General features: G+C 43.0%; 1 protein-coding gene and 1 long non-coding RNA gene across 2 annotated transcripts; one reads left to right on the top strand and one right to left on the bottom strand.

The window, feature by feature from the left end:
• Nucleotides 1-103298: 103298 nt before the first annotated feature.
• On the bottom strand, nt 103299-144410 carry LOC138681199 (uncharacterized). Its single transcript, XR_011321897.1, has 3 exons — nt 144360-144410; nt 106599-106692; nt 103299-103543 (listed from the first exon to the last, which is right to left on the bottom strand). It is a non-coding gene; the product is annotated as an uncharacterized lncRNA (long non-coding RNA).
• Nucleotides 144411-144721: 311 nt separating this feature from the next.
• PROX1 (prospero homeobox 1) lies at nt 144722-244578 on the top strand. The gene is made up of 5 exons (XM_069768506.1): nt 144722-144810; nt 151035-152818; nt 179803-179921; nt 208754-208948; nt 239182-244578. The coding sequence occupies exons 2-5, from the start codon at nt 151102-151104 to the stop codon at nt 239365-239367; spliced, it is 2217 nt and encodes a 738-aa protein (XP_069624607.1). The 5' UTR covers nt 144722-144810; nt 151035-151101; the 3' UTR covers nt 239368-244578.
• The last annotated feature ends 43780 nt before the right edge of the window (nt 244579-288358 follow it).

Below are 288358 nucleotides of genomic sequence, written 5' to 3'. Positions count from 1 at the left end.
TACATTATAAACTTCTGTGAAGCAGTTGGGGGTTCATAGTGCTCACCACACATCTAGATAAGCTCTTTTGGGGGTGTAGTTTCTAAAATAGGGTCACTTGTGGGGGGTTACTACTGTTTAGGTACATCAGGGGCTCTGCAAACGCAACATGATGCCCGCAGACCATTCCATCAAAGTCTGCATTTTAAAACGTCACTATTTCCTTTCCGAGCCCCGATGTGCCCAAACTGTGGTCCCCCCACACATGGGGTATCAGCGCACTCAGGACAAATTGGAAAACAACTTTTGGGGTCCAATTTCTCCTGTTACCCTTGGGAAAATAAAAAATTGGGGGCTAAAAAAATCATTTTTGTGGAAAAAAATATTTTTTATTTTCACGACTCTGCATTATAAACTTCTGTGAAGCACTAGGGCATTCAAAGTGCTCACCACACATCTAGATAAGTTCCTTTGGGGGTATAGTTTCCAAAATGGGGTCACTTGTGGGGGTTTCTACTGCTTAGGTACATCAGGGGCTCTGCAAACGCAACATAACGCCCGCAGACCATTCCATCAAAGTCTGCATTCCAAAACGGTGCTCCTTCCCTTCCAAGTTCTGCGGTGCGCCCAAACTGTGGTCCCCCCCACATATGGGGTATCAGCGTACTCAGGATAAATTGCCCAATAAATTTTGGGGTCCAATTTCTCATGTTACCCTTGAGAAAATAAAAAATTGTGAGCTAAAAAATCATTTTTGAGGAAAAAAAAAAGGATTTTTAATTTTCACGGCTCTACGTTATAAATTTCTGTGAAGCACCTGGGGGTTTAACCTTCGTCCGGCTGAGTAGGTACAATTGTAACTATTCCGTTTTAAAATTGCAATAACTTTTTTTTTCGAAAAGCCGTAGAGGGCTGAAATTTCATGACATCTCTGCAGTTTTGGTCCAAAATATATTGGCCAAATTTCAATAAAATATATGTGAAGGTACAATTGTACCTTTGCAGCCTGTTAACGTTGTAAAATTATGCAGCCTGACAAAGGTTAAAGTGCTCACCACACATCTAGAAAGGTTCCTTAAACGGTTTAGTTTCCAAAATGGTGTCACTTGTGGTGGGTAGTGTTGAGCGATACCTTCCGATATCGGAAAGTATCGGTATCGGATAGGATCGGCCGATATTCAAAAAATATCGGATATCGCCGATACCGATACCCGATCCCAATGCAAGTCAATGGGACCAAAATATCGGAATTAAAATAAACCCTTTCTTGCCTTGTAGGATCATTCTACATGAAGGAAAACAACTAAGAATAATGCCGGATGTATTTGGGGAGGTGGCGGAGACATTAAAGTCATAGAGGTTTATCCCAATCAAATAGAATAGCATGTTTTTTGTTTTTTTTTAAGACGTTCGGAGTGACAAAGATATTGACTATGTAAATTTTTTTTTTATTTTGTCAGATATTGATGTTTCACTATTCCACGCCCTTCCCCTTCTTTTTTTTCTTTTTTTTTTCTTTTCCCACACTTTCATCTTCATCATCATCAGCATCTTTGACATCAACTTCTTCTTCACCTTATTCATCTTCTTCTTCATCCTTTACCTTTTTTTTTTTTTTGATTACATTCTTCATATTCATTTTATTCAACTATTATTATTCTTCCTATTCTACATATTCTTTTTATTCCACTGTTATTATTCTTCCTATTCTACTTCTTCATCATATTCTCATTTGTGACAGGCATTCCCGTAGTTGTTATCTATAAAAGTTTGAAGATTACACCTTCCGTTCTGCCAGTCACAAAAGTTACATTTGTCCGCGTTCAGTTTGGCCTGCAGCATCAGGCTTTATCCAGGGGCACCACGAGGAGGAACGGACTCACCCCCATACACTGCTTAGTCTTCTTCTGCATATAATTTAGATAATATCTTTTGCTCTGATATTAAGTCTTATGCTTAATGTTCTTCTGCTCTTTGTTCTGCAGCCTCTTGTTCTTCTGCTTCTCGGTCTTCCATGTCGTCGTCTCCAGGGTCGTCGTCTCCAGTGTCGTCATCTCCGCCGTCGTCGTCTCAGCCGTCGTCGTCTCCGCCGTCGTCGTCTCCGCCGTCGTCGTCGTCGTCGTCATCGGGGTGGTCTTCCGGGTCGTCGTCATCGGGGTGGTCTTCCGGGTCGTCGACTTTAGGGTCTTCAACTTGGAAATGTAGCAGAAGGTACAAGAAGGCTGAGAAAATGCCAAGAACCAGCTGATGGAACTGGAACTCGGATGGCTACCCGAAGGTTCAAGAGCCTATGGAACTACCGAGGACCAGCTGACGTTACTGGAACCCGGTTACTAAGCAGGAGGTACCCGTGCTAAAAAGCACTACCAAGGACCGCCTGACGTTGGCGGAACTCGGATACCCAGAAGGAGGCACCTAAGCCAAAGGCTCTGCCCGGAACCAGCTGACGTTACTGGAACCAGGATGGGGAGCAGAAGGTACAAGAGCAAAAGACACTGCCGAGAACCAGCTGACGGTACTGGAACCCGGATGGGTAGCCGAAGGTCCAAGAGCCAATGGAACTACCGAGGACCAGCTGACGTTACTGGAACCCGGTTACTAAGCAGGAGGTACCCGTGCCTGAAAGCACTACCAAGGACCACCTGACGTTGGTGGAACTTGGATACCCAGAAGGAGGCACCTAAGCCAAAGGCTCTGCCCGGAACCAGCTGACGGTACTGGAACCAGGATGGGGAGCAGAAGGTACAAGAGCAAAAGACACTGCCGAGAACCAGCTGACGGTGCTGGAACCAGGTGGTGGACCTGAAGGCCCACAGGAGAGGAGAGAACAGCTAGGCCGCGAGGCAGCCGCAGTTACCGAACCCCAACAGTCCTACAGGGGGAGCTGGGCCTACTGGCACTACAGAACCAGCCTTGACTACCAGTTCACGCAGCCCACATAGGAAGCTCCTAAACTGGAGACACCCTGGAGTTGGCTAACCCGACCGCACCGCGACGGGGCAAGCATAGGCATCTCAGTGAGCTTGACACAACCCGGAAACAGCTGACGGTGCTGAAACCAGGCTTGGCACGAGGGAGTACCTATGTCAAAAACACTGACGAGAACAAGCTGGCGTTGCTGGAACCCAGATGCGTTGCCCCAGTGTGCAAGAGCCAATGGCACGACCGAGGACCAGCTGACGGTGCTGGAACCCGGTTACTAAGCTGTAGGTGCCCGCGCTTAAAAGCACTACCAAGGACCGCCTGACGTTGGCGGAACTCGGATACCCAGGAGGAGGCACCTAAGCCAAAGGCTCGGCCTGGAACCAGCTGACAGTGCTGGAACCAGGAGGTGGACCCGAAGGAACACAGGAGAGGAGAGAACAGCTAGGCCGCGAGGCAGCCGCAGTTACCGAACCCCAACAGTCCTACAGGGGGAGCTGGGCCTACTGGCACTACAGAACCAGCCTTGACTACCAGTTCACGCAGCCCACATAGGAAGCTCCTAAACTGGAGGCACCCTGGAGTTGGCTAACCCGACCGCACCACGACGGGGCAAGCATAGGCGTCTCAGTGAACTTGACACAACCCGGAAACAGCTGACGGTGCTGAAACCAGGCTTGGCACGAGGGAGTACCTGTGACAAGAACACTGCCGAGAACCAGCTGGCGGTGCTGGAACCCGGATGCGTTGCCCCAGTGTGCAAGAGCCAATGGCACCGAGGACCAGCTGACGGTGCTGGAACCCGGTTACTAAGCTGTAGGTGCCCGCGCTTAAAAGCACTACCAAGGACCGCCTGACGTTGGCGGAACTCGGATACCCAGGAGGAGGCACCTAAGCCAAAGGCTCGGCCTGGAACCAGCTGACGGTGCTGGAACCAGGAGGTGGACCCGAAGGCCCACAGGAGAGGAGAGAACAGCTAGGCCGCGAGGCAGCCGCAGCTACCGAACCCCAACAGTCCTACAAGGGGAGCTGGGCCTACTGGCACTACAGAACCAGCCTTGACTACCAGTTCACGCAGCCCACATAGGAAGCTCCTAAACTGGAGGCACCCTGGAGTTGGCTAACCCGACCACACCACGACAGGGCAAGCATAGGCGTCTCAGTGAACTTGACACAACCTGGAAACAGCTGACGGTGCTGAAACCAGGCTTGGCACGAGGGAGTACCTGTGACAAGAACACTGCCGAGAACCAGCTGGCGGTGCTGGAACCCGGATGCGTTACCCCAGTGTGCAAGAGCCAATGGCACGACCGAGGACCAGCTGACGGTGCTGGAACCCGGTTACTAAGCTGTAGGTGCCCGCGCTTAAAAGCACTACCAAGGACCGCCTGGCGATGGCGGAACTCGGATACCCAGGAGGAGGCACCTAAGCCAAAGGCTCGGCCCGGAACCAGCTGACGGTGCTGGAACCAGGTGGTGGACCCGAAGGTCCACAGGAGAGGAGAGAACAGCTAGGCCGCGAGGCAGCCGCAGTTACCGAACCCCAACAGTCCTACAGGGGGAGCTGGGCCTACTGGCACTACAGAACCAGCCTTGACTACCAGTTCACGCAGCCCACATAGGAAGCTCCTAAACTGGAGGCACCCTGGAGTTGGCTAACCCGACCGCACCATGACGGGGCAAGCATAGGCATCTCAGTGAACTTGACACAACCCGGAAACAGCTGACGGTGCTGAAACCAGGCTTGGCACGAGGGAGTACCCGTGACAAAAACACTGCCGAGAACCAGCTGGCGGGGCTGGAACCCAGATGCGTTGCCTATCAAAGATTGGCTTCCTACAGCCCCAACTAGCGATGTTGGAGCAAAGGGTAAGCAGGGGGAGCAGAGTGTTGGCCGAAGCCTGCACTGAAGTCAGCTTTGTGTCTGCATTGCGTTTGCAGGACACTTTGCCGGCTACACAGTGGGGGAACAGCAGGCGGTGCTGAACCCCACTAACACATTGGCTGGTGTTTTTCTCTGTGCAGCTAGCACTTCCGGGCAAAAACTAGCGTTGTTAGAGCCCAGAGTCAGCAGGAGGAGGAGAGGAGCAGAGTGTAGGCCGAAGCCTAGTTGAACCAATTTCAAAGGTAACCTTTAACCCCCCTCAGGTGTTGCAAGGTACAAGAGCCACACCTCGTGCAGCATTAATGCTGCACAAGTAAAAGGTTGCTCTATTAATTTGTCTACTTGCACACGCTGAATGCAACACATACACAATTTAGCCCATTCTACAGTCAAACTGTAGTTGAGGCGTGACTTGTATTTTTAAGGAGACGCAGCACAGGTGTCCCAAATAACGCCTTGGTGCTTGGCGCAGCTTCCTGAGCGTTGTTTTTTGCTGTACAGGAGTCTGCGCTCTTGTGTTATCCCTTGGCAATGCCCTGTTAGCGCTGCCCGTCTTATGACCTCATTTTATGTTGGCCGCTGCGGTTAACGATGGCCATAAATCCCAGACCCACAGTGCCTTTTCATAAAGTCACACTGCGGTGCTGGGATTCGTGGCCTTGAGCAGTAAATATTTTCGCCGCTCACACACGTCCTTACACCTGCTTCAGACTGGGCGGCCTCATCTGATCCCTTTTCGCATGCTGCGGCCATGAGGCCGCACAGTCTGAAGAAGGCGGAAGGAGATGAGTGACGACAGGCGAACATATGCACTGCTCGTGCCCATAAACCACACCCTCGCTGACAAAATAAATATGACAACGAGGGGCGTTGTTTCTAGCAGGGCGGATGCACAGGCGCAGCCAGCTAACCATGATGTCAAAAGACGGGAAACGCTACCAAGGGGGGTGCTGCGTATCATTAGAAAGGAAAGTCACACCTCAGGGACAGTGGAATGGTCTCAATGAGACACATTTTGTACGTGTTGAGTTCCACGTGGGCAAGGATAAAAAGTCAGCCACTTTGTACAAATGCAGCAGTACTGCTGTACAAGGTGGCTATTATACATAGAAACACCTGGGGGTGGGGGGCAGGCTCCCTTCAATTTCAGTTCATGTGCCTGCGTGGCGTTTGCAGGTCACGTTGCAAGCTACACAGCAGGGGAACAGCTGGCGTTGCTGAACCCCACTGACACATTGACTGGTGTTTTTCTCTGTGCAGCTCGCATGTCCGGCCAAAAACTGGCGGTGTTAGAGCCCAGGGTCAGCAGGAGGAGGAGAGGAGCAAAGTGTAGGCCGAAGCCTGCACTGGTGGCAGCTTTTGGTCGGTTGTGCCAGCGTGGCTTGTGCTGGACACGATGCAAGCTACACAGCAGGGGAACAGCTGGCGTTGCTGAACCCCACTGACACATTGTCTGGTGTTTTTCTCTGTGCAGCTCGCATTTCCGGGCAAAAACTAGCGTTGTTAGAGCCCAGGGTCAGCAGGAGGAGTAGAGGAGCAGAGTGTAGGCCGAAGCCTAGTTGAACCAATTTCAAAGGTAACCTTTAACCCCCCTCAGGTGTTGCAAGGTACAAGAGCTACACCTCGTGCAGCATTAATGCTGCACAAGTAAAAGGTTGCTCTCTTAATTTTGCTCCTTGCACACGCTGAATAAAACGCGTACACTATTTAGCCCATTATACTGTAAAACAGTAGTGGAGGCGTGACTTGTCTTTTTAAAGAAAAGCAGCACTGGTGTCGAAAATAACACCTTGGTGCATGGGCGCAGCTTCCTGAGCGATGTTATTTGCTGTACAGGAGTCTGCGCTCTTGTTATCCCTTGGCCATGCGCTGTGAGCGATGCCTGTCTTCTCACCTCATTTCATGTTGGCCGGTGCGGTTAGCGATGGACATGAAACCCAGACCCGCAGTGTCTTTTAATAAAGTCACACTGCAGAGCTGGGATTCGTGACCTTGCGCAGTAAATTTTGTCGCCTGTCCCTCATGTCCTTACACCTGCATCAGACTGGGCGGCCTCATCTGATCCCTTCTCGCATGCCGCGGCCATGAGGCCGCACATTCTGAAGAAGGCGGAAGGAGATGAGTAAAGACAGGCGAATATATCCACTGCTCGTAGCCATCAATCACACCCTCGCAGTCAAAATAAGTAAGACAACGAGGAGCGTGGTTTCAGGCAGGGCGGACGCACAGCCGCAGCCAGCCAAGCAAAGATGTCAGAAGACGGGCAGCGCTAACAAGGGGGGTGCTGCGTGTCATTAAAAAGGAAAGTCACACCTCAGGGACATTGTAATGGTCTGTAATGAGACACATTTTGTACGTGTTTAATTAAACGTGGGCAAGTAGACAAAGTCAGCCACCTTGTACAAATGCAGCAGTACTGCTGTACAAGGTGGCTGTTATACATAGAAACACCTTGGGGTGGGTGGCAGGGTCCCTTTAATTTCAGTTCATGTGCCTGCGTGGCGTTTGCAGGTCACGTTGCCGGCTACACAGCAGGGGAACAGCTGGCGTTGATGAACCCCACTAACACATTGGCTGGTGTTTTTCTCTGTGCAGCTAGCACTTCCGGGCAAAAACTAGCGGTGTTAGAGCCCAGGGTCAGCAGGAGGAGGAGATGAGCAGAGTGTAGGCCGAGGCCTGCACTGGTGGCAACTTTTGGTCATTTGTGCCAGCGTGGCTTGTGCTGGACACGATGGCGGCTACACAGCAGGGGAACAACTGGCGGTGCTGAACCCCACTGACACATTGACTGGTGTTTTTCTCTGTGCAGCTCGCATGTCCGGGCAAAAACTAGCGTTGTTAGAGCCCAGGGTCAGCAGGAGGAGTAGAGGAGCAGAGTGTAGGCCGAAGCCTAGGTTACCTTTAACCCCCCCTCAGGTGTTGCAAGGTACAAGAGCCACACCTTGTGCAGCATTAATGCTGCACAAGTAAAAGGTTGCTCTATTTAATTTGCTCCTTGCACACGCTGAATAAAACACGTACACTATTTAGCCCATTATACTGTCAAACAGTAGTGGAGGCGTGACTTGTCTTTTTAAGGAGATGCAGCACAGGTGTCAAAATTTACACCTAGGTGCTGGGCGCAGCTTCCTGAGCGTTGTTATTTGCTGTACAGGAGTCTGCGCTCTTGTTATCCCTTGGCCATGCGCTATGAGCGCTTCCTGTCTTCTGACCTCATTTCATGTTGGCCGTTGCGGTTAGCGGTGGACATGAATCCCAGACCCACAGTGTGTTTTCAAAAAATCACACTGCGTGGCTGGGATTCGTGGCCTTGTGCAGTAAATATGTTTGACGCTCACACATGTCCTTACACCTGCTTCAGACTGGGCGGCCTCATCTGATCCCTTATCGCCTGCCGCGGCCATGAGGACACCCAGTCTGAAGAAGGCGGAAGGAGATGAGTGAACACAGGCAAACATATGCACTGCACATGCCCATCAATCACACCCTCGCTGTCCAAAAAAATAAGACACCGAGGGGCGTTGTTTCGAGCAGGGCAGACGCACAGGCGCAGCCAGCTAACCAATGATGTCAAAAGACGGGCAGCGCTAACAAGGGTGGTGCTGCGTATCATTAGAAAGGAAAGTCACACCTCAGGGACAGTGGAATGGTCTCAATGAGACACATTTAGTACGTGTTTAATTAAACGTGGGCAAGGAGAAAAAGTCAGCCACCTTGTACAAATGCAGCAGCACTGATGTACAAGGTGGCTATTATACATAGAAACACCTGGGGGTGGGGGGCAGGCTCCCTTCAATTTCAGTTCATGTGCCTGCGTGGCGTTTGCAGGTCACGTTGCAAGCTACACAGCAGGGGAACAGCTGGCGTTGCTGAACCCCACTGACACATTGACTGGTGTTTTTCTCTGTGCAGCTCGCATGTCCGGGCAAAAACTGGCGGTGTTAGAGCCCAGGGTCAGCAGGAGGAGGAGAGGAGCAAAGTGTAGGCCGAAGCCTGCACTGGTGGCAGCTTTTGGTCGGTTGTGCCAGCGTGGCTTGTGCTGGACACGATGCAAGCTACACAGCAGGGGAACAGCTGGCGTTGCTGAACCCCACTGACACATTGACTGGTGTTTTTCTCTGTGCAGATCGCATGTCCGGGCAAAAACTGGCGGTGTTAGAGCCCAGGGTCAGCAGGAGGAGGAGAGGAGCAAAGTGTAGGCCGAAGCCTGCACTGGTGGCAGCTTTTGGTCGGTTGTGCCAGCGTGGCTTGTGCTGGACACGATGCAAGCTACACAGCAGGGGAACAGCTGGCGTTGCTGAACCCCACTGACACATTGACTGGTATTTTTCTCTGTGGAGATCGCATGTCCGGGCAAAAACTGGCGGTGTTAGAGCCCAGGGTCAGCAGGAGGAGTAGAGGAGCAGAGTGTAGGCCGAAGCCTAGTTGAACCAATTTCAAAGGTTACCTTTAACCCCCCCTCAGGTGTTGCAAGGTACAAGAGCCACACCTTGTGCAGCATTAATGCTGCACAAGTAAAAGGTTGCTCTATTTAGTTTGCTCCTTGCACACGCTGAATAAAACACGTACACTATTTAGCCCATTATACTGTCAAACAGTTGTGGAGGCGTGACTTGTCTTTTTAAGGAGACGCAGCACAGGTGTCAAAATTTGCACCTAGGTACTGGGCGCAGATTCATGAGCGTTGTTATTAGCTGTACAGGAGTCTGCGCTATTGTGATCCCTTGGCCATGCGCTGTGAGCGCTGCCTGTCTTCTCACCTCATTTCATGTTGGCCGTTGCGGTTAGCAATGAATATGAATCCCAGGCCCGCAGTGTGTTTTCCAAAAAACACACTGCGTGGCTGGGATTCGTGGCCTTGTGCAGTAAATAGGTTTGCCGCTCACACATGTCCTTACACCTGCTTCAGACTGGGCGGCCTCAGCTGATCCCTTATCGCCTACCACGGCCAGGAGGCCGCACAGTCTGAAGAAGGCGGAAGGAGATGAGTTAAGACAGGCGAACATATGCACTGCTCGTGCCCATAAACCACACCCTCGCTGACAAAATAAATATGACAACGAGGGGCGTTGTTTCTAGCAGGGCGGATGCACAGGCGCAGCCAGCTAACCATGATGTCAAAAGACGGGAAACGCTACCAAGGGGGGTGCTGCGTATCATTAGAAAGGAAAGTCACACCTCAGGGACAGTGGAATGGTCTCAATGAGACACATTTTGTACGTGTTGAGTTCCACGTGGGCAAGGATAAAAAGTCAGCCACCTTGTACAAATGCAGCAGTACTGCTGTACTAGGTGGCTGTTATACATAGAAACACCTGGGGGGGTGGGGCCAGGTTCCCTTTAATTTCAGTTCATGTGCCTGCGTGGCGTTTGCAGGTCACGTTGCCGGCTACACAGCAGGGGAACAGCTGGCGTTGCTGAACCCCACTAACACATTGGCTGGTGTTTTTCTCTGTGTAGCTAGCACTTCCGGGCAAAAACTAGCGGTGTTTGAGCCCAGGGTCAGCAGGAGGAGGAGAGGAGCAGAGTGTAGGCCGAAGCCTGCACTGGTGGCAGCTTTTGTTCTGTTGTGCCAGTGTGGCTTGTGCTGGACACGTTGCCGACTACACAGCAGGGGAACAGCTGGCGGTGCTGAACCCCACTGACACATCACCTAGTGTTTTTTCTGTGTAGACAACACTTCCAGGTGGCAACTGACAGTGTTGAAACCCAGGGAATCAAAGAGGAGCAGAGTGTAGGCCGAACCCTGCAGTGGAGCAAGTTGAAAGGGAACCTTTAACCCCCCCCCCCCAGGCATTTGTTGCTGAAAGAGCCATCTTGTACAGCAGTAATACTGCACATGGAAAATGGTGGCTCCGAAAATTATGCTCCTTGCAAACGGTGAAGTACACACTCATATAATGTGTCCCCTCACACCGTCAAACCATCCCGGAAGTGGGACTTTCCTTTGTAATGTGACACAGCACAGCCGTCATTCCAACCCCCTTGGTGCCGGGCGCCACCTCCTCAACGTTGTTTGGTTCTGTCACGGAGCCCGCGCTGTAATGTTATCCCTTGGCCATGCACAGTTAGCGGTGCCCGTCTTCTGACATCATGTAGGTGTCAGGCTGGCAGTGCCTGTGCGTCCAAGCTGCCCGAGATCCAACCTTGCAGTGTAATCTAATGTAGTCCCACTGCGGGCCAGGGATCCATGGGCATGCGCAGTGCATATCATCGCCTCTCACTCACCTCCTTCCTGCTTTTTCAGACTGTGCGGCGTCACGGCCGTGGCATGCTATTAGGGATCAGCTGACGCCGCCTAGTCTGAAGAAGCGTGAAGAAGGGGAGTGAGAAGCTAGTATATGCACTGCGCATGGCCATGGATACCAGGCCCACTGTGGGATCACATTAGACGACACTGCAAGGCATGATTTCGGGCAGCGTGGACGCACAGGCGCAGCCAGGACGACAACAAATGATGTCAGAGGACGGGCAGCGCAAACTGTGCATGGCCAAGGGATAACATAACAGCGCAGGGTCCATGACGGAATCAAACAACGCTAAGGAGGCAGCGCACGGTGCCAAGGGGGTAGCAATGACGGCTGTGCTGCGTCACATTACAAAGGAAAGTCCCACCTCCGGGACGGTTGGACGGTGTGAGGGGACACATTACATGAGTGTGTAGTTCAGCGTTTGCAAGGAGCATAATTTCAAGAGCGACCTTTCCCTTGTGCAGTATTAGTGCTGCACATGGTGGCTCTTTCAGTAATAAACGCCTGGGGGGGGGGGGACAGGTCCCCTTACATTTTAGTTGTGCCAGCGTGGCGGTCGCATGACACGTTGCCGGATACACAGCTGGGGATCAGCTGACGTTACTGAACCCCAATAACAGAGGAGCGACTGTTGACTGTGCACACAGCACTTCCAGGCACCAACTGGCGGTGTTAGAGCCCAGGGACAGCAGGAGGAGCAGATTGGAGGTATTGCCGCACACACAGCTGGGGATCAGCTGACGTTACTGAACCCCAATAACAGAGGAGCGACTGTTGACTGTGCACACAGCACTTCCAGGCACCAACTGGCGGTGTTAGAGCCCAGGGACAGCAGGAGGAGCAGAATGGAGGTATTGCCGCACACACAGCTGGGGATCAGCTGACGTTACTGAACCCCAATAACAGAGGAGCGACTGTTGACTGTGCACACAGCACTTCCAGGCACCAACTGGCGGTGTTAGAGCCCAGGGACAGCAGGAGGAGCAGAGGAACAGAGTGTAGGCCGAAGCCTGATTGGAGCAAGTTGAAAGGGAACCTTTAACCCCCCCCCAAGACGTTTGTAGCTGAAAGAGCCATCTTGTGCAGCACTAAGGATGCAAAAGGAAAAGGTTGCTCTTTTAATTATGCTCCTTGCAAACACCGAAGTAAACACTAAAAATGTGTCCCCTTATACCGTTAAACCGTCCCGGATGTGCGAATTTCCTTCGTAATGGGACACAGCACAGCTGTCATTCCTATCCCCTTGGTGCCGTGCGCTGCCTCCTCAGCGTTGTTTTAAGCTGTCACGGAGCCTGCGCTGTTCTGTTAGCCCTTGGCCATGCCCAATTAGCGCTGCCTGTCTTCTGACATAATTTGGTGTCAGGCTGTCAGTGCCTGTGCGTCCACGCTGCTCCAGATCCCACCTCGCAGTCTCGTCTAACGTAATCCCACTGCGGGCCTTGGAACCATGGGCATGCACAGTGCATATCCTCGACTCTCACTCCCCTCCTTCCCTCTTCTTCAGACTGTGCGGTGTCACGGCCGTGGCATGCTATTAGGGATCAGCTGACGGCGCACAGTCTAAAGAAGGCGGAGGGAAATGAGCGAGAGCCCGAGGGGAAGATATGCACTGCGCATGCCCATGGATCCCAGGCCCGCAGTGTGACTCAATCAGAAGACACTGCGAGGCGGGATCTCGGGCAGCGCGGCCGCACAGGCGCAGCCAGCCTGACACCAAATTATGTCAGAAGACAGGCAGCGCAAATAGGGCATGCCCAAGGGATAACAGAACGCGCAGGCTCCGTGACAGCTTAAAACAACGCTGAGGAGGCAGCGCATGGCACCAAGGGGGTAGGAATGACGGCTGTGCTGCGTCACATTACGAAGGAAAGTCCCAGCTCCGGGACGGTATAACGGTATCAGTGAACACATTTTATAAGTGTTAAGTTCTGCGTGTGCAAGGAGCTAAAAAAAAAGAGCTACCTTTTCCTTGTGCAGCATTATTGCTGCACAAGATGGCTCTTTCAGTAACAAACGACGGGGGGGGGGGGGACAGGTTCCCTTACATTTAGGTTGTTGTGCCAGCGTGGCGGTCGCAGGACACATTGCCGGCTACACAGCTGGGGATCAGCTGACGTTACTGAAACCCAATAACACTGGGTCGTATGTTTTTACTGTGCAGCCTGCACTTCTGAGCCGCAACTGGCGGTGTTGGAGCCCAGGAATAGCAGTTCAGGTGGTAGAAAGATGAACACAGCAGGAGACCTGGATGACACCCAATTACTTAATCAGGCAGAGGAGTGGCAAATTCCTGCGAGATCCAGGCCTGGTTCATTTTCAGGAAAGTAAGCCGGTCAACGTTATCGGAGGATAGTCGCATGCGACGGTCTGTTAGTACACCACCTGCGGCACTAAAGACACGTTCCGATAAGACACTAGCCGCAGGGCAAGCCAGCACCTCCAATGCATACTGGCTTAGCTCTGGTCATGTATCCAGCTTAGAGACCCAAAACTTGAACCGGGAAGAGCCGTCTGGGAGTACAGTAAGAGGGCAAGCCATGTAGTCTGTCACCATCTGACGGAACCGTTGCCTCCTGCTGACTGGAGCCGCCGGTGATGGTGTAGACATTTGGGGCGGGCACACAAAAGTGTGCCAGAGTTGTGCCATACTGGGCTTGCCTTGGGCAGAGGCACTGCTTCTGCTCCCTCTTTGGGCAGAGCCTCCCCCACTGCCTCGACGCACTGAGCAGCTTTGTAAAGCACTAGCAGCACTTCTCTCAGTTGGACAGGAGAAGATGATGGAATTCACCAGTGTGTCGTGGTACTCCCGCAATTTACGCTCCCGGGTCAACGCAGGGATGAGGTTTTGGACGTTGTCCCGGTAGCGAGGATCGAGGAGGGTGAACACCCAATAATCAGGCATGTTGAGAATGTGGTCGATGCGGCGGTCATTTCTCAGGCACTGCAGCATGAAATCCACCATGTGCTGCAGAGTGCCAACTGGCCCAGAAACGCTGTCCCCTGCTTGAGACATGATCTCTGCCCGCTCGTCATCACCCCACCCTCGCTGTACACACTGACCACTGGACAATTGTGTCGCTCCCTCCTCTGGACGGAGCTCTTCCTCCTCCATTGACTCCTCCTCATCCTCCTCACAAATTGGCCCCTGCGTACCCCTTTGTGAGGAACCACGTGGCGCTGACTCTCCAGAAGCTGATGGAAAAGGTGACTCCTCATCCTCCACCTCTTCCACAACATCATCCCTTAACCCTTGCAAAGTTTGCTGAAGCAGGCAGATAAGGGGGACAGTCATGCTGACTAGTGCATCATCTGCACTTGCCATCCGCGTGGAATAATCAAATGGACGCAAAACCTGGCAGACGTCCTTCATAGTGGCCCACTCTGTGGTTGTGAAGTCTGATCGGCGCTGACTGCGACTTCTTTGCGCCTGATGCAGCTGGTACTCCATAACTGCTTGCTGCTGCTCACACAACCGCTCCAACATATGTAACGTGGAATTCCACCGGGTAGGTAGGTCACATATGATGCGGTGTTCCGGAAGGCGGAATCGGCGCTGCAGAGCAGCAATGCGGGATCTGGCCAAGCTGGAACGCCGCAAGTGAGCACACTCTAGGCGGACCTTGTGCAGCAGGGCATCAAGATCCGGATAGTCCCTCAGAAAACTCTGCACAACCAAATTGAGCACATGTGCCAGACATGGGATGTGAGTGAGGTTGCCAAGGGCCAAAGCTGCCACCAGATTTCGGCCATTGTCACACACTACCATGCCTGGCTGGAGATTCGCTGGCAGTAACCACACATCGCTCTCCTGCTTGATGGCATTCCAGAGCTCCTGCGCTGTGTGGCTTCGATGCCCCAATGAAACTAGTTTCAAGACGGCCTGCTGACGTTTGGCCACGGCTGTGCTCATGTCGGTCATAGGTAAACGTTCACGGGTCCATGTGGAGGTGGACTGTGACGGATCCTGCAGAGAGGAATCTGAGGAACTGGTGTAAGAGGAGGAGTCGATGCGTACAGACTGGATTCCTGCAATCCTTGGAGTGGGCAGAACACGTCCTGCGCCACTCGCACGATCTGTACCTGGCTCAACAACATTAACCCAATGGGCAGTGAGGGAAACATATCGCCCCTGTCCATGCTGACTGGTCCACGCATCGGTGGTGAGGTGGACCTTGCTACTGACGGCGTTCAGTAGCGCATGTTTTATGTTTGCCTCAACATGCCTGTGCAGGGCAGGGACAGCCTGCCTGCTGAAGTAAAAGCGGCTGGGCACCTTGTACTGTGGGACTGCCAATGCCATCAAGTCACGGAAGCTGTCAGTCTCCACCAGCCTGAACGAGAGCATTTCCAGGGACAACAGTTTGGCAATGCCTGCATTCAGAGCCTGTGCTCGGGGGTGGTTGGCCGAGAATGCCCGCCTTTTCTCCCATGCCTGTACTACCGATGGCTGTAGAGTAGACTGGGAGTGTGAGGATGACTGGGAAGGTGGTGCTGTGGGTGGAATTACACAAGGTCTCTGGACAACAGTGCCAGAGGTTCTTCCATGGCGATCCTGGGAGGAAGCCAAACCAGCTGTGCGTGAGCTGGAGGAAGAGGCAACACGAGCTGAAGAGGTGGTAGCTGCCGCTGTTGGTTGGCCTACATCTTCAGTGTGTTTCTGTAACTCCACCGCGTGCCTGGTCCGCACATGTTTCCACATATTTGTGGTATTGAGGTTGCTGACATTTTTCCCTCTTTTTACTTTCTGATGACACAGCTTGCATTTGACAAAACAAATGTCATCTGCAACTGTGTCAAAAAAGGACCAGGCACTGCAAGTCTTGGGAGCGCCCTTTTTGGCTTTGGAAAGAGACAGGCTCCTAACGGGTGCCAAAGTGGAGGCTACAGGCTCCGCAGTCTTCCCCCTCCCTCTCCCTCTTTGGCCCGTAAGGGGAAGCTCTTCCTCAGAGCTGCTCCCACCACCTTCCTGTTCCTCACGCCACGATGGGTCAAGGACCTCATCATCTCCACTACCCTCTGCCACCAACTGCTCCTCCTGGGTAGTCTCGGCAGCACAGTACGCACCAGAAAGCGGCACCTGAGTTTCATCATCAGATGCGTACTGCGCTGTGGTCACCGGAGGCACTGGCCCACCTGCCTCTTCAGAGTCAGAGAGAAAAAGCTGTTGGGCATCACTGCACACTGCCTCTTCTTCCATTTCTCCAATACTGCTTGGCTGGCCCCATGTTTCCAAGCCAAGAGATTCAGAAAACAGAAGTAGAGACGGCTCCTGTCCTGGGCTCTCTGACTGCCTGGCCAATTTGGCAGGTGGTGAAGAGACAGATGGCTGCTCTCCAGTGCTCTGTGCCTGAGAGGATGTGGCACTAACTGAAGTCGATGCCGAGGCGTTAGCTGCCATCCACCCGACAACGGCTTCAATTTGGTCTTCACGCTGCAGCGGTGCACGGCGCTCTCCGACAAAGCTGCGCATGAAGGACTGTTCCCTGCTGAAACTGAGTGACGATGAGTCACCGGCGCCCGCAGCAGGCACAGAATCACCACGTCCTCTCCCTGCTCCTCTCCCTGCTCCGCGCCCACGCCCACGTGCCTTACTCCCTGCCCTCTTCATTTTGGTTGACAGATAAAGATAAACAGAAAAGTACTAAGGCCTTAGCGTGCTTATTCCTGAAATGCTCCTCCTAACAGGTGTAAGAAACACTAATGTTGTAAAGTGTGGACTAAACTTTATTATTTTTCAAATGTGGCCTACACAAGTGTTAAGTTGTGTTTGGTGAACTTTACTTTTTTTTTGTGCAGATCGGGCTACAGAGCTAGTTTAAATCACACGGAGACCGTGCAGACAGCCGTAAACGGCGCTGCAAGGCCAAAAAACCCTCCTCTAGGTTATCCTATGTAGTGTTTTTCCACTATTTAGCTGGAGACGGGTGGAAAGACACTAATAGGAATTTTTTTTTTTTAATTTAAAACAGGCTGCACTATTTGAAAAAAAGGAAATTGTTTTTCAAGGTATGAGGCAGTAACGCACCCTGAGCTGAATCCAACCGGCTATAGCTGCACACAGACTACAGGGCGAGCTGCGCTCACACAGAGACCGTGCAGACAGCCGTAAACGGCGCTGCAAGGCCCAATAAACCCCCTCTAGGTTATCCTATGTAGTGTTTTTCCACTATTTAGCTGGAGACGGGTGGAAAAACACTAATAGGAATTTTTTTTAAAAAATTTTAAACAGGCTGCACTATTTGAAAAAAAGGAAAATTTTTCTCAAGGTATGAGCCAGTAACGAACCCTGAGCTGAATCCAACCGGCTATGGCTGCACACAGACTACAGGGCGAGCTGGGCTCACACGGAGACCGTGCAGACAGCCGTAAACGGCGCTGCAAGGCCCAAAAACCCCCCTCTAGGTTATCCTATGTAGTGTTTTTCCACAATTTAGTTGGAGACGGGTGGAAAAACACTAATATGGAATTTTTTTTTTAATTTTTAAACAGGCTGCACTATTTGAAAAAAAGGAAAATTTTTCTCAAGGTATGAGCCAGTAACGAACCCTGAGCTGAATCCAACCGGCTATGGCTGCACACAGACTACAGGGTGAGCTGGGCTCACACGGAGACCGTGCAGACAGCCGTAAACGGCGCTGCAAGGCCCAAAAACCCCCCTCTAGGTTATCCTATGTAGTGTTTTCCACAATTTAGCTGGAGACGGGTGGAAAAACACTAATAGGGAATTTTTTTAAAAATTTTTAAACAGGCTGCACTATTTGAAAAAAGGAAAATTTTTCTCAAGGTATGAGCCAGTAACGAACCCTGAGCTGAATCCAACTGGCTATGGCTGCACACAGACTACAGGGCGAGCTGGGCTCACACGGAGACCGTGCAGACAGCTGTAAACGGCGCTGCAAGGCCCAAAAAAAACCCTCTAGGTTATCCTATGTAGTGTTTTTCCACAATTTAGCTGGAGATGGGTGGAAAAACACTAATAGGAAATTTGAGAAAAAATGTGCAGCAGGCTGCACTATGAGCAAAAAAGGACAACTGTGTGAGGCAGTGTGAACCCCCCCTGAGCTGAATACAACCGGGTATATGGCTGCACACAGACTACAGAGTGAGCTGCACACACACACACACACACACACACAGAGACCTTGCAGAACGCTGTTAAAACAGCGCTGCAAGGCAAGAGCAAGGTGAACAGTGAAGAACACACAGCGTTTTGCTAAATTAGCCTTTGGAAAGGAAAATAAAGCAATTAGCTAGCTCAACTGGCCCTCAGTTAGAACACAGCGTCCTGTCCCTAACTGAAATCACAGCAGAGTGAGCGCAAAATGGCGGCAGCGTTTTTTATAGTGCAGAGTGACATCATTTCAGCAGCCAATCACAGCCTTGCCAGTACTTACATGCCCACCATGCTAAACAGGATGTGCCCACACTTCCAATCATTCCTCATTGGCTGCTGCGTTCAGTTTGAATTCTGGGAACTTCCGATTCCGGTATCCGATACGCGGGAAGTATCGGAATTCGGTATCGGAATTCCGATCCCGCAAATATCGGCCGATACCCGATACTTGCGGTATCGGAATGCTCAACACTAGTGGTGGGTTTCTACTGTTTAAAAAAAAAAAAAAAGAAGTACAGGTCCTTCTCAAAAAATTAGCATATAGTGTTAAATTTCATTATTTACCATAATGTAATGATTACAATTAAACTTTCATATATTATAGATTCATTATCCACCAACTGAAATTTGTCAGGTCTTTTATTGTTTTAATACTGATGATTTTGGCATACAACTCCTGATAACCCAAAAAACCTGTCTCAATAAATTAGCATATTCCACCCATCCAATCAAATAAAAGTGTTTTTTAATAACAAACAAAAAAACCATCAAATAATAATGTTCAGTTATGCACTCAATACTTGGTCGGGAATCCTTTGGCAGAAATGACTGCTTCAATGCGGCGTGGCATGGAGGCAATCAGCCTGTGACACTGCTGAGATGTTATGGAGGCCCAGGATGCTTCAATAGCGGACTTAAGCTCATCCAGAGTGTTGGGTCTTGCGTCTCTCAACTTTCTCTTCACAATATCCCACAGATTCTCTATGGGGTTCAGGTCAGGAGAGTTGGCAGGCCAATTGAGCACAGTAATACCATGGTCAGTAAACCATTTACCAGTGGTTTTGGCACTGTGAGCAGGTGCCAGGTCGTGCTGAAAAATGAAATCTTCATCTCCATAAAGCATTTCAGCCGATGGAAGCATGAAGTGCTCCAAAATCTCCTGATAGCTAGCTGCATTGACCCTGCCCTTGATGAAACACAGTGGACCAACACCAGCAGCTGACATGGCACCCCACACCATCACTGACTGTGGGTACTTGACACTGGACTTCAGGCATTTTGGCATTTCCTTCTCCCCAGTCTTCCTCCAGACTCTGGCTCCTTGATTTCCGAATGACATGCAAAATTTGCTTTCATCAGAAAAAAGTACTTGGGACCACTTAGCAACAGTCCAGTGCTGCTTCTCTGTAGCCCAGGTCAGGCGCCTCTGCCGCTGTTTATGGTTCAAAAGTGGCTTTACCTGGGGAATGCGGCACCTGTAGCCCATTTCCTGCACACGCCTGTGCACGGTGGCTCTGGATGTTTCCACACCAGACTCAGTCCACTGCTTCCTCAGGTTCCCCAAGGTCTGGAATCGGTCCTTCTCCACAATCTTCCTCAGGGTCCGGTCTCCTCTTCTCGTTGTACAGCGTTTTCTGCCACATTGTTTCCTTCCAACAGACTTACCATTGAGGTGCCTTGATACAGCACTCTGGGAACAGCCTATTTGTTGAGAAATTTCTTTCTGGGTCTTACCCTCTTGCTTGAGGGTGTCAATGATGGCCTTCTTGACATCTGTCAGGTCGCTAGTCTTACCCATGATGGGGGTTTTGAGTTAATTAGTTGATTCAGAAGATTAGGGTAATAGGTCGTTTAGAGAACCTTTTCTTGATATGCTAATTTATTGAGACAGGTTTTTTGGGTTATCAGGAGTTGTATGCCAAAATCATCAGTATTAAAACAATAAAAGACCTGACAAATTTCAGTTGGTGGATAATGAATCTATAATATATGAAAGTTTAATTGTAATCATTACATTATGGTAAATAATGAAATTTAACACTATATGCTAATTTTTTGAGAAGGACCTGTATAGTACTAGATACTCAAATTAGTGTCAATCCAATAAATATACCAAAACTAATATCTATAATAACTTTATTTCAAAATCAAAAACAGGATTAAAAACTAACACAACACCCCAGATCCCTATTGCTTGGGAGTGGGTAAATAAAACCTGGCCTATAGATTATAGGGCAATGGATGGGAGTAGGATAAAGAAAACCCTATATATCCCTAGATGCTCCCTGCCTGTCAGCGGAGGTTGGCACCCTCTTGGACGCAATATGGCGCCCCCGCTCCTCGACGGCTAGCCCTATAAACCCTTCAAGTCCCTCAAATAATGCGGGTATACTATAGCCGATAATACCTCTCAATACCTCACAGCCAAGACCCACACAAGAGACTAAACACACTACAAAAACATACCAGGTGGTAATTCACCAATAGACAACTTTAAGAAGCCCGATCTGACCATACCAGGCCCTATAGGTGTATAGATGTCTAACTAGCCTGTATAATGGCTATTGCACCCTCCAGAGACCCTAACCGGTAGTGCCTGCCTGACAGCGGAGGTTGGCACCCTCTTGAACGCAAAATGGCGCCCCCGCTCCTCGGCGGCTGTCCCTACTGACCCTAACAAGATCCCTATAAAAAAGGAACGGGAATCCTAACAATAATAGTGTCTATGGGGCTAGACCAGTGCGCCCTACCAGACTACCCCTATTGCTAGGTCAGATCAAAAAGCAAAAGCCAAGGTAACACAAGCACACAAGCACACAATAGTCTAGATAGACAAACTTATTTGTGGCCCACTAAATTATTAACAGATATTAACACAACCAGGGTAGGTATAACCACTTCCACCCCCCCCAGAAGGAATTATTCAAAACACTTATAGCCACAACCTTAGCTTAAATATAAGGGTCTCATATTACCGATAGTAAGATGCAACTGGTATACATATATTCATATATTCAAAAAGAAGCCCCGATTATAAATATACAGCCGGTGAAATACCAAAGAAACAAATAAAAAAAAGCCTGAAACACTTATCTGTGTTCAGGTCTCGCCTCTACGCGTTTCCCCCCATGATATGGTTCCTCAGGAGGCATATGGGTAAATCGAAGTCCGTGTGCCGAAGTCACATCAGAGATAAATGCTGTGCCTAATTGCAGGCATGGGGATCCCACTGCCCAGAACTGCCTTAAATAACCACCGCCCTTAAGATGTATCACAAGGGGAGGGAGCTAAATCATGCTTACATGTAATTACTGTACCAATATCCCGAGGCTGGAATAGACACCTGCGCTGCCATCCATGCAACTGTATCCTAAAGCCGCTATTATTCTCGTGCTTGCATCGGCGTCCTGTCTCTGCGCAAGCGCTGTTTACAGACCCTAGAGGTACGTTTCTCCCTAATCGGCACTGCGCATGCGCTGCCGGCCGCCATTTTCTTGAAGACAATCATATACTGCGCAAAAGCCATATCTTTAATCTCAAAATCCCAGACCAGTACTGCGCATGCGTTACCGGCTATAAATCCCTGTGAGGTAACGCAGTCGTACGTAAGAACCATTAGTTTGGCAGCCAGTCTATGTACACCAGCGCTCCATCAATGGGCCGCTCTACATATCAATACGTGCGCTATCAATAAAGCCTTAGCTCCCACACGGGACCGTTGTGCCCACTCGTCATTTTGACACGACTGTTACGGTGCAGACCTACCATTAATTAACATCCCTTATTACCCTGCTAGCAAATTATCGCATAACATAAAGCACTGACATCTAGCCTATATCCATTCAGCAAACTCACAGCAGGTGTAGGGTATAGTGCTCACAGATAAACGCACAGATAGACGTTCAAATAAGAAATAGCAGCGCCCAAAGTCAGTTAGTGGGTCCCCAAACCATTACTAAACTCCCATTAGATAATACCTATCGTTAGATGGCACTGGAATTATGATAGAATTCCTGTAATATAATCACATATACTGCAAACCGTCTACTAGGTTTACACGGCTCTTCTTAATCATATCAGGGTAAGAAGGGCAGAAACGGACCAAATGAGAACAGTTCACACAAAGCAACTATACGTCAATCGTTCATTAAGTCCCCTCGGGACCACCGACTCCATCCTGAATATCCATTGGGTTTCCTTTTGCAGGATAACCCTATTCCAGTCTCCTCGCCTTCCATTTTGTTTCACCACCTCCAAGACACAGAAAGACAATACCCTATTGTTACCCTGATGTGACTCCCAGATGTGACGTGCTATGGGTGTGTCTCTACCATTTTTGATATCTCCCAGGTGTTCCCCGATCCTCCTTCTCAATTCTCTTTTGGTCTTCCCTATATAGTTCAATGGACATGTACATGTAGCCATATAGACCACCCCTGTGGTCTTACAATTGGCAAAATCTCTACAGAAAAATTGCCTGCCATTAGATGCACTGATGAAGCTTTTACATGGTACTAAAAAGTCACAAAATGAGCAATTTCCACATTTAAAAGTACCATTAATCCGTCTATCAAGCCAGGTTCCTTCATATTTTGGCCTTTTATAATGGCTATGTACAAGCCGATCTTTAAGGGAACGTCCCTTACGGAAGGTGATCTGGGGTCTACCTGGGACGATACCAACCAGGGTCTCATCCATTTGTAGAATACCCCAATGTTTGTTGAGGATACTGAAAACCCGATTAACCTGGTTATCATAAGTTCCAATAATCCTCTGGATATCCTCAACCTCTGGTTTACTTTTAGTCTGTAGGAGAGACCGTCTATCTTTCCCCATAGCATTTCTAAAGGCCGGATCCAGGACCTCATCTGGATAGCCCCGATCCCTGAACCTCTCTCTTAAATCATACGCCTGCGCCCTGAAAGTAGCAGGGCTCGAGCAGTTTCTTCTTGTTCTTAAGTATTGGCCCCGCGGAATGCTCCTCTTAAGGGGGGCCGGATGGTGGCTCTCCCACCGAAGAAGGGCATTTGTAGCCGTTGGTTTACGAAACAGTCGTGTATCTAACATACCGTTAGTATTGATAGTAATCTTTACATCCAGAAAGGCCAGTTCACACATATCACTTTCTGACGTGAATCTCATGCCCACCTCGTTGTTATTCAGGCTTTGTACAAAACTGTTAAACTCCATTTTTGTGCCACTCCATATCACCAGGACATCGTCAATATATCTGTACCACGCCGATATCTTGTCAGTCCACCATTCCTCTACTCCAGAGAACACAATGGTTTCCTCCCACCAGCCCAGGAGGAGATTTGCATACGAGGGTGCACAAGAGCAACCCATCGCGGTCCCCCTGAGCTGGTGGAAGTACTTCCTATCAAAAAGAAAATAGTTGTGCGTTAAGATAAACTCCATCAACTCAACCACAAATCTATTATGTTTCTCAAAGAAGACGGCTCTTGTTCTTAGGAAGTATTCTAGTGCCCTAAGGCCCATGGCGTGGGGGATGCTGCTATATAAGGCCTCAACGTCAATTGAGCCTAAAATAGTCCCCTGTTCTACCATCACATCGTCTATCTTTTGAAGTAGATCAGACGTGTCCCGCACGTATGAGGGCAGTGATGTTACAAATGGGCGTAGAATATTATCTACATAGATACCAACGTTCTGACTCAATGAGCCAACCCCTGAAACTATGGGGCGTCCCCTTAGGGGAGAGAGGCCCTTATGCACTTTGGGGAGTGCGTAAAAGGTTGGAATCATTGGGGTTCGGGGGGCCAAAAACTTATGCTCATGAAACGAGATCAACTTGTCATTTAGACCAGCGTCCAAGATAGTCATCAGTGACGCTGTAAACCTTTCTGTAGGGTCATTATCAAGTCTGCCGTATGTCTCCTCATCATCAAGGATTAGTTTACACATATCAACATATTTTTGATGGTCGAGGATGACCAAATTACCACCTTTATCAGATTGCTTCACTATAATTTGATCATTTCTCTCCAATCTCTCTAAGGCCTCCCATTCATCACTGCTCAGATTAGATGGTACATCTCCATTTCTACGGCCAATCTTTTTGAGGTCATCCTCGACCACCTTAAGGAAAATGTCAATATTGGTGTAATCACCGGGGGGGGCATTCTATTGCTCCTCAATTTTAGGTCAGTATGTGGACCCATCCCTCTCCCCCTTTCATTGTCTTCCAAGAGGTCTCTTAGGGCATTTACCCCCTCCAGATCCTCTTCAGAAATACCAAGTTCTAGACACTGTTGTTTATTATGTAAAGAAAAAAACTTTTTCCATCTTAACTTACGGCATTAAAGATTCAAATCCTTGACCCAAGAAAAGGTATTGAAACATGTCGTAGGTACAAACGTAAGTCCCTTTTTTAATACATTGATCTCTTCAGATGATAGAGCATACCCACTGAGGTTCATAATCTGGTTATCATCAAACGTGGTTCTCACACCCGTTTCCTCAGACCGTATCCCTCCGGGGCCCTTTGCTCTAAAAAAGAGGAAGAAGGAGGTACAGAAAAGGATGAGGAGGAAGGCGAGGGTGCTGGAACCGAGGATCTGATTGGTCCCCCAAAACCACTGACTTCTTTTGTGTGGCCCATGAAACCCTGATCTCGATCCCTGCCACCCTGATATCTGCCCATATGGCCTCTTTGTCTCTGCCATTTTCCTTTCCCCCTATATGATGAGGAACCTCCTCCACCTCTTTGTTTCCAATGTCCCCCTGTCCTTTCTGTGTCTGAACCCTCTGCTTCAGAGGATGAAACCTCTGACACGGTTTCTATGCCTCCTGAAAAGTTATAGGCTCTGTTGGTTTTGAATTCCTCAGAGTCCCGCATAAATTGTGTATGTTTGCGATTCTTTAGTTGATTATGATACCGCTCAACTGAAATCTGCAGGGTACTCTCTTTTTTATTAAATTCTGGATCCGATTTGAACTGTAATGTTTTCTCTATCAGTTCATTTAGTTGTTTAGATGTAATTTCTAAGATCCTCTTCTCCTCCTCTAATAACAATTTCATAAACCTAACAGACGAGGCTATAGAAGACAATGAAAGGGGGAGAGGGATGGGTCCACATACTGACCTAAAATTGAAGAGCAATAGAATGCCCCCCCCCCCCCCGGTGATTACACCAATATTGACATTTTCCTTAAGGTTGTCGAGGATGACCTCAAAAAGATTGGCCGTAGAAATGGAGATGTACCATCTAATCTGAGCAGTGATGAATGGGAGGCCTTAGAGAGATTGGAGAGAAATGATCAAATTATAGTGAAGCAATCTGATAAAGGTGGTAATTTGGTCATCCTCGACCATCAAAAATATGTTGATATGTGTAAACTAATCCTTGATGATGAGGAGACATACGGCAGACTTGATAATGACCCTACAGAAAGGTTTACAGCGTCACTGATGACTATCTTGGACGCTGGTCTAAATGACAAGTTGATCTCGTTTCATGAGCATAAGTTTTTGGTCCCCCGAAACCCAATGATTCCAACCTTTTACGCACTCCCCAAAGTGCATAAGGCCTCTCTCCCCTAAGGGGACGCCCCATAGTTTCAGGGGTTGGCTCATTGAGTCAGAACGTTGGTATCTATGTAGATAATATTCTACGCCCATTTGTAACATCATTGCCCTCATACGTGTGGGACACGTCTGATCTACTTCAAAAGATAGACAGCGTGATGGTAGAACAGGGGACTATTTTAGGCTCAATTGACGTTGAGGCCTTATATAGCAGCATCCCCCACGCCATGGGCCTTAGGGCACTAGAATACTTCCTAAGAACAAGAGCCGTCTTCTTTGAGAAACATAATAGATTTGTGGTTGAGTTGATGGAGTTTATCTTAACCCACAACTATTTTCTTTTTGATAGGAAGTACTTCCACCAGCTCAGGGGGACCGCGATGGGTTGCTCTTGTGCACCCTCGTATGCAAATCTCCTCCTGGGCTGGTGGGAGGAAACCATTGTGTTCTCTGGAGTAGAGGAATGGTGGACTGACAAGATATCGGCGTGGTACAGATATATTGACGATGTCCTGGTGATATGGAGTGGCACAAAAATGGAGTTTAACAGTTTTGTACAAAGCCTGAATAACAATGAGGTGGGCCTGAGATTCACGTCAGAAAGTGATATGTGTGAACTGGCCTTTCTGGATGTAAAGATTACTATCAATACTAACGGTATGTTAGATACACGACTGTTTCGTAAACCAACGGCTACAAATGCCCTTCTTCGGTGGGAGAGCCACCATCCGGCCCCCCTTAAGAGGGGCATTCCGCGGGGCCAATACTTAAGAACAAGAAGAAACTGCTCGAGCCCTGCTACTTTCAGGGCGCAGGCGTATGATTTAAGAGAGAGGTTCAGGGATCGGGGCTATCCAGATGAGGTCCTGGATCCGGCCTTTAGAAATGCTATGGGGAAAGATAGACGGTCTCTCCTACAGACTAAAAGTAAACCAGAGGTTGAGGATATCCAGAGGATTATTGGAACTTATGATAACCAGGTTAATCGGGTTTTCAGTATCCTCAACAAACATTGGGGTATTCTACAAATGGATGAGACCCTGGTTGGTATCGTCCCAGGTAGACCCCAGATCACCTTCCGTAAGGGACGTTCCCTTAAAGATCGGCTTGTACATAGCCATTATAAAAGGCCAAAATATGAAGGAACCTGGCTTGATAGACGGATTAATGGTACTTTTAAATGTGGAAATTGCTCATTTTGTGACTTTTTAGTACCATGTAAAAGCTTCATCAGTGCATCTAATGGCAGGCAATTTTTCTGTAGAGATTTTGCCAATTGTAAGACCACAGGGGTGGTCTATATGGCTACATGTACATGTCCATTGAACTATATAGGGAAGACCAAAAGAGAATTGAGAAGGAGGATCGGGGAACACCTGGGAGATATCAAAAATGGTAGAGACACACCCATAGCACGTCACATCTGGGAGTCACATCAGGGTAACAATAGGGTATTGTCTTTCTGTGTCTTGGAGGTGGTGAAACAAAATGGAAGGCGAGGATACTGGGATAGGGTTATCCTGCAAAAGGAAACCCAATGGATATTCAGGATGGAGTCGGTGGTCCCGAGGGGACTTAATGAACGATTGACGTATAGTTGCTTTGTGTGAACTGTTCTCATTTGGTCCGTTTCTGCCCTTCTTACCCTGATATGATTAAGAAGAGCCGTGTAAACCTAGTAGACGGTTTGCAGTATATGTGATTATATTACAGGAATTCTATCATAATTCCAGTGCCATCTAACGATAGGTATTATCTAATGGGAGTTTAGTAAAGGTTTGGGGAACTAAACCACTAACTGACTTTGGGCGCTGCTATTTCTTATTTGAACGTCTATCTGTGCGTTTATCTGTGAGCACTATACCCTACACCTGCTGTGAGTTTGCTGAATGGATATAGGCTAGATGTCAATGCTTTATGTTATGCGATAATTTGCTAGCAGGGTAATAAGGGATGTTAATTAATGGTAGGTCTACACCGTAACAGTCGTGTCAAAATGACGAGTGGGCACAACGGTCCGGTGTGGGAGCTAAGGCTTTATTGATAGCGCACGTATTGATATGTAGAGCGGCCCATTGATGGAGCGCTGGTGTACATAGACTGGCTGCCAAACTAATGGTTCTTACGTACGACTGCGTTACCTCACAGGGATTTATGGCCGGTAACGCATGCGCAGTACTGGTCTGGGATTTTGAGATTAAAGATATGGCTTTTGCGCAGTATATGATTGTCTTCAAGAAAATGGCGGCCGGCAGCGCATGCGCAGTGCCGATTAGGGAGAAACGTACCTCTAGGGTCTGTAAACGGCGCTTGCGCAGAGACAGGACGCCGATGCAAGCACGAGAATAATGGCGGCTTTAGGATACAGTTGCACGGATGGCAGCGCAGGTGTCTATTCCAGCCTCGGGATATTGGTACAGTAATTACATGTAAGCATGATTTAGCTCCCTCCCCTTGTGATACATCTTAAGGGCGGTGGTTATTTAAGGCAGTTCTGGGCAGTGGGATCCCCATGCCTGCAATTAGGCACAGCATTTATCTCTGATGTGACTTCGGCACACGGACTTCGATTTACCCATATGCCTCCTGAGGAACCATATCATGGGGGGAAACGCGTAGAGGCGAGACCTGAACACAGATAAGTGTTTCAGGCTTTTTTTTTTATTTGTTTCTTTGGTATTTCACCGGCTGTATATTTATAATCGGGGCTTCTTTTTGAATATATGAATATATGTATACCAGTTGCATCTTACTATCAGTAATATGAGACCCTTATATTTAAGCTAAGGTTGTGGCTATAAGTGTTTTGAATAATTCCTTCTGGGGGGGGTGGAAGTGGTTATACCTACCCTGGTTGTGTTAATATCTGTTAATAATTTAGTGGGCCACAAATAAGTTTGTCTATCTAGACTATTGTGTGCTTGTGTGCTTGTGTTACCTTGGCTTTTGCTTTTTGATCTGACCTAGCAATAGGGGTAGTCTGGTAGGGCGCACTGGTCTAGCCCCATAGACACTATTATTGTTAGGATTCCCGTTCCTTTTTTATAGGGATCTTGTTAGGGTCAGTAGGGACAGCCGCCGAGGAGCGGGGGCGCCATTTTGCGTTCAAGAGGGTGCCAACCTCCGCTGTCAGGCAGGCACTACCGGTTAGGGTCTCTGGAGGGTGCAATAGCCATTATACAGGCTAGTTAGACATCTATACACCTATAGGGCCTGGTATGGTCAGATCGGGCTTCTTAAAGTTGTCTATTGGTGAATTACCACCTGGTATGTTTTTGTAGTGTGTTTAGTCTCTTGTGTGGGTCTTAGCTGTGAGGTATTGAGAGGTATTATCGGCTATAGTATACCCGCATTATTTGAGGGACTTGAAGGGTTTATAGGGCTAGACGTCGAGGAGCGGGGGCGCCATATTGCGTCCAAGAGGGTGCCAACCTCCGCTGACAGGCAGGGAGCATCTAGGGATATATAGGGTTTTCTTTATCCTACTCCCATCCATTGCCCTATAATCTATAGGCCAGGTTTTATTTACCCACTCCCAAGCAATAGGGATCTGGGGTGTTGTGTTAGTTTTTAATCCTGTTTTTGGTTTTGAAATAAAGTTATTATAGATATTAGTTTTGGTATATTTATTGTTTCTACTGTTTAGGCACATCAGGGGCTCTGCAAACGCGACATGGCGTCTGATCTCAATTACAGCCAATCCTGCACTGAAAAAGTCAAACGGCTCTTTTTTTCCTTCCACATGGTTTCAGTTCCTGTAGAGCACATAAAGGGTTAATAAACTTCTTGAGTGTGATTTTGAGCACCTTGAGGGGTGTAATTATTAGAATGGTGTCAAGTTTGGGTATTTTCTGTCATGTACACCCCTCAAAGTGACTTTAAATGTGAGATGGTCCCTAAAAAAATGGTTTTGTAAAATTTATTGTAAAAATGAGAAATCGCTGGTCAACTGTTAACCCTTATAACTTCCTAACAAAAAAAAATGTTGTTTCCAAAATTGTGCTGTTGTAAAGTAGACATGTGCGAAATGTTATTTATTAACTATTTTGGTTGAGATATCTCTCTGATTTAAGGGCATAAAAATTCAAAGTTTGAAAATTGCAAAATTTTTAAATTTTTCGCCATATTTCCGTTTTTTTCATAAATAATTGCAAGTAATATAGAAGAAATGTTACCACTAACATGAAGTACAATATGTCACGAAAAAACAATCTCAGAATCAGCGGGATCTGTTACAGCATTCCAGAGTTATAACCTCATAAAGTGACAGTGGTCAGAATTGTAAAAATTGGCTCGGTCATTAAGTACCAAATTGGCTCTGTCACTAAGGGGTTAAACATTAGATGACCATTAGATGGCTGTTGACTGAAAGATTGTTCAGCTGACAGCCATCTCAGTTGACTCCTCCAAGTGCTCCTGTGTTTTCGATGAGAAAGGTGTTGACTGACAAGTAGGCCAATGGCTTAGCTCAAGGAAATCAATGTGATCACAGTCTGCAATTGAAAATGCCTGAATGACATCTCTCCTGACCATGTTGGCCGGTGCCCCCACATAACTTAGACCAGTGTTCCCCAACTCCAGTCCTCAAGAGCCACCAACAGGTCGTGTTTTCAGGATTTCCTTAGTGTGGCCCAGCTGATGGAATTGTTGCCTGTCTAGATGATGGAATTCTCACCTGGGTAATACTAAGGAAATCCTGAAAACAGGACCTGTTGGTGGCTCTTGAGGATCGAATTTGGGGAACACTGCCTTAGACCATTGGGCACAACTGACGATATTGGCGGGTTCGTTTGACATAAGTCTAGTGTGTATGGCCAGCTTAAGGCTGACTTCATATGTTGAGTTTCATGCTTGTACAGACCACAATCTCTGGACTGGCCACAGATCTCTTGGTTAAACTCAACATTCACAAGCATATATTCGGATCATGGGTGCCCTAGCCAGGACAGAAATCACAATACATATAAGACCCGTCAAACCCAGACTAAGACAGCAAACTGGAAATAAACGTAAAATGAAGGAAAGCCAAGCAGCGATTTACAGCTTTACGTTCTACTACCAATGTTCCATTGTTTTGGTACTTTTTATTATAAAACAAACTATAAAAAAAGAATTGAATAAAATATTTCTCTGGTCATCAAGGACGTAGGTATAAAACGAGTTAAAATAGACAATAATTGCAAAGTTTTGTCTCCAAACCCCTTCCCGGTAAACATTCTCTTCCAGGCGATGACTGAGCCAACCATTTTTTGTCACTGAATGCAGAGAATAGTTTGCTCTGTGATAAGCAGAAAGAGCAGGCAAATTTAGACAGATCGTCCAAAACACAAAATGGCATCTGCCATCTGGTGCCGCATATAAAAACAATGGGTAGTCCAACTCCATTCAGGACTTTGGCATCTAAAATTAACTTTTTTTTTTTTTTTTTAGTATCTTAAAAGAAACCTGTCGTTCCAGCGCCTAAGGCAACATTTACAAGTTCACATGATAAAAAGAGGCACTTAGCGCAAACATACATGGCTGAAAAATAAAATATAAAAAATAAAAATGATTTCAACTGTTGTGTCAATTACTTGCTAAGAATGGACCCATCTCTCCGGAGAGATCTGCGGAATTGGCAAGTGAATGAAGACATGTGTGACTTTCTTGCATCTGTGTTTAATTGCAAAGTGATTCCTCATTTAATTGCAAGATTTTCAGTTGTAATTAAAAACTTTGTTTAATAATTATCATTAACAATGTCATTAACTTTAATTAACATTACAATGACAATCTCTCAATAAAACAAAATAAACAATTTGGGGTAAAGCAGATTTACTTCTATGTTTCCCATAGTTTTTTTTTTTTTTTCTATTTTTAATTTTTTTTATGTTTTTAAACCTGGCAACGGTCTCGTGATTTTTTTTTTATGGGGTGTTTATATGGATCCTCGTAATGTAGAATAAGCTGTCAGTTGCTTTCAAAGACAGACGCCTGCTGACAGGCGACATGAATATGGAGAATGCTGGTGCATTGATATGGAACTCGCAGCAATCTGCTTCGTTTGGTTAGGAACACTACTGTGGTTGTTGAAAAGAACAGTGAGCTGAAGGATGGATGAGTCCTCCTCTGATCTAACAGCAGATCACTACTTGCCTTAAATCTCAAACCCTTTAAAAATTGTGAACAACGTGAAGACCACTTTTTTCTTCTTAAATGCCTTTATTTTTGGTTAAAAAAATTTTTTTGCAATAGGGTTTCATTAAAAATGTTGACTGCTTGTCACTCCATGAAAAAGCAACTTGCAAAACGTGTATTGGGGTGCAAAGCGGGTGAGAAGGAAGCCGACATTCAACATGACCACAGATCGGGATTTGGAAATTTAAGCATTTTTAATGTATTTTCTGTATGTTATAGGTACTATATTACTTATCTGGTGTGCTAAATCCATCTGTACACTGTTTCACTTGCAGAGGATTTGCACTTGCACTTTATTCTTGTTCACTCCCATATATTTATATATCTGGCGTACCTATATTTATATATCTTTTTATCAATTGATAAATATTATTTAATAAAAAAAAAAAAAATATATATATATATATATATAAATCTATATTACATTTATTTATTATCTCTGCACTTTTTACTTTATGTAGTAGCTTTTACTTTTTTTTTTGTTCTTTCACCACTATATTACATCTGATACTGACAATGTGCTGTTTTTGGTGACTTTTTTCTCCTCTTGACTACTTCCATTTTTAAGATGTCTTCGTTGTATGTTGTTTTTTTTCTGCATTAAAATATAATCTATATATCTAAAGCTGAGCGTAAGTATGTGTGTATGTGTGTGCATGTATCAAGACATGCTCACTCCACATAGCCTCGCCCACTGGCATCTGGAGACCGGGGTTGCAGAGGAAAAGTGCAGGATGCGGGTAGAGAGTGAAGCTGCGAGGGAGAAAGTGGGACATGGATGGAGAGCGGGACATGGATAGAGAGCGGGACATGGATAGAGAGCGGGACATGGATAGAGAGTGGGGCTGCAGAGGGACAGAGTGGGACAGTGCATGGAGAACAGGGCTGTGTAGGGAGAGAGTGGGATGGCCAGTGGAGACGGGCTGCTGAGGGAGAGAGCGGGGCTGTGGAGGGATATTGCGGGACGGTGACTGGAGAGTAGGGCTGCAGGAGAGTGTGATGGTGGATGGAGAGCTGGGCTGTGGATGAAAACAGCGGGGCTGCGGAGCAAAAGCGGGGCTGCTGAGGGACACAGCAGGATGGCCAGTGAAGACAGGGGCTGTGGAGGGAGAGAGTGGGACAGTGGATGGAGAGCAGGGCTGCTGAGGGGGAATGCAGGACGGTGGGTGGAGAGTGGGACTGCGGAGGGAGAGAGCAGGATGGCAGTTAGTTACTATGCCCGGGGAACGATGGGATCTTCAGCTGGTTACTAATATATTGGTTTAATTATTTTTTTTTAACTGGACTATTTTGTATTATATGATTGTTGTTCTGAGTCTATAGCTCTTAACTCTCTTCTCCTGAATTCTTCTAAGTTGATTTATGAAGCTCCGAATCTCCACCCCAAAGATTGCGGAGGTCCCATTGGTGGGGCTCTAAGTGATCAGACATTTTTCTCCTATTCTGTGGATAAGTAAAAAATGGAATTCGAGGAACCGCTCCATTGATTCAAGCACTGAAACATAAAACAAATGTAAATAAAGATATATATGTGTATATATACAGTGCTCAGCATAAATGAGTACACCCCCATTGAAAAGTAAGATCAATATCTCACAGAACACAAAAACAATTTCCAACTTTTGACAAGACTGAGTTTCATAGAACATTTTTTTTAACCCATGACATGAAAGTATGGATAAAAATATAACTTTCATTACGAAATCTTCAATATTACTCAAATTAGTTGATGCAAAAATTAGTACACCCCACATCAAAACCTACTGCATCTAGTATTTTATGTGGCGTCCATGATTTTTAAGGACAGCACCAAGTCTTTTAGGCCTGGAATGAACAAGTTGGCGACATATTGTATCATTTATCTTTTTTCATTCTTCAAGAATGAGCTCTTTTAGATGCTGGATGGAGAGTGATGTCTCCTCATAATTCCCCATAGTTGTCCAGTTGGGCTCAGATCAGGAGACATTTGGCCACTGAATAACTTTTACCTGGCTCTTCATCAGAAATGCAACAGATATATTTTCTGGATCATTGTCATTTTGGAAAAGTGAATATCTACCAAGGGCATGGAGGGATGGCGGCATCTTTGCGTTCAATACAAAGAAGCACATCTGTGAATTCATGATACCACCAATTAAATGTAGCCCCCAACACAAGCAGCTCTCATGCTCATGCAGCCTCACATAAGGACACCATCATGTCTCACTGTAGGCACTATGCATATTTCTAAAAAAAAATTCTGCCAGCATTGGAATGTATCATATAAAACATGAACAGTTAGTTTTTAGAGTTCATGTTTTGTAAGCAGGAAATATGAGAAAACAGGAGTATCTGAACGATTTTTCAAACAAAGCATATTATGATGACTAGATGACTCGATCAGTGCAGTGGGGTATTCTCCATTATGCTGTAGTTAGTACCTATCAAAATTGGTCAAAAAAACAGAGAACTAATTAACTAGTAATAGGAGCATGAGGGACTAAAACTCAAGAATTATAGGGTTTGATCCTATCAAATAGCCACTATGGCAAAAAATGCAGAATGGTCAAAGTGCCAATGTTGATCCTTTTCTATATCTGGAGGAGCATCAAACATGGACCATGGAGCAATAGAAGAAAGTGGCCTTATTGGATGAATCATGTTTTTGTATGCCCGTTTGTGTCTCTTAACTGTTGAAGAAATGGCCCCTAAGGAGAAGCCGGGAGAGGTAGTGTGATGCTCTACGCAATGTTCTGTTGGGCAATATTGGGTCCTGGCATTACGTAGATGTGACACATACCACCTACCTAAATATTGTGCAAAGTACCCCATTCATGGCAGCCATATTTGCAATGCCTCTTTCAGCAGATAATTGTTCAATAATGGTTTGAGGATCCAAAGACAAAGAGATAAGATTGACAACAACTTGTATCTATATTCTGAAGATCTTATTCTAATCCGGTATCAGTGAGATATGGTGGGATAACGAGTCTAGTCAATGGAGGACACACCAAACAACGTACAGGACTTAAAGGACTTGCCCAGTAAAAAAAGGTTATCACCCTTTCCACATTATAGATCCCTAATCGTAGGGGTCTGACAACTGAGACTGGCACAGAACGAAGCAGAATGGAGTAGTAGGTCGTATGCTCGATCGCTGCTCGATTAACTTTCTATGTCGAGCACTGTGCTCATATTTTCTTCTGCCACCTCATAGAGAATGAATAGGACAGCAGTCAGGCATCCGATCTGCCACGCCATTTGTATTCGGGATTAACGTTCACTGTTTAGCCAATCAATGCAGATCCCAGAAGTCAGGTCCCCTCCTGTAGATAGATGATAACTTATTTTGTCCATACAAGCCCTTTAAAGAGTAACTCAAATTTATTTGCATTGATACTGAAACATATTCATTTGGAGTACAAATGATGGCAGTAATGCGTCAGCCCCTGTCTACTCCTCTGAATGTTGTGCTTATCTGTCACGATCCATGTTTGGATTCGTGGCAGCTCTGGTTTCACTGTTTTACACAGCTTTTTCCTTTCAGGACCAGTTGGGGTTAATATAATTCCCCCCCCCCCCCCCGGCAATGAGCTGTAACTGCAGTGTGGCTAGGTCAGCTGATGTGGGTGGTGACCACTCCCGCCATCCTTTAAATGGTCACCTGACGCATCAGCTGACTGTCAGTGATAGAGAAATCTACAGTGACCAAGCCTGTAGGAAGGAGCTCGCTGGCTGCTGTGGTTTATCAGATGGTTTTGTGAGCTTGTGATCCTGGTGCCTTTATTCTGCTGTGTGGTGCAGCAGAGGAAGTTGAAGCTAAGTTGTGCTTTTACCCCATTCTTTTTGTGTTTGTCACTGTCCCCTGTGTGGTATTATCTGCAGTGGTGAGGCTAGAGCCCTTTGCCGGCCAGTGCACTAGCCAGGGCAGTATTAGGTGATAGCGAGGGACGAGGTTCATGATGGCGGAGGGGGAAGGACCCGCTTAGGGCATTAGGGGAGTGCAGGGACAGGCTCAGGTTTGAGCTCAGGTGGTGACCATCCCCAATTTCCCTATCAGTAGGGCCTTACTCTCCCCATTTCCATCCCATTGTTAGTGTGTTGTGCTGTCAGCTGACCAAACCCCCGTTGGGTCGTGTCACATCGTGGCATTAGCAGAACAATCTCATTCAGCAGCTTATCCCCAGAATTAGCAACACACAGGTGCTGACCCTGTCACGGCCATCATCTGTACCCCAAATGAGTATGTTCTGATATCAATGCAGTCATCATGCAGCAAATAGACTGGAGAAAAGCCGCGGTTTAGATGCTGCTCACATGCAATTTTTTTTTTTTACATGAATGAAGACAAATTTCCGTAATAAAGTGATTTGCAAAGTTTTACAACTTTCCACGATGGACAAAAATATAGAAAACAAATAAGTAAATAAAAGTTTAGTTAGTCTTTAAGGATCTGCTGTTTGGGTCATAACTGTTTGGGCAGCCTAAGTTAAACCTACCTAATATTTGGCACGTGGTTTTAATATTATGGCTATGTTGTATAAAATTGTAATGTTCTTACATGTACATAATGAGATTATAAAAAACAATAATTAGCATTAATGTAACATGACAATCCATTTGGTGCTTAATATGTACAATTAAATGCCACAGCAAGCGTTGTTTAAAACGTAATTTGCAAGACTGCTTAGACTGAGACCGAAGTAATTACAAAAGTACTTAATTATAAATGTGGCAACTTGTAAAGAATAATACGGATGCTCGCATGTTAGCTGAGATCTTGTTTGCGAGCGCTTGGATCACATATTTATGAAGTAAAAAGCGCGAGCCTGTATTTAATGTGACAGAATATTAGACTTACACTCATTAGTAACACTGATTGTCATATATTAAGCATTTTCGAATGGACGAAGGGATCGGCAGCTTAGGAATGAGGGAAGGAGACAGAGAAAGGGACTCGTCGTAAGAGTTTTAATTACGACTTTATAGACGTTTATGAGATTGGTAAAAGAAGGGTTTTTTTATTTTCCCAAGAAACAGCGCCATTTTTTATGGCTCCTTTACATGTAGACTTGAGCTGGTCTTGAATTGCAAGAATGTCGCTTCATCTGTAAGGAAAATGCCTGGCAAATCGCTGAGGGTGCCAGGATCGAGACATGGGGGCATCAGCTGATCCCTCTTGCAGATACATTTTGAAAAGGTTTCTCTCTGATAAGATTGCCCCTTTAAAGCGTATTTGTCTCCAGATTCCACAATACATTTAATAGATCTTAGACCTGATGAGGCTGGTCTACTTACTTTGTGAATCTGTGGTACAATGGATGTATCATCCTGACATTAAAATGAGCACTTTACGAGTCGAGCTATAGCGTGAGAGCGCTCATGAATCCAAGTGTATTCAAGCTTTCTCTCCACCCAGCCTGACTGATAACTGCAGCTTGTACTGAGCAGTGAGAGGTCTTAGCAGGAAGGAGGGACACTGAGAAGCTGTCGGGGGTGGGGAGGAGAAGAGATTGAGTTTACATTTTCAGAAAGGATTATACAGCCATTTTGACATGATTTTCATTAACTCTAAGAGATCTGTTTAACCCCTTCCCTACCTCCGCCGTACGATTACAGCAGAGGTCGGGTTCCCTGCTTTGATGTGGGCTCCGGTGCTGTGCCCACCTCAAAGCCGGGACATGTCAGCTGTTTTGGACAGCTGACATGTGCCCACAATGGCGGTGGGTGAAATCACGATTCACGGCCGCTATTAACCAGTTAAATGCTGCCATCAAACGCTGACAGCGGCATTTAACCGGCGCTTCCGGCCGCACGGCCGGAAATGATCTCATCGCCGACCCTCTGTCACATGTTCGGGGGTCGGCGATGCATCAGGATGGTAACCATAGACGTCCTTGAGACCTCTATGGCTACTGATGCCAGCCTGCTGTGAGCGCCACCCTGTGGTCAGCGCTCATAGCAAGCCGGCAATTCAGCTACATAGCAGCGATCTGATGATCGCGGCTATGTAGCTGAGCCGATCCAGTTGTGCCAGCTTCTAGCCTCCTATGGAGGCTATTGAAGCATTGCAAAAGCTAAAAAATAATGTTTCAAAAAATATGAAAAAAAATAAAAAAAATATAAAAGTTTAACCCCTTAAGCCCCGAGGGTGGTTTGCACGTTAATGACCGGGCCAATTTTTACAATTCTGACCACTGTCCCTTTATGAGGTTATAACTCTGGAACGCTTCAACGGATCTTGGCGATTCTGACATTGTTTTCTCGTGACATATTGTCCTTCATTTTAGTGGTAACATTTATTCGATATAACTTGCGTTTATTTGTGAAAAAAATGGAAATTTGGCGAAAATTTAGAAAATTTCGCAATTTTCCAACTTTAAATTTTTATGCCCTTAAATCACAGAGATATGTCACGCAAAATACTTAATAAGTAACCTTTCCCACATGTCTACTTTACATCAGCACAATTTTGGAACCAACATTTTTTTTTTTAGGGAGTTATAAGGGTTAAAAGTTGACCAGCAATTTCTCATTTTTACAACACCATTTTTTTTTAGGGACCACATCTCATTTGATGTCATTTTGAGGGGTCTATATGATAGAAAATACCCAAGTGTGACACCATTCTAAAAACTGCACCCCTCAAGGTGCTCAAAACCACATTCAAGAAGTTTATTAACCCTTCAGGGGTTTCACAGGAATTTTTGGAATGTTTAAATAAAAATGAATATTTAACTTTTTTTCACACAAAATTTATTTCAGCTCCAATTTGTTTTATTTTACCAAGGGTAACAGGATAAAATGGATGCCAAACGTTGTTGTACAATCTGTACTGAGTACGCTGATACCCCATATGTGGGGGTAAACCACTGTTTGGGCGCATGGCAGAGCTCAGAAGGAAAGGAGCGCCATTTGACTTTTCAATGCAAAATTGACAGGAATTGAGATGGGACGCCATGTTGCGTTTGGAGAGCCCCTCATGTGCCTAAACATTGAAACCCCCCACAAGTGACACCATTTTGGAAAGTAGACACCCTAAGGAACTTATCTAGATGTGTGGTGACCACTTTGATGCACCAATTGCTTCACAGAAGTTTATAATGCAGAGCCGTAAAAATAAAAAATCATATTTTTTCACAAAAATGATCTTTTCGCCCCTAATTTTTTATTTTCCCAAGAGTAAGAGAAGAAATTGGACCTCAAAAATTGTTGTCCAATTTGTCCTGAGTATGCTGATACCCCATATATGGGTGTAAACCATTGTTTGGGCGTATGGCAGAGCTCGGAAGGGAAGGAGCGCCATTTTACTTTTCAATGCAAAATTGACTGGAATTGAGATGAGATGCCATGTTGCGTTTGGAGAGCCACTGATGTGCCAAAACATTGAAATCCCCACAAGTGACACCATTTTGGAAAATAGACCCCCTAAGGAACTTATCTAGAGGTGTGGTGAGCACTTTGACCCAACAAGTGCTTCACAGAAGTTTATAATGCAGAGTCGTAAAAATAAAAAATCATATTTTTTCACAAAAATGATCTTTTCGCCACCAATTTTTTATTTTCCCAAGAGTAAGAGAAGAAATTAGACCACAAAAGTTGTTGTGCAATTTGTCCTGAGTGTGACGATACCCCATATGTGGGGGTAAACCACTGTTTGGGCGCATGACAGAGCTCGGAAGGAAAGGAGCGCCATTTGACTTTTCAATGCAAAATTGACTGGAATTAAGATGGGACGCCATGTTGGTTTGGAGAGCCCCTGATGTGCCTAAACATTAAAACCCCCCACAAGTGACACCATTTTGGAAACTAGACCCCCTAAGGAACTTATCTAGATGTGTTTTGAGAGCTTTGAACCTCCAAGTGTTTCACTACAGTTTATAACGCAGAGCCGTTAAAATAATTTTTTTTTTTTTTCGCAAAAATTATTTTTAACCCCCAGTTTTGTATTTTCACAAGGGTAACAGAATAAATTGGACCCCAAAAGTTGTTGTCCAATTTGTCCTGAGTACGCTGATACCCAATATGTGGGGGGAACCACTGTTTGGGCGCATGGCAGAGCTCGGAAGGGAAGGAGCACCATTTGGAATGCAGACTTAGATGGATTGGTCTGCAGGAGTCACGTTGCATTTGCAGAGCCCCTGATGTACCCAAACAGTACAAACCCCCCACAAGTGACCCCATATTAGAAACTAGACCTCCCAAGGAACTTATCTAGATGTGTTGTGAGAACTTTGAACCCCTAAGTGTTTCACTACAGTTTATAACGCAGAGCCGTGAAAATAAAAATTCTTTTTTTTTTTCACAAAAATGATTTTTTAGCCCCCAGCTTTGTATTTTTACAAGGGTAACAGAATAAATTGGACCCCAAAAGTTGTTGTCCAATTTGTCCTGAGTACGCGGATACCCCATATGTGGGGGGGAACCACTGTTTGGGCGCATGGCAGAGCTCGGAAGGGAAGGAGCGCCATTTGGAATGCAGACTTAGATGGATTGGTCTGCAGGCGTCACATTGCATTTGCAGAGCCCCTGATGTACCCAAACAGTACAAACCCCCCACAAGTGACCTCATATTGGAAACTAGACCTCCCACTGAACTTATCTAGATGTGTTGTGAAAACTTTGAACCCCCAAGTGTTTCACTACAGTTTACAACGCAGAGCCGTGAAAAGAAAAAATCCTTTTTTTTTCCCACAAAAATGATTTTAGTTGTTGTCCTATTTGTCCTGAGTACGCTGATACCCCATATGTTGGGGTAAACCCCTGTTTGGGCACACGGGAGAGCTCGGAAGGGAAGGAGCACTGTTTTACTTTTTCAATGCAGAATTGGCTGGAATTGAGATCGGACGCCATGTCGCGTTTGGAGAGCCCCTGATGTGCCTAAACAGAGGAAACCCCCCAATTATAAATGAAACCCTAATCCAAACGCACCCCTAACCCTAATCCCAACTGTAACCCTAACCACACACCTAACCCTGACACACCCCTAATTCTAATCCCAACCCTAATCCCAACCGTAAATGTAATACAAACCCTAACCCTAACCCTAGCCCTAACCCGAATGGGAAAATGGAAATAAATACATTTTTTTAAATTGTATTATTTTTCCCTAAGGCTAGGTTCACATTGCGTTAGGGAAATCCGTTTAGCGCTAGCGGATTGCGCTAACGCAATGTCTTTTTAGGTGTCGTGTTTAGTGGTCGCGTTGATGTCCCCGCTCTGGAAGATCGGGGATCGGACCTCGGGCGCGCCGCGGATGCTGCAAGCAGCGTCCGAGGCGCGCCACAAAAGAACGGCACCTTGCTAGCGCGAGCCAAAAATGGCACGCTCTAGCGATGCGCTACACCCGAAAATCACATTGCTGTCAATGGGTGTGCTAACGGACCCGTTGCACGGCGTTAATTGTGACATTTTCGCCGTGCAACGCTGTCCGTTAGCGTTAACCCATTAACGCAATGTGAACCTAGCCTAACTAAGGGGGTGATGAAGGGGGGTTTGATTTACTTTTATAGCGTTTTTTATATCGGATTTTTATGATTGGCAGCTGTCACACACTGAAAGACGCTTTTTATAGCAAAAAAGTTTTGTTTCTCCACATTTTGAGACCTATAATTTTTCCATATTTTGGTCCACAGAGTCATGTGGGGTCTTGTTTTTTGCGGGACGAGTTGACGTTTTTATGGGTTACATTTTTGGACACGTGACAGTTTTTGATCGCTTTTTATTCTGATTTTTTGTGAGGCAGAATGACCAAAAACCAGCTATTCATGAATTTCTTTTGGGGGAGGCGTTTATACCGTTCCACGTTTGGTAAAATTGATAAAGCAGTTTTATTCTTCGGGTCAGTACGATTACAGCGATACCTCATTTATATCATTTTTTTAATGTTTTGGCGCTTTTATACGATAAAAGCTATTTTATAGAAAAAATAATTATTTTGGCATCACTTTATTCTGAGGACTATAACTTTTTTATTTTTTTGGTTATGATGCTATATGGCGGCTCATTTTTCGCGGGACAAGATGACGCTTTCAGCGGTATCATGGTTATTTATATCCGTCTTTTTGATCGCGTGTTATTCCACTTTGTGTTCAGTGTTATGATAATAAAGCGTTGTTTTTTTGGCTCGTTTTTTTTTTTTTTCTTACGGTGTTCACTGAAGGGGTTAACTAGTGGGCCAGTTTTATAGGTCGGACGCGGCGATACTAAATATGTGTACTTTTATTGTTTTTTTGTTTTTTTTTTAGATAAAGAAATGTATTTATGGGAATAATATTTTTTTTTTCTTCTTTATTTAGGAATTTTTTTTTTTTTTTTTTTACACGTGTGGAAATTTTTTTTTCTACTTTTTCACTTTGTCCCAGGGGGGGACATCACAGATCACCGATCTGACAGTGTGCACAGCACTCTATCAGATCGGTGATCTGACATACAGCCGGGCAGGATTAGAGCTGCAGCTGCAGCCTGATCCTGACCCGGAAGTGCTCCCTGCAGGACCCGGATGCAGCCCGGCGGCCATTTTGGATCCGGGGACTGCAGGGAGAAGACGCTTGGTACACGGTGAGTACATCACCGTGTACCGATCGTCTCAGGGAAGCACGCAGGGAGCCCCCTCCCTGCGCGATGCTTCCCTGCACCGCCGGCACATCGCGATCATCTTTGATCGCGGTGTGCCGGGGGTTAATGTGCCGGGAGCGGTCTGTGACCGCTCCTGGCACATAGTGCCGGATGTCAGCTGCGATAGGCAGCTGACACCCGGCCGCGATCGGCCGCGCTCCCCCCGTGAGCGCGGCCGATCGCATATGACGTACTATCCCGTCCCTGGGAATTAAGTCCCAGGTCACCTGGACGGGATACTACGTCTTATGGGATTAAGGGGTTAAATCACCCCCCCTTCTCCCCATTCAAAATAAAACAATAAAAAATCAAACCTACACATATTTGGTATTGCCGCATTCAGAATCGCCCGATCTATCAATTAAAAAAAAGGATTAACCTGATCGCTAAACGGCGTAGCGAGAAAAAAAATTGAAACCCCGGAATTACGTTTTTTTTTGTTGCTGCGACATTGCATTAAAATGTAATAACGGGCGATAAAAAGAACGTATCTGCATAAAAGTGGTATCATTAAAAATGCCAGCTCAGCACACAAAAAATAAGCCCTCACCTGACCCCAGATCACGAAAAATGGAGACGCTACGGGTATTGGAAAATTGCGCAATTATTTTTTTTTAGCAAAGTTTGGAATTTTTTTTTTACCACTTAGATAAAACATAACCTAGACATGTTTGGTGTCTATGAACTCATAATGACCTGGAGAATCATAATGTCAGGTCAGTTTTAGCATTTAGTGAACCTAGCAAAAAAGCCAAACAAAATACAAGTGTGGGATTGCACTTTTTTGCAATTTCACTGCACTTGGAATTTTTTACCCGTTTTCTAGTACACGACATGCTAAAACTAATGATGTTGTTAAAAAGTGCAACTTGTTCCACAAAAAAACAAGCCCTCACATGGCCATATTGACGGAAAAATAAAAAAGTTCTGGCTCTGGGAAGGAGGGGAGCGAAAAACGAGAACGCAAAAACGGAAAAGGGCAAGGTCGTGAAGGGGTTAATAATGTGTGCAGTTTGTACTGTGAAATCTTGTGACAAATCTACTTTAAAGATTCACTGTCATGCGATAGATACACTTTAATCAGCGGCAACCATAATGTTCCAACAAAAACTTTAAAATGGTTGTTTAGTCAAGTTGACCCTTTATTATACACTCTATTATGGCATATGGACTTCATACAAGGGAAATCTACACTTGTATTAGCCAAGATGGAGTTAAAGGGGTTGTCTTGAACAGGGTTTGAGCTGTGGTGTACTATTTGTGTACACTGTTTACATCCAGACACCCTCAGAGGTAATAGGCGCCGATCAGTGGAGGTGTCGGGATTAGGGTTGAGCGAAACGGATCGTTCATTTTCAAAAGTCGCCGACTTTTGGCAAAGTCGGGTTTCATGAAACCCGACCCGATCCCTGTGTGGGGTCGGCCATGCGGTACGCGACTTTCGCGCCAAAGGCGCGTTTCGTATGACGCGCTGGGCACCATTTTTTTCAGCCAATGAAGGAGCGTGGGCAGAGTGATGACATAGGTCTTAGGGGCGTGGACGCCTATCGTCATGTTGTCGCTTGTGCGCTGTAGCGATTTGCACTGTGTAAAGTTCAGGGACGGACGGAGAGAGAGAGAGAGAGAGAGAGAGAAGAAAAAAAAAAAAATTCCCATTGACTTTGCATTGGGTTTCGTGTTTCGGTCGATCCTCGACTTTTCGCCATAATCGGCCGATTTCACTCGACTCGACTTTTGAGATAGTCGGGTTTCGCGAAAACCCGGCTCGACCCTAAAAAAGTCAAGGTCGCTCAACCCTAGTCGGGATGTTGGACCCCCATCATCAATCTTAATAATAATAATAATCTTTATTTATATAGCACCAACATGTTCCACAGCACTTTACAGTTTAACAGTTCCAAACACAACAGTCATAAGTAACAGTGTTAACAATAATACAATAATTAAAGCAAAATAGGATCTCCCTGCTCGTGAGAACTTGCAATCTACAATCTTATACAGCATTGATAGCCTATGTTAATAATAATAGGTCATCACTATAAAAGTAGTGGGCTACCTTTTTAATAAAAATTAGTGTCTCTCACCTTGATAGGCCAGTCCATGTATTAGCCATTTATTTAATTTAGCTGGCATGTAAAACTATACTATCCATTCCATACTTAGTCATTGAAAAAATGACTAAGCATGAAATGGATAAGGCAACTGTTAGGTCGATTCATAACTGGCTTAGTGATCGGACCCAAAGAGTGGTCGTAAATGGCTGCACATCCAGTTGGAAGAATGTCTCAAGTGGGGTACCACAGGGCTCTGTCCTGGGTCCTGTATTGTGAGGGTACACTGATTAAATTTGCTGATGACACAAATCTAGGAGGGATAGTTAATACGTAAGAAGAGAGAGGATTCAAAAAGATATAAATAAACTGGAGCAGTGGGAAGCAACTAACAAATTGGTTTTAACAAGGAAAAATGCAAAGTACTACATCTGGGCAATAAAAATGAAAAAAGCATATACAAAATGGGAGGAATAGGGCTAAGCAACAGCACATGTGAAAAAGACTTGGGTATACTAATAGATCACAGACTGAACATGAGTCAACAGTGTGATGCAGCAGCAAAAAAGGAAAATGCAATACTGGGATGTATTAACAGAAGCATACGGTCTAGATCACGCAAAGTTATTATTGCTCTCTACTCCTCTTTGGTCAGACCTCATCTGGAATACTGTATCCAGTTTTGGGCACATTTTAAAAAAGACATCAATAAACTGGAGCAAGTTCAGAGAAGAGCGACCAGAATGGTGACCGGTCTGCAAACCATGTCCTATGAGGAACGGTTACAGGATTTGGGAATGTTTAGCTTGCAATAAAGAATACTGAGAGGAGACTTAATAGGTGTCTACAAATATCTCAAGGGCTGTCACATTGTAGAAGGATTATCTTTATTCTCATATGCACAAGAAAAGACTAGAAGCAATGGGATGAAACTCAATGGGAGAATACACAGATTTGATATTAGAAAAAACTTTTTGACAGTGAGGGTGATCAATGACTGGAACAGGCTACCACGAGAGGTGGTGAGTTCTCCTTCAATGGAAGTCTTCCAACTCTACCATTCTATGATTCTGGCTCTTTGCCAGTCGTTACACTGGCTGCCCATTCAATATAGGATCCAATTCAAAGTACTTGTTCTCACCCACAAAGCTCTCCACAGTGCCGCACCCCTTTACATCTCCTCCCTCATTTCTGTCGGCCTAGCCGATCGCTGCGCTCTGCAAACGACTTTCGACTAACCTCCGCACTAATCCGTACCTCCCACTCCCGTCTCCAAGACTTCTCCCGTGCTGCGCCAATCCTCTGGAATGCTCTACCTCAAGAAATTAGGACCATCCACAATTTGCATAGTTTTAGCCTCTCCCTCAAAACACATTTGTTCAGAGCGGCCTATCATGTTCACTAATCAAAGTCATTTTATGTGTAAGTGTGTGTGTGTGTAGCCTATTCACTATCTCCATCTATCCCCCACCCTCTGAAGATGGCTGGACCATCATTATAAATACATCATTGTAAATACACACCTGTACTTTGTATCTCCCCCTCCTCATTGTAGATTGTAAGCTCTCAAGAGGAGGGTTGTTTTATTTTGCTTTAATCATTATATTATTGTTAACGCTGTGTGTGTCTGTTGTGTTTGAAACTGTTTAACTCTAAAGTGCTGCGGAATATGTTGCCGCCATATAAATAAAGATTATTATCATTTATATACACTGAATGTGGCTATGAAAACATTTCTCTGGAAATAACAGCTGATCGCCAGGGATTTCTAAATTGGACCCAGGTCAATCAACTGATCGCAGGATCACCTCCAATATAATCACATTGTAATGAGCACTTTAAACTATTGGATACTAAGAGCCCTATGTTATACACTCTTTAGCAGCAGAGTTTTTAAACAGTAATTTAACTTTTATGATTATTTTTTTTGCCTTGTCTGACATGGAAAGTTATTAAACTTTGCAAATCACTTTTTTAAGGAAGCTCTCCTCCTCCTCCCATCAAAATTTTTATCCTCGTAATATATTGTAGTCATCATATTATACAGCACTGTGTACTTACAATTGCTCAATTTGCCTTTCTACCCAGATAATTCTTCTCTTTACCATTAGGTAAAGAGACTAAACCTAAGATAAAAAATGAGGAAATACACTGCAGTAAATAAATAATCAGCAATAGTGAATGAAAATAACATAGGGTACTTACTGTATATACTCGAGTATAAGCCGACCCCCCCTAGTTTTGCCACAAAAAACTGGGAAAACTTAATGACTCGAGTATAAGCCTAGGGTGGGAAATGCAGCAGCTACCGGTAAATGTCAAAAGTAAAAATAGATACCAATAAAAGTAAAATTAACCCCTTTACCCCCAAGGGTGGTTTGCACGTTAATGACCGGGCCAATTTTTACAATTCTGACCACTGTCCCTTTATGAGGTTATAACTCTGGAACGCTTCAATGGATCCTGGTGATTCTGACATTGTTTTCTCGTGACATATTGTACTTCATGACAATGGTAAAAATTATTTGATAGTACCTGCGTTTATTTGTGAAAAAAACGGAAATTTGGCGAAAATTATGAAAATTTCGCAATTTTCCAACTTTGAATTTTTATGCAATTAAATCACAGAGATATGTCACACAAAATACTTAATAAGTAACATTTCCCACATGTCTACTTTACATCAGCACAATTTTGGAACCAAAATTTTTTTTTGTTAGGGAGTTATAAGGGTTAAAAGTTGACCAGCAATTTCTCATTTCTACAACACCATTTTATTTTAGGGACCACATCTCATTTGAAGTCATTTTGAGGGGTCTATATGATAGAAAATACCCAAGTGTGACACCATTCTAAAAACTACACCCCTCAACGTGCTCAAAATCATATTCAAGAAGTTTATTAACCCTTCTGGTGCTTCACAGGAATTTTTTGAATGTTTAAATAAAAAAGAACATTTAACTTTTTTTCACAAAAAATTTAATTCAGCTCCAATTTGTTTTATTTTACCAAGGGTAACAGGAGAAAATGGACCCCAAACATTGTTGTACAATTTGTCCTGAGTATGCCAATACCCCACATATGGGGGTAAACCACTGTTTGGGCGCATGGCAGAGCTCGGAAGCGAAGGAGTGCCATTTGACTTTTCAATGCAAAATTGACTGGAATTGAGATGGGACGCCATGTTTCGTTTGGAGAGCCCCTGATGTGGCTAAACATTGAAACCCCCCACAAGTGACACCATTTTGGAAAGTAGACCCCCTAAGGAACTTATCTAGAGGTGTGGTGAGCACTTTGACCCAACAAGTGCTTCACAGAAGTTTATAATGTAGAACCGTAAAAATAAAAAATCATATTTTTTCACAAAAATTATCTTTTCGCCCCCAATTTTTTATTTTCCCAAGGGTAAGAGAAGAAATTGGACCCCAAAAGTTGTTGTACAATTTGTCCTGAGTACGCTGATAGCCCATATGTGGGGGTAAACCACTGTTTGGGCGGATGGGAGAGCTCGGAAGGGAAGGAGCGCCGTTTGACTTTTCAATGCAAAATTGACAGGAATTGAGATGGGACGTCATGTTGCGTTTGAAGAGCCACTGATGTGCCTAAACATTGAAACCCCCCACAAGTGACACCATTTTGGAAAGTAGACCCCCTAAGGAACTTATCTAGAGGTGTGGTGAGCACTTTGACCCACCAAGTGCTTCACAGAAGTTTATAATGTAGAACCGTAAAAATAAAAAATCATATTTTTTCACAAAAATTATCTTTTTGCCCCCAATTTTTTATTTTCCCAAGGGTAAGAGAAGAAATTGGACCCCAAAAGTTGTTGTACAATTTGTCCTGAGTACGCGGATACCCCATATGTGGGGGTAAACCACTGTTTGGGTGGATGGGAGAGCTCGGAAGGGAAGGAGCGCCGTTTGACTTTTCAAAGCAAAATTGACAGGAATTGAGATGGGACGCCATGTTGCGTTTGAAGAGCCACTGATGTGCCTAAACATTGAAACCCCCCACAAATGACACCATTTTGGAAAGTAGACCCCCTAAGGAACTTATCTAGAGGTGTGGTGAGCACTTTGACCCACCAAGTGCTTCACAGAAGTTTATAATGTAGAGCCGTAAAAATAAAACAAAATTTTTTTCCCACAAAAATTATTTTTTTAGCCCCCAGTTTTGTATTTTCCTGAGGGTAACAGGAGAAATTGGACCCCAAAATTTGTTGCCCAATTTGTCTTGAGTGCGATGATACACCATATGTGGGGGGAACCACTGTTTGGGCACATGGGAGGGCTCAGAAGGGAAGGAGTGCCATTTGAATGCAGACTTAGATGGAATGGTCTGCAGGTGTCACATTGCGTTTGCAGAGCCCCTAATGTACCTAAACAGTAGAAACCCCCCACAAGTGACACCATTTTGGAAAGTAGACCCCCTTAGGAACTTATCTAGATGTGTGCTGAGCGCTTTGACCCACCAAGGGCTTCACAGAAGTTTATAATGGAGAGCCGTAAAAATAAAACAAAAATTTTTTCCCACAAAAATTATTTTTTAGCCCCCAGTTTTGTATTTTCCCGAGGGTAAAAGGAGAAATTCGACCCCACAATTTGTTGTCCAATTTGTCCTGAGTGCGCTGATACCCCATATGTTGGGGGGAACCACTGTTTGGGCGCATGGGAGGGCTCGGAAGGGAAGGAGCTCCATTTGGAATGAGGACTTAGATGGAATGGTCTGCAGGTGTCACATTGCATTTGCAGAGCCCCTAATGTACCTAAACAGTAGAAACCTCCCACAAGTGACACCATTTTGGAAACTAGACCCCCTAAGGAACTCATCTAGATGTGTTGTGATAGCTTTGAACCCCCAAGTGTTTCACTACAGTTTGTAACGCAGAGCCGTGAAAATTAAAAAAAAAAATCTTTCCCCCCAAAATTATTTTTTAGCCCCCAGTTTTGTATTTTCCTGAGGGTAAGAGGAGAAATTCGACCCCAAAAGTTGTTGTCCAATTTGTCCTGAGTACGCTGATACCCCGTATGTTGGGGGAAACCAACGTTTGAGCGCATGGCAGAGCTCGGAAGGGAAGGAGCGCCATTTGGAATGCAGACTTAGATGGAATGGTCTGCAGACGTCACATTGCGTTTGCAGAACCCCTAATTTACCTAAACAGTAGAAACCCCCCACAAGTGACCCCATATTGGAAACTAGACCCCCCAGGGAACTAATCTAGATGTGTTGTGAGAACTTTAAACCCCCAAGTGTTTCACTACAGTTTATAACGCAGAGCCGTGAAAATAAAAAATCCTTTTTTTTCCCACAAAAAATATGTTTTAGCCCCGAGTTTTGTATTTTCCCAAGGGTAGCAGGAGAAATTGGACCCCAAAAGTTGTTGTCCTATTTGTCCTGAGTACGCTGATACCCCATATGTTGGGGTAAACCCCTGTTTGGGCACACGGGAGAGCTCGGAAGGGAAGAAGCACTGTTTTACTTTTTCAACGCAGAATTGGCTGGAATTGAGATCGGACGCCATGTCGCGTTTGGAGAGCCCCTGATGTGCCTAAACAGTGGAAACCCCCCAATTATAACTGAAACCCTAATCCAAACACATCCCTAACCCTAATCCCAACAGTAACCCTAACCACACCTCTAACCCTGACACACCCCTAACCCTAATCCCAACCCTATTCCCAACCGTAAATGTAATCTAAACCCTAACTGTAACTTTAGCCCCAACCCAAACTGTAGCCCTAGCCCTAACCCTAGCCCTAATCCTAACCCTAGCCCTAACCCTAGCCCTAACCCTAGCCCTAACCCTAGCCCTAACCCTAGCCCTAACCCTAACCCTAGCCCTAACCCTAGCCCTAACCCTAGCCCTAACCCTAGCCCTAACTCTAACCCTAGCCCTAATGGGAAAATGGAAATAAATACATTTTTTTAATTTTTCCCTAACTAAGGGGGTGATGAAGGGGGGTTTGATTTACTTTTATAGCGGGTTTTTTAGCGGATTTTTATGATTGGCAGCCGTCACACACTGAAAGACGCTTTTTATTGCAAAAAATATTTTTTGCGCTACCACATTTTGAGAGCTATAATTTTTCTATATTCTGGTCCACAGAGTCATGTGAGGTCTTGTTTTTTGCGGGACGAGTTGATGTTTTTATTGGTAACATTTTCGGGCACGTGACATTTTTTGATCGCTTTTTATTCCGATTTTTGTGAGGCAGAATGACCAAAAACCAGCTATTCATGAATTTCTATTGGGGGAGGCGTTTATACCGTTCCGCGTTTGGTAAAATTGATGAAGCAGTTTTATTCTTCGGGTCAGTACGATTACAGCGACACCTCATTTATATCATTTTTTTATGTTTTGGCGCTTTTATACGATAAAAACTATTTTATAGAAAAAATAATTATTTTTGCATCGCTTTATTCTCAGGACTATAACTTTTTTATTTTTTTGTTGATGATGCTGTATGGCAGCTCGTTTTTTGCGGGACAAGATGACGTTTTCAGCGGTACCATGGTTAGTTATATCTGTCTTTTTGATCGCGTGTTATTCCACTTTTTGTTCGGCGGTATGATAATAAAGCGTTGTTTTTTGCCTCGTTTTTTTTTTTTTTCTTACGGTGTTTACTGAAGGGGTTAACTAGTGGGCCAGTTTTATAGGTCGGGCCGTTACGGACGCGGCGATACTAAATATGTGTACTTTTATTGTTTTTTTTTTATTATTTAGATAAAGAAATGTATTTATGGGAATAATATTTTTATTTTTTTTTCATTATTTTGGAATATTTTTTTTTATTTTTTTTTACACATTTGAAATTTTTTTTCTTTTACTTTTTTACTTTGCCCCAGGGGGGGACATCACAGATCAGTGATCTGACAGTTTGCACAGCACTCTGTCAGATCACTGATCTAATAGGAGTGCAGGCTGCTTCACAGTGCCTGCTCTGAGCAGGCTCTGTGAAGCCACCTCCCTCCCTGCAGGACCCGGATCCGCGGCCATCTTGGATCCGGGGCTGGAGGGAGCAGGGAGGGAGGTGAGACCCTCGCAGCAACGCGATCACATCGCGTTGCTGCAGGGGGCTCAGGGAAGCCCGCAGGGAGCCCCCTCCCTGCGCGGTGCTTCCCTGTACCGCCGGCACATCGCGATCATCTTTGATCGCGGTGTGCCGGGGGTTAATGTGCCGGGGGCGGTCCGTGACCGCTCCTGGCACATAGTGCCGGATGTCAGCTGCGATAAACAGCTGACACCCGGCCGCGATCGGCGGCGCTCCCCCCGTGAGCGCTGCCGATCGCATATGACGTACTATTGCGTCCTTGGGAAGTAAAGCCCACCCCACATGGACGCAATAGTACATCTAATGGCAGAAAGGGGTTAATTGAGACATCAGTAGGTTAAGTGTTTTTGAATATCCATATTGAATCAGGAGCCCCATATAATGCTCCATACAGTTCATGATGGGCCCCATAAGATGCTCCATATTAAAATATGCCCCATATAATCCTGCATAAAGGTTAATAATGGCCCCATAAGATGCTCCATAAAGATATTTGCCCCACATAGTGCTGCACAAACCTTCATTATGGCCCCATAAGATGCTCCATACAGACACTTGCCCCATATAGTGCTGCACAAACGTTATGGCCCCATAAGATGCTCCATACAAACACTTGCCCCATACAATGCTGCACAAACGTTGATTATGGCCCCATACAGACACTTACCCCATATAGTGCTGCACAAACGTTATGGCCCCATAAGATGCTCCATACAAACACTTGCCCCATACAATGCTGCACAAACGTTGATTATGGCTCCATACAGACACTTGCCCCATATAGTGCTGCACAAACGTTATGGCCCCATAAGATGCTCCATACAAACACTTGCCCCATTTGCTGTTGTTGTGATAAAAAAAGAAAATCACATCCTCACCTCTCTTCGCTCAGGCCCCCGGCACTTTCAATATTCACCTGCTCCTCGTTCCGGCGCCGCTCCATCTTCAGCGTCTTCTGCACTGACGTTGAGGCAGAGGGTGCGCACTAACCACGTCATCGCGCCCTCTGACCTGAGCGTCACTGCAGAAGATGCTGAAGATGGAGCATTGCCAGAACTAGGAGCAGGTGACTATCGTGCAGCGCTCCCCTCCCCGTTATACTCACCTGCTCCTGGCGCTGTGCAGTCCCTGCTTCCCCGGTGCTGCAGCTTCTTCCTGTTCTGAGCGGTCACCGTTATCGCTCATTACAGTAATGAATATGCGGCCCCACCCCAATGGGAGGTGGAGCAGCATATTCATTACTGTAATGAGCGGTACCATGTTACCGCTCAGTACAGGAAGAAGCTTGGGCACCGGGAAGCAGGGACCTGCAGCAGGGACCGCGCCAGCAGTAGGTAAGTATAATTAGATAGCCCCCCGCTCCCCCTCCCCTGCCGACCCCTGGGTATGACTCGAGTATAAGCCAAGAGGGGGACTTTCAGCCCAAAAAAATGGGCTGAAAATCTCGGCTTATACTCGAGTATATACGCTAGTTAATTTTGATTTAAAAAAAAAAGTGAAAGCCATCCCACCAAGTCAAGGTGACCCTATTTGAGATGCCCTAACCTCTAGTATTAAAACCTTACCATATGTCTAATGACGCGCATGTCAATAAGGACCGAACAGGACCGAGAATCCGTCTAATGGACACCGAGCAATGGTGGGCTAAATAAACATAATGTCCAGCTCAAAGAAAAGGGAGGCCACAGTGTGCAAAAATCTGAAACAAAAACCTAATAAGTTGGTATGCATGCCATGTGTTGGCGCATGTTCACACTGGCCACTAAACAGACAAAATGTAAGATAAAAACAAAATGAGCAAATACCCTGCTGTAAATAAATAAACAAACAGCAATAGGGCATGGAAATAACAAAGGGCAGTTAATTAACATAATTCTGATTAAAAAAAAACGTAAAAGCCAAGTTTTTTATCATTTTGTTTTTATCTTAGGTTTTGTCTGTTTAGTGGCCAGTGAGAACATGCTCCTACACGTTGCATGTATACCAACTTATATTCAAATTTATCTCTTTAGTTATTTGTTTTAGAGACAAGAGATTTCATGTATCTACATAGAGCAGAGAAAAGAGAAGAATTAGCTGGGTAGAAAGGCAAAATGGCAATTATGAGGACACAGTGCTATATAATATGAGGACCGCAAAATATTAAGAGGACAAAAACTTTGATGGGAAGAAGGCTTCTTTAAGAAATTCATGTAAAGACAGGCTGGAGCGAGCCGCCCGCCCCTCCCCCCCCCCCCGGGCGGCGTAGGTGGAAGCCGCCATGACAGGGGGTTTGGAGCAGGCGACAAGTGGTGGGGGCGTGTCGTTCGTTCCAGGGGGAGGGGTAGTGGTGGAGAAGGGGATGATGGGAGCGGGGGGTGGAGCGGTTCACTTCCCGCTCTACAGAATCTGGAGCAGGAGGGAGCACCCGTTCCTCCTGCAATGGCGGCCATAGAAAGAGTGCTTTCGCAGTTGCGGGCGGCGGCGGCGTCGCAGCCGCCCGGCTGGCTGGAGGCACAGGTAGCAGGGGCATTGAGCGGTTCCAGCGGTGGCGGCAGTAGCGGCGCTGATCCCTCAGCGGCTGGGCCTGGCGAGCGGCGGTCCAGGCGCGTGCGCCCCCCTCAGCGGCTATCCCCCGATGCTGCCCCGACTCCCCAGCGACGGCGCAGGAGCCCCTCTCGGGACCCTCCGGGCCGCGCGCCTGCGTGTAAGCGCCCCAGCAGGCCGCGGTCCGGGAGGAATCCACCTGCTGCGCTGGGGCCTGCGGCGGCAGTTGGGCCCTCTCCCTCATCCACTGGGGGGTCTGGTCCCACGCGCGCCAGAGCGGCTGCTGGACGTGGTATGGGCACGGCGGGCCGCGGCGGTTACGCCTGCCCCGGGCGGCCTGGTTCCGGCGGCGCCACGAGACAGCGGGGGAGCATCCTAGTTGCAAGCGGCGCCCCAGACTCTGCGGGGCTGCCAGACTCAGCCGGGGCACGCCATTCCCCCCATGCACCTGCGATCGGGCCCGCACCACTCTATGGGATGGCGGCAGGTGGCAGCGCTGTGGTCAGCGGGTCTGGGCCCGACGGATTCCTGGCGGCCTCCTGGAGTGACGGAGTCGGCTCGGTCCCCTCTGCTGGGGGCGGAGCAGTTGGATCGGTGAGGAGCGAGGTCCACGTCCGGGTAGACGCACAGACGGCTTCGCAGGCAAGAGACGGCGGGACGGCGACGACGTCTGCGGCTGGGGGGATTGCAGCTCCCCTGCAGCCTGGTGAGAACCATTCTATGTTTTGTTTGTCCCCGGCGTTGTCGACGCCGATTATGACTGCGGTTGATCGGGTTGGGGGGTGTGTGGAGCGCGGCGAGGGAGTCGCGGTGCGTGGGGATACGAGTCGGGAAGGAGTGGGTGAGTTGCTGTCGGGGGTGCGGGAGTTGTTGTCACGGTTGAACAGTGGTAGGGCAGGGCCGTCCCCTTTGTCAGCTTGGGTCGGATCGTCCGATTCAGGGTTAACGTTGTTGGGCAGCGGTTCAGGTGACCAGGGTAGGTCGGCTGAGCCGGTCTCGGTGTCAGTACAGACGGAGAAGGAGAAGGAAGGGGGTATTCGGCTGGATGATAAGGCACGTGGTGAGGTGTATGTGTGCTTTGAAGGGCCGTTGGGGGCGCATTTGAAGAAGGAAGTGCGCGAGAAGATTTGGAAAGATGAGTACGTGGAGATATTTTCACTGTTACCACTGGAAAAATTTAACTTGGACAAGAATAAAAAAGAGGATAGTAAGAAGGAGGATGAGGAGAAGCGGCGTTGGCGACTGATTCCTCAGACGTTTGTGAACTGGCTTCAGGCATTTGCGATTTTGGCAAGTGTTATTGGCGAAAAGGCTCCCGAGAATTGCTCAGCCTTGTTTTGTTATATGGATTCCATAGGGGAGGCGCATAGGGTTTATGGTGGTCAAGCATGGTCAAGGTACGATGAGCAGTTTCGGCAGCGGAAGGCGGTTCGTCCAGCGATCAGATGGGATCAGAAGGACATCGGTTTGTGGTTACGCGTAATGGCGCCGACGAAGTTTGGTCAATCCTTTCAAGGGGGGGCCGGAACTTCCGGCCAAGGCTTTGGACAGGGTTCCTCTGTGGGAGCCGGGGGTCAGGCGGGTCAATCCGGAAGTCAGAAGCATGGCATGTGCTGGCAGTTCAACGAGGGCCAATGTAAGTTCGGGGCGACTTGCAAGTTCAAGCATTTGTGCTCGCACTGCAATGGTGCCTCCCACGGAGCCTCCAAATGTTTTAAGAAGAAAGGGAAGCCTGAGGGTAATCCCAAAGGGGGCGACTCCGGTGAGGTTGGACGCGATGGCCCCCTATCTAAATAGGTATCCCGATAGGGAGGGGGCAGAGTTGCTCCGGGCTGGGTTTGATGTTGGTTTTTCTATACCGGCTCCGGGTTTTGCGATACCACCGACGCTGAAGAACCTGAAATCGGCCGGGTTGCACGCTTCGGTGGTGTCTGAAAAGTTGGGCAAAGAGGTGGCGTTGGGGAGGATGTCTGGTCCTTTTCTTACCCCCCCTTTGGAGGATTTGGTTGTGTCACCCCTGGGCGTTGTGCCCAAGAAAGAGCCGAATAAGTTCCGGCTCATTCAGCATTTGTCATACCCGAAGGGGAGGTCGGTTAACGATGGGATTGATCCGGAGCTTTGTTCGGTGGTTTATACTTCATTTGATGAAGCAGCCAGGTGGGTGCGCATTTGCGGCAAGGGAGCGTTGTTGGCCAAGACTGATATTGAGTCGGCCTTTCGTTTGTTGCCCGTTCATCCCGATAGCGTGAGGTTGTTAGGCTGTTATTGGGACGGTGCGTTCTACGTTGATCGATGTTTGCCGATGGGCTGTTCACTGTCGTGTGCTTATTTCGAGGCTTTCAGTTCCTTTCTGGAGTGGGCGGTGCGGGATGTGTCCGGTTTAGACTCAGTAATTCATTATTTGGATGACTTCTTGTGTATAGGCCCTGGGCAGTCTCAATGTTGTGAGGTCCTGTTAAGGACAGTTGTTTGGGTGGCGGAGCGCTTCGGGGTCCCGTTGGCACCGGGCAAGACGGAGGGCCCGTGTACGAGCTTGTCTTTTTTGGGCATTGTCATCGATTCTGAGAAGTGGGAGTTTAGGTTGCCGGTGGACAAGGTTTTGGGTTTGAGGGACGAGGTGGCGCGAGCTAGGCGTGTGAAAAAATTGCCACTGCGTGAGGTGCAGTCGCTCTTGGGGAAGTTGAATTTTGCGTGTCGAATTATTCCCATGGGGAGAATTTTTTCACGTAGATTGGCCAGTGCTACGGCCGGGGTCACCGCCCAGCATCATTTTGTGCGTTTGTCAGCTGAGCACAAGGCTGACTTGGAGGTTTGGGACCGTTTTTTGTCCTGTTACAACGGGCGTTCATTGATGATGGAGGAGGCAGTGGGCAATGCTGATTTAGACTTGTTCACTGACGCTTCAGGCGGTATTGGTTTTGGGGCCTTTTTTGGGGGCCGTTGGTGTGCGGCCAGGTGGCCAGAAGCCTGGGTTGAAACAGGTTTGGTGCGGAACATCACGTTGTTGGAAATTTTTCCGATTTTGGTGGCGGTGCGGATCTGGGGCGACGAATTTCGGAACAAAAGGGTGCGCTTTAACTGTGATAATATGGCTGTGGTGTGCGCCATTAACAGTTTGACGACGGCGTCTCCCCCGGTGATCAGAGTGCTTCGGCAGTTGGTTTTGTCTTGTTTACACCTGAATGCTTATTTCACAGCTTCACATGTGCCTGGTGTTAATAATTGTGTTGCCGATTCTTTGTCTCGTTTCCAGTGGGAGCGTTTCCGGTTGCTGGCGCCGGATGCCGAGGAGACAGGCCTGGAATGCCCGGCGGAACTTTGGAACGTGGTGTCCGGGCTGCAGAGCCTTTAATCCAAGCGTCTTTAGCCCCAAGTACGTGGTCGGTTTATCAGGCGGTATGGAACAGTTGGGAGAGTTGGCTGGCGACTTGTGGTGTCGGGAGTACGGGTTTTGATCAGGTGGGAGCATTGTTGCTGTGGTTGAGACATGGGGCGGATCAGGGATGGTCGGCAGCGAAGGTGGATAGGACGATTGCGGCTTTAGCCTTTGGTTTCAGGCTTCGGGGTTTTCAGGACGTGACAAAGTCCTTTCTGGTGAAGCAGGCTGCGAAGGGGCTGAGAAGATCAGGCAGCCGAGGAGATTGTAGGCGCCCGGTGTCCTTTGAAATGTTGGAGCGGTTGGGGGCACGTTTGAGTGACGTATGCGTTTCCAGTTTCGAGGTTGCGCTATTTCGCTTAGCTTTTTCCTTGGCCTTTTACGGAGCGTTGAGGATTGGGGAACTGGTGTCGCCCACTACGGTTCGTCAAGGGGGCCTGTGGGCGGTGGACGTTTTTGTTTCCGACGGGTCAATGCAGTTCTGGATTCGGAAGTCTAAGACAGATCAGATGGGGCGGGGTAAAAAGGTTGTTTTGGGCGCAGTTCCTGGTTCTGTTATGTGTCCTATTCGTTGCTGGCAGGTTTTTGTTAGGTTGCATCCGCGGGGTGATGGGCCTTTGTTGTGTCACGAGGATGGGTCTTTCCTGTCCAAATATCAGTTTGTAGCGGTTTTTCGGCAGTGTTTAAAGGCCATCGGGGTAGATGCGGCCAGGTTCGCCTCCCATTCTTTCAGGATTGGGGCTGCCACCGAGGCGGCACGAAACGGGTTGGCTCCGGAGGTGGTGCAAAGAATTGGGCGGTGGGAATCCGGCCGCTATCGGAGTTATGTGAGGCCTTGAACATCTGGGAACGGTTGATATTTTGCGTGTGTGGGCTTTTGGTCTAAGTTGTTTATGTTTTTCAGGTCCATCCTCGTTGTTGGTGTGGATCGTCGGCCACTCATATGTGTACTGGGGCGCGAGACGGGCCGACGTCAGGCAGGATGGAAGACAGCTCGGGTTTTCCAGGGACGTGGCCGTCATCAGGTGGTTGGGGTTTCGGGGTTTAAGTTGGAACAGAGTCCTGGAGGAGGTACACAATGGCATTCGTCTGGATAGGCCTCCTGACATTTTGGTTCTGCACGTTGGGGGGAACGACCTGGGAATTCGTCCTTGTCGAGAGTTGATACGGGACATAAAACACGACATGCTCCGGCTATGGGTTTCGTTTCGGGAGATGTCGATCGTGTGGTCCGAGATTGTTCCTCGTACATCTTGGAGGCACGCCAGGTCGGTGGAGAAGATAAATAGAGCCCGGATTAAGGTGAACCGGGCCGTGTCGGGTTTTGTTGTGCGAAACGGAGGGATGGCCGTGCGCCATTTTGAGTTGGAGCGCGGTGGTGACCAATTTCTTTTGGGAGACGGGGTCCATCTAAACGCGGTAGGCATAGATTTGTGGGCTTTGGGGTTGCAGTCGGGAATTGAGCGGGCCATAGCGGTTAAGGTTGGTGGGGTTTCGGTTACTTGAGGGGGTCAAGTATCCTCATGGTGGCGGGGGGAGGGGTCCTTGGAGTTGGTGCTAAATTGGCCTGGGGGGTCCGTCGGGATACGGACTCTCCAGTTGGTTTAAGTTTTGGTTGCGGGTCTGGTGATCTGGGGGAATCGTGGTAATGGTGGGCCAGATTCCTAAGTTGGAAGTGGACAATGGTAACCCTTCGGGGTATTTTGGTGCTCTCGAGCCTGTGGGGTAACGGCTGAGAGTAATCTACGGTTGGTCTCTTGTCCACTTGTTCATACTATGGGTGACACCAGATTTTAGCTTCAAGGACCCCTTCCCAGCTGTTTATGGTTATATGTTTTGTTTGTAATAATAAAGGCCGCTGTGGCCAATTATATCCAACTTGAGACTCATGTCGTTATTCGGAGGTTGGGAGGAAAAGGGGTCGGTGATCCCTTGGGAAGGTACTTAATAAGGGGGGTAGTCGACAATACCAATGTCAAGAATTCTGCTTTTTTTCCAGTGTATTTGCCTGTCTTCTGCTGCAATGATATCAGAATGTACTGATTTAGAGTACTGGTGATGGCAGTGATGTGTCGGCTCAGCTCTAACTCTGTCTCAATAACTTTGGGGAGAGGCAGCAGAAGATTGATCTGATAAGCAGAACTTTAAGAGAGGGAGACAGTTCCTGACCCATCACTGCAATCATCTGTACTCTGACCAATCACTGCAATCATCTGTACTCTGACCCATCACTGCAATCATCTGTACTCTGACCCATCACTGCAATCATCTGTACTCTGACCCATCACTGCAATCATCTGTACTCTGACCCATCACTGCAATCATCTGTACTCTGACCCATCACTGCAATCATCTGTACTCTGACCCATCACTGCAATCATCTGTACTCTGACCCATCACTGCAATCATCTGTATTCTGACCCATCACTGCCATCATCTGTACTCTGACCCATCACTGCAATCATCTGTACTCCATTTGTATTAATGTAGCAAATAGACTGGAAAAAGCCGGGGTTTGGAAGTAACGCTCGTACATGCCTTTTTTATTTACACAAATGAAGACAAATCTCCCAATAAAGTGATTTAAAAAGTTTTGAATGGATAAAATTGTTGGAAATATGAAAGATTAGTTACTTTTTAAGCCATATGCAATGTGCTATTTTCCATATTTTCCACTATTTCTCTGCATTTTTTGCTGACAATGCCTGGAATTCACAACATCTGAAATGTTATACAATCAGTACCATGCGTCCATTGAACTATTATTAAAACGGGAAAACCACTTTATATTATTCAGAAACAAAGGCAAACTAGATCTGACTTTCTAAACTGCATAAGTGCTACATTTAGTTTCCAGCAAGGTCTTTTACATTCCCCCCACGTCTTTTACTTTTTCAGTAGTAGGGCAGAGCAAAAGGACAATTTAAGATTGTCCATCAGATATCATTCACCGAATTAAAATGACAATCTAAGACTTCGGGGGTTGGGTAGTTGATGCTCTTACAGACGTTACTGTAGGCCAATCCTTGGAGTGTCACTTACATTAGCTCAGAGGTAATCTCCTACCCCTACACGTCCACCAAGGGATAAGATGACATGATCAGTTAATCAACAGTGACAGGACGGGTGGGGTTGGTGGGGCTTGAATGATTTTTTTTTAGGGGGGGAGGGAAGTTCAAGATGAAAATGCCGATGTTCTTCCCTTTAACACTGCAGATCATAAGTGTCGAAAGTATAGAGATTGTCAAAAAATTAATGTTTTAAGCCCCTGTCTCCTGGGGGAGAACTTCGAGTATAAACATCTAAGGGGTCTAAAAGTTATTACAATACCAGTTTATTCCAGCAGATATGAAATACACAGCTATGTCTTCTACATGCGAGAGAACAGTGACGGCCTTACTAATGGAACGTGATATCAAATCCCACTCTTCTTTAATTCACGTTTTTAAAAAAAAATGTTTTTCATCAGAAATGTCTTATATACGGAGATTGAAATGCTACACCAAGAAAATATTCTTGTATACATCAAGTAACTTTTAGAAGACCCATAGAAATATGGATATGAAAGCATACACAGCTGCCTCTCCATGTCCAAGCCTTGTAACATCTGTGTCAGTTCCTGTCCCTTTTGCCCCGGCTTCGGCCACTGCACCTTTGTTACGGGTGATGCGTGACAGCAGTGGTCCTGTTTAAATCCTGGGACTTTTGGTGCAACTAGATGAGGGATCTATAGAGTTAATTATCTCTTTTTGTATTACTCCTTTCTGACAACTTTAGTAAGGGCTGCCTGCTATTTAAACCCCTGACTCTCTCACTTCCACTTCCAGTCTATTAGTTTTGCTACCTGACTTGTGCTCTAGTCCTTGCTTGTGCTGGTTTCTTGATTCTGTTTTCTGACGTGAATTTTGACTATCCTCTTGTCTTGCGATTCTGTTCCTGATGTGATCTCTTGGCTCTGACCCTTCTTGGCGACCATTCCTGCCTCTGGCTCACTCCTTCGGACAGCAGCCCTTGAGTGGAAGTAATCCATTAGACCCCTGTTATAAGACCAGAGCCCTGTACAAGGGTTAAAGGGTAAAGGCCGGGATATCTCTGGAATCTGCCAGACGGAGTGGCTTGTGCCAATTCTGTCCAATGCAACCTTTTAAGCCTGTGGCCTCTTACAGTCATGACAGCCATATTCTCGAGATAGACCGAAGTACCAGTGGTGGAACCCGTATCTATTAGACACTTATGGCACATACTTAGGGTATGTCATAAATGACCCAGATGAGAATAACTTTTTAAAAGTGCCATGATTATGGAAAATTATAGGGAGCGTAAAACTCACACATGACACAGGACTTCCATCATTTAGATGCCAACTGTTATGATCTGGTGGCCTTAGAGCCGCATGGAACTTTCTCTGGAGTTGGTGGAAACTATACTGACCACAAATCCTGAACTTAACACCGCAACTAGAAGTAGCCGTGGGGTGTGCCTAACAAACCCTAGACACCTCGACACAGCCGGAGGACTAAATACCCCTATAGATGGAAGTAGGAATTCTACCTTGCCTCAGAGCAGAACCCCAAAGGATAGGCAGCCCCCCACAAATATTGACTGTGAGTAATAGAGGAAAGACACACGCAGGCAGGAAACAGGATTTAGCAAAAGAGGCCACTTCTAGCTAAATAGGAAAGGATAGGACAGAATACTAAGCGGTCAGTATTAAAACCCTTCCAAAAAATATCCACAGCAGATGATTCAAAAAATTCCACCATCTAACTAAAGATGTGGAGCGTATATCTGCAACTCCTGAGAATCCAACAAGACTGAGAAAACACTGACACAATCAAGCTGGACAAGAGAAAACAAATGAATAGCACAAAATTATTAGCACACAGCATGTGTGCCACAGGCAAAAAAAACCAAACACTTATCTTTGCTGAATTAGCAGCAAGGCAAGAGGAACCAGACAGAGAACCTACTCCTCCCAGAACCATGGACAGCTGGCAAGGACTAATGAATCCTGCACACCTAAATACCCCAGTCAGAACTGCAATCAGCAGAAACACCTGACCAAGACTGCCCTTCAGGAACAACTGCATTACCACCTACAACCACCGGAGGGAGCCCAAAAGCAGAATTCACAACAGCCAACTATGTCCTTTTAAGGATAAAGTTTATTTGGGCAAGGTAAAGGTCACATGATTGTACAAGTAGAAAGACCGGAAGGGGGACACATGCAGTGCTAGAACAGGAATGGAAGGGAATCAGTAATATAATTTATTTTATTATTATTAATAATAAACATTATTAAATAGACTATCTCATTTATTATTTTGTAACATTTTGAGTATCTTGAAAAATGTTCAAAGCCTGGATAAATCCTTTAAAATGCTCTGAAATATCTCAAGAATTGTAATTTTACATCACTAACAATTAACATTGCAAAGTGCTTTTAAAAACAATCAAATTTGCAATTTGAAGCTTATTAAAAAAAATCTTCCCTGTTCTCAAGAATGTTGGGATTTTTTATATTATTGTTTAATTCTTGTTGCCTAAGTTACCAGCCACCCCTGCAGTCTATCCGCGTGGCTGAGCATTCTATGTGCTTACATGCTCTTTTCAATAGAGTCTGATAAGCACTTATCTAAAGCTGGCTGGATCAGTCGCACAATTGGGCCAACTTTAGAATCTCTGTGTTCCTACGATGCTGTTTGCCCAGTTCAAACCAGCAATGCGACCAAGTCGCTGGTCTGACCTGTCACTCTTCAGAAGCGCACCACCCTCAGCAACAAGGAACCAGGAGAGCACTCTACTCCTGAAGATATAACATGAGAACAAGTATTTAAGGGGTCCAATACACGTTTGAAAGCTAATTTGGCCAACAGCTATTCCTCCCGATTATTCCGTACACTTGGTTTGTCGGAGCACACATGTGTTTTCAAATAGAAAACAGAAACCTCTGGAATTGGCTTATTAACCAGTTTCCAACCCTTCACATGACCATGTTCAATTCTTCAATTTGCCTTCATCATTTGGGGAAAAGTAGGGAAGCCCCCATACACATTTGATAGTCAACAAACCCTACCAAAATTAGTAGGTTTTGCCAAATTTGTGCTGTGTATTGGCAACTTAAGTCCTCCCTCTATCTCCCTATCACATAAAGTCATGAAACAATCAAAATTATGATTGTGAGCTTTGTTCCATACTTTCACCCTTTCCAAGAGGGGCAACAATGATATGTATACTCTGACACTTCTTTCGACTTGGTTATTTTTTTTCGGTTTCAGTAGTTTTCACTTTATAGTATATTATAAACAGTTATACTAATGCACATTTGACTTTATGACCGTAAATATGTTGCAAGGTTTTGTGCTTATATTTTACAAAGCACGACACATTCTGTGTTGTCCAGATTAAGAACCTTGGAATATCTTGTACAATATAACCTGCCATGTTTGCAAGAATTTCTGACTTTATTAAGACTTTATTAAGAGCAACCTTGGTTTTCAGAAGACTCTTTTCTGCTAAGTCCTTGTCGTGTCAATGTTATAATGATTAACACAAAGATTATTTATCTGGTGCTAAAAGCCCCGCAAAGAGGGAGGCGTTGGCATGAATACTTCTGTCAATTCCTTGGGACCTTGGGCCTGTCACAATATGACCCCAGAACGGAGACTAACGTGCCAGAATTTCACTTTGAATGATGTTTCAGCCAACATATTAAAATCTTACAGTGGAACAATAACAGCAAATTCAAAAGGCACGATTCACCATTTGTGTTTTTGTTTTTTCTCTTGTGGTATTTGTTGACATTGTTTTGCACCAAACTCTTCAAAATGGTGCACGTGGTCCATGAATTTTGTGCAAATTAAAAAAAAAAAGCTTTTTATTTTGGTCTTAAACTTGTTTTGCACCTTTTTATAGTTAAAATGTTGCACACAACTTTAACAAGTAACGTACAAATTTCTGCAGGGGTGGAATGGAGTACAATTGTGCAAAAGTGTTGCACATGTTTAAAATGATGAATCGCGGGCAAACATCTGGAAAACTAAAACCACTCCCATAATAGGGAAGATAAGCAAAAATAATCAGTATTAGGAGAAAATAGACTTTAAAAAGGTGCAAATTATAAGAATTTGCCACGTCAAAAGCAAAATCAAACGCAATAATGAATGAGGGCCTAAATATTGATGAAATATTGAAAAATGGATTGTTCCTAGGAGTCCAGTTTGGGACCATCCAATAAAGGTCTTCAGCAATGAAGCCATTGACATAAAAAAAATAAGATACAATATGTTTCTGTGTATATGACATTAATTATAAATTGGCTGTTCCTTCTGTGATCATCACTCCATTAGGCTTTGTCGCCCCTCTGCTGCTGTTTTGCACTATGGACCATGTATCAGCTCCTGGTCTCCTAAATAGGGTTGAGCGAAACGGATCGTTCATTTTCAAAAGTCGCCGACTTTTGGCAAAGTCGGGTTTCATGAAACCCGACCCGACCCCTGTGTGGGGTCGGCCATGCGGTACGCGACTTTCGCGCCAAAGTCGCGTTTCAATGACGCGAAAAGCGCCATTTCTCAGCCAATGAAGGTGGACGCAGAGTGTGAGCAGCGTGATGACATAGGTCCTGGTCCCCACCATCTTAGAGAAGGGCATTGCAGTGATTGGCTTGCTGTCTGCGGCGTCACAGGGGCTATAAGGGGGCGTTCCCGCCGACCGCCATCTTACTGCTGCTGATCTGAGCATAGGGAGAGGTTGCTGCCGCTTCGTCAGAAGCAGGGATAGCGTTAGGCAGGGTCCATTAACCACCAAACCGCTTGTGCTGTAGCGATTTCCACTGTCCAACACCACCTTTTGTTTGCAGGGACAGTGGAAGCTACATTTTTTTTTCCTCAGCGCTGTAGCTCATTGGGCTGCCCTAGAAGGCTCCCTGATAGCTGCATTGCTGTGTGTACGCCGCTGTGCAAACCAACTGCTTTTTTCAGAGCACAAATCCTCTTGTTCCTTCCTTTCTGCACAGCTATCTTTTTTGTTTGTCCACACTTTTTATTTAATTTGTGCATCAGTCCACTCCTTATTGCTGCCTGCCATACCTGGCTGAGATTACTGCAGGGAGATAGTAATTGTAGGACAGTCCCTTTTTTTTTTTTCTCCCTAAAAAAATAAGTTGTGGGAGATTAAGATTGGCATTTCTGCTAGAGTGCCATCCCTGTGTGTGCCATCTCTCTCACATAGTGGGCCATAGAAAGCCTTTTTATTTTACTGTTTTTTTTTTGTGGGGTTTAAAAATTCTCCCTGAAAAAAAAAAAAACAGTGGGAGATTAATATTGGCCTTTGGGCTTGTGTGCTAGTCCTGAGTGTGCCATCTCTCTCTCAAATAGTGGGCCATAGAAAACCTATTTTTTTTTTGTTATTGGGTTTCTAAATTCTCCCTGAAAAAATAACAAAAAATCAGTGGGAGATTAATATTGCCCTTTCTGCTTGTGTGCCACTCCTGACTGCAGGGTGTGCCATCTCTCTCTCTCAAATAGTGGGCCATAGAAAGCCTATTTGTTTTTTTTTAATTTGGTTTCTAAATTCTCCCTGAAAAAATCATTTTTTTTAAATTTTGTTTCTAAATTCTTCCTGAAAAAATCATTTTTTTTTTTTTTTGTTTCTATAGTCCCCCTGAAAAAATAAAAAAAATCAGTGGGAGATTAATATTGCCCTTTCTGCTTGTGTGCCAGTCTTGACTCCTGGGTGTGCCATCTCTCTCTCTCAACTAGTGGGCCATAGAAAGCCTTTTTTTTTTATTGGGTTTGTAAATTCTCCCTGAAAAAATATAAAAAAATCAGTGGGAGATTAATATTGCCCTTTCTGCTTGTGTGCCAGTCTTGACTCCTGGGTGTGCCATCTCTCTCTCTCAAATAGTGGGCCATAGAAAGCCTTTTTTTTTTTTTATTGGGTTTGTAAATTCTCCCTGAAAAAATAAAAAAAAATCAGTGGGATATTAATATTGCCCTTTCTGCTTGTGTGCCACTCCTGACTCCTGGGTGTGCCATCTCTCTCTCTCAAATAGTGGACTATAGAAAGCCTATTTTTTTTTTATTTGGTTTCTAAATTCTCCCTGAAAATATCATTTTTTTTTTATTTTGTTTCTGAATTCTTCCTGAAAAAATCATTTTTTTTAATTTTGTTTCTATAGTCTCCCTGAAAAAATAAAAAAAATCAGTGGGAGATTAATATTGCCCTTTCTGCTTGTGTGCCACTCCTGACTTCAGGGTGTGCCATCTCTCTCTCTCAAATAGTGGGCCATAGAAAGCCTATTTGTTTTTTTTTATTTGGTTTCTAAATTCTCCCTGAAAAAATCATTTTTTTTTATTTTGTTTCTAAATTCTTCCTGAAAGAATCATTTTTTTTTATTTTTGTTTCTATAGTCTCCCTGAAAAAATAAAAAAAATCAGTGGGAGATTAATATTGCCTTTTCTGCTTGTGTGCCAGTCTTGACTCCTGGGTGTGCCATCTCTCTCTCTCAACTAGTGGGCCATAGAAAGCCTTTTTTTTTTATTGGGTTTGTAAATTCTCCCTGAAAAAATAAAAAAAAATCAGTGGGAGATTAATATTGCCCTTTGTGCTTGTGTGCCAGTCTTGACTCCTGGGTGTGCCATCTCTCTCTCTCTCTCAAATAGTGGGCCGTAGAAAGCCTTTTTTTTATTGGGTTTGTAAATTCTCCCTGAAAAAATAAAAAAAAAAACAGTGGGAGATTAATATTGCCCTTTCTGCTTGTGTGCCAGTCTTGACTCCTGGGTGTGCCATCTCTCTCTCTCAAATAGTGGGCCATAGAAAGCCTTTTTTTTTTATTGGGTTTGTAAATTCTCCCTGAAAAAATAAAAAAAAATCAGTGGGAGATTAATATTGCCCTTTCTGCTTGTGTGCCACTCCTGACTCCTGGGTGTGCCATCTCTCTCTCTCAAATAGTGGGCCATAGAAAGCCTATTTTTTTTTTTATTTGGTTCCTAAATTCTCCCTGAAAAAATTAAAAAAAATCAGTGGGAGATTAATATTGCCCTTTGTGCTTGTGTGCCAGTCTTGACTCCTGGGTGTGCCATCTCTCTCTCTCAAATAGTGGGCCATAGAAAGCCTTTTTTTTTATTGGGCTTGTAAATTCTCCCTGAAAAAATAAAAACAAATCAGTGGGAGATTAATATTGCCCTTTCTGCTTGTGTGCCAGTCTTGACTCCTGGGTGTGCCATCTCTCTCTCTCAAATAGTGGGCCATAGAAAGCCTATTTTTTTTTTTTATTTGGTTTCTAAATTCTCCCTGAAAAAATCCAAAAAAAAAGTGGGAGATCAATATTGACATTTCTGCTTGAGTGACAGTCCTGCGTGTGTGGCATCTCTCTCATTTGGTGCCACCGAAAACAGTGTGTAACATTGTGCCTGTTTTTCCTTGCGGTCTCACCCACCTGTAAAGGGATATCTAAATCATAGTGAAGTTATAGCTCACCGTGTAAGTTGTTTGACAGCAACAAATACCGTTACTTTGGTTACGTTTTTAAAACAATGAGGAAGTCTGGTGGAAGAGGTCGTAGATGTGGGCGTTCATTGTCAGCTGGTAATGATGGTAGTGGTAGTGGAGCATCAGGTGGTCGTGGGAAAAAAAATATTGCACCTAAGTCTGGAGCTGTGGAGCCAGGTTCGTCGTCTGGCTACAGAAGGCCTCGAACGCTCCCTTTTCTGGGAGTAGGAAAACCGCTTTTAAAGCCGGAGCAGCAAGAGCAAGTTTTGGCTTACCTTGCAGACTCAGCCTCTAGCTCTTTTGCCTCCTCTTTTGAAACTGGTAAATATAAAAGCAGCGCGTCGTTAGTGGATGTTCACGGTCAGGGACAAGTCGCTTCCTTGTCCTCTTCAGCAAAAACAACAACAGAGAAGGATGCAGCAGGCGACACAACGGGTTACTCCATGGAGCTCTTAACACATACCGTCCCTGGCTTAGAAAGTGAAGCAGTTAACAGGCCATGCCCATTACAAGTTGAATCTGACATGGAGTGCACTGATGCACAGCCACAGCCAGACTACTATGCTGGTCCTTTGACTCAGACCACAACATTGCCCTCGCAGGGTACTGATCCAGAATCAGACCCTGATGAGACTATGCTGCCCCGTCACGAATGCTCTACCACCGACTTACACGGTGACACAGACGAAGTTGCGCACGAGCTAGAAGAGGAGGTTATAGATGACCCAGTTGTTGACCCTGATTGGCAGCCATTGGGGGAACAGGGTGCAGGCGGCAGTAGTTCTGAAGAGGAGGAGGAGGGGCCGCAGCAGGCATCAACATCGCAACAGGTTCCATCTGCCGGGCCCGTAGATGGGACAAAACGTGTGGCAAAGCCAAAAACTTTTGGAGGACAGCGTGTCCATCCGGTTAAAGCTCAGTCTGCAATGCCTGAAAAGGGATCCGAGGCTCGAAAGAGTGCAGTCTGGCATTTTTTTTAAACAACATCCAATTGATCCGCACAAAGTCATCTGTCAAAAATGTTCAACTACCTTAAGCAGAGGTCAGAATCTGAAAAGTCTCAATACAAGTTGCATGCATAGACATTTAATCACCATGCATTTGCAAACCTGGACTAACTACCAATCGTCCCTTAAGGTTGTAGCACCCTCGGCCAATGAAGCTAATCACCAACGCTACATCCCTGCCGTCACTGTAAGGCCACCATTTTCCGCACCACCTGCAGTATCTGTGCAGGTTTCTTTGCCAGGCCAAAGCAGTCAGGGTCAGGGAATCACCAGTTTCGTATTAGGAAACACTGCATCTAGGGCACAGGCGGAAACAATACCGTCTACAACCGTCTCTCAGTCTGCCATGTCCACCGGCACACCCGCTAGTTCCACGATCTCCAGCTCTCCAGTCCAGCTCACCCTACATGAGACTCTGGTTAGAAAAAGGAAGTACTTATCCTCGCATCCGCGTACACAGGGTTTGAACGCCCACATAGCTAGGCTAATCTCGTTAGAGATGATGCCCTACCGGTTAGTTGAAAGTGAAGCTTTCAAAGCCCTGATGGACTACGCTGTACCACGCTACGAGCTACCCAGTCGACACTTCTTTTCGAGAAAAGCCATCCCAGCCCTCCACCAGCATGTTAAAGAGCGCATCGTCCATGCACTCAGGCAATCTGTGAGTACAAAGGTGCACCTGACAATAGATGCATGGACCAGTAGGCATGGCCAGGGACGTTACGTGTCCATCACGGCACACTGGGTGAATGTGGTGGATGCAGGGTCCACAGGGGACAGCAATTTCGGGACAGTTCTGCCTAGCCCACGGTCTAGGAAACAGTTGGCTGTAGGTGTTCGCACCCCCTCCTCCTCCTCTTCGTCCTTCTGCAGAAGCGAGAGCTCGTCCACAGACCGCAGTCACCAAACCACTCCATCCGCAGCTGGCACTGTTGCACACCAGTTGTCCCATTATGGGGCAGCTACTGGCAAGCGTCAGCAGGCTGTATTGGCTATGAAGTGTTTGGGCGACAACAGACACACCGCGGAAGTTCTGTCCGAGTTCTTGCAGACAGAAACGCAGTCGTGGCTGGGCACAGTAGATCTTGAGGCAGGCAAGGTAGTGAGTGATAACGGAAGGAATTTCATGGCTGCCATCTCCCTTTCCCAACTGAAACACATTCCTTGCCTGGCTCACACCTTAAACCTGGTGGTGCAGTGCTTCCTGAAAAGTTATCCGGGGTTATCCGGCGAACAGAGGCGGGCTGTTATGTTTTTGTGGGAGGATACACATACACGGGCAGGCAGTAGGATGGCCGACATGGAGTTGTCAGGTGTGCAGTGGTCGAAGATATAAGACATGTGTCAAGTCCTTCAGTGTTTTGAGGAATGCACACGGCTGGTTAGTGCAGACAACGCCATAATAAGCATGAGCATCCCCCTAATGCATCTGCTGATGCAAAGTTTGACGCACATAAAGGAGCAGGCATCTGCAGCCGAGGAAGAGGAAAGCCTTGACGACAGTAAGCCATTGTCTGGTCAGGGCAGTGTACAGGACGAGGTAGCGGGCGAACAGGAGGAGGAGGACGAGGAGGATGATGGGGATAAGTATTTTTTTAATGAGGAAGCTTCTCCGGGGCCACTGGAAATTGTTGGCGCGGCAAGGCCGGGTTCTGGTTTTTGGAGGGACACAAGTGACGTGGATTTGCCTGAAACTGCCCCTCAACCAAGCACAACCGCAGATTTGAGAACTGGAACTTTGGCCCACATGGCGGATTATGCCTTACGTATCCTCAAAAGGGACACACGCATTACTAAAATGATGAACGATGACGATTACTGGTTGGCCTGCCTCCTTGATCCTCGCTATAAAGGCAAATTGCAAAATATAATGCCACATGAGAACTTGGAACTAATATTAGCAACCAAACAATCAACTCTTGTTGACCGTTTGCTTCTGGCATTCCCTGCACACAGCGCCCGTGATCGTTCTCACACGAGCTGCAGGGGCCAGCAGACCAGAGGTGTTAGAGGGGCAGAAATCAGAAGTGGCGTTGGCCAGAGGGGTTTTCTGACCAGGTTGTGGAGTGATTTTGCTATGACCGCAGACAGGACAGGTACTGCTGCATCAATTCAAAGTGACAGGAGACAACATTTGTCCAGTATGGTTACTAACTATTTTTCATCCCTTATCGATGTTCTACCTCAACCGTCATTCCCATTTGATTACTGGGCATCAAAATTAGACACCTGGCCAGAATTGGCAGAATATGCATTGCAGGAGCTTGCTTGCCCGGCAGCTAGTGTCCTATCAGAAAGAGTATTCAGTGCTGCAGGTTCAATATTAACCGAAAAAAGGACTCGTCTGGCCACCCAAAATGTTGATGATCTAACCTTCATTAAAATGAACCACAACTGGATTTCGAATTCTTTTGCCCCACCTTGCCCGGTCTACACCTAGCTTTCCTATGAAAAGGTATTGCCTGTGGACTACTCTGAATGACTTTACCAATCTCGTAATTTGCAGCAGCTGATTGTCCAGCATACGACATGTTTACACCTCCCTAAATGGCCAAACTCCCCACACGGGGCTGTGGTATCGCCACTTGGCGCAAGCACCCGTTTTGTCTGAAGAGGTGGGTGTGCCCGCTTTTGGTCTACGGCACTGCCACTGGGTCCCTCATAGTACAATAAAGTGTCTCTGGCGGTGGTGGTGCGCACCCAACGTCAGACACACTGTTGTAACATGAGGGGCCCTGGGCATGTACCGCCGGCCACAAGAGAGTTCACCCACCCCCAGCTCAAACATTGCTCTACCACTTGCACAATTATCACTCACAGTTACACCTATGTTTAGTCTATGCGCTGACATCTGTAAATTCCTGCCACTGACAATACCATTGTGTTGACATGTATGATGGTACTTAACATAGTCAGGGGCAGTGTCCTATATTTACCCAAGTAAATACTTTGTGCAAAATTACTAGGTCTGAAACTACGCAGAGGAGCTCAACCCTGTACCTAATGATTGCACCCTTTTGGTTTTTCTTTTTGTTGTAATGCGAGACATTAACATGTATTGATTTTTTGGGACTACTAACTGGCAGACACTCATTACAATCGGCCGCCGCTGACAACACCAATGGTGCCCACTGCCTGTGTACCCCTGCAAGAGAATTCAAAGTGCCTACAGCCCAATGTTATTATGTTAGGCCTTCGAAGCCTGTCTGCGGTCCCTTCTTTCTACTACTCTTCCACTGACCAGACCACTGCTGCCCGTGTACCCCTGGAACCAATGTTAAAGTGCCTACAGCCCAATTTTATTATGTTAGGCCTTCGAAGCCTGTCTGCAGTCCGTTCTTTCTACTACTCCTCCACTGACCAGACAACTGCTGCCCGTGTACCCCTGGAACCAATGTTAAAGTGCCTACAGCCCAATGTTATTATGTTAGGCCTTCGAAGCCTGTCTGCGGTCCCTTCTTTCTACTACTCCTCCACTGACCAGACCACTGCTGCCCGTGTACCCCTGGAACCAATGTTAAAGTGCCTACAGCCCAATTTTATTATGTTAGGCCTTCGAAGCCTGTCTGTGGTCCCTTCTTTCTACTACTCCTCCACTGACCAGACCACTGCTGCCCGTGTACCCCTGGAACCAATGTTAAAGTGCCTACAGCCCAATTTTATTATGCTAGGCCTTCGAAGCCTGTCTGCGGTCCCTTCTTTCTACTACTCCTCCACTGACCAGACCACTGCTGCCCGTGTACCCCTGGAACCAATGTTAAAGTGCCTACAGCCCAATTTTATTATGTTAGGCCTTCGAAGCCTGTCTGCGGTCTGTTCTTTCTACTACTCCTCCACTGACCAGACCACTGCTGCCCGTGTACCCCTGGAACCAATTATAAAGTGCCTACAGCCCAATGTTATTATGTTAGGCCTTCAAAGCCTGTCTGCGGTCCCTTCTTTCTCCTATTCCTCCACTGACCAGACCACTGCTGCCCGTGTAACCCTGGAACCAATGTTAAAGTGCCTACAGCCCAATTTTATTATGTTAGGCCTTCGAAGCCTGTCTGCGGTCCCTTCTTTCTACTACTCCTCCACTGACCAGACCACTGCTGCCCGTGTACCCCTGGAACCAATGTTAAAGTGCCTACAGCCCAATGTTATTATGTTAGGCCTTCGAAGCCTGTCTGCGGTCCCTTCTTTCTACTACTCCTCCACTGAGCAGACCACTGCTGCCCGTGTACCCCTGGAACCAATGTTAAAGTGCCTACAGCCCAATTTTATTATGTTAGGCCTTCGAAGCCTGTCTGCGGTCCCTTCTTTCTACTACTCCTCCACTGACCAGACCACTGCTGCCCGTGTACCCCTGGAACCAATTATAAAGTGCCTACAGCCCAATTTTATTATGTTAGGCCTTCGAAGCCTGTCTGCGGTCTCTTCTTTCTACTACTCCTCCACTGACCAGACCACTGCTGCCCGTGTACCCCTGGAACCAATGTTAAAGTGCCTACAGCCCAATTTTATTATGTCAGGCCTTCGAAGCCTGTCTGCGGTCCGTTCTTTCTACTACGCCTCCACTGACCGTACCACTGCTGCCCGTGTACCCCTGGAACCAATTATAAAGTGCCTAAAGCCCAATGTTATTATGTTAGGCCTTCGAAGCCTGTCTGCGGTCCCTTCTTTCTACTACTCCTCCACTGACCAGACCACTGCTGCCCGTGTACCCCTGGAACCAATGTTAAAGTGCCTACAGCCCAATTTTATTATGTTAGGCCTTCGAAGCCTGTCTGTGGTCCCTTCTTTCTACTACTCCTCCACTGACCAGACCACTGCTGCCCGTGTACCCCTGGAACCAATGTTAAAGTGCCTACAGCCCAATTTTATTATGCTAGGCCTTCGAAGCCTGTCTGCGGTCCCTTCTTTCTACTACTCCTCCACTGACCAGACCACTGCTGCCCGTGTACCCCTGGAACCAATGTTAAAGTGCCTACAGCCCAATTTTATTATGTTAGGCCTTCGAAGCCTGTCTGCGGTCTGTTCTTTCTACTACTCCTCCACTGACCAGACCACTGCTGCCCGTGTACCCCTGGAACCAATTATAAAGTGCCTACAGCCCAATGTTATTATGTTAGGCCTTCAAAGCCTGTCTGCGGTCCCTTCTTTCTACTATTCCTCCACTGACCAGACCACTGCTGCCCGTGTAACCCTGGAACCAATGTTAAAGTGCCTACAGCCCAATTTTATTATGTTAGGCCTTCGAAGCCTGTCTGCGGTCCCTTCTTTCTACTACTCCTCCACTGACCAGACCACTGCTGCCCGTGTACCCCTGGAACCAATGTTAAAGTGCCTACAGCCCAATGTTATTATGTTAGGCCTTCGAAGCCTGTCTGCGGTCCCTTCTTTCTACTACTCCTCCACTGACCAGACCACTGCTGCCCGTGTACCCCTGGAACCAATGTTAAAGTGCCTACAGCCCAATTTTATTATGTTAGGCCTTCGAAGCCTGTCTGCGGTCCCTTCTTTCTACTACTCCTCCACTGACCAGACCACTGCTGCAAGTGTACCCCTGGAACCAATTATAAAGTGCCTACAGCCCAATTTTATTATGTTAGGCCTTAGAAGCCTGTCTGCGGTCTCTTCTTTCTACTACTACTCCACTGACCAGACCACTGCTGCCCATGTACCCCTGGAACCAATGTTAAAGTGCCTACAGCCCAATTTTATTATGTCAGGCCTTCGAAGCCTGTCTGCGGTCCGTTCTTTCTACTACGCCTCCACTGACCATACCACTGCTGCCCGTGTACCCCTGGAACCAATTATAAAGTGCCTAAAGCCCAATGTTATTATGTTAGGCCTTCGAAGCCTGTCTGCGGTCCCATCTTTCTACTACTCCTCCACTGACCAGACCACTGCTGCCCGTGTACCCCTGGAACCAATGTTAAAGTGCCTACAGCCCAATTTTATTATGTTAGGCCTTCGAAGCCTGTCTGCGGTCCCTTCTTTCTACTACTCCTCCACTGACCAGACCACTGCTGCCCGTGTACCCCTGGAACCAATGTTAAAGTGCCTACAGCCCAATTTTATTATGTTAGGCCTTCGAAGCCTGTCTGCGGTCCCTTCTTTCTACTACTCCTCCACTGACCAGACCACTGCTGCCCGTGTACGCCTGGAACCAATGTTAAAGTGCCTACAGCCCAATTTTATTATGTTAGGCCTTCGAAGCCTGTCTGCGGTCTGTTCTTTCTACTACTCCTACACTGACCAGACCACTGCTGCCCGTGTACCCCTGGAACCAATGTTAAAGTGCCTACAGCCCAATTTTATTATGTTAGGCCTTCGAAGCCTGTCTGCGGTCCCTTCTTTCTACTACTCCTCCACTGACCAGACCACTGCTGCCCGTGTACCCCTGGAACCAATGTTAAAGTGCCTACAGCCCAATTTTATTATGTTAGGCCGTCGAAGCCTGTCTGCGGTCCCTTCTTTCTACTACTCCTCCACTGACCAGACCACTGCTGCCCGTGTACCCCTGGAACCAATGTTAAAGTGCGTACAGCCCAATTTTATTATGTTAGGCCTTCGAAGCCTGTCTGCGGTCCGTTCTTTCTACTACTCCTACACTGACCAGACCACTGCTGCTCATGTACCCCTGGAACCAATGTTAAAGTGCGTACAGCCCAATTTTATTATGTTAGGCCTTCGAAGCCTGTCTGCGGTCCCTTCTTTCTACTACTCCTCCACTGACAAGACCACTGCTGCCCGTGTACCCCTGGAACCAATGTTAAAGTGCCTACAGCCCAATTTTATTATGTTAGGCCTTCGAAGCCTGTCTGCGGACCGTTCTTTCTACTACTCCTACACTGACCAGACCACTGCTGCCCGTGTACCCCTGGAACCAATGTTAAAGTGCGTACAGCCCAATTTTATTATCTTAGGCCTTCGAAGCCTGTCTGCGGTCCGTTCTTTCTACTACTCCTCCACTGACCAGACCACTGCTGCCCGTGTACCCCTGGAACCAATGTTAAAGTGCCTACAGCCCAATTTTATTATGTTAGGCCTTCGAAGCCTGTCTGCGGTCCCTTCTTTCTACTACTCCTCCACTGACCAGACCACTGCTGCCCGTGTACCCCTGGAACCAATGTTAAAGTGCCTACAGCCCAATTTTATTATGTTAGGCCTTCGAAGCCTGTCTGCGGTCCCTTCTTTCTACTACTCCTCCACTGACCAGACCACTGCTGCCCGTGTACCCCTGGAACCAATGTTAAAGTGCGTACAGCCCAATTTTATTATGTTAGGCCTTCGAAGCCTGTCTGCGGTCCGTTCTTTCTACTACTCCTACACTGACCAGACCACTGCTGCCCGTGTACCCCTGGAACCAATGTTAAAGTGCGTACAGCCCAATTTTATTATGTTAGGCCTTCGAAGCCTGTCTGCGGTCCCTTCTTTCTACTACTCCTCCACTGACCAGACCACTGCTGCCCGTGTACCCCTGGAACCAATGTTAAAGTGCGTACAGCCCAATTTTATTATGTTAGGCCTTCGAAGCCTGTCTGCGGTCCGTTCTTTCTACTACTCCTCCACTGACCAGACCACTGCTGCCCGTGTACCCCTGGAACCAATGTTAAAGTGCCTACAGCCCAATTTTATTATGTTAGGCCTTCGAAGCCTGTCTGCGGTCCGTTCTTTCTACTACTCCTCCACTGACCAGACCACTGCTGCCCGTGTACACCTGGAACCAATTATAAAGTGCCTACAGCCCAATTTTATTATGTTAGGCCTTCGAAGCCTGTCTGCGGTCCCTCCTTCCACTAGGCCTCCACTGACCTGTCTACTGCTGCCCGTGTTCCCCTGGAACCAATGTTAAAGTGCCTACAGCCCAATTTTATTATGTTAGGCCTTCGAAGCCTGTCTGCGGTCCGTTCTTTCTACTACTCCTCCACTGACCAGACCACTGCTGCCTGTGTACCCCTGGAACCAATGTTAAAGTGCGTACAGCCCAATTTTATTATGTTAGGCCTTCGAAGCCTGTCTGCGGTCCGTTCTTTCTACTACTCCTCCACTGACCAGACCACTGCTGCCCATGTACCCCTGGAACCAATGTTAAAGTGCCTACAGCCCAATTTTATTATGTTAGGCCTTCGAAGCCTGTCTGCGGTCCCTTCTTTCTACTACTCCTCCACTGACCAGACCACTGCTGCCCGTGTACCCCTGGAACCAATGTTAAAGTGCCTACAGCCCAATTTTATTATGTTAGGCCTTCGAAGCCTGTCTGCGGTCCCTTCTTTCTACTACTCCTCCACTGACCAGACCACTGCTGCCCGTGTACCCCTGGAACCAATGTTAAAGTGCGTACAGCCCAATTTTATTATGTTAGGCCTTCGAAGCCTGTCTGCGGTCCGTTCTTTCTACTACTCCTACACTGACCAGACCACTGCTGCCCGTGTACCCCTGGAACCAATGTTAAAGTGCGTACAGCCCAATTTTATTATGTTAGGCCTTCGAAGCCTGTCTGCGGTCCCTTCTTTCTACTACTCCTCCACTGACCAGACCACTGCTGCCCGTGTACCCCTGGAACCAATGTTAAAGTGCGTACAGCCCAATTTTGTTATGTTAGGCCTTCGAAGCCTGTCTGCGGTCCGTTCTTTCTACTACTCCTCCACTGACCAGACCACTGCTGCCCGTGTACCCCTGGAACCAATGTTAAAGTGCCTACAGCCCAATTTTATTATGTTAGGCCTTCGAAGCCTGTCTGCGGTCCGTTCTTTCTACTACTCCTCCACTGACCAGACCACTGCTGCCCGTGTACCCCTGGAACCAATTATAAAGTGCCTACAGCCCAATTTTATTATGTTAGGACTTCGAAGCCTGTCTGCGGTCCCTCCTTCCACTAGGCCTCCACTGACCTGTCTACTGCTGCCCGTGTTCCCCTGGAACCAATGTTAAAGTGCCTACAGCCCAATTTTATTATGTTAGGCCTTCGAAGCCTGTCTGCGGTCCGTTCTTTCTACTACTCCTCCACTGACCAGACCACTGCTGCCCGTGTACCCCTGGAACCTATTTAAAAGTGCCTACAGCCCAATTTTTTTATGTTAGGCCTTCAAAGCCTGTCTGCGGTCCTTCCTTCCAATAGTTCTCCACTGACCAGACCAATGCTGGCCGTGTACCCCTGGAACCCAGCTGAAAGTGCATGGAGCCTCCTCTTTTTCTTTGTTTTATATTTAGAAAGCCCAGATGAACTACGCTGTACCACGGTTCAAGCTACCCAGTCGACATTTCTTTTGCGAGAAAAGCCATCCCAGCCCTCCACCGGCATGAAAAGTCTGCTTTGTCATAGCACTCAGGCAATCAAACAGTAGAAAGGTGCACCTGACAAGAGACGCATGGCCCAGTAGACATGTCCACAAAAAGTTACGTGTCCATTAGGGCGCGCTGGGTTAATGTGTTGGATGCATGGTCCACAGGGGACAGCCTACAAAGTCTGTCTGCAGTCCCTAATTCAAATTGTCCTCCGCTGACCACACCACTGCTGCACGTGTACCCCTGGAACCCATTTTAAAGTGCCTACAACCTAATTTTGTTATGTTAGGCCTACTACGCCTGTCTGCGGTCCCTCCTTCCAATACTCGTCCACTGACCACACCACTGCTGCACGTGTACCCCTGGAACCAATTTTAAAGTGCCTACAACCTAATTTTGTTATGTTAGGCCTACTACGCCTGTCTGCGGTCCCTCCTTCCAATACTCGTCCACTGCCAACACACCACTGCTGCCCGTGTACCCCTGGAACCAATTTTAAAGTACCTACAGCCAAATTTTGTTATGTTAGGCCTACTACGCCTGTCTGCGGTCCCTCCTTCCAATACTCGTCCGCTGACCACACCACTGCTGCACGTGTACCCCTGGAACCAATTTTAAAGTGCCTACAACCTAATTTTGTTATGTTAGGCCTACTACGCCTGTCTGCGGTCCCTCCTTCCAATACTCGTCCACTGCCAACACACCACTGCTGCCCGTGTACCCCTGGAACCAATTTTAAAGTACCTACAGCCAAATTTTGTTATGTTAGGCCTACTACGCCTGTCTGCGGTCCCTCCTTCCAATACTCGTCCGCTGACCACACCACTGCTGCACGTGTACCCCTGGAACCAATTTTAAAGTGCCTACAACCTAATTTTGTTATGTTAGGCCTTCTACGCCTGTCTACGGTCCCTCCTTCCAATACTCGTCCACTGCCAACACACCACTGCTGCCCGTGTACCCCTGGAACCAATTTTAAAGTACCTACAGCCAAATTTTGTTATGTTAGGCCTACTACGCCTGTCTGCGTTCCCTCCTTCCACTAGTCCTCCACTGACCTGACCACTGCTGCCCGTGTACCCCTGGAACCTTTTTTAAACTGCATTGAGGCAATTTTTTTGTTTAAGGCCTACTACCTGTGTCTCTCTGCGCCACTCAATACAGCTGTCATCCTTTTAAAAAAGCTGAGCATTAATAGTCTGGTTTTCAGCCTATAGGAATTTGACAACTGCATTGGGGCTACTACTTCGCTACGGCCTACTAACGGTGTCTTCCGCTCCAAGGTGTTCCCCAGGTTTCCTCGCCATTGCTTCAATCTTCATGCTCGTCTTAAGTAGTTATTGAAAACAACACTGCATTAGGCCTACAAGTTGGGTCTGGGGTGTAGAGACGGTGTGTTCCACTCCAAGGTGTTCCCCAGGTTGCCTCTCCATTGCTTCAATCTTCATGCTCTCGTTTAGTAGTTGTTGAAAACAACACTGCATTAGGCCTACTAGTTGGGTCTGGGGTGTAGAGACGGTGTGTTCCACTCCAAGGTGTTCCCCAGGTTTCGTCCACATTGCTTCGATCTTCCTACTCTCGTTTAGTAGTTGTTGAAAACTACACTGCATTAGGCCTACAAATTGGGTATGGGGTGTAGAGAGACGGTGTGTTACACTCCAAGGTGTTCCCCAGGTTTCGTCCACATTGCTTCGATCTTCCTACTCTCGTTTAGTAGTTGTTGAAAACTACACTGCATTAGGCCTACAAGTTGGGTCTGGGTTGTAGAGACGGTGTCCTCCGCTCCAAGGTGTTCTCCAGGTTGCCTCTCCATTGCTTCAATCTTCATGCTCATGTTAAGTAGTTGTTGAAACAACACTACATTATGCCTACAAGTTGGGTCTGGGTCATAGAGACGGTGTCTTCCGCTCCAAGGTGTTCTCCAGGTTGCCTCTCCATAGCTTCGATCTTCTAGCTCTCGTTAAGTAGTTGTTGAAACAACACTGCATTAGGCCTACAAGTTGGGTCTGGGTTGTAGAGACGGTGTCTTCCGCTCCAAGGTGTTCTCCAGGTTGCCTTTCCTGAGCTTCTATCTTCAGGCTCTTGTTAAATAGTTGTTAAATGGAACAACTGCATTTGGCGTACTAGTTGGTTTGGGGCCTACTAACAGTGTCTGCCGCTCCTTGCTGTTCTCCTGGTTTCCTGTCCTGAAATTCCATTTTCAGGCTCTCGTTAAGTAGTTGTTAATGTTAGACTGCATTTGGCCTACTAGTTGGGTTGGGGCCTACTATCGGAGTCTGCCACTCCTTGCTGTTCTCCTCCACTGAACAAAGCTGTGCCGCCTGTTTACTACTGTTGCCAATTTTGAACTGCATTTAGACTACTTACTGATTTGGGCCTACTCTCTGTGTCAGCCTCTCATTCCAGTTGTCCTCCACTGAACAAAGCAATGCCCCCTGGTTAGTCCTGTTACCAATTTTGAACTGCATTTAGCCCACTTTATTCTTTGGGCCCATATCTGTTTCTCCCTCATCCTGCCCATTGCCCAGCCAGTGATAGATGAGTCTGCTGGTACATTGACCCATAACGCAACATTCCCCGTGCACGCTACACAGCAAGATTGTGACCCTGCTGAAAGTCAGGTTCCTCTTCCCGCATACCATACCACCTTACACGGGGACAAAGAGGAAGGTGCAGATGAAAGTGCAGGTTCCTTCATCAGGTGGGGGGAGGAATACTAGTTGGCGACGTCACTGGCACAGGGCCTCTCATAGTACGCAAAAGTGTTGCTGCCGGTGGGAGGCGCCCCCGCCGTGCAAACACACGGCTGTACTTTGAGGGGCCCTGTGCCAGTGCCAATGCCAACGAGTGGGCCCCCCCTGCTTGCTCAGGATCACAGCACTTGCAAAGTTGAAATACTTACCTCTCCCTGCTCCACTGCCGTGACGTGGTCCAGATTTACTGGGCCCACTAATTACTTGAACCAGCCCTACCCCCCACAACTTTAGCCAAATGACCCCCAATTTCAAATGCCTTCCAATTATTATAAGCTAAATTACAATTGACAAGCTTCTGTAACAAGAATGGATGTTTTTGCCATTAAAATGGGCAGTGTAGGTGTTTTCCTGGCCTCCACTCACTGCCGACTATGCTCCCCCATTGACTTGCATTGGGTTTCGTGTTTCGGTCGATACCCGACTTTTCGCGATAATCGGCCGATTCCACTCGACTCGACTTTTAAGATAGTCGGGTTTCGCGAAACACGGCTCGACTCTAAAAAGGTCAAGGTTGCTCAACCCTACTCCTAAAGGATAGTATTCGCTATCTGCATCTGACTGTAGCCAATGCACAAGTGCCACAGACTTCCACAGCCTCTCCTTGCTTGAGCAATAAAGGGAACCTGTCAGTAGGATGAACCGTCTTAAGCCATCTATATGAGCATGTGGGTTATAGAAAATTGAATAAAACTATACTTTGGTATCTGCTATCCGATGTTTTATTCCAGGGTAAATCCCATTTTTCTTAATATGAGCTGTTAAGATCTATGGGTGGGATATAGATTTCCCTGAGAGTCTTCCTCCAGAGCTTATTTTAAATGAGAGGAGTTATTAGTGTGAGACATGTAATGACTGACAGTCTGCTCTCCTAAACTACATGTCTCACACTGTTAACTCCTCCCTTCATTTAAATAAGCTAGGCAGGCAGATTCTCAGAGAGATCTACATCCTTCCCATAGATCTTAACAGCTCATTTACATATTAAGAAAAAATGTGGATTTCTCTGGAATGAGACATCAGATTACAGATATCAAGCATGACGAACCCGCACCTTGCCACCCCGCCTAACAGTTATACATATACAATGGTCAGTTATGCAAACACAGGTGAAGTACAAAAGATATAAGTAGATAATACAAAAGTCAGTTACCGGCTTGATGTTCGTCTTTTGGATGCCAGCAACCACATGGGAGGTGGGGAGGCCAGCTATTTCGGGTTTCTTCCAACATGCTGCATGGCATAACCTCCCTTGGCAGAGAACAGAGGCCCATATTGTCGCACGTGCCTTTAACCCCTTGGTCAGTCACTCCATTCTGCTCCTCCTGGGATTGCCCTGGTTTCCCTTCCACTTAGTCTGGCAGCTGAAACTCCAAAACTTATGATGATTCATAACTTCTCTATGGAACGTCATAGGGTGGTAGTTTTGGCGCCATCAGATCTGTCTGGGTCCACGTTACACTTGAAAGATCACACACGGCTTTGTTACGTTGCTTGCACTAGGTGTTCTACGTATCTCCCTACCCTTGGGTGCTAGAATGGGTCAAGACCCTGGCGGGCATTCGGCCTGTTCCCGAGATCTAGAAAATGTAACCAGTATACAGCTAGGATGTATGATAAGTCCTTAGCTCCTTATGAAATTACAGCTCCCGTTTCCTGGGCGAATTCTTTCATCAGTTAATTAGCTTTACACTCTCAATAGGGATTCATCCTGCGAGGAATAGCTATCCCAGATATCTGCTGGAGATGTGAATTTTGCTAGGCCACCTACTGAGAATGGTTTCCTGTCTTAGCTTCACACTTTGTAATAGGACTATAATCTTGAACCGGATATGATAGTTGATTGACAAGAAAACGATAGCCCCTATATTCTTCACATCAAAGTATCATTTTATTCTGCTTTCTATGACCTACATGCCCATATAGATGTCTTAGGAGGGTTGATTCTGACAGATGCCCTTTAGTGACAAGTTGATTGTGAAAGGCGTGCTTTTTCTTTTCTACTGACACCAACCCATCTGATATATGTGACCTTGTCTTGTCTGTTGACTGCCCTCCATTTATGACTAAAATCTGAATGTCTCCACCCATGTACTTACTTTACGATTCTTGTATGCTGCATTGGTATCACGACTAGGTGTCTTCACGAGTCACGACTTCTACATGCAAGCTGTTGTTTTCGGAGACTACTACCAGAGATTTTTAGTTGGAAACTCTACACTCCCATGCAGTGGTTAAGGGTAGAGAACGAAATCCCTTAGACTATCCTCCCTGGTAATGCCCAAGCTAAATCTTTTAGGCTCTGGTAACAGATGGTTGTCATGAGATGCTTTTCTTCAATAATATGACAACTAGCAAATCTTGTCCTAAAAAGGCCCAACACTGCTGATTACACTATGCACTTTAAGGAGTTGTCTCATCATATTGCAGTGGCTTCTGGCATCCCTGGAAAATAGCTCATAATGCCATCGAATTACAGAAGCATGGGATGACAAAAAATAATAAAATGATGCCTGCAGTAGTAGCTCTAGTGCAGGATGATCATCTCCAGTTGAAAAGGAAGCAAAGATGCCACATTCTTTGATCATCCGTCCACTGAAACAAATGTTTCGCACTTGGAAGGATACATCATCTGTGGCACATCTCAGATGATATATTGGGGTTTCCGAGCAGGGTACGGTCTTCTATAATGTCATATTGTTTAATAAACATATGGACAGGGTTGTCTTCATGGGACATTTTCCTTAACCATCCTCCATTTATAGAAGAAACACTAATCAGGAGTGCCAGTTGTATCCTTTCCATCTTAGGAACATGTGTAGATGGCGTTTCTCTGTCTCATGAATAGGAGACAGATGGCAAAAAAGCTGAACCAATCCCCTTCCTCTGGCTCAAAACATATCATAGCTCTTAATTTACTTATAAGTAAGACCATGATGTGTAGTTTATTTATTTCCTCATATTTGAAACTTGAATTGGTCCTCGCAGCTAAGGTTGAAACAATGATTATGTGGGAAATATACTTTTTTCGCCAAGGTTGCAGCTTTAAGATCATTTTTCATTGAGCTAGACATCCAAGGACACTTAAATCTAGACAGTCAACACAATTAATCAATTAGACTCAAGTCAGGGTTCTGTACATACTAATAGTTGTTCTCACGTCTTAATGTGCTACTCACTTAATGAAAGGTAGTTGAAACCGTGATCCACTTCTGCAAACTTCCCAGACAAGACCCATTTGTAGCCACAAGTAATCTTTTCTTTCGATAAAGCTTATTTACAAACGTTCATTGTTTAAGGGCTTCTTAACACGCATCCATATTGGGAAAGTTTTCATTTCTTTTGTTCCATATTTAGCTGCAAACTTACAGCAGACATGTAAAAAAATACAAAAAATGGTTTACATGTTTTGCTGGATAATGCATGTGGCCCATTTTTAATACTTTTACCTAATGTTTGGACACCTTTGGATTGACTTACTTTGTGTCACTTGCTTGTGTCTTCATTTTATTACAATTTCTTGCTGAATTTTTAGTCTTACCCTTTTCCATCTTAACCACGTTCTTCCTGCAAAACCACATCCACATGACAAATAGACAAAAAAAATTTGTGAATTTTTCTACCCTATGAAGAGTTTTTACACTCACGATAGTAGGTTTTTGATTTTTGATGGCACTGTTTTTATACAAAAAATCTGTAAATCTCCAACAGACCTCAAATGTCAGTTGGATCCAACACAATGTCTTTGAAAATGAATATATCAAAGCCGACGCATATGTACAGTACCTTGACCGAAATACAATACAGGTCTTGGAAATACATTATTCTCAACAGAGTATGAGCCGTAATGAAAATGTGATGGGGATGTCATTACCCCGCTGAGGATAGGGCCTACAAATCTTGTAACCTTATTGAATAACCATGTTGTAACCAAGTTATAACCTATAATACATGATAAGTGATAACATGCCGATTGATTGATCCCAGGACTCTATCTACAATTCCCATTAATAACCAGTGGCCATCGCTCCATCCCAATGGGGCAGTTCAGACCCATTCTTGAGATTAGGTTGGACTGCCACTTAATTCGCAACCTTTTCTATGAGTAAGGAAGACTGCAAATGACTCTAAATAACAGCATTTGCAACATCATAGCACTTTTTGTATATTTTTGTTTTTACACATTACATTATCTCTTTTCAGGAATTTGTATTGTATGTGCTTCTTCTTTCATTTTTTATTTTACTCACTTATATAGCATCATTAATTCCACAGCGCTTTGCAGACATTATCATCACCATTCCCATTGAGGTTCACAATCAAAATTGCCTATCAGTATGTCTTTGGAGTGAACCAAAGAGGAAACCCACGCAAACATGGGGAGAACATACAAACTTCTTGCAGATGTTGTCCTTGGTGGGATTTGACCCAAGACCCAAGTGCTGCATGGTTTCAGTGCTAACCACTGAGCCACATTGGTGCCCTATTAAGCCTTGACTTCTGGGTTTTATTAGACATAATGTTTGAAAAATCAAGTTTTCTATTCCATTATTCCTGATTCCTGCAAAAAAAAGTGTTTTTTTAGAAGCCAAAAAGTTTTAGGATTGAAAAGCCGTTGGTGAATTAGTGACGAACAAATCAATGGACAACTGGAAGATTCAATTTTTGGGGACTTAGGCTCCTTTCACACTAGCGTCGGAATCTCCCCGTCGCAATGCGTCGGGGAGAGATTCCGACGCTAGCGTTTGCTGCATTGTACAATGGAGGCAGCGGATGCATTTTTCCGGCGCTTCCGCTGCCCCATTGTAAGGTGCGGGGAGGTAGGGGCGGAGTTCCGGCCGCGCATGCGTGGTCGGAAAAAGAGGTCCGTCAGGGTTTTTTTCTCCCGACGGTCCGCCAAAGCACGACGCATCCGTCGCAAGACGGATGCGAAGTGTGGCAATCCGTCGCAAATGCGTCGTCAATAGAAGTCTATGGGGAAAAAACGCATCCTGCAAGCACTTTTGCAGGATGCGTTTTTTCTGCAAAACGACGCATTGTGACGGATTTAAAAAAATGCTAGTGTGAAAGTAGCCTTAAAGGGACCCTGTCACCTGAATTTGGAGGTTTTCGGGTGTCTGATTCACCCTTTCCTTACCCGCTGGCTGCATGCTGGCTGCAATATTGGATTGAAGTTCATTCTCTGTCCTCCATAGTACATGCCTGCATAAGGCAAGATTGCACAGCGCAGGTATGTACTACAGAGGACAGAGAATGAACTTCAATCCAATATTGCAGCCAGCATGCAGCCAGCGGGTAAGGAAAGGGTGAATCAAACACTCAAGAACCCCGCCCCTATGGCTGAAAATTGTTCCCTCCAAATTCAGGTGACAGAGTCCCTTTAAGGATTTATTTGGTTTAAAAACTTCCCATAATTGATTCACAGTTAACGGAGAGGAACTCATCAATCACGTTTAGTACCCACATCTATTAAAGTGGATAGCAATTACAAAGGCTGTCTCTCTCTCTCTCTGGAGAAACACATCTATGGACCCAACACTGATTTTAATGAGAACCATGTCATAATAATAATATAATAATAATCTTTATTTTTATATAGCGCTAACATATTCCGCAGCGCTTTACAGGTTGCACACATTATCGTCACTGTCCCGTTTGGGGCTCACAATCTAAATTCCCTATCAGTATGTCTTTGGAATGTCATATTTTATTTCTCCTGCGGTAGAAATTGAGGACTTGCTGCCAGATTCCCTTACAGATTACAACTGTGCACAGGATTCTGTTTGATCAGTTTATCATCATGGGACCTGTTTGATCAGTTTATCATCATGGGACTCTTCAAACAAATAGTCACAATAGTCCTTTAAAGCAACCCTCCTCATATTAAATGTGACTGTACATTTTTAGTGTATACTTACTAAACCTATTGTCCTCCTCCGCTCTGCTGAGTCTCCTTCCGTATCTGTGATCGGTGATCATGTCCAAAGTAGCCACTGGAGAGCAAAGTGGGAAGTCTGAGCTACACCTACTTTGCATGTTCTCTGCCGCAGGAAGGTTCCAGCACCATCGTCATCGGTTTGTGAGCCATCTCATACCGATCTGTGATCATGTCAAAAAGTAGCCACTTGAGAGAAAAGTGGGAAGTCTGAGCTACACCTACTCTGCATGTTCTTTGCAGTGGGATGGTCCCAGCACCATTGTCATTGATGCCGATCCATCCCACACCGATCGGTGATCATGTCCAAAGTAGCCACTGGAGAGCAAAGTGGGAAGTCTGAGCTACACCAACTCTGCATGCTCTTTGCCGTGGGATGATCCCAGCACCATTGTCATCGATGGCGATCCATCCTACACCGATTGGTGATCATGTCCAAAGTAGCCACTGGAGAGCAAAGTGGGAAGTCTGAGCTACTCCTACTTTGCATGTTCTCAGTGGCGGGATGGTCCCAGCACCATCATCATCGGTGGCGATATATCCCACCCCGATCGGTGATCATGTCCAAAGTAACCACTCGTGAGCAAAGTGGAAAGTCTGAGCTTCACCGACTCTGCATGCTCTCTGCCACGGGAAGGTTCCAGCACCATTATCATCAGTTTGTGATCCATCTCACACTGATCGGTGATCATCTCCAAAGTAGCCACTGGAGAGCAAAGTGGAAAGTCTGAGCTACACCAACTGTGCATGTTCTCTGCCGCAGGAAGGTTTCAGCACCATCATCATCGGTTTGTGATCCATCTCATACCAATCGGTGATCATGTCCAAAGTAACCACTTGAGAGCAAAGTGGGAAGTCTGAGCTACAGCAACTCTGCATGCTCTTTGCCGTGGGATGATCCCAGCACCATTGTCATCGATGGCGATCCATCCTACACCAATTGGTGATCATGTCCAAAGTAGCCACTGGAGAGCAAAGTGGGATGTCTGAGCTACTCCTACTTTGCATTTTCTCAGTCACGGAATGGTCCCAGCACCATCATAATCGGTGGCGATATATCCCACCCTGATCGGTGATCATGTCCAAAGTAGCCACTGGTGATCAAAGTGGGAAGTCTGAGCTACACCTACTCTGAATGTTCTTTGCCGCGGGATAGTCCCAGCACCATCGTCATCGGTGGCGATCCATCCCACACCAATGTAAAGGCATTTGAGACTTGGTGTAGACTTACTACAGTGCTCCTCGCACCTTTATAGCAGACATCAAGAGAACAGGTCACTGATGGCAGAGTGGAGGCCATTAGTTCAGTGACATTTGAAATGTATAGTCCTATTTATTGTGGAGGTGGCGGGTCACTTTAAATGCCACCATCTTGAAAGATCACTCCTGCTTATTCTATGTATTAAATAAACCGTATCAAACACCTATATTAAAAAATCAACACTAACAAAGCTTAGAAAAATCTAGCCAAAAAAAAGCAAAAAGACAAAACCTGAACCTCTGACACATCCGAATTGTCCTATTTAAAATACAATCAATTTTAAAAATGCACATTAATTAATTCTGCGTCGCTTCTAATTAAATATTATATGTGCCATTATTATTCAAAATTGCTTTATTATTGTTTCACTGAAGCCGAGCTGTTGAATGAAAGACGTACTTTCCCATCAACCGCTTCCCTCCCTTGCTGTGATCGTAATGCATTTCCTTTATTTTGTAAGTGATGTAGTGGTGCTTAAATTTTGGTAGCAAAAAAAAATCAATATAAAGAAAACAAGACATAAGAGAGGGGTAAGTAGCCTGTTCCCCTTTGTGATTGTACACCCCCCATCAAGGTGGTGACACAGTTTAACCCCTGTTGGCATGAAATGTGAATAACTGTAGGCTGATCCATCTGGAATAGACTGAGATAAGAGGTGTCCTGTGTTAATAAACAGGCTTCCTCTACACCTCAGCAGTGCTTTCCTTTTCTAAACAAGCTTCCTTTAATGTTTCTGAACTGTTTTTCCATTAACTCAACCGTCATGCCTTGGGAGGGAGAGGGGGATTCACTGGATGCACAGAACACAATGTAAAATAAAGTGGGACACCTGCCTTGGAAAAGAAAAGCAAGGCACAACATAGTTACAGCTCCCTTCAAAGGCCACCGTTCCACCTATATATTAATGCTTTATGACTTTTGGAAAGCTGCGGGAAAATAATAAAAAAAAAAAAAAGACTTTTGAACCCATTGAGACAGAAGAGAATTTCCAGCTTTACATCTTAAATTATTGATCTGAACTTGCTCATCGACCTTGGGAGATTGCTCTTTTTTCATCTATTATCAGGATGAGTGAAGTAGGAATCCGCTAATCTAGAAAATGTTATAATCTAAAAACTCTTAGTTGTATGTACTGTAGATTATTTATTTCTTATTTTTATTTTCTACACACATTAAGTGAATATAGATGTAACTATATCGATATACACATATACATGATCGGATCTGTTTGAATTAGAAACAATATAGTAAACTAAATTCAGCTAAAAAACAGCAGAAATATACAGTCATTGGCCGAAAGTGTTGGCATCCTTGAAATTGTTCCAGAAAATGAAATATATCTCCCAGAAAATGATTGCAATTACACACATTTTGTTATACTCATGTTTATTTCCTTTGCGTGTATTGAAACAACACAAAAAAAAAGGAAAAAAAGGCAAAACCGACATAATTTCACACAAAACCCCAAAATTAGGACTGTCAAGATTGTTGGCACCTTCAACTTAGTGTTTGGTTGCACACCCTTTGAAATAAATAACTGCAATCAATAACTTAGACTAGGTTTTTGTGCTGATGATGAGGCCCTGAGTTGACCTCAAAACGCGTTGACTCGGTAAACCTGCTAAAATAAAGTTTTCAAGGAAAATTTTCATTTAAAATATTTATCAGTAGCGCATCAAGTGACATTTCACCTGGAAATGTTCTCTCTCTAGAGTCCTTTGGACTTGTGTCCTGCAGCAGCTGATACATTCAATTGTTATGTGATGCTTTGGTGCAGCACTACCAGGTGAGCAGAACCATGTTGGTTTCTGTGCTTATTTTACAGTTAAAACCCTATTTTGCCTTGCACACAGTCAAAGCAGTCAGTGCCAGGGGCAGCAAAACAACCCAAAAAAAATTTGAACCTTCACCATATTTGACTGTAGGTACTGTGTTCTTTTCTCATTCCGTTTTCTGTAAAAAGTAGAATGATGTTCTCTAACAAAAGCTCTATCTTGGTTTCATCTGTCCACAAGACGCTGTCCCAGAAGGATTTTGGCTTACTCACGTACATTTTGGCAAACTGCAGTCTAGGTTTTTTTATGTCTCTGTCAGCAGTGGGGTCCTCCTGGATTCTCCTGCCATAGCGCTTAATTTCATTCAAATGTTAGTTCACGCTGTCACTCATGCAACCTGAGCCTGCAGGACAGCTTGAATTTCTTTGGAATGTGATTGGGGTTGCTTATCCACCATCAATTTTTCTCTGTCGTTCACATCCAGGGTGATGTTACATTGTTACATTGCCATGGGTTGTTGCTTCTTGATTATGTTGCACACCGTATAAAATGTCTCTGGAGATGGACTTGTAACCTTAAGATTGTTGATATTGTTCAACAATTTTGGCTCTCAAGTCCTCAGACAGTTCTCTTCTCCTCTTTCTGTTCTCCATGCTTAGAGTGGCACACACAGGCACACAATGCAAAAATTGAGTTAATTTTTCCCCCTTTTTATCTGGTTTCAGGTGCAATTTTTATATTGCCCACACCTTTCACTTACCAGAGGTGAGTTTGAATGACAAGCATCATTTGCTTGAAACAAGATTGTTTACCCACAATTTTGGAAAGGTGCCAACAATTTCGTCCAGCGCATTTTTTTGTGGTTGTGTGTGAAGTAATGTCTAATTTGACTTTATGGTTTTTTTTTGTGTTGTTCCAATACACACAAAGGAAATAAACATGTGTTTAATAAAACTTGTGTAATTGCAACAATTTTCTAGGAGAAATACTTTCATTCTGGAACAATTTGAAGGGTGTCAACACTTTCGGCCATGATTATATATATATATATATATATATATATATATATATATATATATATACGTATATATATATATATATATATATAAAGCAACAGGTGTACTATCAGTTCTTGAAGCTGTTAACTTAGTGGCAGGAAAAATTAGCGATTCAAGAGACTTTGACAAGGGCCTTGATGTGATATCTATACAACTAGGTCAGGGCATGGCCAAAAAGTTAGATCATGTGGGGTGTTCCCTTAATATGGCTGATCTTATGGAGTGTATATGGTGAGTTTTTGGGGTATTCCTTATATAGAGCAAATCTCATGTGGAGTTTCTGGTATACAGCAAGTGTTGAGGGGTGTTTTCTGTATACAGAAGGCCCGATGAGGAGTTCCTGGTATAAAGCAGGTCTTGTGGGGAGTTCCCAGTAGGCAGCAAGTCTTTTGGCATTTTTCTGGCAGGTCTTGTTTGGAGTTCCCGGTACACGGTAGGCCTTGTCAAATGTTCTCAGTATATGGCAGTTCTTCTTGAATGTTTCAGTAGGTCTTGTGGGATGTTTCTGGTATACAGGAGGTCTTATAGGGTGTTCCTGTAATATAACAGATCTTTTGGGGGTGCCCCAGTATACAACAGGTCTTCTAAGGTGTTTCCGGTATACAGCAAGTCGTGTGGAGAGTTCTTGGTTAGTGGCAGGTCTTGTGGTGAGTTCCTGGTTAGCAGCAGATCTTGTGGGAAGTTCCTGATATAGGACAGTTCTTATGAGGTGTTCCCGATATACGACAGTTTCATGTGGTGTTCCCGGTATATGCCATGGACTGGTAAGTTTATCTTGGCATATGGAAGGTTTTTGTGAGTATTTCCAGGTATGCTGCAGATCTTCAGGCATGTTTCCCGCAGGTTTTGTGGAGAGTTTCCGGTATATAGAAGGTCTTTGTGGGGTGTTCCCAATAAACATCAGGTCTTCTGGAATGCTTATATTATAATATTATATCGTAGGTCTTATGGGGTGTTTCTAGTATGCAAAAGAGCACGGGTCTATTGCAATGGGCAGACCTGTACAAACTCTCCAATTGTAGTCAGTTACCAGCAGGGGGAGAAATATACCGTATTTTGCGGATTATAAGACGTACCAAATTATAAGATGCATTATAAAATGAAAAAAATAGGAAAAAAAACTTTTTTAATAAAATGGTGGGGCTTCTTATAATCCATGCGTCTTATTCCTTACCGGGGGTAGTGGCTGCAGTGAAGCGGGTTTCCAGGGTCGCCACTGGAGGAGGCAAGAGTGGAGCGTTGCTGTAGGCTGGGATGATTGGGTATTCGGATGTTCCATGCTGCGGGTGTCCAGTGCTGTAGGGACTCTGCCGACATCTTGTGAAAGCCCAGAGCCCCTGCAGTGACATGGTTTCCTATGCGGTGGACAGGACTCTGGGAAAATGGTTGCCGGTCGGAGGCGACGCATGCACAGATGGAGATCTCGACACCAATACTTTTTGTATTAGGCCGGCTTCACACTCAGCGTATGAAAATACGGTCCGTATATTACGGCCGTAATACGCTGAAATGTCCCGAAAATAGTGGTCCGTAGCTCCTCCGTAGGCAGGGTGTGTCAGCGTTTTTTGCGCATGGCATCCTCCGTATGTAATCCGTATGGCATCCGTACTGCGTGGTTTTCTCGCAGGCTTGCAAAACCAACATACCGCTATAGAAATGATCCATGTGTCCCAAAAAGAAAAAAATATATATATATACTGTCTATATATATATATATATATATATATATATATATATATATATGTCATTAGACACATATATGTATATATATTAATATTTATTCCAGCGCTATGCAGCTTGAAAGCCGGTAATTCAATTACCGGCTTTTTCTTTCTCCTTCTTAAAACCCGACATGATTTGAGACATGGTTTACATACAGTAAACCATGTCTTCTCTCCATTTTTTTTGCAGATTCCACACTACTAATGTCAGTAGTGTGTATCTGCAAAATGTGGCCGTTCTAGCTCTTAAAATAAAGGGTTAAATGGCGGAAAAAATTGGCGTGGGCTCCCGCGCAATTTTCTCCGCCAGAGTAGTAAAGCCAGTGACTGAGGGCAGATATTAATAGCCTGGAGAGGGTCCATGGTTATTGGCCCCCCCCTGGCTAAAAATATCTGCCCCCAGCCACCCCAGAAAAGGCACATCTGGAAGATGCGCCTATTCTGGCACTTGGCCACTCTCTTCCCATTCCCGTGTAGCGGTGGGATATGGGGTAATGAAGGGTTAATGCCACCTTGCTATTGTAAGGTGACATTAAGCCTAATTAATAATGGAGAGGCGTCAATTATGACACCTATCCATTATTAATCCAATTGAATGAAAGGGTTAAATAAAACACAAACACATTATTTAAAATTATTTTAATGAAATAAAAACAATGGTTGTTGGAGTATTTTATTCCACGCCCAATCCAATCACTGAAGACCCTCGTTCTGTGAAAGAAAAAACATAATAAACCAACAATATACTTACCCTCCGCAGATCTGTAACGTCCAACGATGTAAATCCTTCTGAAGGGGTTAAAACATTTTGCAGCAAGGAGCTTTGCTAATGCAGGCTGCTCCTCGCTGCAAAACCCCGGGGAATGAGTCTAAATATAGATCAATGAGCTATATTTAGCTTCATTTGCGGTGAGGCGCCCTCTGCTGGCTGTTTATAGATCGTGGGAACTTGCCTAGAAAGCCTGGGAGCCAATAACCATGGACCCTCTCCAGGCTATTAATATCTGCCCTCAGTCACTGGCTTTACTACTCTGGCGGAGAAAATTGCGCGGGAGCCCACGCCAATTTTTTCCGCCATTTAACCCTTTATTTTAAGAGCTAGAACGGCCAAATTTTGCAGATACACACTACTGACATTAGTAGTGTGGAATCTGCAAAAAAAATGGAGAGAAGACATGGTTTACTGTATGTAAACCATGTCTCAAATCATGTCGGCTTTTAGGAAGGAGAAAGAAAAAGCCGGTAATTGAATTACCGGCTTTCAAGCTGTATAGCGCTGGAATAAATATTAATATATATACATATATGTGTCTCACTGACATATATATATATATACCTATTCTATGTGTACACATTTATTCTACCTATTCTACTGTAAGCTGTCAGTGTGATTTTACTGTACACCGCACTGAATTACCGGCTTTTCTCTGTAACAGCGCTGCGTATTTCTCGCAAGTCACACTGCTTGTCCGTGTGTAATCCGTATTTTTCACGCTTCCATAGACTTTCATTGGCGTATTTCTTGCGCAGTACGGTGACAAACGCAGCATGCTGCGATTTTGTACGGCCGTAGAAAGCCGTATAATACTGATCAGTAAAATACGGCAGATAGGAGCAGGGGCATAGAGAATAATTGTGCCGTATTTTTTGCGAGTTTTACGGACGTAGTTTCTGCGCTCTTACGTCCGTAAAACTCGCAAGTGTGAAGCCGGCCTCAAAGAACTGAAAAAAATTAACTTTTTGATGATATTCTAATTTTGTGAGAAGCACCTGTACTGCATATGCAATGTTTATATAAGAGCACGTGCACACTGTGGCCAATTCACAGAAAAACTCAACAAAAAAACTAAAATGAGTATATACCCTATAATGAGTAAATTACTAAATAGTAATAGTACATGTGAATAACAAAGGGTACTTGGTCATCCCATCGCAGCAAAGTGTACCCAGTCAGCAAGGTCTTGTCATTTCTCTAGTATTAAAACCGTACCTTGTGTCAGCTGACCTCAATGTGATTAAGGGCAGAGCAGGGCAGAGGGCCAACTGTGCAGCCACCTGTCCAAGGCAAGCTATAAAGATGAAATATCTAGCTCAGAAAAGTTGGGCCTCTGTCCTGCTTTGGCCTTATTCACACTGAGGACAACTGATACAAGATATACCTTGTTACAGTGGGTTGGCTTTCATGCTTTTTGATCAAAATAGTGTTAACCAAGTACACTATGTTATTTACATGTACTATTACTATAAACTTATTTTAGGGTGCATGCTCATTTTGATTCTGACTGCCCACATATTGCTCACAGCTCTACCATTTAAAGAGAAGATACCGTTGACCTCTTCTTTTTCCGAGCAGGAGATATATTGTGTCCTGCACAGGCACCTGCTAGTAATATCTGACATTAATAGGTTTACACTATTACTGAGTCTGGTCAGTACCAGGCCTTGAGGTTCACAGCGCATCGTAAGGTTACCAAGTTGTGACATCATGACATGTGCCACAACCAGACCGGAAGTTCTGGCTTACAGTAAAAAACAAAACCACCAGACGACTGGCAGCAAGCAGCTGGGAAACCAGAGAGGTGAGTGATGAGTGTCTATATGAGAGCTGACACCGTGAAGCAATGCTCACAATCAGTGCTAGCATAGATCGTTGGCATTTAACCCCTCTGACGCCGCTGTCAATACTGCCAGCAACATTGCTGGGCATCACATAGGGAGGGGACTCCCTCTCTGTTCCAATTGGCACAACACGATTGCGTTGTACCAATAGTCTCCATGGTGACTACGGGCCGAAAGATGGCAGTGGGGTCACCCCAGGACGGTGGCCTGTAAGCTCCTGCTCAGAGCAGAAGCTGACACACCTCCTCACTGCCTGCCATATACAGATGTAATTCCCTGCAATGCAAACGCATTGCAGAGAATTATATCAGCAATCTGTCAGTGGCAAGTTGATGTCCCATCCTGGGACAATGTAAAAAAAAGTAAAAAAAAAAAAAAAGTTATTACAAATAGTAAAAATATTTAAACTAAATCACAAAATAAAGAACAAAAAAAGGAAAAATATGAATAAAATAATTACATTTATTTATGTAAAAACACAAATAAACAAAAAAGTACACATATTTGCTATCACCGCATACGGAACGATCCAACATATAAAAGACTGTCCCACTAGTTAACCCCTTCAGGGAAAAAAAAAAACAAAGCAAAAAACAATACTTTATCATCATACCCCCGAACAAAAAGTAGAATAAAACGCGATCAAAAAGACAAATGTACATAAAAATAGTTTCCCTGAAAACGTCATCTTGTCCTGTAAAAAACGAGGCACCATACAGCTCCGTCAGTGGAAAAATAATAAAGTTACAGCTCTCAGAATAAAGTGATGCAAAATAATTATTTTTCTGCAAAATAATAATAATAATCTTTTATTTTTATGTAGCGCTAACATATTCCGCAGCGCTTTACAGTTTTGCACACATTATCATAGATTTTATTGTACAAAAAAACATAAAAAATTCTAATATGTGGTATCGCTGTAATCCTACTGACCCGTAAAATAAAGCCGCCTTATCAATTTTAACAGACACAGAACGGCATAAAAATTCCTGAATTGCTGGTGTTTGCTCATTTTGCCTCAAAAAACTGGAATAGAAAGTGATCAAAAAATGTCATGTGCCCGAAAATGGTACCAATAAAAACGTCGACTTGTCCCGCAAAAAACAAGACATAACATGACTGTTAGGCTGGGGTCCCACGTATGGAAAATCGTTCTGCCGAGAGTCGCACGAGTGTTCTCCGTATGGTCATCCGTGTGTAATGCATTTGCAATGCGATGGTGCGATTTTCTCACACCCGTGTATGCATATGATATCCATATGACATGAATATGGCTTTACATTTCTCACTGCTTTTCCCAATTGAATTGAATGGCTCAATGGCGCAAAGTGCAGTGTTTTCCCGCATAGCACTCGTCCGTATTCTATGGTAGTGCGACCCTGGCCTTAGCTGAAATATGGAAAAATGATAGCTGTCTAAATATGGGGATGCAAAAACTTGTTTTGCAATAAAAAGTGTCTTTTAATGTGTGAGAGCAGCCAAACATAAAAAAATGATATAAATCTGGTATAGCTGTAATCGCACCAACCTGAAGAATAAAGTTGCATAATCACCTATACTGCATGAGGAAACCCCTATACAAGTGCTCAGCATAGAGTGCAGGATAAATGTGATCCCAAACATTATGTAAAATGTTCACAATAAAAGCTTCAACTCAATCCATAAAACAAGCAAGTCCCCACTCAGGTGCGTCATCTGGAAATATAGGGGGATTCCACTTTACTGGTAGCACAAAGGCTCTGGAAAAGTGCTAAGCCTCCTGGATCCCTAAAGAAATTCAGCAAATTCTGCACTCCTAATTCCAAATGTCCGCTCCATTCTGAGCCCCACAGTGTACCTAAACCATATTTTGCCTCCACATGTTAGGCATTTCTGTACCTATGCTAGCCAGCCTATATTACAGGTGTATGTCTCCAGAATCATGAGCTGGGCACTACAACGTACTGGCGACTATAATGCACTGGGCACTACAATGGTAGTTTTCAATTTTCACTCAACAACATCCACTATTGCTTGTTTCTAGAAAAAAACCCATGGAGTCAAAATCGTCACTATACCTGTAGGTAAAATATGGGTTTTTTCCACTGTTTAGGCACATCAAGGGCTCTACAAACCCGACTTAGCATGCGCTAATGATTTTTGCATTCGAAAAGTCAAATGACGCTCCTTCTCTTCCAAGCTTTACCGTGAGTACAAACAGTAGTTTTCCCCCACATATGGGGTATCGGCGAGCTCAGGAGAAATTTCACAACAAATTTTGGGGTCCATTTTCTCATGTTACCCTTGTAAAAATTAAAAAAAAATTGGGTCTAAATTAAAATTTTTGTGAAAAAAGGTTAAATGTTCATTTTTCCCTTCCACGTTGCTTCGGTTCCTGTGAAGCACCTGAAGGGTTAATAAGCTTCTTGAATGTGGTTTTGAGCACTTTAAGAGTGCAGTTTTTAGAACGGTGTCACTTTTGGATATTTTCTGTCATATAGACCCCTGAAAGCCACTTCAAATGCGAGGTGGTCCCTAAAAAAAACTGAGAAATCGTTGGTCAACTTTTAACCCTTATAACTTCCTAACAAAAAAAAAATTATGTTTCAAAGACTGTGCTGATGTAAAGCAGACATGTGGGAAATGTTATTTACAAACTATTTTGTGTGACATAACTTTCAGATTTAAAGGCATAAAAATGAAAAGATTGAAAATAGCTAAATGTTCGGCAAATTTACGATTTTTTTGACAAATACACGAAGAAATTTTATAATTATTATCAAGTACAATATGTCACAAAAAAAAAATCTCAGAATCACTGGGATCCTTTGAAGCGTTTCAGAGTTATTATTATCACATAAAGTGACAGTGGTCAGAATTGTCAAATTTGGCCTGGCCGTGAAGATGAAAACAGGCTCGGGGTTGAAAGGGTTGTGTCACGCCGTAAGCGGCGATAAAGGGGCAGGACGGCGTACTGGGACCCGTACCTGTCCCTACCACGATAATGGGGCCCTGGCTTTCCCTCATCTCAGGGGTACCTATGATGGTTAGGAGGCCTGTGCCGCCAGCGTATCCCTGTCTCCTGTGCAGGCCCTATCAGTGGCCCCCTCTCCCCCCAAAGGAGGTGGACTGCACCAATGTAATAATAAAACAAATAACAGGGTATACAAACAAGGTAACTAAAAGTCTCAAACTCACCAAATGCTCACACAACTACAGAGGGTACACATAGAAGGGAAGAGAAGGAGAAAACTAGGAAGAAAAACAGGTTTAACATGCAACCAAAACAGCAGACACCAATCCCTGTAAATAAACCTCCAACACCAACACTACGCTCCTTCAACCTCCAAGCCAGGAAGTAGAACTGATCACTGACAATAGCTGAAGTCAGGACTGGGTCTATATAAAGGATCAGATTACAAAATCCACTTCAGCTGAGAGAGACCCAGCTCTCAGCAACTCAGCAATAAGGTTAACTCCTGCACTGCTGGCACAAAGCAGCCAGGTCAGGATACAGGTGAAGAGCTTCTGTTCACTGTGTGTGAACGAGGCCCAGAGCGCTGCGGTTCTCTGGAACCTCTCTGTCGCGGTAGCCCTGTGACAGGTTGAATATGAGTTTACGGTCCACCAATATTAGTATCTATGGTTCTTTTAATTGCAGTTTAATAACAGTTTAATACATGATTATAAAATTTACTTTGTTGGCCAAATTTGCTACGATAAGACCAATCAGCGAGTGCCATTAGTTATAGTGGTGCACATTAGACCCTCACTACTTTGTACTTTTCACAAATTTTTTAAGTTTAGCTATTTTCTTGAATGAAACCTCCCCTTGGACTGAATTCATTAAGATTCAGCAGGGTGTAAAATGAGCAATGTTAAGATAGTTGTGTTAACACTTGAAGGAGACGTAAAGGATTAGGGCTGGAACTTAGACAGTGATGGAAAGTAATGCGGAGAGGAAATTGTAGTAAACACGTCTCTACATCAGCTAGTCATCTGCTAACAAGCTGTAAAGATTTCCAGTGACAACTTGTCACATTAGTTTAGTGAAACTGAAGCAGCACTTATCCCCTTTCCTGTGTTTAATCTCCGCCTGCGCCTCTCAGAAACGTGCTACTGTGTTTAATAGGATTACTTTAGTTCACTTTCCCTTTTTTTTTTTCTTCTGTTGATACAATTCTATTTCCATCAATTCAAGATCTGGTGAAAAAAAAAATGTCTCCCGCTGTGTCACCTCACCAACCACCTCATTGAAATCAACCCTCTCAACACTCTTAGCGGCAGCCTGGAGTTTTACTACACTTAATTAGTTCCTAGACAATCCCTGCCCCGCATCTATTTCATGTAGTTATGCTTTATCGAGGAAAATCATAGATAGAAGATGGGGTAATAATATGTCTGAAGGTGGAAAATCTCTTGGCTTTGTCACTGGGGCAAGGGAATTCTTCGCAGGGAAAAATTCACATGTAACATTCAAGTCAATACTATGGGACATCATGGATCTAGATAATAATGGTTGAGTTGAAAAGGTTATTACCCACATTGAAAATGATTTCCTAACTTTCTGATCAGTGGGGATCCAGATCTAAACAATGGGGTTCTGAAAATGTCCAATCGAAATGGAATAGTGGCACACTATTCATTCTCCATTGATCTCCCAAAGATACCCAAGAGCAGTGCTTAGCTTTTTCCATTAGCCCCATAGTGAACAAACGAATTGGTGATACACATATGGTCTCATTTTTTAGACCAATGAGGTCTCATTTAATAACTTTCAATTTTGGCGAATAACTCAGTAAAGGAAAGACACCAGTGCATTCATATGGCACCCGAAAAAAAGATGCAGCAGCCATATCTTCTGCACTTGTGATAGACTTGCTTTGGATATGGCCTTATCAATAAAGAGTTGCCTCATTACAGCAATGTATGTGGCATGTTGACCTGACTAACCAGCAGCGGTGTTCACTAGTTATCAGCGAGTATACTCGATGCTCGGGTTTGCCGGAGCACGCTCGGGTGTTCTCCGAGTATTTGTGAGTTCTCGGACATTTAGTTTTTGTCGACACAGCTGCATGATTTGCGACTGCTAGACAGCTTGAATACATGTGGGGATTCCCTAGCAACCAGGCAACCCCCACATGTATTCAGGCTGTCCAGCAGCCGCAAATCACGCAGCTGTGTCGACAAAAACTAAATCTCCGAGAACTCACAAATACTTTCGGCATGCTCGGGCAAACTCGAGCAACGAGTATACTCGCCCATCACTAGTGTTCACCATTCTCCTCCAAGCCATTGCATTTTTCCTGCATTCTGCCTCTCTGCTAGTGTGTATGTGCCATCTCATAGTCTCCAGGTGCCACTGAACCCAGCCCCTTAGCCTTTTTGACAACTGTTCCTGGTATATTTAACCACATCTACCTGTTCAGACTCCTGCCTATCTACCACTTCCAACCAAATTCCAACTGCCCACTGTGATTTTTGTCTGCTGCCTTATACTATGACTTAGTGTCTGCCGGACAGTTTTGCCTAATGGAGGTTATTCCAGATATAGTAACCTAGCGATTTGCTTTGGGGAAAGTCCATGAGTCTCTGTCAGGGGATAAGGGTGAAGCTCTCACAATCTTTTATACTCTGCTCTCTGATTTAGACCTAAGACAAATCTATTATTGATACATATTTTGGCCTCAATAGAAAGGGCAAAATAGCATGCAAGAAACTATTCTCTATTACCCAAAACTGAAAGATTCAGGCACAAAAAAACTAATTTGTAGGACTTAGCATGAATGGATATTACATAATCATCATATGCAATACCATAATTCTCCAATAGTGGATACTGTACAATAGATATGCAGCTTTACCCGATTGTTACAGCTGATCACTGGGAATTTCAGTTACTGGAAATAAAGCAAATAAATGATCACTTTTCTCCAAAGGACAGACAGAGAAAAAGACCTTTAGAAGATTTATGAACTGAGCCTATGCCCGAACGTTAAAGAAGTGCAGCACATATTATATTCGTCAAGTGCACCCCTGTCGAGTAATTTTGCTCACAATTCTAAAGATGTTTCGACTAAAGTTGTGTTCTATCGTCTTCTAAAAAGTAAAGGCAGCAGAAAGCTTATCACACCCAGGACATAGCTGCGGTGAACTCGCAGGGTTTATGCCCTAATGTTGAAATCCCAAAAGGGGCATGTGGTGGCTCCAACAAACCATTTGGTTCTACAGTAGGGATGTCAAACTCAAACATACAGAGAGCCAAAATGAAAAACTTGGGACAAAGTCACGGGCCAACCATTATACAGTATACTGGGCCTGACATAGTACTCCATATAGAATAAAGGGCCCCACATCATCATTGATACAAAATAATAAGTCCCACATAGTCCTCCATACAGAATAATGGGCCCGACATAGTCCTACATACAGTATAATGGCCCCACATAGTCCTCCATACAGAATAATAAGCCTCAAATAGTCCTCCATACAGAACTATGGGCCCCATATAGCGGTGGTTCTGGTGTGGTGTGCCAAATATAATCACCATGCAGGCCAAGTTTGGCCCTTGGGCCAGAGTTTGACATGTATGTTCTGCAGTGAGACAAAAGAATTTGGGCAGAGTTCTGAGTTTTATTCCCAGGTAATCATAAGCATTGCTAATATTGTGATTTGGTCCTAAATCAAGATCCTAGTGCCAGAAATCATAAACAGGGAATATATAATAAATAAAATGTATTTTCATGTATATTTATATCTATTAGAGTTGAGCAAAACAAATTGTGCCGCCCTGGTCCGACATCCGGTCCAGGTCTCTGTGGCAGCCAGACCAGGGCAGTATTGTGCATGGTTAAAAACTTTGTTACCGATATTTGTGTTGGTGTTCCTTTTTTGGGCAAATATCTCAAGTTTAGTAGGTTCTAGAGAACTGAAAACAGGTTTAAAACCTGATTTTCTCATATGCAAAATGGTCCAATCGTTTGGCCGTAAATTAATATTTGATTTCATATTCCATTTTTTGGCAAATGCCTTGAGAACATTAGGTAACAGAGCTGAAACCCGGTGTAAAACCTTCCAAAGTGCCTAATTTACCTATATGGTAAACTGTCGGAAAATTGGTCCAGTGTCTTGGCTGCAAAGTAATATTTGATCACTTATGTTTTTTGGCGAATATCTAGAGAACGCTTTTGTATTAATTTTTGGGGGGCTAGTAGGTCTTTTGAGAGCTGAAACCTGGTGTAAACCTTTCAAAGACCCTGCTTACTTATGTGCTAAATTTGGTACAAATTGGTTTAGTCGCATTAGACATCAAAAATTCATCAGAGTGTATACAGCTGGAATTGGGAAGGTTGTTCTTTGCGAAGGACGTATGAATCAAGCCACATACAAGGTTATCCTGGAAAAATGCCTGACGCGTTTCAAACAAAGTTCTTAGTCATAGGCCAAGGTTTGAAACGCGTCAGGCCTTTATGGGCTGCGTCCCAGCATGATGTTTTCTTTCTTGACATGAGAATAAAATACTGAAGATTTTATATAGAGATGCCAGGTGCTGGAACTTTTTTCCTTTTTTGCTATTGCTGCTGAGTGGTATCCAGCCACTTGTTCCTGGCACCTGTGTTCATTTGGATTCCGGTGAGGCACCACTAATCCCTTTCCCTGCTCCCTGTATGATGTTGGGCTTTTGTGGCTTATCCTCCTTGTGGAGTGTGTCAGTGACTGCCTTCTGGACACCTGTCAGGTCAGCAGTCTTCCCCATGATTGTGAAGTCTACCGAAACAGACTAAGAAACCTTTTTAAATGCTTAGGATGCCTTTGCAGGTGTTTTTTGTTAATTATTTTAATTTACTGAGATAATGACTTTTGGGTTTTCATTGTAAGCCATAATCATCAACATAAACAAAAATGAACACTTGAAATAGATCACTCTGTTTGTAATGACTCTATTTAATATATGAGTTTCAGTTTTGGCCCATTGTTCCACACAAACACTCTTCAAATCCTGAAGGTCCCATGGGCTCCTTCTATGAACTCTGAGCTTCAGTTTCTTTCATAAATGTTGTATTGGATTCAGGTCCAATGATTGGCTCAGCCATTCTGGCAGCCTTATTTTCTTTCTCTGAAACCAATTGAGAGTTTCCTTGACTGTGGGATCATTGTCTTACCAAAATGTCCACCTGTTTCATCTTCATCATCCTGGTAAAAGGCAGCATATTATTTATTAAGAATGTCTCGGTTCATTTGCCCATTCATCCTCCCTTTAATTATATGAAGTTTGCTAATGCAGAGTACTAAAAAACAGCCCCACACCGTGATGTTCTCAAGACCAAACTTCACTGTTGCTATGGTTGCTATGTTTTTTTTTTAGGGTGATATGCAATGCTGTTTGGCCTCCAAACATGGTGTGTATTATGGCATCCAAAGTACTACAGTACGTCAGGTGTCCCCTCCCCCTCTTTGGTGCGGGCACCTTTTCCGGCACATGACAGCTGATCTGATCAGCTGACATGAGCCCCTAACAGCTGCGGGTGGAATCGCGATCCACCCGCAGCTATTAACATGTTAAATGCCGCTTTCTAACTCCGACAGCAGCATTTAACATGCACACGCTGGAAGCGGGCCACAAACCCTGCCCATCGGCGTCCGTGTCACATGGATTAGCACGAGACCCATGTGGTTGTCATTGCCGGATCGCCATGAGCGCCACCCATTAATCGGCACTCATAGCAAGTGAGCATTTCTGCCGCAGCCCTGCTCTGTGTAGAACATTTGGTCGAATGATTGCAGCTTCTAGTGCCATGGAGACTACTGAGGCAAGTGTATAGTAAGAATAAATGTTAAATATATATACGAGTATATATATATATATATATATATATGTATATATATATATATATATTTTAAAGTTTAAATCACCCCCCCCCATTCAAAATAAAACAATTAAAAAAAATAAAAATACACATATTTGGTATCGGCGCGTTCAGAGTCGCCCGACCTATCAAAGTATATAAAGAATTAATCAGACTGGTAAACGGTGTAGCGAGAAAAAAAATAAAAACAGCAGAATTATGATTTTTTGGTCATCACAACATCGCATTAAAATGCAATAACGGCCGATCAAAATGTTCTATCTGCACCAAAATGGTATCAATAAAAGCATCAGCTCAGTGCACAAAAAATAAGCCCTAACCCAGCCTCAGGTCCTGAAAAATGAAGATGCTACAGGTGTCTGAAAATGATGCTTTTTTTTAACAAACTTTTGATTTTTTTTAACCACTTAAATACAAAAGAACCTGTACATGTTTGGAATCTATCTACGAACTTGTAATGATCTGGAGAATCATAATGGCAGGTCAGTTTTAGCATTTGGTAAATATGGTAAAAAAAAATAAAAAAAAAATTGTGGAATTGCACTTTTTTTCAATTTCACCGCACTTGGAATTTTTGTCCCATTTTCCAGTACATTATATTGGAAAATCAATGGTGTCGTTCAAAAGTACAACTCATCCCGCAAAAAACAAGCCCTCACATGGCCATATTGACGGAAAAAAAAAGTTATGGCTCTGGAAAGTAAGTGGGAGTAAAAAACGGAAACACAAAGACGGAAAATGGCCCAGGGGTGAATGGGTTAATTATGTGAAAATCATACAATGTGATTTTCGGATTTTATTTGTAGATTCTGTCTCTCACAGGTGAAGTGTACCCATGATAAAAAATTACAGACCCCTCCATTCTTTGTAGGTGGGAAAACGTGCAAAATTGGCAGCGTATCAAATACTTACTTTACCCACTGTGCATGAACCATGTGCCTGTACAGACTGTAATGAGCGACAATATGGTTGTGGGTATTGGACCTAATTTAATATTAATCTGACACGTTCATTTAAGTTGGCGTGTGTCAAGTTCTTCAATTTCAACGCCACACGTATCGTAGTCCACTTGCATCTACCGTAACTCAAAATCTACATTAAAAATGTAAAAAAAAAATTGAAAACTGTTAATGGTAGTCATAGGGAAAAAAAGACAAAAGAAACTGAAAATACGCAGATTGAATAGGAAAAAAAGTGTTATTTTTGTACGTTTATACACGAACATATTGGACTTGGTGTTAATTGGATTTGCTCATTTGTCATTATATGGATAAATGGACAAAGTGGTGCCTAAGTGTCAAGAGGTGACTGTGGCCTTGGGCAAAATTAGTAAAAGGTAGAAGTAAAGGTCAAAGGTTAAATCGTCTGGTGAAGGATGGAAAGAACACTTGAGGAAATAGAAAGCGAAGTACTAAATAAGTTCTTAACTTGTTTATTGGTGGGGGTCTGACCATTGGGACAGCACCGATCAGCAGGATAGGCTACTTTTATCCTAGTTAGAATGGAGCAGCAATGCGAATCCCGGACCACCACCTCATTCATTCCTCCTGGTGCTGGTGAGTGGCGCCTCATAGAGAATGAAAGGATCGGCGTCAGGTAGGAGACCTGCTGCTCGCTCTGCCGGTATCTGGGGGTCCCAGTGATGGCACACCCACCTATTAACAACGTATCACCTATCTGCTGGATAGCTGATAATTTTATATTATTGATTATCTTCATTCATTTCCAGATGCGGTTTGCAGCCTGATCCGAGTTTCACATTTTTCTCCTGTGGGAGTATCTCTCCTTGTAATATAGGTTGGATCTGAGCTTTGCGTGTATCCACAGATCGCTCTTTTCATTCATTGGCTCATATTTCAGCACAGCTTCTATCATGCGCTTATTTTCTTTCTGCAAGTGCATTCGTCCTTTTCTATAGCCTGTTTTCTCTGCCCTCCCTGAGACTGTAAGCACTTTCCCCCTCTCTCCACTCTGCCATATAATAAAAAAGTAAAAATGGAAATAAAAAAAACAAAACATAATTTTACATTTAGGAAGCAAATGAATAATTAAAAAAAAAATTGTGTGAAGGTCTACATGGCCTTAAAACTGCATTCTTTAATACACTAACAAATCGTTTTACGTCATAATGGTTTTTTTTTCTTGAGTTTCCTTTTCTTAAAAAATAAAAAGCTGAATAGAAAGAAATAGGTTTATTCACAGAGGGAGGATTTTGAGAGTAATCAGGCGCTGACCCCACTGTTATGTGTAATGGGTGTTTGTCTCACATTGAGCCTTTCTAGAAGTGTCTGAATGCAAAGCGAAGCAAAGGAACTCAGCTGACCCGCTGTAACCCTCACCTCCCAAACACAGCATTATCTCATCACGCTCGCACACAGTACCTGATGCAGCTTGTCAGCACATCAGATGCCGGAGAAGAAAAGGAGAGATTTATCCAGGATGTGAATTGTCAACTCTCCTAAAATCAGCTGGGTTCTGTGTAAAGAGAGAAAACGAGAGAAGAATCCACCACTAAAACCCCTTTGTAGCAAAAAGTCTTTTCTGTAACCCGATGATGTAAAGTGATCTATTCTCTGTAAGTTATTACTGACGACTACACATTTCACATCCTTGTATGATGCTGGAAACAGAAAAAATATATATATACAGTATATATATATTTATATTTTTTTTGTTTTTTATATTTTAAGTAAATATATATATTTAAAATAATATTTATTTATTTATATGTGGCACAGGATAAAATGTGTTATCTTGAAGGGGATGATCATGTTGGACAATTATTATTACTGCCGACTACAGATTTCGCATCCTTGTATAATGCTGGAAACAGAACTAAATAAATAAATATGCAGTACAGACCAAAAGTTTGGACACACTTTCTCATTTAAAGATTTTTCTGTATTTTCATGACTATGAAAATTGTACATTCACACTGAAGGCATCAAAACTATGAATTAAAGGGACTCTGTCACCTGAATTTGGAGGGAACAATCTTCAGCCATGGAGGCGGGGTTTTTGGGTTTTTGATTCACCCTTTCCTTACCCGCTGGCTGCATGCTGGCTGCAATATTGGATTGAAGTTCATTCTCTGTCCTCCATAGTACACGCCTGCACAAGGTAATCTTGCCTTGCGCAGGCGTGTACTATGGAGGACAGAGAATGAACTTCAATCCAATATTGCAGCCAGCGGGTAAGGAAAGGGTGAATCAAACACCCAAAAACCCCGCCTCCATGGCTGAAGATTGTTCCCTCCAAATTCAGGTGACAGTGTCCCTTTAATTCATAGTTTTGATGCCTTCAGTGTGAATGTACAATTTTCATAGTCATGAAAATACAGAAAAATCTTTAAATGAGAAGGTGTGTCCAAACTTTTGGTCTGTACTCTATCTATATATATATATATATATATATATATATATATATATATATATATATATATATATATACTACTCAAAAAAATAAAGGGAAGACTAAAATCTCACTTCCTAGATCTCACTGAATGAAATATTCTAGTTGTAAATCTTTATTCATTACATAGTGGAATGTGTTGAGAACAATAAAGCCTAAAAATGATCAATGTAAATTACAACTAATATCCCACGGAGGTCTGGAGTTGGAACGATGATGCTCAAAATCAAAGTGGAAAATGAACTTACAGGCTGATCCAACTTCCGTGGAAATGCCTCAAGACAAGGAAATGGTGCTCAGTAGTGTGTGTGGCCTCCACGTGCCTGTATGTCCTCCCTACAACACCTGGGCATGCTCCTGATGAGTTGGCGGATGGTCTCCTGAAGGATTTCCTCCCAGACCTGGACAAAAGCATTTGCCAACTCCTGGACAGCCTGTGGTTCAATGTGACGTTGGTGGATGGAGCGAGACATGATGTCCCAGATGTGCTCAATCGGATTCAAGTCTGGGGAATGGGTGGGCCAGTCCATAGCTTCAATGTCTTCATCTTGCAGGAACTGCTGACACACTCCAGCCACATGAAGTCTGGCATTGTCCTGCATTAAGAGGAACCCAGGGCCCAGTGCACTAGCATATGGTCTCACAAGGGGTCTGAGGATCTCATCTCGGTACCTAATGGCAGTCAGGCTACCTCTGGTGAGCACATGGGGGGCTGTGCGGCCCTCAAAAGAAATGCCACCCCACACCATTACTGACCCACTGCCAAACCGGTCATGCTGACGGATGTTGCAGGCAGCAGATCGCTCTCCATGGCGTCTCCAGACTCTGTCACGTCTGTCACATGTGCTCAGTGTGAACCTGCTTTCATCTATGAAGAGCACAGGGCGCCAGTGGCTAATTTGCCAATCCTGGTGTTCTGTGGCAAATGCCAAGCGTCCTGCACGATGTTGGGCTGTGAGCACAACCCCCATCTGTGGGCATCGGGCACTCAGACCAACCTCATGGAGTCAATTTCTAACCGTTTGTGCAGACACATGCACATTTGTGGCCTGCTCGAGGTCATTTTGCAGGGCTCTGGCTGTTCCTCCAAGCACAAAGGCGGAGGTAGCGGTCCTGCTGCTGGGTTGTTGCCCTCCTATGGCCCCCTCCACATCTCCTGGTGTACTGACCTGCCTCCTGGTAGCACCTCCAGCCTCTGGACATTATGCTGACAGACACAGCAAACTTTCTAGCCACAGCTCGCATTGATGTGCCATCCTGGATGAGCTGCACTACCTGAGCCACTTGTGTGGGTTGTAGAGTCTGTCTCATGCTACCACGAGTGTGAAAGCACAACCAACATTCAAAAGTGACCAAAACATCAGCCAGAAAGCATTGGTACTGAGATGTGGTCTGTGGTCCCCACCTGCAGAACCACTCCTTTATTGAGTGTGTCTTGATAATTGCCAATAATTTCCATCTGTTGTCTTTTCCAATTGCACAACACCATGCGAAATTGATTGTCAAACAGTGTTGCTTCCTAAGTGGACAGTTTGATTTCACAGAACTTTGATTTACTTGGAGTTATATTCTGTTGTTTAAGTGTTCCCTTTATTCTTTTTTAAGCAGTGTATATATATACCATATATATATCTATATCTATATCCATATATATAAATATATATATATATATATTACGCATATATACTGTATATATACTGTATATCATATATGATCACAATTCCTCTTAGTATTCTGAGATAAAATCCAGCGGTAAGGCCATGTTCACAAGTTTTTATATTACGGTACTTTTTTTTATCTCAAAAATGCATCAAACACTTGGAAAATCCTAACTATTCATTTGTATGTAAAATCCACTTTGCTGGTCATATGAGTTTCTTTTTTTTAATGAAGAGGTTTTGAAGAATGCCAGGTGGGAAAAAAATTATTCTTTCGAAGCGAATACTGACAGAATCTGCTCTAAATTAAAAAAAACGGTTCAGGAAAAAAACAAAACTCAGCCAAAAACGCATGAAAAAAAAGAGGTTTCCCGAAGCGGTTTCTGCTTGATAAAAATCGTAGTTTTCGAACACTTAAAAAATTCCATCTGCCCATAGTCATCATTGGGCATATGCACACGTTGAGTATTCGTAGCTGATTTTTCTGCACCAATAACCAGAGTGTTAAAGCAAACACTCTGGGTAAAATACATGAGTTTGTTAAGATTTTGAACCTGCATTTTAAACTTCATTTGAATGGGTGAAAAACGAATTGACATGCTGCAGATTTGAAAAAAAAAAACACTTTAACAAATCCACAATGAAAAAAAAGCATCCTGTGCATGAAATTTCAGAAATTCTCATTTCCTGGTACTGTAAAGTGTACTTTTTACCCTTGAAAAAAAAAAAACAAGACAAAAAAGCAGCATGTGAACGAGCACTAAGTGTCCAATGCTGTTCCACCACAGGAGAAGCACAGTATTACACCGGACGGTGACTTTTCTAAATACAGAACCGCTGACTTTCAACTGATCATGTTGGATTCTGCATCTGGAATCCTCAACGATCATCCGTGACGAGTGACGACTGTGACTAAGAGCGGCCACTACAGGCAAAATGTATTATTGCATGGCGCCAATCTGGGTGAATGGGTGACTATTTTATACCTGGTACTATAAAACTGGAGATAGTTTTTGTTGTACTCCCCAATCTGACTTTTAAAGTGGGAGTGGAGTTGGAGACAAGAGTGACAAAAGTTTGGATGAGTACAATTATTTTTTTTTGTTGTGCCTGTCTGGATTTCACAGGTAATCCACCGATAATCTGCAACAACTTTGAGACTTCATTTGAGATCTTTACTTCCCTATAGAAGTCAACGGGGAAAAATCCACAACAATCATTTCCAGAAATTCTAAATGACAAATTGATGCTCTATCCTTATAGCTCAGTGCTACTGAATTTAATAGGAGCTGAGCTGCAGTACCCAGGAATGGCCACTACCCAGTGCGCAGAGCTGTACTGTTCAGATGCCGAACACCATGAGTATCCGGTAGCTGCTGCAGCTCATAACAGCTGATCGGTGGGGGTGCCGAGATTCAAACCCCCACTGATATTATATTGATGACCTGTCCTGAGGATACGTCATCTATTTCATAGTCCCTGACAGCCCCTCTAAAATAGCCCCCTTATGAATGGTACTGTAACCTGCTTAAATTGACAGGTAAAATAGGCAACATTTCCGCTCCCCATGAGGGGTCTATAGTCCATCTGGCCACGTTAGAAGGTTTATAAGAGTAAAGTAGTCATGCACACTGGGTTATATCACTATAATTGATTATATTTATAGTGTTTATATTTAAAGGGGCTTGGTCATTAAGGTTTGATTTTGGAGGCGCCCGATATGGCTTAGCTCAGACCTCCATCTATCAAATAATAACATGCTAGTAAAACCCTTAACAGGCTGTAATAGGTGGCCACATAGATGTCTCCAGATAGAGTATCAAAAATCATTTATTTTACAGCCGATCACCTTGGGCCACTCATCAGATGTAGAGTTGAACAAAACGATTTGCAGGATCCCGGTCCAGTGGCCAAATCTACAGGCTGTGGTATATGGACCAGAGACCAGAAGTCCTAAACCTACCAGCAGGCATCCCTAAGCTACTATTTTGATTAGCTGGCTTGGCGGGATGTCATCATGTCATGATGTCCTGCGAGATGCATGAATAATGCTGTACTTCGCTGAATCAACAGAGGAGCAGCCTTCTCTCATATACAGTATGATGCCCTGACAACCCCCCACACACAGCATGATGTCTCCACAGCCCCATGGACAGCATGATGCCCCCACAATACATTTCTCCCCACAGTATAATACCGCCAAAGGCCTAAAAGGTATGATGCCCCACAGTCCCCCACACACAGCCTTCATCACACAGTATGATGTCTCCACAACCCCACATCCAGAGTATGATGCCCTCACAACAATACATTTCCCCATGCAGTTATAATGCCCCCAAAGCACCATAAGATATGATGCCCCACAGTCCCCCACACACAGTATGATGGACCATTTGCTTCCAACACACAGTATTATGTCTCCACAGCCCCACAGCCAGAGTATGATGAACCCACAATACATTTCCCCACGCAGTATAACACCTCAACAAATATGATGCCCCACAGCCACCAACACATAGTATGATGTATCCCACAGTCCCCCACGGACAGTATGATGTCCCCACGCACAGTATGATGCCCTTAACACGCACAGTATGATGTGCTCATACCCCCACATGTCCCCACAGACCACCAGAGTATGATATCCCCACAAACAAGAATAATATCCCCATAGTCCCCCACACACAGTATTATGTGCTCATAGCCCCCACACTCAGTATAATGTGCTGAAAACCACACACACAGTATAATGTCCTCATAGCCCCCCCACACACAGTATAATGTGCTGATAACCTCCCACACACAGCATAATGTCACCATAGCCCCCCACACACAGTTTAATGCGCTGATAGTCCCACACACACAGTATAATGTCCCCATAGCCCCACACTAATAGTATAATGTGCTGATAACCTCCCACACGCAGCATAATGTCCCAATAGCCCCCCACACACAGTTTAATGCGCTGATAGCCCCACACACACAGTATAATGTCACCATAGCCACACACTCCTAGTATAATGTGCTGATAACCTCCCACACACAGCATAATGTCCCCATAGCCCCCCACACACAGTTTAATGCGCTGATAGCCCCACACACACAGTATAATGTCCCCATAGCCCCACACTCATAGTATAATGTGCTGATAGCCACACACACAGTATAATGTCCTCGTAGCCCCCCACACTCATAGTATAATGTGCTAATAACCTCCCACACACAGCATAATGTCCCCATAGCCCCCCACACACAGTTTAATGCGCTGATAGCCCCCCACACACAGTATAATGTCCCCATAGCCCCACACTCATAGTATAATGTGCTGATAACCTCCCACACAGCATAATGTCCCCATAGCCCCCCACACACAGTTTAATGTGCTGATAGCCCCACACACACAGTATAATGTCCCCATAGCCCCACACTCATAGTATGATGCCCTTTACAGTACATTCCCCCACACAGTATGATGCCCCACACCCCTCCACATATAGTATGACATCCCCACACATGTATCACAACTCTGCTCGCTGCTCCTGTTACTGGACTCTGCTGCTGGCCTAGAATCTGAAAATCTGTCAAGACCTTCAGATCATGCGACTTTATCAGGTCACGTGACCTGTATGTCTTGGCAGGACCACCAGTCTCTGTAGAGGAGGAATGGTGAAAGAAAGACCTGTCGGCTCCACCATTCTACTCTGCTGCATCTGTGTACTGAGGATGCAGACGCTGCTGAAAATGGGACACACCCTGACCTCCCGGGACAGGGAGCCAGCTCCACAAATTGAGGACTGTGCCACTAAATCCGGGACAGATGACTGAAAAAAAACGTATAAAAGAAAACATTTTCTGCAAATAACACCCATGTATCCTGTTCAACCACATAGCTACGCTTTTAATCGTCTTCTGTCTCCATGCCGTCACCACTGTGTGATCAGACTCAATGTCACCACCCAGCATAACAATGTCCCAATGCACTAATAATCCCCCACATAGAAGAACAGCACATTCCTACTGGGCCAAATAATCAGTATGAAAATATAAATGAGAAAAAATAAGATAAAAAAAACTCCAAGCTGTAAAAACACTGTATTACCCAGAATCCTGTGCTGCTCTCCAGCATGAGCATCACTCCAAATCTGATTGGCTGGGTGACATTGGGGGTGGGTCTTACACCGAGGAATCATTTCACAGACGGTGCCGTATGCTCTCTGTGGAGGTTAATCTGATTGGCTGGGCATTGCTCAGTGCGCGTGTTTTCCTGTTTGCCACCGCTAGAAGTATAAAGCTTGAAGCTTCAGTATCCTGGAGTCACATGATATTTCTTAGCCTTAATTTGATTGGTAAGTATGTACATGTAGGCGGACCCTCCCTCGTTACTAGACTTTACGCGGTCTTCCAGTGATGTCATCTGATTGGATGATAGTTGCTCTGTGGGCGGGACTTGCTGCTTGCAATGCGAGCGAGAGCTCCAGTGCAAAATCCTTCCAGCAACAGTTCTCAGAACGGAACTGATTGGCTGAGTGCCGTTCTGTGGGCGTGTCTTCTCGTGAGCGGCGCAACAAAAGTACCTCAGAGGATGTTCTGGAAGGTTCGTCCAGTTTCTAATGTGCAGAGAGTAAGTAACGCTCTGTACTACTAGATAAGAGGAGGAAAAAGAATATTAATATAAAGTTTAATAGTATATATACATACATACACACCTACATGCAAGGTATTTACTCTCTCTAAAGAATAATGTATACCCGCAGGGTGTGTGTATGTTAAATTTAATCATATATGCATAAAAATATGTGTATATATAATATATACATACAAGTTATGTACTCTGAGGAATAATGTATACTTTGTGTGGTTGTGCTTTTATATACAGTATTATATATAATGTGAATCTATACATTATTCCTCAGAGTAAATAACGTGTATGTATAGTACAGATACGCATATATTTTTTTACATATATATATGTATAGTTACATTTAACATATATATACAGTAGTTATATAGAGAGTGAAAAATTGGAACAGCACCAAACCTTTTTACCTCAGTTAATGTGCAAAGCTTTTCCAACCAACAATCCAATGGTTCCTTACAATAGAGAGAAAAAAAAGAAAAACAGCACAAAAAATCTTAGACAAAAAGTGGACTTTATTTCCCAATAAATATATATATAAATATATATATATATATATATATATATACACACACACAAATTTATACACAATTCCTCAGATTTGCGTGTATATATACAGTATATATATATATATATATATATATATATATATATATACGTATATATATATATATATGTATGATTAGATTTAACATATATACACATACGGTGTGTACACATTACTCCTTTAGAGAGTAAATAATCTGTATGTATAATATAGATATTTATACACATATTTTTATGTATATTTATATATATACAGTATGTATAATTAATAATAAAAAGATATATACACACACTCATATATGCATTATTCCTCACAGTAAATAGTATGTATATGTGTATAAATATATATGTATATATACAGTGGGGAAAAAAAGTATTTAGTCAGCCACCAATTGTGCAAGTTCTCCCACCCAAAACGATGGGAGATTCCTGTAATTGACATCATAGGTAGACCACAACTATGAGAGTCAAAATGAGGAAACAAATCCAGAAAATCACCTTGTCTGATTTGGCAAGATTTATTTTGATAGTGAATCAATGTCTGATCGGTCGGGGTCCAACACCCTGCCAATCAGCTATTCTCGATGTTGGTGGCTGGATCTGCTCGATTGCAGAGCTACTCCGTCTTCTGATAGTGGCCATGGGTTACTGATTTGGATACAAGGCAGATGTACATTACCCTGCTCCGCATTCGAGCAGTTCTAGCTGGCGGCCGCTTCTGCCGGCACTGAGAATAGCTGATCAGTGGGGGTGCCGGATGTTGGACCCCGACCGATCAAACATTGATGACCTATCGTAAGGTTAACTCTCCCTGTTCTACCCTATAAGGCCCTGTATAATGAGGCAAGGTAAAAAAAACAGATAGCAACAGTACCTAGAGATGTCCTAAGGATAGGTCATCAATGATAAAGTAGTGGATAACCTATTTAAGGGTATGTCAACTCAAGGTTATTTTTTAAGGGTTTGTGACTGACAAAAAAGCAGCGTTTGTGATAAAACAAAATTTAACCCAAAAAAATATACATAATTGTTATCGCTGGTCAATGAGGCTGTGTTCCCAGCCGGGCTCAACTGTGGTGATCTCAGCACCGTGGGAAAAAATCAGTCATGAGGTCACCGCAGTTCGAGCTCAGTGACTTCACCGCAGATTATGGTGAGAAATTCTCACAGTGATCTGCTGTGAACTCACTGAGTTGAACTGCTGTGACCTCATCACGGACTTCTTCCCACGGTGCTGAGGTCACTGCAGTTCAGCTCGGCTGTGAACCCAGCCTCAGTGACCTGCAGTAACCTCGATGACGTCACCGCCAGTCACTGAGGCTGCGCTACCAGCAGCTTATTCACCAGTGGTTCTTAGCCTGGATGGTCGCATCTTGGCACCTTCCAGGTTGAAAACTTTTCATCCCCCACACATGGATTACACCACGGGACAGAACCACAGACTGGTGAGGGATATTGTTGTTGTTTTTTGTTTGTTTTTTTATTACAGGAGATGAGGGATTCAGTGGGATTAGGAGTTAGGTGAGTATAACTGCGTTTGTTATTTTTAAATAAAAATAGAAAACTGTTTTTTTTATTTCTAATAAAGGACTTTATTCTGGCTGTGTCTTTATTTACCATGTAACTATAGGATTAGTAATGGAGAGGTGTCTTATAGATGCCTCTCCATTACTAAGCCATGGGCTTGATGTCACCGGACAATACAAAGGTGACATCAACCCCACAAATATGAACCCCACTTGCCACCACTACAGGGCAAGTGGTAAGAGCTGGGCAAAGTGCCAGAATTGGCGCATCTAATGGGTGCGACTTTTCTGGGCGGCTGCGGGCTAATATTTTGAGGCTGGGGAGAACCTGTGTCAATGGCCCCTTACCAGCCTGAGAATACCAGCCCCCAGCTGTCTGCTTTGGCAAGGCTGGTTGTCAAAAATAAGGGGGGACCCCACACCATCTTTTTAAATTATTTAAATAATTTTAAAAATAGCGTGGGGACCTCTCTATTCTTGATAACCAGCCTTGATGAAGTTGACAGCTGAAGGTTGCAGCCCCCAACTGTTAGTTGTCTGGTTATAGAAAATATAGGGGAACTCACGCCGGATTTTTTAATTTATTTATAGCGCAGGCGGCGGGTGATGAATACTTCCATCAGCTTCTCTTGCTGTCACTGTTATTAGCGGCAGCAGGTGTAGGCTGATGGGAGTAATAGTGCCATCGGCTGCCCCTGCTGTCATTGTTATCACTTGAATATAACTCTCAGCATTCTCCCCTGATCGCTGGCAGAGCAGGGGGGAATGATGAGATCTGTCTTCTACACCCGATGCCGGGGAACAGCGCTTAGTGTACCACTGCGTCTCAGGCACCGGAAAGTGTCACACGGAAGACATCCTAGTGTTCACGTGTGTAGTACGTTTTGCGGACAGTGCTGCTGGTAAAAAACAGACATGTCTGCGTGTGGGTCACATGGACACATGGTCCATGGAAACACACGGACATGTGAACAGCAACGTAGATTTCAATGTGTCTGTGTGTCAGTGTCTCCGGTACTTGTGAAAACTGTCACCACACCTACCGAAGACATGGACTTCGGTAGAGCCCTTATACTGGAAGCAATCAAAAATATTATGTATCCCAAAATGTTACACTGTACACTGTTACAATATATAGGTACTAGACTGGCAGATTTGCAATTCTCCAGAAATGGCATGGATGTTACAAAATAGTCACTGCAGCCGTAGATTAATTCATTGAGAGGTGCAGTTTCTGCAGTGGGATGACTTTTACGTTTTTTATGCTATTCTGACACCTTCGGGGCTCCACAAATGTCACCAGCAAACTATTCTAGCAAAATCTCTGCTCCAAAAGCCAAATAGCGCTCCTTCCCTTCTCAGCCCCTATTTGTGGCCTAACAGTAATGTTTGACAGGCTGTGGTTCAGCACCACATTTGGGAGAAAATGTGCAATAAATTGTGGGATCTAGTTTCACCTATTAACCCTTGTGTACCTGACAAATTTGCAACAAATGCAATACAAATACTTGCAGGGAGTTTCTGCTGTTTTCACATGTCGGGGGCTCTTCAAATGTGACATGGCATCCACAATCTATCCCAGGCAAATAGCCCTCTTTCCTTTCCTAACCCTGCCATGTGCCCAATCAGAAGTTTTTGACCACGTAATGGGTATGGTCATGTTAAGGACAAGTTTCTCAACAAATTATGGGGTCCGTTTTCTCCTATTATTCTATTATTGAGAAAATTACAAATTTGTGGCTAAAACAACATTTTTGTGAACAAAATGAACATTTTCAATATGACAACCTAATGTTATCAAATTCTGTGTAGTACTTGTGGGTTCAAAATGCTCACTATACCCCTGGATAAAACCCTTGAGCGGTGTAGTTTTCAAAATGGGATCACTTGTTGTGGTTTTCACTGTTTAAGCCCATCAAGGGTTCTCCAAACGCGACAAGATGCCCACTGACCATTCCATCAAACTCGTGAGTTCCAAAAAGGCACTTGTTCCCTTCCGAACCCTGCCACTCTCCCAAATAGTAGTATTCCCCCACATATCGGGTAACGGTGCACTCAGCAGAAGTTGTACCACAAATTTGGGGGTCCATTTTCCCCCAGAAAAAGGGGGCTAAAAGTACATTTTTGTGGGCAAAATGTGAATTTTTTTTTATTTTCGCAACTCTACCTTATAAACTTCTGTGAAATACCTCAGGGTTCAAGATGCTCACCACATATCTAGATACATTCTTTAAGGGGTCTAGTTTCCAAAATGGGGTCACTTGTTTCCATTGTTTAGGCACATCAGGGGCTTTCCAAACCTCGACATGACATTCGCTGTCGATTCCAGCCATTTTTGTGTTCAAAAAGTCAAACTGTGCTCCTTCCCTTACGAGCCCTGCAATACGCCCAAACAGTAGTGTCCCCCCACATATGAGGTATCTGCATACTCAGGAGAAACTGCACAGCAAATTTTAGGATCCACTTTCTCCTGTTACCCTTGTGAAAATAACAAAATTAGAGCTAAAGTCAATTTTTTGTGAAAGATGTTAAATGTTCATTTTTTCCTTCCACATTGCTTTAGATCCTGTGAAGCACTGGAAGGGTTAATAAACTTCTTGAATTTGGTTTTGAGTACTTTGAGCAGTGCAGTTTTTAGAATGGTGTCAATTTTGGGGTATTTTCTATCATACAGGCCCCCCCATAGTTACTCTAAATGTGATGTGGTCCCTAAACAACTGGTTTTGTAAATTTTCTTTGAAAAATGAGAAAATGCTGATCAAATTTTAACCCTTCTAACTTCCCCCAAAAAAATCTGTTTAAAAATTCAGGCAGATGTAAAATGGACATGTGAGAAATGTAGTTTATTAACTATTTTGCGTAACATAACTTTCAATAACATTGAAGTTATCACAGTTACCACATCACATTTAACGGCAAAAGAATTTAAAAGTTTGAAAATTGCGAATTTTTTGCCAAATTTCTGATATTTTCGCAAATAAATGCAAATCATGCCAAACAAATTTTACTACTGATGTACAATATGTCACGAAAAAGCAATCTCAGAATCAATGGGATCCGTTGAAGCGTTCCAGAGTTACTACCACATAAAGTGACACTTGTCAGATTTAAAAGGTTAGAGGGTTTTTTTGGCAAAAAAACAGCTAGCAGATCAGGTATGTAAATAAATGGCAAATGTTCAGGTAAGACAGAATTGTGGTAAAAGTAACAATTTTGGGCAACTGCGCCATTTCTTTCTTGAGTATACTTAAATTTCTTCCAAAAATATCCAAAAAAAGCTTGTGTAAGTATTCAGCACCACAAAGTCGGAAGATTTGATCGATATGATTGATGGGAAAGCGTGCAGAAAACCTCTCCCAGGTTTGTGCAATGTGCGTGTGACATTTACAAATTTGACATTTGTTTCCAATTATTCTTCACGGGAGCAAATTTTGCAAGGATCTGAGTCGCCACGTACAACAGTCTGAAGACACGTCTGCGTATGGCAGTTAGAAAAACATCAATTGCTACTGAAGACGGCTAAGGTTTGCTGTGACATTAAGAGAAATGTGATATCCTCAGATATCTACTCTGTTTCTTGTTGGTTACAGTCACAGGGCAACTTTTAGATAAGGCAGAGATCCCAAAACTTTTTTTTTTGCTTCTAAGCTACCGTACTTTTAAATATGACATGCTGTATTGATCCACAATGGTGGATCCTGTGTTATCTGCTGTATATAGAAGTATTATCAGTCTTTGTACAGGAGAAGGAGGAGATGAGCTGTGACATCACCTACTGTCAATGGTGGATCCTGTCTTATGTCGAGGTGACATATTTAAAAGTTATCTGTACAGACCAGGAAGTGTGGAAATATTTCTGTTTTTTTATGTAGACAGTGATATGGAAAATAAAACAATTACCGTATATACTCAAGTATAAGTTGACCCGAGTATAAGCCTAGACACTATTATTGACTCGAGTATAAGCCGGGTATGCATTGTTCCCTCATCCCTATCCTGGTATGCATGGCTCCCCATCCATGTCCTTGTATGCATGGCTCCCCATCCATTTCCTTGTATGCATGACTCCCAGTCCCGGCATGCATGGATCCCCATCCTTGTATGCATGGCTCCCCGTCCTTGTATGCATGGCTCCCCATCCCTGTCCTTCTATGCATGGCTTCTCTTCCCTGTATGCATGGCTCCTTATCCCCATCCTTGTATGCATGGCTGCTTATCCCCTATCCTTACATGGATGGTTCCTATAAAAAATGCAAAAACAGCATATGGGAGTGGAGAGAGATGAATATTCATTACCTTAATGATCGGGGGATAAGTGATTGCTCGGCCGGAAGAGTAGCTGGCGCCGGAACAAGATGCAGCGAGTGCGTGCAGGGAAGGTAAGTAGGATGTTTTTGCTTTTTTTTATAAGAACCATGTATGCAAGGGTAGGGGATAAGGAGACACGCATACAAGACTAGAAGACTGGCATTGTATGGAGATGCAGCGAGGGCACTCAGGGAACGTAAGTAGGATGTGTGCTGGAAGCTGGTGGCTGCTGCTGTAAATACAATGCGTGCTATAAGAGAAATGAATATACACTGCCAGCGCAGTGAATATTCATTTCTCTTTAGCAGCGGGCACAGTTACAGTCACAGCCGCCGGCTCTTGCCTCTGTGACCCGCTGCTCCACCGCTCCCCCTCCCCCGCCGTCTTTCTGGGACAATGACTCTTGTATAAGCTGAAAAAATGTGCAGAAAAACTCGGCTCGGTTTTACCCCTTTCCACCATATTATGTACCAGTACCTCATATTTTGTGGTGCATTCCCGCACGATCACCGCCGGTAGCTTGGCTTAAGTGATAGCTAAGACCCGATCGTCACAGCCAAGAGCGGTGACTAGGGTTGAGCGAAACGGATCGTTCATTTTCAAAAGTCGCCGACTTTTGGCAAAGTCGGGTTTCATGAAACCCGACCCGATCCCTGTGTGGGGTCGGCCATGCGGTACGCGACTTTCGCGCCAAAGTCGCGTTTCGTATGACGCGCTTGGCGCCATTTTTTTCAGCCAATGAAGGGGCGTGGGCAGAGTGATGACATAGGTCTTAGGGGCGTGGACGCCTATCGCCATGTTGTCGCTTGTGCGCTGTAGCGATTTGCACTGTGTAACACCAGCTTTTCGGTTCAGGGACAGACGGAGGGGAGAGAGAGAGAGAGAGAGAGAGAGAAAAAAAAATAAATAAATAATAATTCCCATTGGCTTTGCATTGGGTTTCGTGTTTCGGTCGATCCTCGACTTTTCGCCATAATCGGCCGATTTCACTCGACTCGACTTTTGAGATAGTCGGGTTTTGCAAAACCCGGCTCGACCCTAAAAAAGTCAAGGTCGCTCAACCCTAGCGGTGACCACACCACCACTGGCTGTTTAACCCTGTAAATTACGCGATCAATAGCGATTGACAAGTTTAGAAGGCTGGGAGAAGAAGACGGCTCACTCTTCTGTCCGATGTTATTGCGGGGGCTAGATGGTTGCCTTGACAGCAGGTGGGTCAAATCACGACCTCCTGATCTGTCAGCTATGGAGACCATCCCAGCAGCATGATCTAAGAGACTTCTGTCAGTGTAAAACTGACAGGTACAGGAGCTTCTCACAAAATTAGAATATCATCAAAAAGTTAATGTATTTCAATTCTTCAATGCAAAAAGTGAAACTCATGTATTATATAGAGTCATTACAAACAGAATGATGTATTTCTAATTGTTTTATTTCTGTTAATGTTGATGATTATGGCTCACAGCCAATAAAAACCCAAAAGTCATTATCTCAGTAAATTAGAATACTTTATGACATCAGCTTGAAAAATCATTTTAAAATCCAAAATGTTGGCCTACTGAAATGTATGTTCAGTAAATGCACTCAGTACTTGGTCGGGGCTCCTTTTGCATCAATTATTGCATCAATGCGGCGTGGCATGGAGGCGATCAACCTGTGGCACTGCTGAGGGGTTATGGAAGCCCAGGTTGCTTTGATAGCAGCCTTCAGCTCCTCTGCATTGTTGGGTCTGGTGTCTCTCATCTTCCTCTTGACAATACTCCATAGATTCTCTATGGGGTTAAGGTCAGGTGAGTTTGCTGCCAATCAAGCACAGTGATACAGTTGTTTGTAAACCAGGTATTGGTACTTTTGGCTGTGTGGACAGGTGCCAAGTCCTGTTGGAGAATGAAATTTCCATCTCCAAAAAGCTTGTCGGCAGAGGGAAGCATGAAGTGCTCTAAAATTTGCTGGTTGATGACTGCACTGACTTTGACCTTGATAAAACACAGTGGACCTACACCAGCAGATGACATGGCTCCCCAAACAATCACTGATTGTGGAAACTTCACACTAGACCTCCAGCAGCTTGGATTATGGCCTCTCCACTCTTCCTCCAGATTCTGGGACCTTAATTTCCAAATGAAATGCAAAATTTACATTCATCTGAAAACAACACCTTGGACCACTGACAACAGTCCAGTTCTTTTTCTCCTTGGCCCAGGTAAGACACTTCTGGCGTTGTCTATGAGTGGCTGACACAAGGAATGCGACACTTGTAGCCCATGTCCTGGATACGTCTGTGTGTGGTGGCTCTTGAAGCAATGACTCCAGCAGCAGTCCGCTCCTTGTGAATCTCCCCCACATTTTTGAATGGCCTTTTCTTAACAATTCTTTCAAGGCTGCGGTTATCCCGGTTGCTTGTGCACTTTTTTCTACCACACTTTTTCCTTCCAGTCAGCTTTCCATAAATTTGCTTGGATACAGCACTGTGTGAACAGCCAGCTTCTTTAGCAATGATCTTTTGTGGCTTACCCTCCTTGTGGAGTGTGTCAATGACTGCCTTCTGGACATCTGACAAGTCACCAGTCTTCCCCATGATTGTGGAGCTACTGAAACAGACGAAGGGACCTTTTTAAATGCTTGTGAAGCCTTTGCAGGTGTATTTTGTTAATTATTCTAATTTACTAAGATAATGATTTTTGGGTTTTGGACATGCAGAGCGTCTTTCCAAACTACAGCATGTCAATTTCTCTTGTGGAGACAAGACACATGATGAACTAAATTAAAAAAATAATAAAAAATCTCTGAATTGCTGTATTTTGTACATTCTGCCTCCCAATAATCAGAATAGAAAGTGATCAAAAAACATCATGTGTCCAACAATGACAGATATCAATAAAAACGTCAACTCATCCCATAAAATACAAGCCCTCAAATGACTCTTTCAGCAGAAATAAAGAAAAATAATAGCTCTTATTATATGGCTGTGCAATAACTTCTTTTTGTAAGAAAAGTGGCTTTTAGTGTGTGACAGCAGATAATAAAAAAACTCATATAAATCTGGTATCGCTGTTATCGCCCCGACCCGAAGATTAAAGTTGTGTAACCACTCATACGGCATGAGGAACAGCATAAAAAATAAACTAAACCAATTCTTAACCTACTCGTATTTGTTCATTCTGACTTCCGTTTTAGGGTAAATTTCTGAAATACGAAATCTGAATCACATATTTTGGTTGGCTATTTAGATGGAAACCTTGATGTAAGTGCTCAGCGTAGAGCACAGGATAAATGTGAACTGATACAAAATGTTCTGTACCCAAAAATTCCACCAATAAAATCTTCAACTCAACCCACAAAAAGAATGTCCACACTCTGGTCCATCACCTGTTAACAGAAGTATAGGGGGTGTCCAAGTTACTGGTAGCACCAAGGCTCTGGAAAAACGATATGGCTCCTCGTTCCCACAAAAGAAATTCAACGAAATCTGCGCTCCCACATTCCTCTTTCCTTTCTGAGCCCCACAGTGTGCCTAAACCAGAGTTAGTATCCACATGTTTGACATTAACATAGTGAGGAGAGCCCACTTAATTTATGAGTGGGTGGCTCCAAAAGCACAAGTTGAGCACAATGTATGGGCACTTCAATGTACTGAGCACTAAATTGGCATATTTGCAATTTTCACTCCTTTCACTGCGTGTTTGTTTCTGAAAAATGCCCATAGAGTCAAAATCGTCAGTACACCTGTAGATACATTTCCAGAGGGGGTGTACATTCCAATAAGGGGGTCACTTGAGGGGGGTTTCCACTGTTTACACACATCAGGGGCTCTGCAAAAAGAGTCCGCAAACTCAAAAGTCAACTAGCACTCCTTTCCTCCTGAGCCCTATCGTGCTGACAAACAGAAATTAGGGTAAAATTAGGGTATCTTTTTACCCATTTTCCCTGGTGAAAATGAAAAATCTGGGGCTAAAACAGTATTTTAGTGATAGAAATCTAATTATTTCTTCACCACCTATTGGTATACACTTCTGAGACACACCTGTGGTGTCAATATCCTCAATGCATCACTAGATGATTCACTGAGGGGTGCAGTTCGTAATATGGAGTCAGTTATAGAGGGTTTTGCTGTTCTTTGCGCTGTGCCTGAAAAGTAGTTTCCGAACAAATACCGTAATAAGAAATAGGATATTTGTGAACTCAGAAGTTGTGAAGCAAATTGTGTGGTCCATTTTCTTCTATTTCCCTTCTTGAAAACTAAAAACTTAGAGCTAATATAACTTTTTACTGGTAAAAATGTAATTATTTTTCCTTCACCGGCCAATAGTATAAATGACAGACCTGTGGTGTCGATATGCTCACTGCTCACCTAGATAAATTAATTGAATGGTGTAGTTTGTAATATGGGGTCAGTTGTGGGGGTCTCTGCTGTGCTCATACCTCAGGGGCTCTGCCAATGTGACATGGCACTTGCATATCATTTCAGCAAAATCTGTACCCCAATATGACATTACTTCTGACCACATGTAACATATTGGCGAACTCTGGAGAAATCGTACAGCAAATTGTGTGGTCCATTTTCTCCTTTTACTTTTGTGAAAATTAATAATTTGTGGCGAAAGCAACATCTTTGCGGGAAAAATTTGATTTTCTTTATTTTCACAGCTCAGCTTAATACAATTCTGTGAAGCACCTAGAGTTTCAAAGTGCTCACCACACTGCTAGATAAATTCCTTGAGAGGTGCAGTTTCCCCAATGGGGTCACTTGTGGGGGGTTTCCAGGAGAAACTACACAAGAAATTATATAGTCCGTTTTCTCCTGTTATTCTTGTGAAAATGCAAAATTTGGGGGTAAAGCAACATTTATGTGGGAAAAAGTATTTTTTTAATTTTCGCAACTCAACGTTATAAAATTTTGTGAAGCACCTGTGGGATCAAGGTGCTCATCACATATCAAGATAAATTCCTTGGGAGGTGTAATTTCCAAAATGGGGGTAACTTGTGAGGGGGGCTCCATTGTTTAGGAACATCAGGGGCTCTGCAAATGTGTCATGCCGTCCGCTCTCAATTCCAGCCAATAATGTGCTGCAAATGTCTAATGGCGCTCCTTCCCTGCCGAGCCCTGCAGTGCGCCTAAACAGTAGTTTTCCTCCACATATGGGGTATCGGCGCGTACTCAGAAGAAATTGGACAATTTTTACTGTTCAATTTCTCCTGTTACTTTTGTAAAAATAAAAAATTGGGGGCTGAATGAACATTTCGGTAGGAAAAATTAAAATGTTCATTTTTTATTTCCACATTGCTTTAATTCCTGTGAAGTGCCTAAAGGGATAACATATTTATTGAATGTGGTTTTGATCACTTTGAGGGGTGCAGTTTTTAGAATACTGTAGTGTATATCATCATTGCATTTGACTCCTGCCTATACAGATGTCTCTTCTCTGGCCCAGCGGAACAAACATTAAGATTTAAGTTCTTAAAAACTACAGCACAAAAATATACACGTCATGGGCCATTATATTCAGTGTGACTGTTACTTTTTGCTGTCCGCTGGCAGGACAGAAAATATAAATGGACAGGTGCTGCAATATTTTATATGGAAGCTCACTGAGCATTTTGTAATGGGAATCCGCAAGAAAATAAATCATGGCATCCATCACATGCTACATACAAAGTATTCTGAAATAGGAATGATATGATGTCAAACCGACTCTTTATGAGGCCATAGTCCAGCCGTATAGGGACTATATGCTGCTGCACAGGCTGTGTGAAATAAGCCTGTATTTGTGTTAAGTTTCTGACAAATTGTTGCTGAAAAATGCTCCAAAAACTGCATGATGTGATCATTCACTTATATGGCCTATATAACATCAGTGACTTCATGGAGATCACCGCAGGTAAATGACTTCTGAGCTGGATGAAATGTTCAGCTGTCATAGAGATTACTGTGACAGACGCTCTTTCAGTGTGGTGTCCATAGCAAAAGATCATCTGCAGTCAAAACATTACACGCACCATAGATGGTTGATGCCATGGTCAGAGGTGGAAGTCGAGATGTGAAAAGATTTTAGAATCAACTCAGGAGGACTACTGTGGTCCACTTTCAGCCTACCTATACATACTGCATGTCATTAAATTGCATATATTAAAAAATTGTATAATATAATGGTAATATTGGAAATTATCTCTTTAATTATCAACGTGTTCTATTATTAACACAAATTTGGTATTGTAGAGACCAGTGTTCCGATAAAAGACCCTTCCCATCCCTTTCCATCCCAATTTTACTTGTGACAACCCCACACTAAACCTTTGCCACACACCCACAATAAAAACACTGACCACTTGGATAATGTTGCCCACAGCAGCCATTTTATTAAAAAGCATAATAGTTTCAGACAAACATTAACAATACTTATTCCTGTAACTTAAGTAAAATGGAAATGCAGTTCTTAATGCTGCAAACATCTAGTGATCACTATAACCCATTGTACCATATAATTAGCCCCAACCGCAACCCCTCTGGCTCAAGAGCACCATAAAAACAAATAGTCTAATTATCTTTAACCAACCAAGGTACATCACCCTGTCAGGAGCCCCCAAATTTCCAGGCCAACCAAGAACTGTTATCACCACATTGAGCAGATCATAACCAAAATCATAAAATGGTAGAGTTGGAAGGGATCTTCATGGTCATTATGTCCAACCCCCTGCTCAATGCAGGATTCAAAAAACCATCTCAGACAGATGTCTGTCCAGTCTCTTTTTGAAGACTTCCATTGAAGTGGACCCTCTGGGTCGCGGCTTCAGGGCCTACGAGGATGAGTGGACCAGATGGAGCCACCCCCTGTACAGGGAGTGTTTGGAACAGGCCCAAGGAGGATGAAACCGCAACTGCTGGAGCCAAAGGGGCAACTAAGGGCTAGGCCAAAGGAGATGAGAGGAAGAGGAAAAGACAGGATCACTGAGGTGTCAGAGACACAGGGCGGATAGGTACGGCAGAGACACAGGGCTGACCAGAATGACTGAGACACAGGGCTGGCAGGACAGGAGTGACAAAAGGGCAGGCAGGAATGGTAAAGAATACAGGACTGATCGGGATGGCAGTGACACAGGGCAGGCTGGAACGGCAGGGAACACGGTGCAGGCAGGAACAGCAGAGAACACAGGACTGAAAAGAATGGCAAAGACAATAAGAATGGTACAAGGCAGGGTCACAGCAAAGGAAGCAGAGACAGGGAGCCAGAAGAACCTAAAGAGGCGGCAGCAAGAAGCCAGTAACAGCAATAGATATTAAGCATCTTACCAGAGTAGACACAGGGAAGAACAACCCGATGGGCGCCGCCATATTGGGGAGGAGCCTACTTGGTCACGAACTCACAGAAGCCCCAACGGTAAAAGGAGCACATCTGCGCATGCGCAGACCACTGAAGCGATGAGCGCCAGTGAACCCGGACAGAGGAGAGCGAGGAGCAGCATCGGGAGCGTGCCAGCCAGATAGTTAAGTATTAGGCAGTGTGACAGCTACATTCTAGAACTGTGTTTGCCCTTTTTGCTGCTGTATCATACTGTTGACTCATGTACAGCCTGTGATCTATTAATGTACCGAAGTCTTTTTCATACGTGCTGTTGCTTAGTTCTATTGCCCCATTCTGTATATGTAATTTTCGTTTTTCTTCCCCAGATGTAGAATCTTGCATTCCTCCCTGTTAAATACTGTACCATTCTGTTAGTCACTGCCAATTGTTCATGCTTATCTAGAACCTTGTGAATCCGTTCTCTGTCTTCTCTAGTGTTAGCTATCCCTCCTAGCTTTTGCATTGTCTTTGTCTGCAAATTTGATTAACTTACCATCAGTTCCCTGATCTAGATCTTTTTAAAAAAATGTTGAACAACACTTGGGCTAGGACAGAGCCCTTTGGTACTTCACTTGAAACACTCCACTTCCAATTGGATATGCAACCAATTATCACCACTCTTTGAGTACAATCACTGAGCCAGTTATTAATCCACCTAACTATAGCTTTGTCAGTCCCATACTTGGTAATTTCTTCAATAAGGACAGTATGAGATACTTTATGAAATGCTTTGCTGAAGTCGAGATATACTATATCTACCACATTTCCTTGATCCACCCAGTCAGTGATTCCACCATAGAAGGAAATTAAATTAGTCTGGCATTACTTGTTTGCTACAAACCCATGCTGACTCTTGTAAATTTCTGTATTCTTATCCAAGTACCTTCATACATGTTGTTTTACCCCTTAATCCCATTTGACGTACTATCCCATCAAGGTGACCTGAGACTTAATTCCCAGGGACGGGATAGTACGTCAAAGCGATCGGCCGCGCTCACGGGGGGAGTGTGGCCAATCGCGGCCGGGTGTCAGCTAACTATCGAAGCTGACATCCGGAACTATGTGCCAGGAGCGGTCACGGACTGCCCCCGGCACATTAACCCCCAGCACACTGCAATCAAGCATGAAAGAAGTGTTGCAGTGGTATAGGGAAGCATCACGCAGGGAGGGGCTCCCTGCGTGCTTCCCTGAGACCCTCGGAGCAATGCGATGTGATCGCGTTGCTCTGAGGGTCTCCTACCTTCTTTTACCTGCAGGCCCCGGATCCAAAATGGCCAAGGGGCTGCAGGGAGGTGGTTTCCAAGCGCCTGCTCAGATCTGTCACTTTACTGTGATGTCCCCCCCCCCCCCCCCCCCGAGGCAAAGTAAAAAATTAAAAAAAAAAGTATTCAGATGTGTAAAATAAATAAAAAAAATTTTCCTAAATAAATAAAAATTATATCTATACTGTATAATGTTCCAATAAATACATTCCTTTATCTAAATTAAAAAAATAAATAAAAGTACACATATTTAGTATCGCCGCGTCTGTAACGACCCCATCCATAAAACTGTCCCACTAGTTAATCCCTTCAGTGAACACTGTAAAAAAAATAAAAAAACGAGGCAAAAAACAACCCTTTATTATCATACCGCCGAACAAAAAGTGGAATAGCACGCAATCAAAAAACACAAATATAAATAACCATCGTACCGCAGAAAACGTCATCTTGTCCCACAAAATATGAGCTGCCATACAGTATCATCAATGAAAAAATAAAAAAGTTATAGTCCTCAGAATAAAGCGATGCAAAAATAATTATTTTTTCTATAAAATAGTTTTTATCGTATAAAAGCGCCAAAACATAAAAAACTAATCCAAATGAGGTATCGCTGTAATCGTACTGACCCGAAGAATAAAACTGCTTTATCCATTTTACCAAAAGCGGAACGGTATAAACGCCTCCCCATAAGAAATTCATGAATAGCTGGTTTTTGGTCATACTGCCTCACAAAAATCAGAATAAAAAGCGATCAAAAAATGTCACATGCCCGAAAATGTTACCAATAAAAACGTCAACTCATCCTGCAAAAACAAGACCTCACATGACTCTGTGGACCAAAATATGGAAAATTTATAGCTCTCAAAATGTGGTAATGCAAAAAAATATTTTTTGCAATAAAAAGCGTCTTTTAGTGTGTGACAGCTTCCAATCATAAAAATCCACTAAAAACCCCGCTATAAAAGTAAATCAAACCCCCCCTCATCAAAATAAAAAATCAAACCCCTTTAGGGTTTCAGTTAGAATTGGGAGTTTCCATTGTTTAGGCACATCAGAGCTCTCCAAACGCGACATGGCGTCCAATCTCAATTCCAGCCAATTCTGCGCTGAAAAAGTAAAACAGTGCTCCTTCCCTTCCGAGCTCTCCCGTGAGCCCAAACAGGGGTTTACCCCAACATATGGGGTATCAGCATACTCAGGACAAATTGGCCAACAACTTTTGTTGTCCAATTTCTCTTGTTACCCTTGGGAAAATAAAAATTTTGGGGGGCTAAAAACAAGAAATATTTTTTATTTTCACGGCTCTGCGTTATTAACTGTAGTGAAACACTTGGGGGTTCAAAGTTCTCACAACACATTTAGATAAGTTCCTTGGGGGGTGTAGTTTCCAATATGGGGTCACTTGTGGGGGGTTTCAACTGTTTAGGTACATTAGGGGCTCTGCAAACACAATGTGACGTCTGCAGACCATTCCATCTAAGTCTGCATTCCAAATGGCGCTCCTTCCCTTCTGAGCCCAAACGGTGGTTACCCCCCACATATGGGGTATCAATGTACTCAGGACAAATTGCACAACAACATTTGGAGTCCAATTTCTCCTGTTACCCTTGGGAAAATACAAAATTGGGGGCTAAAAAATACTTTTTGTGAAAAAAAATTTCATTTTCACGGCTCTGCGTTATAATAAACTGTAGTAAAACAATTGGGGTTCAAAGCTCTCACAACACATCTACATAAGATCCTTAGGGGTCTACTTTCCAAAATGGTGTCACTTGTGGGGGGTTTCAATGTTTAGGAACATCAGGGGCTCTCCAAACGCAACATGATGTCCCATCTCAATTCCAGTCAATTTTGCATTGAAAAGTCAAACGGCGTCCTTCCCTTCCAAGCTCTGCCATGCACCCAAACAGTGGTTTACCCCCACATATGGGGTACAGGCGTACTCAGGACAAATTGCACAACAACTTTTGGAGTACAATTTCTTCTGGTACCCTTGGGAAAAAAAAATTGGGGGCGAATAGTTCATTTTTGTGAAAAAATATTTTTTATTTTTACGGCTCTACATTATATACTTCTGTGAAGCACTTGGTGGGTCAAAGTGCTCACCACACATCTAGATAAGTTCCTTAGGGGGTCTATTTTCCAAAACGGTGTCACTTGTGGGCGTTTCAATGTTTAGGCACATCAGGGGCTCCCCAATGCAACATGGCGTCCCATCTCAATTCCAGCCAATTTTGCATTGAAAAGTCAAGCGGCGCTCCTTCCCTTCCGAGCTCTGCCATGCACCCAAACAGTAGTTTACCCCCACATATGGGGTATCAGCGTACTCATAAGAAATTGCACAACAATGTTTGGGGTACAATTTCTACTGGTACCCTTGGGAAAATAAAAAATTGGGGGTGAAAAGTTCATTTTTGTGAAAAAATTGTATTTTTTATTTTTACGGCTCTGCATTATAAACTTCTGTGAAGCACTTGGTGGGTCAAAGTACTCACCACACATCTAGATAAGTTCCTTAGGGGGTCTGCTTTCCAAAATGGAGTCACTTGTGGGGGGTTTCAATGTTTAGGCACATTACTGGCTCTACAAATGCAACATGGTGTCCCATCTCAATTCCAGCCAATTTTGCATTTAAAAGTCAAAATGGCGCTCTTTCCCTTCCGAGCTCTGCCATGCGCCCAAACAGTGGTTTACCCCCACATATGGGGTATCCGGATACTCAGGACAACAACTTTTGGGGTCCATTTTCTCCTGTTACCCTTGGTAAAATAAAACAAATTGGAGCTGAAGTTAATTTTTTGTGAAAAAAAATTAAATGTTCTTTTTTTTTTAAGCATTCAAATATATTTTTCCAACAGCAATTGCATTTCCTATCCGCCCCTGATGAAGTCACGTTTGTGACGATACGCGTCGGGCAAATACGGCATCTTTATGGTTTTCCACTGTCTTGAGAGTTTATGAGGCATGGGGTCCTTCTTGAGTACGCTGTATCTGCGCTATGAATGGTAATGTATTTTTGTTGGTGCATGACTGGCTTCATGGTAACCTTAGGAGGAATTGTTTTTCAGGGGTTGTGTAACGGATATTTTTCCAAATGGGCATTTAACCCATTATGGGTATGCTGTATATGAGATATTTTCCCTGTTTAATAATTAAAAATTTATGGTTATAAATCCCTCTCCGATATTTGGTGCCAATCATCAACTATACTGCAATTGCTGTTGGAAAAATATATTTGAATTTTTCTATTACTCTGTACTCAACCTTTGGTACCCCATAGTCCTTTATATATATATTTTTCTGAATATTTGGTATTATGTAGCTATATGATGTACCCGTTTGGTTATAATCACACTGAGCGGCGTTAATGTTTTTTAATTGTTTTTATACGTCCATGTTGTAGGTTTCGGTGTGCAATAAAAATATTTTGTTACTTTGTAATAAGGTGATCCCTGCTTTTGTGTTAGTCTTCTTGTTCTTGGATTAGTGCATATCTCTGTGATTTAAGGGCATAAAAATTCAAAGTTGGAAAATTGTGAAATTTTCAAAATTTTCGCCAAATCTCCGTTTTTTTCACAAATAAACGCAGGTAATATCAAAGAAATTTTACCACTATCATGAAGTACAATATGTCTCGAGAAAACAAAGTCAGAATCACCGGGATCCGTTGAAGCGTTCCAGAGTTATAACCTCATAAATGTACAGTGGTCAGAATTGTAAAAATTGGCCCGGTCATTAACGTTCAAACCACCCTTGGGGCTTAAGGGGTTAATATTTTTTTAAAAGATATATCCTGGTATAGAAGTAAAGCTCATTGGCCTGTAATTTCCTGGCTCTTCTTTCTTTTTTTGAAGATAGGGACTACATTTTGCCCTTCTCCAATCTACTGGGTCTTCTACTGTTTTCCAGGATTTTTCAAAGATTATGGCTAGTGGTTCTGCAATTTCCTCTGCTAACTCTTTCAGTACCCTAGGATGAAATTCATCTGGACCAGGATATTTAAATTAATTTAAATTAGCTAAGTGTTCCCTCACCATCTCTCTGTTTATGGATAGTATGGATTATTTTTTTCCTTCAATCGCACTGTGAAGATCAATTGACAATACAATTGCTTTCTTAGAAAACATAGATGCAAATGGGAATTTAAAAGTTCGTCCTCAACATCATTTTTGAACACTTCTCCCTTTTCATCCTGTAAAAATCCTATAGCATCTTTGACTTTTCTTTCGACATACCCCAAAAATCTTTTTTTTTGCTTTTTTGTCTCCCTGCAAGCCTCACTTTATTACTGGCTTTAGCTCTTTTAACTCTGGCTTTAGCTCTTCTAAATGAGTTCCCCAGACCAATTAACCATCAACTTCAAGGTCCCCCCCAAAAAAGAATCTATCATATTACATCTCTCTGGAAAGAAACTGAAAAATTATGGAAGGCAGGAGGCACTTGGCTTGCTGGGAATGGTAGACCACTCCAAGAACAACCTGTTTTATAGACCTCCAGGCAGCGTAATCCTACTTCTTCACCCCTTTTCTACAACCCATCATGTGAGCCTCCACCCACTGCCTGGGCCAGAGGTCAGTCCCTTTCTGACTAACTGGGGATTTATATAGGCTGATATCCACTGACAGACTATAGGTTATTATTAGGTTATCTTCTCGTCTACGCTGTGGTTTGCAATTATAAAGGAAGCCATAATGATCCATCATGCGATATATTGTCGGACTAATTATGAGTCAAAATTGCAGATGTGCGAATCGCCAAAATTACAACTGCCGACATTTGACACATTGCATAACATTGCATCAGCCATAGAAGACTCACATGACCTCAGGCGCAGCTGTACTGGCTTCACAACAATGTTCTGCAGCTATCACATGGTATAGTGTAACTAATCAGGAGGAACTATAATAATAATAGGCTGTATAAAAGCCTAGGTAGAGAACGCAGCAACCATTATAGGATGATCCTGCATAGTGAGGACGTTAAAGCTCTCAAAGAAAAGACAATAAGATCTTTGTAAAGGTACCTTCACACTAAACGATATCGCTAGCGATCCGTGATGCTGCAGCGTCCTGGCTAGCGACATCGTTGTGTTTGACACGCAGCAGCGATCTGGATCCTGCTGTGCCATCGTTGGTCGGCGCAGAAAGTCCAGAACTTTATTTCGTCGCTGGACTCCCGCAGACATCGCTGAATCGGCGTGTGTGACGCCGATTCAGCGATGTCTTCACTGGTAACCAGGGTAAACATCGGGTTACTAAGCGCAGGGCCGCGCTTAGTAACCTGATATTTACCCTGGTTACCAGTGTAAATGTAAAAAAAAAAACAAACACTACATACTTACATTCCGGTGTCTGTTCTCTCCGGCGCTGTATTTCTCTGCACTGTGTAAGCGCTGGCCGGAAAGCACAGCGGTGACGTCACCGCTGTGCTTTCCGGCCGGCGCTTAGGCTACGTTCACATTAGCGTTGCGCGCCGCTGCGTAGGTGACGCAACGCACGACGCACAAAAAAACGCGCGCAAACGCACGCAAAAACGCTGCGTTTTGCGACGCGTGCGTCGTTTTTTGACGAAAATCGGACGCACGAAAAATGCAACTTGTTGCATTTTCTTGCGTCCGACGCTAGCGTAGGAAACGACGCATGTGTCGGAAAATGCAACAAAAAAAACGCACGCGTCCCCCATGTTAAACATAGGGGTGCGTCGCCGCTGCGTCGCCGACGCAACAGCGACGCACATTAGCGGAACGCTTCTAGTGCAGAGAAGCACAGCGCCGGGGGACAGACACCGGAATGTAAGTATGTAGTGTTTGTTTTTTTTACGTTTACGCTGGTAACCAGGGTAAACATCGGGTTACTAAGCACGGCCCTGCGCTTAGTTACCTGATGTTTACTCTGGTTACCAGGGGACATCGCATAGTTGGTCGCTGGAGAGCTGTCTGTGTGAAAGCTCTCCAGCGACCACACAACCATGCTGCAGCGATCGGGATTGTTGTCTAGATCGCTGCAGCGTCGCTTAATGTGACGGTACCTTTAGAGACCATAAGGTCTCTCAAAGAGAAAAGATTATACAGGAGTAAACAGACGGCTGTTTAACACAGCCAACGATCGCATCACAGTTCACGGACTGGCTGGCACCTTGACTGACCTGCATGTGACAGCGTTATGTATTTCTATGCAACTGTCACGCTCAGGTCGGGAGAGCCGCCAGCCAGTCCTTGCACTGATATGTGATTGTTGTCGGTGTTACACATCTGTCTGACTGCACCCCTAATGTTTGTCTCAACTAGTGAGGTGGAATCACAAAGCCATAGTTCAGTGTGGACACATGGACGCAGAGCATCAGCAAAACAGGTTGAAAGGCACGAGGAACAGTAGGACCTGGCAATTGGTTGTGCTGGATGGCAGACAACCAGGAGAACCAGGACACTCTGAAAACCACAGAAACAGGATGACAGATAAAGAGGAAGTAGCACACGGATATAGGTTGTGGAATTTGTTAGTGTGAACAGTCTCTACTAGCAGTAGGTGATGTTCAGAGCAAACGATGAGTTGACTCGCAGAGAGCTAGCAGACCATTAACAAGCAGGTCTAAGAGTTTGTAAAAATTATAGGTGTTTGCAAAGATAAATTCAGCTTAGTGATTATTCTCTAAATGCCAGTTCATAGTGCTTACTGCAAACAATAGGGAGCAATATGCAGAATTACAGAAAGCTGAGGAGATAATAGCAACAGAAGAAGCTGAATATTGACAGAGTCCAAGTGAACAGCAGCAGAACACAGTGCTGTCTTAAGGCTGGGTTCACACTAAGTTCCCCCAGTCTGTTGGATGGATTACGTTACACCGCGGCATAACGCGGTGTAACATAGTCCGCTAGCGCCGTCATTGACTCCAATGTCGGACGCATCGCTAGCGCATGCCCACAATGGGCGTGCGCTAGCCATGTGCCGTCATTGAGTAACGGACCCTGAGACGCGGGCTGCAGCATTTCTGGGTCCGTCGCTGCTAGCGCAGATAGCGCAGGGTAGCAGCACAGTAGTGAAAATAGCTACCATCCGTTTACCCATAGCCATATATGTTGAGGATACTGTTATGTTACTAAGGATGTGATGGCGTTAAAAAGATTGAAAGGGGTTGGATACAGTCCTCTGAGAACTCAGGGTGTTACACCCTTCTTTTTAGGTCAAGTGGAGGCTTTACTGTATTTGCGTTTAGTGGCAAATCGATTAGCAGCAAATTGAATTTGGAAAAATTAATTGAAACTGGCGAATTTGAATTTAAAAAGATTCACTCATTTCTAGTGGAAAGAGTCTGTTGAGTGGTTTCTATCACTTTATCACATGAAGACTATCACCTCATGTTGCTTCTAAAAGGAAAACTTTGATGGATGTCCCTCAATGGTGGTTCATAGCATGCTCATAAATGTGAACAGAGCCTAAAAAGAGGAATTTGGCCTTTTTGTCTTGTTGGTTTTAGGATTTTTTCAGAAGAGATTTTTTAAAGGAGTATAAATATTTTAAATAAAATTTGGCTCTTAGGTCTGAAACATCAGTTGGCTGTCGTCCGACGTTCTACTGACTCCCCCATACACAAGTGGTTTACAATGGAAGTAGTGCTTTTTCTCTCCTGAAAAAAAAAAGGATCAGGTGTAGAAGTTCCTTAACATCATCTGTTGGGGAAGAGTCTGGAGGCCCCTCTACACATCACAAGGTCTGCTGGTCCATCTAATTTGTTCCCTTTAATCAAATGATAGGCGGGTTCCCCAGAAGTCTTAAAATATGGCATTTTCTAATGATCCAGTCTTAAAAGGTGTGCAACCCCTTACAAATCAGTCCGTGATTATAAATGTGTAACAAATCACTAAGCTCATGTTCACACAATGAGGACAATCTCACAGACGGAATCTGCATGTGTTACTTGCGGATTTGGCTGCGGATTTCACCCTTCTCTGTCAAGATGCATTTAATAGGGTGAAATCCTCAATGAAAATCCCCGCAAGAACGAGAACGCTGCATCACGTTTTCATTTACCTGCAATTTCGAAAGCCCCATTTACTTTTACTGTATTGTATATTGCTGTGAATGCGCACATGTGAACTAAGCCTTAATCTAAACTGAAAAAAAGCAAAAATAAGAGGCCCGAGCGGTATTTATATATCGGATCCTGTGCTGTAGCTCTCCACCAGGGTGGCCAAGATATATGTCTGGCTCATATTGTGCCTTTTCTATGGTAGAGAGCTCTCTACTGTTACAAAACAATAACTGCAATTGAATTGTTCTGCCGGGGCCGGTGGGATTATTTACTTAGATGAAGCAGGAAACACATCAGAATGACATTACCCACTTGCCCTTTTGGATGGGAGGTTAGAGACTAAAAGAAGCGGCTTCCTGTGCGAGAAATGAAATAGTATTTGTGTGACAGCTCCGGGTCTGACCGCCGGTTGTCCATTGTCTTGTGCTGTTTTTCTGCAGATTTGTCTGCACCTTTGTTGCTGCTCACCTATTCTGCGCAAGCAATTATGTTCATGGTTAGAGGTGGAATTATAATAAAATAGATCATTTCTCGCCTTTATGTGTTCCGCAATGAGAACTTCACCAGTTTGCTAAAAATTTTGATTTTTGCGCCAGTTCTGTTCTCAATTTTCGGGGATAAGAAATGGATTAATTAATCCACGGAGAAGACTACATTCACTTTTCCCAGTTAGGCTAAAAAAATGATTTTTTTTTGTGTTAATAGGATTTACCAAAATTCAGCTCGTACACATCAAAAAGCAGCTAAAACTTCATGCGTGGTTCCTCCCTTGTAGGGTTTGTCTGGGGAAGATAAAACTTTGCCCACAGATTGGATATGTAAAAACATAACAATATCAGTCATACTCACCTGTCAGCATCCAGCGTGGTCTGCGCAGAGACAGGAAGCAGTTATGTCACCAATTGCTACTGCCTGGGATTGGCTGCAGCAGTCGTGAGATTGACCGCTGCAGCCAGTCACAATTCGAGAAATAGGACATCCTTGCTTACTGTGACAACGGATCCACCTGCGCTTGATCCTAGTGGGTAACCGTAGGTGAGTGTGTCTAAATTACGGCAGTTATTTTTTACATATCCAGTCCCCTGGTCAAAGTCATATTACACCAAGACAACCCCTTGAAGAAATGAATCAGAAACATCGGAATTAACGTGTTTGGCTGGTTCCATTTGTCCTTTTAATTTTCAGTAATCTCTAGGGAGATGGAATTTTAGTCCATTTTTTCAAGCAGTGGTAGGAGTCACCTAGGTCATTATTCATTTACAGGTCGTACAGGTCTGTTGCGGGACAAACACTTAAAAATTATCCCTGAAATCGACCCTCTAGGAAGCATCTTTTTTATCGTACAGTTTTTTGCTGTGAACGTCTTGGTACAATTCTCAGTCACATTATTAAAAATTGTGGACACCCTTTGGGGAATTTTTTTGTATTTTGGGGCTAAAAGGCCTTTTTGAAAATTGGGCTTCATTAAAAACTTTGCACTATTTGCCTTCTGCATCCTCTTTAGATAAACTGTCCATTGGTTGCTTTAGAATGAGTTATCTAAGAGTCGGTCAGCGAGTTTGTTCTGACAGTGAGTTTGCCATTCTTTAATCTGTCTTTTTTCTAGGCTCCTCTCAGCTGAATTATGAATACGAGCCGCATGAAAGTTGAGTTGAACTTTGCGGTGATAAACAGAAGTTCAGAAAAAGACAACTACAAGTTCATTGTCAAAATGAGCTCACTGACAAATCCTCAGTTCTCTCGCAACCCGCAAACAAAGAACCTGTAAAATCCAAATGGTGTCAAATTGTTGATAAAGATGACTTTTAGCAGAAAATACATAAAAAATGTCCACAAAGGGAGGCCATATCTTTTTATGTAAAGTTTGGGCCTACTAGATTTTTTTGGGAATATGCTGTTTTGTACACTGAAGTAAACCTGTCAATAGACCAGCAGTTATAACATGAAATGCTTCATTGGTTAACATCGGATGTCTAGAACTAACATTGCCCCCAACGGACAGAGAATTCTTTATAATATAGAGGAAGTGATATCAAAGAAAACAGCCCGGACAATGCAAACTGCCCGGACAATGCAAACTGCCCGGACAATGCAAACTGCCCGGGCAATGCAAACTGCCCGGACAATGCAAACTGCCCGGGCAATGCAAACTGCCCGGACAATGCAAACTGCCCGGACAATGCAAACTGCCCGGACAATGCAAACAGCCCGGACAATGCAAACTGCCCGGACAATGCAAACTGCCCGGACAATGCAAACTGCCCGGACAATGCAAACTGCCCGGACAATGCAAACTGCCCGGACAATGCAAACTGCCCGGACAATGCAAACAGCCCGGACAATGCAAACTGCCCGGACAATGCAAACTGCCCGGACAATGCAAACTGCCCGGACAATGCAAACTGCCCGGACAATGCAAACTGCCCGGACAATGCAAACAGCCCGGACAATGCAAACTGCCCGGACAATGCAAACTGCCCGGACAATGCAAACTGCCCGGACAATGCAAACTGCCCGGACAATGCAAACAGCCCGGACAATGCAAACTGCCCGGACAATGCAAACTGCCCGGACAATGCAAACTGCCCGGACAATGCAAACTGCCCGGACAATGCAAACTGCCCGGACAATGCAAACAGCCCGGACAATGCAAACTGCCCGGACAATGCAAACTGCCCGGACAATGCAAACTGCCCGGACAATGCAAACTGCCCAAACAATGCAAACTGCCCCACTTCTCTGTTCTCATGGATACTTTATTCTCAATGGCACCTGACAAATGAGCAACATACCGGGAGCACATTGTTATCACATATAGCTGGATACATCATAGAGAGGAAATACATAGATCAATAACACAAAAATAGTTTCTATAGCCTCTCCAATTCAATAGATAGATGATAGAGAATAGATAGATAATAGATATATAGATGATAGATAGAGAGATATATAGATAGATAGATAATAGATATAGATGATATAATAGATAGATAGATAGATAAATAGATAGATAGACAGATAATAGATATATAGATAATAGATAGAGAGATAATAGATAGATGATAGATAGATAGATAGATAGATAGATAATAGATGATAGATAGATAGATAGATAGATAGATAGATAGATAGATAGATAATAGATGATAGATAGATAGATAATATATAGATAGATGATAGACAGATAATAGATAATAGATAAATAGATGATAGATAGTTGATAGATAGATAGATAAATAGATGATAGATAATAGATAGATAGATAGATAGATAGATAGATAGATGATAGATAGATAGATAGATAGATGATAGATAGATAATAGATGATAGATAGATAATAGATAGATGATAGATAGATAGATAGATGATAGATAGATAATAGATAGATAGATAGATTATAGATAGATAGATAGATAGATAGATAGATGATAGATAGATAGATAGATGATAGATAGATGATAGATAGATAGATAGATGATAGATAGATAGATAGATAGATAGATAGATAGATAGATAGATAGATAGATAGATAGATAGATGATAGATAGATAGATGATAGATAGATAGATAGATAGATAGATAATAGATAGATAATAGATAGATAGATAGATAGATAGATAGATAGATAATAGATGATAGATAGATAGATAATAGATGATAGATGATAGATAGATAATAGATGATAGATAGATAGATAGATGATAGATAGATAGATAGATAATAGATAGATAGATAGATGATAGATAGATAATAGATGATAGATAGATAGATAGATAGATAGATAGATAGATAGATGATAGATAGATAGATAGATAGATAGATAGATAGATAGATAGATAGATAGATGATAGATAGATAGATAGATAGATAGATAGATAGATAGATAGATAGATAGATAGATGATAGATAGATAATAGATGATAGATAGATAATAGATAGATGATAGATAGATAGATAGATAGATAGATAGATAGATGATAGATAGATAATAGATAGATAGATAGATTATAGATAGATAGATAGATAGATAGATAGATGATAGATAGATAGATAGATGATAGATAGATGATAGATAGATAGATAGATGATAGATAGATAGATAGATAGATAGATAGATAGATAGATAGATAGATAGATAGATAGATGATAGATAGATAGATGATAGATAGATAGATAGATAGATAGATAGATAATAGATAGATAATAAATAGATAGATAGATAGATAATAGATGATAGATAGATAGATAATAGATGATAGATGATAGATAGATAATAGATGATAGATAGATAGATAGATAGATGATAGATAGATAGATAGATAATAGATAGATAGATAGATGATAGATAGATAATAGATGATAGATAGATAGATAGATAGATAGATAGATAGATGATAGATAGATAGATGATAGATAGATAGATAGATAGATAGATAGATAGATAGATAGATGATAGGTAGATAATAGATGATAGATAGATAGATAGATAGATAGATAGATAGATAATAGATATATAGATAGATAGATAGATAGATGATAGATAGATAATAGATGATAGATAGATAGATAGATAGATAGATAGATAGATAGATAGATAATAGATGATAGATAGATAGATAGATAGATAGATAATAGATGGTAGATAGATAGATGATAGATAGATAATAGATGATAGATAGATAGATGATAGATAGATAATAGATGATAGATAGATAGATAGATAGATAGATAGATGATAGATAGATAATAGATGATAGATAGATAGATAGATGATAGATAGATAATAGATGATAGATAGATATAGATAGATAGATAGATAGATAGATAGATAGATGATAGATAGATAATAGATGATAGATAGATAGATAGATAGATAGATAGATAGTAGATAGATGATAGGTAGATAATAGATGATAGATAGATAGATAGATAGATGATAGATAGATAGATGATAGATAGATAGATAGATAGATAGATAGATAGATAGATGATAGATAATAGATGATAGATAGATAATAGATGATAGATAGATGATAGATGATAGATGATAGATAGATGATAGATGATAGATAGATAGATAGATGATAGATAGATAGATAGATAGATAATAAATGATAGATAATAGATAGATAGATAGATAGATAGATGATAGATAGATAGATAGATAGATGATAGATAGATAGATAGATAGATAGATAGATAGATAGATAGATAATAAATGATAGATAATAGATAGATAGATAGATAGATAGATAGATAGATAGATAGATAGATAGATAGATAGATGATAGATAGATGATAGATAGATAGATAACTTTTCTAACTTTACTAGTAAGAACAGGTAATATTGATCTATAGATTTAGGGATTGGACCGTAACAAAAAAAAATATAGTAGAAACTATTTGGGAAATCACTTTTTACTTTTTCATCTTTTTTGTTTCTGGAGTTTGTTCTTTTTTACTTCAGAGTTTTTCTATTGACCTTACCTATTTAATCTCAATGATCGGAGGATTCAGAAAAACTCTGGAGACCGAACCTTCCACAATATCCTGATACAGGCGCTGTCTGCCCTGCACTGTTCATTAGTCCGTTTTATAACTTTTTTGGTGTTTTTTTCCTTGAGAGCCTCGTCTCCTACCAGTGTCAGATTAGTATTTGGGAAGACATTCTCCGGAGGTCGGTATCAGAAAGTCCAAGTTTCCTTTGTCACAACTCATTGGTTCAATGGTCTCAACCGTATGTAATGATGTCAGACAGTGATTTAATGAAAATAGTAATACCGGTCAAACGGCTGCGGTTAATTTGTAGGGTGAAACGAAGCTCTTCACTGTGTGCCATGATGTTTATTAAAGTCCCACGTTTCCATACAGTTAGGGGTTAATGGACCAGGTGACTGTTTCATGATATTTACTAGGAAACATTAACCCTTTCACTCAAGACGCCGGCCAAGAGTCTGCTGTGTTATATATGTAAAGTGGATGTAGGACATTGACAGCTCTACGCTGCCATCGTGAAATAATGTAACATACATACATATATGCCAAATAAATGCGTTTCCCAGAGACGTAATATAATTTTCCGTTGATCCTTTCTCAATCTCATACTGACACTATGAATACATAAAGGTATAAATCAAATAAAAGTTAAAAGCTCGAACCACGGAGAACACGACCTCAAGTTGATCATTTTACCACTATTCCTAAATAATGGGCGAACATGACTCAATCTGTATAGAATAAAAGGGGGGATTAAAGCATTTTACCGAATACATCAACCCTACAAACTCATCTCATTGGTCTATAAAGTAATGGAATAAGTAGCAACAAAACTTTACCAATCACAAGTCACATCCTGCAAAAAGTTTTCCAAAAACTCCTATTTAGGTTTTTTTTTTCTTTTGCACTAGTTCTGAAGATAAAGAAAAAAAAATCCCAGTTGTTAAATTCTGATCAATTCATGCTTTCTCGGAAAAAAATCCTTCTTCTCTACCGATTCCCCCCCCCCCCCCTCAATAAAAAAAAAAAGCTGCAGCCGCGTATCCAAGTGTTGACACATCTGACGTGAAACACAGACTTGTGATTACCGGGTAACCTCAAAACTCCCAGACGGCGGTATCAGCGATACGAGAGAAGACACTTGTCATATTCTACATATCAGCAGCATTCTATACCATTTTTTCCTCCCGAATTCTTCCGGTAAACTCAATATATCAGATATTACACAGTAATTGCTAGATCAGGAGCAGTAACTGTCTGCTGGGTCCTGTGAAGCAGAATGAGAGATGTCAATTGTGGTTAAGCAACGAGCGGCTGGAGAGATGACAGCGTCGCCTCGTTATATACACAGCTCTGCCTTACTTCTCCCCTTCTATCATCAGTGTCGTAGAAAGAAAAAAAAAAACCAAAACAACCGATACACCTTCCATCCAATTAACCATCCTAACTGCTGCCAAGATAAGGGGCGACAGATCAGATAATCTAGTATATAACATCTGCCACGGATCAACACACCTTTTCTATAGATAATATATCGTCGTGATCCATTTTTCTAAGACTTAGTACGCCGATATTACGAATGACGCGCCCCGTACGAGTTATTGTAGAGCGCGTGTGACCATAATAACATACAGATCGTCCAATGGACACCAAAGTCTACGTTGGTAGAACAGAATTTCTAGGTCTAGATTTTTTGGGGGGGCTACGCGACCAAAAAATGCGTAAGTTAAACTCCTGATGAAGTTCTGAAAATGAAAAAAAATTTAAAGAAAGAAAAAGGCGGAATCCTGATTTATTAAAAAAAATTAAAAAAAATAACGATCCTTTCTGCCAACAACGAGGCTTGGCTCGGACTCATCCTCCTCTTCTGTCTCCATCTGTATTCCCCCTTTTTTTTTTTTTTTCCTCCTTCTCCAAGTTGACTGTCCCACCTTGCTTCTGAAGTTGTCTCCTGATTGGTGTGCGCCCCCTGCCTTACGTCACTCAGAATGTGACGTTCAGTCTTCCTGTTTCCTCCAGCTGTGTCTTAAAGTAAATCTTGTCGTAGCGCGGAGCCTCAGCTGAGCTGCGCCTGCAGAACTAATACAATTACAGCCAGCCAAAGGAGAGAGAGCAGCACAAAAGATCTGTCCTCGCTCTCTGCTCTTGCTTCTCTACAATCTGCCTCCTGTTTGTTCTCTGTCAGATTCGCACACACGCGCGCACACACACACACACACACTCACTCGCACACATACGCACTCATACACTCTGTCCTTTAGTCATTCAGACACACACAAACATTCTCCCTCCCTTGTCAAATTGTACTATTCATCAGCAGATAGCCCGGGCTCCTTTGCTTTTCACCAGCACCACCGGATCAGTTTTCCTCGCTTTCACTGAGTAAGTATATAACCCTTCTGCCACCGGCTTGTCCCAAAAATAACTTCTGACCGCTAGATGCTTTAAGGATTTTACTATCTGAATAATTTCACGGAATGGGAACTTCACAGAAATGTCCTGGTGAATGGAGTAAGTGAAATTCCTGCCTTTTTTTTTCTTTTTCCCTTCTAACATTGTGTTTAGACTTGTTTTACACTTTCTAGGTAATGTTCGATTTACGGTATAGATTCCAAGTTCCGGTGTTGTAGACCCTCATCTTCTTAACTTATAGACTTGTATAGATTCCAAGTTCCGGTGTTGTAGACCCTCATCTTCTTAACTTATAGACTTGTATAGATTCCAAGTTCCGGTGTTGTTGACCCTCATCTTCTTTAACTTATAGACTTGTATAGATTCCAAGTTCCGGTGTTGTTGACCCTCATCTTCTTTAACTTATAGACTTGTATAGATTCCAAGTTCCGGTGTTGTTGACCCTCATCTTCTTTAACTTATAGACTTGTATAGATTCCAAGTTCCGGTGTTGTAGACCCTCATCTTCTTTAACTTATAGACTTGTATAGATTCCAAGTTCCGGTGTTGTAGACCCTCATCTTCTTTAACTTATAGACTTGTATAGATTCCAAGTTCCGGTGTTGTAGACCCTCATCTTCTTTAACGTATAGACTTGTATTTCAATTCTTTGGTCTAACTCTTTTTCTTTTTTTTTTATCATTTGCTTCTCATTTGCATCGACGCTTCCCTTTTTTTTGCTTTCTTGCATGTCAACTTTTCCAAGCAAAAGTTAAAGCTGACGGAGATCACGTTGGACATTTTTCACCCGTAGAGTCGGTCCACTTTTTAAAAATAAGCACAAAAAAAAAACTCCAGAAGGGATAGAAGTAAAAATTTTGTTTGTGAGATGAAGAGTAGTTCAAATTTAAAAAAAAAGCGAAATAATCAAGTTTTTAAGTCTTCGATTTCTAGTCCACTTTATTATTTGTGTATTAGCGAGTGCTAACTGATGATGATCGCCATCACCGGGAACACGGTGGCCTCCGTTACGATGAAGTACCACACATTACTTTAGGGTTAGGGAACTTCTTTGAATTTCTTAGAAATGACAAAAAAAAAAAAGCTTAGGGCTTGTCTTAAGAATGGATTGCATGTGTATAGCATTGTCTAGGGATGCTGTGGCAGAAGAGCATATGGTTAAGGCTGCAATGGTCCTCTCTGTGGTGAGCTAGTAAGGACGCTCTCCACTCCCAGGCTGCACATGCTGCTGTTTCAGAAGGGAACTGCTCAGTGCTGAATCTCCAGTCATTACTACTGTTTTCTTTTTGGAAGTTTATCCTTCATGCACGTTGCTTTTTCCCAGATCACTTATCATCCCCCCTGTGTGTCTGTGCGCCCCCTCTGTTCTTGCATTTCATTATTCCCTACTTATATGATTTTATGACACCCTTTAAAAAAAAAAGTTGTTTTCATAGTCAGGATAAGATTCCCTTCAAGGCAGCCGATGATTAATTTGCTTTAAAAGTTTTTGTTGAATTTTTTTTTTTAACCCCTCTAACCCTCCTCCTCCTCTTCTCCTTCTTCCTCCTCCTCTCCCTCTCCTCCAGTCTGGAAAGCTATTGTAAAACCATAACAAAAACGCGCATGGGCAACACAAGACAGGTGCGCTGTGTCAAGAGAGACAGGTGCAAGTTTTCGTTTAGTAGAATCTTTACCAGGCAACTATTATTGTTGAGTGGTTTATGAATTTATGGTCGCGAGATAAGGACGACTAAGGACTTCAGGGACTTTTCAAATTAGACCTGGTGAGATGTTTTGTGTATCAGTCTTTATTTGCATGCTAAGCACCGGGGGGCTGCATTATTAATCGTCAGGCTGATAGGAAGAAAATGATGTTTTCCATCAGTTTGCACGTTTTCCGAAGCGAAACCATATGTTCTAGGTTGGGAGCTGCTGTCATGTGCAAAGTTGCTTTGTCGTAGAAGTTTACCATTTTGCTTGATCGTTATGTATAGTCAGAACCGGTTGATTGAATATTTATTGGATTTTTTATGCTTACTCTTTCTCGTTTGTATTGCGTTGTAGATTATTATTGCTGTACTGTTTGTATTGTTTATTTGTCATTTATTACTAAACTTCTTTGTCGGAGTTTTTCTTAGATGATTAATGTACTGTATCATACTTCTATGATTTTATTTTTAGTCTTAGTAATATGATTTTCCTGGTGTTTTTTTGACGAATTGATATACGGTACCTACTTTCCATATATACGTAAATATCACCCTGCGTAGATTCTGCAAGCCCCCAACTGCATAGAAACTAAGGCGTAGGTTTCGGGGCTGTTTTCTAAGTTTACCTTGAAACGTTCGCTATGTTCGATCCTTAGAAATAGAAGCCGCTTATCTGTGTCAGTTCCACCTTTTAGTTCTGTGTCCTTTTGTACATTCAATACTTCTGCTTTTTATTAATCATCCAAGGAGGAACTTTAGATATAAAGGTGTAAAATATCATGAAACAGAATAGGCTCGCACTTCATTTTATGGCGGCTCTATATTCCACCTGACACTAGAGGTTAGAAGTTCCAGGGAAGTCACCTTCTGTCCTGGGTGACCTAAGTAAGTCGCATCTTTCCTTCTTCTGCCCACACGTAGAAGCGCCCGCACTTATGGGAATATCCAACCTATGATAGGATCCAGCAGCTATTCTGGCCTTACTAACTTTGCCGAACTTTGAGGTTTATAAAAAAAGTTACACTCTGATATTCCCTAGGTATTTGACGATGGTTTATCACTCAAGGAATAAACTCTAAACCCAAAGTATGAAGTAATCATTTCCCACTTCCCATTGACTTTCTCCATAGCCGAAGGTGTCCTTTACTTTAGCACAAAAATTTGGCTCATTTTAGTGATGATCGGAAGCATGAATAAAAATGTTATTTTTTTTATTGGCCACGATTACTTGATATATAAAAAATATTGTAGCAGTTTGAAAAGTTTACATGTAAAACATAACTTTCCTCAATTAACTTCCACCTTCCACTTTATGTGACGAAAAATGTTCAATAATCTGGAAAAAAATATGTAAACACATCTGCTTATACTATATATAGAAATAAATATACAGTATATATATATATATATATATCTGCTTATATCGTATATAGAAATAAATATACAGTATATATATATACATATATATATAAAAGTATATTATATGTATGTATGTATAGAAATATATATATATATATATATATATGAGAAAGGGATAAACATGTATATCTGTTGATATATGTGTACATCTATATATTTTTAATTATATATATGTATATCTATACATAGACAAATACAGATATATGTATGTATATATATATATATATATATATATATATATATATATGGTATCTATTTGTGCTATCCAGAATGCATTTACGTAAATCTGGCGTTTACTAAAATATAATATTTAAATTACTTGTTGCACCCGATTTATAGCTACTTGACCTTTTTGGAGACGAGTGCACCACAGTAGGTGCAAGAATAAATTATTTTAACCCCTGTAATTATTTGAACCCCCCTACATTTGCAAAAAAAATCAATTTTGATTCCACGGCTTGTGTTGTGGCAACATTTGCATAGAATAACAACATTGACAAAACACTTTTCGGCAACTTTAGAGACGCCGCCATCAAGACCGTCCAAGTTAACGTTTTTTAACATTTTTTTTTTCTAAACTATTGTTATTATTTTCTTAAATCATTTACAGTTACCCCAGGGTTTAAAACGTATGAATTACACATCCCCTATCGTAATGTCACGCTACCTGTCGCTTATTTTTTTTTGTCATATTTTTTAAAGCTTAACTCAATTTTCAAAATAATGGGAAAAAAAACTTTAAAAATAAAAAAAAAGAGAAACTCAGAAATATAAAAAAAAAATTAAATTCAAAGCAAAATAACACTATTAGTTGCAAGTTAGTTGCTTTTTACAGTTTTGTGGGTTTTGGGGGGGGAGGGCGAGGAGGGATGTATTAATTTTTTAAATAACAATTAACATTTTTTGTTAAGGGACACTGAGAAATGACAAGTGGTGAAAATAGTAAAAAAAAAAATTATCTCTGGCCAGCAGCTGCAAAACCTGAACAAAACAAGCAGTTAAACCATCTCACCCATTTAAACACTTTTATTAATTATTGCTTTCATCTTTTTCTTTTTCTTTTTTTTTTTTGCCAATCTGGATTAGTCTAAGCAAATTGAATATCATGGTCATCTGCCAATAGTGCGTGTTAGCATTGGATGAGCTATACGGTACAAAGGTAAACACATATGCTCACATTCACACACATATATATATATATATATATATATATATATATATATATATATATATATACACATGTATGGTTACCAGCCATCACTTCGCATGTATCAACCGCTGTTGTAATACGTCAAATGTTCTGGGATAGAATCACAAATATCATGAGTAACTCATTTAAAAAAAAGTTAGGAGAGACTACTAATAATTAAGTTAATTCTGACCTATATATAGTATGCATGTAGTATGTAATCTATGCAGATTTTACTTTAGGCCTTTCTCCAAAGTGAGACCCGATCTCCTTTTTTGGGTGAAATGTGTTTTTTTTTTACGATTTATAACTTTATATTGACCCAACTCGATTTAAGTTGCATGTACAGTATGTATTTATTGGATCCCACCGTCCCCTCGAAAAAGGCTTTTTTTCCAGCACCTTAAACCCTACCTTAATTTCGAGCCCGATTTTGTGGTCTCTTTCCGACTACTGTCTTGATATTGATGGTTTTGTCACGCTTCAATTATGCTTATTTGCATGAATAGTCATCCTTTAAAACTAACCACAGATGCCATCCTAGGGAGCACATAGATGTTTTTACAGGTGAACCGAAAGAGATGGGACCAATTCCAAAAAGTCTGCAGGCTGCCTTTGGCAATATACCCTATAATTGCTAAGATGTGCTCTGTTAAGCAAATGCATAGTTTAATATTAGATAAAAGCGCCATGGAACAAAAAAAAAATGGCTAATTTTTTTTTTTTTTTTTTTCCACTAAGCATAATTTTATCTCCCAAGGAAAGAGAGAGAGAGAAAGAGAACATACAGCCAAGGATATCTGCGCTGGCAACGTCACAAGTTTGTCAGTCTCGAGTTACTTTTAGTTGGGTCGTAGGCTCAGTGTTGTATGTTATCTTTCTTAAACTTTATTCCGAGGGAAACTATGACTCTTTGGAAGACGTCAGAGCATCTTCCTTTCGCACACTATTTTTATTTAATTGGGTCGTGTATACATTTTTCGACATTTTCCAGAAATGTTGCCGTCTTCAACAAAATGATGGACAAAGATGATGTCACTTGGCATCTGCAGCACAATTAGGGAATGAATGAGAGGAATAGTCTTTTCCCATAAACCTGTACATAAGGGTTCCGGAGGCTATAAAGAGGGGTTTACATGAACAACAGGAAATATACGCACTTAACACCAACGCTAATACGTAACTGTGAATAGGCGATCCCATCTTTGCAGAAATTTTTTTAACACTATTTTCATTTACCAGTTTCTTATTACACTTGAGGCTAAACGAGAATACAATTTTGACAGTGTTCAAATATTTAGGGAATTTTAACATTTTTTTTAGATTTCTTTCAACAATTTGCATCGATTTTTTCAAAAGTTTTGACACAAGAAAAAATTGCTCTTGCACCAACATCTTGACAGCCCAGTGGCTTAGCATACTTTTTACGGAATTAAAACATCTAAATCCTTCAGTAAAGACTCGATATTTGTACTTCTCTACGTTTTTTTCCATCTTACTAAAAGGCTTTCATCTATTCCTCCATCTTTCTTTTTTTTTGTTGTAATATCTCAATTTAATCAATTGGTTGGATTCTTCTAAACCATTTCTTTAGGAGATAAACCAGCATCCTTTTAAGCGTTTGTGTGCATGAATCATATTACCGTTGCCTAAGCATTTTTTATTTTGTGTTCATGTATTTTTTTTTTTCTTAAATCTTAATCCATCTTAAACCAGTGAAGCAGAAATATTTAAAAATGTTTCATTTCAAGCAGAGTGCATAATAAATTGCAATAATTGTAATGTGCCATAAATCCCAAAGCCTATGCATTTTGCATTTTATTCAGGATTGAGGTCAGGAAATTTGGAGAAATTTAAAGAAAATGATTCATCAGTCCTTTTGTTCTGTTGGCCAGGGTCCCAGGATTCTCGAGCTGTGCCCAGCTGACAAGCTTTTGAAGATGGCACAATAACAGTCCAGTGATGCCTGACCATGACAGCGCAGCCCTCTTAAGCAGGCAGACCAAGAGAAGAAGAGTTGACATTGGAGTGAAAAGGACTGTAGGGACAGCATCTGCATTTTTTGCTAAAGCAAGAGCATCGTTTTTCAGTGCCATGAATCCCCAAGGTGTAGATCAGGATATTGAGTATTCAGTGGTGCAGCATGCAGATGGGGAAAAGTCGAATGTACTCCGCAAGCTGCTAAAGAGGGCGAACTCCTATGAAGATGCAATGATGCCTTTTCCAGGAGCAACCATCATTTCCCAGCTGTTGAAAAATAACATGAACAAAAATGGTGGCACGGAGCCCAGTTTCCAAGCCAGTGGGCTCTCCAGCACAGGCTCAGAGATACATCAGGAGGATGTGTGTAGCAACTCTTCAAGAGACAGCCCCCAAGAGTGTCTTTCCCCTTTTGGCAGGCCTGCGATGAGAGATTTTGAAATAGATCGGTTGTGCGATGAACACCTGAGAGCAAAGCGTGCCCGGGTTGAAAATATAATCAGAGGTATGAGCCATTCCCCAAATGTGTCAATGAGGGGCAATGAAATTGAAAGAGACGGAGCCCCTCGGTCCATAAGTCCCCGAGAAAGCTATCGAGAGAACAAGCGCAAGCAAAAACTGCCGCAGCAGCAACAGCAGAGTTTCCAGCAGCTGGTTTCAGCTAGGAAAGAGCAGAAGCGAGAGGAGCGTAGACAGCTGAAACAGCAGCTGGAGGACATGCAGAAACAGCTGCGCCAGCTGCAGGAAAAGTTCTACCAGATCTATGATAGCACTGATTCTGAGAATAATGAAGATGGCAACCTCTCCGAAGACAGTATGCACTCTGAAATGATAGATGCTAGAGCCAGGGATTCTGTGGGCAGGTCAGATAATGAAATGTTTGACTTAGATCCTGCGCAGTTCATTGACCGTGCAAGAGCCCTTATCAGGGAGCATGACATGGCACCAGATAATCAACAGAAAAGAGAAGGACCTAAAGACAAAGATCATTTTCATAGCATTTTCCACCCAGAAGGCAAACATCTGGCAGAGACACTAAAGCAAGAACTGAATACCGCCATGTCCCAGGTAGTGGACACGGTGGTAAAGGTCTTTTCTGCTAAACCCATTCGTCAACTTCCTCAGGTCTTCCCACCCCTTCAGATTCCTCAGGCAAGATTTGCAATCAGTGGAGAAAACCATAACTTCCACACCACCAACCCACGTCTGCAGTGCTTTGGCGACGTCATCATTCCAAATCCCTTGGACACATTTGGTGGTGTTCAGATGCCTAGTTCCACAGACCAAACTGAAGCACTGCCCTTAGTTGTACGAAAAAATTCTAATGACCAGCCACCCCCTGGACCTCCACCTGGCCCCCATCATCCTTCACTACATCAATCTCCTCTCTCAGCAGCTACCAGTTTCTCACCATCTTTCCGTCACCCATTCCCTCTTCCACTCATGGCATACCCATTTCAAAACCCATTGGGTGCCCCACCATCAGCCTTTCAAGCAAAAGACAGATCATCCCCAGAATCCCTAGACTTGACTAGGGAGACCACCAGTTTGAGGACCAAGATGTCAACCCACCATATGAACCATCATCCATGCTCTCCAGCCCACCCACCAAGCTCAACGGAAGGGCTATCGCTGTCTTTCATCAAGTCGGAGTGTGGAGACATGCAAGATATGTCTGACATTTCACCTTACTCGGGAAGTGCAATATCCTTTTGAAAGAATTTTATAAGTTTATAATCCTTTTATCTTACAGTCATTGAACAATTTAAAGGGGTTGTCCAAGAATTTTAGAAATCAAGCAGCAGACAGAAAAGGTAAAATCTGCCACCATATCCGTGGTCCCCGTTGGTCTTTTCATATCTACGTGCAGCAATGATGTCATGTACATTCTGATCACTGTGGCAGCCAATCACTGGTCTTAGTTGTCACATGGCGTACATGTAAGTATCACTGCTAAGGCTAATTATTGGCTGTATTGCTCACATGTTCGTACAGTACATGATTGCTGCAGCAAAATAAACAAAGAGGAACACCAGGGTATCATAAATAAAGCAGTAGTTTTTATTTTATCACATTTCCTTCAGCTTTATTGATTTCTAACACTCCTGGACAACCTCTTTTTGATATATTTATGTCTATTTTATTAGAACACATAGATACTTTCTATTCTATTGTAAATGAGAACGTACGTGTAAATCACTATATGTATATGTATTAGAAATACTAGAAAGGATATAATTCATTTTATGGTCCTTCACTATTACTGTTCACTTAACACTCAACAGAAGTTTGGTAGAGATAAGGCAATATTGAAGGATTTGGAGTTTGATGTGAATTGCCTAAAAGCAAGACAGTACTCCTTATTGGGTAGTACATGGTTAAGACACCAAGCCTTATTAGTAAAGTTGGTCCGAATCGTTTAGCAGAACCCGGTCCATAAGGCACATCAGTAATCTGTGGCTACTGGACGGGAGCCTTGAGAACCGACTGGAACCTGACGGAATCCTCGTCTTTTCTTTTGATTAGCCGACCTGGTACGCCATCCATCGTTGTTACGTGATGCACATGTGACGTTGCGCCAGGTCGAAAGAAGAGCGGATGCTATCAGGTAAGAGGCGGTTCTCGCGACTCCCATTCAGCGGACACTGAGTAGTGACGTGGCCAATGGACCGCGTTCTGCAAATCGATTCTCAACAATTCTAGCTATTGGTAACTGTCCCCCCCCCCCAAAGCATGTCTGACGCTAAGGCTCTGATTATGTCCCATTAAGATACCTACGTTGGAGGTACACAAGTATCAAATACTGTCTCCGTCTGCAGCCGAAATCCTCATAATCTGCTCTTAGAGAAACATTTAGTATATATTTAATTCCAAACTGAGCAGAAGGTAAACGACTTATATTTGTTTAAACTTTCTGAAAATATTTCATAATCACTCGTTGCTTTTTTCCGTCTTCACTGTCTGTATTCATAGTAGAAACGATAAATACCATCAGTCATTATTGGTTATATGATATTATATTCTAGTAGAGTTTCCTTTTTTTTTGCAGAATTTTACTATTTAAGGTTAGATTTACATCAGTCTGGAATTTCACGTTCTCATTTATTTGATCATAACCTGGCATACCAGTAGTTTCTGCGTGTCACTGAATGGAGTGATGGAGGGGGTGCGATAAATGCAGAGACCCAACTAGTAAAAGGCGGAGGGAACATTTCATTATTATTTTCTAAGACTCGTTCTGTTCGATTTCAAAGATTCATTAGAAGTGAATATTGAACTGATTTCATGCGATGTTTACATATCATATATACAGTCTACTATGGTGGCCTTACCGTATAGGTTCTTCTTCTGGCCATATATGTCCGTTGACTGGACCCTTTGATTGCACCACCAGCTTAATGATATATGGAGAAACTCTGCCTTATTTGTCATGGTTCAAGTAAATTGTCCATTGTTGGTCGCTCTATGTGGAGACCATTGACTAAAGACGCCCCATTATTGGTGAGCCAAAAATGATTCAGAAATGACAACATAAGCCCAATATATACTCTTCTAAACACATGTAATGGGATACATTTAGCTACTTTGCAAGGAAAGACTTTGGTACAGGTACTATTTCTTACAACTCTAGACAGGTCTGTAAGTTTGTCAGGTTTTCGGTATAAAAAATGATTTAGTTATATAGCAATTTTCATCAACTCACCCCAAACTGGAAACACCAAAAATTAGGAAAAAATGCAAAATAATAATACAAATGCAGTTGTTATAAATATGGTTCATGTGCTACATAACGGTCTGCGTTAGGTTTACGGTATGTGCCCTTTTACTATGCACTTTTCGACTTAAAAGTTTCTCCACCTTTGGGAACATTTTTATTTTTTACTTAAATGGATTGTATTTTTGGCTACAAATCATTTTGGCAATTGGGTTTCATTAACAATGTTTTCCCGCTTGCCTTCTATAGCCTGTCTGAGAAAATGAATTAACTGAGAATCCGTCAGCGAGTTCATTCCGACGACCTGAAGGAGAGTTCGTAACTCTTTTCTCTGCTGATTTATCACCACTGACCGCATCATAGTTATATGTGTTCATGGAAATAAAAAGCCTGTAAAATCCAAAGTATGCAAAATGTTTAATGAAACCCTATTGCCAAAATGTTTTTTATCCTCAAATATACGCATTTAAGTAAAAAAAAAAAAATTCCCCAAAGGTGAACAACACTTTTAAATGTTTGGAAAATGCATTATAAACAGTTCCTAAATGTATGTACCAAGGCCAAATTAATAATGGGAGTATTAAACGTATTGTATTAAAATGTGAAGGAAATACTAAACTTTGTAATGTCGAGTGTACAGATTCAGGTATTGTTTAGAGAATACCCTAGATGGAAATTATAACAATTGCATTTAAAATCAATTTCTAAATATTAACAGCGTTTCCCCCAAGTTGGGTCCACGTCATTGTGATTGACCGTCACCGGTCCCGAGAACAGGTCAGTTGTGAAGACCTGACATTAAAGTATAGGCACGAGCGGAAGATTTCTTGCAAAAAGTTTTGCAACTGGAAATCATTCAGGGTTCATTTCAAAGGGGTTGTTTTTTTTTTTCGACTTCAAGAACGTGGTCTTTTTGCAAAATCGATTCATACTGAGTGGCAAAAATTTCGGCAGCAAATCTGCCATGTGCGAAAGTACCTTAGGACTGCAAATGAAACAAGATAATGTCTAAGGCCCGATAGGAATCATTTAGGGTTTTTTAACAATTATAAATGACCCCTAACAGTGGGTTTATGCTTTCAAGTGACGTCTACGTATAAATACATTTCTACGTCTTCATCAATCCTCGTAGACGTAATAGTAAAAAATGAAACCAGTCATCGGGCTGGTGTTTTCGGCATGGCAACGCCATGCGTATTTTTGTGCCAGTCTTTGCAAATCTTTTCCACTTTCTCATCTTCTTTTTTGTGCGTTTTCCCAATATTAAGAGGATGATTTTGCAGCTCATGATGCCAATAAGGCCCATGGAGAGACAATACACTGAGGATACGAGCGCCTTCGGGGCTTGGATCACACACAGAAGTGACTCTGTGTTCTCCAGCGTCTCTCGATATTACATCCCTAACAGAAGGAACCACGGAGCAGTTGTGCTCAGTAGGTAGGCTGGCGCCAGTCGTGTGCTCGACGTCAAACAGCTTTCCCCCTGAAAAAAGGAGAATATATTCCTACGCTGTTGTAGAGGAAGCGTGAGTCGAGTCCACAGATGACTCTCATCGTCTTCAGGAGGTTAATTATTACAGAAGAGGACGATGCCATGTTTGTGTTCTCAGGACGCAGGTAGCGATTGGTTACCTCTGTATAAAGTTCCCTTGTACGGCCTGGAGTCTGCTGTGCGGGCCCGGTGCAGCTGCCTGCTATGCATGATTAACCTCTGTTCGGCTTTACTTAGAAATCTTTTGTCCTGACGTGCACAAAGCAAATTATTTTAGAAAGCCACTGAGCACAATTAAATTAAAAAATCAGCATTGATGGCTACCGGCACAGCCGCCATTGTGTTTCCTGTTGCCGATTTGTGAATATTGATATCTTCTGATCTATTGATATCTTCTTATGATCCTCCGTCACATTTGAAGTTTTAGTATTGAAGATGAGCAAATCTAGCAAAATCTAAATTCATTCGAATTTGGCCAGGAAATTCGATTCGCATTGAATTCATTTCATTGCAAAAAAAATAGTGCATTTTTATGCTCGGAGGTCTCTCCAGATATCATGAAAAACATGAAAAAACAGTAAAATAAACAAAAAATGATGCTCGTTCTCACCTGTGCCGGAACGCAAACCATGCTCCAGTCCAGTTGCTTTCTTCGGTCCAATCACCGACACGGTCTTTAGTGGATCATCTTTGGTGTCTTCCAATTTAAGTGGCATCTTTGGCGCCTATGACTAGGCCAGGACGTCACTTGAAATTTGTCAACTAATGTCAACACGTCACAGCTTAATCACAGCAATAAACGGCAAAGATGAAAAGTGCTGAAGATGCAGGTGGCAGGAAACTCTAAAGATGGCCCAATGAAGACCTCACCGGTGACCGGAATGATGAAGAAGACGGAAGCAGGGTCGAGTGGCAGGACAGGTGAGGTCCAGGTGAGTATAATATTTTTCATTTTGTTACCCCTTTCCCAATCTTTTATAATCTAGCAAAATGGCGTCCAGACACCAATTTGTTTTTTTGATTTGATTTGCCAGGAGCAAATCACGCAAAAAAAAAGAATTGGATTCAAGCAAATCTGAATTTGTCATCTCCTAGTCTGTATACAGGATAAGTAGAGTTGATTTTGTTGTTGAGCTGTTTAGTTTCTTATGCACACCCTAATAACTGTGTCGGCATATGTCAGAGATATTCTCTCCTAGAACCAATGCCACAATGCTGTGTGTGTAGTCTGAAAATCCGAATGTCTTCGTATGCAATCAGAAGCGTACCGTGTGGCCCAATATTGGCATGTGCATAGGCCATTAGGGTAATGCAGGAGGGTAAAATGGATCCCTAAATTATAATCGCATCATTGTACCGCGGCCATAGTAAGCATCGCTGCTCACTCACCTGCCCAGGACCATAACGAATGCAAATTCTTGTCCCAAACCAGTCGCATTAAGTAGCACATTCTGTTTTCACTGCTGTAACTTTTTAAGCCCCAGCTTCCGTCTTGATATAATTATTAGTCGCATCCACATAATACTAAGGGGCCAATTCATTATGCAGTTTTCATCAGAATTGGATGGGATTTAACATTTCTTGAAATGCCACATAATGTTTGTCGCAAAATTTGTTTAGGCAAAAAAAAAAAGTTACAACCACTTCCGCCAACTTGTTGAAAACTGGGCAAAGCTCTGGTGGTATGGGTTGTGGCAAGCAAGCTCCATGTATTAATTTTATGGCACAAAAAGTACAACCGTAGCCTTTCTGTATAATTCTGGCGGTGGCGTACCACAGTTGAAAATTCCCTAAAAATGGCAGACAAATTTTAATGAATTTGCCGAATCTTACTCCAGCACTTGGGTCATCAGTACTGGTGTGCAAAATGCCAGCCTTGATGAATCGCGGCCTAAGAGCTGGAGAGGCTCACGCTAACTCGATGCCATAAATGTAATATATCGTAACTGCAGAAACCACGCGAGGGCGAGATATTCAACAGAATACTCAGACTTACATGTGCATGGGCAGATGGATAGATAGATATTAAATAGATAAAAACAATAGAATAAAGCAGCCTCTATAAGAACTGTGATGTCTGCAAACTTCACTGCTTATTCCTATAGAGCAGGTGTGATATTTGTGTTCCAGATGTCTGAATAAGATGCAACAGGTTCTCCTGCCCAGTCCTGACATTGGTAAGTCCTGTCGCTGTTTTTGTGCCTTTTTAATTATCAATATTGTACGGTGTATAGATTATCTTCTTATAGTAATGTCACAGTAAGTGGGACAGAAGTAGATGATAGATAGATAGATAGATAGATAGATAGATAGATAGATAGATAGATAGATAATAGATAGATAGATGATAGATAGATAGATAGATAGATAGATAGATAGATAGATAATAGATAGATGATAGATAATAGATAGATGATAAATAGATAGATAGATAGATAATAGATAGATGATAGATAGATAATAGATAGAAAGATAGAAAGATAGATAGATAGATAGATAGATAGATAGATAATAGATAGATAGATAGACAATAGATAGATGATAGACAGATGATTGATAGAAAGATAATAGATAGATGATAAATAGATAGATAGACACATATAGATAGATAGATAGATAGATAGATACAGTAGACAGATAATAGATAGATGATAGATTATAGATAGAAAGTCAATAGACAGATGATAGACAGATGATTGATAGATAGATAATAGATAGATGATAGATAATAGATAATAAATAGATAGATAATAGATAGATAGATAGATAGAAATATGATAGATAGATGATAGATAGATAGATAGATAGATAGATAGATAGATGATAGATAGATGATAGATAATAGATAGATAGATGATAGATAGATACATGATAGATAGGTAATAGATAGATAGATGATAGATTATAGATAGATAGATAATAGATAGAAAAATAATAGATAGATGATAGATAGATGATAGACAGATGATTGATAGATAGATAGATAGATAGATAGATAGATAGATAGATAGATAATAGATCTTGATCAGGGGTTGTGTGCATAGTAGTAAGTGCTCATCAGGCTATGTTCACACTTTGCGTTTTTGCTGTTTTTTTCTGCAGATAAAACCTGCTCTTTTGGCAGTAAAGAAACTGCTTACAAAAAGCAGTTTTTTGCTGCTTTTTTATTGTCTCTTGTTCTTGCTGATAAATTTAGTGCCCCCCCAAAAACATAATGCAACCTCCTTAGGTTTTTGCAGCAGCATTTTTTGCTGCGTTTTTGCACTCACTCGTTGCTTTCTATGGGTGAAAATACGCAGAAGAATTGATATGCTGCCGTTTTCCAATTCAGTCAGGAAAAAAAAAAAACTATGTGTGTTCATGAGATTTCTGAAATCTCATAGGTTCGGGTGGTACTGTAAAACACAACTTAAAATTTGCATAATTAAAAACAAACTGCACCAAAAATGCAACGTGTGAGCATAGCCTTACTTGAGTTTGCCTAGGGTGCTCTGGTATGCACCGATTATCGCGGGTGCACGAGTGACATATTCGAGACCCAGCGGCTGCGTGTTTCATGGCTGTTAGACGGCCACAAAACGCTGATTCTTCAAGAAGATGCAAAAAAAAAAATAACAATTAGTTGTGGCATGTTCCATAGCATGCTGTGTTATGGAGATTGAGGCCACGTGCACACGTTGCGGATTTTTCCGGACTGATTTTGGTAAATCCGCAGGTAGCACGCACTGCGGATTTCCTGCGGAATTACCGTGGATTTACCGCGATTTTCTTGCGGATTTCACCTGCGGATTCCTATTATGGAGCAGGTGTAAACCGCTGCGGAATCCGCACAAAGAATTGACATGCTGCGGAATAAACAAGCTACTTTTCCACACGTTTTTTTCCGCAGCATGTGCACTGCGGATTTTGTTTTCCATAGGTTTACATGGTACTGTACAACGTATCGAAAACTGCTGCAAATCCGCAATGTGTGCACATACCCTTACCCCTTGTAACGGCATTATGGTGAGAAATACAGAACTGCAGGGATGATACATAGGGCCTTACAAGCACCATACAGGAAAAAAAAAAAACATAAGACAAAGTTTTAAAAGTACAGCATTTAAAAAAAAAAAAAAAACAACATGGCTACTCTCCTCAATCTCCCAGTATGCAGCTTGACAGGGATCCATGTGTCCATAAGAAATTACTATTCTTATTCGGCGTGGTTTAGAAGCTGGCCCGAACTGTGTGCTCTCCAATGCTACAGGCAGAGACAGCTTTGCCTCTGCAGCTGCGGAGGAGCGCCGCCGTAATGGAGAGTGTGGATCCCGCCAGCTTCAAAGCAGCACTTGCAAGCTCTATAGAAAAAAAAGCTTGTAAGTGCACCACTTTTTGTCTAGAAGACCGGCCATTAAATATTCCTCCTTTCGTAAGAGTGAAGAAGATTAGCGGCGTAAGATGTCGGGCACATCACTCCACTAGTCTCTGGATCAAGACTGATGTACTAAACACTGGTCTTGATGACTTTCCTGCCATAAGTAAGGATTGAGTCAAACAACAGCAAAGAATGTTTTTTTTTGTTTTATTTTACAATTTTTCATGCAGAACCCTTATGAGTTTTCACATACTCTAAAGCTCCTAAGTTATGCAGCCTGGACTAATTAAAGCTTTGGATGCGTTTAATAATGATTTTATTCTTACCTGTGGTTGTTTAGATGAGCTTCATCAAATTCCAGATTTGGGCCATATTGCAGCAATGCCCCTCGGGAGAACAGCTCCATAATGCGGCATTTCTCCTATGGGACTTGTATGAGACTCTATGGGTATGCGCACACTTTAAGCATTTGGTGCAGAAATTTCTGCACCATTTCTCCATGTTTTGGCTGGAAAAAAACGTGCGTTTTTGCTGCATTTTCTACTTGCAGATCTGCAAGTCACAAATAAGCAACGAGTTCGTGAGACTTCAGGGTTCTCATTCACTTTGCTGACTGGAAAGGAAACCCTTCGGGTTCAATGGCAAATCTGCACTGAAAAAAATGCATCAAAAACGCAACGTGCGCACACGGCCTAAAGCTAAATCCCTTAATATGGATGCCCTACTATAGATCTGTACTAAATGGATGTAATTGAGGCCTTATATAAAGTTTCTGAATTATCGGGGTTAAAACTAATGCTAGGAGATGCATTTCTTGCATAGTCATAAAAACTATGAAAGCTGAAGGGAAAAAAATATTTTGATATTAAGAGTTCCCCATCAGAAATGAAAGGGGGTTACCAGGAATAACTTTTCCCTCCCCATCGGCTTCTCATAGGTTAAAATATTAAACTCTCGTATTTCTCACGCTCCTCAGGTGTCTCTGGCGCTGCCCCAATTTTTGGACAGGTTGCAGCGGTGACTAGCGCGAGTGACTACTGCAGCCAATCAGTGTGCTCAGAGACTTCTTGCCATCTACCTGGGTTCAACATAGCTTATTTATATAGTTATATGTCCATTTTTTTGGCTTAAGTGCATGTGTTTTGGGCTACAAATAATTTTTGCAATTGAGTTTCAATAATGATGTTACACTGTTTGGTGCTTTGTTTCCCAACACATTCAACTTTAACGTGGTCTGTGGGAGTGATGAGCGAATGTGCTGGGATGAGGTGTTATCTGAGCATGCTCAGGTGCTAGTCGAGTGTCTTCGCCCTGCTCGAATAATATGTTCAACCTCCACAACACACGCAGGGAATTGCCCAACAAACAGGCAATCCTTGCATGTAATACAGCTGTCGATCAGCCGCGAGAGATGCAGCCGCAAGGAATCGAACATATTTTTTGAGCACTTAGCTAGCATCTGAGCATGCTCAGATAACACCTTATCCCAGCACGTTTATTCATCACTAGTCTTTGGTCAAAAATCAACTGAGTGAAGCTCATAAAAACAGAGATAAAGGAGTTGCAAACTCTCATGCATGCCTTCAGAACAAGCTCGCTGATGGCTTCTCAGTTAACTTATTCTGCAGCCATTTATAGACAGTGCAGCACAGAGGCAATAGGAGACAAACACTGCTAAATTAATTAATCCTAATGTCAAAAAAGATTTTTAGCCCAAAATTTGTGCATTTAAATAAAAAAAAAGAAAAAGAAAATGGCCCCAAAGATTGAGAATCCCGTTAATGCTTTAAATTGTTAGGGCATGTTAGGTGAGGCTATGGGTTGAACTAGATGGACTCAAAGTCTTCCTTCAACCTTAATAACTATGTAACTATGTATAACTAACTATGTAAATTTGCAAGCATGATTTAAAAACATATTTTTTAGTTTTAGCATAAAAATATTACTCGTGCTACAATGTAAATTTCTGCAATTTTCCGATTTAATTTCTTCATTAATTCCTAAAGGTTTTCAAGATCTCTGCTTGCTGTTATTCAGTAGAAATCTTTATTACTGTTTTTTTTTCAAGATGAAGAGATCTTAAAATGCAGACAGAATGGTGGAAAATTGCAGAACTTTTCATCATACAAATCAAAATAAGTAATTTTTTTTTTTTAGAAAAAAAAAAGACAATAATTGTTAGAAAGGTTGTACCAAATATATAAAATATCCCTTATTCGGACCGTCAACGATTTAGAGATTGGGGTTCTGCAAAGTGTTGTCTGAGTGGAGTGGAAGTTGACTGTGTGCATCTCCACTTCATCCATTCTCTGAGAGACCCTCAACTGCTGGGATCCCAATTATATACCTGGTACAACCCATTAACCCTGGACTAAAGGTCCGTAAACAATGTACACCGTCCTCCGTGTGCACGGACGGCACATGGACAGTAAGCGCTGTTCCCCTGCGTGTAGCGCTGAATCCGGCTGTCATCCCTTCTCCCCTGCTCGGCCGGCGAGCAGCGCGAGCAGTGGAGAAGGGATGAAAGAAAAACTGACATTGGGACCCCCCCCTATATTTTAAAACCAACCTGGCAAAACTCACAGGTGCGGGCTGCTATTCTCAGGCTGGCAACGGGCTATGGGTATGGGCCCCCCAGCCTAAAAACAGCAGCCCTCAACTGCCCAGAAAAGGCTCATCTATTAGATGCGCCAATTCTGGAGCTTTGCCCCGATTCTTCCCACTTGCCCTGTAGCCGTGGCAAGTGGGGTAATGAGGGGTTAACGTCACCTTCCTATTGGAAGGTGACATTAAGCTGGCTTGGTAATGGAGAGGCGTCAATAAGACACCTGTCCATTCCTAATCCTACAGTTGTTAAAGGGTTAATCAAACACCACACAGTAAGAAAAAAGTATTTTAATGAAATAAAACACCACACAGTTTTTCAATCTTTATTATTCTTCCATTCCAAGCGAAGCCCTCAATCTCCTGTAAAAAATGTCAAAATAATAAACCAACAATATACCCATAGCTGTCCAGCGTACAGTCAATCCCGCGCAGTAATCCATATCTAGGGGAATGTACAGTTTACAACCGGGAGCGATGCTAATGCGACTGCTCCCAGCTGTAAACTACTGGGGAATGAATGAAGTGCAGGGAGCGGAGCTTCGGTAACTAGCGGTGACGTCACCGAAGCTGTGCTCCCTGGCGGCATGAACTAAGATGAACTCTTCAGCGTGGGAAAATCGAGTGGTACCGATGTGGCACACGACTGCCGCACGTGTGCCACACGGATGTGTCACATGGACACACGGACACGGACGTGTTTACCTATACCGGAAATTTCAGGACGTGTGAAAACGCCCTAAAGCTGCTGATCGACTGCCAGATGACGAAAACGCTCATTCGTAGGGTGAAATTATCATTTTTTGCTGCACAAAATCGATCTTGGCGGCACATCGTCCTGTGTAAACAAGACTCATGCTGTCGAGAACAATGGCAGCCTATGGTCACTGAGCAATCTCCTACAGATCGTTCAGTGCGCATCCAAAGCCGGGTCCGCCTATATACGAGCAGGGTAATAAATGACTGACAAGCATGTTGGCCGTGATTTTACAATGCACAGAAACACATTATATATGTATTGTTTTTGTACAATATGCAATTTAATTCTTTAAAACAAAGGAAGAAATTATTCCAGTAGATAATTATAATGTGTTAAGGACAACAAACAAAGGAAGGTAGAAAGTAGGGGTGAGGAAAATACAAGAAGAATAAGGATAGGGAGGGCATTCATACTGAGGTCTACAGTGAGTCTAGGTTACAAGTTCTATAGGAGGGATATTGCTGCAACAATTAATATCTCAGCCTGAATAGATGATTTTTTGTTTTACTGAGAGGTTTTCACCCGTAACATTTAGCAATATTTGGTAAGTATTAGTAATGGAAAAGGAGAGTTCACCGTGAGAGATATGTTGTAAGAGATTAAGTTGGTTCTGCCAGAGACGCCAAAGGGACACTTCATTTTAGTGAGGATAAAAGTGTTGACGTTTGGCCCCCTCACGATCAATAACAAGGGGTAGATGATAACTTGTTTTCACCGGACAACCCCTTTAATGTTCTTTTGGCCAGTTTATCTGCACTGCGCATGCTCTGGTTGTGGCTAAAATTGGCTGACGATGTCAATCAAGCCAAGAATGGGCAGATGTTCGGGAGAGAGAAACCCCAGAGACTCTATTAACCAGTAGCAAGAGATGAACCCCAGTGACTCTATAAACCAGTAGCGAGAGAGGAACCCCAGTGACTCTATAACCAGTAGCGAGAGATGAACCCCAGTGACTCTATAACCAGTAGCGAGAGAGGAACCCCAGTGACTCTATAACCAGTAGCGAGAGATGAACCCCAGTGACTCTATAACCAGTAGCGAGAGAGGAACCCCAGTGACTCTATAACCAGTAGCGAGAGATGAACCTTAGTGTCTCTATAACCAGTAGCGAGAGATGAACCCCAGTGACTCTATAAACCAGTAGCGAGAGAGGAACCCCAGTGATTCTATAAACCAGTAGCGAGAGATGAACCCCAGTGACTCTATAATCAGTAGCGAGAGAGGAACCCCAGTGACTCTATAAACCAGTAGCGAGAGAGGAACCCCAGTGACCCTATAAACCAGTACCGAGGGAGGAACCCCAGTGACTCTATAAACCAGTAGCGAGAGAGGAACCCCAGTGACTCTATAAACCAGTAGCGAGAGAGGAACCCTAGTGACTCTATAAACTAGTAGCGAGAGATGAACCCTAGTGACTCTATAAACTAGTAGCGAGAGATGAACCCCGGTGACTCTATAAACCAGTAGCGAGGGAGGAACCCCAGTGACTCTATAAACCAGTAGCGAGAGAGGAACCCCAGTGACTCTATAAACCAGTAGCGAGAGAGGAACCCCAGTGACTCTATAAACCAGTTGCAAGAGATGAACCCCAGTGACTCTACAATCCAGTAGCGAGAGAGGAACCCCAGTGACTATAAACCAGTAGCGAGAGATGAACGCCAGTGACTCTATAAACCATTAGCGAGAGAGGAACCCCAGTGACTCTATAAACTAGTAGCAAGAGAGGAACCCCAGTGACTCTATAAACTAGTAGCGAGAGATGAACCCTAGTGACTCTATAAACCAGTAGCGAGAGATGAACCCCAGTGACCCTATAAACCAGTAGCGAGGGAGGAACCCCAGTGACTCTATAAACCAGTAGCGAGAGAGGAACCCCAGTGACTCTATAAACCAGTAGCGAGAGAGGAACCCCAGTGACTCTATAAACCATTTGCAAGAGATGAACCCCAGTGACTCTACAATCCAGTAGCGAGAGAGGAACCCCAGTGACTATAAACCAGTAGCGAGAGATGAACGCCAGTGACTCTATAAACCATTAGCGAGAGAGGAACCCCAGTGACTCTATAAACTAGTAGCGAGAGATGAACCCCAGTCACTCTATAAACCAGAAGCGAGGGAGGAACCCCAGTGACTCTATAAACCAGTAGCGAGAGAGGAGCCCTAGTGACTCTATAAACTAGTAGCGAGAGAGGAACCCCAGTGACTCTATAACCAGTAGCGAGAGAGGAACCCCAGTGACTCTATAAACCAGTACCGAGAGAGGAACCCCAGTGACTCTATAAACCAGTAACGAGAGATGAACCCCAGTGACTCTATAAACCAGTAGCGAGAGAAGAACCCCAATGACTCTATAAACCAGTAGCGAGAGAGGAACCCCAGTGACTCTATAAACCAGCAGCGAGAGAGGAACCCCGGTGACTCTATAAACCATTAGCGAGGGAGGAACCCCAGTGACTCTATAAACCAGTAGCGAGAGATGAACGCCAGTGACTCTATAAACCAGTAGCGAGGGAGGAACCCCAGTGACTCTATAAACCAGTAGCGAGAGAGGAACCCCAGTGACTCTATAAACCAGTAACGAGAGAGGAACCCCAGTGACTCTATAAACCAGTAGCGAGAGAAGAACCCCAATGACTATAAACCAGTAGCGAGAGATGAACCCCAGTGACTCTATAAACCAGTAGCGAGAGAAGAACCCCAGTGACTCTATAAACCAGTAGCGAGAGATGAACCCCAATGACTATAAACCAGTAGCAAGAGATGAACCCCAGTGACTCTATAAACCAGTAGCGAGAGAAGAACCCCAGTGACTCTATAAACCAGTAGCGAGAGAGGAACCCTAGTGACTCTATAAACCAGTAACGAGAGAGGAACCCCAGTGACTCTATAAACCAGTAGCGAGAGAAGAACCCCAATGACTATAAACCAGTAGCGAGAGATGAACCCCAGTGACTCTATAAACCAGTAGCGAGAGATGAACCCCAGTGACTCTATAAACCAGTAGCCAGAGATGAACCCCAGTGACTCTATAAACCAGTAGCGAGAGATGAACCCCAGTGACTCTATAAACCAGTAGCGAGAGATGAACCCCAGTGACTCTATAAACCAGTAGCGAGAGATGAACCCCAGTGACTCTATAAACCAGTAGCGAGAGATGAACCCCAGTGACTCTATAAACCAGTAGCGAGAGATGAACCCCAGTGACTCTATAAACCAGTAGCGAGAGATGAACCCCAGTGACTCTATAAACCAGTAGCAAGAGATGAACCCCAGTGACTATAAACCAGTAGCGAGAGAGGAACCCCAGTGACTCTATAAACCAGTAGCGAGAGAGTAACACCAGTGACTCTATAAACCAGTTTCTGTTGTTTAGTGGAATAAAAGTTACTGACAGGTTTTCTGTAAAGTCCTATCCAAATGACGTAATGTCTGTAGAGTGACTTCTGCGCAGAATTTGCCTTTTTTTTTCAAGGAGAATCTGTCTAACGCCTGATACCAATGGGTGTTATAAGTGGGCGGCCCGGTGCTCTGTCGGTGTTCTGTGGCAGGATCCTTGCCAATCCTTTGACAGCTTTCTTATCTGAATAGTAGACGTGTTTCACCTGCGCAGATGTCCCTTCTGCACACACTACTTCAGTTGTGCTTCAGTCTGGTAAATGCAAATGTCAGGGATTCGACAGGAGCTGTTTTTCTTAAGATGCAAAAAAGATGCCTGACAAGGAAATCAGTGATGGTAAAACAATGTCAGGCTGCTGCTTAGTTTTTTGCATTTGAATAAAACTTAATATTTGATTAAACGTATTCATTTGCAAAGATACCCAGCGCATTCATAACCTGGGGCAGCAGTACAGGTGCAGATTAGCCAACCCTAATGTGGGCAGCACAAAGGACTTAACACACAATGTCATTAGTACAAACAATGAGTGCGAGGGTGACATCTGAAGGCTCATGTTAACTCCTTCAGGTACTCGTCATAAACTGCAGAAATCGCTTACACTTTATTAAATCATTTTGGCAGCAGACGTTTTTGATACCTAGTACATTATTATTATTATTTATTATTATAGCGCCATTTATTCCATGGCGCTTTACATGTGAGGAGGGGTATACATAATAAAAACAAGTACAATAATCTTGAACATTACAAGTCACAACTGGTACAGGAGGAGAGAGGATCCTGCCCGCGAAGGCTCACAATCTACAAGGGATGGGTGAGAATACAGTAGGTGAGGGTAGAGCTGGTCGTGCAGTGGTTTGGTCGATCGGTGGTTACTGCAGGTTGTAGGCTTGTCGGAAGAGGTGGGTCTTCAGGTTCTTTTGGAGGTTTCGATGGTAGGCGAGAGTCTGATGTGTTGTGGTAGAGAATTCCAGAGTATGGGGGATGCACGAGAGAAATCTTGTATACGATTGTGGGAAGAGGAGATAAGAGGGGAGTAGAGAAGGAGATCTTGTGAGGATCGGAGGTTACGTGTAGGTAAGTACCGGGAGAGGAGGTCACAGATGTATGGAGGAGACAGGTTGTGGATGGCTTTGTATGTCATGGTTAGGCTTTTGTACTGGAGTCTCTGGGTAATGGGGAGCCAGTGAAGGGATTGACAGAGGGAAGAGGCCGGGGAATAGCGGGGGGACAGGTGGATTAGTCGGGCAGCAGAGTTTAGAATAGATTGGAGGGGTGTGAGAGTGTTAGAGGGGAGGCCACAGAGCAGGAGGTTATAGTAGTCGAGGCGGGAGATGATGAGGGCATGGACTAGGGTTTTTGCAGATTCTTGGTTTAGGAATGTACGGATCCGTGAAATATTTTTGAGTTGAAGGCGGCAGGAAGTGGAAAGGGCTTGGATATGTGGTTTGAAGGAGAGATCTGTGTCAAGGATCACCCCGAGACAGCGAGTTTGTGGGACTGGGGAGAGTGGGCAGCCGTTTACTGTAATGGATAGGTTCGTTGGGGGGGTCGTGTGAGACGGGGGAAAGACAATGAATTCTGTTTTCTCCATGTTAAGTTTCAGAAATCTAGTGGAGAAGAAGGATGAAATAGCGGACAGACATTGTGGGATTCTGGTTAGTAGGGAGGTGATATCTGGTCCAGAGATGTAGATCTGTGTGTCATCAGCATAGAGATGATACTGAAAACTGTGAGATTGTATGAGCTGTCCCAGGCCAAAAGTGTAAATCGAGAAGAGCTGGGGCCCTACAACTGAACCTTGCGGGACTCCGACAGATAGGGGGCGAGGTGAGGAGGTGGTGTGTGAGTGGAAGACGCTGAATGTCCGGTCAGTTAGGTATGACGAGATCCAGGATAGGGCCAAGTCTGTGATGCCAAGGGATGAGAGGGTCTGCAGTAATAGGGAATGGTCCACTGTGTCAAAGGCAGAGGACAGGTCCAGGAGGAGGAGGACAGAGTAGTGTCGCTTGTTCTTGGCGGTTAAGAGGTCATTGGTGACCTTAGTATGGGCAGTTTCAGTGGAGTGTGTGACCGGAAGCCAGATTGTAAGCGGTCGAAGAGGGAGCAGGAAGATAGATGGGAGGACAGTTCAAGATGGACGTGTTGTTCCAGTAGTTTTGAGGCATGGGGGAGAAGTGATATATAGTATTACCTTTGTTGATTTATGATTTGTGGCGACATCAAAAACGTTGAATGTATAAATCACACGAGCCTCATATTTTGCGGGTGCACTTGGTCAGGGCATATTCCTTGTGTAATGTGGCAATGTATTCACACTTATCAATTGACCTAATGTCAATCTATAAGAGGGCACAGCTGACCGCACCACTGCTTAAGAAGGTAGCTGAGCCTGCTCACCTGCGATGGGAGTGTGGCCGCCAGATCTCGGGTGCTTCAGCCGAAACAACATGCCAACAAGTCCAACAACGAAGAAAAGAAGAGGCAGCACTCACCGATCCTTCCGAGACAGGTATCTTTAGTCAGGCTTGCCGCACTCTGTATATCTGCACCCCCGGCCGTGAATATTTTATTGTGAGAAAATACAGATACCTGTCTCGGAAGGATCGGTGAGTGCTGCCTCTTCTGTTCTTCGTTGTTGGACTTGATCAATTGACCTGGTTTTGAGAACCATGTTTTTAAAAAGGACCTGTCTCTTGCTATATATATATATATATATATATATATATATATATATATGTATTAACTATATATTTACATATTATAAATGCTGCTGAGATATGGCCTCCCCTTTACGTTATATAAATCTAACCTCATTAGCCAACTGGGCGTGGTCACTTGAGAATACGCCCACAAAGAATAGTTGATAAACATGCCCAATTGACTAGCAAGACTTGATATATAGACACAGATAAAAGGGTCATTTCTCTAGCATGGGGAAGAGCAGGAAGAGAGGACAGACAACGTCCAACGTCGAGAACAGCCGGATTCACACTAGCCAAAAAGATTACATGTTTATCTGAAGCGACAGGTCCTCTTTAAATGTTTTGAATGTCCAAACAATAGAATAATAATACAACCTTACGGTTCCTCATATTGTCTTAGGTTAGGTTCACGCCATGTTTGGGAGTTCCTTTGATAAATGCCTCCCAGTCCGGATGTATACGACTATTGTGCCCATTTACTATGATGAGCTAGACTATAGACTGTCCTTTCAGCAGAGTTTTGGTTGATATTCATCAGTACAGCCCCTCTAAAGCGAATCATTACATCTCAATGGTAAAAGCTTATATATTCATCATGGGAGTCAGTGGGCCTCCTGAGCTGAGCTTTGTGTATTCCAGGACAGGTTTACAAGATCTTCTGTCAAATTTGGCATAAAAGAAACTAATAGCTCGCTGCATTGAAACGTTAGAAGTCGCTGTGGTGAAGCTGCTCAACAGAACAGTCAACGCTGGCCGGCTCTCATATTAGCTTCATTGTCATCCCACAGGCCAGTTACCTCGTCACAAGCCACCTCCATTTGGCACATGCAGAGCACCACCCCCCATCACAGTGGAGCATGCAGAGCACCACCCATCACAGTGGAGCATGTAGAGCACCCCCCCATCACGGTGGAGCATGCAGAGCACCCCCTATCACGGTGGAGCATGCAGAGCACCCCCATCACGGTGGAGCATGCAGAGCACCGCCCATCATGGTGGAGCATGCAGAGCACCCACGTCACAGAGGAGCATGTAGAGCACACCCCATCACGGTGGAGCATGTAGAGCACCCCCATCACAATGGAGCATGCAGAGCACCGCCCATCATGGTGGAGCATGTAGAGCACCACCCATCATGGTGGAGGTATGCAGAGTACCACCCATCACAGTGGAGCATGCAGAGCACCACCATCACGATGGAGCATGCAGAGCACCATGCATCGCAGTGGAGCATGTATACCACCACCGATTGCAGTGGAGCATGCAGAGCACCTCCCCATCACAGTGGAGCATGCAAGGCACCACCCATCATGGTGGAGCATGCAAAGCACCACCCATCACTGTGGAGCATGCAGAGCACCACCCATTATGGTTGAGCATGCAGAGCACCACCCATCACAGCAGAGCATGGAGAGAACCACCCATCATGGTGGAGCATGCAGAGCACCACCATCACGATGGAGCATGCAGAGCACCCTGCATTGCAGTGGAGCATGTAGAGCACCACGCATTGCAGTGGAGCAAGCAGAGCACCACCCCATCACAATAGAGCATGCAAACCACAGCACCATCACAGTGGAGCATGCAGAGCACCACCCATCACAGCGGAGCATGCAGAGCACCACCCATCGCAGTGGAGCATGCAGAGCGCCATCCATCACAGTGGAGCATGCAGAGCACCACCCATCACGGTGGAGCATGCAGAGCACCACCCATCACGGTGGAGCATGCAGAGCACCACCCATCACGGTGGAGCAGGCAAAGCACCAACCATCACGGTGAAGCATGTACCCCATCACAGTGGAACATGCAAAGCACCCCTCATCACGGTGGAGCATGGAGGAAACACCCCATCATGGTGGAGCATGCAGAGCACAATCCATCATGGTCACTGTGGAGCATGTAGAACACCCCTCATCCTAGTCCTGGTGATACACCGTGATCAAGGGTGCTTCTGCTCAATTTGTGTTCCATGTGGACTAACTCTTAAACTAGTCATCTCCATTTATATCACACCAGTATTCATTAAAGAAGCTGTCCTCCTCCTCCCACCAAAGTTTTTATCCTCTTAATATATGGCAATCATAATTATATAGCACTGTGTACTTGTTTTCTCTATATAGAAACAGGAAGTCTCTTGTCCCTGCATTTATCATCTGCCCTCTTCAACTCCTGACCCAGCTGATCCCTCCTCCCCCAGCCAGGGACCTTTGCAGTGACTGATGATCAGTGACTGATGACTCAGACAGGGAAAATTAACCTCCTGTTTCTACACAGAGCTTAGAAGGATTCAGTCAGTTTTTAATCACATGATGTCGTTGATCTAATGGGAAGAGAATTATCTAGGTAGAAAAGGAAAAATGAGCAATTGTAAGTACACAGTGCTATATAATATGATGATTGCAGTATATTAAGAAGATAAAAATGTTGATGGAAGGGTGCTCCTAGAAGCTGCATCTATCTGCTTACATCCGAAGATCCGCTCAGATTGGTGTTTCAGACTCTTCGGCATGGTGGTGGCAGAGCTTCTAACACATGAGGTCCGACGCAGCATGGGGTATGGCCCTGCACACGTAGTGGATCTGATGTAGATTTTCTGCAGCATTTACGCCTCATTTCCACATAAAAATCCGCATCTGTTACCTGTTGACTTTGTTGCAGAATTTGTTAACGATTTCACCCTAAACTGTGCAAAAGGCAACAGAATTCCACACGAAGACCCGACACGCTTCAAATTTTGCTACACGGGTCAATTTACATGCACAAAATATAAACGAGATTTTAAAAATCCGATTGACTTAAGTCTGCATGGAAAATCTGGCCCCAATATACACCCTGTACATTTTTACCCTTCGGGGGCTTGTTTCGCACATTTTTTTTCATCCAGTTTTTCAGGCAGAAAAAAACAAACAACATTTTACAATAAAGGTAAATGAATGAGATTTCTAAAATCTCACCCGGTGCCTTCCCGTGCGATTAATTGTTTTTTTTTTTATGCGCTCGGTGTGAACGTACTCTTAAAAGTTTCGATTATAAACTCAGACTTTGGGAGTTCAGTCGGTAACTCTTAGGTTGACCCTCTGATGTCTCCCCGGACGTTTTCCTGGGTGTGTGGCCGGACCTGGGTTATATGAGTCCAGCCTGGCACACGCGGGTATACACAAATAATAGCCGCTAGTATTTACAATGAAGTATCGCATCCTCCAGGCGTCCACCGGCACAGAAAGAACAAGCATCTGCCCCTCCGCTGCCGGCCATGTCCTCCGCACACGCCCAGCGTCTTCCATCCACCTTTGTGTTGCTGTTGTTTAGTTAGGGCTATATTGTACTTAGTAAACACACAACACAAGACTCGGGTTGTTTGAACACTGCTTTAGGTTCAGCTGCAGTACACCGTTTCTCTGATCTTTTATGTTCCCGAGCAGATGTCTTTCATTAATTTATGGATTTATCATCTTTTGCTGTGTTTTTTTTTTTTTTTTTACACCTGGCAGCTGGCTCAAGTTTCAGCAGTTATTGTCTATTTTGCATTGCACATAGAATTGAATATCATCTGTCTTCACAAAGCTAAGGCTCCGAGAATCGAGGCAGCAGGCTGCGTGAACTTCTGGGCTGGAGATTGTTTGAACATCTATCTAGCGCACTTACCTCCTCCTCCCACCCATCCACCCCCCAACTCCTTAATATTTATTTGCGCACATTTTCTTTCCTGGCCTTGAATGGGGCTTAGCTCGTGTTCGGTACAGCTGTATGTTTACTGAACCTATTCCATCATGACTCATTGTGCCTGTGGAAGGATCCTGGAAACAGCCAGGGCTTTCTTGGAAGAACAGTTGGGTTTTTTCAGCGCACTCACTTAAAAGGAAAAGCTCACCAATTGGTCACTCACACAATATTTGCTAAACAGCGTAAGAAGGCGTCATGCTAGGTTTTATTGGCAAACCGCTAGGAAAACACCAGAAGTGCGCCAAAGGAAGCGCCCGCAAACGCGAGAAACATAACGCCACATGTAACAAGCTTATACAAAACAAACCGTTTTGAATCAGGACTTTTTTTTTTTTCTTAGCAGAAAACCAACATTTTTTTCCTGCACCTTGCAATGAAAGTATTCTTATTATCATTATATATATACAGTATATATATATATATATATATATATATATATATAAATATATCTAAATCAATACATAACGATTTACATGATTTATGTGCTGTGAATATTCGTGCGTGATTCTGCTTTTATATGATTCCACAGTATATCTTCTCTTTTTTTTTGGAGTCTGCAGAATGTTCTTTTGGAAGAGAAGCCATACATGTATGATACTTTATTAGAAAAACGGTATAGATAATCAGATTGATAAATACGGTAGTTATCTAGTAGACAGATCATAGATAGATCTATGGATAGCTAGAAGAAACAAAAAAATAGAAGAAGCACTCCAAAAATAGGGCAAATTATCGGACTTTAGTGGCCCATGTGGCGACATTTCAGTTCATAGTGTGAACCTTTCCCAAACCTCGTTATGAGTCAAAATGTCGCCACATGGACCATTAGAGTCCTATAATTTTCACTATTTTTTTAATTCTTCTTCCATATTTTTGCTTTTACTAATCAGGTTAGGCCTATGCCTGGAAATCTTATACCCCCATTTACTGCTCTTCTTCATTTTTCTGGATGAATAGATAGATAGATAGATAGATAGATAGATAGATAGATAATAGATAGATAAATAGATAGATAAATAGATAGATAGATAGATGATAGATAGATATTAGATACATAGACAGAAAAACAAAAGGCTCACTTTCTCTTAAGTCAAAATTATTGCCATCTGTTCACATGGGCCAATAAATACACAATTTTTTGCATAGTACTTGCTATTGAGTGCTACATGCTTGTTTTGCATTTTAGATAGATTGAGAAATAGATAGATAGATGATAGATAGATAGATAGATGATAGATAGATAGATGATAGATAGATAGATAGATAGATAGATGATAGATAATAGATGATAGATAGATAGATAGATAGATGATAGATAGATAGATGATAGATAGATAGATAGATAGATAATAGATGATAGATAGATAGATAGATAGATAGATACATAGATATGATATAGATAGTAGATAGATAGAATCTAAATATAAGAAAGGGATGGATATGGTATACATAAGTAAATCTATATGATATAAGTTACGTATTTATGAAATACTAGATGGTGGCCCGATTCTAACGCATCGGGTATTCTAGAATATGCATGTCCACGTAGTATATTGCCCAGTCACATAGTATATTGGGCAGCCATGTAGTATATTGCCCATCACAGAGCCACGTAGTATAGAGACTTAAAAAAATAAATAAACATATACTCACCTATAGCCCGTTGAAGTCCTGCTATACTCACCATCTGCCGCCTTTCCCGCTCCTCGCTACGCTCCCGGGACAGCTCCATTGCAAGCGGCAGCTTCCGGTCTCAGGGCTGGTGTGCGGCAAGGACCTGCCGTGACGTCACGGTCATGTGACCGCGATGTCATCATAAGTCCTGCTCACACCAGCCCTGAGACCGGAAGCTGCCGCTTTTTAAGTCTCTATACTACGTGGCTCTGTGCTGGGCAATATACTACGTGGTGCCCAATATACTACGTGGCTGGGCAATATACTACGTGGCTGGGCAATATACTACGTGGCTGCCCAATATACTACGTGGCTGGGCAATATACTACGTGGCTGGGCAATATACTACGTGGCTGGGCAATATACTACGTGGCTGGGCAATATACTACGTGGCTGGGCAATATACTACGTGGCTGCCCAATATACTACGTGGCTGGGCAATATACTACGTGGCTGGGCAATATACTACGTGGCTGGGCAATATACTACGTGGCTGCCCAATATACTACGTGGCTGGGCAATATACTACGTGGCTGGGCAATATACTACATGGCTGCCCAATATACTACGTGGCTGGGCAATATACTACGTGGCTGGGCAATATACTACGTGGCTGCCCAATATACTACGTGGCTGGGCAATATACTACATGGCTGCCCAATATACTACATGGCTGGGCAATATACTACGTGGCTGCCCAATATACTACGTGGCTGGGCAATATACTACATGGCTGCCCAATATACTACGTGGCTGGGCAATATACTACATGGCTGCCCAATATACTACATGGCTGGGCAATATACTACGTGGCTGCCCAATATACTACGTGGCTGGGCAATATACTACATGGCTGCCCAATATACTACGTGGCTGGGCAATATACTACGTGGCTGGGCAATATACTACGTGGCTCTGCTATATACTACGTGACTGGGCAATATACTACATGGCTGCCCAATATACTGCGTGGCTCTGCTATATACTACGTGACTGGGCAATATACTACGTGGCTCTGCTATATACTATGTGGCTGGGGTAAGTATAGCAGATTTTTTGTTTTTTTTATTATTTTTAACATGACCTATTTTTACTATTGATGCTGCATAGGCAGCATCAATAGTAAATAGTTGGGGACACACAGGGTTAATAGCAGCGGTAACGGAGTGCGTTACACCGCGGGCCGTTACCGCTGCCATTAACCCTGTGTGAGCGGTGGGCGGGGGGATTATGGAGCGGGCGCCGGGCAGTGAGTGCAGGGGAGCAGGGGAGGGACTAATCGGACTGTGGCCGTCGCTGATTGGTCGCGGCAGCCATGACAGGCAGCTGCCGAGACCAATCAGCGAACGAATAACCGTGACAGAAGGACAGACAGACAGACGGAAGTGACCCTTAGACAATTATGTATATAGATACTGTAGATAGAATAGATACTAAGCTATCTAGAGAGACAGATATTGTCCGCACTTTTGTTTTCTTCTATTATACATTGAGGGTTGTATTATTAGGATGTACGCAGCACACAAGAGACTCTGTAATAACACAGGGGTCTACATAAAGCACAAGTGAATAATGATGAATAATTGAAGCTTCCGATAAAACATACTCTGACGTGTAGGACGATAACAGAATCGTTTTCTCATCCCATTTCACAGCACATTGAGACATGCAAACACCAAGACGTGATTCATCCCGAAGTTTTGACTTTCCTGAAAGTCTTATCTCCGAGCAGTAGGTGACAGCTTGCTGCAGTTATTTCATTTATGCATTTTGACAGATGGCACTGGAGAGTATAATGCACTTTTAGACTTCTCTATCAGTCTAATGGAGGTAACTGAAGGTTCGCTCAATTCTTCTCTTGGCACAAGAAGTATGTCAGCGAAATTACCTTCCTTTGTAATGATTAAACCATTGAGGCAAAACTGCTTCAAGTTTATTTTAGGAGCTGTATTTGTAGAGAGAGATGGATTAGGTATTGAAGTATTAAAAAGATGCTAAAATACGTGATATGGATAAATATAGATAGAAATAGATATCAAATAGATTTATAGATAGATCTTAGATATGTATACCCCTCCTCACATGTAAAGCGCCATGGAATAAATGGCGCTATAACAATAAACAATAATAATAATCTAGGAAAATAGATAAAGATATAAAATAGACTTAGAGATACATTTGAGATAGATATTAAAAAAACTTAAATACATAATAGAGATAGAAAGATAAGTCATAGATAGATGTGAAATAGATTTATAGATAAATAGATATAAAGAAAGCATTAACGGATGGATGCCAGACATGATTCTGTTGTAGAGAATCAGACTACATGAAAATATATATGTTCCGTGCAATCTATATCTTTTCCCGGATGCCCCTGTATGGAGTAGGGTGGTCCTTCATATAATAACAAGATGGCAGCGCTGTATACCTTACCTTACATACACCGATGCGGCCTCCGCAGGGTTATTGCGGTCTCTGGATGCAGTAAAGAGCATGTTGTCCTATTTATTGTCTCATGTAGATGACATTATTATTATTATCTCCGTGACGATGCTCATTATAAGCCCCCGATCTGCGGTATAACACAGAATGGTGAACAGCTTTACTTTCTGCATGGAGTTAGACAGTAAGTTCGGTATCTGGGCTTCTTCTTTCAAGTCCTTAAAAAGCAAACCGGGGGGGGCACGTTGGGGAAGAAGACTTAATTGACCTTGGGGGGGCCGCATTGATTTTCTCCACATGCATCTTCATTTCTGATAAATTATAAAGCCATTAATTTGTAGAGGAAATGGCAGGCCCAGCCTGCGGCACAGATGTGTCCTAAGCAGACAGGCTTACAACGCTTAAAATAATGCCAAGAAGTGCTAGAGGAAAATTAGTAGGCCTAAAGTGTTACGGTTAGCCCTCCGTCCTCCGGGAACTGCTTTGGTTGCTTTCATGTGCCAATTATATAGATTGTAAGGTTTTTAAACTGTTAAGCAGGTGGCCACTTACTATGTATATGGATACAGGAGGTCCAGAAAGATAAGAGATAGATCCGTGTATATCTAGATAGATAGATAATAGATAGATAATAGCTAGATAGATACTAGATTGATAGATAATAGATTATAGATAGATAAGAGATAGATCTATGTATATCTAGATAGATAATAATAGATAGATATATGGTAGATTGATAGATAATAGATATATAGTAGATAGATCATAGATTGATAGATAGATAGATAATAGATGATAGATAGATAGTAGATAGATAATAGATAGATAGATAATATATAGATATATAATAGATAGATAGTAGATAGATAATAGATAGATAGATAGATAATAGATAGATAGATTGATTGATAGATAATAGATAGATAGATAGATGATAGATAGATACTAGATAGATAGATGATAGATAGATGATAGATAGATAATAGATAGATAATAGATAGATAGTAGATAGATAATAGATAGACAGATAGATAGATAGATAGATAGATAGATACTGATAGATAGAAGTAGAAAAGAAACAGGCAGCACTCCTAACAGGCTTCAGTGCAGACAAATGGACTATAATGGCCTATATTAGCTGTAACAGCTGTACAGTTCAGCAGAGCCTTTGTCAAGCCCAGATTGATAAATATGAAAGTAGATAAATACAGTATATAGATAGAGAAAGAGAAAATGCTGGATTCTATACGCCATTCAAGTTTTTAGGCTTTTGGCCAGGGAGACGCATGTGTGATAAGATGGTTAGGGTTCCATCAAAGAAAGAAACTCCTTGTCGTGGCTGGTGGGCACACACGACTTTTCAATTAAGTACCTTCATTTTATAAGTATAGTCTACATTGCTGTATGATAGATAGATATGCGATAGATACATAGATAGATAGATAGACTGATGGACTTCATATAGCCAGTGTTTTTGGATAAGTCTCGGCACGCCATGGCTGCTGCCGCTCTTCGCTACGTGTTATTATACGGTCACTGCAGCTTACACCTGTCCACATTTGCTTCATTCTGTAACAATTGCTGGTCAGATAGATAGATAAATGTAACGTAACACAAATGTATGTTTTGAGTAAGACTTTTCTTTTTTGGAAATAATATGTAATAGCTGAACGATCGCTTTTGTCTATGACCCAGAAACCCTTCTTGATGTAATCATCACGGCCGTTGGCGATGAGACTGTTGTCACCGTTCGGTATAATGTTGTCTGTTTTTCTTTGCTCCTTTCACCGAGTCTTTTCCTTGACTAGCACAATTCTACATGCAGGAAGGCCTGTCTCCAAATCACTTGAAAAAAGCCAAACTCATGTTTTTTTACACCCGGTATCCAAGCTCCAACATGCTGAAAACCTACTTCTCCGACGTGAAGGTAAGTCCGGTGAGGAGTTCATGCGCTGCTCTATGTATCTCTGCCAGGGGAACACGTTCAAGGGCAGATGTGGGGGGTCTTTATATAAGTTATGAAATGATAACATATATTGTAATTGGAGAGATTTGGTTACGGCCTCCGGAATTTAGGGCAAGAAGTTATTATCTTTTAATACTGTTTTAACACTGAATTCTGGTTGGTGCCAATATGATTTTATACTAAACCCATTTGCAATCACTGAAGGCTTTCCAAAGCTTACAGGCCAAATCCACAATTGGTTAACATTTTGACCCAGATTTATAAAACGGTCCTGCATCTCTGTATTAATCCTGCGCTATCCCGAGGGGGCTCATTTATCATATCATGTATGACTCTTACTATCCGATCTAATATCTCACCATGTAGGTAAGTGCATCAAATTCTGGACTGGAGAAAATCGCGGAGGACGTGGAAATGATAAGACTAATATTGATATACATTGCAAGCTTATATTCTACAGGGGTGGACACAATGCTCGAGAGAGTGAAAGACAATTAGACCTGGCTTTTGGAGCCAGATTGCTCCTTTTTTTTTTTTTAGTGGCATTAAGAAATTTTCATAAATCCAAATGACTTCTGGGATAAGTCCAAAAATTATCCCTCTTGTCTATGGGTTACGTTTGGTCACACAAAAATATAACATCGGATCGATCCATATCGATGTCCCCATTTAAACCACCAGCGTCCATTCTTCCATAATACACAGCTTCCAGGTGATTACTTCTCCGGTGCTACTTCTAAGTAAAAAAAGTGTAAAATAGTATAGGTCCAATGGGTTTTACTCACATTACTACCCTGCTGTTGTCTTCGGTCAAAAACGACCGACCTTGAACTTCAATATTCTTTAAAATATTCAAGATGCGGCTCTGAAACCCGTGGCCGACCGACCCATCCTCATTTAAGTCAATCAACCACAAGTTTCAGAACCGCATCTTGAACACCCCAAAAAATACCAAAGTTCAAAATAGGTCTCCCCAGACCGAAGACAACAGCAGGGTTAAAAAAAAAATGTTAAAATCCATAAAACAGTCAGGGTTTCGCCTTTTCGGCTTTGTCCAGGGCTTGGGACATCTGTACTCAGTATTGCCGCTAAGTCTCATTTAAAGATGATCTGTATCCACATCTTACAATATGCATATGTTATTATATAGATTTCTTAGGCTTGATGAGGCTGGTGTGTTACTATATATTATTATACTTTTAATTTTCCCTGCCAAGTCAGAAAAAAGAGCACTTTATTTTAATTTTAGGATGATACAGCCAATGTGACATGGATATTCCTTAGAGATGAGCAAGTCGATTTTTTGGAGGTCCTGGTCCTTCAGCCGCATCAGTGTTCCATAGCTGCTTGACCAGAGCTGCCCAAAGCGCCTGCTACCTGTCTGGAGTCCTCAGCGCCTCTTCTGATTTGTAGGCCCGGCTTGAGGCGCGACATCATATGTGCTAATTAAAAGAGAAGTCGAGGATTCCGGCAGGGAAGAGGTGGTTCTCAGAGCGGAATACCGACCAAGATCCTGAGAATCGATTCGCTCGGCTCTAATATTTATACTAAGTACACCAGCCCCACCAGGTCCAAGAGATCTGTCTTTTAACATATGCAGTTTATATTGTGAAATCAACAAGAATGGTGCTGTTTTTGAAAAAGTATAATTATTTTTCCCCTTTATAAGAAATCAGTAAGACAATTGTGTGGTTGCCGGTCACCTACGCAGCTTCTTTCTTTATGGCAATGAATAGCATAGCTTGGGATCTGTCAAAGGTAATATATTACTTTATTTCATCAGCATAAAGCTGAGTAGCGAGTGGGAGTGTAAAATTCAGAGCCGATACCAATAGTTCACGGCTGCAGACCCAGGGTTAGGAAAGTTGTGATGAACCCTGCATGCTACACTCACAAGTGTTTTAGTGCCTTTTTATTTTGTTGTTTGTTGTTTTTTTTTTGCAGCCAGATGTTCCTGTGTTTCTATTCCACTAATAATACTTGTAAAAAAAACATTATAACATAATGACATATAACATAACATAAGTGTTTACTTTAAGGTTAGAACATAATAGCGATATTATTATTATTATAATTATTATTATTATTATTATTATTATTATTAATAATAATAATAATAATAATAATAATAATAAGTATTGCAACAAATACACCCATATATTTTACTTTGATTCTTTTTTATTACTTTTTTTTAAGTATTTATGCATATTTTTTATTTTAATTTCTTTTAATTACTTTTTTTTTCAAGCATTAAAAACAATCTAAGAAATAATAATAATAAAAATAATAAGTAGACATTGCAACAAATACACCCATATATTTTATTTTGATTTATTTTTAATTACTTTTTTTTTTAAGTATTTACGCATATTTTTGATTTTGATTTCTTTTTAATTACTTTTTTTTTTCAAGCATTTAATCCACTCTAAGAAATACAGTATGGTAATAGTACACTTTTATTACTATAATTTTATTTTTATCTTTTAATGATTCCCAGTAAAAACTTTTTCATTTTTTTTTTGCCTCCCATTGAAAAGGATATTTAAATGAGTCATTAGTCAAAAAAAAAAAAAGTCATTAATGTTTCCAGCGAGTCGCCTCTTTCCCATCCGGCTTATACGTTGTTATGGCATATGCTTATGAGCCGAGCGCACTTCCATCTTCCGAGTATCAAAAAAGACATTGTTAGCATTGTAAGTGATAATCATGTGATAAAATCTGAGGGCGGCCCGCACAGATTACAGCGTGAACGCTCGTCTAATTGTCTCGTCTGCGCTGCTTTCCCATACTTCTGCTTACATAAGCAAACTGCTGCGTGTCACTCTCCTTTTCGACGTTGACATCCCCCTTGCACTTGATGCGAGGGGGGGGAACAAAAAAAAAAACAAAAACAAAAGTGTTGATTGTCTCTTATTTACGACTTAATTTGTTGTTGATGTCGTCTACGCAGAAGCATAAGGAAGATGAACAAAGTGACAGATTCAGGGCACATTATTCAAATGAGGCGATGACTCCCAGCTGCCTCCATCTACAGAATATCAGACCCGCCTATTTACGTCTTATTAAGTCTTAACACCAGTAATTATTTCTTCACGTTGACTTGATTTCCTGTTAATAAGTTGTACGGGGGGGGGGGGGGGGGGAGGAACATTGAGCTTCTGTTAAATTTGGTCCATAGATTCACACGGTGTCATAATAAAAAAAAAGGCAAAAAGCTCTGAATTATGTCCAAAGCCTAGAGCAGTGTTCCCCAACTCCGGTTCTCAAGAGCCACCAACAGGTCATGTCTTCAGGATCTCCTTAGTATTGCACAGGTGATAATTGCATCACCTGCACAGGCAAGGATTCCATCACCTGTGCAATACTAAGGAAATCCTGAAAACATGACCTGTTGGTGGCTCTTGAGGACCGGAGTTGGGGAACATTGGCCTAGAGCAGTGTTCCCCAACTTCGGTCCTCAAGAGCCACCAACAGGTCATGTCTTCAGGATCTCCTTAGTATTGCCCAGGTGATAATTGCATCACCTGCACAGGCAAGGATTCCATCACCTGTGCAATACTAAGGAAATCCTGAAAACATGACCTGTTGGTGGCTCTTGAGGACCGGAGTTGCGGAACATTGGCCTAGAGCCGTGTTCCCCAACTTCGGTCCTCAAGTGTTACCAACGGGTCATATCTTCAGGATCTCCTTAGTATGGCCCAGGTGATAATTGCATCACCTGCACAGGCAAGGATTCCATCACCTGTGCAATACTAAGGAAATCCTGAAAACATGACCTGTTGGTGGCTCTTGAGGACCGGAGTTGGGGAACACTGGCCTAGAGGAACACTAGGGTCAACCGAGCCTACAGTGCGGAGCCTTGGCAGATTACACACTTGTATCTTGGAGCAAAATCTTCTTCAAAATAACAAATGAAAAACTGCTTCAAAAATTTTAAGTGAAATTCAGCTCCCGAAAACACATAAAAACTACTTCAAATATTATTCTTTCAGTGGGAAAACACAATATAGTACATAAAGTATTATCTTTTTCCACGTGGAAGTAGAAGCAAAATGTTAATTCTTGGGACATTTCTGCTTGAAAAAAAATGCTTGCAGATGGGTTTTTTTAGGAGGTTTTGGAGCCAAATCTGATGTTCAAACTCTAAATCCTCCTTAAAAACTCAAAACTCCTCAAATACTTGGAAGTTCTGCTCAGTGGCTATGTGCACACAACAGCTTTTTCAGACGAATACCGCCACGGAAACCACCTGAAAATAACCGCCTATAATAAAACTGTCAAAAGAATTAACACGTTCAGGCTTTTGATTGTCTTTTAACCACTTCAGATTTCTAAAAAATGCCGTTAAAAGTATATCCGTTCTTCTGGCGTTTTCCGTTCTGAAGATTCTCTGTACTTTACAATACAAGTCAATGGGAAAGCTCAAAAGATGGCCGAAGCATTTTGCCATCGTTTTTTGCTTTAAAAAAAAAAAACCCTGGCTATTTTCTTCATTATTTAGTGGAGCATGAAAAAAATGCCTGAAAAATGACAGTAAAAAAGATTTCAGAAAAATTCATAGAGAAGCCCTCCGAAAAAAAAAAAACGTCGGCAGCCAAAACCATAAGAAGTAAATGACACAAAAGACGCATCTGGAAAAAAAAACTCCCAGAGTTTCCAGAAGTGTCTTCAGCTGGAAAACCTAGTTGGGCTTGCCAGTGTTTAAAAATCGCTGTGTGTACCTCAATGGTATGTTCACATTAAGTTTTTTGAAATCGGTGAAAGTCTGATGAGTTTTTCAAGAGGAATCTAGTTCAGGAAATGTTGAGTTTTTTAACTGCTTTGGGAATAATGTTCATGTGGATTTTGAAGCAGATCCGCTTCAAAATCTTTCTAGGAAAAAAAATGTTTGAACATAGCCTAAGTCTGACTACTAACAATTCTGGAAAAAGTTCCCCATAAACAAAAATTGCATTAAAAAAAGCACTGCAAATAAAAAAAAACCTCCCAAAACCTTATTTGGGGAAAGAGGCTCAAACTAGAAAATTGAGTATCAAATTAGAGAGTAAAATACTAAAGAACAAAAGGACTATATGCATAGCGATATATCCTCAAATTATAGGATGGTTGATAGAAAATGAGTTGAGCTTAAGGGTTCATTCACACATTACAGTCGTGAAGCAGTTTTGCGGGTTTTGTTGCAGTTTCCCAAAAAATTGAGGAACAAAAACATGCATGTGTCCAAGGTGTGTGAAGATAAATTTTCTTCTTTATATCTAAGGAGTAACTTACCAAATAATTTCTGCACAGCCTTATGATAAACAGGTAGATAGGTATTAAATACCCAGATATTTGCACGGTAATAATAATTTATGTGCCGCTTTTCACAATATTGTTGATGTTTCCCCTCCACTCATCCCAGGTATATGGTACTGGGGAGTTTCAGCAGGAGCGGGTCAGTATTTAATTTCAGAATGGTCATGTGCAGGGTTTTAGTCAGGACATGCTAGTCGTTTCAGTGTTTGCTTGTGAGAAATTTCAGCAGGGGCGTGTCAGTAATTTCAGCAGGGGCGTGTCAGTAGTTTCAGCAGGGGCGTGTTAGTAATTTCAGCAGGGGCATTGTCAGTAATTTCAGCAGGGGTGTTGTCAGTAATTTCAGCCGAGGTGTGTCAGGAATTACCAGAAGGGCCGTGTCAGTAATTTCAGCAGGATTGTGTCAATAGTTTCAGCAGGGGCATGTCAGTAATTTCAGCAGGGGCGTGTCAGTATACTTAGCAGGGGCGTATCATTAGTTTCAACAGGGGTGTATCATCGTATCAGTAGTTTCAGCAGAGGCAGGTCAGCAATTTCACTGCGCATTTGCAACCACCAAAATCCACCTCCCTGACACGGGATTTTACTGCTGATATCCTGCTGACAGGCCCGTACTGAGAAAGTTCTGGACCTCGTAACTGGGAGATGTGAAAATGCAACCAGGTCGCAGCCAATAAATGACTTTAAGAGATTTACAAAAAATGTATATAGCTAATTTCCATCTAAACGTTTGATCTCCGGAAACCCTTTTTACTCTTCTTGAGAGCTAAATCATGAATATTAGATATACAGTTCAGACCAAAAATGTAAAGATTTTTCTGTATTTTCATGACTATGAAAGTTGTAAATTCACACTGAAGGCATCAAAACTATGAATTAACACATGGAATTATATACGTAACAAAAGTGTGAAACAACTGAAATTATGTCTTATATTCTAGGTTCTTCAAAGTAGCCACCTTTTGCTTTGATGACTGCTTTGCACACTCTTGCCATTCTCTTGATGAGCTTCAAGAGGTAGACACCGGGAATGGTTTTCCAACAATCTTGAAGGAGTTCCCAGAGATGCTTAGCACTTGTTGGCCCTTTTGCCTTCACTCTGCGGTCCAGCTCACCCCAAACCATCTTGATTGGGTTCAGGTCTGGTGATTGTGGAGGCCAGGTCATCTGGCGTAGCACCCCATCACTCTCCTTCTTGGTCAAATAGCCCTTACACAGCCTGGAGGTGTGTTTGGGGTCATTGTCCTGTTGAAAAATAAATGATGGTCCAACTAAACGCAAACCGGATGGAATAGCATGCTGCTGCAATCCCCAACATTGTCACCAGCAAAGCACCCCCACACCATCACACCTCCTCCTCCATGCTTCACGGTGGAACCAGGCATGTAGAGTCCATACGTTCATCTTTTCTGCATCGCACAAAGACACGGTGGCTGGAATCAAAGATCTCAAATTCGGACTCATCAGACCAAAGCACAGATTTCCACTGGTCTAATGTAAATTCCTTGTGTTCTTTAGCCCAAACAAGTCTCTTCTGCTTGTTGCCCATCCTTAGCAGTGGTTTCCTAGCAGCTATTTTACCATGAAGGCCTGCTGCACAAAGTCTCCTCTTAACATTTGTTGTAGAGATGTGTCTGCTTCTAGAACTCTGTGTGGCATTGACCTGGTCTCTAATCTGAGCTGCTGTTAACCTGCGATTTCTGAGGCTGGTGACTGGGAGAAACTTATCCTCAGAAGCAGAGGTGACTCTTGGTCTTCCTTTCCTGGGGCGGTCCTCATGTGAGGCAGTTTCTTTGTAGCTCTTGATGGTTTTTGCAACTGCACTTGGGGACACTTTCAAAGTTTTCCCAATTTTTCGGACTGACTGACCTTCATTTCTTAAAGTAATGATGGCCACTCGTTTTTCTTTACTTAGAATTTGTATTATGGCAAGAAAAAAGCAGCTAACAGTCTATTCAGTAGGACTATCAGCTGTGTATCCACCAGACTTCTGCACAACACAACTGATGGTCCCAACCCCATTTATAAGGCAAGAAATCCCACTTATTAAACCTGACAGGGCACGCCTGTGAAGTGAAAACCATTCCCAGTGACTACCTCCTGAAGTTCATCAAGAGAATGGCAAGAGTGTGCAAAGCAGTCATCAAAGCAAAAGGTGGCTACTTTGAAGAACCTAGAATATAAGACATAATTTCAGTTGTTTCACATTTTTTTGTTAAGTATATAATTCCACATGTGTTAGTTCATAGTTTTGATGCCTTCAGTGTGAATTTACAATTTTCATAGTCATGAAAATACAGAAAAATCTTTTAATGAGAAGGGGTGTCCAAACTTTAGGTCTGTACTGTATATTATAAATCCATTTACATATCATCTTGTACAAATTCTAGGCTGTGATATTATTAGACTTCTTTACCAGGTCGTTACCACTGAGCCTCATCAGTTTATCAGGTTGGTCCAGAGAACACACGCGGCCAGGCTATGATAAAATTATATAAGGCACTTGTAACTTAAAGCAGATGTCTACTCTAAAAGCTTTATTAAGTTTGTATACAGCTTAGCAGATTTGATAGGGACATGGCCACCTGTCCTCCTTGTCAGCTGCAACCACTAATTTTATATTAGCACCAGGCTTTAGAAAAAGACGAGCACTTCTTCATCGGAGCTGCGCACGTGGCCTTAATCATTAGAGGTCCTTGTGAGGAGCAGAAAAACCCTTAATCAAGTCGACCGTGCTCGCCTAACATATTACATAAGCAGAATCCTATCACCGGTCGGATTAGTTATTCTCAAGTTCCATCAGTTTTGTATGTTTTTGGAAAGAAAATCCAATGACAAACTTATTAGAGGCTGTACGTTGGCTCATGGAGACCCTACAGATGGTAGCACTTTGTGTGCCACAGCATAATATTCTCCCTTGCAACCAATGCGACAAAGGGGGACGTCATCAGAGGCATTGCATGTGACCCCATAGAAATTACTGAGGGTGTGCGCAGCTGGAATACAGTTGGGAGCATGAGTCCTTACTGTATGCAAGTTTCTTAGTATATAGTATGTTGTGCTGTAGGCAAGGAAATAACGATATGCTGTCAGATACTGGCATGTTATTAATATTCATAAGTTTACTGTGCAAGCTAGTAGATGGATTTATAGTAGTTGTTCCATTTTGGAAATTCATGGCATAAAAAATAGTCATAAGTGAAATGATTCGCAAAAACCTTGGTCCAATGGTCAGGTCAGAATTCCGTGGCCACTGGACAGAAGCCATGCAAGCCGTCGTCTACATGACAGCATTTGCAGCTCTACTTTTGATTAGTTGGCCTGACGTGACGCCATCATTGTGGCATGACAGTGTACCAGGCCGGCTAATCGAAAGAGAAGCCGTGGATGCCGGTAGGAGGGAGGCAACATGCAGCTCTCTCATCCAGAGGCCACGGAAAACTTACAAGGCTGATCCGTCTCAAGGATTTTGGTGATTGATCGGTTCTCCTTTTGACAAAAGAAACAACAGTCGTCTGGCGTCCAGACTTTTTTTTTGGTGCTGGATTACTTGTTTGTTTGACTGTTTTTTTTAAGCAAGAGTTCAATGTTTTCCATTTTTAACCTATTTAAGTACGGTATTTAAAACCATCGTACAACTTCACTTGAGTGTCCTTTTTCTTTTTTTTTCTATTAATGTTTGGTTAAAAATGATAAAAACTAAATCAGTGAGACTACATCCTCTTCTCCTGAAGTAGTAGGTTGTCAACTATAAGCACTTAAGATCTGATTCATTGGGCAGTTTTTGTCAAATATCTGTCATGAAACTGCTTGAAATGACAAAAAATTGCATTGGAGGATATAATAATAATTATAATAATAATAATAATAATAATAATAAATATGTAAGACTTAGGGGGGCATCAGGAAAAAAATAAAAGCAAAAACTGCCCACTTTAAAAAAAAAAGTATAAAGGTTTTACATTTTTTTGAAAAGCGATGACCTGCAGTCCCAGAAACAGCGTGTGGAGAAGAATGGCGCTGTTTCTTTGGGGTGGAAAACAAAAAAAAATATATGTAAATTGCATGATTGTATACTGAAGTGTATAGTCCAAGGGAAAGATCGAGGAATGGCATTACGCTGCCAAGCTTCAGAGCCCAAATTACAGTTTTCTCTTTTCAAGTGGTTCCACCTGGAAGATAAGACACTTTAAAACGAATTTGCCCCAGACATCTCCGGGACTGACTCGCACAGTGTCCCCAGTGAGGCCATTTGGAGCGGGCTGTCGTGCCAAAGTGGTTTTATGCCTTGTGCTGAAAGAGAAGCCTTTGTGAGAGGCAATGTCGGAGCCCAGATAACAGAATTGATTTCGCCCTAGTGTTTCATGAATTGTGCAGGTCTTTAGGGCACGTCGCTCTTTCCCTCATCTGATTCTGGCTGTAGGCTCTGCAGGTGCTATCACCTCAAGGGTCAGGACGGTTGAGAAAAGATTTAGAAAAGGAAGACTAATGTTGCCTTTTCTCCTCTTTCAAAACCAGGAGGGATCATAACAGGGGGCTTGCTGTGAGTGATTATTCTACCGGGTCTGAATCGGTGGCGAACCAGGTGGGAAAATCACACACCAGATCCTTCTTCATAAGAGGTCTGGACCACACCTAACGTTTTCTGTTTGATTTCCCCACATTTGTTTTACTGTTTTTTTCTTTTATTTTCTTTATATTTTACTTTATTTTATTTAAATTTTAATTTATTTTATATTCATGTATTTTTTTTTTTAAATCCTACGTAGAAAGCTATGTGAATTAAAACCAAAAAAGTCATACTCGTGATAGGAAATAATTGGGAAAAAATGTACTAATTTGCTAAGCTCGAATTTTGGATCAAAATGTATTGCCTATGTTAGAAAATGGGAGTGGCTTAGATAAAATAGGAGTGGCTTACATAAAATGGGAGGGGCTTAGAAGAAAAGTTGGGGTAGAGAAGTGGACACGGCTTGTCCCAATATATTGGACTAAACTAAGCCAATCAAGAGGTGGCAAAGAATGAGAATATTTTATGAAGGCTGCAGTCCATTAGTAGCCGATGATTGGCTGCAGCGCTCAAGTGACATAAACAATATTGTGAATCTGTATAAAACATCTGGATAAGAAAAGTTGTTGACGAAATGTCAAACGAGGCTTAATAAGGAAAGACAACTTTAAAAAAAAGGGCACAAATCTTATACTGAATAAGGGGTGAAAACTAAAGCCACTAAAAAAAGAGCAAATTACGCTGGAAAAGGTTTAAGATAATTTGTCATTGTAGGAAAACTGTGATTAATGATAAAATATGTGCGGATGAGAAATGTGAGGGCATGTAGCCTGTACAGATGGACGCAGTGTCCCTATGGCTCTGTATAGACACATAGTGTACCGCCATATGGCACCTTCGGGAGGTTTCATATTCTCACCTAGAAGTATTGCCTCCATCCTACGAGGTACGCAGAGGTGCTATATGTGACCGTAGATTTTAATGGCGACGGATTATTATTGTATAATACATCAGGTGAGGGCCGACTCCAGGCTTACGTGGACCTTTAGGCCACAGAGTCTCATTGGCCACCTATTCTTTTTGCCAGACGAGCAGTAGGTTTTATCATCACCATATTGGTGTCCAAACAATTTCCTAATTTATTTTTATTTTCGGGAAGCGAAGTGACTGAAAATCTGTTAGGACCATTCCGCACAAAGCGATATCAAATAGATTTTTATTTATTTTTGTCGATTTTATTTATGTTTTGAGAAAAAGGGGGGAGGAGATCTAGTTTTGTATTTTTTTTATAACTTTTTAAAAAATATTTGACAAATTTACTATTGGTCTACTTAGGTGACTCGAACCTGCAGTCTATAGAATAATACTGCAATACTATAATATTGCAACATTTTGCAAAATTACCAATCTCGTATGAAACCCATGAAAAACATGAGGGCCGACACAACAAAGCAAAAAAATGAACAGCTGGGCAAAAACGTTGCAATTTTTGGTGTTTTAACACCAGTTTAAATCATCTCTGCCAGGATGGTCGGAGCTGGGAACGAGGGTTCATCCGCCTGTCAAATTCATTTTGTACTCTAGAAACGCTACGCTACTCCCTGAATGGAGTAGTATTTCTGTTGGTGCACACTGAGGCAGAATAGGCAGCAAATTTTTTACGTCGCCTTTGCCCCTTAATGAATTTGGCGCCTTTTACTCCAGCAAGACTTGCGTGCACTATGCCAGTCTTGATAAATTCATCCCCATAGTTATAAAAGTATGGCACATGCAAGTGCTGTCAGTATGCTTCCCATGTGACATGATAATGCCATCAGCCCCCCTCAATCATATTCACCCCTTTCTTAATTTCCAACCTCTTAAATGCTGCGGTGACGATTGACAATGGCATCTAAGAGGTTAGGTTGCTGTGGTTCTAGCAGTTAGACTCGGATGTCGGCTGTATAAGACCTCTCCATTTATTGAGTGCGCACATCCACAGTACATGTACAACGGATGTTGTTGGTTAAAATTTTGAGCAGAGTGGATCCCTGGGTTCTCAGATGGAGCAGGCATGCTGATACTGGTTGTTTCCCCACAGCCATAGTAAGAGAGCATGGATTGTAGATCGGCTCTCTGCTACGGTAGAGGGTTTCTTTATGTCGCTTGCCATTGAAGGCTGTCCGCCGTGTAATCTGGTTTTATTTCGGAGTAGTTATTATCTTTTTGAGGTTGTACGTTTCATGGAGTGATTGTTTGTACATATTTTGACAAGTCTTTCAGTAGTGCCCCAGTGGGAATAGCTCGCTCCAGCCTCATTAGATTCTGATAGAAAGCCGACGAGGGGTCAAGCATAAAGAATCCCTTTATCCTGTATCGCACAGCATCTCGCCCATTCTCTTAAACTTTCACTGCTCTCTTCAATTATACTGGGCTGCGAACTGTGCAGAACAGCGGGTGGAGTGAGCAGGTTATCTGTAGGCACCGCGCACAGGAGGTTTTTACCATGAGGGTCTTTCTTTTCATACTTTTAAAGAGGAGATTCCAACCCTGAACTTGTTGATTGTTACCGCTTAGGCTCATTCTGTGCGCTGCATTATCGCAGTTTGCTAATTTTTATGACCATTCATACCAGAAGATTATCATGTAAAAACACAAAACGTATATTGAGCAAAAGTTTCCAATCGTGGTCCAGTGAAAATGTTAACATGGATCATCAGGAATTCACACATTGATCAAAGATTATATGATGATCAGTGTGATATCTGAAAACAGACAGCCACTAGCATTTAGCAGAAGTAAAGGAGCAACACCCAGCAATCTAAAAAGCTATCGAAATTGTGAAAAGACATACGATTATGCTACATATAGCACTCAGAACTCACTATATTCCTGAAGGCTGTGAGAACGTTGTAGAGTCTGTGCTAGGCTGTAAGAACGGTGTAGAGTCTGTGCTAGGCTGTAAGAATGGTGTAGAGTCTGTGCTAGGCTGTAAGAACGGTGTAGAGTCTGTGCTAGGCTGTAAGAACGGTGTAGAGTCTGTGCTAGGCTGTAAGAATGGTGTAGAGTCTGTGCTAGGCTGTAAGAATGGTGTAGAGTCTGTGCTAGGCTGTAAGAATGGTGTAGAGTCTGTGCTAGGCTGTAAGAATGGTGTAGAGTCTGTGCTAGGCTGTAAGAACAGTGTAGAGTCTGTGCTAGGCTGTAAGAATGGTGTAGAGTCTGTGCTAGGCTGTGAGAATGGTGTAGAGTCTGTGCTAGGCTTTGAGAATGGTGTAGAGTCTGTGCTAGGCTGTGAGAACAGTGTAGAGTCTGTGCTAGGCTGTGAGAACAGTGTAGAGCCTGTGCTAGGCTTTGAGAACGGTTTAGAGTCTGTGATAGGCTTTGAGAACGGCGTAGAGTCTGCCCTAGGCTGTGAGAACAGTGTATAGTCTGGGCTAGGCTGTGACAACAGTGTAGAGTCTGAGCTAGGCTGTGAGAATGGTGTAGAGTCTGTGCTAGGCAGTCAGGAATGGTGTAGAGTGTGCGCTAGGCTGTGAGAATATTGTAGAGTCTGCCCTAGGCTGTGAGACCAGTGTAAAGTCTGTGCTAAGCTGTGAGAACAGTGTAGAGTCTGTTCTAGGCTGTGAGAGCAGTGTAGAGTCTGAGCTACTCTCCAAAAACAAAAGAAAAAAATCCGCACTCACCGCCGGTTAAATGTAGAGATGCTGGGTGGAAAACCTCATATCTTGCGTAAAAACTGCCAGAGATTCGGGTACGGGTGCTCCTTGTGAAACCAACAAAGTCTTTATTCCAATGCACCGAGAGAAAACTGAAAAGGAGCACTCACCATCCGGAATTAGTTTTCAGGCTTTATTATGGCATAAAATCATTAGCAGGATCTTACAGGAGAGCGTAAGTTGTTTTTTCGTAACTACTCTATGCATGCAGGAGAGGAAAAAATTTAAAGGACATATTAGTCCATAATAGAGTAGTTACGAAAAAACAAAATTGGCTACAAACAGGAACTCCACAAGGCAACTTTAAATGTGGTCACTGTAATTTTTGCAAATTTCATTTGGTAGATAAATATATACACATAGGACCAATACGCCATGTAGTCCACGACCTGATAACATGTAGAACTACACATGTAGTATACGCAATATTCTGTCCTTGCGGATTCTATTATATCGGCAAGACTATTCGCCCATTGTTTGTAAGATTCAGGGAACACTGTAATTCCATAAAAACAGGAAAGGGGGTCCCGCGTCTAATTAGCCATGTACAAACCCAGCATGAAGGCAATGCGGCAGTCATGCGGTTTGCTGGTTTGGAAAGGGTTACGCTTCCTCCACGAGGCGGTGATTTGCACAAACTACTGCTTCAGAGGGAAGAAAAATGGATACTGCGAGTCAATGCCACGGGACCACTTGGTCTTAATGAAAGATCTGATATGACAGTCTTTTTATAGCAGAAATAGTTTTTTGATAGTAGTACAAATTGGTTTGTTTAGTGTGTGTCACGATGTATTCAGAATCTATCTTGTTTTTAATTATGTTTTGTTTTACCTGATTAGTAGGAGTCTTGATGTCACAGCTGGCGCTGGTTTAGGGGCGGTAACTTTGCAGCGTCTTGATCGCATAAAGTTCCCCTCCTCCCAGTTGTACCTTAGACCTGTAGAAGCGCACTAGCGCGAAACGGTCCGTCGTCTCGTGACACTTACGCTCTCCTGTAAGATCCTGCTAATGATTTTATGCCATAATAAAGCCTGAAAACTAATTCCGGATGGTGAGTGCTCCTTTTCAGTTTTCTCTCGGTGCATTGGAATAGAGTCTGAGCTAGGCTGTGAGAACGGTGTAGAGTTTGTGCTAGGCTGTGAGAACGATGTAGAGTGTGTGCTAGGCTGTGAGAACGGTGTAGAGTGTGTGCTAGGCTTTGAGAACGGTGTAGAGTCTGAGCTAGGCTGTGAGAACGGTGTAGAGTCTGTGCTAGGCTGTGAGAATGGTGTAGAGTGTGCGCTAGGCTTTGAGAACGGTGTAGTGTGTGCGCTAGGCTTTGAGAACAGTGTAGAGTCTGTGCTAGGCTGTGAGAACGGTGTAGAGTGTGTGCTAGGCTTTGAGAACGGTGTAGTGTGTGCGCTAGGCTTTGAGAACGGTGTAGAATGTGCACTAGGCTTTGAGAACGGTGTAGAGTGTGCGCTAGGCTGTGAGAACGGTGTAGAGTCTGTGCTAGGCTTTGAGAACGGTATAGAGTCTGAGCTAGGCTGTGAGAATGGTGTAGAGTCTGTGCTAGGCTGTGAGAACGGTGTAGAGTGTGCGCTAGGCTTTGAGAACGGTGTAGAGTGTGCGCTAGGCTTTAAGAACGGTGTAGTGTGTGCACTAGGCTTTGAGAATGGTGTGGGTTCTGTGCTAGGCTGTGAGAACAGTGTAGAGTCTGAGATAGGTTGTGAGAATGGTGTAGAGTCTGCCCTAGGCTGTGAGAATGGTGTAGAGTCTGCCCTAGGCTGTGAGAATGGTGTAGAATCTGTGTTAGGCTTTGAGAATGGTGTGTAGTTTGTGCTAGGCTGTGAGAACAGTGTAGAGTCTGAGCTAGGTTGTGAGAATGGTGTAGATTCTGTGCTAGGCTGTGAGAACGGTGTAGATTCTGTGCTAGGCTGTGAGAACAGTGTAGAGTCTGAGCTAGGTTGTGAGAATGGTGTAGATTCTGTGCTAGGCTGTGAGAACGGTGTGGAGTCTGTGCTAGGCTGTGAGAACGGCGTAGATTCTGTGCTAGGCTGTGAGAACGGTGTGGAGTCTGTGCTAGGCTGTGAGAACGGTGTAGAGTCTGTGCTAGGCTGTGAGAATGGTGTGGAGTCTGTGCTAGGCTGTGAGAACGGAGTAGATTCTGTGCTAGGCTGTGAGAACGGTGTGGAGTCTGTGCTAGGCTGTGAGAACGGCGTAGAGTCTGTGCTAGGCTGTGAGAACGGTGTAGAGTCTGTGCTAGGCTGTGAGAACGGCGTAGATTCTGTGCTAGGCTGTGAGAACGGTGTGGAGTCTGTGCTAGGCTGTGAGAACGGTGTAGAGTCTGTGCTAGGCTGTGAGAATGGTGTGGAGTCTGTGCTAGGCTGTGAGAACGGAGTAGATTCTGTGCTAGACTGTGAGAACGGTGTAGAGTCTGCGCTAGGCTGTGAGAACGGTGTAGATTCTGTGCTAGGCTGTGAGAACGGTGTGGAGTCTGTGCTAGGCTGTGAGAACGGCGTAGATTCTGTGCTAGGCTGTGAGAATGGTGTGGAGTCTGTGCTAGGCTGTGAGAACGGTGTAGATTCTGTGCTAGGCTGTGAGAACGGTGTGGAGTCTGTGCTAGGCTGTGAGAACGGCGTAGATTCTGTGCTAGGCTGTGAGAATGGTGTGGAGTCTGTGCTAGGCTGTGAGAACGGAGTAGATTCTGTGCTAGGCTGTGAGAACGGTGTGGAGTCTGTGCTAGGCTGTGAGAACGGCGTAGATTCTGTGCTAGGCTGTGAGAACGGTGTGGAGTCTGTGCTAGGCTGTGAGAACGGCGTAGATTCTGTGCTAGGCTGTGAGAACGGTGTGGAGTCTGTGCTAGGCTGTGAGAACGGCGTAGATTCTGTGCTAGGCTGTGAGAACGGTGTGGAGTCTGTGCTAGGCTGTGAGAATGGTGTAGAGTCTGTGCTATTTATGATTATGTTGGTTACTGTAGTAACAATAATATGAATATGCAAAAAAATGGTCTATAATGTGCGGAGCTGGCAGATTAGAGAAGTAATGTGACGAGTTTTATTAATGCTAGGAATAGCGTCTTCCGCTAGAATGAGCATATCACTTTTTTAACCACTTTAGGGTTTCCGAACACTGAAGCTGTTAAATCATTGACATGTTGTTTTCACATTGCTGTGCTTTACTATAATTTTACAGGGCGCTTTTGCGGCACTTATTCAGGCGGAATCCGGGTGGACATAGTCTTACACTGCATTCCCACATATCATCCACAGACCTCCCGCAGCGAAACCCGCTACTGCATTTACTGTTGTGGACCGCACATTTCTTTCGTAACTACATCTGCAGCTTAAAGTGACATGCTGTTGATATTAAATCTGCAGTTTCTGTCATTTTATGCTGCCGATATTTTTTTTGCAGTATGTGCATGAGAATTCTTAAAGGGCCTTCTCCAGCATCTGTTCTCAGTGTGTAGTTTGTTTTTCTGAAGCAAACAAACTGCTCCTTACTCGTCCTCTACGGATCCAGCACTGAGTCTCCTCCACTTCTCCTGGAGTCTGCTATTGTCTGCAGCGCTGACATCACATAAACACCACTGCTGACAATCAGTGAGCTTAGCGGCTCGTGCTGTCTACTCAGTGTTGTCACTAAGCTCAGTTATTGGCTTTAGTGTCATTGACCTGATGTCACCGCTGTGCACAATAATAGACACCTGGAGCAGAAGGAGGCTCAATGCTGGGGAGAGGGAGAAAAAAAACTGTTTAAAAAATAAAAATGGAGAAAAGATCACACTACAGGAAATCCTCTGTGTTTTCACACCTTCAGGTCTCAGTTGAGCAGAGAGTGACTACGAAGAACTTCTCCTGCTCTGGTGGACCCGCCATAAGAATACATGTAATGGCGGTGCTACGGGGAAAGTGATCACATCATCAAGAGACCTTTCTAACAAAAAGGCATTGTCCTTACTGAACAACCCCTTTAAAGAGCCATCTGCTCTCGTGTGAATACATTTTCACTGCTACGGGCCAAAATATTAAAATTGATCAGACTTTAATTTTATTGTAAATGACTTAATATGGAAAAAGGAAGATTGGAGGAAAAACTGCAGACATGACGTACATGAGTGGTCTCCAACCTGTGGCTGCATTATGCTCAATATCCCTCCTGAGATCTACCATTTTCTTGCCGCTAAATACTGTATCCTCTTGCGGATTTGTTTGGAATAATTAGGAAGTTTTCCTTACATGGAAGGTGCCTCGTCCCGTGGGAAACATTAATCAGCCACTGCGATTCTTCCGAGTAGAAACACGGGCTCTTTATAATTGTGATTCATTTTAACACTAGCGCATTAACGTACTACAGATGTCTTCGCTTGTCTTTTCGGGAACAATCGATCCTTCATTCCTCTCTTTCTGTGGAAGACAAAAGGGAGAATAACAAACAATTAGCAAAATGAAAAGCAAAATGTTCCCTTCAATACAGAAAGTACAGTCAAGATACTTCCGGCAGAAGTTCCTTTGTTTTAGCATTTATTAATGAAAATATATATAAAAAAAAACACTGTTCTGTCCGTAGTACCCAGCAGTGTGAAGATCGACTGGTAGTGATGTGTGAATTGTATACCGTACATAGAGAGGCTCCCTGTGACTAGCGTCCACAAACGTTGATTATAAAGTAATCGTCATTTTTATTTTTTTCCCCATAAATCAATAGAACAGGTTAAAAACAACTTTGTAACATGTCTTATTAGGGAAATCGGCTTCTTTCTCCTCCTGGGCTGATCAGTCATTGTCAAAATTCTCAATTCACAGGTGAAATCTGTTGATTTGATTTTGATTTTCCATTACTGAGATCAGAGGTGACAGTTAGTGCTCACATATTTTTATGGAGAACTTTCGACAGAATGTCTATTTCTGCCTTTAGCTCCCTTCAACATTGAATTTTAAAAGCACCAAACACTGACCCGTCATACACTTTCTTTACATTCATAAACTGTTCTACAAAACCAGATCAGGTGATTCTATCTGTAGTAGGATGGTCCTTTTTGTATTAATAACCTTAGAGGAAGCCATAACTAAGGAAACTCTATGCTGTTTATGCTGCTGATAGACCCATCTGCCTTGGAAACGTCGACTATGGGTATTGATCCACCTTGGTCATAATGGTCTATACCAGAGGCCTCCAACCTTTTGCAATTTAGGAGTCCCTTCCAAATACAAAAGACGATGTTGAGCCCATGATCCCAGGGAGTACAGGGGTTTGCCGTAGCTGACTGTGATATGGTTTTGACTTTGTTTCCAAGTTTTAGTAATATCATAAGCTCAAAAAAGTATATGGCCCACCATGGAATAAAAAGAACAACGTCACATTGATTATTATTATTATTATTATTATTATTATTATTATTATTATTATCGCGCCATCTCTTCCATGGCGCGTTACATGTGAAAAAGGGGCATACATAGACAAATACAGAGGGAGAGAGGACCCTGCCCGCGAGGGCTCACAGTCTACAGGGGATGAATTTGGATACACTAGGAGAGGGTAGAGCTGGTTCAGTAGACTGAGGATCACTGGAAGTTGTAGGCTTGTCGGAAGAGCTGGGTCTTCAGGTTCCTTTTGAAGGTTTCCGTGGTAGGCGAGAGTCTGATGTGTTGGGGAAAAGAGTTCCAGAGTATGGGGGAAGCACGGGAGAAGTCTTGTATGCAGTTGTGGGAAGAAGAGATAAGAGGAGAGTCAAGAAGGAGATCATGAGAGGAGCGTGTAGGTAAGTACTGGGAGACCATGTCACTGGTGTATGGAGGTTCTGCATAATTAGGTAGAACTCTAATGTTGGTATCATTGCCACAATCCCCCAGACATCAGTGGCAAAAAGTTTAATAAATGGGCAAACAAAAGTGGTTGGTATGGCCAGTGCTGTCCATGGGAAAGGATGGGACATCCGGGCGGTGTGAAGGTACGAGCTTAAATCTGCATTAGGTCACTTATGACCATCCCTATTTTGTTTTCACTTCTAAGCCCGAACCATCACCTCGCCTGGATGTCCCATCCTTTCACACGGGCAGCACATGCCCTATCAAACTGTGGGTCGAGAACCCCAAAGGCATTAGTTGGGGGAACATTCATTTATACAGTTAATTTGATTTACAGGGAATAAAGGACCTTAACCATTAATAGATTGGGGTATTAAATTGGAGTAAGATTACTTTTTAGGTGCGTCGAGAGTCCTGTGCCTAATAATGATCCCAATGATTATGACAGCGAGCACAAAAAAGTATTAAAAAATCTTCTTGAAAAAAACTGTATTATTCTCAGTGCTGAGACATAAGAGGGTAGGAAAACGTCACAGAATTGAGGGTTTGGGCCAACATTCATTCGCTCTACTTCACTATGCAGATCCCAAATTCCCAGCCAGACCCCTTTGCCCCTTATTTGCTTGCTCATTTACACACTCTTGTTTCCACCTGTCGGATAAATCCCCCATGCCCTGGACCTTATGACTGTATCAGGGGGGCTTTTCAGGTCATCACAATCCTAAACCCGCTTTCTGACAATATGGATGAAGAAAAAATGAACCCTCACCCAGAAGGCCGGCGTTCTTCTCTCAGCTGTTCTCTTTTTGCTCTTTTTTCCTCCATGTTTTTTTTTTTTATATTCTTCTGTTGTTTTTGTTCATTCTTTACCCTGGCACACCACAAAAAAAAAGCTCTAAATCTCCCCACATGCCCCGTTGCTTAAACGATGGCGTGCGTGCTCTCTTTTTCTCGCCCTCATTAGGTCATTCATGGCCATTCTAAAAAGGAAAAAAAAACAAAAAACTTTTTTTTATTTTTTCTTCCGCCCCCCTACAGTACTCCAGTCCATGTGAAACAATGTCTTATAACAATACCGGAGCCTAATCTCCACGTCAAAGCAATTTTCACTCCCCAGTGCACGGACCGCTATCATTTTGTTTCTTCTTTAAAAAAAAAAAAAAAAAGCCGTCACGGGGGCCTGTCGTCGTTATCTCAATGTCTGGAAATTTGGACGGCGCATTTTACTGCGCGGATAAAATGGAAAGAACTCCAAGTTCAGCGAATGGTAATGGGTTTAAGTTGTATTGAGATCGGCTACCAGAAGATCAGATAACCGGGGGGTCCTACAGTTGTCTTTTTAATCAGGTTTCCCCCCCGCAAGGCTGACTGGAGACAGAACAGACACACACACGGCGAAAATATAATTCTTGGATAGGTTAAGTACATGTTTGAACTCTCGCAAGCAGAAGCGATTTGATGATGACTTAATCATTTTCTGGTCAATTATCTGTAAGGACCCTTGCAACTGCACGGCAATTATGATGCAAGATGGCCTTTTGGGACAAACACCAGTCTCCCTGCTTCTGTTTCCTCAGATTCCCTGCCACGAATTTTCATTCACTTCATTATCTCTGTTAACATAGGAACAACTTTCTGCGCAGTAATTACAGCCCCAATGCACACTTTAGCTGTCATCTTGATGGAGGCCTGGATGTCCTCATGGCGGTGTCGGATAAGTGTTCTTTGTTGATTTTTGATTAATGTACACGTCTTCCTGGAGCTTAGTGGGGGGGGGGCAGAGTGAATGCTTGCGATGACAAAAGGCAGGGGGGGGTTTACATATCAGCTTGCATGATTTAAAGCTATGGGTTTATTGGCTTTGGCTTGGCAAGCGAGGGTCTCATCTGTTGTTTAAAGGGGAAATTTAAGCTAAACTTCAAGTCACCCTGCTCCTAAAGAATATCTGTCCCCTATTATAACATCAACCGCTTAGAAAAAGTTTGGAAATTTCCGGTGTGAAACTTTAATCTACGGGCCCCAATTTTGGCCCCATTCACTGTAACAAGTCTATATAAAGAAAAGCTATATTTTTATATTATTTATTTATTATATTTTTCTCATTAAAAGGATTCTGACAGCAGGTTTTTGCTGTTTAATCTGAGAACAGTATGATGTGTCACTTACTAGGCTGTATTTTGCTGTTTCGGTAAAATCAGTGGTTTATCAGCAGGAGATTATCACTGCCAGGACTAGGTGTCTCCTGTTTCCTGGTCCAACCCCACTCCCACCACTGCTGCTTTCTGTCACTATACAGTGTACACAAAAAAAGCTGCCAATCAGGGGTGCGGGCGGGGTTATATAGGGCTCAACATTCTGAGCACTGCTAGATATGCAGCAGAGAAAACTGTGATTCTCCCACAACTGCTGCACGCAGAAAACTAAGTGATATATTGCTACAATCGGGCTCTCTGCCTTTACATCATGCTGCTGTCGGATTACATAGCAAAAAAAAAAAACATGCTCACGGATTCCCTTTAACTTTTAGAAATTATTTTGGGATTTGGAATATGAAAAAAATGGATCCAAAATGAATTTACATTGTAACAAGAAGCCTTAAATTAGTTATCCTAAACTTTTTTTTTTACAATGTGCCTAAAAACTAGACCAGTAGTTGTGCCCGATGTCGATCTTTGCTGTTCCAGTGATCACAGACTGCTCCTGCAAGCAATTCTGCACCTTATAATAATAATATAATAATAATTTTTATTTATATAGCGCCAACATATTCCGCAGCGCTTTACAAATTATAGAGGGGACTTGTACATACAATAGACATTACAGCATAACAGAAATACAGTTCAAAACAGATACCAAGAGGAGTGAGGGCCCTGCTCGTAAGCTTACAAACTATGAGGAAAAGGGGAGACACGAGAGGTGGATGGTAACAATTGCTATAGTTATTCGGACCAGCCATAGTGTAAGGCTTGGGTGTTCATGTAAAGCTGCATGAACCAGTTAATTAATTTTTTTTTTTTTTTAATATAGGCCACACAGGGATCGTTAGGTTAATGCATTGAGGCGGTAGGCCAGTCTGAACAAATGAGTTTTTAGGGCACGCTTAAAACTGTGGGGATTGGGGATTAATCGTATTATCCTAGGTAGTGCATTCCAAAGAATCGGCGCAGCACGTGTAAAGTCTTGGAGACGGGAGTGGGAGGTTCTGATTATTGAGGATGCTAACCTGAGGTCATCAGCGGAGCGGAGGGCACGGGTAGGGTGGTAGACTGAGACCACCTTCCTTTGATGTCACGTCGACAGAGCTGCTGCTTCTCTCTTGCTCTGCTCTGTTGGTGTAATGGCTGCTGACGTTGTGCGGATTGATAGCCGGCTCCCGGCTGGCTGTCAATCAGCATGACATCGGCAGTGCCACCCCCTCAACAGAACAGTCTGGAAGAGGAAGAGCTGCTCTGTTGATGTGGAACAGCTGAATCGTCTGCAGGAGTGGTCAGTGACCGCTGAGCTGATGCCAGGCACAGCAGACAGGTAGTTGGCAACTAACCCGCCTGTTCGTTTTTAGGCCCACAGTTAAAATAAAATGTCCTGGACAACCTCTGTACTATAATCTTAAATGACTTCCCACTTAAAGGTGTTGTTCACCTTTGGATATATTTATTTTACTTAAATGCACATATTTGGAGCTCAAAATCTTTTTTACAGTTGGGTTCAAAATTTAGGTTCAAAATGTTGCAACTTTTGTTTTTTTTACAGTCTCTTTTTTTCCCCTCCACATCACCTTTGATGTGGTCTATGGTAATATATCAGCTGAGAGGAGCTCAGAAAAACACAGATAAAAGAGTTACAAACTTCCCTGTCAGACCAACATAGTGGGATCACTGATGGGTTCTCAGATAACTCATTCTGCAGCCAGCAATACTACAGTGGAACGCAGAGAGGCTATTGAAGGCAAATACTGCAGCATTTTTTATTGAAAGCAATTGCAATTTTTTTTCTATTTAATGCACATAAGTAAAAAATAAAAATTGCCCCCAAATATGGACAACCCATTTGATCTAAGGCTATGTGCACACGTAGGAAAAGTGGTGCAGAATTTTCTGCGCAAAATCCGCATCTCCTGGCAGAATCCGCAGCCGCGGATTTGCCGTGGTTTTTATGCGGATCTTGTGTGGATCTGCAGCGTTTTTGCGTGTGCACATAGCCTATAACTTTTTTGAATGTAGAAACTGGAAGCCCTGCGTTATTATTCCCATATTTTTGGGGATTATGTTTAATTAAGACATTGTTGGAGGTGTATTGTCATAACAGGGAGTCTGTGTGTTTCTAGGAACATCTGTATTTAAGGTGGAAATAAAGACATAAAGGCATCTGCTCCGAAGTTACAGGAGAGCAAACAGGAGAGACGAAGTTTTTGTTGCACACACTATAAAATCAAGTAGAAATACAGTATATACACAGTGGCATACACAATTTTGTACACCCCTGGTCAAAACTACTGTTACTGCGAACAGTTAAGCAAGTTGAAGATGAAATGATCTCTAAAAGGTCTGAAGTTAAAGATGACACATTTCCTTTGCATTTTAGGCAAAAATATTGTCATTTTACAAATTGCGAAAAAGGAAATGGGCCCATGCAAAAGTTTGTGCACCCTTGGACATTTGTGTGCTCAGATAACTTTGACCAAGGTTTCAGACCTTAGTTATCCTGTTAGGGTTATGGCTTGTTCACTATCATCGTTAGGAAGGGTCACGTAAAGCAAATTCCCCAGCTTTATAAAAACCTAGCCTCCTAGGTTTTGTTGTGCCAAAAAACAGCAGCCATAGGTTCCTCTAAGCAACTGTCTAGCACTCTGCAAATGAAAATGGTGGAGGCCACAAAGCAGGAGAAGGCTATAAGAAGATAGCAAAGCGTTTTCAACTTGCCCTTTTCCTAGGTCAAAATGTACAGCAATTAAGAAATGGCAGTTAATAGGAAAAGTGGAGATCAAGATAAGGTCTGGAAGACCAAGCAAAATTTCAGTGAGAGATGCCTCTGAAGCATTGCTACAGAGGCAAATAAGAACCCCCGGTTGACTGCAAAAGCCCTTCAGAAAGATATAGCAGACTTTGGAGTTGTACATTGTTCTACTGCTCAGAGACTCCTGCACAAATATGGCCTTCATGGAAGATTTATCAGAAGAAAACTTCTCCTGCATCCTCACCATAAAATTCAGTGTCAGAAGTATGCAAAAGAACACCTAAACAAGCCTGATGCATTTTAGAAACAAGTCCTGTGGACCGATGAGGTTAAAGTAGAACTCTGTGGCCACAATGATCAAAGGTATGGGAGGAGAAAAAAGGGCAGAGAATTTCAGGAATATCTCACCAACCATTCAGCCTGGAGGTGGATCAATCATGCTTTGGGGTTGTGTTGCAGCCAATGGCACAGGGATCATTTCACGGGTAGAGGGAAGAATGGTTTCAATTAAATTTCAACTAATTCTTGATGCAAACATAACACCATCTGTAAAAAAGCTGAAGTGGAAAAAAATATGGCTTATACGAATGGATAATGATCCTAAACACACATCAAAATTCACACTGGACGGCCTCAAAAAGCGCAAACTAAAGGTTTTATAATGGCTCTCACAGTCCCCTGATCTGAACATCATTGAAAATCTGTGGCTAGACCTCAAAATAGCTGTGCATGCAAGATGACCCAGGAATCGCACAGAACTGAAAGAAATTTCCAAAGAAGAATGGTTGAAAATCCATCAAACACGAATTGAAAGACTCTAGGCTGTCTACAAAAAGCATTTACAAGCTGTAATACTTGAAAAATAGGGTGCTACTAGGCACTAACCATGCGGGGTGCCCAAACCTTTTTTGCCTAATTTTAACTTCAGGCCTTTTGCAGATGATTTCATGTTCAACTTGCTTAACTTTTCACAATAACAGTAATTTTGACCAGGGGTGCCCAAAACTTAGCATGCCACTGTACCTAAGACTTGCAACACTTTCTGATCGGTGCGGTCCAACCTCTGGAACCTTCACTGATCCTGAGGCACGACACTGATTTATCTCTGTGACCCTTTTTACGTTTTCCCTATTTTGTTTTATTCCCGGCCATCTGGTTTTACAGAGATCTTCAAACCAGGCTCAGTTATAAAGTGGGTCTTATCCCAGCGACATATCATGATCATTTCTTTTAACAGTAAGGAAGAAAAATGCATTTCATGAAAATTATGTTGAAACAATTAAGCTCCAGATTAGACTAATGCTTGTCGAATGCGCTAATATTAGCGGTCTCCACCAACAGTCTAACATATATGGAGGTCTCCCAGTTCTCCCCGACAGATGATGTTGGAAGGAGGAAAGTCTGTTGATCCTTTTGTAATATGTGAGATAAGATGTTCTCTCATAGAGAACACAGGAGCGACTGTTCCTGTTTATGGAAGAGTCCGGACCGATATCCGGCAGCCGAAAGATCGCCGAACCCTTAGGCAACAGCTTTAAATGTGCATGGAGCCCCTTAGTCACACTCTCCAGCAAGTTATCCACTCATGAGATTACATTTAGGAAGATGACTAGGTATATGTTGTGATGGTAGTCTTTTTGAGCATAACAACATTTTTTTTTATTATGCTCTATTTATAATTATTATCTATAATCATTTGCCTTAGATTGGTCACCTCTACTGTAGCCATTCTTGCTGTCATTGATCAGGGTGCGGCCATGTGCATTGGCAAAAGTTTTCAAAGAAAAAAAAAATTGTCAGATTTATGAAATAATGTTCTGACTTTAAATAATCAGAGTTTGTATGCGCACTTGATTGGGGGGTTGAATTATCACAGATGCCCCTTGAGCAAACAGCAATTGGTTATGAATTTATTCAGAGGATGAAAAATGAAGTATATCTCGTATTCTGGGTAAATAAATACATGAATGGACCAGTTCCGCAAGACCCGAGAGGGCACATGATGGTCAAAACGAGGCAGCCCATTTAAGGCTGTATTGCTGTGGGTACATTCAGTCTTCAATTTTGTACTTTCGTTCCACCTCTTTATTTTTCTTGGAGGGTATTGTCTGGGGTCAAAAATGTATTTTTACAAGGACTTTCACTGGTACTGTAAGGAAAAAGTGCTTACACTGACTCCCACAACTCCCATTCCAAAGCATACCCAGGCCCAATTACCTAAATGACGGGAAATGCCCGTTCAGACAGTGACTGACAGCAGTGGAGACCTACCTCAAACAGTGCTTGGGCAAACGTTGGACCAGAAAGAGAACAAAGACGATTCCGTAAGCTGCAGAGGATTGTTATTTTTTATTTTACACCAGTCTTAGCCCTTTTACAAAATAATTTTCATCCTCCATGGGAAACCCATTTAACATTGCCTAAGTGAAGTTTTGCTGTACGGATAGGCTTCGAAAATGACCTGTCATTCTCGATGTAATAAAAGCAAATAACTTAGCGAAGTTTATGGGAATAGCATAATGAGAAAACAGGGCAACAAACGACATCTTCGCACAGATTCCACTAAAGTTCAATTGAGATTATTATCTGTGCCAACAGTGCCATCCCAACACACAGATGTAACAGAGGCTCGTGTTACCAAATGTTTTCATTGTGCATTGGAGATTACCTTCTATATAAAGTGTATCTCGAGAGACCCTAGGAGGATAAACATGACTGCCTTTTTAGAGCAGAAGACTGAGCAGCCAACCTTGCTTCTCCTTCGACGCTCTCCAAAGCCTCAGCTGTACCTTTGTATTATCTCCAGTAACAGAAGGGGGCTGCATGACACTCTTATTATAGTTTACTTGACTTCAGAGGGATCTAAGCTATATTAATAGCCCGAACAATGCCACATGTGCCTGCCTTTGTCACGGATACCCACGTATAAATGTTGTAGTAGAGCATTGTTTTCCATTAAGCCCAAGCTGTCTGAAGCCAGGAGTCTTACTGACTTTAGCCTCTGCTGTCCGTTCACCAAGCTACTTCTCATTTCTTTCTTATACAAAATAAGTCAAGGTCGAGTTTCCCATTGGATGATCTTGTATAGTATGCAACTTCGTTATAGGAAATGTCTACCCTTGTGAAGAACAGATATCCGATCGTATGGATGGGGAGCAGCTGTAACCCATCCTCGGGGGTCCGTCAGAATATGTCTCCAAAACATATTCCATAACACTGTGCAAAAATTGTCATCAATCGTTGAGGCTCACAACCTAAATTCCAAATTTAACTTTCAGTTCATTTTTGGTGAAAACCAGAGGACATGGGGAGAACATAAACTTCCTACTGATGTAGCCCTAGATTGGATTTGAATCCAGAGACGAATCCTAGATTGGATTCGGATCCAGAGATGCAAAAAGCCTGTGCTAACTATAAGGCCACCATGTCTTGACTTGCATATATTTTAGTTTCCCTGAAGCTTTTCCGCTTGGTTATTGAATCACCCAGCCCATGAATTTTTATTGCACTTTTTCCTGCAATTTTTCTTGTCTGGCCACTGGACCAGACCCCTGCGAACTTCCTGCCACCTGCATCATCCCCAGCGCCTCTTCTGATCTGTAGGCCAAGGATGACACACACATGACATCATAGGGGTCTACTGATCAGTAGAAGACCTGGGGATTTTAGTTACCAGAGAGGTTTTCATTTCTCTGGTTCAGTGACCATGGACTACCCATGTGGCCGCTGGACCAAAGTCCTGGAAATCTTTCGGCTCTATTGTTAAAAAATCTATACTTTTTTTTTACCAGTTAACTCAAGATTGTAATAAATTGGTATCATGTAGAAATGAGTGAATCGATTTGTTGCAAATCGAATTTGTGTTTAATTTTGTAGGAATTTGCAGATTTGACCAATTTGCGCTTCAACTAAAGTGGCTACTAGAAGAATATTGCGTTAGCTGGAGAACACTCATATGACCTCAGGCACAGCCGGGCGGACTTCCGTATATTACCTTGGTGCCAGTATATCACTTGGCATAGCACAGCCGATCGGAACGCACTATCACAGCCTGTTTACATCAGGAGCATGAGATGTAGCACCCTTTTTGTGGTGAATCTGGATAGTGAGAGGATGTCACAGCTAGCCATAAGAGATATGGAGAGAAAGTGATAAAGCACTGAAAAAACTGTACAGATAGTGCTTGACAGCACAGTAGTGAAGAACGGTTTACCACCGGCATACAGGGTGAGGTTATTTCGATATTACCAAAGCTCTGCTTGCATTAAAGAGCCTGAAAGGGGTTGGATACAGTCCTCGGAGACCTCAGAGTGTTACATCTTTTCAGGGCAATTGGAGGTTTTGCAGTACTTGGTATTTACACATAAATCGATTCACTGGGAATCAATGTTTGGGGAAAATTCTACAAAGCTGGTGAATTCAAATCTCCAAAGATTCGCTCATCTCTAGTATCATAACATATCACACCTGTACGCGGCAACTCACATGTGTTATATGGACATGCGGTTTTACAGTAGTTTTTTATGTCTCATCCTTTTCTCACCTGTCTTTCAGTTTAACAGATGCATTACCTCTCAACTCATCAAGTGGTTCAGCAACTTCCGGGAGTTCTACTACATCCAAATGGAGAAGTATGCCAGGCAAGCCATTAATGATGGTGTAACCAGCACAGAAGAGCTGTCCATCACCCGCGACTGTGAGCTATACCGGGCCCTGAACATGCACTACAACAAAGCCAATGACTTTGAGGTACGAATATCACTCTTGGTTTAACAGTCTACTAGAAGTACTCTTCTGGGTGGAGGGGAATCTGTAGTTGTAGTCCCTCCAGGTTACTGCTTGGGCACCAAACTGCAATCTCTTCTGATCCTTATGCAAATGAGCTCTCATACAGAATGAAAGAAACTATCTCACAAGTACCACTCAGGGGAGGTACCTCCCCTAAAAAGTCAAGGAGTCTTGGAACATGACCAAACTTGGAACTCATCTAAGATAGCTGTTTCTGGATCTTTGCCCCTCATCAGTGTAGAGCAGAGTCTGGCTGGCTGAGTGTGATGCCTTTGAGGCTACAAGGTTTCCCAAAAAGTACTGGTTTTCCATAAAGACCCCGACTGAGAATGGAGCATTACAGGCAGTGCTCCTTGGGAGTAAAGTATGAAAACAAGCTCTCTACTTGGATGCACCACCTAGGAAAGTTAGCTTCTGGGTGGTACTCATAAAAGGTAGTCAGGAAAAAAAAACCTGGTCACCCGTGCCTGTGGTTCCATACAATTGCAACCTCTTCATAAATAGCCAATATATAAAGAAGAAAAATACTATTAGAATAGTTATAAAATTATATTTATAAAAAAAAATTGTTTTATTCTTGGAAAAAAAAATTCAAAAATTGGTTTAACTGTTTTTTGGGGGGCCAACTTCATCTTAATTTTAGATGTCATGGATGTCATGGCATTGCTTGATTGCATCGAACATTTGCTAATGTAGTTCTACAGCACCTCACTAAGGATGTCCTAAATTATACACTTTGTTCAATATGGAAGTGGTGTTATTGTTGCATAGGTGTTCTTCTCCCCCTATAAATTATACTTTGTTTTTAGAGATGTGATGATGTGCCAGTCACGGGAGACATCTAATGTAGAACCCATACGAAAATCAGGCTGGAAGTGCACCGAGGGCGTGTCGGCGCACGTCGTCTGCCGCTTTCCAATGAACTGACACTCCCCCGTGCACTTCCGGGCTGATTTGCAAATAGGTTTTCCACTAGATTTATCATGATTGACAAATGAGATCTCTGCAAAAAAGTATCATTTTGATAAGCGCCTACACAGCCATGCACTAAATCCATCTATAAGAATGTGAGACTTGCTTATTTTAAAAGCTATTCACATGGTGTACCCCACACCTGATTTCATATGTCGCTGGGTGTCAACCGTGTTAACTAGAGATGAGTGGATCGCTTCCCACATCAACGGTCCAGGTCAGTGCTCTCTGATTGTAGACAGGAGCTGCACGAATTTCTTGAGCCCCCAGGTTCCCGGATGCGGAATTTTATTCGCCGGCCATCATGAATGCGGTTCACAGGTGACGTCTCACCAGCCCAGCTATTCATAAGCCAAACCTGGGATCCTGGAGGGTAAGGAAATTCATGCAGCTCATGCCCACGGCCAGAGACCATTGACCTGGACCGTGGACAGGGGTTGCGTTAAGCAACCGGTTCATCTCTGGTGTTAACCATTTGCACTACAGCCGATGTAGTCTTGCTGAATGTGACATTAACCTTCCTCTTTCCTTCAGCTGGAAGGAACAAAATTCATCAGCTAGCGATGAAATTGGATACCGCAGGTTTTTTTAGCAAACCGAGCATTTGCCATATTTAGCCTCGTCCGCTCCTTCCAGACACATTTTGCTGATCCTTGGCTGTGATTAAACCTCTGATATGAGGCTGTTTCCTCTGAAATCACCAGCGTGCCCCTTATACGGCTCTCGTACCCCAGCGTGCTTTTCAAATCTACTTGACTTTCACTTACACTTGTGATATAGGTTAAGTACCAGCCATGATTAAGCAGTGAACTTGTCCCATCATAAACTGTGTCGCTGACTTGCCATTCCCCGTAGTTTGCCCTGCGTCAGGCACTTAAAAGCAAAGTCACATTAGATGCAGGAGAAGATTCTGGCCTTGTCATTTTTAGCTGTAGCCTTATGGCCAATGCCCAGAGGTGCTCACAGCACAAGAATACAATGCCTCGCATTATTCTTTGTTGATGACCAATATTTCAAATGACTCGCTCTTTGCTCACATTCACATTTTGACACCAGCGGAAGGAAATGCAAAATTCACTTGGGAAACAATTAAGATTCAATGTGCGTTTTTCATATAAAATGTTAAGCGTGTGTTGATAAGAAACAGCAAATGACATTTGGGTTGGAATAAGTAGATGTAGCTTGCTTATATATTTACCAAAGGAATATTCTGGAGGACAAATATATAAAAAAAAAAAATTAAAAAATGGGTAAATCAGACTGATCTGATATGTCAAATAGGTCACATTGGAATGGGTCTATGGCCGGGGTCACACTTGCGTGTGCAATGCGAGAAACTCGCGCAAGTCTCTCGCATCAATACCCGTCACTGCCGCCAGCACTTAGGACCAGAGCGCTTAGCTGCATGTATTTCAGCGGAAGTTCCGGGACTTTATTAGAGAGACTCGCGCGAGTTTCTCGCATTGCACACCCAAGTGTGACCCCAGCCTAAGCTGTATAGTGGCCTCTAGGCTGTTTTCACAGATCCATGACACATGGACAGTACTCGGATTGCAATACTCGCATCCGGGAATAGGCCATGTTTCATGTCTAAATAAAACCGGCCTCCTAGCTTCTCTACAGTAGTGGAGTTTTCTCTACGACTTCCTACACGTTAGATGAAAGTCGGCCAAATCCACCTATTTCAGTGGGACTAGCTAACTAGTCTCTGACAGACGATGTCACGGGAAAAAAGTAATTTAAATGGCTGAGATAATCTGCTGCCTATAGGCAACTTTTTCATGCCTCATAGTAAAAAACTCTTGAACGTGAGCATTTGGGAAAGCAGGGTGAAATAATTGTCTGTTAGGCCGGGATCACACTTGCGAGAAACTCGCACAAGTCTTGCATCTCAATACGCAGCACTGCCGCCGGCACTTGGACCGGAGTGCTCAGCTGCATAGAAGTACATGTAGCCGCACACTCCGGTCCCGAGTGACGGCGGCAGTGCCGGGTATTGAGATGCGAGACTCGTGCGAGTTTCTCGCAAGTGTGATCACGGCCTTAAGCGAACATTCGACCGGCGGCTATCTAATGCGTCTGGCCAACTTAAAAGCCATGCAAAGTGAGCGGCAGTATTATAGTCTGGGAGGAAAACATCAGACGGTTACAAATTCCCACGAATTTATTATCGGGCATCTTACACAGGTAAAAGTATCAGTGCCGATTATAGCTTTATCAGGGCAGTTGAAGTTGGCCGCTTAGGTTTTAGTTAGTATATAGTCCTCACCGGTATCCAAAGTCTGATAACATATCCTCATCAAACTCAAATTACTTCTTTGTAATATCACCTGTAGCGCTCTCTAGGCAGACAAAGAGGCCGCATCCGAGTCACCACTTTGTCGGCGAGATTGCTTTTCTGTCGGATAATTGCATTTCTTCCTGATTGTTCAGTAGATGTTCGCCGATCACTGTAAATGAAGTGGGCAGAGTGGTCCGTAGTCTTTTGTTTCAACGTCACTCGTTACCCCTGTGTCTCCTTCTTGTCTTTTTTTTTTTGTCTGTGTGTCATTGGCTCCGATTCGAAACCCCGTGTGAGATCCACTTTATACCTCCTTACTCAACGTCTCTATTAGTTCTACCGTATCGTGACCCTTTTTTATTTTTTTTTTTCGACATCCTTAAAGAAAAAGATACAGTGTAATGTTGCTTTACTTTTCTTATTGTTCTTTGTTGAGGTGAACAAAGCATTTTCTACAGTGGCTATAGCACATAATTATACAGCTTTCAATAGCAGTGTCTTGGCACATATCAAAGTTCAGAAGAGGCTTTAGAAAAAAAAGATGTTTTGTGGCAGCCTAGGGAGGGTCTCATCTTTCCTTCAGAAAATAGTTCAAGGCTCTTCTGTCAAGCTTCCCTACTTAGAGCTTTCTCTCCTCCTGCTTCATAAAGTTTAAAGGGGATTCAGTGGAGCTCTGTGATCTCTTTCCTTTGAAAGATTGTGCACAGAGCAGTCCTTTGACTTCAAGAGTTCACAGATTCATGTCTTTAGGTATCATATGTCTGACCTTATCAGTTACTCTATTTAATGTAGGAGAAAAAGCCTAAACGCTTTGTGTTGGCCTGTTTTGCATCTGTGAAATGATTTGGGGAAAAGACCATCCTTTTTAATATGCCACAGAGAAGCCATTTCTGGCTGTAACCTACCCTGTGGATCTTTCGGAAAGACAGAGAAGGGGTAAAAAGAGGGGGGAAAAAAAAAAAAGCTCCGGCCTTGTGTCTTGTACACGGATGATTTCACATTTACAATACAATTATGCAATAACAGTCCCGTACAAAACAAACCTTTTGCTTTCTGCTTTCCGCCTTCCCACCTCTATCTGATGCGTCGGTGCTTCCCTTCTAACCAACAAGCACAAACGTTAAATACATTGTGATTTCTGGCCGCCTAAGCTTGGACGGCCCTAGCATTTCCCTTGCTGTGACCTACCCTTAAGGCCCTTATAATTAATTGTCCTTTAGAGATGAGGAAAGTTCAAAGACAGTGTGCGCCAGCGATGTCTATTGTCTGACATTCACATCTCCTTCATTACACAAAAAAGGTTATCAATAGGCCGGGTACAGACTCATTTCTAACAGCTGCTGGTGATTTATTTGGCGTCCAGCTTAGAAATCAATCGGTTTCTCCGTTTATAGAAGAGGACGAAAAGGAGATATTTCTTGTTGTTGGGTATATATTTGCTCATTTTAGCTAAGAGGTTGTCTGGGATTAATTTGGATTTTAAGAAAGTCTGCTCTCTATGAAATGAGTCAGGGGGTTTTAGGGGCAACGCAGTTATGTCAGGGAGGCCTAGCTGCAAAGCTGAACTCTCAGGGAGGCCTAGGTGCAAAGCTGAACTCTCAGGGAGGACTAGCTGCAAAGCTGAACTCTCAGTGAGGACTAGATGCAAAGATGAACTCTCAGGGAGGACTAGCTGCAAAGCTGAACTCTCAGGGAGGACTAGATGCAAAGCTAAACTCTCAGGGAGGACTAGCTGCAAAGCTGAACTCTCAGGGAGGACTAGATGCAAAGCTGAACTCTCAGGGAAGACTAGATGCAAAGCTAAACTCTCAGGGAGGACTAGCTGCAAAGCTGAACTCTCAGGGAGGACTAGATGCAAAGCTGAACTCTCAGGGAGGACTAGCTGCAAAGCTGAACTCTCAGGGAAGACTAGATGCAAAGCTAAACTCTCAGGGAGGACTAGCTGCAAAGCTGAACTCTCAGGGAGGACTAGCTGCAAAGTTGAACTCTCAGGGAAGACTAGATGCAAAGCTGAACTCTCAGGGAAGACTAGATGCAAAGCTAAACTCTCAGGTAGGACTAGGTGCAAAGCTGAACTCTCAGGGAAGACTAGATGCAAAGCTGAACTCTCAGGGAGGACTAGCTGCAAAGCTGAACTCTCAGGGAAGGACTAGATGCAAAGCTAAACTCTCAGGGAGGACTAGCTGCAAAGCTGAACTCTCAGGGAGGACTAGCTGCAAAGCTGAACTTTCAGGGAAGACTAGATGCAAAGCTGAACTCTCAGGGAGGACTAGCTGCAAAGCTGAAGTCTCAGGGAGGACTAGATGCAAGGCTGTACTATCAGGGAGGACTAGATTCAAGACTATACTATCAGGGAGGACTAGATTTAAGACTATGCTCTCAGGGAGGACTAGATGCAAGGCTGTACTATCAGGGAGGACTAGATGCAAGGCTTTACTATCAGGGAGGACTAGATTCAAGACTATGCTCTCAGGGAGGACTAGATGCAAGGCTGTACTATCAGGGAGGACGAGATGCAAGGCTGTACTATAAGGGAGGACTAGATGAAAGGCTGTACTGACAGGGAGGACTAGATGCAAGGCTGTACTATCAGGGAGGACTCGATGCAAGGCTGTACTATCAGGGAGGACTAGATGCAAGGCTGTACTATCAGGGAGGACTAGATGCAAGGCTGTACTATCAGTGAGGACTAGATGCAAGGCTGTACTCTCGGAGGACTAGATGCAAGGCTGTACTATCAGGGAGGACTAGATGCAAGGCTATACTATCAGTGAGGACTAGATGCAAGGCTGTACTATCAGGGAGGACTAGATGCAAGGCTGTACTATCAGTGAGGACTAGATGCAAGGCTGTACTCTCGGAGGACTAGATGCAAGGCTGTACTATCAGGGAGGACTAGATGCAAGGCTGTACTCTCGGAGGACTAGATGCAAGGCTGTACTATAAGGGAGGACTAGATGCAAGGCTGTAGTATAAGGGAGGACTAGATGCAAGGCTGTACTATAAGGGAGGACTAGATGCAAGGCTCTAGTATAAGGGAGGACTAGATGCAAGGCTGTACTATAAGGGAGGACTAGATGCAAGGCTGTAGTATAAGGGAGGACTAGATGCATTGCTGTACTATCAGGGAGTACTAGATGCAAGGCTGTACTCTCAGGGAGGACTAGATGCATTGCTGTACTATCAGGGAGGACTAGATGCAAGGCTGTACTCTCAGGGAGGACATGATGCAAGGCTGTACTATCAGGGAGGACTAGATGCAAGGCTCTACTATCAGGGAGGACTAGATGCAAGGCTGTACTCTCTGAGGACTAGATGCAAGGCTATACTATCAGGGAGGACTAGATGCAAGGCTGTACTATCAGGGAGGACTAGATGCATTGCTGTACTATCAGGGAGGACTAGATGCAAGGCTGTACTATCAGGGAGGACAAGATGCAAGGCTGTACTATCAGGGAGGACTAGATGCAAGGCTGTACTATCAGGGAGGACTAGATGCAAGGCTGTACTATCAGGGAGGACTAGATGCAAGGCTGTACTCTCGGAGGACTAGATGCACGGCTATACTATCAGGGAGGACTAGATGCAAGGCTGTACTATCAGGGAGGACTAGATGCAAGGCTGTACTATAAGGGAGGACTAGATGCAAGGCTGTACTCTTGGAGGACTAGATGCAAGGCTATACTATAAGGGAAGAATAGATGCAAGGCTGTACTCTCGGAGGACTAGATGCAAGGCTGTACTATCAGGGAGGACTAGATGCAAGGCTGTACTCTCGGAGGACTAGATGCAAGGCTGTACTATAAGGGAGGACTAGATGCAAGGCTGTAGTATAAGGGAGGACTAGATGCAAGGCTGTACTATAAGGGAGGACTAGATGCAAGGCTCTAGTATAAGGGAGGACTAGATGCAAGGCTGTACTATAAGGGAGGACTAGATGCAAGGCTGTAGTATAAGGGAGGACTAGATGCAAGGCTGTACTATCAGGGAGGACTAGATGCATTGCTGTACTATCAGGGAGTACTAGATGCAAGGCTGTACTCTCAGGGAGGACTAGATGCATTGCTGTACTATCAGGGAGGACTAGATGCAAGGCTGTACTCTCAGGGAGGACATGATGCAAGGCTGTACTATCAGGGAGGACTAGATGCAAGGCTCTATTATCAGGGAGGACTAGATGCAAGGCTGTACTCTCTGAGGACTAGATGCAAGGCTATACTATCAGGGAGGACTAGATGCAAGGCTGTACTATCAGGGAGGACTAGATGCATTGCTGTACTATCAGGGAGGACTAGATGCAAGGCTGTACTATCAGGGAGGACAAGATGCAAGGCTGTACTATCAGGGAGGACTAGATGCAAGGCTGTACTATCAGGGAGGACTAGATGCAAGGCTGTACTCTCAGGGAGGACAAGATGCAAGGCTGTACTATCAGGGAGGACTAGATGCAAGGCTGTACTATCAGGGAGGACTAGATGCAAGGCTGTACTCTCGGAGGACTAGATGCACGGCTATACTATCAGGGAGGACTAGATGCAAGGCTGTACTATCAGGGAGGACTAGATGCAAGGCTGTACTATAAGGGAGGACTAGATGCAAGGCTGTACTCTCGGAGGACTAGATGCAAGGCTATACTATAAGGGAAGAATAGATGCAAGGCTGTACTATAAGGGAGGACTAGATGCAAGGCTGTACTGTCAGGGAGGACTAGATGCAAGGCTGTACTATCAGGGAGGACTAGATGCAAGGCTGTACTATCAGGGAGGACTAGATGAAAGGCTGTACTCTTGGAGGACTAGATGCAAGGCTATACTATCAGGGAGGACTGGATGCAAGGCTGTACTATAAGGGAGGACTAGATGCAAGGCTGTACTATAAGGAAGGACTAGATGCAAGGCTGTACTATAAGGGAGGACTAGATGCAAGGCTGTACTGTCAGGGAGGACTAGATGCAAGGCTGTACTATCAGGGAGGACTAGATGCAAGGCTGTACTATAAGGGATGACTAGATGCAAGGCTATACTATCGGGGAGGACTGGATGCAAGGCTGTACTATAAGGGAGGACTAGATGCAAGGATGTACTATAAGGGAGGACTAGATGCAAGGCTGTACTATAAGGGAGGACTAGATGCAAGGCTGTACTGTCAGGGAGGACTAGATGCAAAGCTGTAGTATCAGTGTACTATCAGTGAAGACTAGGTGCAAGGCTGTACTCTCAGGGAGGACTAGATGCATTGCTGTACTATCAGGGAGGACTAGATGCAAGGCTGTACTCTCAGGGAGGACATGATGCAAGGCTGTACTATCAGGGAGGACTAGATGCAAGGCTCTACTATCAGGGAGGACTAGATGCAAGGCTGTACTCTCTGAGGACTAGATGCAAGGCTATACTATCAGGGAGGACTAGATGCAAGGCTGTACTATCAGGGAGGACTAGATGCATTGCTGTACTATCAGGGAGGACTAGATGCAAGGCTGTACTATCAGGGAGGACAAGATGCAAGGCTGTACTATCAGGGAGGACTAGATGCAAGGCTGTACTATCAGGGAGGACTAGATGCAAGGCTGTACTCTCAGGGAGGACAAGATGCAAGGCTGTACTATCAGGGAGGACTAGATGCAAGGCTGTACTATCAGGGAGGACTAGATGCAAGGCTGTACTCTCGGAGGACTAGATGCACGGCTATACTATCAGGGAGGACTAGATGCAAGGCTGTACTATAAGGGAGGACTAGATGCAAGGCTGTACTCTCGGAGGACTAGATGCAAGGCTATACTATAAGGGAAGAATAGATGCAAGGCTGTACTATAAGGGAGGACTAGATGCAAGGCTGTACTGTCAGGGAGGACTAGATGCAAGGCTGTACTATCAGGGAGGACTAGATGCAAGGCTGTACTATCAGGGAGGACTAGATGAAAGGCTGTACTCTTGGAGGACTAGATGCAAGGCTATACTATCAGGGAGGACTGGATGCAAGGCTGTACTATAAGGGAGGACTAGATGCAAGGCTGTACTATAAGGAAGGACTAGATGCAAGGCTGTACTATAAGGGAGGACTAGATGCAAGGCTGTACTGTCAGGGAGGACTAGATGCAAGGCTGTACTATCAGGGAGGACTAGATGCAAGGCTGTACTATAAGGGATGACTAGATGCAAGGCTATACTATCGGGGAGGACTGGATGCAAGGCTGTACTATAAGGGAGGACTAGATGCAAGGATGTACTATAAGGGAGGACTAGATGCAAGGCTGTACTATAAGGGAGGACTAGATGCAAGGCTGTACTGTCAGGGAGGACTAGATGCAAAGCTGTAGTATCAGTGTACTATCAGTGAAGACTAGGTGCAAGGCTGTACTATAAGGGAGGGACTAGATGCAAGACTATACTATCTGTAAAATTATTTTATCTGATCTAAGCCCTAAGGTACCTTCACACTAAACGATATCGCTAGCGATCCGTGACGTTGCAGCGTCCTGGCTAGCGATATCGTTCAGTGTGACACACAGCAGCGATCAGGATCCTGCTGTGATATCGCTGGTCGGGGCTAGAAGGCCAGAACTTTCTTTGGTCGCTGGCTCTCCCGCTGACATCGCTGAATCGGCGTGTGTGACACCGATTCAGCGATGTCTTCGCTGGTAACAAGGGTAAACATCGGGTTACTAAGCGCAGGGCCGCGTTTAGTAACCCGATGTTTACCCTGGTTACCATCCTAAAAGTAAAAAAAACAAACGCTTCATACTTACCTTCCGCTGTCTGTCCTCCGGCGCTCTGCTTTCCTGCACTCACTGTGAGCACAGCAGCCTGAAAGCAGAGCAGTGACGTCACCGCTCTGCTTTCCGGCCGCTGTGCTCACAGCCAGTACAGAGAAGCACAGCGCCGGGGACAGACAGCGGAAGGTAAGTATGAAGCGTTTGTTTTTTTCACTTTTAGGATGGTAACCAGGGTAAACATCGGGTTACTAAGCGCGGCCCTGCTCTAATCGCTGCTGTTAACCATTTAGATGTTGCTGTCAACCACTGACAATCATAAGGAGCTGATGGGTTTCAAAGACAGCTGGAGACCTGCTGGAAGTCCCCGTAAATGCTATCTTAATCCTGGCCTGAACTTCATAGGAGAACCACAATTACATTATGTACAGCGGTATTGCAGTATATAGTGTAAGTGATCAAATAGCAACAAGTGCAAGGCCACTATGTGGACTAAAAAAGAAAATAAACTAATTTTTTGGGGTTTTTTTTAAAATCCCCATTCAAAAATAAAAAACTTAAAAAATGAACAGAAAAGCATATTTAGTGTAATTGTGCTTGTAAAAGTCCGATCTATCAAAATATGATATTTTATAAACTGCACATTAAATGCTGATAAAAAATGTCAGAGTTTCCGGTTTTCGGTCCCTACACTTACCTAAAAAATACAATACAAAATGATCAAAATGTTATATGTGCCTTAAAATGGTATATAGAAAAAGTACAGCGCAGCACTTAAAAATCAAGTCCTCAACCAGCTCCATGGACAGACAAATAAAAAATAACGGGGCTCAGAAAATAGCATAAAAAAACTTTTTTTTGCAAGGGTCTTAATTTTTTTATAGCCACTAAAATATATAGGCAAAAAAACAACTTTTAAGTTGGGTATCCCCGTAATTATACAGTCCTGGAGAATCATGGTACCAGGTCATGTTTTACCATGCAATGAATGACTTAAAAACAAAAAAAAAGAATGTTGGAACTGTTTTTTTTTTTTACCCTTTCACCTCATTTCCCGTTTTTCAGTACATTACGGGGGTAAAATAAATGGTGCCATTCAAAACTACAACTTGTCCCGCAAAAAAATACACCCTGATATGTTGACTTCAAAATAAAAAAAAATTGTGGCGTTTGAAAGAAGAGAAGTAAAGGAAAAAATAAATAAAAATGTGGGGGGTCGTTAAACGGTTAGCATTTAAAAAGAAAAATAATAATTAAAAATAAATGCTCAATAAAGAAAGAAGTTAAAAATGTCTAGTTGTTTACCAACTACTTATGGCATCCTGCAAGTTAATAGGTTGGCTTTGGGGAGAGACTTGTATTCCAAGAAGCAGCACCAGGGTTCTTGTCAGGTCTTTGACTGATACTCTTAGCAATTTGACCTCCCTGTCACTGGTGTCAGTCTTTAGCCCATGACCTCAACTTGCCAGACAACTTGAGAAAATCAGGAGGAATAGCTCATTTCAAATGAGGCTCTGGCCTGACAAAACAGGATCATTGTTAGCAGAGTGTTCCCGGAGCAGACATAATATGCATTCTGCTCTGCTAAACAGCAAACACGGCGATCATTCATGCAACAGGTTCTCTGTACTTAAGAAGAAGCCGTAGATACTATCGTACGTAGACACAGCTCATACAGTAATGCAAAAAAAGGCTCATCAAAAATTAAAGCTGCTCTTATGAATCTTTAATTGGAAGCAATGAAAAGGGACACAGGCGAAGCCAAGTGTTTTGTTTCCAGATTCTCTTCAGGGTTTGCTCGCTATTGTGCGTTCACTTTCTCAAGCAGACATTCACTTTACAAACCGACATAAGTCACTTCTGAACAGACAGGCAGCTGCCTCCCCGCAAACACCTAACGCATTCAGTGAAAGCCGCCGTCAGGTGACCGGGCCTCTTAGCACTTTCCAGACCCCGCCGCTTATTTCCATCACAACAAAATAATGCTTCCTGCAGGCGCTGCTTAAATCTTCCAGCAGGAGCAATCACCGAGACATTAACTATTCCATCGAAACAAATGCACTTACAAGGCTGGACAAGTCCCAAGTGCCCTGTACCCTGACATTGGAAGAAGAAACACACACACATAGATAGAGAGATACATAACAGATAAATATTAGATCGATAATAGATAGATAATAGAAATAGATATTAGATAGATACATAACAGATAAATAGTAGGTAGATAATAGATAAATATTAGATAGATAATAGATAGATAATATATTAGATAGAGAGTTAATAGATAGAGATTAGATAGATAGATAGATAGATAGATAGAGAGATACATAATAGATACATATTAGATAGATAATAGATAAATATTAGATAGATAATAGATAAATATTAGATAATAGATAAATATTAGATAGATAGATAGATAGATAGATAGATAGATAGATAGATAGATAGATAGAAGATATGTATTAGATAGAGAGTTAATAGATAGATGATAGATAGATAGATAGAGAGATACATAATAGATACATATTAGATAGATAATAGATAAATATTAGATAGATAGATAGATAGATAATAGATAATAGATAGAAATAGATATTAGATAGATAGTTAATAGATAGATATTAGATAGATAGATAGATAGATAGAAGATAGATATTAGATAGATAGATAGATAGATAGATAGATAGATAGATAGCTAATAGACACATATTAGATACATATTAGATAGATAATAGATAGATAGATAGATAGATAGATAGATAGATAGATAGATAGATAGATAGATAGACAGAGTATAGATAGATAATAGATAGATAAATATTAGATAGATAGATGATAGATAATATATAGAAGATGGATATTAGATATATAATAGATAGGTCAACAGATAATAGATAGACAGATAATAGATAGACAGATAATAGATAGATAGATAATAGATAGATGATTGATAGATAGATAATGATAGATAATAGATAAATATTAAATAGATAGATAATAGATAGATACATATTAGATAGATAATAGATACATATTAGATAGGTAGATGATGGATAATATATAGAAGATAGATATTAGATAGATAATAGATAGACAGATAGTAGATAGATAGATAGATAGAATGGATAGAATGGATGGAACAAAATTCTGAAGAAAGATATTTTCAGTAAAAAAAGAAAGCTAAAGCCATAGATGGATAGATATTCTCAAGAAGCATAGATAGATAGAAAGATGGTTAGATATTTCATTGAATGATAGATATGAGACAGATAGATATTCTAAACAATGGTTCAGAAAGATAGATAGATAATAGATGATAAATTCAGATAAGATTTCTCCACTGTTAGTAGATTTGAACACAGAATAATTCTTGAACAGTTTCTTATGCAGAAATAACTGATCCTTTTGCTTATGTCGATTTTTATTTGTTTTCTTTGTATTTGCTTTTTATCTTCTCTAATATCTTTTTGTGACCACGGCATGGTTTATTTTTGCGGAGGGTAAGATACATTTATAGGAAGTCAGTGTGTAAAAGCTTAGTCGAAATTTTTTTTAAATATTCCCATGAACCGCCAAAAAATGGAGTTCACTTTACTTGTATGTCGCTATCTTTTTTTTTTTTTTTGCTTATCATAATTTTTCCCGTAATAAATCCAAATTGTGGGTCTGTGGTCTGAATATACCCACCATATATATATATATATATATATATATATATATATATATATATATATATATATATATATATCAGATTATTAAAGTGCCAGATTATGGTTCCCGAATCAGAGTGCAGTGTTGACTCGCTCTTGACAAAGGTAGTCTTGAAGGTCAGATGAGCCCTGAGGAGCAGCCAGAAGGATCGCTCACGTGAACACCCCCCTTCCCCCACCCCCTCCTCCCGGCTGAGAGAACTTATGTGACCTCATTTGCATGTTGCATGGGGAATCTTGTTGCTCTCAATCAGGGTCAATTAGTGGATATAACCAAGGACTCAAATTTTAGCACGGCATCTAAAGCAAGAGCAATCTAAAAATCACTATAAAGTGCCAGGTACTTTGTAAGTTTTAACAAGTGATGACAATTAATAGTAAACAACGGATCATTTGTAATTGTGACCTTTACTAGACAGTTTAAAAAGTAGTTAAAGTTTTTAATTTTACATTTTTTATCAGTCTTTGAAAAGTTATGAATGTTTGTAATTTGCTCTGTTACTTTAATTTGCCGCCTACTCTCCCATGCACAAGGCTGCGGTGCTGTTTTATCTGCCTTGCTCAAGCTCCCTAAGAATCTGCTTTCAACAGCTGATCAATAAGAAGATGGGAATTTCTCCTCTACCCTCCCCAATACTCAGTCAGTTAAAGTCTCTAAGGTGTCATTCAGATTTTTTTTTCTCGTATGTGAAAAATTGGACCAATTTCCATCATTTTCCAGGGTTACATTACCGTGTTTAGGGAGTGTGTCCGGTTTTACTATCAAGGTTGCATCAGTTTTTGACCTATGCAAAAAAAAGCTTCAAGTACCCACTAAACAGTAACAGATAGATAAAACATTTATGCCATCCGTTTGCTATCCTTTTTTTCTCATGGTCCCATTAAATTGCATTGGTGAGTTGTATGTGTGACTCAAATGAAAAATGGGAAAGGGGTGAAACTTGGTCAAGGGAGCGCCGAAAGGAAACCCTGACCCCAGAAAGGGGTTTAAGCCACAACGCGTTTCAACGGAAGTACCGTCTTCATCAGGTGGACATTGGCTAAAACCCCGCTCTGGGGTCAGAGTTTCCTTTCGGCGCCCCTTTGACCGAGTTTCACCCTTTTCCTGTTTCTGTCCTCCTTCGGAGGTGTTCGGCTGGAGCTGCGGGGTGACTGTGCGCCGTCCCCTCACTAGGCCTACCTATCCAGCGCTCCTAAAGAATCCGCCTTTTACTGACTTTGCTTCAAATGAAAAATGGGCATGTCTTTGGTTTTTGGGTTTTTTTCTGCGGATAATCTGCAAAAAAAAGGACATGTACACAGTGTCGAACTAGGGTGCTAAGGGCCCACCAGTAACATTGACTTTAAGGGGAGCCCACTTTTCACCTGCATACAAATATTACACTATCCCCGTTCACAAATTTACTTATATTTCTATATAATAATAAATTGGGTAGTTTAGTTAATGAATGATGAGATGCTGCTTTTTTCTGTACAGAGTGAATTATGCCAAGTACTGCCCATACAGAGGGATTGGGGGCTCAGATCTGCATAGGGGCCCACTGGGGGATTGCCCTGTTACCCTCTGGGCCAGTCCAAGCCTGAATGTACACAGCCATATAGAATATAATGGGCTCGTGTTCGCGGATAGAACATGTATGTGAAAAAACGTGTCTGAATGAGCCATAGGATAGGATCAGATGAACGTATGTTTGGTCTGCACAGACCAATGTAATTTCTATGCACTAGTTTATCTCAGGCCCATGTGACCAAAAATCGCTTCCGTGCATGTGAATAGCAGCCTGCTCTTGCACCCGTTTGGTATGCGGACGGCATACTTCTACAACTTGCAATTCGAGTTTTTTTAATGGCTGTCTAAACATGCCCTAAGCCTATGTTCACATGGGCCACTAGATGTTTTGACAAATTGCGGACCTTACTTGCTCCATGCGCTCATTTTCTCAGCGAAGGAGCTCAGGAGCTGCCTACTTTACAAGCACTACCCTGGTCCATAAATCAGACAAGCACATGCTGTGATTTTTTTTCCATGTATCGCCTATATGCACTAGCGCATAGGTTAATATCAGGTCAGTGTGTGTTTTCTGAATGGACAGCACGCGGACCTTAAAAAAAAAAAAAGTTAATCTGAATTTACCCTAACACAGATTGTAAAATAAGGATTATCCTGAGCAGCAGCTGAAAGCAGATTCTTAAGGAGCTTGAGCTAGTCAGCAAAAACAGCACTGCAACTTTGGAAGAGAAGGTGGCAATATAAGGTAATGAAATATATTACAAAAACTCTGAATTTCGCAAAGGCTGATCAATAATTAAAAAAAAAAAAAGCAGCTTTGCAAATTTCTTGAAAAAGAGACAGAACTGTGCCAAACATATTGATGACGTGCCCTGTTATCTCGGTGCCATATATTGGCGTAAAGTAAATCGAGAGTCATCGGAAGAATGAGAAGAGCATCATCTACTGTGTCTGGCCGTTTGCACCAATGATGCGGCGTGCACTCATGTCCCATATACGGTAGTTTCATTTTATTTTGGGACACTATTAATACATCTTCCCCAATGGCATCGCTTCCAACCAGAGCAGGAAAGTGGGAGAAGGGAACAGGGGCCATGCATTTTTTTTTGCAGCCTGGGTGACTTATGACAAGATGATAGATGCTAAAGGCCCGGAGGGTTTTCATCACGGTTAGGATTTGTGTTTTGTCACATTTTCGCCATTTGCAAACGCATGTAGGAAAAAAAAAAGTATTTATAAGGAGTAACCCACAAAAACTGAATATATATAAAATATAGTGATAATATATCTGCTCATCCGTAATAATCCAGTTTTCAGCCTCCAACTTATTAAATCCGGGCAATTCTCTGCATCTCGTTGTTTTTAGGGCCGGTGCAAATGAGAAATTGTGATTCTCCTCTCGGCGTCTATGCATGAGGGACGTTAAAGACTTGTATTTATTTTCCCCCATTTCACCTTGTGTACAGTCTGGTCTGTGACACTGATGGTGATTATGTCATTATTTTACTCTGGGGGTCTCTGGCACATCTGCAGAACTGATGTACATCTTCTTTGTTACGCTGGCATACGTCCCATATCACCAATGCTTCATTAGCCTTAGTGACTGCCTTCTTGCCAGACAAGAATGCCCAAATCTGAGCTTCTTTTGTGCATGCTTGTTCATTTATTCATCTTTGCATTTCTTGTGCTTTTTTTTATCTCCTTCTATTTCTAAAGAGCAGATGTCTGCGCCCCCCTCTCCCATATCTCCTGAGTGGCATGGGGGGGAGAAGAAAAGTGACTCCTTAACCCCTGTGGGATCATGCTGACCGAAAGTGACCTTTAGCCTGGGTTTTACCCCTAGTTTGTGTGAAAAGGAAGAAAAAAAATTACATTTTTCACGGCGTCGAAAAAATTTTTATATATTGTAATAATTAACCTAAGTTTAAAAAAAATAAACCCACAAAGTTATTTTTCTGTTTTGCATCTCTCTACAATGAGAACTTTGTCTCATCTGGGGAATTTTGGGGGATATTCCTCCCAAGAAAAAAAAAAATAGGAAAACGCGTTTCAGAACGTCCCTTATCATACTAAAGTTTGTTTGCCCGGCTTTGTAGTGGATGTTAGCTGAAAGTTTGAAGGCCACATAGTTCGCAAACCTTGGTTGCAACACATTGACCCCTTTAGAAATCGGCTTTATCTGGATGAGAAAACGGAGTTCTGTTGAACAAACTGTCTATCTTGGCAGAAGTTATCTAGAAGCTAAAATCCAACTATTGATTTATAATTTTTTTTGCAACTTTATTTTCAAAGAATTCTACTGAATTTGATTCACGTGACCTTTCATGTGTGTTAGGCCTATTCATTAATTAACACACCTTCCTGTCATGGTGGCGCCTCATGTATCATTGCCAGGTGGTGCATTCACATCAGTTGACTTTTACGTCAAAAGTGTCCAGAGGAGTAAGATTAGTATAGAAAGTATATGGGTTCTGCGCTTTGGACAATCCTGGCTTGTTAGGAGACAACATTTGAAATTAGCTGATAACAAAGGGTTCCCCTGCTTTATTCCCCAGAGATCATGTGTGGGCAGAGGCCCCGCTAGGGTTTGGTTCAGGGGGGCAAAACTTCTGAGTGGGTCCCTAACCAGGTAACCTTGATTACAACTGGGTGACGCACCCTAATAGTGGATGTAGGAGAACCTCCGCTGTTACTGAAAATAATCTCTATATAAAGACCAATATTGATATTACCGCCATATCGTCAGTTCTAGATACCAACATAGAAGAGATCACAGCACAGTTATAGATGATGACTTACGCTGACGTTCTTTCTGCTGTAATTGTTCACTTTTCCCGTCTTTTCCATCTGGCCCAGACCGACATGACAACTTCTTCCAGCGAGGTCTCGGCTGCAGAGATTACAACAAAGACACATTTCACGTCTCATATTTTCCGCACTGTCCCCAATGGGACTATTCCCAACCTGCACAAACTCCTCATCCTGCTGATATCCCAATGCTGAGCCGCTGCTGCCGTATGTGTCCCTATTACTGCATCTACTGTGTGGTTCTCTGTACCCTCTAAATTCTAAAGCACCCCTCTAAAATATAGCGATGCCAGGTGCAAGTACCCTAGAAAACAGTGCCCACATTTTGTCACCTAGAAAGTAATAATACCCTCTGTGTGCCCCTTTGACAGTCACAGTAACCTGAGTTCCCCTATAACAATAAGTGCCCACTTTACATTTAATAATGTCCCCCCTATACACAGTATAATGCCCCCTCACTGTATGTATGCTGATCTCTTAGTATGCTACAAACTGTTTGATGGCTCCAACACTGTACGATGGCCTCGTCATTGTAATCTCCACACTGTATGATGGCCCCCTAGATAGCCTCGATATAATGCACCAGATAGTCCTCAATATAGTATAATGCACTCCCCATAGGCTACCATATAGTATAATGCAGCCCCCATAGGCAGACTCTATACAGTATAATGCACTCCCCATAGGCAGACGCTATAGTATAATGCAGCCCCATAGGCAGACTCTATATAGTATAATACAGCCCCCCATAGGCAGACTCTATAAAGTATAATGCACTCCCCATAGGCAGACGCTATAGTATAATGCAGCCCCATAGGCAGACTCTATATAGTATAATACAGCGCCCCATAGGCAGACTCTATACAGTATAATGCACTCCCCATAGGCACACTCTATATGGTATACTGCACTCCCCATTGGCAGACTCTGTAGTATAATGCACTCCCCATAGGCAGATGCTATAGTATAATGCAGCCCCATAGGCAGACTCTATATAGTATAATACAGCCCCCCATAGGCAGACGCTATAGTATAATGCAGCCCCATAGGCAGACTCTATAGTATAATGCAGCTCCCATAGCCACACTCTATAGAATAATGCACACTCTATATAGTATAATGCAGCCCTCTATAGGCAGACTCTGTATAGTATAATGCAGCCCCCCATAGGCAGACTCTATAGTATAATGCACCCCCATAGGCAGACTCTATATAGTATAATGCAGCCCCCCATAGGCACACTCTGTATAGTATAATGTAGGCCCCCATAGACAGACTCTATATAGTATAATGCAGCCCCCATAGGCAGACTCAGTATAATATAATGCACCCCCATAGGCAGACTTTATATAGTATAATGCAGCCCCCATAGACAGACTTTATATAGTATAACTCAGCCCCCCATAAGCAGACTCAGTATAGTATAATGCAGCCCCCCATAGGCACACTCTGTATAGTATAATGCAGGCCCCCATAGACAGACTCTATATAGTATAATGCAGCCCCCATAGGCAGACTCAGTATAACATAATGCAGCCCCCATAGGCAAACTTTATATAGTATAACTCAGCCCCCATAGGCAGACTCAGTATAGTATAATGCAGCCCCCGTAGGCAGTCTTTATAGTATAATGCAGCCCCCATAGGCACACTCTAGTATAATGCACCCCAATAGGCACTCTATATATACTATAGTGCAGCCACCCATAGGCAGACTTTATAGTATAATGCACCCCCATAGGCACGCTATATATAGTATAATGCAGCCACCCATAGGCCAGACTCTGTATAGTATAATGCAGCCCCCTATAGGCAGACTCTATAGTAAAATGCAGGCCACCATAGGCAGATTCTAATATAGTGCACCCCATAAAAAAAATAAATCGAATATTCCTCTCTCTCTTCCTCCTGGTTCCTCTGCTCTGAGCTCCCGCACATCTCCGGACAGCGGGCGCCGAGTAGTGATGTCATCGCACCCGCTGTAAGTGTCTGCTTCAGGGACATCAGATGCTGACGGGGATGATGGGAGAGGGTGCGTAATGCTCCTTCTCTCATCAATGCAGTCAGATGTATCGGCATCCAGCTGATACAGCTGAACCTGCGATGACAGGTGGGGGGTCCACTGCTGGCACTGGGCCCCCCCGCCTGCTCAGGTGCCCCATAGCAACCGGGTGGCAGAGCAGGGAAATCAATTCCCCTTGCTCTACCACAGAATGTAACTGTATCGGCGTTCACAGCGGCGTAGCTCAGGGTGGCCCCCTCAGAACGCGAGGCCCAGGACGATCGCCCCCTCTGCCCCTCCGGTAGCTACGCTACTGTGTGTGGGAAATCTGGCAGTAAGTGTTCCGCTTTCCTGCAGTGCCACCACAGGTGAAATGAAGTATTACACATTGCTGAAGTTCTCATCTAGAGATGGCCTTTGCAACTGCTCTCTACTAAGACCAATAGATAAGAATCCAGAAATGAGGACCCCGCTCTATTAACTCAGAATTCCCTCATAGAAATATAATCATATTTTTGTAACACCTTATGACAGACCAGCCCATGTAGAGGAAATGAAAATAGGTGGCTGTCCCATTTACAAGTTACCCGTTAAGCTATTTTGAGTTAACAGAATGGAGTTCCTCACCAGAAACTCACAGTTAAGAGGGCGTCCAGTTAAGGCAAGTCATTAGCTATGCACTGGATATGTGATAACTTATTGATCGGTGGGGGTCGGATCACTGGGACCTTCACCGATCAGTAGACCAAGGATATACTACCACTCTACATGGCTGTAAGAATAAGCCTAGTGCGGCACTCTGCAGCCTCATAGGAAATGATTAGAGCAGAGGTCGAGCATACGCACCATTATAATGAAAATAAAAGTGCCCCATTCTGCCAGTCAATGCTGGTACCAGTGGTGAAACCACCACTAATCAACAAGTTGTCACCTATTCTGTGGACACGTGATAACTTGTTTTCACCAGACAACCAAGAGAGCAGCTACCAAGGGCATCTTCCCTCACTTGTGGACAGAGAGTGTCTATACATCACAGCCCATAGATTTCACTGGACACAGTGTAATACTCCAGCTCCCCTGTGGGGGCACTACAGAAAAACTGATCACTTGCTAAAAGGATCTCTCATTGTTGATCACTGGGAGTCCAATTAGCTTCTTATTGAGTATGGATTCTACTGAACAGCAGCTGAAAGCAGATTCTTAGGGCGGTTGAGCTAGTTAGCTAAAACAGCACTGAAAACAAGTGTTTGGGAGAGAAGGAGGCAAAATAAGGTAATGAAATATATTACAAAAATTATTTAAATAGATGAGGAATAAAAAAGATTTCTCAAAACAGACATAAAAGAAAAACTTTTAAAAAAACTTGCCATTAGTGGAAGAAGAAATGAGACTTGTGAATAAACACAAACCAGAACCCAGTCCTACGTGACTATTATTTTTTGGAAAAATAATAGACAACCCTGTGTTGGACATAGATGAGAAGGGATTCATAGTGGAGCCACTCATCCTTTCTTCTGTACATTGAAATCGGAGAATCTATATGATACCGAGTGGTCAATATGTTGGTTCAATTCTCTCTCCAAAATTTAACCATTTATGATTTTTTTTCTTTAGCTTATTTACAGTGTCCAGATTTTTGCTCTTATATTGTTCCCGCTGTTCCTCTGGGGATTCCGTTTTTTTGTATTATTTAAATCCACCGTACAGTTCCAGAGTTATTATTTAGTGCTTATTTAAATTGTCATTAGTAAGTGGGCGTGGCTCATTAACGCTGAGCAGCCTAAAGACACGCCCCAGAGGATCTTGTGAGCACCGCCCCCTTGAAAAAGCCATACGAATTAGCACAAAGGCTCCTATCGCTGGAGCTGTATGGAGGATTTGAATAAAGGGACACTAGTGGGAACAGAATAAGAGCAAAAATGATCACTTTAGATCTGGCGACAGGTCCTGTTTAAAAGGGATATTGGAAACACTAGAAGTGAGCTGAGTACGGAGGGTGAAGAAATCATCTCATTCTAATTTGGTCCCAAACCTAAAATCTCACGTTTTCTGCTGACAATATTTGAGGTCAATGTCAATTAGAAACTTTTAGTATTTTTTCCAGAAGAAGCTTATGCCTCCCCTTAATTGTTATTGTATGCGTTATATGGAATTATTAACTAAGGATAATTTTTAGGCAAAATTGCTTTTTTTTATTTTTTTATTCGTTTCCTTTCGCCTTCTTAGTATGCCATCAGTGGCTTTTCCAAGTCCAAAAGAAGACAACATGTACTGCTCCGTTAGGAGGAAAGGTTTCTCCTCAGTCAATATTTACCGGACAAACAGCCGGGGGTAGCAGAGTTTACTCAAGGGAATCATGTGCACATAAGGGTGAATGAATCCTCGGTAGAGAGCTCCAACTGTTTGTCTCATTTCCTCAGGTATCATTTGATCTTATTTTTTTTTTCCCTGTAACCTTTGATATTTGTTGCTTTTTTTTTTTTCACCAAATTCAAAATACGTACCGAAAAGTATCAAATCCGCTGCGCAAAAGTATAAAATCCAAGTGAGAGCAGAGCCTAAAATATGGGAGTGATCCAACAATTAGCCGTAGGATTTAAGGAAACAGTGCCTCTAGTGGCCGAATATTAAATTGCACACTAAAGAATTCTTGTCCTTCAAAATAGTCTAAAAAAAATGGGGGGCGTAAGAATAGTGAATGCATTCACACCCAAGCCGTGGAGCCCAAAAGATTTCTTTGACCTCTATGAGAAGACCAATACTACTAAAATCCTGTGATTGTTGGAGATTTTGCATTGGAGCCCACAAGCTTCTAGTTACCCCATCTCATTTTCTTCTGTGTAGAAGTCAATAAAAAAAATAAAAAAATTTCTAGAAAATAAATGAGTCAATTAAAAATAATGACAAAAAAGTTCACAAGCAGACTTTTCTTTCGAATTAATTAGAAGATGGTTTTGTTGTCCCTAAGTCAATGTATTTTTCTCAGCTCCAGGCCATCCAAATAGTGAGTTCAGTGGGAGGGGGGTCTTTATTTTATTCGTTTAGGGGTTTTTTGTTTTTTTTTGCAATTCATGATTGTAAAACCCATCTGAAATATTCATGCAGAATTGTCTGAGAAGCAGTTTGTGTTTTATTTACTGCGCAGGGGAACAGCCTCAGTGGATTAGTTCTACAATACCCGTAACAAAAGCACGACAGCTGATGCATGTGATGTTAGGAGGTGACAAAACAGTTAAAGTATGCTGCTGGCTACGGGCAAGCAGTCAGCAGATGCAGACAAAAGGATTTGTGACAAGAATAACTTGAGCAGTCAAGAAGAGTATCCAAAATACCAATACCCTTTTCTCCTTGACATTGTCTTCTCCTTACTGTCAGCATTGTATTGTCCTATTATAGGCAAGAAACCTATAACTCAACGTTTATCCAGAGAGGCAAGACTTTCCAAATAGTCCAGCTGTCCTCCATGGACCTCAAAAATCTCTAGATAGATAGATAGATAGATAGATAGATAGATAGATAGATAGAAGGTCCATAGTGGATGTCATGATGGACAAAATTCATCAGCCATCCATCTCGCTTAGGCTCCAATGTCAAAAGTGTACATGTTTAACATGAACTTTTTTACTGGACATTATATGACTTGGATAGATAGATAGATAGATAGATAGATAGATAGATAGATAGATAGATAGATAGATAAATAGATAGATAGATAGATAGATAGATAGATAATAGATATGAGAATTAGATAATTTAAGAAATAGTTTGAAAGGTAGATCGATAATATTTAAAATATTTTAAAGGGAACCTGTCAGGTTTACCCCATATAAAACACGTCCACCACCTTTCAGCCCTCATATACAACATTATTATTATTATTATTTTTTATTATTATAGCGCCATTTACATGGGAGGAGGGGTATACATAATAAAACAAGTACAATAATCTTGAACAATACAAGTCACGACTGGTACAGGAGGAGAGAGGACCCTGCCCGCGAAGGCTCACAATCTACAAGGGATAGGTGAGGATCCAGTAGGTGAGGATAAAGCTGGTCGTGCAGTGGTTTGGTGGATCGGTGGTCACTGCAGGTTGTAGGCTTGTCGGAAGAGGTGGGTCTTCAGGTTCTTTTTGAAGGTTTCGATGGTAGGCGAGAGTCTGATATGTTGTGGTAGAGGGTTCCAGAGTAGGGGTGATGCACGAGAGAAATCTTGTATACGATTGTGGGAAGAGGAGATAAGAGGGGAGTAGAGAAGGAGGTCTTGTGAGGATCGGAGGTTGCGTGTAGGTAAGTACAGGGAGACGAGGTCACAGATGTATGGAGGAGACAGGTTGTGGATGGCTTTGTATGTCATGGTTAGGCTTTTGTACTGGAGTCTCTGGGTAATGGGGAGCCAGTGAAGGGATTGACAGAGGGGAGAGGCTGAGGAATACCTCGGGGACAGGTGGATTAGTCGGGCAGCTGAGTTTAGAATAGATTGGAGGGGTGCGAGAGTGTTAGAGGGGAGGCCACAGAGCAGGAGGTTACAGTAGTCGAGGCGGGAGATGATGAGGGCATGGACTAGGGTTTTTGCATATTCTTGGTTTAGGAATGTACGGATCCGTGAAATATTTTTGAGTTGAAGGCGGCAGGAAGTGGAAGGGGGGTTTGAAGGAGAGATCAGTGTCAAGGATTACCCCGAGACAGCGAGCTTGTGGGACTGGGGAGAGTGGGCAGCCGTTTACTGTAATGGATAGGTTCGTTGGGGAGGTCGTGCGAGATGGGGGAAAGATGATGAATTCTGTTTTGTCTATGTTAAGTTTTAGAAATCTAGCAGAGAAAAAGGATGAAATAGTGGACAGACATTGAGGGATTCTGGTTAGTAGGGAGGTGATATCTGGTCCAGAGATGTAGATCTGTGTGTCATCAGCATAGAGATGATACTGAAAACCGTGAGATTCTATGAGCTGTCCTAGGCCATTCTAATATGCCCCCGATCCTGCCTACAGCAAAAGAAAAATACCTTTTATTATACTCACCTGGGGGGCGGTCTGATCCGATGGGAGTGGCTGGTCCTGGTCCGGCGCCCCCTTCTTCTTTCGATGCTGTCCTTCTTCTGTGCTTTATTTTGATGACGAGTGTTACATCATCCACACAGTGTTTCCTGGCATCGCGCTCCTTCAGAGGCGCACTGCTCTTAGCCCTGACTAGGGCAGAGTAAAGTACTGCAGGGCTTTTGACCTTTCCTGGTGCAGTACTTTACTCTCATATGGGTCAAACCTGACAGGTTCCCTTTAAAGAGGTTTTTCCCATGAACAAAAGTTCATTTTGATCAATAGATCTTGGACTAAAAATATCTACCACGATTGGATGTGATTAAATAAAATGTTCCTGTGCTGAGATAATCTTATAAATGTGCCCCTGCTGTGTACTGTGTGATGGCTGTGTCTGACTGTACAGGGCCATCACACACCCCCAGAAGAAGGCTGTTCGCCGAAACGTGCGTAGGGGCAGGCGTTGGCACCCACCAGAGGTAACTATTTGCACATTATTATTGGAACTTTTCTTATGAGTGTTTCATGTTTAGAGACGTTTTTACTAGACTTAGAGAGTAATCATGTGCAATACATTGGTTTGTTTGGTTTTTGTATAGTACCTCTTTTGATAACATGGTGGGTCCCTATGCCAAATTTTGGTTTCCCACTTTTTCATACCTATATGTCGGTATTTTTTGTTTTTGTGTTTTTCTTTTCAATAAAATTTGTATTTTTTTATACCGTTGGTTCTTGTGTACATTTTTCTATCGGATTTTCATGAGGGCCATCACACAGTACACAGCAGGGGCACATTTATAAGATTATCTCAGCACAGGAACATTTTTTTAAACCCATCCAAATGTGGAACTTATTATTATTCCAATGTATAGTGAATAAAATTATGTTTTGTTTGTGGGAAAACTCCTTTAATATATTTAAATCTGCACTCCTTCATCTTTACACATGTTCTTCATTTTCTTCAGGTCTTTTTGAGGTAATTAAGATTAGGTAACAGGGGTGTAACTAAAATAGTTGCAGGGGTGGCAATCACAGCGGGACCTGGAGACTAGGAGGGCCTAAAAGATCCCTTTGCCCCATTGGAAAAGACTATTAGTATTAAAGACCTGAGAGATAGTTGGAGGACCTGTTGGAGATTTTGCATTGGGACCCCCCCAACTTCAAGTAGCCCCACAGTTATACAATAGACAAGTAAAAAGATACGAGATATTTTCATAGTTTTATGGTTGAAAGAAGATTCCTATATTCTAGATAGGCTGATAGATATGTGATAGACAGACAGATGGATATTAGACACATAGATAGGAGATAGATAGATAATAGATAGATAGATAATAGATAGATAGATAGATAGATAGATAGATAGATAGATAGATAGATAGATAATAGATAGATAGATAAACAGATAGATAGATAATAGATAGATAGATAGATAGATAGATAGATAGATAGATAGATAATAGATAGATAGATAGATAGATAGATAGATAAACAGATAGATAGATAATAGATAGATAATAGATAGATAGATAATGATGGATGATATATAGATATATAGATAATAGATAGATATAGATAGATAGATAATAGATAGATAATAGATAGATAGATAGATAGATAATAGATGGATGATATATAGATATATAGATAATAGATAGATATAGATAGATAGATAATAGATAGATATGCCATGCATCTACCCCCATTTACCGCTCTTTTTCATTTTTGTGGATGAATAGATAGATAATAAATGGATAGAGGTGTAGACAGATCATACAGGGTACATCATATAGATGTCCAAACTTTGACTCTTACATGTAAAATACAGATGTAGGAATTATTACTTCTGAGCCCGTGGACATATATTGTACTTTTTAGCTATTTAATAAGGGAGGTATGAGGGTAGACAGACACAATCTGTATCATGCGTTTCTATGTGTAGTAGGAGGTCACAATGAATTTTTCAGCAGCCATGATCATCTGCTGGTCATCAGGTCTATGACCCAGCCGGCTGCTGTGGTTCACCTTGCCAGTAGCTGCCTCCATAGTAGAGACTGGTCCGCAGTCCCTGCCTCCTCTTTCCATAGACCTGGGTTGGTGTAAGGTTGAGTCCAGCCACACAATGCTCATGTTACCCGATCACAGCAGAGTGCGGGGAGCTGAGCGCCAACAAGCCAACGTTTTATTTTCTCGAGTGCTCAAAAAGAGCTGCTGCTTCTTCAGAAGATAGGAGAGGCTGTCTTCCGTTTAACCTTTGTAATTCCCCGTCTATTCTCCCTGACATTCATTCTGCTGCCAAGAGCGCTTGGCAAGGCTGGGGCAGTGCACACGTTCCAGTGACCGCTAACCTTGGTACGTCCTGACACTTATGATGTGTATCTGCAGGACACAGAAGGCAGGCAGGCTGCTATGTCAGGCTTTTATTATGGACTGCAGATGCTGGGGACAGTCAGTTTAATAAAACAAATCAGCCTTGAAGGTAAAGCAACTGAGAAGGAGGAGGAGAGAGGAGAATCTTGTGCCGCATGATCGGAATAATGCAAAATCTCCCATGAAAAATAAACCATCTATCGACTGAGGGGCATTGGGTTATTTCTTTAAATTTTTCTTAAAAAAATTAAATTAAAGTTTTTCCGAAAATGTATGGAAGGGAGCTTCCATACATCTAACCAGCAGCTTCCTCATCAATGTGGGGTCACATAGACAAATAGATGATCTCATTGTTTCGCACCAAGTTGGAAAGTGTGAAAGTTCTACAGCTGAAATGTCATGAAAAGCTAATTTAGTGATATTTTTGTAATACTAATCAACTCCTGGGTGTTTAACAGTGCGTAGAAATGGATTCCATAGTGGATGACCATCCATTGTGATGCGTTTCTTTTTTACTTCAATTTTTTTTTTTTTTAAAAAGTGTCCGTTCCCCAGCTGTTTTTTGGGGGGTGGACAGAAAAAGAAGCTGTGTAGACCATGTGCTTTTTTGTCTTTACAAAAATCCAACAGCAGATGGAATAGATGCAAACTTCATATTTTAGGGAAATAAATATTTTAATTATTGGGTCCCGTAACGGAACAATTTATGTTTGTTTTTGTGCTCTTACAATGGAACAGAAAAATGGGAATATTAACGTAAAGGTCTTAGAATTAAAAGCTCATAAAGAGATGGCCTATCTCTAAGACGTGCCATCACTTTTTGCTCTGGAGGGCCGACCTTTGGGACACCTATGGATCTTGATGAAGTGGTGACACGCTGAATTTATTTAGAAATTTGCCTGCACCGTACCAATCCCTGTGGTGACTGTATCAGCACTGTGGCCTCTTTGTTTCCCGAGCCCAGACACGCGCCAATCATAGAGTTGTGACTTTTATGAGTTGAGAATAGCCAACTTGCAGTCCCATGTAACTCCATAGATCAATTGAATTCTAGCACAGCCAATCAGAGAGTTGCCCCAGGGTGTCCCCTGTTTGGATGTCCACCTCTTGCCGCCTTTTCACCAGCTTTACCATGGTGGCGACTAACGTGGCGACTCCACCGATTTGCTTCTGGCCCTAATACTGATGATGACCTGCTCCTGCCGCATCTGCGTCTTCTCCATCAATTGAAGTGTGCACATTTATGCAAAATTGCTCTGCAGGGTTTAAATGGCCGCATAATCCTTATTTCTTCACTCTGGAGCTTTCTACTTTATTGTCATTTGTTTTCAGAGGCTTAATCCCTTAGACCTGCAGTGCCAATTAGCTGTAAGCCTTGACGTTAAATATTTAGATACAATAACCATCTCCAAGAATCCTCCTGATAGCAAGTACTATACATTTCCTAAACTATGATCCGTGCATAAAAGCCTGGGCAGAGTTTGGCCGTCAGACACCCCAGTGCAGGACTGAACCATACTTTACGTCAATGTATAGTGTTTATGAAAAGTTGACCTTGGAGACGGTCTATCCAGTCTAAATCTCATTTCCTTAAAACAAAAAGTGATGTGTCAATGCAACCAGGTGGCTCCTTATTTTGGGGGGAATAAATCTCTATCCAGCACATAGCCTGAGTTAAAGGGGTTTTATGGGGCTTTAATATTCTCAATATCAGATCGCGGGATGAAGAAGAGGTCAGTTGATTGAAAGTGTTGTGGTGCATCACAAAGTGGCATAGCTTCCTAAATTACGTAGAGGTCGTGAATGGTGCAATAAGTTCTCCCCCTTTCACTTGTCTGTGAAAGATCTACATTACCATTCCTGGCCACTACACAAAATCTACGGGAAACTTTTGGATGATAGGCAAACTGAGGACCTTTTTCACTGTGTAATACCCTTGAGGGTTTTCTTTCTTGGAGATTTTTTAGGTTTGGGTGGCCAGCAGGATCCTATCCCCACACACCTAGTTCACCCCTTTAGGGAGAGTAAAACCTCATCTTCAAATCTTTGGTTACTGGTAGTTACTGGGTTTTGTAGCCCAGGTTGAAGCCAGAAGCAATTTAGGCTCACCCTTCATCTTGGCAAAGGGGGATGCTTTTCAGGTTTTCTGGCACAGGGGATTTCGGAAGGTTTGTAAATGCCCGTCTCTTTTTGGAGAAGGTTTGCGATAGGCTGTTTTCTTTTTGAGTGGCACACTAGACTTTTGAGCTTGCACTTGGATGTAAAAATGCATGATCTTGAGATTTCAATCAAAAATCGATGACCCCGTCTTAACAGGTAGCTTATAGCCATGGATTTACCAGTGACTTGTGGGAGGCAGTAAACATACATGGGTGGTTTATTAGTCCCACTGTAGCCCTCTCTATAAATCATCAATGAATATATGCAAAATTGACGTATAGTTTAGCCCAATGTCATCTGTCTGTATTGTATTATTCTGGCAGGATGCCCTATATACATGTCAGGCAATCTCATGCAGCCATCTTGGCATTAAACATGGTGTGAGAAATCTTATAAAGATCTCTGGTCTTCCCGAGCTTATCTTCCTTCCCTAGAAGAACATTTGTCTTTTTAAGTCCTTCTATTATTAGCCGCCTTTACATGCAGATGACAATAGACGTCTGCCATAATTAGAACGTGCAGGTGTCCGGTAAGCCCTCATCTCGCAACGAAGAACTGTCTCACTCCCCTTTGAAGAATCAGGGGGCTAGAAACCGAAAACTTTTATTAATACCATTGTCTCCTTGTATCACCAGGTTCCGGAGAGATTCCTGGAAGTGGCGCAGATCACATTACGAGAGTTTTTCAATGCCATTATAGCCGGCAAAGACGTTGATCCTTCCTGGAAGAAGGCCATATACAAGGTTATCTGCAAGTTGGACAGCGAAGTCCCTGAAATCTTTCGTTCCCCAAACTGCCTACAAGAACTACTTCACGAGTGATGATTCCACTGCTGGTTCTGAATGTACAAAACTGACTTTTTTCTTTTTTAATCGCCTTGCCCCTCTCCTCTACCCAATTCCTATGCTCCCCGAAAAGTTTGTGCGCGTGAGTGTGATTGCAACTGTGCCCCGGTGTGTACTTAACATACACATGCATAGAAAATCTGTCATGTACTTTATTTATATCTCCCCCTTATTAATGATAACATTTGAGTAGCTACAATCTCTCATCCTTAACTAAATGTTTTATTGAGCTCTCTGTAATTATTACCGAGCACAATAAGGACGATGAGTCTAACATGTATATAGTATATTAGGGCATTTAAGAAATGTCTGTGTACTCTATTAACTTTTTTGTCATTCTGGATTTTATAATTTTTTTTTATTTCAGCTAGTTTGTGGACTGTATTTATGTTTGAGGTTATGTTAAATTGTATCGGTCATGGGAGCATTAGTGGATGTAGCCATCTTGTTTGCTAAGACCTTGCTCATAATAACCAGTAAAGGTGTCAACTTCCCGGTAGCCGTTGCGGAGAGGGTTCCTTCTTTGGTTGATTTTTTTTTCCTATGGGTGTAGTGAATCTACACATGGCTCACCTATTCTACAGGTCCATATTATATCCTAAGACTCTACTCATAGTAACTGAAAAGGAGCCGACCCACCGGTAGCCCTCCTTGTGGAGAGGATTCCTGCTTGGGTTGACCCCATCCTCATGGGTGGAGTGAATCTACACAGGTCTCCTCGATCTTACACAAAGACTCTATGCATAGTATATGGTAAGGCATCAAGCCACTGGCATCCTTTGTGGAGAGGGTTCCTGATCGAGTTGACCCCTTCCCCATGGGTTGGGAGAGTCTACCCCATTTCAAAGTCTAATACCTTATGCTAAGACTTCAACCGGTAAGATGCCAACCAAGCAGTACCTTCCCATGGCTACATCCCCTGTGTTCAGACGACAGCTTTACACTTTAACTCGTTATATAACATTGCCGAGTAATTTTCCCACTGACGACAAAACGGGGAAAAATTCAGTTCTCTCCTTTTGATCCTGTGTGGTATTATTACTCTGGCGATCATAGGAGTAGATTTCAAAGAAATAAGATATGGCACATATAAAGAATGATTACTGTTCTACTGATTCTAAAGCAAATATGTCGGCAGGCAAGCTGCCATCCTGTATACTGGAAGGTTAGTGCCTCCATATTGTATATTTAAAGGGGGCTACTACCTGTTTAGGCCAGCTGGGAATTAACCTTATGGCACAAATTTTAGCACATGAGGTGCACGGTGCAGGACGCTTAGCGGTCTTAATTTGATTTTAGTGTGTCCTCCATGATATTAAGCTAGAGGTGTATTTATTATAATGGATGTACTTACCAGCTGATGTGGTTGGGGATTGCTGCTCTGGTTGACCCCATCCCCATGGTTGGAGTGAATCTAGACTAGGCTCTCCCATTGCACAGGCCTATGAGACATGCCGCATTTGATTTTTCTCTCATTTATTTTTTTTAACTACGGGCCCCTGTCTCCACCATCTACATCCCTGGAATGCACTAATTACGCCTCTCACAGATAGGAACATTTAGAGCCTGTTCAGCTGTGACTTTTTGCATCAACCGGTCTCATATAATGGTTGTGCAAATGGCCAATCAAGCACGGAAATGACTACTGCACAAAAATTAAGCAAAGGCCCTTCCAGGGCCAAGAAGTCAGATCACTGTGAACGACATGAAAGTCCGGTCATCACTGGAAACGAAAAAGTTAATGCTGCTCTTTCCTGTAAGATTAGGGGGTTAAAAAATGTCACGAAATAGTCGGGAGTAATTTTACCTTTTTTTTTTAAGGACATTCGGCAAAAAGCTGCACATGACTTGTTTACTCCAAGTCTTCTCTAGTAATTCGCTACTGAATCCAACACATACTGTAAGGGACGGATGACTTACCTCATGTTAAATACCCGCTGGACCGCCTGTCTTTGGTGTTTTTTTGGATTGACGGGTTCATTTTTAGCTGTTTTTGTTAGACATATAGCTGTTTAGATATTGACATCATCTTAAAGGGGATGCATAGATTTTTAGAGGCCTCTTTCATGAGGACCTATCACTTGTCATTAATAGTTTGTTGTTTTATCTGGTGTACACGCCGCTATTCTCCTGAATCGGGCAATGTTTGTCTTTTTTCCCTACGCCTCTCCATTCCTGAGATATAGCCTTCTCTTTCCTTTACATAAATCTAGCCAACTGGGCGTGGTAATAAATTATTCTCTGCATGAATATTTTGGAGACCACACCCATTTAGCTAAAGAGGGAAGAGGAGGCCATATCTCAGGAACGGAGAGGAGCAGGAACTAAAGAAAAACAACTTCAGATTCGGGAGAACAGCGGCATTTACACCACGTCAAAATATTACATATTTATGGAAAGTCATAGTTTGTAGATAGAAGCCACCAACAACTCCTCTATGAGCCATATTCATGAAGCTAAGAATCAGCAGAGGCATCGATTGATTTCAGTGGGTCCTTTTCATGAATTTCTGCTCCTGATCTGGGATTTTCTTACAGAAGGATCTTTCTATGATCAGATGAGATGGAGGGACCCCGATCTTAGATATCACACTGCCGTACACGACCTTTTTATATCTCCGTTCAACAGTTAAGTTAAACTAAAAAAAAAACTTTCCCTATAGATGAAAAATCAGACAGGTAATTTAGTTTTAGAACTTGTAGATAAATTCATGATTAAATTCTGTAGATAGTAACAAAAAGAAATATTGTCCTGGGGAAAGATTTTGGACAGCAAGTGAATTGAAAGGAAACGTGACTTCTGAGTCTCTATCGGTTTAGTCAGTATGTGTCAAGCTGCTTATCTGCTTAGCAGGTGTCCTTGCACCAGACTGTTCTCCCCTGGCCCTGTTTTCGGCACTTATTCGGTCACGTCCTTAAACACTTTGGACTTAGGTATAATAATAATTAACCTATTCAGAAAGGCCTGCACTCGAGAACCCCACTGCAGAAATGGATGTGTTTGCGAAAATAACCTTTTTAGTGGCACTTGATATATTTTTTTTTTATATATATACCGGTATTTTATGTCTCTCTCTAATAAATATATTGGTTTTGAATTAATTGTAATGAAAAGTTATCATTTAATATAAAAAGCAAAAATATCTACAGAGGAAATGTTTGGGTCACATTTATTTGTCATAACTTAGGTTTTTGGGAACAAAAAAACTTTCCAGTCTCCTGGGCCCCAATGCAAAATTTATAAGGGCCCTCTCTCATATGAGACAGAGGGGCTTTTTTGGACTTTTTCAGTCTCCAGGTTGCAGTTTTCCACCCCTCTCAGATATTTATAGCTGCATCACTAATATTCAATTTTCTGAATCCCACCACTATTGGACCCTCATATTGTTTCAGAAATATCGGTATCATTGCTATATATCGGTTATATAATTCGGCCAAGTATTGTAATGTGCAGCATTTGCCTATTCTCAATGAATTCGCCTGTGGTTGGCAGGCTTAATAGTAACTTTTATGGGCGTTCTGGGGCACCTGTTCCCAAACTTTACTGGGGTCCTATCTGCTCAACCCCAGTCTTCACTATAGGACAGCAGTACCGGCATCACTGCATGCCAACTCCAGCTTCGTATACAAACCGGCGATTGGACTGGTCGTAGGAAACAGTGTACTGCCACCAGTTAAACTGCACCACACAACCCACTTGCTAGGCCAAACTATCGAGGATCTTGGGGGCGCCTCAAAGTTTGGGCAGCAGCTGGTTTCAAGTGGCTGGAGTTTAACACCTCTATCATGGCCGAAACACCAAGACGTAGTTCTTCTTAATCGAAATCATCGAAGATCAGTTCAGCAAACCACCAGAAGTCAAGGTCTTCTGGCCAGAAAAAAAAAGATTTAAGACTTAATGACTATCAACTTCCCAGGCAAAACGTGGCACCAAAACTGCACTTGAGAGGTTTCATTAAGTAGATTTTCTATATAATGTAATGTCCCATTTTTTTCCTCTGGACTCTTATTTGTAAATCAGTAGTTTGTAGGGTAATTTTCTAATCAGCCATTTAAATGTTTAAAAAAAAACTTTTAGAGTAGCGGTAATTTTGTAATATTTTGGAACTTGAGCACTTTATCGTTAAGGTGTAGGCAGTTTTTAGATCTCTAAAGATGTGGCTATCCAGCTAATAAGAGATCACAACTTCCAGTATGGGAGTTTTAATCTACCGAAAGCGGGAGATCCACAGGTTGTAGGTAACTGAAAAAGTAAATTCAGCATTAATATATTCGTGCCAGAGTAAGATCACTAAACTCCAGGGAAAGTGACAGATTAATGTCCAATGCCAAACGATATTTTCCCGGCTGAATGAAGAGACCGTCATCGTTCTCATAAACCATCGCTCCAACCACAGAAAAAAAAAACTGCTTGCGCGTTGCTGACTGATATTTAACATAATCTTTTCCATTTTTCCAATTTGACTTTGAAGCGTGAAAATATATCCGTTTCATTACATTGCTAACCTGATATCTGCAATTTTCCTTCATTCTGCTGAGAGATTGAAATGCATCAAAGTAATTACTGTCAGCACAAAAAGAAAGAAAGAAATCAGCTGACATCAGATTCATGAGGACAATCGCATGATGCCCTGTCATTATTGTGTACGAGTGTTAATGGAGTAAGCACAAAATACTATGGCACAGACAGCAGTGGAGGAAGCATAGTTCATGTGTTGACTCGGCTTTTTGGGGGGATTTTTAGTCATGTTTTATTTGCTTTTTTTCTGGGTCTATTGATTATAGTTGCAACTATGACCGGTGGTGTGTTGTCAAAAATTGCCAGATCGTATATAAACCTAACTGAGAAGCACAGCTTATTTTATTGAACTTGTAGCACATGGGGTGCACGGTGCTAAACTGAGACTGTTCAAGAGTAAGAACTGCCCCTCTTGCCCTTAACAGTCAATGGCAGCGCAGCTTTCATTTCTTAGTCTACCCTTATAGCTGTACTGCAATCTGTAGATGAGAGTGGTAGGACTGTTTAGGTCAGAGGAGTCACATGAACCCCAATATAGAATGATATACATCAGTGTTCCCCAACTCCGGTCCTCAAGAGCCACCAACAGGTCATGTTTTCAGGATTTCCTTAGTACTGCACAGGTGATTGAATTCTTGCCTGTCCAGGTGATGCAATAATCACCTGTGCAATACTAAGGAAATCCTGAAAACATGACCTGTTGGTGGCTCTTGAGGACCGGAGTTGGGGAACACTGATATACACTATAGCAATTTATAATATTGATCTTAGCGCAGAGTGACATTTTAGGCTCCCTCAGGCTCCATAACATTTATGACAACAGCATAGGATTTCAATTTAGTATTTTACGTAGTTTATAGTAAATAAAAACCATTTTCAAAAACCTCGTTCAGCAGTTAATGCCAATAATAGAACCCTTCTAATTAATGAATAGGTATTACCAAGATTAAAGAAAACACAGATCTAAAAAAAATATATATATTCATTTTTTTGTTTTACTGTAGATTTTATTTATTCCATTTCTTGTACTGGGAACAGAAATCTTAGCTGAGCTTCTTTTAATAGCAGTTAGAGATATACTTTACAGCAGCCATTTGATCCACAGTAACTCATTGATGGGAGAGTGTTGTGGGCATGCCCTGTGATCTGTGCAGAGGTCACTGTGCAGGGAGAGGAGGAGGTGAACTGTGACCTCTCTTATTGTGAATGCTGAATTTCGATATCTGCTATGTGGTGGTGATGTCAGTCGCTGTACAGGAGGAGGGGGTGAGCTGTGATATCTCCTATTGTGACTGATGGATCCTGTGTTATCTACTGTATACAGAGGTGTTATCAGTCATTGTGCAGGATGAGGAGGTGAGCTGTGATATCTCCTATTGTGAATGGTGGATCCTGTGTTATCTACTGTATACAGAGGTGTTATCAGTCATTGTACAGGAGGAGGAGGTGAGCTGTGATATCTCCTATTGTGAATGGTGGATCCTGTGTTATCTACTGTATACAGATGTGTTATCAGTCATTGTACAGGAGGAGGAGGTGAGCTGTGACCTCATATATTGACAATGGTGGATCCTGTGTTGTCTACTGTATTTAAAGATGTTATCAGTCATTTTAGAGAAGTAGCAGGTGAGCTGTGACTTCACCTATTATGAATGATGGATCCTATGTTATCTACTGTATATAGAGGTGTCATCCGTCATTCTAGAGGAGGGGAGAAGGTGAGCTGTGACATCACCCATTGTAAATGGTGGTTCCTGTGTTATTTGTATAGGTGATATCAGTCATTTTAATCTTACCTATGATGATAATGAGATGACAGCAGAGAAGTGATCACTTTATTAGATTTTTAAGGTGGACAATTACTCGAGAGCTAAAGCAAACACTTTCCTTCATGTCATGTCACTCTCAATGGTAGGCATCCTTGGTTTCCCCTCAGTAACCAGCAGATATCAGCAATAGTCGCTCTTGGTGCCGCTTACTCCGTGGTGTTAGTAAATATGTCTCTAGTTTGTCCTCAGCGTAAATACTTCTCTTCTGAAGATCCCCCCCTCCATGCTCAATCTGCAGCCTAAGAATAGATTAATATTTGAAGGCTGATGTGTCATAATAAATCTCTGTTCCGATAAGTTGGGCCTTTCAGTAACTAAGGTGATTTACAAGTGAATTACGTCTGGTTTGCCTGTGTGCGTACGTATCAGGCGGTGAATGGATGTGAGATATTAAGACTCCGGGCACAAGGGTTAAGAGTGGAGATAAAACACGATTCTCAAGGTCATTGTGGATGATTTAAATCCTTGCATCGTACATGGTAATATTTCTACTTTCTCCTTTTAGTAATTATAAAGCGATGTGCCTAGAAAACTTAAAAACACCAGCAAATATAGACTTTATTGTGCACCCAGGTCCCCACTTACTTCAACTTCAATCTTGTGCCTTGCACACATTCGCTATAGTTTCCGAACTCTGGATCTCCAGATTTTTCGAAACCACAGCTCCCAACGTACCGTGATGGAAGTTGTAGTTTAACAACAGCTAACGAGCCACAACTTAGATACCGTCGGCTTACAGCTTCAATTACCTTTGCCGTTGGCTCAACATGAGTTGCACAAGATGACCAGTTTTGGCCAAAAAAAACTCGGGAAATGCTCGTACTATATGTGACCGCCCAGTTGTTGGGTTGTTTTGCTAGCATGTCCCGATAATGTCTTGAATTTTTATCATAGAAAATTGAGGAATGATTAATACAATTTTTTTACCCATGTGATCCCCATAATCACGTTATTGAAATTTTCTGAAAAGTAAGGGTGGTGAAAAGTAAGCTAGAGGCTTGGAGCTTCATCAGCTGCAATAAGCACTATACATTTTGTCTGTTTATAACCTATGCATATTTTTTTGTGTTGTACAGAGGGGACTGGGAGGGTTAGTAGAATTTTTTGGAAGAAAAAAAATTACAATACGGTGATTTTGTTGCCCGATTAGATATTTGAATTTTTTTTTAAAGGATAATGGCTTAAAAAGCAATTAGATAAAGCAATGATCATTTTTCTTCAGCATTTAATTTGGGGTTTATATTTTTAGGGAGTTTTTTTTTCTCTTCGGCTATTATGCCCCATTCTGGGGAATAGTTAGGAATTTAATAAGTTCCATAAAACTGCAAAAAAAAAAAAAATCAACTCACCAATGTACCAAAACAAGGCATATTCAAGGTTTGCGATAGGGTGTGAATGTTCCTTCTATATCCCCAATACATTGCAAGAGCCTCAGGGCTTTTTTTTATGGGCATCTAAGTCATGAGGTCAAAGCAAAAATTACAGCTATTCCGAAATAGACATATATTTATGGAATTATTCTAAAAATCTATTTTTAATCTGTGGGTCCATCAATAATAATTTGTAGCAGCTAGCAAAGAAAGAGTGCAATCCCCCTACAGTGCCACCACAGGAGAAATGAAGTATTACAGCGTGCCAAATTGAAAACAATAGGCTGTTAAAGTAAGTGAGTCCTCCAAAGTAAACTCCTAGCTACAACATAGTCCCATTCCTTGTCCTATTGATGATGATTATTATATAATCCCCGATATTTCCCAGTTTCTTAAATGATAGTTCTTTCACTTTTAGACTTTTTTTTAATCCCCAAGAGTCATGCCTCTGAATATTATTAGTTTGGTGAAATATGTTGCTGGTATAACTTGCGACTGAATACTGTATATTTTAGGGAAAAAAATGCTTTTTTTCCCCCCTTATGTAGGGTGTTTAATGGGCGTGGGTAGTTTTTTATAAGACCTTGTATATATTTGATGAAGAATTTGAACAAGCAAAAGAAAAGAATAAAACAGTCAATTTCTATAGAATAAAAAACAACAGCTACGTTGAATAAAAAAAAAAGTTTTACATTTTGAAAAGCAACGTTATCTTTCAGTATGCACACAGTAAGGTGTAGATAATGAAATACAAAAGTGTTTTATACCTATATATATATAATATGGAACGACTTGTGCTGACGAAGACGCCTACACATGGTTGATCTATGGGCCATTGTGACAATGATGAAGCTCAATAAATACATAGAAGTAGTCATTTCTAAATGAAAAAAAAAAAAGATTTTCACCAGCAACTCTGTAAAAAACAAACAAAAAAAAAACAAGTTTTAATAAACAACTGGGATGTCATTATATATGAAAAGTCCAGTAAAATAAATCTATTTGCTAAATGTATAATATATTACATGACAGTCTATAAAATCCATTGTTGTATCTATTGTTCTTATATTATTTCTGCCGTTCGCTGTGTATTTAACATCTCACGATGAAGTAGGACATTTTTTTTTTCTCGTTACGAAAATTTAAAAAAAACGCATTATGTGAATAAAATGGTTTTATTGCACTTAGCACAATCTCTTTTTATATGAAAAAAAAAACTAGTTATATTAATTCTGCCTATATAGGAGTGTAAAATAAAATTTAAAAAAAAAAATAGATTTTTTTTTTCTATTTTGTTTCTGTAAACAATTGCTATACTAATGTGTTGGAATTTTTTTTTTTTTCAACTTTAAGAATTTAAGTCCCTTATATCTCAGCCAAATGAGAGAAGAAGAAAAAAAAAAGTATAATTGTTTATAAGAACTGTGTATTTTACACTGACACTCTTGATATCAATCGCTTGCTCTTGCCGTTTTGATAAAGAAAAAAAAAAATTCTACAAAAAAAAATGACTGGCATTACTCAGAAGAGTGAAAGGTTATTACATGATGAAAAAAAAAATTCTGAGTCTTTCGGTGTGTGTGTAAATAATGATAAAATTGTGATGAAACACTGCCTTTATATTATTTAGCAATATGTTGTATATAGCATTATTATTATGCTCGTTTTTGTAATGAAGATCATATAATTTTAAGATAGTTACAAATAAAATGAATTATTTTTTTTTCTTTTCTAGTTAGAGGCAATTTTTTTGTGGATTTTTTTTTTTTTTGTTTTGTCGGTTGTTCTGAAAACTTTGCATAATTTATTGGTTTAATTTATCCTAATTTATTTTCATGAAGGTGTACATTTTTTGTATTGCCAAGGATGTACTGTAATGAATTTTTGATGACACTATTACAAAATAAAATACCCATTCCATTTCAAGGAAGAAATGCATTAAATATAAAAAGTAAAAATGTTTTAAAAAAAAAAAAAAGGAAAAAAAAAAAAAAAAACTTGTTGTGGTAGACAATTGATTTCCAAGTTTCCATGCTTGGCAGCTCCGGAGTTATTGAAATAAGATGCAGATGAGGATGTAATATGATGGTGGCGATGATGTGGGTGGGAGGGGGTAGGGTATTTTATTGAGTGTGTTTTAAGCTTTTTGTATACTCTCCAGACTTTAACCTTTTTCGCTTTGTACCACTTAAAAAATTCAGTAGTTCAATTGCCTTGTGTGCCTTCCATCTTCTCTGAACTGAATGTATGTGCAGTATATATGCAAGCTTGTGCAAAATAAAATATAAATTGCAAGCTCATTGTAGTTCTTCAGGTTTATTTCTATTGTTTATGCACTTTTTGTGTTTCCGGTAGACTGCGACATGCTGGGGTTTAAGAGGTTGCCCGGACATAACGCATTTGGATCTGCAAATAAATAACTAATTGATACTCACCTGACAGTGCAGACTGCTTCGTGCTCGGCGCTGACACAGGAAGAGGAAGTGTCTCTGTTCCATATGTAGCATGACCACTACGGCCTGTGATTGGCTGCAGCGGTCAGGTAAGTTAAGCAGCGCGTCCTTGGTTGTTTTTCCCGCTACTGGTGCAACGATGATGTCTCCCTTTCCTGTATCAGTACAGACCACAGAGCAGCCTGCACTGGATCCAGTTGGTTACTTTTAGTATGAATTAGTTTATTTTATTTCAGACCCAAGCCCTTAGCCTAGGTGCACATTGCGTTAGTGCAGTCCGATCAACGCATACGTTAAACGGACTGCGTTAACGCAAGTGCCGAAAAAGATCGCGTTTATGCGATCGCGCTAGCGCAGATGCTCTATCTGTGCTAGCGGTGACGGACCCGAAAACGCTGCAGACTGCGTCCGAGGGTCCGTCACAGAATGACGGAACATCGCTAACGCATGCCGATTATGACATGCGTTAGGGATGCGCTACATAATGGCAGTTAATGGGTGCGCTAACGCATCCGTTACATAGCGTTAGTGCTGCTATGTAACGGATGCCGTCAGCGCATAGCCATTAATGCAATGTGAACCTACCCTTAGAAAACTTTTTTTTTTTTGCCCCAACAACCCACTTAATGGACTCAATAGGTGGTCTATTGAAGTGGATGCTCTCTACTAGCCGCGGCAAAAATATGGCAACCAGATTACTACTGTTATTAGTATATTCCCTCTAGCAGATGGAAGACATGAAAAATATCTCACTGGCAGACGCAGACTGAAAAGAGCCCTTTGCAGTACAATAGCTCATAATAACGCACAATTCCACCTGTTTTAGAGGTAGAAGTGGGCTCCCTTGCCTCTTGGACTCATTGACGTTGCACCAGTTGTATATCTGGCCCCTGAACTATAAAACACTTTTTTGTCTTCTATGGTACTTGGAGTGTACTAAGAGACCAGCTAAATGGGAAAAAGAACCCAAACCTCAAAAACTCTTTTAGGCCAGTCTCACACGTCCAGATAATTCCGGTACCGAAAAAATCGGTACCGGAGTTATCCATGTCCGTGTGTCCGTGAGCTCACGTAGGCCATCCGTGTGCCGACTGGATACCACACAGAGCATGCAGGAGACAGTGCTAGAGATAAGCGCTGTCCCCTGCATCTGGTGCTGAAGCCGCCATTCATATCTTCTCTCCCACAGCGTTCGCTGCAGAGAAGATATGAAAAATCCTTTTTTCGTGTTTTAAATAAAGATCCCTGTCCCCACCCCCCTCCCACCCCCTGTGCGCCCACCCGCTGGTAATAAAATACTCACCCGGCTCCCTCGCAGTGTCCTGTCCTCTCCGCAGCTTCTCCTATATGAGCGGTCACGTGGTGCCGCCCATTACAGTCATGAATATGCGGCTCCACCCCTATGGGTGGACAGGGATCTTTATTTAAAACATGAAAAAACAAGAAAAAAAGGATTTTTCATATCTTTTTTCCAGCGAACGCTGCTGGAGAGAAGATATGAATGGCGGCTTCAGCACCACATGGGGGGGACAGCGCTTACTGTAGCGCTGTCTTCTGCACGGCACACAGACTGCACATTGGCAACATCCGTGTGTGGTACGTGTTTTACACGGACCCATTGACTTTAATGGGTCCGTATAATCCGTGCACCCCCACGAACACTGACATGTCTCCGTGTTTTGCACACGGATTCACGGTCCGTGAAAACACGCTGACATGTGCAGAGACACATTGATTTTTCTCATAGTTTGTAAGCTTGCGAGCAGGGCCCTCATTCCTCCTGGTATCTGTTTTGAACTGTATTTCTGTTATGCTGTAATGTCTATTGTCTGTACAAGCCCCCTCTATAATTTGCAAAGCGCTGCGGAATATGTTGGCGCTATATAAATAAAAATTATTATTATTATTATTATGTGTCTACGTGAGTCAGTGTCTCTGATATGTGAGGAAACTGTCACCTCACGTACCGGAGCCACTGACGTATGAAACTGGCCTGTAAGAGGTTTACAGTCTTCGTAGAAACCATGATTTCCAAATCAGCCAAGGGTCTCCTGATCCGAACTGAAGAGTTTCAAAAATGCTTATAAGGTTGTTGAGTCCAGGTCAGGAGGCCATTAGGGAAATCATAGTCTGTACACGGACCATGAAACGAGGACCTGTGAAGCCTTAGATCCACATTTTAAAATGGCGGTAAAAGACAATGCCATGTTCTCTACTGCTAACTTTGAGAACTGACACTCAATTAGTCAAACATCCACTTATAGTGCGATGCTGGGAGAGCTGACATCGCTAGTCCCAAAATAAGGCCAGTGACTTCTGAAACTGCACTGCTCTGTTCTTGGGCTCGGGATGTATAGACTTTAAACACTGAACCTATACTTAAGAATTAGAACTAATTACAGTATGAATTGAAAATGAAAAAAAAATGTGAAGGCAAATACCCAAAGCTATTCATTGTATGTAGACAATTGCATAGCTGGGCCCAATTCATCAAGCCTGGTGTTGTCCACACCTGTTATGATGAGGGGTGGTGTTAAAGTCAGACGCTCTTGACTCATCATAAATTTGACAAGTCACCATGCCATCCTGTCCCATTTTGTCAGAGCTGGGAGAAAGTGGAGTGAGAACGCCAAAATTTAGGCACACCCAGAATTGCTTCTAAATTTCGTGACTGAAGTTTCTAGACCGGAATTCTGGCATGAAAGCTTTGATGCATCAGGCCCATAGAGTAGATCTTAAAGATTCTTCTCTCCAAAAATCCACTGAAACCACTAGTAACCAGATGTTCTTTGTGTTAGCAATATCCTCTACAATCTGCCACCAGTCCTTGTTTTAGGGTTCAAAGAATCCAAAAAAGTCATCGGGGCAGCACGGTGGCTCAGTGGTTAGCACGGCAGCCTTGCAGCGCTGGAGTCCTGGGTTCAAATCCCACCCAGGACAACATCTGCAAGGAGTTTGTATGTTCTCCCCGTGTTTGCGTGGGTTTCCTCCGGGTTCTCCAGTTTTCTCCCACATTCCAAAGACATACTGATAGGGATTCTAGATTATGAGCCCCATCGGGGACAACGATGATGATGTGTGCAAACTAAAGCGCTGCGGAATATGTTAGCGCTATATAATAAATAAAGATTATTATTATTTTAATATAACCACAGAGAAGATCTGCAGTTTTTACGCAGTTGGTTGACAGGAAATTTTGCATAATTATTAACAAGGAACATAACTTTGGAAAGGAAAGTCTCAGAGGTAAAAGAAAAACTGTTCCAGAATCAGCAGACAAATGGCAAATGGAGGAGTTGCTCTGCTTAAATAAATTGGGTCTGTGCTAAAAAGCTATTTTTACTAATCTAAGAAGACTTTTAGCCTAAATATGTTTATGTATTTTAGTTACACTAAAAAAAGTAATCTGCCACCATAAAAAAGAAGTAACATCTAAATATAACTCATTAAAACAAGTGTAAGATTAAAAAGTTTATAGAATGCATGTTACTTATGGAAATGACTTGAGTGGAGTCGAAACTTCTCAATAAGCTTCTTCCATGTTCCACCTGGCACCTTCACATTATGGGATTTCGCTATTTATCGCAAGATTTCATGGCTCTATCTAAAGACAGTATGGATACATAGCGATAGATTAGATATGGATAGAAAAGCAGAAGCTAACAGAGAGGTGCCTATCCTCCCAGGTAACTGCCCAGTCTGCCACGTAAAATAAATGGAGGCAGCACACCAACAAAATAAAGCACTATGTAAGTGGACTGTACTAGCCCATGTGGCCTTGGACTGATAAAATGCACTTACCGGTACTTTGAACTTTATTTTGTTGTTGTGCTGCCACCATTTATTTATTGTTTCAATAAATATTAAAAATAGAGATTTGAAAACACGGAAAGATGGAAAAATAATAAAGTACACCTTGCAGTGGCTAGTGGGCTCTCACAAATTGTCCCGTTTGTGCACTAATTGCCTTCATTTTATAAGTATTTTCTATATAGTAGTAATGACAATCTAAATTTCATATACTCAATTAGCACTTACGATGGCTGCTGTATTCCCTTGTTTGTAGATAGATAAATAGATAGATTTGAGAAATAGATGAAAGATAGATAATAGATAGGTGATAGATAATAGATAAATAGATAGATAATAGATAGATAGATAGATAGATAGATAGATAGATAGATAGATAGATAGATAGATAGATAGATAGATAGATAGATAGATAATAGATGATAGATAGATAATACATAGATAGCACTGGTCCATGCCATTTTTTCTGGCAAAAGGTTTTAAAACATATTTTAAGTCCATTTTGGCTACTAATTATGAATATGAACTCCGTTTTTGGCTATCACATCAGGATTTCGAGATATTTTCATTTTTTGATGAAAATTACTCCTAATGTTTTATGATAAAAACACATGATTTTCGGTACTACATTTTGTATATTTTTAATCAAGGAATAACAAAGATTACAAAGTCTATGTACAGCAAATCAAATATAATTACAGAATTAAACTACAAAATATAAAACCACATATATATGGCACACAGATGAATGACACATGGCAGTTATTATTTGGACTTTCTTTTCTTGGCTGATCTGTGATGTACAGCTTCTGGGTTGTCTCTCATCAAGCTCCAGCAATAGTCGGCCATCATATGTGAGTCCCACTGGCCTTGATACCGTTCTTCCATTGTTTTAATGTCCTGATGAAAACGCTCCCCTTGTTCCTCACTCACATCTCCAAGGTTCTCTGGAAAAAAGTCCAAATGGCTGTGTAAATAGTGAATCTTGATACTTGTTCTACATCCAAGATTTCGCAGACTCATTAGTAGCTCTTCTCTTCCACAATCTCTTCACAGTTGTCTGCTTTCTTATTCCCTAGAAAAGTCTGCACCACATTACAAAATGCATTCCAAGCTCTTTCTTCGGTCTCATTCATTGATGTGATAAAATTTGGGTCTCTCATAAGCAGGGGTGGATTAAGGGTAGCCAGGGCCCCGGGCTGTTTACACACTGTGGGCCCCCCGGTCATGTGACGGGGGTCATGTGACGGGGGTCATGTGACGGGGGTCATGTGACGGGGGTCATGTGACGGGGGTCATGATATACCTGAACCAGATTATTCCAGAAAAATGGCCGGGCCCTACTCTACTGTAACCTATTCAATATTTGTTAAAATCTGCAATACAATTTAGGTATATCTTGACCAATAATATCACATACAAGGAACAAATACCACTGTCCCATGACCAGACCACAAATTACAACCACAGTGATCGAATAATATCACATACAAGGAACAAATACCACCGCACCATGTCAAGACCACATATTACCACTTGGTGACCAAATAGCACATACAAGGGACAAATACCACAACACCATTTCCAGACCACATATTACCACAACATAGTGACTGAATACTACAATACTGATCAGTAAAAAAGAAAAATAAAAAAAAACACAATACTATCACCACAAGCGCCAGTATTCACAGGAGATCTGTACCTAGTATGCAGTGTCTGTGTAGAGGCTATACAGCGATCACTGGTGACATTATACACAGGAGCTCTGTATATAGTATACAGTATATAGTGTCAGTGTATAGGTAACACTGACTCACCAGTGACGTCTCTAGGTGAAGTCCTTCATCTTTCATCCAGCACAGACCGCCATCATTTCTTCCAGCCAGGACTCGTTTCTGCAGGAAATAACACAGTTATCTCGAGCTCCGCTTGTAGAACACATTACTTAATTTTTCACAACTTCTACATTACACCACATGAAGAGAAAAAGGCGATATAGTGTCACTCTGCACAGTAACAGGACCGCCCCCCCCCCCCCCACATTTAAAACAGTATACTCAAAAAATAAAATTAATACATCACTGCAGTAATAATATCCCTTAATTAGCCCCTATGGTAATACTATTTCCCACCCCATGTATCTCATTCCTCGCTCCAGCCATATGTTCTCCCATCCTGCACTCATGAGTATCCATCCTGCCCCATATGATCTCCCCATCCTGCCCCATCTGTCTCCATCGTATCCATCCTGCCCCATGATCCAATCCTGCCCCATGTCTTTCATTCTACCCCGTGTCTCCAATCATGCCCCATGTCTACATTCTGCCCATGCCTCCAGTCCTGCCCCCAGTGTGTCCAGCAATCTGCCCCAGTGTGTCCAGCATATTACCCCCAGTGTCTCCAGCAATCTTCCCCACTGTCTCCAGCAATGTGCCCCACTGTCTCTAGCAATCTGCCCCACTGTCTCCAGCAATCTGCCCCACTGTCTCCAGCAATCTGCCCCACTATCTCCAGCAATCTGCCCCACTGTCTCCAGCAATCTGCCCCACTGTCTCCAGCAATCTGCCCCCAGTGTGTCCTCCAATCTGCCCCAGTGTCTCCAGCATTTCCCCCAGTGTGTCCACCAGCATTGCCCCCCAGTGTGTCCTCCAGCAATCTGCCCCAGTCTCCAGCATTGCCCCCCAGTGTGTCCTCCAGCAATCTGCCCCACTGTCTCCAGCATTGCCCCACAGTCTCCAGCATTGCTCCACTGTCTCCAGCATTGCTCCACTGTCCCCAGCATTGCCCCACTGTCCCCAGCATTGCCCCACTGTCTCCAGCAATCTGCCCCACTGTCTCCAGCAATCTGCCCCACTGTCTCCAGCATTGCCCCCCAGTGTGTCCTCCAGCAATCTGCCCCACTGTCTCCAGCATTACCCCACTGTCTCCAGCATTGCCCCACTGTCCCCAGCATTGCCCCACTGTCCCTAGCATTGCCCCACTGTCCCAAGCATTGCCCCACTGTCTCCAGCAGTCTGCCCCACTGTCTCCAGCAATCTGCCCCACTGTCTCCAGCAGTCTGCCCCACTGTCTCCAGCAATCTGCCCCACTGTCTCCAGCAATCTGCCCCACTGTCTCCAGCAATCTGCCCCACTGTCTCCAGCAATCTGCCCCACTGTCTCAAGCATTGCCCCCAGTGTGTCCTCCAGCAACCTGCACCAGTGTCTCCAGCATTGCCCCAGTGTGTCCTCCAGCATTGCCCCCAGTGTGTCCTCCAATCTGCCCCAGTGTATCCAGCATTGCCCCCCAGTGTGTCCTCCAGCATTGCCCCCAGTGTGTCCTCCAATCTGCCCCAGTGTCTCCAGCATTGCCCCCCAGTGTGTCCTCCCTCCAGCATTGCTCCCCAGTGTGTCCACCGTTTAACTGATCAAAAAAAAAACAAACAGTCTCCTCACCTGTCCGCGCACCCGGCGGCGAGCTCCCTTCAGCAGCGCACACTCGCCGGCGACTGACAATGACGTCAGACGCCAGCGATGTGTGCGCTGCGGCCGACTTCAGCTGCCAGCCTCCAATTGGCTGGCTGCTGTTGTTAACTATTGACGTGCGGGCGCGCGCACGCACATCAATAGGAAACCGCCGCAGCGCCGGAAAGGGCCCGGTGATCAGATGAGAAGGGGCCCAATGCGGGCCCCCTCTCTCTGCCCACCGGGTCCGGGGGGCACATAAACGCCGCCCGGCGGGCAGTCACAGACGATTAGCGGAGGGTCAATCTGTGCGGTAGCCCAGGGCCCCCCCAGACCACTGGGCCCTGGGCTACCGCCCATATTGACCCTCTGATAATCCGCCCCTGCTCATAAGTGTTCTTATTTGAGGTCCATCAAATATTCCAGTTAGGGTTGAGCGAAACGGGTCGAACATTTTCAAAAGTCGCCGACTTTTGACAAAGTCGGGTTTCATGGAACCCGATCCAACCCCTGTGCGGGGTCGGCCATGCGGTACGCGACTTTCGCGTCAAAGTCGCGTTTCAATGACGCGAAAAGCGCCATTTCTCAGCCAATGAAGGTAAACGCAGAGTGTGGGCAGCGTGATGACATAGGTCCTGGTCCCCACCATCTTAGAGAAGGGCATTGCAGTGATTGGCTTGCTGTCCGCGGCGTCACAGGGGCTATAAAGGGGCGTTCCCGCCGACCGCCATGTTACTGCTGCTGATCTGAGCCTAGGGAGAGGTTGCTGCCGCTTCGTCAGAAGCAGGGATAGCGTTAGGCAGGGTCCATTAACCACCAAACCGCTTGTGCTGTAGCGATTTCCACTGCCCAACACCACCTTCGGTGTGCAGGCACAGTGGAAGCTACATTTTTTTTTTTTTTTCCCCTCAGCGCTGTAGCTCATTGGGCTGCCCTAGAAGGCTCCCTGATAGCTGCATTGCTGTGTGTACGCCGCTGTGCAAACCAACTGCTTTTTTCAAAGCACAAATCCTCTTGTTCCTTCCTTTCTGCACAGCTATCTTGTTTGTTTGTCATAGTAACATAGTTAGTTGGCCGAAAAAAGACATTTGTCCATCCAGTTCAGCCTATATTCCATCATAATAAATCCCCAGATCTACGTCCTTCTACAGAACCTAATTGTATGATACAATATTGTTCTGCTCCAGGAAGACATCCATGCCTCTCTTGAACCCCTCGACTGAGTTCGCCATCACCACCTCCTCAGGCAAGCAATTCCAGATTCTCACTGCCCTAACAGTAAAGAATCCTCTTCTATGTTGGTGGAAAAACTTTCTCTCCTCCAGACGCAAAGAATGCCCCCTTGTGCCCGTCACCTTCCTTGGTATAAACAGATCCTCAGCGAGATATTTGTATTGTCCCCTTATATACTTATACATGGTTATTAGATCGCCCCTCAGTCGTCTTTTTTCTAGACTAAATAATCCTAATTTCGCTAATCTATCTGGGTATTGTAGTTCTCCCATCCCCTTTATTAATTTTGTTGCCCTCCTTTGTACTCTCTCTAGTTCCATTATATCCTTCCTGAGCACCGGTGCCCAAAACTGGACACAGTACTCCATGTGCGGTCTAACTAGGGATTTGTACAGAGGCAGTATAATGCTCTCATCATGTGTATCCAGACCTCTTTTAATGCACCCCATGATCCTGTTTGCCTTGGCAGCTGCTGCCTGGCACTGGCTGCTCCAGGTAAGTTTATCATTAACTAGGATCCCCAAGTCCTTCTCCCTGTCAGATTTACCCTGTGGTTTCCCGTTCAGTGTGTAATGGTGATATTGATTCCTTCTTCCCATGTGTATAACCTTACATTTATCATTGTTAAACCTCATCTGCCACATTTCAGCCCAAGTTTCCAACTTATCCAGATCCATCTGTAGCAGAATACTATCTTCTCTTGTATTAACTGCTTTACATAGTTTTGTATCATCTGCAAATATCGATATTTTACTGTGTAAACCTTCTACCAGATCATTAATGAATATGTTGAAGAGAACAGGTCCCAATACTGACCCCTGCGGTACCCCACTGGTCACAGCGACCCAGTTAGAGACTATACCATTTATAACCACCCTCTGCTTTCTATCACTAAGCCAGTTACTAACCCATTTACACACATTTTCCCCCAGGCCAAGCATTCTCATTTTGTGTACCAACCTCTTGTGCGGCACGGTATCAAACGCTTTGGAAAAATCGAGATATACCACGTCCAATGACTCACCGTGGTCCAGCCTATAGCTTACCTCTTCATAAAAACTGATTAGATTGGTTTGACAGGAGCGATTTCTCATAAACCCATGCTGATATGGAGTTAAACAGTTATTCTCATTGACATAATCCAGAATAACATCCCTCAGAAACCCTTCAAATATTTTACCAACAATAGAGGTTAGACTTACTGGCCTATAATTTCCAGGGTCACTTTTAGAGCCCTTTTTGAATATTGGCACCACATTTGCTATGCGCCAATCCTGCGGAACAGACCCTGTTGCTATAGAGCCCCTAAAAATAAGAAATAATGGTTTATCTATTACATTACTTAGTTCTCTTAGTACTCGTGGGTGTATGCCATCCGGACCCGGAGATTTATCTATTTTAATCTTATTTAGCCGGTTTCGCACCTCTTCTTGGGTTAGATTGGTGACCCTTAATATAGGGTTTTCATTGTTTCTTGGGATTTCACCTAGCATTTCATTTTCCACCGTGAATACCGTGGAGAAGAAGGTGTTTAATATGTTAGCTTTTTCCTCGTCATCTACAACCATTCTTTCCTCGCTATTTTTTAAGGGGCCTACATTTTCAGTTTTTATTCTTTTACTATTGATATAGTTGAAGAACAGTTTGGGATTAGTTTTACTCTCCTTAGCAATGTGCTTCTCTGTTTCCTTTTTGGCAGCTTTAATTAGTTTTTTAGATAAAGTATTTTTCTCCCTATAGTTTTTTAGAGCTTCAATGGTGCCATCCTGCTTTAGTAGTGCAAATGCTTTCTTTTTACTGTTAATTGCCTGTCTTACTTCTTTGTTTAGCCACATTGGGTTTTTCCTATTTCTAGTCCTTTTATTCCCACAAGGTATAAACCGCTTACACTGCCTATTTAGGATGTTCTTAAACATTTCCCATTTATTATCTGTATTCTTATTTCTGAGGATATTGTCCCAGTCTACCAGATTAAGGGCATCTCTAAGCTGGTCAAACTTTGCCTTCCTAAAGTTCAGTGTTTTTGTGACTCTCTGACAAATCCCCCTAGTGAAAGACAGGTGAAACTGTACAATATTGTGGTCGCTATTTCCTAGATGCCCGACCACCTGCAGATTTGTTATTCTGTCAGGTCTATTAGATAGTATTAGGTCTAAAAGTGCTGCTCCTCTGGTTGGATTCTGCACCAATTGTGAAAGATAATTTTTCTTGGTTATTAGCAGAAACCTGTTGCCTTTATGGGTTTCACAGGTTTCTGTTTCCCAGTTAATATCCGGGTAGTTAAAGTCCCCCATAACCAGGACCTCATTATGGGTTGCAGCTTCATCTATCTGCTTTAGAAGTAGACTTTCCATGGTTTCTGTTATATTTGGGGGTTTGTAACAGACCCCAATGAGAATTTTGTTACCATTTTTCCCTCCATGAATTTCGACCCATATGGACTCGACATCCTCATTTCCTTCGCTAATATCCTCCCTTAAAGTGGACTTTAGACAAGACTTTACATAGAGACAAACCCCTCCTCCTCTCCGATTTTTACGATCCTTTCTAAACAGACTGTAACCCTGTAAGTTAACTGCCCAGTCATAGCTTTCATCTCACCATGTCTCGGTTATTCCCACTATGTCAAAGTTACCTGTAGATATTTCTGCTTCTAGTTCTTCCATCTTGTTTGTCAGGCTTCTGGCGTTTGCGAGCATGCAGTTTAGAGGATTTTGTTTTGTTCCAATCTCCTCGCTGTGGATTGTTTTAGAAATGTTCTTACCTCCCTTCTGAGTATGTTTTCCTGGGTCTTCTTTGTTCGCGTCTAATGTTTTTCTTCCCGTCCCCTCTTCTTCTAGTTTAACGCCCTCCTGATGAGTGTAGCGAGTCTTCTGGCGAATGTGTGTTTCCCAGGTTTGTTGAGGTGTAGTCCGTCTCTGGCGAGGAGTCCATCGTACAAATAATTCACACCGTGGTCCAGGAATCCGAATCCTTGTTGTCTGCACCATCGTCTTAGCCAGTTGTTTGCATCAAGGATCCTGTTCCATCTCCTGGTGCCATGCCCGTCTACTGGAAGGATAGAAGAAAAAACTACCTGTGCATCCAGTTCCTTTACTTTCTTCCCCAACTCTTCAAAGTCTTTGCAGATTGTCGGTAGGTCCTTTCTTGCAGTGTCATTGGTGCCAATATGTATCAGAAGAAATGGGTGGGTGTCCTTGGAGCTGAAGAGCTTTGGTATCCTATCGGTCACATCCTTGATCATTGCACCTGGAAGGCAGCATACTTCTCTTGCAGTTATGTCCGGTCTGCAGATGGCTGCTTCTGTGCCTCTCAGTAGTGAGTCTCCCAGCACCACCACTCTTCGTTGCTTCTTGGCTGTACTTTTTGCTGTCACTTGTTGCTGTGTGCCCTTTTCTTTTTTGCTTGCTGGTATTGCTTCATCCTTAGGTGTGCCATCTTCATCCTCTACAAAGATTTGATATCGGTTCTTCAGTTGTGTGGTTGGTGTTTTCTCCATGGTCTTCTTGCTTCTTTTGGTCACATGCTTCCACTCATCTGCTTTTGGAGGTTCTCTGACACTTTTTTCACCTTCTGTGACCAGTAGAGATGTTTCTGTTCTGTCTAGAAAGTCTTCATTCTCTTTGATGCGTTTCAAAGTTGCTATTCTTTCTTCCAGACCCTGCACCTTTTCTTCTAAAAGGGCCACTAGTCTACACTTCTGACAGGTGAAATTTGATTCTTCTTCTGGTCGATCTGTGAACATGTAGCACATGCTGCAGCTCACCATGTAGGTTGTCACATCTGCCATGTTGCTCCTAGATCCTGCTGAGTTGCTGTGTGTTATCCTTCTTGTGTAATCTACTCAGCCACGCTCTCTTGCAATAATGTCCTACAGGCAAAAATTCGCGGTTTGTCCACACTTTTTATTTAATTTGTGCATCAGTCCACTCCTTATTGCTGCCTGCCATACCTGGCTGAGATTACTGCAGGGAGATAGTAATTGAAGGACAGTTCCTTTTTTTTTTTTTTTTTGTGGGAGATTAAGATTGGCATTTCTGCTAGAGTGCCATTCCTGTCTGTGTCATCTCTCACTCAGTGGGCCATAGAAAGCCTATTTATTTTTTTGCTTGATTTGGGTTCTAAAATCTACCTGAAAAAATCACTACATCAATCAGTGGGAGAAAAATATTGGCCTCAGGGCTTGTGTGCCACTCCTTACTCCTGTGTGTGCCATCTCTCAGTGGGCCATAGAAAGCCTATTTATTTTTTTGCTTGATTTGGGTTCCAAATCTACCGGAAAAAATCAATAAATCAATCAGTGGGAGATTAATATTGGCCTTTGGGCTTGTGTGCCAGTCCTAAGCGTGCCATCTCTCTCTCTCAGATAGTGGGCCATAGAAAGCCTATTTATTATTTTTTTTATTGGGTTTATAAATTTTCCCTGGAAAAAAAAAAAAAGTGGGAGATTAATATTGGCCTCTGGGCTTGTGTGCCAGTCCTGAGCGTGCCATCTCTCTCACAAATAGTGGGCCATAGAAAGCCTATTTATTTTTTTGGTTGATTTGGATTCTAAATTCTACCTGAAAAAATCAATAAATCAATCAGTGGGAGATAAATATTGGCCTCTGGGCTTGTGTGCCACTCCTGACTCCTGTGTGCGTCCTCTCTCACTCAGTGGGCCCTAGAAAGCCTATTTTTTGTTTTATTTGTTTTCTAAATTCTCCCTGAAAAAATCATTTTATTTTATTTGGTTTCTAAATTATTCCTGAAAAAAATCATTTTTTTTGTATTTTTTTTCTAAAGTCTCCCTGAAAAAAAAAACAAAAAAAAACAAATCAGTGGGAGATTAATATTGCCCTTTCTGCTTGTGTGCCAGTCTTGACTCCTGGGTGTGCCATCTCTCTCTCTCCAATTGTGGGCCATAGAAAGCCTATTAATTTTTTTGCTTGATTTGGGTTCCAAAATCTACCTGAAAAAATCACTAAATCAATCAGTGGGAGATAAATATTGGCCTCTGGGCTTGTGTGCCACTCCTGACTCCTGTGTGCGTCCTCTCTCACTCAGTGGGCCCTAGAAAGCCTATTTTTTGTTTTATTTGTTTTCTAAATTCTCCCTGAAAAAATCATTTTATTTTATTTGGTTTCTAAATTATTCCTGAAAAAAATCATTTTTTTTGTATTTTTTTTTCTAAAGTCTCCCTGAAAAAAAAAAAAATCAAATCAGTGGGAGATTAATATTGCCCTTTCTGCTTGTGTGCCAGTCTTGACTCCTGGGTGTGCCATCTCTCTCCAATTGTGGGCCATAGAAAGCCTATTCATTTTTTTGCTTGATTTGGGTTCCAAAATCTACCTGAAAAAATCACTAAATCAATCAGTGGGAGATAAATATTGGCCTCTGGGCTTGTGTGCCACTCCTGACTCCTGTGTGCGTCCTCTCTCACTCAGTGGGCCCTACAAAGCCTATTTTTTTTAATTTGTTTTCTAAATTCTCCCTGAAACAATCATTTTATTTTATTTTGTTTCTAAATTCTTCCTGAAAAATTCATTTTTTTGTATTTTTTTTTCTAAAGTCTCCCTGAAAAAAAAAAAAAAATCAAATCAGTGGGAGATTAATATTGCCCTTTCTGCTTGTGTGCCAGTCTTGACTCCTGGGTGTGCCATCTCTCTCTCTCCAATTGTGGGCCATAGAAAGCCTATTAATTTTTTTGCTTGATTTGGGTTCCAAAATCTACCTGAAAAAATCACTTAATCAATCAGTGGGAGATAAATATTGGCCTCTGGGCTTGTGTGCCACTCCTGACTCCTGTGTGCGTCCTCTCTCACTCAGTGGGCCCTAGAAAGCCTATTTTTTGTTTTATTTGTTTTCTAAATTCTCCCTGAAAAAATCATTTTATTTTATTTGGTTTCTAAATTATTCCTGAAAAAAATCATTTTTTATGTATTTTTTTTTTCTAAAGTCTCCCTGAAAAAACAAAAAAAAACAAATCAGTGGGAGATTAATATTGCCCTTTCTGCTTCTGTGCCAGTCTTGACTCCTGGGTGTGCCATCTCTCTCTCTCCAATTGTGGGCCATAGAAAGCCTATTAATTTTTTTGCTTGATTTGGGTTCCAAAATCTACCTGAAAAAATCACTTAATCAATCAGTGGGAGATAAATATTGGCCTCTGGGCTTGTGTGCCACTCCTGACTCCTGTGTGCGTCCTCTCTCACTCAGTGGGCCCTAGAAAGCCTATTTTTTGTTTTATTTGTTTTCTAAATTCTCCCTGAAAAAATCATTTTATTTTATTTGGTTTCTAAATTATTCCTGAAAAAAATCATTTTTTTTGTATTTTTTTTTCTAAAGTCTCCCTGAAAAAAAAAAAAATCAAATCAGTGGGAGATTAATATTGCCCTTTCTGCTTGTGTGCCAGTCTTGACTCCTGGGTGTGCCATCTCTCTCCAATTGTGGGCCATAGAAAGCCTATTCATTTTTTTTGCTTGATTTGGGTTCCAAAATCTACCTGAAAAAATCACTAAATCAATCAGTGGGAGATAAATATTGGCCTCTGGGCTTGTGTGCCACTCCTGACTCCTGTGTGCGTCCTCTCTCACTCAGTGGGCCCTACAAAGCCTATTTTTTTTTATTTGTTTTCTAAATTCTCCCTGAAACAATCATTTTATTTTATTTTGTTTCTAAATTCTTCCTGAAAAATTCATTTTTTTGTATTTTTTTTTCTAAAGTCTCCCTGAAAAAAAAAAAAATCAAATCAGTGGGAGATTAATATTGCCCTTTCTGCTTGTGTGCCAGTCTTGACTCCTGGGTGTGCCATCTCTCTCTCTCCAATTGTGGGCCATAGAAAGCCTATTAATTTTTTTGCTTGATTTGGGTTCCAAAATCTACCTGAAAAAATCACTAAATCAATCAGTGGGAGATAAATATTGGCCTCTGGGCTTGTGTGCCACTCCTGACTCCTGTGTGCGTCCTCTCTCACTCACTGGGCCCTAGAAAGGCTATTTTATGTTTTATTTGTTTTCTAAATTCTCCCTGAAAAAATCATTTAATTTTATTTGGTTTATAAATTCTTCCTTAAAAAATCATTTTTTTTTTTTTTCTAAAGTCTCCTTTTTAAAAAAAAAAACACAAATCAGTGGGAGATTAATATTTACATTTGCGCTTCAGTGACAGTCCTGCGTGTGTGGCATCTCTCTCATTTGTTGCCACCAACAACAGAGTGTGTAACATTGTGCCTGATTTTCGTTGTGGTCTCACCCACCTGTAAAGGGGTAGCTAAATCATACTGAAGTTATAGCTCACCGTGTAAGTTGTGTGACTGCAACAAATACCGTTAGTTTGGTAACGTTTTTAAAACAATGAGGAAGTCTGGTGGAAGAGGTCGTGGCCGGGGGCGTTCATTGTCAGCTGGTAATGAGGGTAGTGGTAGTGGTGGAGCATCAGGTGGTCGTGGGAAAAAAAATATTGCACCTAAGTCTGGAGCTGTGGAGCCAGGTTCGTCGTCTGGCTACACAAGGCCTCGAACGCTCCCTTTTCTGGGAGTAGGAAAAACGCTTTTAAAGCCGGAGCAGCAAGAGCAAGTTTTGGCTTATCTTGCTGACTCAGCCTCTAGCTCTTTTGCCTCCTCTCGTGAAACTGGTAAAAGTAAAAGCAGCGCGTCGTTAGTGGATGTTCACGGTCAGGGACAAGTCACTTCCTTGTCCTCTTCAGCAAAAACAACAACAGAGAAGAATGCAGCAGGCGACACAACGGGTTACTCCATGGAGTTCTTTACACATACCGTCCCTGGCTTAGAAAGTGAAGCAGTTAACAGTCCATGCCCATTACAAGTTGAATCTGACATGGAGTGCACTGATGCACAGCCACAGCCAGACTACTATGCTGGTCCTTTGACTCAGACCACAACATTGCCCTCGCAGGGTGCTAATCAAGAATCAGACCCTGATGAGACTATGTTGCCCCATCACGAACGCTATACCACCGACCGACAAGGTGACACAGACGAAGTTGCACACGAGCTACAAGAAGAGGTAATAGATGACCCAGTTCTTGACCCCGATTGGCAGCCATTGGGGGAACAGGGTGCAGGCGGCAGCAGTTCTGAAGCGGAGGAGGAGGGGCCGCAGCAGGCATCAACATCGCAACAGGTTCCATCTGCCGGGCCCGTATCTTGCCCAAAACGCGTGGCAAAGCCAAAACCTGTTGGAGGACAGCGTGGCCATCCGGTTAAAGCTCAGTCTGCAATGCCTGAAAAGGTATCCGATGCTAGAAAGAGTGCAGTCTGGCATTTTTTTAAACAACATCCAATTGATCAGCGCAAAGTCATCTGTCAAAAATGTTCAACTACCTTAAGCAGAGGGCAGAATCTGAAAAGTCTCAATACAAGTTGCATGCATAGACATTTAACCACCATGCATTTGCAAGCTTGGACTAACTACCAAACGTCCCTTAAGGTTGTAGCACCCTCGGCCAATGAAGCTAGTCATCAACGCAACATCCCTTCCGGCAGTGTAGGGCCACCATTTTCTGCATCACCTGCAGTATCTGTGCAGGTTTCTTTGCCAGGCCAAAGAAGTCAGGGTCAGGGAATCACCAGTTTCGTAGTAGGAAACACTGCATCTAGGGCACCGGCGGCAACAATACCATCTCCCACCGTCTCTCAGTCTGCCATGTCCACCGTCACCCCCGCTAGTTCCACGATCTCCAGCTCTCCAGTCCAGCTCACCCTACATGAGACTATGGTTAGAAAAAGGAAGTACTTAGCCTCGCATCCGCGTACACAGGGTTTGAACGCCCACATAGCTAGACTAATCTCGTTAGAGATGATGCCCTACCAGTTAGTTGAAAGCGAAGCTTTCAAAGCCCTGATGGACTACGCTGTACCACGCTACGAGCTACCCAGTCGACACTTTTTTTCCAGAAAAGCCATCCCAGCCCTCCACCAGCATGTTCAAGAGCGCATCGTCCATGCACTCAGGCAATCTGTGAGCACAAAGGTGCACCTGACAACAGATGCATGGACCAGTAGGCATGGCCAGGGACGTTACGTGTCCATCACGGCACACTGGGTAAATGTGGTGGATGCAAGGTCCACAGGGGACAGCAAGTTTGGGACAGTTCTGCCTAGCCCACGGTCTAGGAAACAGTTGGCTGTAGCCATTCGCACCCCCTCCTCCTCCTCCTCGTCCTCCTGCAGAAGCGAGACCTCGTCCACAGACCGCAGTCGCACAACCACTCCATCCGCAGCTGCCACTGTTGCACACCAGGTCTCCCATTATGGGGCAGCTACTGGCAAACGTCAGCAGGCTGTATTGGCTATGAAGTGTTTGGGCGACAACAGACACACCGCTGAAGTTCTGTCCGAGTTCTTGCAGAAAGAAACGCAGTCGTGGCTGGGCACTGTAGATCTTGAGGCAGGCAAGGTAGTGAGTGATAACGGAGGGAATTTCATGGCTGCCATCTCCATTTCCCAACTGAAATACATTCCTTGCCTGGCTCACACCTTAAACCTGGTGGTGCAGTGCTTCCTGAAATGTTATCCGGGGTTATCCGACCTGCTCCTCAAAGTGCGTGGACTTTGCTCACATATCCGCCGTTCGCCCGTACACTCCAGCCGTATGCAGACCTATCAGCGTTCTTTGAACCTTCCCCAGCATCGCCTAATCATAGACGTTGCAACAAGGTGGAACTCAACACTGCACATGCTTCAGAGACTGTGTGAACAGAGGCGGGCTGTTATGTTTTTGTGGGAGGATACACATACACGGGCAGGCAGTAGGATGGCAGACATGGAGTTGTCAGGTGTGCAGTGGTCGAAGATTCAAGACATGTGTCAAGTCCTTCAGTGTTTTGAGGAATGCACACGGCTGGTTAGTGCAGACAACGCCATAATAAGCATGAGCATCCCCCTAATGCCTCTGCTGATGCAAAGTTTGACTCACATAAAGGATCAGGCGTCTGCAGCTGAGGAAGAGGAAAGCCTTGATGACAGTCAGCCATTGTCTGGCCAGGGCAGTGTACAGGACGAGGTAGCGGGCGAAGAGGAGGAGGAGGACGAGGAGGATGATGGGGATGATTATATTTTTAATGAGGAAGCTTTTCCGGGGCCAGTGGAAATTGTTGGCGCGGCAAGGCCGGGTTCTGGTTTTTGGAGGGACACAAGTGACGTGGATTTGCCTGAAACTGCCCCTCAACCAAGCACAACCACAGATTTGAGAACTGGAACTTTGGCCCACATGGCGGATTATGCCTTACGTATCCTCAAAAGGGACACACGCATAACAAAAATGATGAACGATGACGATTACTGGTTGGCCTGCCTCCTTGATCCTCGCTATAAAGGCAAATTGCAAAATATAATGCCACATGAGAACTTGGAACTAATATTAGCAACCAAACAATCAACTCTTGTTGACCGTTTGCTTCTGGCATTCCCTGCACACAGCGCCCGTGATCGTTCTCACACGAGCTGCAGGGGCCAGCAGACCAGAGGAGTTAGAGGGGCAGAAATCAGAAGTGGCGTTGGCCAGAGGGGTTTTCTGACCAGGTTGTGGAGTGATTTTGCTATGACCGCAGACAGGACAGGTACTGCAGCATCAATTCAAAGTGACAGGAGACAACATTTGTCCAGTATGGTTACTAACTATTTTTCATCCCTTATCGACGTTCTCCCTCAACCGTCATTCCCATTTGATTACTGGGCATCAAAATTAGACACCTGGCCAGAATTGGCAGAATATGCATTGCAGGAGCTTGCTTGCCCGGCAGCTAGTGTCCTATCAGAAAGAGTATTCAGTGCTGCAGGTTCAATACTAACAGAAAAAAGGACTCGTCTGGCTACCCAAAATGTAGATGATCTAACCTTCATTAAAATGAACCACAACTGGATTTCTAAATCTTTTGCCCCACCTTGCCCGGCTGACACCTAGCTTTCCTATGTAAAGGTCTTGCCTGTGGACTATTCTGAACGACTTTTCCAATCTCGTAATTTGCAGCACCTGATTGTCCAGCATCCGACATGTTAACACCTCCCTAAATGGCCAAAGTCCCCACACGGGGCCGTGGTATCGCCACTTGGCGCCAGCACCCGTGAGAGTACTGTTTGTCTGAAGAGGTGGGTGTGCCCGCTTTTAGTCGACGGCACTGCCACTAGGTCCCTCATAGTACAATAAAGTGTCTGGCGGTGGTGGTGCGCACCCAACGTCAGACACACCGTTGTAATATGAGGGGCCCTGGGCCTGTACCGCCGGCCACAAGACAGTCCCCCCCCCAGGTCAAACAGTGCTCTACCACTTGCAAAATTTTCTCTCACAGCTCCACCAATGTTTAGTCTATGCGCTGACATCCTTCAATGCCTGGCACTGTCAATACCATTGTATTGACATTTTTCTTATGTTAGGCCTTCGAAGCCTGTCTGCGGTCACTCCTTCCACTAGGCCTCCACTGACCTGTCTACTGCTGCCCGGGTTCCCCTGGAACCAATTTTAAACTGCCTACATCCAGCCCAATTTATTATGTTAGGGCTTCGAAGCCTGTCTGCGGTCCTTCCTTCCACTAGGCCTCCACTGACCTGTCTACTGCTGCCCGGGTTCCCCTGGAACCAATTTTAAATTGCCTACAGCCAGCCCAATTTATTATGTTAGGGCTTCGAAGCCTGTCTGCGGTCCCTCCTTCCACTAGGCCTCCACTGACCTGTCTACTGCTGCCCGGGTTCCCCTGGAACCAATTTTAAATTGCCTACAGCCAGCCCAATTTATTATGTTAGGGCTTCGAAGCCTGTCTGCGGTCCCTCATTCCACTAGGCCTCCACTGACCTGTCTACTGCTGCCCGTGTTCCCCTGGAACCAATTGTAAATTGCCTACATCCCAATGTTTGTTATGTTAGGCCTTCGAAGCCTGTCTGCGGCCCGTTTTTCCACTACTACTACACTGACCAGGCCACTGCTGCCCGTGTTCCCCTGGAACCAATTTTAAATTGCCTACAGCCAGCCCAATTTATTATGTTAGGGCTTCGAAGCCTGTCTGCGGTCCCTCCTTCCACTAGGCCTCCACTGACCTGTCTACTGCTGCCCGGGTTCCCCTGGAACCAATTTTAAATTGCCTACAGCCAGCCCAATTTATTATGTTAGGGCTTCGAAGCCTGTCTGCGGTCCCTCCTTCCACTAGGCCTCCACTGACCTGTCTACTGCTGCCCGTGTACCCCTTGAACCAACATCAGAAAATATAAAAATAAGTATTTTGCTTATAAAAAAGAAAATACTGGAGAGATATCAAATGCAGACATTTTAACATTAAAAACAAACACATACAACAAAAATCTGGTACAGTACTAAAAATGGCCACCAGCTACAATAACTTTCTCCTGCAAGTAGTTAACTGAAAGTTTTTTTCAATTTAAAACACAGATATGGCATCCACCGAGTGTTGTCCTGTCGCGTCTTCTTTATATTATTGCCAAGAAGATGCAAAACAATGAAAATAATAAAATCATTATTTACCAAAAAAATAGAGTAAGTCAAAACCACATTGCAAATAAACATTAATTACAAATAAAGAAGCAGGGCGCGTCCGAGGGTGAGTATATACCTAATAAGAATAAAATCACCCTCGGACGCGCCCTGCTTCTTTCCGACAGCCTTCCTTCCTAAGAATCAGCCCTTCCATGGTGTAGAGAGAGGGTGTGTTACACTCCAAGGTGTTCCCCAGGTTGCCTTTCCTGAGCTTCGATCTTCATGCTCTCGTTTAGTAGTTGTCGGAAAGTAGGCTGCATTAGGCCTACAAAATGGGTATGGGGTGGAGAGAGATGGTGTGTTACACTCCAAGGTGTTCTCCAGGTTTCCTCGCCATTGCTTCGATCTTCCGACTCTCGTTTAGTAGTTGTAGAAAACTACACTGCATTAGGCCTACAAAATGGGTATCGGGTGGAGAGAGATGGTGTGTTACACTCCAAGGTGTTCCCCAGGTTGCCTTGCCATTGCTTCGGTCTTCCGACTCTTGTTTAGTAGTTGTAGAAAACTACACTGCATTAGGCCTACAAAATTGGTATCGGGTGGAGAAAGATGGTGTGTTACACTCCAAGGTGTTCCCCAGGTTGCCTTGCCATTGCTTCGGTCTTCCGACTCTCGTTTAGTAGTTGTAGAAAACTACACAGCATTAGGCCTACAAAATGGGTATGGGGTGGAGAGAGATGGTGTGTTACACTCCAAGGTGTTCTCCAGGTTTCCTCGCCATTGCTTCGATCTTCCGACTCTCGTTTAGTAGTTGTAGAAAACTACACTGCATTAGGCCTACAAAATGGGTATCGGGTGGAGAGAGATGGTTGTGTTACACTCCAAGGTGTTCCCCAGGTTGCCTTGCCATTGCTTCGGTCTTCCAACTCTCGTTTAGTAGTTGTAGAAAACTACACTGCATTAGGCCTACAAAATGGGTATCGGGTGGAGAGAGATGGTGTGTTACACTCCAAGTTGTTCCCCAGGTTGCCTTGCCATTGCTTCGGTCTTCCGACTCTCGTTTAGTAGTTGTAGAAAACTACACAGCATTAGGCCTACAAAATGGGTATGGGGTGGAGAGAGATGGTGTGTTACACTCCAAGGTGTTCTCCAGGTTACCTCGCCATTGCTTCGATCTTCCAACTCTCGTTTAGTAGTTGTAGAAAACTACACTGCATTAGGCCTACAAAATGGGTATCGGGTGGAGAGAGATGGTGTGTTACACTCCAAGGTGTTCCCCAGGTTGCCTTGCCATTGCTTCGGTCTTCCGACTCTTGTTTAGTAGTTGTAGAAAACTACACTGCATTAGGCCTACAAAATGGGTATCGGGTGGAGAGAGATGGTGTGTTACACTCCAAGGTGTTCTCCAGGTTTCCTCGCCATTGCTTCGATCTTCCGACTCTCGTTTAGTAGTTGTAGAAAACTACACAGCATTAGGCCTACAAAATGGGTATGGGGTGGAGAGAGATGGTGTGTTACACTCCAAGGTGTTCTCCAGGTTTCCTCGCCATTGCTTCGATCTTCCGACTCTCGTTTAGTAGTTGTAGAAAACTACACTGCATTAGGCCTACAAAATGGGTATCGGGTGGAGAGAGATGGCGTGTTACACTCCAAGGTGTTCCCCAGGTTGCCTTGCCATTGCTTCGGTCTTCCGACTCTCGTTTAGTAGTTGTAGAAAACTACACTGCATTAGGCCTACAAAATGGGTATCGGGTGGAGAGAGATGGTGTGTTACACTCCAAGGTGTTCCCCAGGTTGCCTTGCCATTGCTTCGGTCTTCCAACTCTCGTTTAGTAGTTGTAGAAAACTACACAGCATTAGGCCTACAAAATGGGTATGGGGTGGAGAGAGATGGTGTGTTACACTCCAAGGTGTTCTCCAGGTTACCTCGCCATTGCTTCGATCTTCCGACTCTCGTTTAGTAGTTGTAGAAAACTACACTGCATTAGGCCTACAAAATGGGTATCGGGTGGAAAGAGATGGTGTGTTACACTCCAAGGTGTTCCCCAGGTTGCCTTGCCATTGCTTCGGTCTTCCGACTCTTGTTTAGTAGTTGTAGAAAACTACACTGCATTAGGCCTACAAAATGGGTATCGGGTGGAGAGAGATGGTGTGTTACACTCCAAGGTGTTCCCCAGGTTGCCTTGCCATTGCTTCGGTCTTCCGACTCTCGTTTAGTAGTTGTAGAAAACTACACAGCATTAGGCCTACAAAATGGGTATGGGGTGGAGAGAGATGGTGTGTTACACTCCAAGGTGTTCTCCAGGTTTCCTCGCCATTGCTTCGATCTTCCGACTCTCGTTTAGTAGTTGTAGAAAACTACACTGCATTAGGCCTACAAAATGGGTATCGGGTGGAGAGAGATGGTGTGTTACACTCCAAGGTGTTCCCCAGGTTGCCTTGCCATTGCTTCGGTCTTCCGACTCTCGTTTAGTAGTTGTAGAAAACTACACAGCATTAGGCCTACAAAATGGGTATGGGGTGGAGAGAGATGGTGTGTTACACTCCAAGGTGTTCTCCAGGTTTCCTCGCCATTGCTTCGATCTTCCGACTCTCGTTTAGTAGTTGTAGAAAACTACACTGCATTAGGCCTACAAAATGGGTATCGGGTGGAGAGAGATGGTGTGTTACACTCCAAGGTGTTCCCCAGGTTGCCTTGCCATTGCTTCGGTCTTCCGACTCTCGTTTAGTAGTTGTAGAAAACTACACTGCATTAGGCCTACAAAATGGGTATCGGGTGGAGAGAGATGGTGTGTTACAATCCAAGGTGTTCCCCAGGTTGCCTTGCCATTGCTTCGGTCTTCCGACTCTCGTTTAGTAGTTGTAGAAAACTACACAGCATTAGGCCTACAAAATGGGTATGGGGTGGAGAGAGATGGTGTGTTACACTCCAAGGTGTTCTCCAGGTTTCCTCGCCATTGCTTCGATCTTCCGACTCTCGTTTAGTAGTTGTAGAAAACTACACTGCATTAGGCCTACAAAATGGGTATCGGGTGGAGAGAGATGGTGTGTTACACTCCAAGGTGTTCCCCAGGTTGCCTTGCCATTGCTTCGATCTTCCGACTCTCGTTTAGTAGTTGTAGAAAACTACACTGCATTAGGCCTACAAAATGGGTATGGGGTGGAGAGAGATGGTGTGTTCCACTCCAAGGTGTTCTCCAGGTTGCCTTTCCTGAGCTTCTATCTTCAGGCTCTCGTTAAATTGTGGTTAAATGGAACAACTGCATTTGGCGTACTAGTTGGTTTGGGGCCTACTAACAGTGTCTGCCGCTCCTTGCTGTGCTCCTGGTTTCCTGTCCTGAAATTCCGTTTTCAGGCGCTCGTTAAGTAGTTGTTAATGTTAGACTGCATTTGGCCTACTAGTTGGGTTGGGGCCTACTATCGGTGTCTGCCACTCCTTGCTGTTCTCCTCCACTGAACAAAGCTGTGCCGCCTGTTTACTACGGTTGCCAATTTTGAACTGCATTTCGACTACTTACTGATTTGGGCCTACTCTCTGTGTCAGCCTCTCATTCCAGTTGTCCTCCACTGCAATGCCCCCTGGTTATTCCTTTGTTACCAATTTTGAACTGCATTTAGCCCACTTTATTATTTGGGCCTATATCTGTGTTTCCTCCTCATCCTGCCCATTGCCCAGCCAGTGATAGATGAGTCTGCTGGTACATTGACCCATAACGCAGCATTCCCCGTGCATGCTACACAACAACATTGTGACCCTGCTGAAAGTCAGGTTGCTCTTCCCGCATACCATACCACCTTACACGGGGACAAAGAGGAAGGTGCAGATGAAAGTGCAGGTTCCTTCATCAGGTGGGGAGAGGAATACTAGTTGGCGACGTCACTGGCACAGGGCCTCTCATAGTACGCAAAAGTGTTGCTGCCGGTGGGAGGCGCCCCCGCCGTGCAAACACACCGCTGTACTTTGAGGGGCCCTGTGCCAGTGCCAATGCCAACGAGTGGGCCCCCCCTGCTTGCTCAGGTTCACAGCACTTGCAAAGTTGAAATACTTACCTCTCCCTGCTCCACTGCCGTGACGTGGTCCAGATTTCCTGGGCCCACTAATTACTTGAACCAGCCCTACCCACCACAACTTTAGCCAAATGACCCCCAATTTCAAATGCCTTCCAATTATTATAAGGTAAATTACGCTTGACAAGCTTCATTAAGAAGAATGGATGGTTTTGACATTAAAATGGGCACTCTAGGTGTTTTCCTGGCCCCCACTCACTGCCGACTATGCTGCCCCATTGACTTGCATTGGGTTTCGTGTTTCGGTCGATCCCGACTTTACGTCATAATCGGCCGATTTCACTCGACCCGACTTTTGAGATAGTCGGGTTTCGCGAAACCCGGCTCGACTCTAAAAAGGTCAAGGTCGCTCAACTCTAATTCCAGTCTTTTTCTTCTCTTCACTAAGACCAGGAAAAGTTGAACATATATAGTTAAAGCATTCTCCACTGTGATTGAGAGCTTTGACGAACTGCTTCATCAATCCAAGTTTTATGTTTAAGGGAGGAAAGACAATGTCCTTCCTTTCCACTAGAGGATCATGGATGACATTCTCATCGCCAGATGCCAAATTCTGTCGCTGAGGCCATTCAGTTTTCACCCAATGCTCTGCTGTAGCTCTACTGTCCCAGTAGCACAGAAAACAAGGGTGTTATCATAACAAATGGGAATTATGCATGTTCAAAGAAAACAAAGATATTCTCACATTTATTGGGAGACGAAATGAAAACTAAATTTACCTTAGTGAACCGTATAAACCGGCACTTTTCATACACTACTTATATTTATCATGAAATTAATGGAAATGGGCTATATACCTATAGCGCAAAAACGTGATGTGATAGAGAAATTATAAGATCAGATTTGAATTCAGCACCCTCAAATTAGTCTAAACTGTTCTTAAAGTCCATGCCAGAAAATTTTTATTTTTTTTGTAGACCAGTGTAATAGATAGATAGATAGATAATACATAGATAGATTGATAGATAATAGATAGATAGAGAATTGAAAATATGAATGGATTATTTTATTACATTTTTAATGGAAAAAAACCCTGAAAATGTACCTACCTGCCCTTTACATTTGTAGCTTATACCCCAGGTAAGGTATGTCTGATAAACATTACGTTTAGGGTCCCATCTAAAAAAAAAGGTACGCCTTGTTGTGGCAGGTGGCCTTTCATGAATTGGCCAATTTGAGCGTAAAGTACCTCCATTTTAAAAATATATTCTATTTAGCAGTATTCTAAGCTCTTAAAGAAGGCCGCTCTATTCTCTTATTTGTACATAGATTGGTAGATGGACAGACAAAAAAACGGGGGCAGCATTTGGATTGAAAACTATAAAAAACTTTAATAGCCCATATTGCCGATGGTCCAGTTCGAGATGAGAACCTTTTTCAAGCCTCTTCTTAGATAGATAATAGATAGATAGATAAATGATAGATAGATGTTGTTAGAATTTCACCCAAATCAGCTGACCATCTAACGTAATGTGCATTGGGATCTCCACATTGTCCCCTGTGCTGGATGTCAGCAATAAGCTTCTGCCAGAAGATATCGGCAGAAGGTCTTTCCTTTGGTTTCCTCATGTTTTTCACCAGCTTTGGTGCTTTAATCATCCCTCAACTCGGGACACCTTTTTATAATGATCATTTATCACATTTTTAATAGAAAATGTATTCCTACAAAAAGTTATAGGACAGTGTTTGCAAATATATGCAGTAGGCGGAGGACCCATTACTGTACAGGCCATAAATACCTATTTGACCCTTTAAGTAATTCAGCTCCCTTTGTGCATTTTCACATTCTCTCAGTTAATATTTCCATCCAAATGACTAAAAACACATTTGAGATGCATCCATCCCTTGGAAGGAAACACTTTATAACCATAGCAACTTGTAGACTTAAAAGGTCCCTATTCCTTTACCAAAGGGTTAACCCTTTAAGGAAAGGGCCTACTTTGAACCATAAGGACACAACGATTTATCTAATATTTGTACTCAAAGAGCCTCATTTAATTTGTATTTTTCCGTTGCTTTAGAGACAAGCTTGTATTTTCAATGGCATCATTTGGAAGTACATATAATGTGCTGGATAAATTTTCATATTTAGAGAAAAGGAAGAAAACAGTACTTCCAACATTTTGAATTGGAATTTGCTTTCATGGCCGTCATCTTGTAGTATGAGCATCATGTTAACTGCTGCAACATATTTCATATTAATTGTTTTTGTTTTACTACTTTTCTTACCAGAAAAACACCAACTTGAAAAAAAAATCTGTAACCACAATCCAAGATCCACAATAATTTTGTTTTTTTTTCTGTTGCCATAACTTTATAAACGTGTGAAGTACATGCATGTTTGTTTTTTGTTTTTTTTTGTTGTTACTTTTTAATGTAATTTGGGTGGTGGAATAAAAAAAAGAACATTCATTCTCTTGTGGGTTTTCTCCCCCTAATAAAACATTGTGTGAGTGAAAAAAGTTCTATTTGTAACCTAGGATTTTTTTTTCTGTAAAATTTATTTAACATTTTTAATTATTGACTAAGTCCAAAGTGACTTGAACATGCAATATTGTAGTGATATATTATTCTATTAGGGCGCATTTGGGCCGGTTTCACAGGTCAGTGGCTCCGGTACGTGTGGTGACAGTTTCCTCACGTACCGGAGACACTGACTCACGTAGACACATTAAAATCAATGTGTCTCTGCACATGTCAGCGTGTTTTCACAGACCGTGTGTCCGTTTGCAAAACACGGAGACATGCCAGTGTTCGTGGGAGCGCACGGAGCACGCGGACCCATTAAAGTCAATGGGTCCGTGTAAACACGTACCGCACACGGATGCTGTCCGTGTGCCATCCGTGTGCTGTCCGTATGCATTTTTCCTGTCATAGGGTTAAAATTGTAAAAATTGTTGCAATACACGGACACGGACACACGTACAGCACACGTACAGCACACGTACAGCACACGGACCCTAAAAACGTACTCATGGACATCACACGGATCCCACACGAATGGCCTACGTGAACACACGGACACGGATAACTCCGGTACCGATTTCTCCTGTACTGGAATTATCTGGACGTGTGAGACTGGCCTTAGACATCCTTGCAAATTGGTTCACGGCACATTTTTAACACTGGACATTAGAGGGGTTGTCCACCTTTGGAGACAATTTGGTTTTTTAAACACATGTATTTGAGGCACAAAAAAAAACATTCAGCGATTGCGTTTCATTAAGTTTTGCTCCGCTTGTCTTCTATAGACTCTAAGTTAGACCACGTTCACACGTTCAGTATTTGGTCAGTATTTGTAAGACAAAACCAGGAGTGGAACAAATAGAGGAAAAATAGAATAGAAACAGGTCACCACTTCTGTATTTTTCTCCCACTCCTGATTTTGGCTTACAAATACTGTTGCAAAATACTGATCAAATACTGAGCGTGTGAACAGGGCCTTGTACAGTCGATCGCTAGCTGCAGAATGAGCTCACTTCAAATCCGTCATTGAGTTCATTCTAACGTTCATTCCAAAGAGGAGTTCCTAACTGTTTTATCTCTATTTTTCCGCTTTCCTCTCAGCTGATTAATGACCACAGACCACATCAAAATTGAGTGTACAGGATACAAAGAGCCATTGACAGTCAAACTGTTCAATATTTTTGTGAAACCCAACTGCAACGATGGTTTTTTAGCCCCAAACACATGCAATTAGCTTTTAAAAAAAATTGTCCCCAAAGGTGGGCATCTTCTTTAACCTCTTAACGCCACGTCCATTTTCCAATTTTTTTTAATTTTATTTTTTTCCTCCCCTTCTTCCAAGAGCCATAACTTTTTTATGTTTCCATCAATATAAACATATGGGGAGTTGTCCTTTTGAATGGCATCATTGATTTTACCATAAAGTTTACTGGAAAATGAGAAAAAAATCCAAGTTTGGTGAAAAATATATGCAATTCCACAAATGTTGTTATTTTATTTGCCATCTTCACTACATGGTAAAACTGACATGGCAATGTTATTCCTTAGGACAGTACAAGTACGCAGATACCAAGCATGTATACTTTATTTTTTATATAAGTGGTGATGTTTTTTAAAAAATTGTATGAAAAAAAGTTTTGGCATTTGTCACCATTTTCCGAGCCCAGTAGTGTTTCCATTTTTCTGGATATGGGACTCGGAGATGGCTTATTTTTTGCACCCTGAGCTGATGATTTAATTGATACCATTTTGGGGTAGATACAATGTTTTGATCTCATTTTATTGCATGTTATTGGAATGTTGTGGCGGCCAAAAAAAAACATTATTCTGGATTTTCCATTTTCTTCTCATTTACCTATTGGATTATTTTATTTTATATTTTGATAGATCAGACATTTCTGAATGCGATGATACCAAATATGTGTATTTTTTGTTTTATTTTCAACAGGGCAAAAAGGAGCTGGTTTGAACTTTTTGTGTTTTTTTATTTTTCACATTTTTAAAAGCTTTTTTTCCCCCACTTTTTACTTTATTTAATAGTGGCGTTAGGAGACTTGAATATGCGATCGTCCGATCGTCTGTCCTACACATAGCAGAAATCACAATCTCCTATGAACGCCAGCCATGGGCCGGCGTTCACAGGAGTATTGTAATGATAGGCATCGGGGCCTTCTGCAGACCCTCAGCTGTCATGACAACGCACGTCGGCGCCCCTCGATCACGTGACAGGGGCGTCGATGGGAGTCCGGAATGATGCACTTATGGCCGGCGCGTGTTAAAACCCACTATCAGAAATTTAAAGCGTGATTTTACTGGGTAGCGGACTCGGGCTCAGCTGTCATATGCAGGCTCAGAGTCGGAGCCCGCATCAAAACCAGGGACACGACATGTACCGTAAATATAGGTCATGTGTCATGAAGGAGTTAAAGACATAGTACCAAGCACATCATAATGAAACTTTCTGATAACTTACTACTTTGCTATTTTAACAACCCAGATTTTTTTTGGCATAGGTGCAGTCACAGAAGGGCATACCTCTCAACTTTTAAAGAAAGAGGTATGGATATTTATTGCAGCAAGCACATTATGCTTAGTGATCCCACCCACTGCGATATCCATTTTATGGTCCCCATAAAGTATGATGCCCCCACACAGAGTATGATGCCCCCACAGTGAATTCCTTCACACAATTTGCACCCAACAATAACACACATACATATAGTGTGACACCACCACAATGTCCCCGACTCAGTATAATGACCCCATTGGGCCCACAGCATAGTATGGTCCCCCCAACACAGTATGATGCCTCTACAGTGCCCCACAGTACAGTATGAAACCCCACAATGCTCCCAAACACAGTAGTGACTGATAGAATAAAAAATAAAACTATTCACCAAGCCCCATCCACCAAATGAGCTGCTCCGGTCTGTTCTGTCTCTTGACCCTTGCAGCAAGTATAATCAAGTGATGTTTTTGTGCCTGCTGTGCTCAGACTCAGACACAAAGATCGAATGGTGGAGCAAATTTGCTGAAGGCTTTACCATTGCATTCAACTGTACCTGCCTTCTGAAAATAGAGATACTTTTGAAACTAAGACACTTGGCATAGAGAGAAGGGACAGTTTGGCATGGTCCGATGCTTTTAGTGATACACCTCTGTTTGCATTTGGTGCACTCCTTGTTCAAACGATGTTGAATACAATCTTCCTTTCAAATGTGTAGGTCTTGTTCTAAAACCCACCTCTTCAAGAAAGCCTACAACCTGCATTGACATTGCTGCCTCCTCACCACTACCGGATCTACCGCCTCACCAACACCGGAGCTGCCACAACCCCCCAACCTACTGTCTCCTTCCCCACCATCCTGCAGAATGTAAGCCCGCAAGGACAGGGTCCTCTCCCCTCTGTATCAGTCTGTCATTGTTAGTCTGTTTACTGTAATTTGTATGTAACCCCTTCTCATGTACAGCACCATGGAATCAATGGTGCTATATAAATAAATAATAATAATAATAGAAGAGCTAAATCTGTGTAGGTTGCCATCTGAAGTAATTGTCAGATGAGCTCACACCTTGGGCATAGTCAAAAAGTGTGCAAAGTCTTGCCTTGCACAGGCGTGTACTACGGAGGACAGAGAATGAACTTCAATCCAATATTGCGGCCAGCTGTTATGAACAGGTAATTCAGTACCACAATGGACCTTGAAGTTCAGAGCACACAAAGTGACCTGACATTTACCAAAAACATATGACGAGCTCTGAGACGCGGAAACTCTGCTGACCGCAATCCCTAATCCTATCAACCACACTAGAGGTAGCCGTGGATTGCGCCTAACGCTCCCTATGCAACTCGGCACAGCCTGAGAAACTAACTAGCCCTGAAGATAGGAAAATAAGCCTACCTTGCCTCAGAGAAATTCCCCAAAGGAAAAGGCAGCCCCCCACATATAATGACTGTGAGTAAAGATGAAATACAAACACAGAGATGAAATAGATTTAGCAAAGTGAGGCCCGACTTACTGAATAGACCGAGGATAGGAAAGATAGCTTTGTGGTCAACACAAAAACCTACAAACAACCACGCAGAGGGGCAAAAAGACCCTCCGCACCGACTAACGGTACGGAGGTGCTCCTTCTGCGTCTCAGAGCTTCCAGCTAGCAAGAAAAACCAATATAGCAAACTGGACAGAAAATATAGCAAACAAAAATAACATAAGCAGAACTTAGCTTATGCAGGATAGACAGGCCACAGGAACGATCCAGGAGGAAGCAAGACCAATACTAGAACATTGCAAGGGAACGTTAGGCGCAATCCACGGCTACCTCTAGTGTGGTTGATAGGATTAGGGATTGCGGTCAGCAGAGTTTCCGCGTCTCAGAGCTCGTCATATGTTTTTGGTAAATGTCAGGTCACTTTGTGTGCTCTGAACTTCAAGGTCCATTGTGGTACTGAATTACCTGTTCATAACAGCCAGCATGCAGCCAGCGGGTAAGGAAAGGGTGAATCAAACACCTGAAAACTCCGTCCATATGACCGAAAACCGGTCCCGCCAAATTCAGGTGACAGATTCCCTTTAAAAGTCAGTTCTTTTGCCATGGCTTGACTCCGGGGCTCAATCCAGTGACCTCTGCCTCTGTGGTCAGTTTCCCTCTGTGTGTTGCTCGTGTTGTCTCTGTCCAAGTGCTGATAATTCGCATGTCTTTTGTTTTATTTTGCTTTGCTGTGTTGCTTCTATAAAGGTGTTCTCACTTTCTTTGTTTGGTTTGTCCTATCACATCTTGGAGGGACTATTTGTACTCCCCTGGCACATGCAGTCTTTGCTGGCTATATTCCAAGTTAGATGGATATTTGGAGTCCCAGCTACCCAGTCGAGGATTATCTTGCTGTAGTTTCCTATATTTCTTCTCCTGCGGTTTGTTTGCGTGTTCCTCTTCCAATCACTCTTACTATTTTTTACATTTAGGTTCTGGGTCTGTTTCTTCTGTCTTTTATGTATGACTGCATGAATACGTCCTTAACCCTATGTCTTACCCTTTGTCTGTGTGCACTACGTTCTGTTGTGGTTGTTTTGGGTAACACTCTGTGTATAGTTGAGGGGGCAGTTAAGGACACTCCCCTGGTTTGTTCATACCTGTGCCAGTGTTAGGGCTCAGTCATAACACCCTTACAAGGGACATCCTCTTTGACCTCGATATATCGTGACAGGGTATATAAACTGGGTTTTGTCTACATGAAATTGGAGGCATATGGCTAGGATCATGCCACTAATATCTGATCGCTAAGAACCTTACATTTAAAAGCGAGTCCTATACAAGTCCTATGCACCTGGACCCGTTGAAGCACACTCAGTGCGAAACGGCCGTCGTCCACGCTCCATCACCGCACCCTCCTGTAAAACCTGCTGCCTAGCTGGATGTATGATCTTCCGTAAAGCCATGTTTCAATAAAGAACACGTTCACACAGCAACAACGGGGTGAGTGCCGCAGTTTTCTTTGTTCTTGGATATGAGTCCTATACAAGGACACCCTCTATGACAGGTCAAAAATGTCCTTCCATTTAAAAACCTTTTTCCTATCTTTCAGAAGTCATAGTTACATTAAAGATACCAGGGTAGAGTGGATTTATGATATTCGCTGCTGATTTAAACACAATCCAAATTATATGAAGAGAAAGTGGTTTAACCCTTTTGTGACCTTGGACATATCCATACGTCCAGGTTGGTTAGCACTTACCGACCATGGATGTATGGATACGTCATGGTGATTTTGCGCGCACAGAGGCTGACTCCCAGTACTCAGTGCAGGAGCGGTGCCTGCTCTTTAACCCCCTAAATGCTGCGATAGATATCGATCACAATATTTAGTAGGCATGCAGAGAGAGGGAGGCCCCTCTGCTCTCCAATAGGTACCCCCCTGACATCATCGCGAGGGGACAATCATTGCCATGGTGACCTGATGTCGTCATGACAACATGCGGGTCACCAGAGCTAGCAAACTTGCTACACCATGCTCAGCGCATGGTGTATCAAATTTGTCAGTGCAGTGCTGGCAGTTTATAAAGCGTAGCTCCTGCTTTGCTATGCTTTACAAGTGATCAGAGTGCAAAAAGTGCAAGTCCGATAGTGGGACAAGGTAAAAAAGTGAAAACAACATTGTAAAAATATTTTAAAACAAAATCACAAAATAATAAATATGGAATATGGAATCTTTTTGTTACTACCAAACTTTCCTTCCTCGCCATCACCGAAACCTGGCTCATCCCCTCTGACACAGCCTCTCCTGCTGCACTTTTGTGTGGTGGCTTCCACCTTTCTCACACTCCCCGCCCCAGAAGCAAGCATGGCGGAGGAGTTGGTTTTCTCCTGTCAGATAACTGCTCCTTCACCCTCTGTTACCCTCCCTTCCTTTGAGGTGCACTCTGTGCGCATCTACTCCCCCTCCATCTGGCTGTCATTTACCGCCCCCCCCAGATCCAGCTACCACCATCTTAGACCACTTTACCACCTGGTTACTTCATTTACTTTCTGCGAACATCCCCACTATCATCATGGGTGACTTCAACATCCCCATTGACACTTCCTTCTCAGCTGCCACTAGACTTCTATCTCTCACTTCCTCCTTTGGCCTCACTCAATGGTCTTCTGCAGCCACTCACAAAGATGGTCACACATTGGACCTCATCTTCACCCACCTCTGCTCCCTATCTAACCTCTCTAACTCACCTCTTCCATTTTTTGACCACAATCTACTTACATTCTCTTCCCTCTCCACTCGTCTACAATCCCCACTTTACAAACTTGCACACCCTCACAGACATCTTAAACACCTTCATCTATACTCACTCTCTGAATCCCTCCTTCCTCTCACAGACATAAGTTCCCTGCAGAATGCGAATGATGCCGCTCTATATAACACCACAATAGCTGTAGCTTTGGAATCTCTTGCCCCTCTCACACATACCAAAGCTCGCAAAATCAACAGACAGCCTTGGCACACCAGCCTGACCAAAGAACTGAGGTGAGCTTCCAGGGCTGCTGAGCGGAGATGGAAAAGTCCCCCTCCAATGAGCACTTTATTGCATTCAAACAGTCCCTCACTACTCTCAAGACCACACTCTCTACAGCGAAACAAACCTACTTCTCATCTCTCATATCCTCCCTGTCTCACAACCCTATTCAACACCTTCAATTCTCTCCTCCGTCCCCTAGCACCTCCTCCCTCCCCACTTATTGCAGCTGAAGACTTTGCCTCATTTTTCAAGCAGAAGATTGATAACATCAGAGACAGTTTTAGTCGACAACCCCAGAGCCCTTCTTTCCAACTGCCCAGCCCTCCACCTCCAAAACCAACTTCTCCACCTTTACAGAAGATCAATTCTCCACTCTACTCTCAAGATCGCATCTCATCCCACTTCATCCCAAATCTCGCCACACTCTTCATCCCAACCCTAACCCCTCCCTTCAACCTATCACTAACAACTGGTGTTTTCCCCTCAAGCTTTAAACATGCCTCAATCATACCTATCCTCAAAAAGCCCTCTCTTGACCCATCCTCTGTATCTATTGAAATGGAGCACTACGGCACTCGTAATGTGTGAGATAGGTGCTCAAGTAGGGTATCCAACCCAAAACAGTCCAAAACCAGAAAAGACTTGGCACTCTGAAGGAAATTTTGGCGTGCAATGAAAATGTTTATTGATGTGCATCCATAAAGGCAAGTTGAACGTTTTCGGTCCACATACGGACCTTCATCAGAACAAATATACTGGTATTGAGAGAAACATGTATCCTGTCTCTATCAGTTCCAAATGACGTTTTGGGGTATCCTGGATGCAGCTGGGAATCCTGTATGAGTCAGTGCATGGGGAGAGCAACTGAAGATGCTTTAGGAGTCGCGCTCAGCTAAAGCGACTTCAGTCGCTCTCCCCATGCACTGACTGCATCCAGGCTACCCCAAATTGTCATTTGTAATTGATAGAGACAGGATTCATGCACCCCTAAATTTCCTTCAGAGTGCCAAGTATTTTCTGGTTTCATCCTCTGTATCTAGCTATCGCCCTATATCACTTCTCCCCTATGCCTCAAAACTACTGGAACAACACGTCCATCTTGAACTATCCTCCCATCTCTCTTCCTGCTCACTCTATGACTGCTTACAATCTGGCTTCCGGTCACACCACTCCACTGAAACTGCCCTAACTAAGGTCACCAATCACCTATTAACCGCCAAGAGCAAGCAACACTACTCTGTCCTCCTCCTCCTGGACCTGTCCTCTGCCTTTGACACAGTGGACCATTCCCTATTACTACAGACCCTCTCATTCCTTGGCATCACTGATCTGGCCTATCCTGGATCTCGTCATACCTAACAGACCGGACATTCAGCGTCTCCCACTCACACACCACCTCCTCACCTCGCCCCTTATCTGTCGGAGTCCCACAAGGTTCAGTCCTAGGGCCCCTGCTCTTCTGCATTTACACTTTTGGCCTGGGACAGCTCATAGAATCTCACTGTTTTCAATTTCATCTCTATGCTGATGACACACAGATCTACATCTCTGGACCAGATATCACCTCCCTTCTAACCAGAATCCCTCAATGTCTGTCTGCTATTTCATCCTTCTTCTCCGTTAGATTTCTAAAACTTAACATGGACAAAACAGAATTCATCATCTTTCCCCCTTCTCACGCGACCCCCACAACAAACCTATCCATTACAGTAAATGGCTGCCCACTCTCCCCAGTCCCACAAGCTCGCTGCGTCGGGGTAATCCTTGACACTGATCTCTCCTTCAAACCGCATAGCCAAGCCCTTTCCACTTCCTGCCACCTTCAACTCAAAAATATTTCACGGATCAGTACATTCCTAAACCAAGAATCTGCAAAAACCCTAGTCAATGCCCTCATCAGCTCCCGCCTCGACTACTGTAACCTCCTGCTCTGTGGCCTCCCCTCTAACACTCTTGCACCCCTCCAATCTATTCTAAACTCTGCTGCCCGACTATTCCCCGGCCTCTCCCCTGTCAATCCCTTCACTGGCTCCCCATTACCCAGAGACTCCAGCACAGAACCCTAACCATGACATACAAAGCCATCCAAAACCTGTTTCCTCCATACATCTGTGACCTCGTCTCCCGGTACTTACCTACACGCAACCTCCGATCCTCACAAGATCTCCTCTACTCCCCTCTTATCTCCTCTTCCCACAATCGCATACAAGATTTCTCTCGCGCATCCCCCCTACTCTCGAACCCTCTACCACAACACATCAGACTCTCACCTACCATCGAAACCTTCAAAAAGAACCTGAAGACACACCTCTTCCGACAAGCCTACAACCTGCAGTAACCACCGATCGACCAAACCGCTGCACGACCAGCTCTACCCTCACCTACTGTATCCTCACCCATCCCTTGTAGATTGTGAGCCTTCCCGGGCAGGGTCCTCTCTCTTCCTGTACCAGTTGTGACCTGTATTGTATAAGATTATTGTACTTGTTTTTATTATGTATACCCCTCCTCACATGTAAAGCTCCATGGAATAAATGGTGCTATAATAATAAATAATAATAAGTAGCATTATAATAATTAATAATAATACTAATAATTTGGCCCCAATATAGTATCTCAGAGAACCCTAAATTAATTCACATGGGATGTCATGATTTTCATCAGAATTCTCGTTTAGTCACTAGCCAACATGGTATGTTAATAAGAAATGAGCAATGCCCGTCTATGGGAACATCAGTCCTAAAATACCGTATTACCAATCGTGGTGTCTCGTACTTTTATTAAATTTCTGTACTCGTTCACATGTTGCATTCGTTTTACAGAATTACAGCGTTGAAGATTCCACTTCTCGTGAAAGACAATCACTGACCCCCTCCTCCCGGTAAATTCCCTGGAAACAATGGCATCGTGTCCCAATTAACGCTATGAGATTTATTAGTCCAGGATAATTATATGTGCATAATGTTTCATAATGACTCGGAGAAAACACACAATTCTCAGCGACCTTTCATCGCAATGTAAAGATTGACCCTTTGTTACTGCAGGTCCTCCGATTGGGGTCGACCAGTTTTTGCTTCATCAGCACCCTCTTCATCATCCAAGCTTTTTACCTTTTTGACCTCAGCGGCACTGAAGAGGTTAACATCTTTTTTTTCTTTTTTTTTAATAGGCCTTTAATGAAATTTTTCTAATTGGGAACAATTTATTATTATGACCAATAATCGTGTGCCTGAACTTTGGGAAGTTAAGTGAGTAGTTTAAATTAATGGTAGAGGTAAGTGTCACCGCATCCACAGTTCAATAATCATAGACATTTTGATTAGGATGTGCTTAATTATGATAACTAACGGGCCTAGTGATGAGGGCAAAACTGCTGTTGCCTTCATATAATGTGCTAGTTATTTTATAATTAACTTCTACCAGGGAGATCCTGGCTCAAGCAATCTTACAATCAAATTGCTCAGTAGGCAGTTTCTCCGGCTGTAATTTCCATAAACCTATTTTTTTGCAGCGTTTTCGACTGGTATACAATTGGTTCTAAATCGGCCATAGGAAAATACCTAAGTATTGCAATAAAGTAGCTGTCCATGTAGCGGTCGGTGACATTTACAATCTAATATCTATCTCAATGAGCCTAAATGATAGAGAAGTAAATGTAAATTGCACATTCCATTGCTCAATCACCATAACAAGTAATAATATTATTGCCTAAAAAAAAAAAAAAAAGTACAGAAGGCTTAGCAATTAGCAATATCATTTTTTCCATTTTTCTTATTGCGGAGGCGAAAAATACTCTGATTTGTGAAAATGTTCATTTTGCAAGAACTCGGCAAAATTGAGTTTTACGATCCTGAGGTTTCTAGAAAATTAAAACAAACAGATAAAAAATATATATAAATGAGAAAGGTCAAATAAAAATATAAAAGGAAACTACTATAAAAAATATTCAAATAAACAATAAAAAAATGTAAAGACTAATAGAAATAATCATCGTAAAGCGAAAAAGTATAAGTAAAAAGTACGTAATAAAAGTATATGGCTTATAATAAATGTAAAAAAAAAAGACAAAAATAATAAAAGTATTGCAAATTATTTGCACAAAATTTTTTTTAATTTTTGCCGTTTAGCTCTATTTGATTCAACCCTGTTTTTTGCTGCTCTATAAAAGAAAAAAAAAAAAACAGATCAAAATACACATAAAACATTTTCAATGAACGGCAAGAATTACAAGAAGTAAATGTTGATTTTATTTTTTATATTTTAAACGCCGGGTATTGCATATCTGTTGAGCGCCTTTTTGATTTATTTTTTTTATTTTCGGGCATAAAGAAACAGTAACGCG

This window comes from Ranitomeya imitator, chromosome 5 (assembly GCF_032444005.1).
Source record: "Ranitomeya imitator isolate aRanImi1 chromosome 5, aRanImi1.pri, whole genome shotgun sequence".
Lineage (NCBI taxonomy): Eukaryota > Metazoa > Chordata > Amphibia > Anura > Dendrobatidae > Ranitomeya > Ranitomeya imitator.
Note: the sequence above shows the minus strand (reverse complement) of the source record. Positions and strands in the feature narration are given on the sequence as shown.

Coding starts and splice junctions, on each gene's coding strand:
- PROX1 (XM_069768506.1), top strand. CDS start 151,102: ATGCCTGACCATGACAGCGCAGCCCTCTTAAGCAGGCAGACCAAGAGA. Junction 179,922..208,753: donor CCTACTTCTCCGACGTGAAG/GTAAGTCCGGTG, acceptor CCTGTCTTTCAG/TTTAACAGATGCATTACCTC. Junction 208,949..239,181: donor ACAAAGCCAATGACTTTGAG/GTACGAATATCA, acceptor TTGTATCACCAG/GTTCCGGAGAGATTCCTGGA.